Below are 288,358 nucleotides of genomic sequence, written 5' to 3'. Positions count from 1 at the left end.
AGACAAAGTTTTCTTGGATTGTTGGTCTGCTCTTGATAAGAAAATGTAAACAAAGGTTCTTTTTGGGTTTTTTTGTTTGTTTATTTGTTTTAGTTCCTCTTTTGTCTGCCAGGAAAACCAGTTTCTATGTTTTGTCTTTATCAGGTCTTTGATTACTTAGTTAAAACTTCTCAATATTAAGACACTAAGCTTTGCTCATAACTACATAACCCTACATACTTGCCTTTAGAATCTCTTATTGCCACTTTGGTTAAAGAAATAATTAAGTTTTGTAATGATCTGTAATCCTATTTAGGCAATGTGTTTTAAAAACTTTCTAGGGTGGCTCGGTGGCTCAGTCGGTTAAGTTTCTGACTCTTGATTTCGGCTCAGGTCCTAATCTCACAGTTCATGAGATCGAGCCTCGCACAGGGCTCTGCACTGGCAGCATGGAGCCTGCTTGGGATTCTTTCTCTCCCTCCTTCTCTCTCTGCCTCTCTCCTACTTGTGCTCTCTCTCTTAAAACAAATAAATAAACATTAAAAAAAAAAAGCTTTCTAAGGTTTTTAAACAAACTTCCCAGGATTTAAACTGTAAATGAAGTCTTTCTGACTAATTAGACCTTTTTCTTTGGTATATTAAGTGACTATGGAAACACCATCCAACAAATAATAAGCCTTAGGTTATGTTTGGGTCAATGCTACAGCTGTGCACGTGTGTGTGTGTGTGTGTGTGTGTGTGTGTGTGTGGTGTGGTTGTGTGTGTAAAAGTTTTAATATTTTGGTAATAAGATCATCACTTAACATTCTAATTATTGAAGCGTTGTTATGTGTTACAGAAACAACCAGATTTCCTTGTCAGCTACATTATAATGAACTCACATCAGATCTTTAACCAAGTCCATTTAAAAAAAAAATTTTTTTAATGTTTTTAATTATACTTGAGAGAGACAGAGACAGAACGTGAGTGGGGGAGGAGCAGAGAGAGGGAGACACAAAATCTGAAGCAGGCTCCAGGCTCTGAGCTGTCAGCACAGAGCCCGATACGGGGCTCAAACCCACGAACCACAAGATCATGACTTGAGCCGAAGTAAGACGCTTAACCAACTGAGCTGCCCAGGTGCCCCTAACCATGTCCATTTTTTAGCCTTTTTTCATTTATAGTTCTTGTTATTATTCTCTTGTGTAACATGTTTCATCTTCAAGGAGATTTTTAAAAAGGGGGGGGGGCTTTTGACAAACCTTTGACAAGGTTTTTGATATCTTGAAAATTGGTTAGAATTTCCAGAACTAACTGCAAGCTATACTCAAACTGAACAAGCATTAGTTAACATGGGGTTAAATAAGTCAAGGAAGATGATTATAATTTTTGTGACTTGTGTTTGAAACATTGCTGGTTATGTAATGTTTGCTCATCCATATTAAGGAAATTTGCTCTTAAGATATCTATGACTTACAGAAATGTGATAAAATATTCCTCTGTGAACAAACTGAAGCATTTATTTAACTTTTCTACCTACCAAACCCACTGAAGTTCAAAAACTCTTACCGTTATTTGCATAAGTTCATTAAGAATCTGCTTTCCTTGTAAGAGGACACCACTGGAAACAATGGTCATTTTACCAAGGCTTTTGGTTGAATTGTCATATTTGAGAGAAATCTGTATAGAATCAGATATGACCAGACAGCTTTAGAAAACTAAGGTTGACTTTATGAAGCCTGGAACCAATAAAGTCTCTTGGAAATGTCGGCCTGATACCTTGCTTACAGAGTTCCCAGGAGCCACATCAGGTGAATAAAGAATGTTACTTCTTGGCAGGTGCAGAAAACTCAGGATATTTTGGGGACCTCAAGAAGAGGAATTTTCCCAAATCTACAGATATTGCAGGCATGTCTGACGGCAAGTATTTGGCTTGGCATCTGGCCTAGAGAGGCTACTAAAAGTTCAATTGAGATTCCTTATGGAAAGTTCCAGCAAAGCAAAATTTCAAAGATCTGTATGATCAATCACTGTTCTTGCTGAGCTTATGTAAATAATTAGGCCAAGTTTGTTACACTGGACTTGCTCTACAAACAAATTAGTCTTGATTTGGCTATCTCTGGAAATAAGAGTAAATACAGAGGAAAATTATGCTTCAACAACACATCTTTGTAGATATTAAATTTTAATACTATTATAAACTAGACTAGATCTTGAATTCTTCAGGTTTCCTCAAATATCTGGCTATGACTCTCCAACTAAGGTTTCCTATCCTCTTCCATCCTCTTGACTTAACATCATTAAAAATGAAAACTGCCTTTTTCCTAAAAGTGCTAAAAACTGATGCTGGACAACTTGAGGTCAACTTCATTGAAATAGTTCATGTATAGACAATCTTCCTGCTTATTATTCTGCGGGGATAATAACAAGCCCCCATGAGCATACGATTCTTGGACCAACTGGAAAATGGGATGGATTTCCCCAACAATTAATTGTATATGAAAAGCCTTTTCTCACTATAGTCCTATCAGTAGATATAGACTATTTATTCATTCATTTAATTTAACTTAATAATGCTTTATTAAATTATTCACTTGAGGCCCAATTAATTCTTAAATCTCTATAAATGTGTAAACAATATCCCCCCTATGAGAAGTAAGGGAGATGGTTCGTTTTCACAAATGTCAAATGAAAGCTGTGCTGTCTAATTAACAGTAGGTTTACAACCTATTGGAAATATGTATGAACCCCAGCCCCCCACAGTGGAGTCCCAAACACTTAGACACTTCACTTCCTGGTTCTTCTTCCCCCCTCCAGTTTCTCGGGCTTATTTTCATGGGCTTTGCAATGAGCGAGTGCCAAAGAACAAAGGGAGATTGGACTGAAAGTCTCTGCGTCACCTCAGAGAATGTACATTTGTTCCAATAAGACTACTTTTTGCCTTACATGGGCACAGATGACATCCAGGTGAGAATGTAATCTCTGTAGTACTCAGCCAATGAGGAACCAGGGGCAGGACTTCATGCTAGGAGATAAATTGTCTGCTGTAACTGCCCCAAGTGTACCTGTCCATCGGGTACCCACTCTTGCAAGAATACTGATTAAAGCCTTGCTTCACTGTGCCTTCACTATACTCTGAGTCTCTGCGTCCCTCCTTTGATTGGGTCAATGGGCTTATTTCTAACACTCCCTAAATCTGATTAACAGTTACTAGCAACCCACCCCATTTTAAACCCAGGAGACATGGTTTATTTAAAGAATTGAAAGTCTAATACAGCAGGAGGTTTAACTCCAAAATAAAAAGGCCCCTACCAGGTCATATTATGTACTCCCCCACCCATAAAATTAGAAGGACATTCCTCATGGACTCATATATCAACAATTAAACTTGTACCTTCCTCTCCAGATAGCCAACCAACACATGAAAAAATGCTCAACATCACTCATCATCAGGGAAATACAAATCAAAACCACAATGAGATACCACCTCACACATGTCAGAATGGCTAAAATTAACAACTCATGCAACAACAGATGTTGGCCAGGATGCAGAGTAAAGGGAACCCCTTTGCACTGCTAGTGGGAATGCAAACTGGTGCAGCCACTCTGGAAAACAGTATGGAGGTTCCTCAAAAAATTAAAAATAGAACTACCCTACGACCCAGCAACTGCACTAGTAGGTACTTATCCAAGGGACACAGGTATGCTGTTTCGAAGGGGCACATGCACCCCAATGTTTATAACAGCACTACCAACAATAGCCAAAGTATGGAAGGAGCCCAAATATCTGTCCATCGATGGATGAATGGATAAAGAAGATGTGGTATATATGTGTATATATGTATATATATATGTATATATACACATATATGTATATCTATGTATATCTATGTATATATATGTATATATGTATATCTATATATATGTATGTATATGTATATGTATATCTATGTATATATATACATAGATATACGTATATATGTATGTATATGTATATGTATATCTATGTATATCTATGTATATCTATGTATATATATACATAGATATACATATACACACACACAATGGAGTACTACTTGGCAATCAAAAAGAATGAAATCTTGCCTTTTGCAGCTATGTGGATGGAACTAGAAGGTATGCTAAGCGAAATTAGGCAGAGAAAGACAAATATCATATGACTTCACTCATAGGAGGACTTTAAGAGACAAAACAGATGAATACAGGGAAAGCAAGCAAAAATAATATAAAAACAGGGAGGGGGACAAAACAGAAGAGACTCATAAATCTGGAGAACAAACTGAGGGTTACTGGAGGGGTTGTGGGGTGGGGGGGATGGGCTAAATGGGTAAGGGGCATTAAGGAATCCACTCCTGAAATCATTGTTGCACTATATGCTAGCTAACTTGGATGTAAATTAAAACGTAAATTAAATGTTTAAAAAAAGTAAGTACAAAAAAAAAACAACAAACCTTTACCTTCCTCACAAGAATCCAGTGTGCCAGCTAATACACCTTCTTATTCCTGTGAACCTGTTTAGAAGCCCTCAAACTTCTCTTCAAATGAAAATGAAGGTTGTAACTTTCTTTTTCATTCTCCTTTCTCCAATTTATACTGATAATTCCTTCTTACAATGGGCCATTCAAATGGATCACCAGAGACATTTAAATTACAAAGGAGAAAAACCCATCTGATTCCAGCTGCCTGTTCCCACTCTATACTTCAAGCCTGGCATCTAAAAATCTTCTCACTGACAGCACTCAAGACTCGGACACTGGGTTTGTAATTTTCTCTAGCCATTAACCCGTATTTTTTCCTTTTGTTTCTATAAATTGCCTCTTATTAACTACCTGATCGCTTACTAAACAAAATAGAGTATATGATGGCTAACACCACCTGCCACACAATTAAATGACTCTCAAAATGGCATTAGATGTTTTAACTGCTGCACAAGGATATCCCAGAGATCACAAAAATGTAACCGTATTGCTAAAACATAGAGATACTCAAATTGGTGCTTTACATCTCTCTCTCTTTCCTGTAGTGATTGGTTAAACTCCTGGACCGGAGGAAGATTTTGGTCAACTATGAAAGGTCAATAAGATTAACCTTATTTTGTTGTCTTTTCTGGTGTCTCTCAGCCTGTTGCCAAGACCCCTTCGCCGCCATAACTTCCAGCTGACAGATGATTCTTTCTACTCAAGGAGGTTCATATGTATTGTCTACCTTGGATCGGCTGCCTTTGCCTTCAATAACTCCCATGTATAAATTCCCCAACTGACCAATGGGGTAGGGACCTCTCTACGCCCCTATTCAGCAGGAAGAAGTTACAGAGGACATTCCACCCTCAATAACCTTAAAGATTTAAGGGTCAAAATTGTAGGGAGGGGGCATGAAGTGGAGAACGAAGGCAAAAAGAAATGCAGATAAAATTAAATTTCCTTATAACCTGCAGCCCACTGATAAATACTTGAGGCTGGCAGAGTACGACAGGACTCCAGGAACTCCCAGCTGTTTAATGCTAATGCTTTCTTAGAGGGAAGAACTACCTTAGCTTGGCAATAGCTAGCCCTCCAGGATCCCGTGAGTCTTCTTTAGCATATGAAAGTCCTCTCGGAAACTTCCTTTGTCTTTACCTCCCTCCTCAACTGAGTATAGAATCAGTCACTCCTCACAACGCCAGTGCGGCTTTCTGCCCACTGGGTCCTGTTCCCGTGCGTTAATAGCAAAAACCTTTTTGCACCAAAAAGTCTCAAAAATTCTTTCTTGGCCTTGGCTCTGAACGCCAACATTTCCACATCAAAAGGACCTCGGGTGTGCAAGATCTCAGCATCCTCTGCAACGAAAGGCCACAATGGGTGTGTTGCTGGAGCTCCGTGAGGTGCAGAGGGTGGCCCCCCACAAGGTCTGTAAGGCTGGTCGGGCCCTGGTCACACAGGGTCTTGTGAACAGGGTGTGGAGCTCAGGTCTTATTCTGAAAGCAGCAGGAAGCTGGGGAAGAGCTATAAGCAAGAGGGTTGATGGGATCCGGTTTATGTTTAAAGACCATATGTTGCTCTGAATAAAGGGGGATGGGACAGGATGGGAGATAGAGAGGCAGCAGGGTGACTGGTTAGGGGGCTGTAGGGGCCCGTGGTCAGGATGGGAGGTGATGCCATTTGCCTAGGGGCATGCACCTCGTGGAAGAGAGCTTTGGGTGGTAGAAATGACAGGGCTTGCTGAGGGGGCGGAGGACTGTGGGGACAGGGAGGCACAAGTATGGCTCCCAGGGGAAACGTAGTAAGACTGGGGAGGGGCAGATGAAATGCTCAGCTTCAGTTGAGTTAAGCAAGCGAAGCCGTTAAACATCCAAGGGGAGATGTTGAGGAAGCAGCTGGATGTTCACAGCAAGGACAATAATCGTGGGGATCCTATTTGATTCGTGCTCCTGTTTTCCTGTGTGCCTGGTGTGCTCCGAGAGGCAGGGGCTGAGCCTAGTTTTTCTTCTAAACCTGCTCTCAGCCTTGAATCCAGTGCTGCCGGAGGTGGGAGCTCAATACCGTTTGTCAAATAAACAACTGAATGGACAGAGGGCGCTGGGTATGCAGATGAGGCTGGAAACTGGGGCCCCGGGGACAGACCGTGCCTAAGCCACCATCCGGGCTGGCCCCCTGGGAAACTCAGTCCTGGGCTCCTGCTTTCCCAGCTCTCCCTCAGCTCCCCTCCTCTCCCTCCCCACCCCCGCTTCCGGGCAGGAAGCACAGCCCCCAGGCATAAATCATTAACTACAATCACCTCTTACATTGGAGCTGCACTTAGTTCTCAAAACACTTTGCCTTCCATTATCTTGAATGATCCTTGAAGCTAGACTTGGAGGGGGGCAGACACAGCCCCTGCCCACCCTCCGCTGCCCCCGACAGGAAATGAGGGAAGAAGCTTTCAGCATGGGGCTGGCAAAATCAGAAAGGGAGCATAGACCTCTGTCTCGCTGCTTTCACGAGAATCCTCCAGGAGTCTTGCACTTAGGATAGCAGAGAAGCCCTTCAAAGGAGGGAGTGTTAATGGTGGCCTTGTAGGTCTTGTGACATCCGGCCAGGGAGAGGGCAAGGCAGGGGAAAGCCTTGGGCACCAGCGGGCCAAGCCCAGGGACCTCTCCACACACAGCCCCTACATGCTTTTGAATAGCATTCTGTGGGAAAGCCAGCCTCCCTCACATTGTTTTCTGTTCCACAGCGTTCCATGATCCAGGCTCACCCTCCACCCGACAACAACTCCCACTAGCTCTGGCAGAGGGGTTTCTGTGGAGGATTGGAAAGAACTTGCTGTGCTGCCTTGGCCAACTCCCTTTCTCTCCCTGGGCCTCAGTTTCCCCATCTGACAAATAGGGAGTTGCAAGTAATTGGACAGGTCCCCCTTCCCTCTGTGCAGTTCTCTGAGTCTCTCTAATTTGAAGGCCTCTGGACCCCAGCTCTAAGCCCCTCCCAGGAGGTTCTAAAGGCTGTGGATCTGAATGCCCACCCCCAGCCCTCTCTCTGGTGGCTACAGGGGCCCTTGGTCATTTCCCAGCAGTCACTGCTCAGTCTAGCAGACGCTCACCACCTGCTCTTCACATCTGAGTCCTGTGGGCCCAGGCTTGGAGAAATCACCCTCTGTTGGGCAAGGCTGTGACAGGAAAGGGACAGGACCTGACCTCTGCTTGGAAAACCAATTGTGCAACCCAGCCCTGTGAAGGAGAGGCACGTGGCCGACGGGAAAGGCCGTCCGAAGGAGCCAGGGCCTTCTTTGAAATGAATATCTTGGCAAGATACACAGAGAAATGTCCTTTTGGACACCACTAACTCTGGGTCACTGCTAATTTATTCAGAGCCTGGCTGCAGTGTCGTGTCCCGGCAGCATCCCTAAATACAGAGGCTTGCTGGGTCATTGTCAAGGACGGGTGGCATTTCAGTGGCCTCACTTCTGGCTTCTGTGCTCCCAAACCTCTTGCTTGTACTTAGAGGAGGTCTAAGCCTACATACAGTACATTCATCTGGGCATCCTCTCCCGAGGCAAGCAAGTGACGTAGTTTCAGTCACAAGTAAAAAGTCATTTTCTATCAAGTCTAATAAATAAAGCAGATAATGTTTTTTCGGGGGGGGGGCGGTAGGAGCAGAGGTGGAGGAGAGATTTTAATGGCAAGGCTCTACAGAGCATTTTTTTTCTTAGACTGTTATGTGGTTCTGAAGATGACGAAATATTTTCATTGTTGTTTAGAATAGTGCGTAATAATAGTCATGTGTGTTAGATACCTGCCATGTGCCAGAAACAGGGCTGGGAATTTTATACATGTTCTGTCTCTTTCCCTCAACTTCTCAGCAAGGCAGATTTTTTTTTTTCAACGTTTTTTATTTATTTTTGGGACAGAGAGAGACAGAGCATGAACGGGGGAGGGTCAGAGAGAGAGGGAGACACAGAACCGGAAACAGGCTCCAGGCTCTGAGCCATCAGCCCAGAGCCCGACGCGGGGCTCGAACCCTCGGACAGCAAGATCGTGACCTGGCTGAAGTCGGACGCTTAACCGACTGCGCCACCCAGGCGCCCCTCAGCAAGGCAGATTTTTTAAAGAAATCTCTTTAATTGCTTTAAGACTACTAAAGTGTTCTATCTCTTCTTGAATCTTCTGGAGAAACAATTTATGTCTCCCACAGAATTTTTTGTATCCAAAATTCCAGTTGTACTGGCATTACATTCCCTCTCTCAACAATGTCTGTAGGGTCTCTAGTTATGTCCACTCCTTGAGTCCTGATATTGGTGATTTGCGTTCTCCCTTCCCCTCAGTGCCACGGAAGAGACGACGGAGGTTCTGCATGATTATAGAAACCGCGAAGCCACGGTTAGTGGTGGTGCAGGGCCTGCCATCCGCCCAGGTCTGTCTGAGGCTCCCTGCCCCGACCAGTCCCCCACGATTATTTTTAAGATCAATAACATTTCAGGCGTGACTCACCGAAGTGACCCTGGCAGAGTACCTCCATCTCTCAGTGTGTTCTTTCAAAAGTTACTCGTGTTCCTTCATGACTTCAGTCAACAGCATTCTCCGTGTATTCCCTCCCACCTGGCCGCCCTCAGCACCTGCCTGGCCCCTGCACATGGGCCCCTCCCACCTCCCCCAAGCCTGGTTCCTCTCTCCCTGAACTTGGGTCTCCTCAGAGAGACCTCCCTGCCCCCATCTGACAGAACTCCCCAGCCCCTGTCACACTCGTCTGTGCTTCCCTTCCCTTCTTCACAGTGGTGATCAACACCTAAAGGGATCCTCCGTGTGTGTTTGGTGGTCATCTGTCTTCCCACTAGAAGGTACACGAATGAAGGCAAGGACTAAGTCCCGCATACCGGGCACATAGTAGGTGCTCAATGGGTATTTATAGAAGCATTGATAAATAAAAGCAATGAACTTCTTTTTTTTCTTAAGAATGTTCTTAACTCAAACTTGGCCTTCTGCTTCTCTTTAATTAATTCCAAGTAATTGGAATTAATTTTGTTTTGCCAGGAGCACCTTTATTTACAACCCCTTAACCAAAGCTCTTCTATCTGCCTTCTCAAGTCCCTTGAGAGCCTGGAGGAGAGGACATAAGATCACTTCCATGGAGGGATGGAGGGATGGCGAGCAAGAGGCTGTGGGTGGAGGCCGCACTGCTAACTCAGACCCCCTTAAGGCAGAGGGCCTGCCCCCCCCACCCTCCGCGGCCAGCCTCCTGTGGCAGAGAATGCCTCGAAAGAGAACCTCCTCCCAGCATCCCGTCCCCTCCTGGGCAGCTGCACCCGAGGGCTGACGAAGGAAAGGCCTACTCTGGGCCCCACTTGGAACAGCACTGCAAGGCCATCCCATCCTCAGAGTGACCTGGGCTCTGGGCGAGAGGTCAGCTGTGCTGCAACCCACCGCTCCCTCTCTTCTCTTCCTCCCATGGCATGGGTCCCCAAAGCCCCCTTTAATTATGGCCCTGCATACATATCTCCTTGTGAGAGCTGACTCCCTGGCACCTAGCCCACAACAGGAGGAAGGACTTCCAGGACCCCTGGCTCCCAGGTCCCCATGAGAGCGTTGGGCTACGGGGTGAATGCTGGGGACTCTCTGCTCAGAGGATGCATCTTTACTTCCTCCCCCACGTGAGAGTCACACACACACACACACACACACACACACACACACACACACCAATAAAGAAAGTGGATAAAGTGGCAATAAGTTGTATGAAGAAAAGTTTAGCAATGGGCAGAAGTGGTCAGGAGGGTCTGGGGTGGGGAGGTAGGTTAGACTGGGGGCCCTGGGAAGGCATCCGGGAGGGAGATGAAGGGCAAGGACAAGGTGAGCTGAAGGTCCGGCGCAGTGCACAGCCCTCCACAGCTCAGGCTCTGTCACCCTGCAAACTAGGAAGGGGGCATGTTGGCATGCCCTGCAGTCCCCCCAACCGTCCCCACCATGGCTCTAGTGAGCTGACTATGTCACCAAAGCCTTGTCAGCAAATGGGTTCTGCCTACTCCACACCCTTAAAGTCACAAACAGACCAAACCCCAACGCCTGCCTCTCCCCTTGCAGGTCCTTCCAGGGGATGTTTGGAATGGAATTGGAAAAAGAAAAGCAGACTGTGAAGATCCCCCCGCCCCCACCACAGGGAGAGGGTGCAGCAGAAGGGGATGGGCAGAAGGAAGCCAGCCTGGCCTCAGAATCCCACCCCAGACTGCTAGCGAGCACAGGCACCAGCCACCCTTCCCCATCCAGGCATTCTGCCAAGATTTCCCGGGAGGAGGCTCGTGAGCAGAGGGTCTCTAGGGTTTAGCTTTCTGGGCTGGCCTCCTGGAGCTCAGAAGCCAAACTACCCAGCATAAGAGCCAGACAGATGAATGGCTTCCTACGAAACACCCAGGGATGCTGGGGTGGTAGGAAGGAGTCGTTGACTAAAATTGGGAGGGGCATATATAACGTTGTGCTGGGAGAAAGTGGTTTTCCTTTAATGTATAAGCATTGATCAAAAATGCCCCTATAAACAGGATTATTTTAAGTGATGAAAGCTCACAAAAACAGTACCTGCACCATAAGGTGAGGGTATGAAACTGTTACTATCAAGGAAGAACAGAAAGTACAAAGATTAACAGGGGTGGTACACAGGTGACTTTCTCTTTTTGTTCTTTTCTACTTTTTTTGGTATTTTGTATTTCTCATATTTTTTATGATGAGCAAATATTTCTCTTTTTTTTAATGTTTTACTTATTTTTGAGAGACAGAGAGAGAGAGAGAGAGAGCAGGAGAGAGGCCAGAGAGAGAGACACAGAATCCGAAGCAGGTCTAGACTCTGATCTGTCAGCAGAGAGCCCAACGCAGGGCTCAAACTCATGAACTGTGAGATCATGACCTAAGGCAGAGTCAGACACCTAACCCACTGAGCCACCCAGGAGCTCTGCAGATACTTCTTTTATTATTAGACACAAAGCATGCGGATTTTAAAAGAGATGGCAGTAAGTGGGGTGGTCTCAACTGGTCATGCCAAAAGCTTCCTTTTCAGGGAGTTAGGGTTAGTCATGTGAGAACATTCTGAGAAACGGCCTCTTTGTACCAACCAGCGTATAGAACATAGATCAAATACAGGACACACTAGGTGAGTCTAAAGCTTCTCTGAGTAACTGCAGCTTTTTTCCCTGGGATAAAAGGCCAGGATTGCCACATCCAGGACCCCTGCCCCAGCCCCCCCAGAAGATGTGTTAGGCTTGAATGTGATAGAAACCCTGAGCAATTTTACTTTGGCCAGCTATAAACCACCCAGAACCTGTGCGTGAGGGTCCTCCTTGGTCCTTTATCCAGATTTAAGGGAAAGCAATTGGAAAGATTCCTTACCATAACAACAACAATAATTAGTACCAAAAGGCTTTCCTAATGAAACCCCAGACACAAACAGTGTCCCCCACTGAGGGTTAAAGCGGGGCCAGATAGTTAAAAGAATGAAAACTTCTTACCAGAGCAGCTGACCTTGGAGAACAGGAGGGGCTCAGAGCTGGCAGAAGAGCAGTCCTTCCTTTTATTGGTGAAAACCCCACCTTCTCCACCAGGAAGTTATATTCATTCTAGGTTTCGGGATTTTTTTGTTTTTTTTAGGCATTAAGTAGACAGTGTTTCATCAACCCCAGTGAGCACTGTCTCAAGCAGAAAGAAAAAAACAAGTTTCCCCACCTCAAAAGGATGGGGTGGTGAGAGATAAGGTGCCTCCCTGTCCAGGTGGGAACAAAATACATCTGTAGGTACGGGCAAAGGTACCTTGGCAGTGGGGAGGCTGAGGAGGGAGCTTCTGGGCCCCTTGCCCCCACCAACCTGCCAGGACCTCAGAAGAGCCTCTATTACACAGCGATCTGTGTGAGCTTATAGTATTAATTCAAGATTTTTCTTCTAACCATATTTCATGAGTGCCTTACAAAAACACTTGACAAAATGGCAGGCCAAGGACAGATCTCGATCGTCTTGGGCTGGACCTTCCTAGAGGCAAGTAAAGGAGAGATTCTTCCATCCAGTGACACGTGCATCGTTATTATTGCCATCAGGATGGGGCATATGCTACATGTTGTATGCAAATGATGTCATTTGTTACCCAGAACGACCCTAAGAACATTATCCTCCCCATGTTACAACGGAGGAAAATGAAGCTCAGAGACATGAAGTGACTTGCCTAAGGTCACACAGCTGGTGAGCGGTGAGGTCAAGATTCAAACCCAGTCAATTTGGCTACACAACTGCGGACTGCTGTTATATTGAGAGAGACAGAGATGTCTCCAGACAATCCTGGTAAGTTCCTTAGGCAGGATACCCAGTATATTCCTTCCCGATTGTTGCTGCAAAAAATCACACCAACTTGGTGGCTTGAAAGAACACAAATGTATCATCTTAGAATTTAGAAGGAGGTCAGAAGTCTACAATAGGTCTCACTGGGCTAAAGTCAAGGTGCTGGCACAGCTGCCTTCCTTTCAGGAGGCTTAAGGGAAAATCCACTTCCTAATCCTTTCTGCCTTCCAGAGCTGCCCTGTCCTTGGCTGGTGGCCTCCACCAGCATCTACAAAGCGAGCAAAGGCCAATGGTGTTTTTACACGATGCCTGTTCCTTGGTTCTCATTCTTCTGCTCCCCTTTTCCCATGTCAAGACCCTGCCATTACATTGGGCTATTTAGGTAATCCAGGATAATCTCTTTATTTTGAAGTCATCTGATTAGCATCCTTACTCCCATCTGCAGCCTTAATTCCCCATTGTCATGGAACAGAACATATTCTTCACAGGCTCTGGGGATAAGGTCCTAGACATTTGGTTGAAGGGGGTACATTACTCTGCCTACCATGCTTAGGGAGGCAGTGACTTCAAGGAGCCACCAAACTCGGGGTCTGGTTTTCACCCACGCAGTGGAGAAACTGACTCATCCTGACGAAAATGCCCAAGAGACTGATTCCTAGGCTAGGAACATCAATGATCTGTCACAGTTGGAAGCATGCCTGTCCTGGTCCTGATAGGTCAGAAAGACCCAGCATGAGGATTATTTACCCAAAGCTATTTATGGTTACTTTACAAAAGTAGTATCTGCTCACGCAAAATAAACATTATAGAAGCATGTGACTGCAATGCACCGTAATGCATTCATTGGAACAAGCCTCACAGTCTCAGCAGACACACAGCTGGTCCTCTTTTCCCAATCTTCCCTGTAGTCCTGTGTGGCCATGTGACACATTCTGGCCAATGAGGACACACAGGGGTGAAGGCCACTGCTTGCAAGCCTGGCCCCGGGAAGCCTCCTCCTGGGACACCCTATACGGAAAATGGCAGCACCCGGGGTGCATCTGGAATTCTGCATCACTGCTTGGAGGAGAGAAGTGCATGGGTCAGGACACCTGCTTTTGACTTGGAGCCAGAGATGAAGTTCTACTGTGTAGACTTTGCCAGACCTGCCAGTTTTTCATACTAGCTACTATTAACAAATACTTAGACATTTAAGTTTTGTTAAATCTTTCAGAATGACTTATACTGGGCAAATATAAAGCATATACCTTTGGGACAAATACTGAAATCGTACCTTGATATAAATGCTATTTTGTAACCTGTTCTTTTCACTTAGCAGTACACCAAGGGCATCTTTCAGTACATGTAGATCTACTTAGTTGTGTGTGTGTGTGTTTTAACAGCTTTATTACAGTAAAATTGATATACAAAGAACTGCACATATTTAAAGTGTACAATTTGAGGAGTTTGGAAACATGCAAACACCTGTGTAACAATCAAAGTAATAGACATACCCAGCACCTCCCAGAGTTCCCTTTGTCGCGCGCGCATGTGTGTGTGTGTGTGTGTGTGTGTGTGTGTACCTGACATGAGATCTACCCTGTTAACAAATTGTGAAGTGGACAAAGCTGTGCTGTTAATTCTAGACACTATTGCTTCTCAGACGTTTGGTTAAGAGTAAGTGTATCTACTTAGTTTTTTTTAATGGCATCAAATTTCTTGGTGTAGGGCTGCCCTGGAATGTACTTTGCCAATCCCCCACCCATCGATGTTTCAAATGATTATAGCTATTTGATATTATGAATAACACACTACAGACTTTGCTGCACATACATCTTTGCACAGCCTCGTGCGGCTTTCCGGAGGCGATGTTCCTACAAGGAGAGCTGCCAGGATCAAAGACCGGCTCATATACCCATTGTGAAGGGTTATCATCAAATTGCCTTCCCCCAAGTTTGTACCAGCATCAACTCTAATGAATAGTGAATGGAGGTGCCTGTTTTCTCAAACCCTTGCCAATACTATGTGCCATCAAGCAGTTTCACCTCTGCCAACTTGTCAGATAAGAAATGGCAGCTTATTTCTCTTGGCATGCCTTACAGTGCCTCGTTTGAAATAAGATGTATTGGTGGTTTGTATTTCTGCTTTCCTCATGAGGCATTTTGGTGAGCACAGTATCAATGTGGGGAATGGGGTGGCCCTGAGGGACATCCATGCCATGAAACACTCAAAGGACTATCCCGAACACAGCATGGAGCCCATATCTGGTGGCAACATGTTCATGGATGCTTACAGAAGGGTAAAGAATGCCACATCCTCCCTTTGGGCTTGTGACACCAATTAACGAATAATTATTAAATGCCTATCATATACTAAGCACTGGTTATGCGCTGGGGATACAGAGGAGACTAAGAAATAGCCATTTCTTCACTCCTTCCTTTCTTAAACATGATGATTTTGTTCATCCTTCATGCAGCACTGTGCTGGGTCCTTCCCCATCCCGCAGGGGGTGGGTCCCTGACTGTTCTGTGTATTCAGCATAATCTCATTCCCCAGGCCATGTGACTAGCTGGGGTATGAACACGTGATGTAATTCCAGCCAATGGAACGTCTGGGGATATCTGATAGGGGGCTTTTGAGGAGGTTTTCTTTGTGCCTAAAAAGACACCTAAGGCTCCATCCTGCCTAGAGCTGCTGCAAGCATCTTGGCACCATGAGGGGAGCGAGGCCAAAAGGATGAGCTGACTGCCCGAATATAGCGGAGGGGAAAGAGGAAGGTTTTTTGGGACTTAGATGCCATTCCTGAGTCACTGAATTAACCAGTCCTCAACATCTGTGATGAGACAATAAACAGTCCCTCCTAATCACTGTGTATTGATTCTTCTGTTCCTTGCAACTGAAAACAAACTTTGTAGCAGTTAAACCCTCATGCAGTGAGGCAAGGATTCAAAGGGCAGACTTGGACTCTGAAGGATGAGTTGGAATCTGCCCCAAGAAGAGGGTTCCAGGCACACAGAGTTGTAGGCGCCTGTGCATGATGTGTTTCACGACTCCGAAGAGGCTGAATCCAGCTGGCAAGAGGATTGCTAAGAGATGGGAGTGGAGGTAGGATAGGGTTGGCATGAAGAGTTGGGTGAACCGTCGTAAAAAGCTTGAACTCTATTAGGGGTGCCTGGGTGGCTCAGTCGGTTGAGTGTCTGACTTCAGCTCAGGTCATGATCTCACAGTTCGTGGGTTCAAGCCCCGCATCAGGCTCTGTGCTGACCACTTGCTCAGAGCCTGGAGCCTGCTTCAGATTCTCTGTCTCCCTCTCTCTGCCCCTCCCCTGCTCATGCTTTGTCTCACTCTGTTTCTCAAAAATAAATAAATGTAAAAAAAAAATTTTTTTTTAAAGCTTGAACTTTATCCTGAGGATACTGGGGAGCTGTTGAAGGTTCTGACGTGGCCATCTTTGCCTTCGCTACAGCTGGAAGGAGGGATGGGAGGACTAAGGGTAGAAGCCGTGGGGGCCAGTCAAAAAGCTGCTTTCACCCACTTTGCCTTGGATTTCCCTGGCTTTCTTCTCGGCGTGGTGGTGGCCTCTCTCGCCTTCTGCGCTCATGTTGCTGGAGAAAATCTCTCCAACTCAGAAGGACTGACATTGCCTCCTGGGTGCCAGGCTCTGCCAGGGGACCCAATCTTGCTCCTCCAGACATTCAAAGACCAGTAGATGCAACCCAAATGTCTGTCCACCAACAGGCAAATGGATAAACAAAACTTGGTGAACACATACAGTGAGAAAGGGCATTCTGACACCGGCTCCAGCCTGGATAAATCCTGAAGGCATCACGCTAACTGAAGCCAGTCACAAAAGGACATATACTATACGAATCCCCTAATATAAAGTTCCTAGAGTTGTCAAATTTATGAAAGTAGAATAGTGGCTGCCACAGGCTGAAGGGAGAGGAGGGAATGGAGAGTTAGTGTTTAATAGGTACAGAGTTTCAATTTGGGGACATGAAAAAATTCTAGAGATGGCTGGTGGTGATGAATGCACAATGTGAATACACTTAATGCCATTGAATGGTATACTTAAAATAGTTAAAGGATAACTTTCATGTTATGTATATTTTACCCCAATAAAAAATGATTTTTAAAGCCAATAGAATAGGCTAAATCTAGTAGCAATGGCTACCACATAAATGATGACAGAGAAGAAAGGAAAGTTTCCAGTGAGAAAAATACCAACAAAGAAAAGGAAACAATGGTCGATAAGTGTAGATTCTGAAAGGAGAAATGGTTCAGCAGATGTGGGGAAGGTGAACTCATGTTGACTGAACAACTGCACACCAGGCTCTGGGCTGTTCCCACACCCTAGATGTCCTCTCATGGATAACATGGATTCCTCACCAAGAAGTTTCAGTTCTATTTTATTCCCATTTTGCAGATGAGGACACAGAGGTTCAGAGACTTGAAGTGGCTTTCCCAAGATCCTCCTGTGAACAGACAGTGGCCTTGGCATTGGGATTCAGGAGGCAGAAGGCATGCCTCTACGCCAGCCTCTAGAGAGCCAGTGGTCTGGCTTGGTGAGAGCACAGAGCTGTGGTAGAAAGTAGCGAAGAGGTTGGAAAGGCAGATTAGGCATCTTGAATGCCAGGGTAGGTGTCTGTACTGAATTCGGTAGACAATTTGGGAATGGTTGAAGGTTTGGATCCAGAAAGCTGCACTGAATTAATTAGGACTTACATCATTTTTATTTTTAATTTTTTTAATTTTTTTTAGGACTTGCATCTTTAGGTTAAGTGCTGATCTTCCCTATTAAATACAGGTGCTGGTTGAAAAGGTAAGCTTTTTAAGAACTGGCACTCTACCGACCTGTTGCTAAAGATGCACGTATTTAAACTATTATTTATTATTTGGGGGGGGGGCGGGGAGAGGGGCAGAAGGAGAGAGAGTACTAAGCAGGCTCCATGCTCAGCACAACCCTGGGATCATGACCTGAGCCAAAATCACGAGTTGGACCCTCAACCGACTATGCCACCCAGGCGCTCCGAGAGATGCACGTACTTAGAAGACCCTTTGAGGGGCTCAGCCAGTGGCTGCTTTACGTTTTGTCTGCAGCACTTGGCCCCCTTCCTCTCCAATACCGCTTTTGTGCCTCCTCCCCACACTCCTTGTTTCTCTTGGCAGGCAAAGCAAGCCCAATGAAGCAGAGCTGGCCCAGGCAAGCCTTGGCCTTAGAGGCCCTTAAACCGTAGGCTGATGCTGAAAGGGAGGAGGAAGCTGAGAGAAGGTATGGGGCCCAGCTCTGCTTAACGCACTAAGGCCTGGCTTGGGTTGGAACAGGTCAAAACAGCCTTTTGGGATGACAGCCCCTGCCCTCTGCCAAAGCCTGCCGAAACAAGTTAGGTGTGAACAAGGGACTTCGAAATACCACCCATCATCTATAGCTAAGGCAGGATTGACACACACAAAAGGCATCTCCCTGCTGTCCGTGCAATTCATGCCGCCTTCCCACCCAGACACATGCCCGCCTTACTTAAAAGCAGCCACCAGCTTGAGAATGACTCACTGGAGTATAACATCCTTCCCTTTGGAGGTGACTCGAGGAGATCCACGAGATTGGTAACCTGAGCCAGAGTTGATACCAAATACTGCCTGTGAACTGGAAGCACATCTGGGCATTGCAGTATCTACCAGATCATTTTGTTCCTTTAAAAAAAAAAATGACTTCTGACTCTTAATTCTGCATCATTTGAAAGATACAGAAAATAGGAAAAACAGCAACCTCCACACCCCACCACCTGGATGAAACAGATTTAACATTTTTATTATAGGAAGAAAGCAGTATAAATACAGTTAAAAGCTCACCCCTACTTTGACCTCTCGCACCTCCATCTGGTGCCAAGACACATACCCACACATAAATTAGTCTTTCACTTCCAGTGTGCAGACACATACTAATAAATAGCATCCTCTGCGATTCTGTGGATCTACGTGTGCTGGAGGCATCCATTTGTGTCTCAATCACTCCATGTAATGTATTTGCAGTGTATCCATGTGGAAATGTACATCCAGCTCGAACTCATTCATTTTTGACTACTGATTAGCTCTTTGTTCTGTGATTGTGATGACAGTCATGTTACATGATGCAACCTTTGACAAAGGTTTGAGCCACTGAAGGGTGACAGGGTTGTCTTCATCTTGTTTTGTTTTGTTTTGTTTTGTTTCCTTACTTCTATAGCATGCAATCCACATCTTGTATGTGTTTCTTTACGTACTGGTGAGCAAGTTTCTCCACGGACACCGAAGAATAGAATTGTTAGGTCATAGTGCAACAACCATTTTCAATTTTAGCAGGTATTACAAAATTCTCTCTGAAATGAGTGCACCCATTTATATACTCACCTGCAACTGTTATTAGAGTATTTTGGCCACCCTGATGGATGTGAAATTTCATTGTTGTTGTAATTTGCCTGTTTTGATTTCTAGTGAGGTCAAGCATCTTTTCAGTAAAGTTGCCAGATAAAACACAGGAAGCCCAGGACATATGCGGTGCATCTTTTAACTTGATATATGAGATATCTTTTGGGTTTTTAAAAATTTCAATATAGTCATAAAGACATAAAGACATTTCTTCTATGTTTTCTGCTAAAAAAAGGTCTTAAATCTGTCTGAAATTTATAACTACATGTGGTGTGAGTTAGTAACTTAGCTTTATGTTTTTCCATATGGATAGCCATTTTCTCCAACAGAATATATTAAATTGCCCATATTTTCCTCACTGATTTGTAATGTCTCCCTACTGATTCTCTACTCCCATACTTACGTGGGTCTGTTTCTAGGTCCTCAATTCCATTCCCCTAAAAGACAGTGCTTAGCAATTTTTGCTTTAATAAATACTAGTATGGGATTATTTCTCCATTTTTCTCCAAAATTATCTTTGCTCTTCTAAGCCAATTACTCTTCAATATGAATTTTTCTCCGATCTGATAGCAAAGATTCGTTTACAGATATAAAAATATTATCAGTGTACCCGAAAGCCTCTTTCTGTTGTTTCCAGAGTGTGGTAAGGACCATGAAGTGCTCTTCTGGCACAGAGGCTCAGAAACTAGACTGTATGTTTCAGTTCTCACCTCTGTCCCTTTCTAGCCTCTGACTTTGAACTTAATGTGTTTGCCCTGTTTCCACATCTTAAGATGGGGATGAAAAATAGAATCTATCTCATAGGGTCATTATGAGGGTTAAATAAGTTAACACATCTACAGAGCTTTACTTATCATTAGGTAATTAGTAAGCACAGAATTAATGTAACTAAAGGCTTAAGCTTTGATGGCAGGCTGCCTGGGATGGAATCACTCTCATCATTCATTCATCAACAAAACAAAAACTAACTCTTGGGTGAAATACAACACAGAGAGGAATTAAAGCAAAGGTACATTGTGTCCTATGTACAACAAACACCCATAAGATCACTATCCAGCAGAGAGATTGACCACTGTTGGCAACCGTTAAGTCCCCCGACCAGTCCTTATGGCAGCCCCTCTTTTCATCTATCCCAGAAATGAGCACCTGCAGCCTGCTACTGTAATCAAGATGGTGATCCTTCTTTTTTTAAAAAAAAAATCTTATTTTAGTTTTGAGAGAGAGCGAGAGCAAGAGCGAGAGCGTGCGTGGGGGAGGGGCAGAGAGAGAGGGAAATACAGGATCTGAAGTGCACTCGGCATGCTGAGAGAAGCCCCATGTGGAGCTCCAACCCACCAACCAGGAGATCATGATCTGAGTCCAGGAGCTGAAGTGGTTGCTCAATAGACTGAGCCACCCAGGTGCCCCAAGATGGTGATCCTTCTTTTAACTGTCATCTGGATTTCTATTAGTTAGTCTCTGCTTTTTGTTTTATTTATTTTTTTTTTTATTTTTTTTTTCAACGTTTATTTATTTTTGGGACAGAGAGAGAGAGCATGAACGGGGGAGGGGCAGAGAGAGAGGGAGACACAGAATCGGAAACAGGCTCCAGGCTCTGAGCCATCAGCCCAGAGCCCGACGCGGGGCTCAAACTCACGGACTGTGAGATCGTGACCTGGCTGAAGTCGGACACTTAACTGACTGCGCCACCCAGGCGCCCCATCTGCTTTTTGTTTTAAAACCTACTTTATCTGATAGTCATATAACCATGCCCACTATTCTTTATCTTTTAGTTCTTTACATGGGATTGTTTTTTTATTCTTTTAGTTTCAAAGGATACATTAAATATTTGGTATTAGAGGTTTCTCATGCCAGGGCATATCATGCAGTCTTTTCTCTATGACACCGGGCTTCAACGACTAGTGTGAGTCAGTGTTCCTTTGGGTGGATGGACACTTGTGAAAGAGAAAAACTCATTTTAGAGGTTGTGACTTAGCATTATTGAGGTAGAGCCCACGAGTCTGCATCAACCAGCTCCCTCAGTGATTCTGCTCCAGAGAAACCCCACTCATGGGTATTCTCCTCCTGGTCCTGACTCATTGCTTGGGTTTTAAATGACTTTTTTCTTTGAATTGATATTCACCCTTTATTTGGCCCTGTTGGTAAACCTGATACAGAAACTCCTTTCTTGTGCCCGTCAGTGACAGCACATCACCTGTGCCCTAGGGTATATCTCCTCCTCTGCTGGGTTTGGTCTCAATCTTCTATTACCAGCTGGGTCTGGACTTCATGGGAGGCATAAGACAGTCTTCCCAGAAAGGTCTCTTGTGGTCACCTGCCGAATTGCATAGCCAAGGATAGCTGTCAATTTTAGATGGCTTCTGAGGCCCCTCCTGGTATTGCCATGACTCACCAGAAACACCTCAATTATGTAAATTTCAAAACCAAGTATTAGAAATATAAATAGCTCCATTTTCCTGAGAACTAAATACTACCCAGAGTCCTTCTGTGTGGGTTTCCAGAAGCCCAGAGCTACTTCCTTGGGGCTGGGAATCTGAACACTGAGGTAAAGGGCAGTGGGGGACACAAGTCACAAAGGTGGAATGGGCCTGGGTCCTAGCTCTGTTCCTTGCCTGGTGTGGGCTTCTGGAAACAGGCCCTTTCTTTCTCTGAACCATCAAAAGTGACTTCATTCTTTATTTTATTTTTTATTTGACAGAGAGAGAGAGAGAGAGAGAGAGAGAGAGAAGAGAGAGGGTGCAAGTTGGGGAGGGGCAGAGGGTGAGAGAGAGCCGATCTTAAGCAGGCTCCCCACCCAGCACAGAACCCAACTCGGGGCTCAATCCTATGCCTGGGAACATGACCTGAGCTGAAATCAAGAGTCAGCTGCTCAACAGACTAAGCTCCCCAGGCGTACCCCACTTTTTTTTTAATGTTAGAAGAGTATCTTCATTCTCTATAGCTGAGGACACTCTCTTGCAGGACTCTGGGGAAGAGTCAGGAGAAGAGTAGATGAGAGAGGAAAAGGCTGTAGTCATTCATACCTTTGACATGTATTTACTGAGCATCTACTATCTGTCAGATTGGCCCAGCAGACACAATGAGAACCCCTGTTTTCAGGGGGCTTACAGTTTATCAGGGTAGACAGACATGAACTGACTAATCAAATAAATAACTGAGGCTGTGACAGTGATCGGTGCTAAGAAGCAGGAGGTCCAGCGGTCAAAGTCATGGACGCATGTAGGCACAGGGAGCTCACTGTCCAGGAGCACTGGCGAGGGCTAGGACCCAGAGCTGCTGCCTGTGAGGCGCTGCCTGGTTGGGGGAAGGCAGTGGTAGCAGGATTGGAGGAAGGCAGCACAGAGGCCGGAAGGGTGAGGATAGAAAAGGACAGCTCGGGTCCACAAGGTGACGCCCAGGGAGCCAGGTGGGAAGGACTCCTCAGGGTCTGGACCTTCACACCTTGCACGATGCCATCAGTGTGACATCCCTTTTCATCCTCGATCTGTTGCAACCCTTTCCGTTATGACTTCATCAGTGTACCCGCCTCACTCTCACGACAGGTGTAAGGGGGCAACACGTCACAGTGGTCAGAGCTCAGGCTCTGGAGCAAATTGACTCAGTTTCAGTCTTGCATCTACTGCGTATCGCCTGTGTGACCTTGGGCAAGATGCTCCGTCTCTCTCAGCCTTGGTTTCCTCTTTTGTGGAATAAGGAAAGAGTACTCCTTACCTCACAGGATCAGTATAATGAATTAACGCGTGTCAAAGTTTGTAGAACGGGGTAAGTGGGGAACAAATATCAGCTATTAATGTTAATGGTACTCTAAGCACTTTGTGCACAATAGCTCAACGTACTTCTTGCAAAAACCCTACAATAGTTACTATTATTACTGACACTTTATACATAAGCGTTCTATCATTCGTTAAAAAAATATGTTAAGTTTAGAGAACAGATGGTTCCAGGGGAGATGGGTGAAATATGTGAAGGGGCTTAAGAGTCCACTTACCACAGCGAGCACTGAGCAGTGTAGACACTTGTTGAATCACTATGTTGTACACCTGAAGCTAATATAACACTGCCTGTTAACTATACTAGAATCAAAATAAGAGAACAAAAATATGTTAGGTGCTGTGCTAGGAGCTAGGATTGGCAATGAGCAAAACAAACAGAGGCCCTGCTCTTTGATGCCAGAAGAACAGTTAATATGCTAGTGGGCTCCCATGGACCAGGCCTGGGACAGTTTGAGCCCCCACATAAATGACAGTAACAATTATAAGAAGTTGAATAAAACAGAGATTCATGAGTCCATACTGATACAAATGCATGCGTGCACAAATAAAGGTGTGTGGGGGGGGATTCTTTGTTATGTTAGAATAGCGACTAATGAATGCAGAGGAAATGGTGGAGTTTTTGCTTTTTGTCTTTGTTTTTGTCTTTTTTTTTTTGGCAAATATCATAGTAGAAACTGATTCAGATAAGAATTGTTAATGAATGCTAAAACCACAGGGTGAAGTTTGATGAGGAATGAGGTATTTACCTGCTCTCAAAATAGTTATTAATTACAATGAAGAAAATTCTTTTCTTTCTAAGTAAACTGAAGCTTTATTTTATTTTTTTAGTTTTTATGTAAATTCCAATTAGCGGGACGCCTGGCTGGCTCCCTCGGTCGGTAGAGCATGTGACTCTTAATCTTGGGGTTGTGGGTTCCAGACCCCCCATGTTGGGTATACAGATTACTTAAAAATAAAATCTCGGGCGCCTGGGTGGCTCAGTTGGTTAAGCGTCCGGTTCTTGATTTCGGCTCGGGTCATGATCTCACAGTTTGTGAGATCGAGACCTGCTTGGGATTCTCTCCCTCCCTCTCTCTATCTGCCCCACCCCCACTCGCACTTTCGCATGCTCTCACGTGCTCTCTCTCACAAAATAAATAAACTCTAAAAAAGTAAAATAAAATCTTTGAAAACATTTAATTCCAGTTACTTCACATACAGTGTAATATTAGTTTCAGGTGTACAATGTAGTGATTCAACACTCTCTTTTTTCCTCCCATGCTCATTTGTCTTAAAATCTTGTCTTTATAGTAGAAAATCCTGGCTGACGCCACCTTAACCAAGAGATTAAAGTTAACATCACCAGTGAGGGACAAACCGCCACCGCGTGCCTCCTGGTGTGATGTGCTGAGAAGGACACAGTATCTCCTTTGTGGTATTCCTGCCACATATGCATAACTGGGAATTTAATCATGAAGGAACCGCAGACAAACTCAGATTTAGGGACATTCTACAACATGACCGGTTTATACTCTTCAAAGATGTTAAGATCATGAAAGACAAAGGCAGACTGAAGAACTTATTCCAGGTAAGAAACCTGACAACTAAGTGCTACGTGCAATTCTGGATCTGGGACCAAAAAAAAAAAAAAAAAAAAAAAAAAGTTTCTCTTCTTTGCTATAAAGGACATTATTGGGACAATTGGAAAAAAGATGAATGTCTATCAATTACATCATAGTATCACATTTATATTAATTTCCTGAATTTGAGAACTGCATGGTAGTCATGAAAGACAATGTCCTTGTTTTTAAGTACACACACAAAAAGGCACTATAGGGTGAAGGAACTCCATATTTGCATCTCTCATATGGCCCGGAAAATAATAGTAGTAATGTGTGTGTGTGTGTGTGTACAGATAGATAGATAAATCAATTGATAAAGTGATAAAGGAAATGTAAAATGTGGACACTTGGGGAATCTGGGTTAAGGACATACAGAAGTTCTTTGTACTATTTTTACACCTTTTTTCCCCCAAATATGAAATTATTCAAAAATTAAAAGCTATCAAAAAATCAAGGAAAACTTCACCCCTGCCCCATGTCTGTTTTGGGGAGGGGTGAGGGGGTGGAGGGGAGGGGAGGGAGTTGAGACCCAGTGGGCAGAACAGGCTAATCTGCCCAGGTGGCTGTGCCCCTCTGTAGACAGAGCTGTTTCCGGCTGGCTGGGGAAGGTGCTGACAGCCAGAAACATTATTCCTGGCTCTTGTCCAGTGCGGGGAGGAAAAAGTGAGAGGAAACAGTGAAAGCTCCGGAGGGCTGAGGGGCTGGCGCCAGGAGCAGAGGCGTGGGGCAGGAGGCGGGGTCCTGGCAGGATCTGTGAGCCAGCAGGGCTTGCTGGGGACCAGGGATTTGCTGCCCCAGGGCTCTCTCCCACCGCAGGGGAAGGGTAAGGAGGGACTGGAAAGAAGAGAAACAACTAACCTTCTCGAGGCAACCAACCTACTATCTGCCAAGCACTGTTCTGGGTGGTTTACGTTTATTACCTCACTAATCCTCACAGAAAGTTTTAACATAACCTTTGTTATTATTCCCATGTTAGAGATGAGGAAATAGAGGCTCAGAGAGGTAAGGACAGAGATTCTGTTTAGGGTAGGACGGTGGCATAGAGATGGTTTCTGATTTTTGTGCTGAGCAACAAGAACAACAACAACAACAACAACAACAAAGATGGTTAAAATAAGACTTTAAAAAATTAAATGGGTGCCTGGGTAGCTCAGACGGTTAAGTGCCAACTTTGGCTCAGGTCATGATCTTGTGGTCGGTGAGTTTAGAGCCCCACATTGGGCTCTCTGCTGTCAGCACAAGAGCCCACTTTGGATCTTTTATCTCCCTTTCTCTTTGCTCCTCCCCTGCTGGTTCTCTCTCTCTCCCTCTCTCTCTCTCTCTCTTCTAAATAATGAAATAAACTTAAAAAATTGTTAAAAAAATTAATCAATGATCTGGCAAGAAAGTATAGAACACTCAGAAGCCAAAATACAGGTGAAATCAGGCACCCAGAGAGGTGGGCAGGGAAGGAGGTCGCCTTTCACCTTGAGAGCATTTGTCTGATCATGTGAACCTTGGCTTTGTTTCTTACGGGCTGATAAAGATGAGAAACAGGGGCCAGCCCAAGGTGGAAGACTAATGGAAGACCCAGCCCCACACAAAGCTGACCTCCATCCGGAGAAGGGGAACCAGGAGCAACCTGCACCCTTCCCCCATCATCGCCACCAAAACTTACAAAGGGATCTTAGCACTGAGTTAAGGGGAAAAGCATTTTCCTTAAGAATTCATAACCCCTTGGGGCACCTGGGTGGCTCAGTTGGTTAAGTGACCAACTTCGACTCAGGTCACAATCACTGTTCATGAATTCGAGCCCCGTGTTGGGCTCTATGCTGACAGCTCCAAGACTGGAGCCTGTTTCAGATTCTGTGTCTCCCTCTCTCTCTCTGCCCCTCCCTTGTTCACACACACACACTCTCTGTCTCTCTGTCTCAAAATAAGCATTAAAAAATTAAAAAAAAAAAAAAAAGAATTCAATACCCCAAATGGGCTATCAGTGGTTTTGAAGCCTGAATTCACATTCCCTAGTTAAACTAAAACATTTCAAGCTCAAATTCTAGATATAAGTATCCCCCCCTCCAGGGATTTTGGGATGGACTTAACAGCAGGAAGCATCAAATTTCCTCTTCTTTCCCGGACGTTCAGCAAGCAAAAAGGTAAACAGAAAAAATAATGCCATCTCCATCATATAAACCGCATATTCAAAAATACACAAAGACTGGCGAAAATAAAGATTTCACACCAAAGCCATGAGAGTAAAGTACAACAGGAATTGGTTGGTGGGGACTGGGGGGGAAGTGAATAAATAGCAGGTTAGCCCAGGAGTGGTCAATTTCAAAGAACTCTGGCCAAAATACTTTACCTTTAGCCAAAGGCTCAGTCTAAAGATGAGTCATTCAACCTCAGCACTGCTGGCACTTGGGGTCCATAATTCTTTGTTGTAGGGTGTTCAGCAGCATCCCTGGGTTCTACCCACTAGAGGCCAGTACCATCAAGACCCACTCTAGACTGTGGAACCAAAAATGTCTTCAGACATTGCTAAATATCCCTTAAGGGGGGAAATTGCCCTTAGTTGAGGACCAGCGACCTAAAATAATGAACCCAGGTCCCCTGTATACAGCAAGGGCTACAGATCTGAGAAGCAAGGGTAGAGATGGAAAAGCCTCATTGTAGGTGGTGGGAGGTGGGGTGAGGCAACTAGCGTGCAGAGCAAATAGTACAATAGCCCAACGGCGGCAGATGTCAGAAAGAGCCAGCAAAATTACACTCCCTGGAAGAACCTTCCACAAATATCTGGGGCATGAAAATCCAACTCATTTCATGGCACATGATTTTTTAAATGGAGTTAGCCCAAAATCAATGCAAAGGTGCTAAGAAAAAGGGTGGGAAAGGTCAGCAAAGCTTAGCAGATGGAGTTACCACAGACCAGATGAAAGTCTGAGGGCCCCTGGGGGGCTCAGTTGGTTGCCCCCCAGGGGCAGATGCCCCCCAGACGAAAGTCTGAGGGCCCCTGGGGGGCTCAGATCGGCGCAGGTCACGATCTCACGGTTCATGAGCTCAAGCCCTGCTCTGTGCTGACAGCCTGGTTCGAATTCTGTATCTTCCTCTCTCTCTGCCCCTCCCCCACTTGTGCTCTGTCTCTGTCTCTCTCTCAAAAATAAAAAAATATTTAAAAAATAATAAAAAAAAAGAATAGATGAAAAGTCTGACCAAAGTCTTCTATGAATGAACAAATTTTACTAAAACGATTACCTCTGAGGGAAGATCATGAAGCAGAAATAGAACGACTCAAGGAAGAGACAGCTATGCAATGGGAGGAGACGAAATGAGAACTGGAAGAAGGGAGAGATGAGAGAAAACAAAATAATTTCAGAAATGAGGATGCAGATGGGAGGAGGGCTTAGACACAACACGATAAAAATGGAGGACAGACCTAGGAACGTGAATAAAATGAGACAAAATGGAAAAAAGTGCATGTTTTAAATTAGAGAGAAAATGATAGATATTATAAAAAGACAAAAGAGAGCCAATATATGCATAATTGGAGCCTCTGGACATGAAAAACAAAGCAATGAAATACAATGAATACTTAATAGAAATGAGGGAAACGTTCTTGAAATAAAATATTTGAATCTAGGTGAAGGATACTATGTGTGTCAGAGAAACTGGACTGAGGACAGTCAATTCCAAGAGTCGCCTGATAAAATTATCAGACTTTAGAGATAAAGAAAATAGCCTTTGAGCAGCCAGGCCAAACAAACAAACAAAAATCAAAAACCAAATCTGGTCACTCACACAGGGATAAAATTGAGCCAGCCCCACCAATACTCAAGGGCAAACACTCATGGGATATAAGGAAAAAAAAGTGTCAGTCAAAGGATTTGCTATGCCATTAAGCTGTCCCTCAAGTATAAAAGCTACAAACAAACACTGTTAGACATGCAAGAACTCAGGGAGTAATGTGTGCACGGACCCTTCTTGAGAAAACTACCAGAGAACCAATTTAGATCACCAAGAGGTGACTGGGGAACCCACAGCAAAAGGAGGGCCAGGAGAAAGCGCTGAAGACACTAAAATGTAGAGCAAAGACAAAAGGAGATGTGGACATCTGAGTGTAAATTTGTACAGGCTGGGATCATGTAAACACATGTAATACAAAGTGAGAGGGGAAAGTAGAAAGAAGACGACACAAGAGAACGTCCCTAGACAGCCCTGTCTGTGGTAGTTAGGAGTTAAAGAACACCACCAAAAGCTGAGAAATAAAACAATAGAAGTATATTTAATATAGCATATTTAATAATACAAAGTTAAACATGTGTAGAGCTCATTTTGCATCGTGTTGAAGAAAGGGATGGGGGGATGGGAAAACGTGTGCCAATTTTTCATTGCTCGTTCCTGGACGTTATTAGAGACTGTCTAGTCAAGTAGGGAACTGAGGTCGCTATACAATGTTATAATTATAATGGTAAACACGAGAAAAATAGAAAGAAGCCTTCCTACATAAGAATCTTCATTGCTCTGGCTAGGACTTTCAGTGCAATGTTGAATGGAAGTGGCGGGAGGAGGCACTCCTGTCTTGTTCCTGATCTCAGGGTAAACTTCCATTCTAGACCATTAGGTATGGTGTTAGCTGTGGGTTTTCCATAAATGTCTCATATCATGTTGAGGAAGTTCCTTTTATTCCTAGTTGCTAAGTGTTCTTAGCATGAAAATATGTAGGATTGGTTGAACCACCCTTGCATTCCTGAGATATATTTCATTTGGTCATGGTGTATAATTCTTTCAATATGCCACTGGATTCTGTTTGCTAGCATTTTGTTGAGGATTTTTGCATCTATATTCATAAGGGATACTGGTATGTAGTCTTCTTTTCTCATGGTTTCTTTGTCTGGCTTTGGTAGCAAAGTAATACAGGCCTCATCAAATGAGTTAGGAAGTGTTCTTTTGTCTTCTAATTTTTGGAAGATTTTGAGCAGTATTGGTGTTAACTCTTTAAATGTTTGGTAGAATTCACCAGTGAAGCCATCTGGCCCGAGACTTTTCTTTGTTGGATAGTTTCTGATTAGTGATTCAATCTCTTTATTTGTTATAGGTCTGTATTTAACTAATTTTAAATAAATAAATATATATACATATATATATATATATATATATATATATATATATATATATATTTCTTCAGATTAAATCTCAAAATAAAATCCAACTCTCCATGGTGTGCAAGAGACATACCTAATACAAACTCAAGAGGCTGAAACTGAAAGACAAGCAAAGGCAAACCAGGCAAATAAAAAATAATAATAATGATTAGCAGAAGTCATGATTTAAGTAGACAGCAGGTGCAATTCAGTCTAAAGAGAATTAAGCACAGTGAAAAGCAGCTGTTTTGTGCCACTCAAATGCAGATATAACTACGAATATCTGTGCAGCAGACAACCCAGTAGCTACATTCACCAGACTTAATCACAGCGCGGCAAGGAAAATCAGAGCACGTGAGTAGCAGGAGATTTGAACTCATCTCTCACGGCGGATCAATGGACCAAAGAGCAAGGGTAGTGTGATAAGTAAGAGAGCTCTGCTGTAATACAAAAGACCTACAGCACAGTACCTGAGAGAAGAAAGAACTTTATTTTCTCTCCTGGAACAGTCCAGGATGGTAGATAGCTCTGCTCATGCAGTGGTTCAGGGACCTAAGTTCCTTCCCAGCTGTGGCTCCATCATCCCCGAAGATCATGCCATCCTTTGCTTGCTGGACACTAACCACCACTATAGACCCAGTTTGATCCTAGCAGGAGGAAGGCGAGATTATAGAGCTAGTACACCCATAATCTCAGGCCTGGGTTCTGAAGCGGCAAATATTACTCACACTCACGTTTTATTGGAGAAAATCTGTCACTGGACAAAACTAAATCCAAGGAATGAGGTGGGCTGGGAGTGACCTAGCCTCATGCCTAGGACAGAGGATGGAATGGCTCTTAGGGCATCACTACCAATGTATGGCCACTAAACACCTGAGTGTGCTCATTCCCTCACGGGTGGGACACACTCAACCTGTCTCCATGAGGGACACTCAAAGTTACTGTACCTTTGAGTGATGCACAGACCTCTCTGCCGGGTTCAGATGTGGTTCCTTGTGGTCTAATGACCTGTAGGCTAAAAGACAATTCATTTGTTCCACCGACCTGACCAATAGACAAGAGTGAAGCAGAGAAAAATAAGACTGCAATACATACTGGCTACAGAAGACAGAGCACGGGCAATACACAGCAGTCCTGGGCAGGAACTGTGATGACCCTGCCCTGGGAGTGGAAGTGCAAGCCGCTCTGGTTTTGTCCTCTGGAAGATTCTCCCTTGTCTTCCATCCTCGTCGGAAGTGGGTGTCAGAAAATACGTCTTCCGTGGGGTTGTTTTGGGGCCTAAACAATTATGGGCTTTTAAAAAAATATTTATTTATTTTTGAAGGTGGGGGAAGGGCAGAGAGAGAGGGTGTGAGAGAGAATCTCAAGCAGGCTCCGCACCATCCGCACAGAGCCCAACATGGGGCTCAAACCCACAAACTGTGAGATCATGACTTGAGCCGAAACCAAGAGTCCAACGCTTAAGTGACTGAGCTACCCAGGCGCCTCAACAATTATGGGCTTTTGTGATTTCTTTGGAAAAACAATTCCCTGGATGATTTATTAGGGATCAGAGTTTATTTGCTTCCTGTCCCGTTCCTGAGCCACTCCCATCCTCCCCCACCCCCACGGCTGGAGCACGTTTGGGGTGGGAAGCTGATGTCCCCACCCCAGTCAGGAGAATGGGACATTTTTCTGGGTCCGATTAGTGGAGAACACCCTCTCACTCTGCTGCGGGTTGAGAGTGAGGCCTCGCTGATACGAAGAGACCCAGCAGGAATGCAACGGTTTAAGGAAGACAGGAGTTCCTTTCTCTCTCGGCTAACGGTCCTTCTTGAGTCTACATTTCACCTCCATGGGCAGCTCAGTGTCATGAGGTTCCCAGGCCTTATGCTCATGCGTGGTCAACGGCGGCCTGCAGGCATGCCTACATTCTTCTGGGAAGAACAAGAGGGCCATGCCCACAGTCCGAAAGCCTAGGCCTAGCATGGTATGCATTGCTTGTCTGCTTATTCCAGAAAACTTGGGCACGTGGCCACACTCACTGCAAAGGAGGACAAGAGACAAATCTCTTGTCCTCCTTTGTAGTGAGTGTGCTCCCACAATAGAACACACTGCCCCCTTTCCAAGGAGGTCAATTCCAAACTCCATCTGGCTACACTCCAGGTCAAAGTGCGGTTTATCTTGGAGAAGGGAAGTCCTCTCCAGAGCCACATATGGTTCCTCATGGCCCAGGGAGATGTAAACTGCAAGATAGCTTCCCTGTCCCCCCAACTACCACCCCAGCTGCCCCCTCCCCGCACACCCAAATACAGTGGTGGACAGGAATGGGGAAACCACAATAAAAACTCCCACGTGGAGGCACCTGGGTGGCTCAGTCGGTTAAGCGTCCGACTTTGGCTCAGGTCATGATCTCAGGGTTTGTGGGTTTCAGCCCCACGTTAGGCTCTGTCCTGACAGCTCAGAGCAAGGAGGCTGCTTCAGATTCTGTGTCTCCCCCTCTCTCTGTTCCTCCCCTGTTCACACTCTCTTTCTCTCTCTCTCTCGCAAAAATAAACATTAAAAAAAAAAAAACCTTCCATGTAGAAAAAGGAAGAGAAACACTCAAAAGTCATTAGTCCATACATGAAGATGCTCAATATCACTCATCATCAGGGGAATGCAAATTAAAAATCAAAAATCAAAATCACATCTCTCAGAATGGCTAAAATCAAAACACAAGAAACAGTAAGTATTGGCGAGGATATGGAGTAAAAGGAACCCTTTCGCACTGCTGGTGGGAATGCAAACTGCTGCAGCCAATGTGGAAAACAGTGTGGAGGTTCCCTAAAAAATTAAAAATAGAACTACCCTAGGATCCAGTAATTGCACTACTGAACATTTACTTAAAAAATGCAAAAACGCTAATTCAAAGGGACACACATATCCCTACCTTTATAGCAGCATTATTTACAATAGCCAAGATAAGGAAGCAGTCCAAGTGTCCATCAACTGATGAACGATTAAAGGAGAGGTGGTACATGCAGACAATGGAATATTACTCAGTCGTAAAAAAAAAAGAATGAAATCTGGCCATTTGCAAGAAAATGGAGACAACTAGAAAGTATAATGCTAAGTGAAATAAGTCAGTCAGAGGAAGACAAATACCATATGATTTCACTCATATGTGCAATTTAAGAAACAAAACAAGCAAAGGAAAAAGAGAGAGAGAGAAACCAAGAAACAGACTCTTCTTTTTTTTTTAACGTTTATTTATTTTTGGGACAGAGAGAGACAGAGCATGAACGGGGGAGGGGCAGAGAGAGAGGGAGACACAGAATCGGAAACAGGCTCCAGGCTCTGAGCCATCAGCCCAGAGCCCGACGCGGGGCTCGAACCCACGGACCGCGAGATCGTGACCTGGCTGAAGTCGGACGCTTAACCGACTGAGCCACCCAGGCGCCCCTCTTTTTTTTTTTTTTAATGTTTATTCTTTTTTCGAGAAACAGAGTGTGAGAGGGGAAGGGGCAGAGAGAGGGAGACACCGAATCCAAAGCAGGTTCCAGGCTCTGAGCTGTCAGCACAGATCCTGACGCGGGGCTCGAACCCACAAACCGTGAGATCGTGACCTGAGCCGAAGTCGGACGCTTAACTGACTGAGCCACCCAGGCGCCCCAAGAAACAGACTCTTAACTATAGAGGAACACACTGGTGGTTACAGAGGGGAGGTGGGGGGATGAGTGAAATAGGTGATGGGGTTAAGGAGTGCACTTGTGATGATCCCCGGGTGATGTATGGAATTGCTGAATCACTACATTGTATGCTTGAATCCAACATAACACTGTATGTTAACTATACTGGAATTAAAATTTAAAAAAAGAAGTCACTGGTTCACTGCAAATTGTTTTGACAACTGGTGAGGACTTGCTCTGACAGATGAAGCTAATCTGGTCAACCCAGTTCTGGAAAATTCTCCTTTCCCCATCATCCTCTGTGGCCACTTCTGAAGTGAAGGTTAAAAGGTCTGACGTCCTTGGGGCTCAAACAATCCTAATCACCAGTCAAATCCTACTTTCCTTGGCAATTTCCTCAAAAGATTTCTGGTCTAGGTGCTTCTAGCTAGTTCCAGGTGCCAATAACCACACCCCAAGATGTTTTCTCAGCAGTGTTCTGAAGGCTGCTTTATTACTTTGTTTCCTGCTCTGCCCCAGCTCACTTTCATTTGGGCTACACAGGGGGATTCTAAAACAATAAGTCTGAGTGGGAAGACAATACCCTTAACCTAACCTCGCTTCAGGGCTGGATCCTGTTCTGGGGCTCCTGGGTAGTGTTCCAGAAAGGCTCTGAGCTACAACAACTTATCTCCTTTTATGAAGGTTACGGAGGGTGGTGGATTTCACCTCTCAGGCACCACGTTTTTAGATACTCTCTCTATTCCTTTCCATTTCTCCTGTGTCTTTCTTTTCTTTTCTTTTTCTTTCTTTCTTTCTTTCTTTCTTTCTTTCTTTCTTTCTTTCTTTCTTTATGTTTATTTTTGAAGGAGAGAGAGACAGAGTGTGAGGGGGGAAGTGACAGAGAGAGAGGGAGACACAGAATCCTAAGCAGGCTCCAAGCTCTGAGCTGTCAGCACAGAGCCAAATGTGGGGCTTGAACTCACGGGCTATGAGATCATGATCTGAGCTGAAGTCGGGCGCTTAACCGACTGAGCCACCCAGGTGCCCCTCTCACGTCTTTCTTTAATAATTTGCTGAAAGCCACAAAGAACAACAACCAACATCTACTAATATTCCACTTCTTTCCAACCACCTTCTCTAGAGCTGTGGGCTCAGCCAATATATGTCCAAAGCGTCATAAAAACTATTTTATCAGATGCTTTCCCAAGGTATAACAAGAGTCTCTAGGGGCGCCTGGGTGGCGCAGTCGGTTAAGCGTCCGACTTCAGCCAGGTCACGATCTCGCGGTCCGTGAGTTCGAGCCCCGCGTCAGGCTCAGGGCTGATGGCTCAGAGCCTGGAGCCTGTTTCTGATCCTGTGTCTCCCTCTCTCTCTGCCCCTCCCCCGTTCATGCTCTGTCTCTCTCTGTCCCAAAAATAAATAAATGTTGAAAAAAAAAAAATTAAAAAAAAAAAAAAAAAAAGAAAGAGTCTCCAACTTTCCAGCGTGCAATACCCGTACCCTTCCCACCTGCAGCAAAACCATGAGGTCAATGACTCATGTTTTAGGGCTTCTGTTAAAACAGTAATAATAAACTGCCAGTAATGGTTTTTTTTTGTTTGTTTTGTTTTTTTATTCAGGGTAAGGGAAGGCTGCTATAATAATGAGATCCAATAATCATTTAGTGGCTCAAAGAAGAGAGAAATGTGTTTCTTTCACACGTAATAGTCTATGATGACCATTCCAGATTGGCAGGCTGTTGGTTTCCACAAGGTCATCCAGGAGCCTGGGGTGTTTCTCTGCCATCCTGTAGGCCATTGGCCTTGGCAGCTTGATCACCACTGGGTTACAGACACATCCATGTCCCTACTTGTGGGAAGGGGAAGGGAAGGCACGGGGGTGGTGGGAGAACACGTCTTAAGGCCAAGGCCTGGGAGAAACACACTTCTGCTCCCAATATATGCCATTGGCAAAAACGGAATCACATGGAGAGACCTATGTGCACGAGCATCTGGGACAAGGAGTTTGGCCGTGTGTCCTGGAGGAAGGGGAAAATCAGTATTGGTGGACACTTAGCAGTCTCTGCCAGGGGCCTGGGAGTTGAATGGGCAGGTGGTCATTATGAGTCACGTGGCCTTAAGTATAAGCTGAGAGGACATTTGTCTCTGTGGGAGGCCCTGGCCCTCCTGCCCCGGGCACAGGCCACAACATGCCCATTGCCAATCCAGAACACTGGGCCAGCAGACCACCATGACGCACGTTTGCTTGGGAAATTTGGCCATATCTAAAATGTACTCTACGCTACTCACTGAAATGACGCCCACCATCCTGTGCCAGTAGGTGCCTGAGAGACGCATGGCAGCCTCAGGAACCTGCTGGGGATGGAAGGGTGGGCTAGCCTGGGGGTCTCCAAGAAGCAGACATCAAGGTGTGAGATTGAGTGTGCAACGATGTCATTAGGAGACACGAGTGTGTGAAATGGACTGGAGAGGGAGACAGAGAAGGCCTGGGGGAGTCAGCAGGGCAGGCAGAGGACGTATGGAAAGGTAACTGTGGCCATCTAAGAAAGCCTCAGTAGAGCCACTGGGAAATCATTGAGCCAAAGTCGGCCAACAAAGAGACCGTGTCTGCTGGGAATCATTCTGCCCCAGTGCCCAGGTGCACACGGTCATTGGTGGGGAGCCGCTCGTGGGGGGCATGGGATGGATTTCAAATCCAGGGCTGCCCTGCACAGGTCCTTTACACCCCCCTGTCATAGGATGTCTGACAAGGCCCATTCTCAGGGCTGCCACAGGGGAGTGGGGGCTACAGAAAGAACTAGGATTCACATTCTAGTCAGAGCACAACATTTAAAAATTCTGAAATGAAAAAAAATATATATGTACATACACATACACACATATCTATCTATCTATCTATCTATCTATCTATCTATCTATCCTGGATTGAAACCATGCTCACCACTGATAAGCTGTGTGGCATTGGGCAAGAAACTTAATTCCTCTGATCCTTATTAGTTTCCTCATCTGTAACATGCCTGGGAAATGTTATCAGCATGAGAGTAGAGAACCCACAGGAGATGCTCACTAAATGGTGGCCTTTATCCCCTCCCCATTTGCCCAGAGCTCAGCGGATCTAGGGGCTATTCCACATGCACTCCCTGAGGGAGGAATCCCAAGTCCCGATGCTGACCTTGATTCCCTGGGACAGAAGACAGCCCTTCCCTCCAAACCCCATACCGAGTGGGCCCAGAGTTAGCACGGAGTGGGCTGCAGAGGCCAAGCTGGCTTATAAACCAATCCAAGAAGCACTCTGATAGGTATCTCCCCCAAGGCCAAAGAGAAATATCTAGAAGAGACTGAGGGCCAGGGCTGGGATGGCCACTTGTTACCTCCTCGGGGCTCTGGCTTGTTTGAAAACTCATCCCTCAGGCTAGGACTGTGGACTGAGGCCCAGGTGGGGAAGGGAAGGAAGGAGGCGGCTCCTTGGACAGGCCTGTAAATCCCAGCGGTAGACGGCAGGCACATGCCTGCTCTACAGGTCCGGAAAGGCTCCCGCTGTCTGGTTTCTCTCCTTCAGTGCCCGCTCTCCAGAGCACTTTCTCTCTTGCCTTCCCTCCCTCCTACTCTCTGTGGCGCCCCCCTCCTGCTTTCTTCTCTCTGTCCAGTGGTGGCTCTGATTCTTCTCCATCTCTTGACACCTTCGGGGTCCTGAGTTTGTACCTCTCTGTACATCCCCCTCTCTCTGGGTCTCTGAGTTTCCCTGTCTCCCACAGGGGCCTCATTCCTCTCTTTCTGTTTCTCATGCTCTCTTGTTCCGTCAGCCCTGGTCTCTCCCTCTCTTTCCTCCTCTTCCACCCTTTGGCCTCCCAGCCCAGCCACTTCCTTGGAGCTGTGTGCTGCCTTGGAATGCCTTCAAGGCACAAGGAGCAGCTGAGCTCCTGAAGTTCCATAGGGACCTTGGAATCGTACCCCTATCTCCCATCTGCCCTCTTTCTTCCTCTGTGCAGGGTAGACATGTTCAGAATGAGACAGTGCCCCCAGTGCAGCCCAGGGGCCACGGCACCCCAGACCCAGCCTGCTCCCTCTAATAACACAGCATCTCAACCTCCCCCTCCCTCACCCACCCCTCTCTGTATCACTGCCTCTTCCAAACTTCTCTCTATATTCAACCCTTAGAACTCACTGCTAGTTACAGGAAATACTAAGAAACTGGGACAAACAGGACATCATTTTTATACCAGAGTGAGAAATTGGCTTAATTAAATGTGGACTATCTATTCAACAGAACTTTATAAAAACCATGATATAGACCCATATATACTGATATTATTATTATTATTATTATTATTATTATTATTTTAATTTAGGGTTTAAAGCATTTTTAAATTTTATTTTTATTTTTTAGAGAGGGAGAGAGAGTGTGAGCCAGTGGGGGAGAGGGACAGAGGGAGAGAGAGAGAAAGACACAGAGAAAAAGAGAGAGAGAGAGAGAGAGAGAGAGAGAGAGAGAGAGAGAATCTCAAGCAGGCTCCACGCGCAGCATGGAGCCCCACACCGGGGGCTAGATCTCAAGACTGTGGGATCATGACCTGAGCCAAAATCAAGAGTCAGTGGCTCAACCAAGCCACCGAGGCACCACATACATACATACTGATATTAAATACAAATCCAGGTAAGCCAAAAGCAGATTTAAAATAGTATTTAGGGGGCACCTGGGTGACTCAGTTGGGTAAGCTTCCAACTTGGACTCAGGTTTGTGAGTTCTCACGGTTTGTGAGTTCGAGCCCCACAATGGGCTCTGTGCTGACAGCTCAGAGCCTGAAGCCTGCTTGGGACTCTGCGTCTCCCTTTCTCTTTGCCCCTCCCCGGCTCATGCTGGCTCTTTCTCTCTCTCTCTCTCTCAAAAACAAATAAACATTAACAAAAATAGTATTTAGGACATAAACTCATTTTGTAGAAGAAAGTACATATGCATAATGTCCAAAATAACATATTTATTTCAGGGTGGTGGCAGTGGCTTGTTTTGTATTGTAATGAACAAATAAAACGAACCAGGATTTAGGCAAATGGGTGCCAATCTTCCTCACTGCCTCTTCATTGATTTTAACCCAACAAATATTTCTGAAGAGCAGAGACTAGGGTGATCCGATATGTAACAGATCCTACAACAACCCCACACATTGACCAGGGTGACCCAAGGAGACCCTTCAGGTAGGTCTTCAGCTCAGGCAGGGGTTGAAGGCGAACAGAAGAGGCTCTCTGTGGCAAAGTTACTGGAGCTGCCTAGCTAGGATCTCAAGCCTGAAGGGTATGAACCGCACCCAGGAAGGCTTGGGGCACTCACCACTGGAAGAGCAAAACAGAACCTACTGCTAAACACCTAAGATAAGATGGGGGAGGAGGATGAGGACACAGAATAGGGTCCCATGTGGGTGTGGTTCTAAGCTTCAGCCACCCTCCCCCCACCCCAAGGAGCTCAAACCAGCTTAGCCATGACAGCTGCAGGGACTGGAATAAAAGCCTGGCTACCTCCCCAGGTTGAGGCCTTTGAAGTTAAGGAACCCCACCACAGTGAAACTGTGGCTGAGGACTGCAATAGGCCATGTGTTCCCATGGGTCAGGCACCTCCAAAGACCCCAGCCCCCAACGTCCTGAGCAGGCTTCCTCCCTCTGAGCCAGATGGGAGGGCATTCTTCCAGGCCCTTTGGGTTCTATTTTTGTTTGTTTCATTTCCTCTTTTCTTTTCCTCCCTCCCTCTCTCCCCCCCCCTCCCCCCTCCCCCCCTTTCTCCCTTCCTCCCTTCCTTCCTCTCTCATTTTCTGCAGAGTTCAATGCTAGGGAGAGATACGCACTTCAAATGCCCTGCGTGGCCGAGCTGAGCATCAGCCCCCACCACCAGAGGGCCCCCGAGCACAGAAACTGGCAATCTCCTGAGAGGGGTAGGAACAGCACTCAAACTCTCTGCGTGTCTCTGAACTACTCTGCCTAGGGTTTGGCCATGGTGGGTCAGCTCTGAAGTAACCCTGGAGGGGTTGACTGAGTGGGGGCCCCAAGCGTGGGGGCCTGCCCTTCTCAACTGAATGTTGTTTATTACACAGTTCGCCACCTACTGCCAGGTCATAGTGTTATATGCTGCTAACCCAGAGGGTTCAGGGTGTACACAGAAGCGCAGGACAGCTGCTGGAGAGCACTGGAAAGGGGCTCAGTGTGATAGAGCACCGGACGCGGAGTCCAGACAGAGGACTGCGGACGCCACTACTTTCCATGTGACCTCTCCCTCTCCGCTAAGTTTGTTTTCTCATCTGTAGACAGGGTGCGGTGGTACCCAAGCGCCCTTCAGACTCGGACCAAAGCCATGCCCCACCCTCCTTGAGGAACGCTGAAGAGGGCATAGGAGGCTGGAGAAAGGGACCAAGGAACCGAAACGGCCGCGGTTGGCTGGGACAGTGCTGGGGTGCCCGGCACTGCGCTGAATCAGCGCGGGGGACGCGAGGCCTCCCCTGGGCGCTCTCGCCCAGCCCCGGCGTTACGCGCAGCACTCTGTCGGTCCCACCACCCAAATATCCCAGCCTAGGTCTCCCACTGATGGCTCGGGCATGTCCCCACCCGTCGCCCGGAAGGGGAACCGAGTGATTGGGGTCTCCTTCGGTGAATGAGGGCCGATGACCCTGCCCCCGGCCTCGCTGAGTGGTCAACTGCACCAAGGAAGGTTCTCTCTGTCCTCACAGCGCTGACCTTCGCCGAGCCAGCGGCTACACTCCATCCCGGACGCCGGCGACCGAGAACAGACCAGGGAGGCAGCAGCGCTCTGGGCCAGGTGTGGATCGACTTGGGGAGGCGGGTAACGGCCCGAGGCACCGGCGAGACCTCGTTCCAGCGACTGAAGCTTGTGGGGCTACCTCCACCGGGGATCCCTGCCCCCCTCCCCATTCCAGCCACATCCTTCTCCCACCTCCCCCAGTCTTGGGAGCCTGGTCCCCGAAGGTTCAAGAAGTCAAGAGCCTGGAGAAATGCACTGTGCAAATATATTGACTTTATTTGTCTCCGTTCGGGAGCCTCACAGACATATCCAAGTAAAAAGATCGTTAAATAAACGCCGTCAGCCATCGCAATGCAAAAATAAATATCCATCCTCCGGCCGCAGCAGCAGCTGCGCTGCGCCCCAAGTCCCATCGGCCGCGCCTAACAATTATAAAAGTGTTCAGCGAGAGTGTGTTGGCGTGAGTGTGAACGGGTGTGCGCTGGGGGGCACGGTGGAGCGGCGTGCAAAATCGGAGTTGCAAACCATCGGACAAGGGCGTGGAGCGGCCCTCCGGGAAGCCCTGGCGACCCGGGGTCGACTCAGCGCGGGCGCGCCTCCCGCACACACTCACAGCAGAGTCCGTACTGGGAAGAGTTAAAAAATAAACATTTACAAGGGCAAAGAAAGCAGCCCCCCTCCCCGGCACCCCCGCGTGCTCGGGCCCCGGACCAGCGCAGCGCGGGGCGCACCGAGCAGTTCGCGGCCGCGCGAGAGGTCCTGGTCCTCGCGGGTCCCCGGAGTGCGGGGCGCCGGTCCTCTGGGGCTTCGCTCTCGGTCCCCGGGCGGGCGGCGCCCCTCACAGGGCCGAGTCGGAGTCGCTGGAGTCCAGGCTGTTCCTCAGTTTGCAGCTGCTGAGCTGCTCCCTCTGCAGCGACAGGCTCTGCGTGCTGCGGCGCAGGCACTCCAGGCTCTGCAGGAACGACTTCTTGGCCTTTTCCTCCTCCATGGGGGACACCCCTTCCTCCTCCACCTCCTGGATCTCGTCGAAGGTCACCGGCTGCGTTTTGAAGCGGGACTGGCGCGGCCGCCGCAGCCGGCCCTTGCCCTTGGACAGCTTGGCGGGCCGCACGGGCTGCGGGAACTCGTCCGCCAGGCACACGAAGTGCGGCATCACCGCCTGGTAGCTGGAGCAGATGCCCATCAGCTCGCCGGGCTTGGCGGCCGCCATGGCGCCGCCCGCGTCTCCGGGGCCGGGCGGCGGGGCGCCGGGGCTCTCGGGGGGCGGCCGCTGCGCCGGGGCCCCCCGGGAGGCAGCAGCCTGGGGCTCGCCGGGTGGGGGATCCAAATCTGCTGCGGGGTGGCGGCGGCCCTCGCGGGCCCGGGTCAGCGTTCCTCGGGAGGGCGGGCGGGCGGGCCCGTCGGGGGGCGCGGGGCTCGGCGCGCGCTGCTGGGCTGCGCTCCCGGGCGCTCGCCGCCGCGGCTGTCACCGTCTGCCCCGCGGCGGCCCGGCCCGCCGCTTATATAGCCCGCTCCTGCCCACACGGCCGCGAGCTCGGATGACAGCGAATGCCATTTAAAGCGTGCGCGCCCCGCGCCCTTCCGCCTGACGTCGCCCCGCCGCTCTGGGAAAGTAACGGCCCTTTCCCCGGCGCCGCCCGCCCCCAGCCAACCCGGCTCCGGAAGGCAGGCCCCGCCCGCGGGGTTCCGGGAGCATCCGAGACCCCGGGAGCACGCGGCTGGGCGGGGTGGCCGGAGAGCAGGCAGGAGCCCTCGGATCGGCCCCGCTGGGCTGCCACTGGCCGTCCCGGGATCCCCAAGTTCGTGCCGACAGTGGTGGCCGCGGCGGCGCAGGTGCCCATCCCCCTCTGTGATCCCAAATGCACACACTCAGAGACGCTAATGATTCCGCCGCAGGTTTTGTGTTGGGCGCATGGTGGAGGCAGTTCCCAGCCCTCCTCGCAGCTGGGAGAGAGCCGGGCGCAGAGAGCCGGGCGCGGGGAGCGCCCGGGCTCCTGGTTCCCCAGAACTGAGTTCGGAGAACGGGTTGGGTTTCTTCTCTGGATCCTTGCCACCCCCTCCCCAGACAGACACAAATGCATACACACACAAACACGCAGGGAGGCATTCACGTAGAAAAAAGTACACCCTGATGATCCCATTCCAGTTCTTCCCTCCCCTAGCTGTCTTCTGTCTCCTCACAACCCCACCCCCAAGTCCCTCGGGCACCAGCCCCCTATTCATGCTCAGAAGAATGACACTTGCATAGGCACTAATAACAGCGATAATAACTACAATCTGGAGAGCTTCACTCCAAGCCAGCCAGTGAGCTTCGTTTTACATATATTATCCTATTTAATCTTCATAATAGCCCTGTGCGGTAATTGGTATTCTCCCAACTTTACATATGAGATAGTGGAGGCACAGAGAGGGTAAGTAACTGGTCCTCTAGGAACTGATGGAACCAGGCAGCACGGACTGCACAGTCCATACTAATATAGACCCTTGCTAAAGGAGAGTACCCGCCTGTGCCCTCTAGGGCTTCTGAGAGCAAGTCCCCTAGTTTTCCTGACTCCCAAGAAGAAACTGAGCACTGCCCCAGACTACATGGGCCTCAAGTATGGCAGGCACAGAGCAGAGCTCCCCATCACCATCTTCCCCACAGGCGCCCAGCAAGGCTCACAGGGCCGCTGGGAAAGGAGGGAATCCATGGCTTTGGTCTCCATTCCTTCTACAGCCATTCAACAAAGATTCACTAAGGACCTCCTGTGTACCAGCTCAGGATAGTCCGTGGGAGGGACAGACAATAAACACCTCAACCGGAACATGTACTTGGGTGGTGTGATAGGGATGCAGATGGAGAAATGTGCAGAAGGGGTGGCCAGGAAAGGCTTCTCAGAGTGGGTGATATTTAAGGTGACCCTAAGGGACAATAATAACACTGCTAATATGCTTAATATGTGCCGTGCTCTGAGTACTTTTTACGCATTAACACATTTAATGTGTTTAAGTACTGTATTTAATCCTCTCAACAACCTTGGATAACAAGCACTTTTCTTATTGCCATTTACAGATAGAAAAACTTACCCAAGGTCACGCAGCTAGTAAGCAGCAGATTTGAGATTCAAACTCAGGTGACTTAGCTCCTAAGCCCTCACTCCTATCTTACACGGAAGCCCTTTGCCCTGTGGCATACGAAGAAGGAACCAGAGTGTGACCAAGTGAGAGGAGAGCGTTTCAGGCAAAGGGAACCCTAGTGCAAAGGCACTAACTAGGGCAGGAAAGAGCTTGGCTTATTCAGGGAACAGTGAGAAAGCCCCGCGTGGCTAAAGCAGAGTGGGTGAGGGCAATGAGAAGAAGGGATGGTCACAGAAGGCCTGGACAGCCATGTTAAGGTTAAGGAGACAACATTTTATTCTTTTTTTTTTTTTTTAACAGCATTTTATTCTAAGGGTAATGGTAAGGCACTGAAGAGTTTGGGGCAGGCAAGCTACATACTCCATGTTTTTTTTTAAATTTCATGTTTATTTGTTTTTAAGGGAGAGAGAGACAGAGTGTGAGTGGGGGAAGGACAGAGAGACAGGGAGACACAGAATCCCAAGCAGGCTCCAGGGTCTGAGCTGCCAGCACAGAGCCCGACATGGGGCTCGAACCCACAAACCGCAAGATCATGACCTGAGCCAAAGTCGGACGCTCAACCCACTGAGCCACCCAGGTGCCCCTCCAATTCATGTTATTAAAAGCTCATTCTGGCTGCCATGAAAAGTGTGGACTGGAGAGGGATGGGGAAGAAGTAGGGAGCCCACTTGCAAGATTGTTACATCACCCCCAGATACAAGACACCGAAGACATGGATTGGGTGAAGACAGTGGACATGTAGGGAACCGGTCAGATTGGGGATGAGAGTACTTGCTGATGGATTAGATGGGACAGTGGGAGGGATCAAGGTTGACTTTAATGGATTTGGCCTGAGCAATGCTCATATCAGAACTGTATTATGTGAGAGAAAAGTCAATTTATATAATTTTAAGGCCACTATATCTGGGATTTGCTTTTAACAGCAACTTAGCAGTATATACTCTAATACAGAAACTAGTAACAGGAATGCAAAGCTGCCATGTGTAAAAACCCTAAAATATGTGGCACTGGTTCAGCCAACAGGTGGTAAGCAATACGGAAACAATTAGTGAGGATGGAACGTTGGTGACCCTTTTTACACTATGACAAAACATTTATTGAAAACATTACCTGTGCTAATTTGGAAGACGGACCACATGCCTGCTGAGCCTGTATTTCTAGAAAAATAGTTGGAAAGAGCTAAAAACATTGGCACATGTTGGCTGCCCAGTGATGCTTTGAGCAAGATGCTACAGGAAAGAGATGGGCTCATTTGCGAGAAGAGATGAACAGAGGAGGAAATAATACAGAAAACTGCTGTTGTCAGGGTTGGAAAAACCAGCTGTTGTTGTCCAAGGAGCAGGAGATCAGACTGTTGTGGCTTGCAGCCTCTCTTAAAGCCTGTCTGTTAGGCCGAACGCTAGGCCCGGCAAAGGGATCAGCCCTGTAGCGAAGTATTACGTTAGCACTGTTGCCTTGTCATTCAAGTCTATTACTTCAGATGCCCTTAGGATAACTTTCATTAAAAATTTTTTTTTCAACGTTTATTTATTTTTGGGATGGAGAGAGACAGCATGAATGGGGGAGGGGGCAGAGAGAGGGAGACACAGAATTGGAAACAGGCTCCAGGCTCTGAGCCATCAGCCCAGAGCCTGACGTGGGGCTCGAACTCACGGACCGTGAGATCGTGACCTGGCTGAAGTCGGACGCTTAACCGACTGCGCCACCCAGGCGCCCCAGGATAACTTTCATTTAAAATGAGAAAGAGATGAGTTGGGCAAGGCAGACAGACTTAATAACTCTGACAAGAAAGGAGCTCTAAGGTGTGGTTGCTGGCCCATGGAACTGACTAGAAGCAGACAGACGTCCTAAGTTTTTGAAGGAATTATTATTACCAACAAAGTTGCAAGGCTGGACTTCAAAAGCCCTTGATTGTTACAGCACAGATATGTGCTCAAAGAAAACAGACTTTCAATACTGTCGGGTGGTAGTGAAGAGTAATAAACAAGAAGGAACTTGCTAGGGGCAAAGCCAAGGATCAGGGAGACACCGGACATGGGTATTGCCCCAGAGAACCTCCTCCACCACCAAGACAGGGAAGTGCTCACATTTCTAGAAGGGACTGCGGCAGAGACTGCTAGCTGTCCACCCGGCTGGGTCACATTTCCCAGCTTCCCTTCCAGCTGAGGCAGGGCCAAGTGTCTAAAATCTCAAGTGTGGAATGTGAGCAGAAGTCAACTTCTGCCCCAATTTGCGTAAGAGGAGAATCCTGCCCCACGCTTCCATGTTTTTCCACATACAGACTGGAAGACTAATCACCAGACAGACCCCGGATGCTTCGTGTTAGTCTAGATCCCTAATGACCCTGTCAGGCACAGCTATCTACCAACCTGAAACACTTCCCTTGGAGCTATTATATGAGAAAGCAGTCAACTGAATATTTTTAAACTTCTCTAATTTCAGGTCTCTATTATATCGACTCAGCATTGTCTTAACCAAGACAGCCATTAGACATCCAAGTGGAGAGGTCAAGCGGGACACTGGGAGAACTCAGGGGAGAGGTGAGGGATGGAGGGGACAGTTTGGGAGTCTTCAGGGGACAGATGGGAAAGTGTGGGAAAGCCCACTTTCCAGAGAAAGAAGGGTTGGGACCAGTCAAGGGTTTGGAGAAGCAATGTCCAGCAGAGTAAAAGGGAAACCAGGAGAACATGTCAAAATGCAAGAGAAGGATGTTTCTAGAAGGAGGTTTCTAGAAGGATGTTTCTAGAAGAAGATTACAATGGGAGTCCAGAGACAGGTCCTAGCCTGGCTCTACCTGAACTTCCTGTGTGGCCTTGGGCAAGCCACTGTGTGCAGAGGCCTCAGCTCAAAGCTGCCTCGTCAGAGCAGCCTTCCCTGGCCACCCTATTTAAGGTTGTCCCTCAGTCACTCTACACCACTAACTAAAAGGCCTTCTCACTTGTTTGTCCCCCTCATCAGCATGGTCTGCCTTCCCCGCTGGACTAGACTGCCAGTCTCTGTCTTTCCCCAGCGGCCAGGCCAGTGCTCCAGGTTCCTCCTGAGTGGACCACCACCCTGTTCCTTTTCTCCTCATGACCTCTGCTCCCACGGCTCCTGGCAATCAGCAAGGGGGCAACGTCATCTCCACCAGGGCTTCTTCCCAATACACACACAGTTCCTCCAGACCCCAAATTCCCATGCCAGGGACTGGGGTACCCTAGGTCACTCCTCTCAGCTTCCCTGGATAGAAGACTCCCCTAGCCCCAGCCCCAGGGAGGTTAAAGTAGGAAAGGAGGCCTGTGCTTCACAGCAATGGTCCCAGGTTAACAACGACATAAGCCCTCTTTGCTTCCACTCTGTCTGGAAGTCTGGTTTTGGGCACTGCTCACAGGGGGCTTCCAGGAAGAGAAAGGAGGGTGGAGAGATGGTCCTCCCCCCAAGGATGGAATCTGGGCTCCCACATGACCTAGATTCCTCTGTTCTACCACTGAACCCCTGCCTCCCCCATCCACCACTCTCTACCTCTCAGGATGTCTTGAGGACCAACCCCAGGCCTCGGTGGCCTTTTCAGATGTTCCGTGTCTTTCTAGATCCATAGGAGTCAGCCAAGGGCCACTGTCAGGTCAGGAGAACACAAAACTAGATACTAACCCCACTCCGCCCTGAGCTCATTCTGTGACCTTGAGCAGGTCACACTCTCTGAGACGCCTTTATTTGCACCTCGACGCATAAGCAACGCTGCTGGGAGTCCACAATTAGTGTATGGAAAGCACCTAGCATAGTGCCCACCCATCCTGTCTTAAGCATGAAATACAAGTTGCTTTTGTTTTCATTATCTCATACTCAAACCTCCCCAGCCCCCAACATGATTGAGAAGAGGAGGGAAAGGCACCAAGGAGCTCCTGCTCCAGAGGGCATGTGAGGGTTTGAGTGACTTATGCTCTCTGCCTGACTCACAATGTCAAGGGGAAAGCCAGACAGAGCAATGGCAAGCTCTATGTAACTAAGCAATGTCTCCACTGTCAGGTGTTACTGCCAGTGCCCAAAGGTGGCCCTAGGGTGTTATCTGGGGATATCGGCCTCTTTCAACAGAACCTCCACCCCCTATCTACCTTCCTCCAATGGTGCATGGGGTGCATGGGGTGCACGGGGTGAGAGAACCAGTGAGAACTGCATGTGTGAAGGAGGGGTGTGCAGATCTGGGGGTCCTGGAGGCCTGTCCAGGAATCAGGGCCTGGGGTCTGTTGCCCTCTGGGCCTTGCTGAGTTTGCTGGGTCAGTGTTGGCTTTCCAGGACAATCTAAATTACCTCCCCCCTGGCTAAGTGGGGCAGAGGGTAGTCATTAAAGGGGATGAAGGATGGTTCCTCTTCTTGGTAGGCCTGTAGACCTGGGATTACAGAGGGACATAGAAATGTCACCTGTTGAACATTTACAGATGTGCAATTTACAGAACGTGTCTGGCATTCTGCCAATGGTGCTTTGCAAGAGCCTTACCTAAATCATGCCCATGGCGTCCTTTAAGGGGGAGCCTAGTTATCATCCCCATTTTACAGATGAGGACTCAGGGTGCTTTGTAGCTTGCCAGGGTCCCGCTCAGTGCTAAGTCGGGTTGACTCAAAGTCGGGTCTGCCTGACCTAGAAATCAGTGCTCATCATTTGGACCACTGCATCTCACTGTCCCCCTGATGTGATGTGAGCAGCACTGGACCAGTCAGATGCGTGGGATATGGTATCAGCTCCATCACCCATGTACTGTGGCCTTGAACCAGTTGCTTCCCACCTCCATTTCCCTATCTGTGAAGTGAGGAAGCAGACTCATTGACGGGGGGCCCGTCCAGTTGTGACATTTTAGAATCCTCCAGGGGATCAGGGATGAGGTGACCCATTCAGAAGAAGGAGATGCTTCCTCTTGAGCCAGAGAGTGGCAAAGGGCCCAGGCTAAGGCTGCGGGGGAAGGCTCTCTTCCATGGTGGGGGTTGCTGGGGGAGCAGATGGGGCAGGAAGATGGTAGCAGATGGGGGAGGGGCTTCTGCCACCACCTCCTCCACCATCCCCGCCCACACTTTGGCTTTTGGGCAGAGCCCGGGTTTAAAAAAAGCAACCACCAGTTCTTCAGCTATTAACAGGGCTTTGTTTCCAAGGGAGCCTGCAGTACCCCAGCCCGGGTCAGATGGGAGCAGGGATGCCAAGTCTGGCTGGGGATGCAGAGAGGCAGAGCAAAGCGGAAAGAACCAGCTTGGGGCAGTTCTGTTCACAGATGCTCCTCTGCTTCCTGGGGTTCAGGGGACAAGAGGGTCAGGCCCCTTCCTGTGACTGGTTTGCCACCCTGGCACAGACCGATTGCCAGCTAGAAGCCTCGGTCAGGTGGCTCTCCCCCTACACTCACACAGAAGTCTGCCCAGAGTTGATCTCAGTCCTCCAAGGGCTGAATGAGGTGATATTATTCCAGATGTTGCTGTTTGGGTCAATCTGCACTATGGGTGTATTCGGCCCAGCCACTCTGTGTGTGTGTGTGTGTGTGTGTGTGTGTGTGTGTGTGTGTGTACAAACGTGTGTGCGTGCATCCAGGTGTGGGTAGGTGGGGGAAGGGTCAACAAAAACACAACCTCTGTGGCAGGGCCTTTCTTGCCTCCTGACCCCACCCCTCACCTCTAGCTAGTGCCCATTCTGCCCCCCAGCAAGCCTTCCATACAAAGCCTGTGACTTCAGCATCCTACCAACTGCTTCTGCCTCACTCAGAATTAGCACTTCGTCTGGTACGAGAGTGAGCATAAAAGTGTTTTGATAATTTTGCTGGAGGGTTGCCATGACAATCCCCAGCGAGCTCCAAGAGGGGGTGTCAGTGTGCACGGGAGGGAGGGAGAGAGAGAGGGAGAGAAAGAGAGCCCGAGAGACACAGAGAGGGAGAGACAGAGAGAGCAGGGAGAGGATCCAGGGAGACCCCCCAGTGAGATCCCCAAGTCAGACCTTGAGCCTTCAGCACCCACACCCCAGTGGCCCCATTCATGCCACAATGAGCTCACGATCTAAATCTGGGCCTCACTGTAGACAGTGCAATGGGATACCAGCTGCCGACAGGCAGGCTGCCAGAGCTGGCATGGCAGGGCTGGTCCCACTGGTCCCACCTCGGGAGGCACCCCGGCACCCTCCACTCCCAGGATGAGCCCCTGGGAATAGCAGGCTGGAGTGGAGGCAGGGAGACACTGCCTCAGGGACTCAGAGCCCAGGGAAGTCTCCCAAGAATCATGGCCAGCCTGTGGGCCTGGCTCTGCTGATATGGGTAATGGGAGCACACTTCCCTGCCAGGGCCTGCTTCCTGGCACAGCTTGGATGGTCCAGAGTCTGTGGCTCTTTCTCGTGTGCTTTCTCGAAGGCCTGAGTGTCCCTCTCCAAGGACCACCGGTCTGAGAACCACTACATGGGTAAGGATGAAATCCCACACAATCTGTGGCCCTTTAGCTTTGCAGAGCAGTTTTTTCCTCCCTGTGGCTAAGGCAGGGATATTTCTGCTATCTCTTGAGATGAGGTCATAGAGACCCAGAAAGGGGCGGGAACTAGACCAAGTGCACATAGCAAGTAGCAACGTGGAGGCAGAGTCAGGATGGAACCCAGTCCTGGACTTTATCTAGCCTCACTGTCCTCAGGGAAGACAGGTTTTCTGGAATGGGTCTCTTTGGCATTATCCCTTCACATATGGACTGGGAAACTGAGGCCCAGAGACATCTCCAGCTAGTAAGCATAAAGCCAGAACTTGCAGCCTCAGAACCTAGGAAGTTTCACTGCCTTTAGTGAACCACGAGCCAGCCCCATGCACTGTCTAAAATAAGCCTCAGGGACTCATTTATGTTCCAAGGTTAAAGTGCCAGCCTCTGCCTTGGAAGGAGAGTCTTCTGGTTATTGCCAAAACAGAGCAGAGGGCAGCGGGAACTGGCCAGGAACACAGAGGCAAGGAGGTCAGAGGTTCTCCCAGGCACCATCAAGTCCCAGCTGCATAAGGAAGTCTTGCGAAGGGCCTCCCATCCTCTGCTATTGGAACCGTGCAGCCTTGGGCAAGTCACTTTGGCTGTCGGAGCCCCAGTTTCTGTAGCTATCAAGAGCCAAGGTGCACAGGAGCCCTCAAAGGAACTGCTTTCCAAGCTCTGGGAACTGCAGTCTCAGATGACAGAGGTATCCTGATGCCTGTCTCCAGCCTGGCTTAAAGCTACTTTTCAATTATTTACCAGCACGGAGGGAGGGGTTGGGCACCAAGAAAGTGCTGTGGGCTCTGAAGACACCCTGCAAAGATGACTTTCCTGCAGCCTTGGTAATAGGCAACTGCATGCAAATAAGCCAACAGCTTCTCAAGACTTCTCAAAACTACCTTCGTTCTGGTATTTGCTAGCAAGTTCTTCTCACTACTCTGTGACAGTGGAAGCCTCGTGCCTGCCCCATCCTTCTCCCTGACCAAACTAGATGATTTATTAAAACATACTGAGGTTAAACTAGCCCTGTAGGAGGGTGAATTTTTAAACAGATTCCAAGAAATCAGTGTTGAAAAGATGCCCTTCCGTGTAATGTGTTTTGAGCCTGGCCTTGAGACAGGGCACACCATCAGCCTTGTAAACAGCTGCTGGCCCATTCTGGGGGCCCAGAGAGTCTGTTGTCCTCAAGCCCTGCCTATCTTCTTCTTCAGACACTGCCTCAGGCTTCCCAGTGGACACGAGATGCCTGCGGGGCGCCAGTCTCTTTGCATACTTTGGACGTGTCACAAACACAAAGCGCATTGAACCTATCACTGCAGCCTCATGCTTATCCTCTGAGATAGGTGTTATTATCTCCAAGCTTCAGATGAGGCAACAGGCTCAGAGATGTTCAGGAACTTTCCCAAGGCCACACAGCCAGGCAGAGATAGAGCTGGGATTTGCTCCCAGGTCTATCAGTTGCTAAAGCTCTTCTCATCTATCAGTCATTCCCATGACAGTGGCTCCTGAACGTGACCAGGGAGGGGCTCAGTGGGAGGAGGGCCAGGGTGAAGAGGGTTGGGCCCAGAGAAGAGCCTGGTACTCTAACTGGGACAGGCTCTACTCCTGTAGAGCCAACATTTGGTGTCCTGTGGGCCAAGCAGTAGAGCTGGGTGGGGGAAGGAGAGGAGGGTGGGTGACATCCAAACCCACTCCTTTGGAGATGCAGAAGGCCTGGGAGCCCCTCCCCACTCACGATGCCCCAGCATGTGAGACAGAGCGGCGGTGCACAGGCAGACAGCGGATGAGCCAGGACCTCACGTGGTGAACTCAGGTGGGAGGCTGCCCAGAGCAGCACACTCCAGCACCACAGCCTCACGACGATGCCTGCAAAGATGACTTTCCTGCATCTCTTGATGACGCCAGTCAAGAGTCTCTGGCACCCGAGACTTGAAACCACTGTTCGCAGATACAGAGAAGAAAACCACAAAGGCTCGGCTGATGAGGGTCGTGAGGCCAGAGGAAATGGAACAGAACTGCAGGCTGCCAGAGGAGAAAGGAATCTTCCAGATGAACTGGGGCAGTGTTTTGAGACCAAGAGGCGTGACTCATTGGTGGGCCATGCCAACAGCTAGAGGGCCATGACCAGTATTTAAAAAAAAAAATTTTTTTTAATGTTTTTACTTATTTATTTATTTATTTATTTATTTATTTATTTATTTTTTAAAGTTTATTTTTGACACAGAGAGCAAGCGAGCGTGAGCTAGGGAGGGGCAGAGAGAGAGGGAGACACAGAATCTGAAGCAGGCTCCAAACTCCGAGCTGTCAGCACAGAGCCTGATGCGGGGCTTGCACGAGACGTGAGATCATGACCTGGGCTGAAGTTGGACGCTTAACCAACCAACTGAGCCACACAGGCACCCCTGTTTTTATTTATTTTTGAGAGACAGAGAGAGAAAGAGGCAGACATAGAATCCAAAGCAGGCTCCCAGGCTCCAAGCTGTCAGCACAGAGCCCAATGCGGGGCTCAAACCCATAAACCATAAGATCACGACCTGAGCCAAAGTTGGACGCCTACCCGACTGAGCCACCAAGGTGCCCCCAAGACCAGCATTTTTTTTTTTTAATTTTTCAACGTTTATTTATTTTGGGACAGAGAGAGACAGAGCATGAATGGGGGAGGGGCACAGAAAGAGGGAGACACAGAATCGGAAACAGGCTCCAGGCTCTGAGCCATCAGTCCAGAGTCTGACGCGGGGCTCGAACTCACGGACTGCAAGATCGTGACCTGGCTGAAGTCGGACGCTGAACCGACTGCGCCACCCAGGCGCCCCAAGACCAGCATTTTTTAATGATATACAACAGAACAAAAAACATCAGAGTAAACACATGTAATAAAGTACTGTTTCATGAAGCTTTAGTTTTTAAACAGGGAGTGTGTGCGTGTGTGTGTGTGTGTGTGTGTGTGTGTGTATGTGTGTGCGCTTTTTTTTTTTATCATGGGCTTTGGTCAAAAAGCTATAAAAAACATTGTTGGTTCAATCCCTGTATTCTGCAGATGGGAAAGTGGGGCCAAGGGTAGGAAAAGGCTTGGCCCAGGGGCCAGAGACAGGACGGGAATCCAGTCTCCTGACAGTTGGACACTACTTGCCCAGTACCCTACAGGCTGTCTGTCCAAGGCCTGATTCCTTGCTCGTCTTTCAACCTTAGACACCCTCTGCCTTGGCCACTCTTATCCTATGTTGTTCCCAGGCTAGAGTAGGAAGAATCCGTGGCTTCATGTGGGAGTGCTGTGACAGGACATCCTCAGGCTCTTCTTCCTCTAGGCTGGTCCTACTCTGGCTCTTTTCCTGCCTCCTTTCATCCCCCAACTATCCCTCTGTGGGAACACTCCAGAACCAGGGCCCTTTCCACACTCTCTCTCACCTGCCTCCACAGAGACCCCTAAGCAGCCGTCACCCCAGTCTCTCTTGGCCATGCTGGGCCTGTCGCCCCCGAGGCCTTGTCCTAGACCCGTCTACACATAAGTCATTCTACCTCCACTGGCAGTGAGATCTGCCCCAAGCCCACTGCGAGCCCCTGCCCACCCCGCCCCCGGGGTGAAGGACTTTCCTTCACATCTATACACTATTTGGTAATAGTTGCCCTAGAGATACACATCACACTCAGTTCTTACAACAATCCTGTTTTATAGGTGGAAAAACTCAGGCCAAGAGACTTGCCGAAGATCACACAGCTGTCTGTGGAGGAGCCTGCTCTAGAAGCAGGTCTGTATGACACCAAAATGTACACCTTTGGCACTACCCTGCCTGGCTGATTCCTGGCGGACTGTCCCCCAGAGCATCCCGGGTTGAGGGGAAGATGGCAGCAAGGGGATATGGGAAGTATCTCTCACCTCACACTGCAATGAGGAAAGGCAGCATCCATGCTTCTCCTGACCCCCTTCCTTTCCCCAGGAGGGTGGCAGGGACTTCTCTGATAGGGAAGCTCAGAGGAAGGAAATGGGGAATCTCCTTCCTTGCAGGCTTGGGGAGGGTGGGGGGAGGTGGCAGCTGGCAGGGACAGCTTGCTGTACTGTTTCCCGAACAGGGTGCCCCAAGTGCCCAGGGTGCCCCTAGACTTGGTGAAGGAGTAGCAAGAAGTCTGCGCATCAAGGTCTCCCATCTAGCTTTCTCAGTTAAGAACGCTGCTATTTTGACCTCACAGCTGAGTCCTCTGTCTCTCTTTTGCTTCAGCACTCGTGGCGAGAAAGGGTGTTATCAGCACCAGAAAACCCAACGTCTTTTCTCCTCACCACTCCCAGGAGTACCCACCAGGCCACACACGTCAATCTCTCCGCTTGGGCTCCTGCCCCACAGGTCTTCCCACCTCCGGCCCCATGCTCTCACTCCCTCCTGGTAAATGCAATTTTTCCCAGCCCTCCATGGCTCCCAGGCCTCTCTCACTGTCTCTCCTCCAGCTCACACTCCAGCTAGACAAGCCCTGGACGCAAGCTACCTAGGAACCCTAGGGCACCCCCACCCCTGCTCAAGAACCTTCAGGCTGTCATTTCACAGTCCTCCTTCCCATCCTGCAAGTGCTCCCTCCACTGGGCAGCCCTTCCTGACCACCACCCCAAATTACATCTCGTGCTCCTCCAAGCCCTGCAGTACTCATTGTCAGGGCCCCTTGTTTTGCACCGTCACTGAGGTTTTCCAGGTGTGTGTCTTGTTTTCTCAACAAACGACACAAAATATAACCTTGATGCTAATGCTGGCTACGATGTACTGAGTGCTCGCTTGCTCTGTGCAGGGCACAGACGGCTTCTCTTTCGGGGAGAGAAGCTCTATAGGATGCTGAGTGCAGGGCCTGGCACATTACTGGTGCTCAAAGCACAGCATGAGCTCAGATATGCTCCAACACCAATGGTAGGAGGAGAAGTTGGTGTAACCTTTGTGGAAAGCCATTTACATTATAGATTCAAGGCCTTAAAAATATGCACAGCCTTCCAAATCCCAGCCAGGACGCCACTTTTAGGAATGTATTCTAAGAAACAATAATAGATGTGCACAAAGGTTTAGCCACAGGACAGAAGCGTAAGTGGAGGGGTGGTGCTTCTGTTTCCTGAATTGTTAAATGGGGATAAAAATAGTTCCTAGTCCATGGGCTGCTGTGAGGGTTAATAAATCATGAGTTAATATACATAAAGCATTTAATACAGTGCCTGGCACCATACTTAGGCTCTATAAAAATGTTACCTGTTCTTTTTATTTGAATTGAGGTCTGAATGAGGCCAAATCCTGGGCTCTTAGCTACACCACCACCCTGCCTCCCACCATCCACTCTCCTGATTTCCAAAACCAACAGAACAGTTACTAATACTAGCAAAAACCACCCCAACACCGACAACAATCTAAATATCCAACATAGTGGGTCTGGTTACATAATACCACAAGCACATACAATACTATGCAGCCATTCAAAACCATGTTATGGAACAGTAATTAATGTCATGCACTAATGTTCATCTTAGATAGGGGAAGGCTAATGGTGAGTTCGGTATGAAGCTTTTTTTCTTAAAGTATACAAATATGTGGAAAAAATACACTGCAAAACGTGAAGAGCTGTTCTCTCTGGTCGTAAAGTTAATAATGATTTTCCTTTTTCTTTTTATCTTTTCTTTTCAATTTCTTGCAAACAACACATATTCCTTCAGGAATAAAAACTAATTCTGCGGAAGAAATTCAAAGCCCTGCCGGCTTACTTCTATCTGTAATGGAAGGGATTGTGTCCTCCTTTTATATACTCCCCACTGCATCTAATACACAATCTGTGGACATAAAAGCCCTAGTCTTGAACAGAATTCCAAACTGGCAATCTTGTTTAATCTTCCAGGCCGAGGCGTTCTGTACGGAATTTAGAAACTGCCAGCGAGGACAAGATAACAATGTGACCGGCGGGGTGCGTCTGGGCCTGGTTGGTGACCCGCTCGCTGGGGCTGGGAAAGCTCAAACGCTGCCCCAGGGGGAAGAGGTGGTGGAATCGGGCTGGGGGCCGGGGACGGTGCATTAGGAGACCAGTCACCCGGGGAGCATGTGGTGGGGCTGCAGAGAGTGAGCGGAGCCTTGATGGGAGGCCACTTTGGCATCTGGGAGCTCTCGTCAGCTTGGTCTAAAGAACTTCCCAGGAGACACTTAAGTGCAGCTGGATCTTAATATGCTCAGCCTCGCTCACAGACCATTTCATTTCGCCACTCCTCCCAAGCAGGGCCTCTGGGCCTCCCCTGGCTGACTGCAACAGAGGTGTGGGCACCCAGGGAGCCTGCTGAGAGAAAGGGAGGGACCACAGGGCCACTGGGCAGCCACCCCACGCCAGGGTCAGGGCTGGGCTGAACGTTCTACTTAAGACAATTACATTACTGAGCACATTACTGTCAGGAGTGTTGCATTCATGATCTCGGCCCTCACGAGACCTGGCAGAGGTGGTCTTCTGTGTCTGCTGTGCCACTGAGGGAACTGAGGCTTGGGGGCTCACTGACTGGTCCAAGGCGTCTCAGCTATAAAGGGGAGAGTGACACTCAAGCGGAGGCTCTCTGGCGGCAATTCCGACAGATGTGGAGGCTGCGGCAGGAGTGGGGGTATCGCGGCTGCTCTCTAATTCCCCCCACCCCTGCAGGCAGCGCTGTAAGTGGAGGCACACCCCTTTGCAAGGCCAGATCCAGGCCGGTCTCACTGGAAGTTGCCCTCAGCACTTGGTGCAGAGCTCGGCTCGCAGTATTTTCGGCAGGAGGAGGCTCCCTGAAGCTGCAGCAGGGATCCTTGCCACGAACCGAGCCACCTGGCTGGTGCGGCACCGACACCGCCAGGACCACTCCTCGGAGGGCTGAGCCCAACGGGCACTGTGACTTTCTGGGCTGTCTGTGCCCATGTTCCCTCTTGTCACCAGGTGCTGCTTTTAGCTAGAAATCTCAGAGAAGGCCACAGAACCTCTGAGTGGTAGAAAGAACAACGGCCTATGCACTTGATACGTCGTCTTCATGCCTGTTCTGCCTCACTCCCTGGGTGCCTCTGGGATGAGCACCTCTGCAACTTAGTTTCCTCATCTGTCCAATGGGGAGAGCAGCTCCTAACTTACAGCCTCGGAGTACTCTGGGAGACCGAGGGCAAGGCGTGCATGTGAGCTCACCTGCTCTCCTCTCTGGCCACCTGCACCCAGCGCAGGGCAGGAGGCTGCAGGCAGAGGCAGACTGGGGGAGAGGGAGGGCAGTGAGAGGGAAGCCACACACCCACACTCCCCCGTGATTTCTACCTCTAGGCTAGCTGTCTTCCTTTTCCCTTCACTGCAGGTGAATGGAGACTAAAAGCTATCAGAGAGAGGGTGCAGGGAAGAAATTGGGGGTTAATCCCTTAGACAAGTTCAGAGGAAACATTCCAGGAGAGTTTTCTCTAACCAACAAGGGTGCAGGAAGACACTTCTGAGTCCTGCCTGGGTGGTCTGCAGCCTGAATACCCCTGGGCCAGAATTTGCGAAGCACCCCCCATCCCCATGGCATCCTTCATCCACCCATACCAGAAACATTCTTTAGGCAGGGAGGATACAGCCCTCAAACCACAATTGTTTTTGGAGGGTGTGGATTCCCATCCTAGGGCCCCACCCATGCCCATTCTCAAGTACAGACAAGGAAGGCAGGACAAGAACCACTGTTGTGGACAAACTTGGTCATGACAGCACCTGCAGAAGGGCCTGGGGCAGGCCTTCTCAGGGCGAGGCAGCCCTACAGTCTCTGCCACTTGCTGCAGCAGGAAACCTTCGGGCCACATCTGGCAGGAGGGTGCGTGCATCCTGATGGCCTTTCCAGGGGCATCTGGATCATCACAGGCGCTGTGTGGCAGGTGCTTGTCACAGTGCGTTTGCCCACGCCTTTCCTGCCGTAGGCGGCTAATTGCAACCTGATCACCCAGCCCTCTTGAGAGCCCCATGCTGGCCCACACTTCCTCCTGGCATCTCTACAGTGCTTCCAGGTGAAGGCACCAAGAAAGCCCCAGCCCCAGGAGACATTGACTGCGGCTCTTCCCCCCATGCCTGGAGCCAGGGTCGAGGTGGAGGAAGCCCAAAGACAACACAGAAGGCTAGCTGACAATTAGCCCTGCAGGCCTTTTCCAGCCCACCCTGGGACACCAGGTATCAGGATCTGACCAATCTTCTAGGTACACTTTTCCCTATCTGGTTAAAAAACAAAACCACCACCTCATTAGGATTGCATTTAGGAAGAAATCAGAATTAGGGACGTAGTAGGCCCAACACAGTATATACACATACACGCACACATACACATACAGTCTGCACACTCCCTTCTGGGTTTTACCTTTCAACTTTCCTTCCCATTCAGAAACTTATAATTTGTGTCCAGAGTTAAAAGCTAGTGGGGTCAGAGGCCAGGGTCCTGCCTGAACATGCCCACAAATTCTGGAGGCCCACGAGAAGAGGGACCGTCCCTGGTGTTCAGGGGGTGTGACATCACCTGTACGATGAGGGGGAGTGACAGCACAGACATAACTGTAATGACAACGCTGTCACACATACGTTGGTCGGCTCTGAGTCGGCTTATCTAAGAAAGCAATCTTTCTGGTGATGCAGGCTACAAATGTCCTGCCTAACTTGTCCTGTTTTCCTACACGGCTCTCTGACACTGGGCTCCTCGCCCAGCTCTAACACTAAAAAAATAGCCCAACATGGGGCTCTGTTCACAGGCTGGAAAGGCACTTCTAAATGGGCGTAGCAACTAAGCCAGCTGGAAAAGGCACCCTCAGTCTGTGTTCTGCTCTAATAAACAAACATCGATGCCATTTCCCCAATGACCCTCAGACACGGGAATCACCATATTTAAGAATGGATTCCAGGAGCACAAAACTGACAGGGATCTCCTGTGAGAGTTCTTTCCAAAGAGATAATGGGGAGGAACGATGGGGACAGCTGCAGACTAAGTCCTCCTGAGGAGAGCATGTGGGTGGAACCAGGTAGAGGTTACGATTTAAACAAACAGAATGCATCACTATTGAAACATCCGGCTTTTTCGAAGGCATTAAGAAAAATAAAGCCATCGAGACTTTAGATTCAACAGTTTACAAGTACTATGACCAGAAAAGGCAAAGCGGGTCTTAGATAATCTGCAGCCAAGTAAAAGCTGCCAAAATTCAAGAAAGAAATATTCCCAGCAGGGCAGGCACCCATCATGTGTCAGGGACTTCTCTCAAGTCCCCCAACCAGGGCATTCTGCTCAGTGCAGAACCCACTCAGCTCTTGAGGGGTTTGCCATGACACAGTTCAGGAGACGGTGCCACACACTGACCAGGCCCAGAGAGACCTGCCACGCACGAGGACAAGGTCATATCAGCCATGGAGGCCTCAGAACGCGAGCACGAGGAAATGTCAGGTTTGTGAGCCGTGATCCGAACTTATGAGCAACAGTCAATGCCGTTTGAGTTAGTGGCTTAGTCAACAATGCGGATAGCGATTTCAGTACTAAGGATACCATCTGAGGCTGGGGGTACAGTGTTCTGAGGCAAGTTCTGTGCTCTGAGGCAAGCTGCCTGTTGTGAAGACATCTTTATATTTTATTTTTATTTTTTGAAGTTTATTTATTTTGAGAGAGAGCGAGTGAGCATGAGCAGGGGAGGGGCAGAGAGAGAGAGAGAGAGAGAGAGAGACAGGATCCTAAGCAGGCTCCACACTGCCAGCGCAGAGCCCAGCAAGGGCTTTGAACTCACAAACCATGAGATAACAACCTGAGCCGAAACCAAGAGTTGGCCACTTAATTGACTGAACCACCCAGGCAGGAGCCCCCTGTCAAGACATTTTTAGTGTACAACCTGACCCGTTTCTTTGGGCTGTCTGCTGACTGGAGTACGGCTGTCGGGAAGTATCATGAAGAAGCCTGATGCTGAGTTTGGGCATCATTCAGAGCCCTCAGCTGGACTCACAGGTTAGAGTGAAGAGTGGAAGGGACCATGCATCTACCTCAAGAGAGTTTCCTGGGATACGACCAAGAAACATTGTTCTGGGTCACTTGGCAGGAAGGTTGGATGAGAATTTACCTAAATTGCCAGAAATTGGGTTCTGTCCCCCCAAAAAGAACTTCCCTAGTTAAATGGCCAATTATTAGTCCAGTTGGCAGGATGGTTTCTGACCAGGAGCTGCTAGTAGTGAAGAGAGATGAGCTACAGATGCCTGCCTTCACGTACCGGAATGCCAGAGGACAAACAGGGTGGCCTGGCAGTCAGCTCTGCCAGCAGGGGACCAGGGCGAGCTGGGTGGCCAGCTGTGCAGGGGCAAGCCCTGAGGCTCCGGCTCCCAGGGATGCCCAGTAAACCATTCAGCCTAAATTCATGACGGCACAGGAAAAAGCACACAGTTTAAGGATTCACCTGTGGTTGGAATTCTGCTTCTGCTGCTTACAAGTCCTATTAAATCACTTAACCCTTCTTGGGGGCTCAGCTGCCTGGTCTCTACAATGGAAATAGTATGTCTTTCTTGCAGGGCTGTGGGGAGGATTAGGGATTATGTATCAAAAGCTCCCAGGACAGTGCCTAGCAGGTTATTAAAGCTCAAAAAAAGGGAAGCAAAAAACTCAAGCTATTTTTCTTCATGCCATGTTGTTACATTTGCTTCCTCTTGCTTTATAAGTAATGTCAGCAAAGTAGTTTTCCCCCTAATTCCTAGTTAAGATCTACGGCCAGGAAAATACAGCAACAAGTTGGTACAGTGACTGAGCAACCTTTGCCAGGTTCTGGAATTCCCGTCCCAGTCCTAAACCCTATACTTTAACTCTACGGCAAGTACCTACCTTCTCATTTCAAAAGGGACATTATCTTAGTGGTTAAAAAAAAAAAAAAAAAAAAAAAGGCAGTTCTAGCACTCTAGCACTGGACAGCAAGCAACAAAAGTTAAGACTGCTGCTCTCAGATGAAGAAGCCCAGGTGGTGGCCCAGGCTGTCAGCTGTCGAGTAGGAATTCATTTCCCTGACAGACATGGCAGCGATGAGTGAAGAGATCAAATCTGCAGCTGACGCAAGGGGAGATCATGACCCATTAGGAGGGATGCCGTAAGGCTGGGAACCATCTGCCAGTTCTTTCGTTTGTGGGAATGGAAGAGGAATTTCCCAATGTCATGCATCAAACTCAAAACCAAAGCTGGCTGTACCACCCTGGCCAGATTTTGTTTAATAAGAAAAAAGCTAGGAGGGGCGCCTGGGTGGCTCAGTCGGTTGAGTGTCCGACTTCGGCTCAGGTCACGATCTCTCGGTCTGTGAGTCTGAGCCTCGCGTCGGGCTCTGTGCTGACAGCTGAGCCTGGAGCCTGCTTCAGATTCTGTGTCTCCCTCTCTCTCTGCCCCTCCCCTGCTCATGCTCTTTCTCTCTGTCCAAAATAAACAAACATTAAAAAAAAATTTTTTTTTTAAAGAAAAAAGCTAGGGATCAGAGGTTTTATTATATTTTTACAGTGATTTGTATTTCCCTCACTGAAAAGTGCGTTATAATGCCCAGATTTTATAAAGCACTTAGTGTTTTTTACAAAAAGGAGCCATCCACATGTGAAACATTTAAAAAATGGGGTGGGGAGAACCCCAACGCAAGAAGCCAGAAAGACTGTCAAAGAACAGGGCCTGGCCAGGCCCGGTATTACATCTGAGTTCGGGGGAAAAGCCTGCCCAGCCTTTGGCACTTCACCAAAATCACAGAGGCCATAAATCTTGGAAACAAGATCAAAAGCAAGAAGGCTCTGTAAATTTTCCCCACAGGCAGCTAGGGAAACTCTAATTCTCTTGCCCTGTTTTCATCCATTTTCTTTCTCTCAAGTATCTCTCCATATCTTGGTTTGGAATCAGTCTGGCACAGTGCTCCTAAGTCAACAGGTCAAGAAGACATGTGACTTTATGATGCAATAAAGGGCAGCCACTCTGTTCTGTTTGGGGAACCTGGTGACATCATGGACTAAGCGCTGAATCTCGGGAACTTGTGTCTAAGACAGCACTGAGTCAGAAGAAAATTTTCATCATAGGGCCCCTGGAACTCAAAGTAAAGACAACTATTAGGTAACTGAGTCTATCCCCGTAGGACGGCTCCCGCTTCTATCTGGCTTCAAATGACTCAAGTTATTCTCTAGGGGAAATTCATCTATGTGGGACAGCTGTCACCAGCAGGACATTTGCTGTTCTTCAGCCTAAATTTCTCATGACATCACTCACCTACTTCCGCCTTTGAGGGACAGTTTTCTCTCATGTGACAAGTACCCAGGCGGCTGCCTGAAGATGGCTGGGCGAGAGAACATGGCCTCCACTCTTCGTTCAGAGGCCGGTAACCTGTCTGTGTCCCAGGAAAGAGACTCAACTAAATAAAGTGCTCCCAGAGCAGGCAGCTTTCCATGACAAAAGCACACAAGCCAAGATGCTGAGGAGTCAGGGCAGCCTTCCACAAAGCTCTGAGAAGCCACCTCTGCTTGGGTCTCAGCAGCTGTGGGCCTGCGGGGGCTCCGGAGTCGCTGACACATATTTGTGGCTCTATTTCAACAAGTCACAAGGAATGAACACATGCGGATTTACCCTGGAGGCAAAGCACATTCACGTTTCTTCCAGTGAAGCAGGGAGGGCAAGAGAAAAACTGCTTACGGACAAAATCACTCGTGAGCACAGCCACAGCAGTTTTTAATTTGCCTAAAGAACATATCGTGTACGATTTCAGGATGTGAGCAGGGAGCACTGTCCCCACAGTACGCATACTGTGAATGGGAGAGGCCAGCTGTCGTTTAACAGGACTCCAAGCTGGGAAGCAACCCACACCCTCACCCTCCAAGCAGCTGCACCGCGAGATCAGCTGGACCAGCCTCTGGAAGTCTCTTCAGGGTGGGAGTCTCAGCTCAGTCTCAGCAGAGCTCCTCACAAAGACCGCCCGTCACCAGCGCGCCCCTCTGGGGTCTGGATAAACTGTCCGAAAGGTCAGGTTTATTCTCGGTTCTCTGGAGTGGTACTCTTTGGGCACTCGATGCTAAATGGAAACACAGACAACTCTGACATAAACACATTTATGAGGAGACGGACCCCCATCCCGCGACCCCCGTAAGTACCAATGAGCTCTTGGAAGTCTTGCGGAGAAAGGTTTTCTTCTTTGAAGAACACTTCCCCCACCACCATTGCTCTGATTGGCCAGCGCCCTCGCAGTGAAGTATTTTCACCTCTTCTACCTGTTCTTCCTCTCAGCTTCCTGCCATTTCCCCCAATCTTCTAAAACAGCATGTAAACAGCTGAGACCAAAGACAGGCGTGAAATTCCACTCTCGTGCCAAGTGCTCTTACGTGACCCTACACACCTTAAACATGACCTTGCTTTACGGTCTGGCCTGAGCCATGGAGCTGTGCGGCCCAAGGTGATGTGCTAGCCACTGGCTACCTGATGCTATTCAAACTTAAGTCCTTCCACACACTAGCCACATTTCAAGAGATGAAGAATAGTCGTGTGTGTCTGGAGGCTACTACATGGGGACTTAAGAGATGCTGTCACAGAAAGTTCTGCTGCACGTTGCTGCCGCAGAGGTCCGTTCTGATTGTCAGTAGCATCAAAACTCCTTGATAATGACATCACTCTACCGCCTCTCGCTCACAATAAAAGCACCTTGCTTTTCACCACATCTGTTACAGAAATTAACAATCACAAGCTGTCAGGACACTGCCTCCATAGGAGTGAATCCAAATCACTTGCATGTTCTCACCTGCCAGTCAGCTTGTGTAGCTCCTTCCATGATTAACAAGGTCCCATGATCCAAGGGTATCTCCACTCTTTCCACATAGGTGTAGTCTCCATTCTCTTCCTAGAAAACAGCATTCATTGCACTACATTTTTTGTGGTGTGATCAAGACGCAAGAGAAGCTGACGATGGTCAAGAAATGCAAACCTCTACTCAGCTAGACTATAGGGGCTCGTATACTGGTTCTGTCACTTGGCAGCTGTTTGGCCTTAGGCAAGCTGCGTCACCGTCGGTACCTTAATTTACTCATCTGTAGAATGGGGATGATGACAGGACCTGCCACACAGGGCTGTTATGAGCCTCCACCAATCGAATACGTGTGAATTCCTTGGAGACTGGCACATATTAAGTACAGTATAAGTGCCAGCTATTATTATCAGCATCTAAAATGCAGAACAGCCCATTCTGGCCTGTGAAGAAGTTAAGTCATTCATACGAGAACTCCTTACATCTGCTTTATGCCATGCTCTGTGTTCTGACATAGTGTGGAAAACAAGGCTTTTAAACAAGATGTGGTATGATGAGTTCTCACTGCTTTTTCAGAAGTTATGATAATTCATTAATTGGTACCTATGTTAAACTAGTCACAACTCTTCCTATAGCTCCTCTGGTGTCTTGGAGATACATTCTTGTTTCTTTCCAGAATAGTCAGCAGCAGGATTTTCTTAAAGAAGGGAGCTCTGGCTTGACCAGAACAGTGTTGCAAACTGAGACTGGCTATTTAAGCCTGAGAGCACAGATCACAACACTTCGGATACAAATGCCTTGTATTCCCATTGCCCCTCTCTTCCAGAGAGCTCAAAGTCCATTCATGTCCAGTCCTCTGATGGAAGCTTCACAGAGTGGCCTGCGAAACAGCCAACAGGTGGGGGTCACTCTTCCTTCGCAGCCGACAAAGGGGTGCGTTTAACAACTTCCGTGCTCACAGCAACGAAGAGCTTATCAAGAGCTGAGACCCAACCTTCCTGATCTTTCCACTTCCGTTCTGGGCAGATCCACCCATTCATCTGCTTCACTTCGGATGCAAGGGACTGCATTTAGGTTGCTGCAGGATTGATTTCACTGCAATACTGTGTTTATGTTTATTATTGCAGGAGTGCTTCGGAGAATGTAACTATTTACAATGATTTCCTTCAGGAAAATCAAAATCAAAACAATAATGAACTTGCATAAACAGTTTAAGTTCTAGGTCCCAACCCTTGGCAGTGACTTTGTCGAGCACAGTCATAACTTTTCCAGGCAGAAGATAAAAGCAATGTTTAAACCTAACTTTTGGTTTCAGTGATTGATTTTAATTGTGCCTGCACCTTTTCTTTTTCAGTAGCAAGTAAGCGTGAAGCATTAACCTCTGACCCGTCAGCCAATCAGAGAGCAGTGGGAAGGTGACCCTGTTCTCGGGTGGCCCAGCTGCATCTCAAAAAAGCTGAGCGGCTCTCTATAAAAAAGGATTCCAACCACAAATGTATGTCCTACTGGAGAAAAGGTATCAGAAGGGAGTGCATCGGCCATGAGATTAGAGGGCTCAGGGCTCCTTGATTTGGGCTGTAAAGTCAGTTGCCAAATCAAGATTCAACACAGCTAGGAGCAGACCTCTTGCCCTGTACAGGAGGAGTGCCCTACACTCAGGGAGTGCAGCAGAATCTTCATCTATAACTCAAGCACAGACACAAGGACAGGGCAGAAAAATGAAGTAGAGAGGAAAGACACTGAGCCAGACACAAAGACAATTCTGAGACGAAGATCTCTTAGAACAGTAAAAACATTATTAGGGAAGAGGGAGTACCAAGGCCAATGGAAGAGACGGGGTGAGCACTGTAATTCTGCCTGGAAACATGCACCAGGGATAGACGTAACAAGTGAGAGAGAATTCCAGATGCAAGGGGAAAATACCAGCACTGATAGAAAGTGATATTCAACAGAGCCACGTTTCACTTAATGTTCCTAAGATCTGAATTTTTCAAATGAGAAAAAGCCTCAAGTTGATTTTAAATACACTACCTCCAATATAACCTTTAGTTGTACATAAAAGCAGAAGGGGGTGATCCTTCACTTGCGATGGAGCTACTATTTTTTTTTTAATGTTTATTTTGAGAGATTGAGAGTGCGAGCAGTGGAGGGGCAGAGAGAGAGAGAGAGAGAGAGAGAGAGAGAGAGACAGAGAGAGACAGAGAGAGAGAGACAGAGAATCCCAAGCAGGCTCTGCACTGTCTGTACTGAGCCTGACACGGGGCTTGATCTCAAGACCGTGAGATCAGGACCCAAACCGACATCAAGAGTCAGCTGCTTAACCGACTGAGTCACCCAGGTGTCCCGGGGATGGAGTTACTCTTTTTTTTTTTTTTTTAATGTTTACTTTTTGAGAGAGACAGACAGAGTGTGAGTGGGGGAGGGGCAGAGAGAGAGGGAGACACAGAATCTGAAGCAGGCTCCAGGCTCTGAGCCGTCAGCACAGAGCCCGACACGCGGCTCGAACTCACGGACCGCGAGATCACGACCTGAGCCGAAGTCGGACGCTCAACCAACTGAGCCACCCAGGCGCCCCATGGAGCTACTCTTAACCAGTCTCTGAAAGAGACAATGATACCCAGTGCACCCATTGAAAGAGGTGATGTCATTACTTTGCTAGTTGTTATTTATTCCTTCCAATCCCTTGGCTCAGAAAACACATTCCTAATTTGCGGAAGGAGATAGAAAAGAGGGCAAGGGGTTCTACCAAAGCAACACAGAGCTCACAAATGCTTTCTTCTTTTCTTGAGGCCAGAGTGCCAACAGACCCCAGAGCCACTCTTTAACTTAACCAAGACACACAGAGACTTCTTCCAGTCAGGAAGCACGTAAAAGGCCAGTGGAACTCACTCGGCAGTGCATAAAGGCACAAATTGATAAATGGATGAGCAACACTGGAAGCACCAGTCAGACTGTTTAGACCATTAGGCATGGTAAAGTTACCAAAACAATGGTTCTGTAACCCTTTTGATTTACTTAGGTCTTTTTTCGAGACAAAAGAAAAAAAAAAAAAAAAAAAAAAGAAAACACCCCTAAAAAAACCATGGCATAGGATAAAATTTTCCATCCCTGACCCTGGTGAAAAGAGGCTTTTTAGAGGCGCTGGCTGGCTCAGTCAGTAGAGTATGCGACTCTTGAACTCAGGGTTGTGAGTTCAAGCCCCACATTGGACACAGAGCTTACTTAAAAAAAGAGGCATTTAGGGTTATAATCAGTCTACAAGGTGGGTTTTGTTGTTGATGATTTGGTTTTCCACACACTCAAAACTTCACAAGCAGATAAAGCAAAAAATATATACTTCTATATTAATTATGATCAACACTCTCCCTCCATCCTTGCCAAGCACAGCCAGTTTATCTGAACACTTGATTAGGATTCCCAAGGTCTTCTGGGCCCTCCCAAAGTTCTACAATCTCACCTCCACCTCCTGACACAAGCCCCCCTAGTTTCCTTTAGAAAAATGTATTTAGGGGGGAAAATCTGGGTGTATTTATCATTCTATCATTACTAACTATCCAACAGACAGGAAACCGCAACATTTTTTTTTCCATTGGAAAGGTTAAGTTCACATTTTACAAGCTCTATATAGAGTTTTCATGGAATCGCTCCTTTCTCATCCTAATTAGAAATTATAAGCAACCATCAATGCTTGAAAATCAGCAGCAGCATAGTTTTTCTTCCTATTGTAAGAGTAACACAAGTTCACTGAAGTAAACGACACACTTGTGAATTACTGGTTCAATGTCTGCCTTCCTACTCTCTGATAAGTTCTATAAAGAGGATTATGTGGTCTTGCCCTTTTGAAATATGCTATCACACATATCAATAAATATGGGAATGACTGAGGAAAAGTACCAGGAAAACATAATCCTATTATCCAGAATTCATGCAATGAATGCCCAGGAAACACTGTATAAATATAATTACGCACTTTACATTTTTATCATTATATTGTGAGCATGTGTTTACATCTTAAAGGTACAGTATTCGCAAATGTGGTTCTATAATATTCCTTTATATGAACATATCTTTCCTTCTTCAAACTCACAAATATTTTTTGACCACCTATATTATGTCAGGCACTGTGCCTAAGAATATAGCAGTAAGGAACATACTATTAGACACTGAGATTTTAAAATGCCGGTACTGATAAGAAAAAAAAAAAGAGAAAAGAAAGGGAGAGAAAGAAAGGAAAGAAGGATGGAAGGATGGATGGATGGATGGATGGATGTGGAAATTTCTAATTCCATCAGGAAAATACGGCAGTACTTACCCTCCCCTAAAAAATTTAGGGGGAAAATGACAACTCGTTATTCAAACAGAGAGTTCTTTAATTACTAACCTAGTCCAACACTTTTTCACATGTCTATTTGCTGTTTGCATTTATTCTGTTGTGAACTCTCTGCTCACGTTCTTTGTCCATTGTTCTACAGGATGTTGTATTTTTCTTACTGATCTGTAACCACAGATAGTGAGATATTTACCCTTTGTCATAGTTTCTGCAAATATTTTTCTCATTTGCTATTTGTCCCTTAACTGTGTTTATGATATTTAACGTAGAGTAGCTCAAAAACTTTTAGAGTCAACTCTGACCTTTCTTTGGCTCTCCTTCATGGTTTTTATGCTTAGAAAGTCTTTTCTCATCCTGAGGGAAGTTAAACATACAACTACATTTCCTTTTTGGTTAAAAAAAAAAAAAAAAAAAAAAAAGAGTCTACATTTTTTTAGATTTAACTCTTTAATCTATCTGGAATTTGGTGCTTTTATTTCCCCCAGGCTTCTTTTTATAAGTTTCCAAATACTTTTGGATAGGATCAACCACAGTGTATGCTGCCCAGGGGCCAGGCATGTCAGGAACTATGTGTACGTCATTGCTAACGCTCATTACAACCCTGTGAAGGAGGTGATATTGCCCATTTTATCGTAAGCAAAAGGAGCTAGAGGGAAAGCACATCTCTAAGGCAGAAGACTGACAGGAGGCAGGCAGGGCTAGTATTTGAATTTAGATCTGCCGGACTCTAAAGCTTCTATTCCTTCCACCGTGCTCTCCGAAGTGATCTCTACTCCTTTTGGAATTCTGTAGTATCTCCCGTTCTAATTACAAGGCACGGGACTGAACCGCAAGGGTCACAAACAGCAGCAGGCAGCATAAATGAGGAGTGGCGGTAGGACACAAGACAGTGGGGAGTGGGGAGCGGGGGCCACGGAGAACGGGAGAGCACGGGCCCGCACACAGGTGTAGCCACTCCGCAGCTCCAGCTCACCATTGCCTCAGGGTTGTCTGATTTTCTGGGTTTTCCAGGGAAGATGAGAAGTGGGATTTTTTATGAAAAATCTCCCGAGTTATAAATTTTGGCAAGTAATACAATTTCTTTTCAAACGCTGGGCAGCATAAGCAAGTCTGAGAACCAGGTTCACCTCAGGAGCGGCCCAGCCGTGCTGCTGGTGGGACCCATCGCCTGACCCCTTTTATGCCCACATCTCGTCATTCTACCTAGCCTGGAAGCTTCCGAGCAAGGCCAGTTATGATCTGCTGGGCTTCTTTGATCCTGCTTTGCCATTCCACACGGTAGTGCTTGACAGAAAGCTCAGGACACACATGTCACTTCAGGCACACATTCTTAATTTCAGCGACCCAACTCAAGGAGAAAAGGCCCTTGAAAGCAGAATATAGTTCCGAGTTAGTGGTCTGAGTCTACAGTGAGACCTTTGATTCTTCAAGTGATCCCGATCCTGGTAAGTCGATGAGCTACTTATGTGAAAATTTTCCATCATTTTACCAAGAAGATGCTGATAAAACCAAACGCAAATGAGCAGAAAGGACAAAGTGGGGGCCCGCAACCTGTCTCTCACTTTCCGAGCTCTCAGGAAGCCCTTGACATGCAGTAACTATGATTAGTTTCTGCACTGGAGGCTTCAAGGCTACAGTGGGCCCTTGAATCCTGGAGAGGAGCACATTAATGAGAAGGCAGAGAGCGAGCGCAAGGGAGAGCAGAGAGATGACCTCGCACAACGGGGCGATCACACAGGGAACAGCAAGACACCAGGGCAGACTGGGCACAGATTATGTAAAGCTTTGACAGTCTGGCTAAGGAGCTGACATTTTATCTTTTGTTCCAGTAGGAGCAAATAAAGGCTTCTGAGTTGGAAAACAAAGCGATGAAAGCAGTGAGCTCAATCTTGGCTCTCTGCTCTTCTTTTGCTCTGAATGATGACGTGCAATTCCATAGTTTTCCATATTATCTACATTACTAGTTCTAACTCAATTCAACGGTTGTCTGAGCCACACTGACTAAGTGATTTAACAGGATGCTTCAGCCACCTCATCTGTACAACAGGGATAATAGTGGTATCGACTCCATGGGATTCCTGGAAGATTGACTATGAAGCACTTAGAACAGGGCCAGGCACAGAGTCAACACTACACATTTGTTATTTGTCATCATCACTTTCCTGTTGTTATTCTGACAATTTCCAGATGACGTCTCCAGCACAGGCCTGTCATCTGAACCACAGACCTATACAGCCAATGGCCTACTTCCCACTGGAAGTCTCAGGCTTCTTCAACCTAGCATGTAGAAGAAGAACTCTTAACTTCATTTATGAATCCTCCTTCAACAAGACCACAATCAAATGCAAAAGTCCCTGCTCCTCCTCCTCCGAGGAGCTACCCACCAACTGCTCAAGCCATGAACCTGGGAGTCACTCTCGATTCTTACCCTTACCTCTAAAGTAGAAATGCAAGTTTTATTGGTTCACCTTCAAAATCATGCCTCAAGTTCATCCTCTTCTCTTCATCCCCACTGCCACCACCTTAGTCCAAACCAGCAGTACCACAGAGTCTCCCACCTTCTATTTAAGTTGTGATCGTTGCTCTTTGTTCATTTGATTGCAGTCTAGCTCCTATGACCTCCATGAGAAAGGCCCCATACTTGTCATATTCACTGCTATATCCCCAGATTTGAGCATAGCACCTGACACATAGTAGGTGCTCAGTTAGTAATTGTGGGACAGAGAAGAGAGGAGATAGAGAGAGAGAGAGTGACCTATTCCTGAAAATAGCTGTCATCTGGGCATCAAATAGAACTGGGAGAGAAAAGATTGAAATTAAAAGACATTTCAGTACCCTAGGTATGTGGTAAAAAGAGCCTGGGATAAAGATGGCCACTAGGAGAGGGATTCAAGAACAAATTAAGAAGATCTGGGAATTAAAACAATTAAGAGAACAGGAAAGAACTAAAAATAACTTACACGTGAACCTGACCAAGAGAACAGTGATATCGTGAACATAAATGGACTTATTAGCAGATGGAACTGTGGAGTTTTCTGAGAGAACAATAAATCTGATTTTACATTTTCAGGTCAAGTCACATGTGCTATTATAGGTGGCAATATCCTGTGAATATGTACATGTGATCCCTAAGTGAGATAAAAGTCAAAGCTGGAGATAAGAGATTCAGAAGTCACTCCACCAAAGAAGGAACAGTTGAAGCCATAAGAGCAAGTGAAATCTTGTTTATTAACTTATATAACACACACACACACACACACACACACACACACACACACACACACACAAAATGCTAAATCCTGGAGACATAATAAGACAGAAACTGACCTTGCCCATATGGCATTTACAATCTATTGCCAGTTTATAATCTCCTAAAAACTCATATAAACAAAGATAACAGAATCAAAGATAATCTTGAATATCCACACTTTAGAGGCTGAATGTAAAGGAAAAACCTTTAAAAAGGTATGGAAATAGCAATGAGAAAAGTGTGAGATCAGGAAAGGAAAAGGGAGCTAAGAAATGGCCGAGTTTCCAGCAGTGAGGTGATGGATACGGTATTACAAGGAAGAACAGAATGACAATCGAGAAAAGGCTTTTTTGGACAATGGTATCTGTATATTAGCAAAGTGGTGCGGTGGATCTATAGAACAGGTGTTTTAAGAGTTAAGGGGCACCTGGGTGGCTCAGTCGGTTAAGCGTCCGACTTCAGCTCAGGTCACGATCTCACGTTGGAGCCCCGCGTCGGGCTCTGGGCTGATGGTTCAGAGCCTGGAGCCTGCTTCCAGTTCTGTGTCTCCCTCTCTCTCTGCCCCTCCCCCGTTCATGCTCTGTTTCTCTCTGTCTCAAAAATAAATAAACGATAAAAAAAAATTTAAAAAAAAATGAGTTAAGTTGTAAGGAAAGGGAAACTGCAGACATAGAAAACTTACTCCCGAATTTGTACTTCAAGAGCAAGTAAACAAACCCAAAACCACCCCAGGTGTAAGTAAGAATGCCTGCAGAGTGAAGCACAGGGTTTTCTCAAGATGGTAACAGATATAAAGAGATTTCCCCAGCTTTCTGGTCCAAGGATCAGATACATGGTAGAACTGATTGACAAGTATGATTAAGGCTTTTTTGCAGACTGAAATGATTATTGAAAACTGAATGTTAGCCCATGTTACAGCCGCTTAACCTGCTGAGGGCCAGCTGTCCATTTACTTGCCCTATCTCCCAACTTATGACTATGCCAATAAAGTTTCCCTCTCTGCTTTTTTAAAGATTTTTTTTCAGCTTGTTTTCCCAATCAAATTGTGGTGTTCCCTTGCCTTTGAGAACCTGGCTGGCTTCTAGACTGCTTCACGGATCACCTAAACTTGCAGCTGTATTTGGAATACGAAACTGTTCCTACAGTGTTGATACAAGAACACAGCTGGACTTACTGTTCACAGTGGTAACATTTTTTAATATTATTTTTTATGGAAAGAGAATAAAGCTAGGACCCGACAATGTCATCTCTAGTTATTCTGCTGACTCAAACCACGCTTTAAATGATGGCATCCTCAATATTGATCTGAAATACATTACTTTAAAAAGAAAAGCAGCTCTTTCTGAAATAAGATCTGCTAAAAGTAAAAGGCTGTTGGAAGAGCAAAGATCTGAAATCGACAAGGTTATCTATTCAAAACCGGTTTTAAACTCCTTTGCCAGATACAAATCTTTGGGTGTTTACCCAACTCTTTCCTGATTTTTGGTACTGATTTACCATGGAAGGTTCTGATGAGGTGAGTGAGAATACGAAGTAAGCATGAGGGACTGGTATGGGCAATCAATCACCCTATACCAGAGATGACCAGTGATCTCAATAGTTCAATAAGACCTCCCGACCTCTTGCTTGGGAGGTCTGGGCAATCGTTCAATGCAACGGAGGCTCTCTCTGCAGGCATCTAAAACTTAGCACTGTACATCAGACTAGCATGAGAACTCTTGCCTTTCCTTCTGGACTGGACACACTGAAAGGCAAATGGAGTGAAATGCCTGCTGACAGCGTTTGTTGTTCAGCTTTGTTGTTGACATAGTACTGGGGGGGTAGCATGGGGGCAAGAAGGTACTGAATTTCGGCAAAAATAAACATGGCTTTACACTTACTGTTACAGTCATTCTAGAGACACTGAATGTGCATTTAAAATCAGAAGACTTCATGAAATGATGATTCCGTTCTTGGTAATATATTTCCAAGAAATGCAACTTAAACTGCTATCTTGAAAGAGCTCCCCCACCCCCAATACTGTAGAAACAGAAACTAATGTTCTCCTTCCTCTAAGAGCATATGAGGACAAATTCCACCATGTCTGACATCCAGCTGACCTCAGTCACTAGCAAAAGTGCAGGGTTCTCTAGTCATCCATTAAAACAAGACAACTCATTCCCAACCCGTTCCTGGACATCACCTGATCAGACACAACTCCCCCTTTCCCACCGCCTCCCCAAACTCTCTCCTTCCTGCCCCTGTGCACTATGTCCTCTGGAATTCCCAGTCAGTGATGAGCAAACACCCTTAGATCCCCAACCTCATGTGCTCTGAACGTTCCCTTGACTTGCCTGTCTTAATTGAAACCTAGCCATCTCTAGGATTTCAAATCTCTGAAGACTTCTCATGTGGAAAGTGACCTTGTCTGTCCCATCCAGAGAGCCAGGAGATAATCCACATTAACACTTTCAGACCACTATTGCCATACCTCTCTTAAAAATCCCTGCTCCAGGGGCGACTGCGGGGCTCAATAGGTTGAGCGTCCGACTTCGGCTCAGGTCATGATCTCGCGGTTTGTGAATTAGAGCCCTGCGTTGGGCTCTGTGCTGACAGCTTGGAGCCTGGAGCCCGCTTCGGATTCTGTGTTTTCTTCTCTCTCTGCCCATCCCCTGCTTGTGTTCTGTCTCTGTCTCTCAAAAAGAAATAAGTAAATGTAAAAAAAAAAAAAAAAAAAAAAAAAAAAATCCCTGTTCCTCTGAGCTCATGTCATTGACCTGGCCACCTCTGTCCTTCTCTGCCTTGATCCCAGGTATGCACAAGGTATAAAAAGTTCTTAACTGGTCTCCTGGCTTCCACTCTTGCTCCTTTTTAGTCCAGGCTCCACACAGCAGCAACTTACTTTTATAAAATTATCCATCAGATCATGTCATTCTTCTGCTTAACACATTTCCATGGCTTCCTGATGTACTTAAAATCTGTTCCTTCCTGAGGCTCCTGAGCCTCTGCATGATCTGGCCCCTGTCTACTCTCCCCATCTTATCACCTGCTCTGCTCCTCGCTTGCTCACTCTGCTCTGGTGTAGGGCCTCCTTCTCCTTCCTCAAACTCACTAAGCTCTCTTCTGCCCAGCTAAGCAGTCATCTACCATGAAAACTGCACTTGGGAAAGAGGAGAACATCACCAGAAGGGTTAGGAATAGTTTTTATGAGTATGGCAAAGGGAGGAAAAAATTCTCACATTGGGACACTGTTTTAAAAAGACAAGTTTGGAAGCAGACCCCATTCCTAATCAGATGCAAATCTGATGAATCACTTTGGAAAAGGTTGTTCTCCCAAGACTAAAAGGACCAATGGTGGCACTATAAAACTAGATGGTCCTTGGCAAAAAGTGAATTCTTCCCAGTGGCAGTGAGGGTATGGATTCCAACTGAGACAAGGCCCCAAGGCAGCAAATGATGATTCCAACTCTCATGGGATTTCAAGTCTGAAGATAATTCAGTCTTACTAAAACTACTTAGCTTTATCTGCTCAAACATGCACATACCCACCCACTCACTCACTCTCTCCAAACCACTAACTAGCCCTAGAGATAGCAGCTCAAAAACTCAGTCACCATTCCCATTCCACAGGCCACTTCACCCTCTGCGAGTCTCCCTTCTACTCCATTTCACAGGCCAAGGGAATCTTGGGATTTTGGTTTCACTACTACTCATTTCCTTTTCCAATTTTCCACATCTGAAGAGTCACTGTGGCATCTACTATTCTTAACAGCTTAAAAATTCACTGATTATTGCAAAAACTTTCATAGTCCCTTTCATGGGGTAACTTTTCTATTGCTCCGATAAAGCAGCTACCAATCATCACCCCATTTGCAAAAAAAAAAAAGATATAAATGAGGAAGATAGGTGCTTTTTACCATCAGTGACAGATACAAAAAATAAAAACTGACTTTCTAGACTTCATTTAGGGATATATTGAAAGAACAATGATTATTAGTTTCTTTCCAGTATTTCTTGTAACTCCTCAGAATAGATGCTGTAATCCGAAGAGGGGCTGATTAAGAAATATGGATGACTGGGGGCACCTGGGTGGCTCAGTGGATTGACTGTCCACTGACTCTTGATATCGGCTCAGGTCATGACCTTATGGTTTGTGGGCACGAGTACCGCATGGGGTTCCATGCTGAGCACGGAGCCTGCTTGAGATTCTCTGTCTCTCTCTGTCCTTTCCCCATTTGTATTCTCGCTCTCTCACTCTCAAAATAGATAAAGTTAAAAAAAAAAAAAAAAAGCAATATGGATGACTGGGCCAGCAGCAGTGGGGTGCTAAAGCGGAGGTTCAGTTACCGCTCCATGAAATACTGCACAGTGTAATTTAGTCACCTTTCAAATTTAAGCTAGTCAGTATTACAGTATGTTGGATTCTAAGATCTTCATTTCTTCTGAGGTTCTGGAAAAATATCAGTATTTATGACCAAACTGACCTTTTCATACTCCACTCTTCCCAGTAGTGGGCAAAAAATCAATTAGCAAGATAGGTAGTAGGAACTCCAATTCACTGGGGACTCTCAGAGCCTCCACCATAGGAAGTGGTTTTACAACCATCTCTTCTGGTGCTACAAATAAGGTTCACATTCTTCAGAAGGTGTTACAGAGAGAAGTGGCTACAGAAATGCTGAACTTGCCTCAACTCAGTCACCCTGAGGTGGATATTTTTTAGGATTCGGCTGATCAAAGACAGAGCTTATCCATACATAATGTGCTACAAAAACAAGGCTTTTGGCATCTAAACCTCCAGCACATCACAAACTTCCTGCTATTATCTAATATCCCCCCAACTCAGCCATCACTGTTTCCATGGTAACCGACAGAGAAATAGCAGCCTGCCAAATGGCTTTTGTGGTTCCTTTTCTGGCTTGTTTTTCAGTATAGAATTAAAGCTAGCTGGGAAAAGAACGAGACTAATCTTTACAGCAGGGACACGATGCATTTTGGAAAGTACAACTAGGTTTGGGACAAGGAGTGTAGACAAACTTTAATGAGCCCAGCTTGATAGAATAAAAAAAGGTTCTTGGTTTCTAAAAAATGTCTACTCAAGTATATTTGGTAAGCTTTCTGTCTTGAGATAGTATATCCTGATATTGTCTGGAAGACAGATATGGTGCCATCCACTCTGTCTTTAACTGAATTAACAAAAGAAGGGATGGGATGAATGGAACGGCAAGATCAAGCAAGTCTACCATGCCCCCAGGTACCTTGTTACCATTAAAGGAAATGTAAGTTACTCTGAAATCAAACTGAATGGGCAGGAGTTGCCTGCTTGGACTAGAGAACAGTGAAGAAGGATCTCTTAGGGGAGAGAAATGTCTGTCCTGGGGATGATGCATGCATGAAGCTGACTGAGCCAACTGTATGAATCAGAGGGGCCCTCATACTTAGGAAAACAAAGATCTCCTCACCATCTCGGCACAGGGAGAAATTGTGAGGAATGCAATGTGTAGAACTGGGGCAGCTTTCAGAAGAGCAGCAGCTACAGAGATCTGCCTAAAGTGCCAGACTGCACAACAAACAGCTGCTGCAGGGGTGGAGGAGACTGAATGTTTAAAAAAAAAAAAAAAAGAAAAAGTGGCCCAAAACATATGCTTTTCTGTCTCAAAACTGCATACTTGAATAAAGTACACAAAAATCTTATGATTCTTCTATGTCACTTCCAGATGAGAAACTCTGACTCAAATCAAACAGGTATTTAGATTCCCTTCTGATAGGTTAAAACGAACTGGATTTTGACAAGAGATGCCCTCCCACAACCTCTAACATTCTGAATGTCTTGTTGACAGACATGAAAATTACAACCCACAGTGGCATACTAAGTTAGGTTCCTAAGAGTTTCCTGACAGAAAGTCAGACTCCTACAAATTCTACACAGAAGACTAACGTAATTTATGCTTTTTAATTTATGCTTTTACCTTGAGTTGTATGAATCATGAGTCATGTTCTCAGAGCTCTCACTGGAGTTTAGAAAGAAAAGTAGACACAGATTTGCAATAACCACTTCCTTTCAATCCTTCAGAAAAGAGATCATTATAATAAGATAAAGATGATGCACCCTAAGGCTGTCAACTCAAAGAAAGGCTTCTGTGCACTTCTAGTTTAGCTAGATTTGTGGAGCCCTGAATTTTTTGAAATCTATGTTAAAAAACTTGAACAAGTCTTTCCAAAAGTTTAAACTTGGGTCTTGTTTACCCAAGAATGGAACTTACAGGTTCTGGGGGAAAAAAGCCATTTTTAAATAAACTGGGTTCAGTAATGCATGATTATAATTCCCAATATATTAACCTTCATTTTTCCCATTAAAAAAACCTTTTTTTAAATTTTTTATTTATTTTTGAAGGAGAGAGAGATAGAGCATGAGCGGGGGAGGAGCAGAGAGAGAGGGAGACCCAGAATCCAAAGCAGGCTCCAGGCTCTGAGCTGTCAGCACAGAGCCCGATGTGGGGCTTGAACTCACGAACTGTGAGATCATGACCTGAGCTGAAGTCTGACGCTTAACTGACTGAGCCACCCAGGCACCCTTCAATTTTCCCATTAAAAACAAATTTTTTTTAATATTTATTTATTTTGGACAGAGAGAGACAGAGCATGAGCAGGGGAGAGGCAAAGAGAGAGGGAGACAGAATCTGAAGCAGGCTCCAGGCTCTGAGCTGTCAGCACAGAGCCTGACACGGGGCTCAAACTCAGACCGCGAGATCATGACCTAAGCTGAAGTCGGATGCTCAACCGACTGAGCCACCCAGGCGCCCCCCCCCACCTTTAAAAAAAAATTTTTTTAATATGTATTCAATTTTCCTATTTTAAACAAAAGCCAGAATTGAAAGGACATGCAATTACTTCAAAATTAATCATAATTACGATGACGCAGGAAGCCAAAACTGATTACAGTCAACAGTCTGAGGTGAGGCATTGACACCTTTATATTTCTTCCCAAATCTGTTTTCTCAGCCAACTTTAAGATCTCAGACGAATTTTCTTACTTATTAGGTCTATATTTTTGTCAAATCTGCCATCATGAGTGTAGTGCAGATTCCCTTGCTACTAGCAGACAATTACAGGGACTTTACCACATCTTTAGTATTTCGTGACCCGTGCTTTCACTATACTCATCAAAATAAACTGTAAGACTTCAGAAGATAAACCTTCAGTATGGGCCATCTCCCTCAAATAGAGATCTTTATTCCAAATGGTTGCTTTCGGACACAAGGCTGTGTGGTAGTTGTATTGCCCATCTACTCGTTAACCTATAACGTAAGTGAGGTTTATTACCAAGAAATAGCTCTTGATGGCCACGAATAATGTTTTTATATGCGAAAATGAAGACCTTCAGTTGCCTGGAGGGGAAATGGAATGGGAATATTCTGGGCACAAGAACACTGCTAATGCTTAATGACTGGAAACTGCTTCTACAGTAAAACTAATTATCCAGAAAGCATGCTTTGGGAATCCTTAAGCTTCAAATCTGTAAATAGCCCACAAGTGTTTTTAAGAAGGGGGTGGTGTGTATGTGTATGTGAATGTATGTGTGTAAAGAAACAGTGATTGAACAAGTAACTACCTGGCAACAAAGAAAATACCTGTAAGGCTGCAAGTGAGGATTATCCCAAACATCGTGCTGGCTCTACCAGCGGACGTGCCACTCGGAGAGATGGAAGGGCGACTTCCATAGGAAGGCACAGCACCAGGAGGGAAAAGACGACTTCATCTTACTCAATTACTGCTACAGCCAGATCCCAGGACCAGGCTTGACAAAAAGTTGGTGTGGTTATGTCCGGCTTGAGAAGAGGATCTGAACTTAAAAATGAAACATGTGGTGTTCCTCTGCTATTCACATAACAGGAGCCTTACCAAGGGCAGGATGAATTATTCACGTAATTTATCTGACTGGGTTTTCACCGAGTAGAAGGCCGCATATAAAAGCACAACCATATCCAAAGAGAGTATGGCAAAGGTTGGGTCGTCTGCTTCTCAAGTGGTACTCCCCCTGGTACAGGAGAAGGCTAATCAATCACCAATGAAACTGGGAAGGCCAGTCAAACTGCTCAGAAGCAAGTTCACTCAATACATCACTGGCAATTGACAATCCCCTGCTAGCACAGACCAAAGAAACAAAGCAAAGAAAACCTAATCAAGGGAAATTATACCAACAAAAGCTGCCTAATGGCATAAATGCAAAATAACACAATATGCTTCAAAATACCATGCTTGGAAACCGAAATACATGTCAGGAAAGCAGCCCAGTCCATTAACTATGTTCTTAGAGGAAGCATATCTGATGAAGAACAGACATGAGCACTGGCAGGCTAATAATTATTTGGTCTGGATTAGGTCATATTCTAAACACAGCCTTATAAGCCTTTCTACACTGACTGGCTCTGGTTTACTGTTATAAACTAAATGACTGGGAACCTTGGTAAGAGAAAGACACAAAGATAATAAGATCATTTGGTAGAGGTTTGCTCTTTTCTTTGAGTTTCTACCACCTTTCTACCTATCTTAATCCTAGGGTCTTATACTTTTTTGATTTAAGAAAGTCAAAACTCCTAGTGTCCCTGAAATATCCTATAACATACGTAAAACCCAGGACGGAAAACTAAAGTTATTATGTTTAGTTACTGCTTCTCTCCCTGAATTTGGACAACCATCTCTGAGAATTTGGCTTGAACTTCATCTTTCTGAGAGAATTACAGGTTCATCTGTATTTCAGAAGATGGCTAAGAAGGCAATGAGGATGCTCACGATGTTCCCTTCCAGAAAGGTGGCAACACTGCCGTGGAGAAGACTTACAATGAAGCCTTCCTCAGGGGTGTCTTCCTCATGCTTTCTTCCTTTCCAGTCTTGTACCTCCCAGCTCGAGTCTTCCCTTTATAACCTCTCCTTCACAGCACTTATCATAATTTCAGTCATTTCAGTAATTAGTAACATCTGTCTATCCCCTGTATCCATGAGGACAGGAGCTATCTCTGTTCTTTTCACCAAAGGAAATGAGCCCCCGAAGCCTGGCACATGGCAAGCAATTTCTGTTGGATAAGTGAATGAATGAATAAATGGCCACTCTGGGAGACAAAAGGTAACCATGGGGTAGGCGATCAGTTGAACAGGTTTCAACAACAAAACATGTACTCTTAGCCTCTAAACCTGAAAACAGCAGCTTTTAAGAACTCTACTTTTTTCACAGAATATTAGAAGGCAGGAAGAACATGAAAAAAAAAAAGAGAGAGAGAATACTCACTGGTGGGGGCTTCCTTCTCATCTCAAAAGTGCGTGTGGCACCAAAACTCAGCGAAGCAATGATGGGACATCTCCCTAGCGACGGTTCATCGTCACTATGCCAGTCGACACTGTCTTTCTCATTTCGGTAAAGGTTGCAGAGCAAGGAGTTGAAGGTGTGGCCAGTGTTCTTTTCAATCTGGTCCTTCAGTGTGAGCAGCACAGGATGCCACTGCAATCATCAGGCCAAGAGAAGGGACAGCCACATGTAAAACAGAAAGTGCAAAGTCAGTCTTAAATCAACAGGCCCATGGAATAAGCAAAACACACTTGGAATGCAATAACCAATGGCAAGAGGAATAGTTTAATTCCCTCCCATTATTTCCATTTTGAAGCAAACTGACCTCTATCATTTTATTAAGGTACTAAAATTTGGTACAGCACTATCATGAGGACTAAGCCTTTCTACCCATCTCAACCCTTCTGTGTTAAATACATGACCCCACAAAGAAGCAAGTGTCATTATATTCAGGGCAGTCACCTCAGTGAGTCATTAAGAAGGTGAATGGAATAGTCTGGGCTCTGCCGCCATGGCTGATGGGTTGCCAGGTAGTTGGCAGATACAGACCGAAGTCTGAGGAATCAAACAACTTTTCTGCTGGGTGGCTCTCTGTTCATTCGATTTCTATTTTATCATGAATGACAGAATTGCTTTTAAAAAAGGTATTTAATATTTCCAGAGTGGCTATCTTCCTAAAAATAGAACCTAGAAGGAAAAAACATTGTACAGAATGGAATCATGACGTGGCCTTGATAAATACATGGGCTGTGGGGGCACCTGGGTGGCGCAGTCGGTTAAGCGTCCGACTTCAGCCAGGTCACGATCTCGCGGTCCGTGAGTTCGAGCCCCGCGTCGGGCTCTGGGCTGATGGCTCAGAGCCTGGAGCCTGTTTCTGATTCTGTGTCTCCCTCTCTCTCTGCCCCTCCCCCGTTCATGCTCTGTCTCTCTCTGTCCCAAAAATAAATAAACGTTGAAAAAAAATTAAAAAAAAAAAAATACATGGGCTGTGAACTACATACAGTTTAAACAGATTCCACAGCCCTGTCTCCTGAGCACCCAGTTCTTGTATGTAGTTTATATTTGGAACACAGTCTTGCCACATATACTACAGGAAGCTACGACCCCTGACCTTACGCTGTACTTGGGGAGTTACAATCAGCATGGCTGTATTAGTTGTTAGAATTCTGTCCTTTCTCCAAGAAACCCCAAGTGCATTACAGAGCTTCCTTTATGACAGTGGTTCTCACACCACTATCAAAAATGATTGAGGACCCCCAAAGAACCTGTTTATATGGGCTGTTTATATGGGCTGCAGCTATGATGTTTATCATGTTAAAAATTAAAACTAAAAAAATTAAACTATTGGTTAATTCATTAAAAAAAATACAAACCCATTATATGTTAATACAAATATTATCTTATGAAAAATAACTGTATCTTCCAATACAAAAAAAATGGCAGGAAAAGTGGCACTGTTTTGCATATATCTTTAATGTTTGTTTCAAGAGAATTGATTTTCCTATCTGCTTCTGCATTCAATCTGTTACAATATGTTGTTTTTGTTGAAGTATATGAAGAAAATTGGCTTCACACGGATATGTAGTTAGAAAATGGAGGAGTCTTTTCCAGCCTTTCCAAATAATTGTGGATATTCTTTGATATTACACCAAAACTCAACAAGTACTGATTTCTTAAAGGTTAGTTACAGTGTGGAATCTGAAACCATATCAATAAATTTCTCATATTCTCTTACATTTAAATCCACTGGGCCAGACTGCACTTTGAATGAGTCTTTTAATCTTGCATGATTCTGTAATATCAAGTATTGGTCATGTGGAAAATATTGATCCAATGAGTAATGCAGATCTCCTGCTGACACATTTCATTATACGATATAAAAAATCATATCCATTAATATTACCAATGATCTCATCAGAAAAGTCTAAGTAATAGGAAGAGGTCAGGCTCAAAGTGACAGATATGACTTTTTCCAAATTAGTAATTTTGCTTGGAAACTCAACTTTTATAAGTAACAAATCATATCTACTGTTCCCCTTGAAGTGACAGTCACTTCATTCATTTACGTCTGCCAAATACTCAAGTCTGAATAACTACAGTTTGTCTGTTAGTTGTTCTTCCAAATAAATGTGGTCCATGATAAAAGCAGATAGTTCAGCTATAGCTTAAACAATCACACAAGTGTTTTTCCTTGACAACCATTATACTTGGCTTTGGAGCAGGAGTGCTTTATGCATACCTTCCATTTCATCAAACTATTAAAGAGAGATGAACTCAAATATTGAGACTTAATAAAAGTAGTAATGTTTACTGCTTCGAGGAACATTCTTAAATGAAATCAGCTTTTTTTTCTTAAACTGGAAGTGCATGGTGGGGAAGAACACTGTGATTACTCATAATAGTCTGGCGACAACACCCTGATTCATGCTAAGATACCAACAGTTCTATCCACCATTACTTTTGTATCGTCAACGCAAATTAGGCACAGTGAAAGTGTCACGTATCATATAGTTTTAGTATTATTACAGAGATAGTTTTGACCTGTGGACTCCCCAAAAGGATTTAGTGGACCCTTCCAGGTATCCACAGAGTCTACTTTAAAAACTCTACTTTAAAGAATCCCTTCAAAGTCATGTTCAATGTATTGCAGTGAAGGAATACATGTTCAGCAAGGCAAGCATAATATTCTAAGTATATCCCATGGCTACTGTCAGGTAAAACTGCCAAGGAATCACTCAGCTTTGCTGTGATGTAGAAATTGTGGTAAACTGGGGTTCCTTATTACGGATATGAACATTACATTCTAAGCAGAGGATTTTTTAAAATAAACAACGACAACAACAAACCAAACTCACATCAGTGAAACATAAATGTTATTAAACTAACCTATGTTCAAGAGAATAAATGTCCAAGTGAAATTCCACAATAATGTTAGCAAGCTGTATTTCCTATTTGTTTTATGGCTATTATCTTCACGGAGATAAAGATCAGATGCTAGAATTATACACTTAGCAAGAAAAACAAGAAAGTAAAAGAGGAAGATAGCTTTTCTGCAATGTGACTGGGAAACTAATTAGCACTTCCCTGACTTGCTTAGGGACTGAGCACTGTGGTAACTCCAAGTTTGCATTATGTTTCTAAGTGGGTATATATTTTTACTGGCTATTTTTGGTGGTGAAGTAAGGAGAAAAAAGGGGATAATGAACTAGAGGATTAATTTAGACTCTCCAACCAATACTCTATATACAGATCCCTCAGAACTGAATGTCTAAATTAAAATTCAGCATCATCTCACCGTTCAGTGAAGGCATTCTATCCTTAAAAGACATTTGAGGAAAAGAGTATGAGAAAATATGAATCACAGAAGTAAAAGGACCTATTCAGTGTATTTCAAAGTGTTTTGCACAGTCCTAGGTACCACAGAGGTGTCTCTCTGGGATTATGGGAGGACAGAAGAAGGGTCAAGCTGGGGGGACCCCAGCCAGTCAAGGCACTTCTTGGTTTTCACACATCGGGTTCATATAAGATTTAGGTCAAAAAAGACTAAAGGAAGTTTAATAACCTCTGACTGAATTTGCCTCTGTGCTTTGGGTTATTAAGCTTGAGGTAATAATTTTTAAAGTTAAAATTAAACAAGAACCCCGAACATACACATATACCCTTAAAAAAACCTATGAAAGAGGCATCTCTTTTGATTTTGTTCAAGATGGGATATAAACAAACTAAATCTGTTAGCAGTAAATACAAAGTTATAAGCCAGCCAAATTCAAATTAAAGAATTCTAATTTGACAACCTTAACATCTAACAAAAAAGCTTGCTTCAATAAATTAGGGTATGTACACGTAGATTATGGAATATTATGTAGCTATTAATATGATGTAAAAGACTATTCAATGATATATGTTAAGGATATAGTTAAATGAAATGCAGTATACCTAATTGTTATTTTTATAGAAAAACTCTATATATTTACCTAAAAAAAAAAAAAAAAAAGACTGGAGCCAAACATTAGGTGGAAGAATTATCCAAAATTTTAATATTCTTCATGCTTATCTATAGTTTCTAAATTTCCAATAATAAATTCATATTACATACATTGTAAGAAAAAGACTGTCATTAAAAAATTCTTTTGAAGGGTTGTCAAAAAGTCCTCAAAGCGTAAACAGCCATTCTATCAGGATATCTCATGTGCCTTATGTTTATTCTAAAGCAGTGGTTCTCAGCCAAGGGTAATTCTGCCCCCCTCTCCGCCCGCTCCCAGCAGATGCCTGGCAATGTTTGGAGTCATCTCTGTTGTCACAACTGGGTGAAGAGTGCTTCTGGCATCTACTGGGTACAAGTCATGGATACTGCTAAACATCCCACGACGTACAGGACAGCCCAACAACAAAGAATTACCCAGCCCAAAATGTCAGTAACACCAAGGTTGAGAAATCCTGTTTTAAAAGATGAGCTAAAATGATGACAAAGAACTTCTTCCCTAGAGCCTGTTTAATCCTCAACTTCTCTGCTATGGCTGTTGACAAGAAGGTAAATTAATTCTGACAGAAACGTGGCCAGCCATCTGTTGGACTGATCTAATTTCGTTCTCTTCATGTTTCCAAATCAACCTCAGATATAAAGGGTCTCAGCCTTTCCCTGGGTCACATTCTAAATGCAGCCCTACAAACAAAAGCATGCAGCTATCTCCTTATGTGAAAAAGCCATGTCCCCACTCCCATCCCCATCAATATTCTGTCCCTGAACATGTTAGTAAAGTGGTAGTTTATTACAACAAATTACTAGAAGCTCTAAAATGTGTCATATTTCTATGTATCCCAAAGCCATTAAGCAAAACTCCATTTTCTTCAAAGTCTCTTTCAATAAAGCATAAAATTATTTGCCAAAGGGCAAGATTCCAGGAACTAAACAGGGAGCTATTTCTTGGACCTTAACTCTATCCTTTGGACAAGCTTAATTTATATACTAGAATCTCTTTGTCTACTGTCATGGAAACTTTTAAAAACAAAAGATGTGAAATAAGAAATAAGCCAAAGCAATGATAAGATGTAAGTCTAAGAACTACAGCCACAGAATGAGTACAAAGTCAACAAGAAAAATACCAGATTTTTTCACAAATGGCAAAAGACCCTGAGAAATGGAAGGAGATGTTCTGACCTCACTGGCCAGTCCTAAGAACTTGGCTCCACAGCAAACATGTACAAGGGTGTACACAGAAGGCTATGGCCAGAAAAGCTGGGGGAAGGGAGGGATGTGAAGAAATGGTTCCTCTTCCTGAAATCCTTGAGTCTGGTTCCAGTTTATTCTAGTTCCAATTTTTTTCTCATCCTCAGAGTTTATCTCTAGATCAAAAAGCACATCAAGAGTGACAAGCACAAAAACTCAGTGTTTGAACCCAGAGGATTTTTTAAACTAGGAACCATCATGCAACTCTGCAAGCTATTTTATAGTACTGTTATTTTATAGTACTCTACATTTATAGTACACAGTCCATAAAACCATACCAACAACATTCCAACATACGTGAGCATTTGGTTCCATAGTGATTCTTGAATAAGTGTAAGGAAGTTCTCCATACCATGCTGTAAGTCTTGGTTGCTTGTAAGTTACATCTGAGAAAGAAAATACAGGGCCTTTGAAATGGTTTAACGCTATTTAAGGTGTACCTACTGAGCACCATGCAATGTGCAAGAAGCTATGAGAAATACAAAGGCAGAGTAAAGATGGGCTCTGACCCACGGTTCCACCTTGAGGACATGGGATTTCAGGAGAAGAATGGGTAAGAGCTCAAAGAAAGAAGACAAGAGAAGGTATGTTGGCAGAAACCGTATTGGCAAAGCTCTGAGAGTACGTGTGACTCGTTTGCATCAGTGATGACATAAACAAGGGTGGAGTCACACTTCAGAAAGGTTCAGATTAGAGAAGGTCTAAAAAGCAGGATATGGAGTCTGAACCCTCATAGGCAGGAATCTGTGGCACCAACATCCATATAAGAAACAAGATAAACTGTTCATCCATGTGCCACCTTTTGATTTTGATGAAGAAAAAAGTGCTCTGACCAACCATAGCATGTAGCTGACTGCAGTCAGAAGTTTTTGATGGTCAATATATTTAGTAGGGGGTTATCCACAATCTACTATTTTTTCCCACAAGTGGTATCAACTGCTACAATAAGAACAATAATTATAAAGGCAGCTAACATTCACTGAAGGCTTACTGTGTATGCACCAGTCATTCTACTAAGCACTTATCATGCATTACCTCCCTTAATTATCACAACATAGGTATTATCATTAGTCCATTTTATAGACCAGACAACCAAGAATTGGAAAACTATGTAACTGTAATTTGCCTAAAATTAACAATTACTTTGAATGACAAAGCCAGCAATCAAAGCCAAGTCTGCCACTGCTGTGGAATCTCTGGGAGTTAGGAGAAAAAGCAGACTCCTATTCTGACTTCCAAGTCCCACAAATGAAGCCAGTATACTCTGCCTCTTTCTTTACAGAAAATCTGAATTCACACAATGTGCCCGACAGGAAATTTTACGCTAGGGCATAGACGCCCTCCAGTGGACACCTCTGGTCCAGCAGCTGTGCTGCTTGTGGGTGACCACGGAGGAGCAGGCTCCGAGTCCTGTCATCTTTGCAAGTTCAGGAGAGTACAAATGCTGAAATGGAAAGACACTGGACTCTTCTACTGAAACTAAAATGAGGATAAAAAGCTGGCAATAAGGATCCTACAAGAACATATGCCGAACAGATTTGGAAAAAAGAAAGCTCTGGAGGTTTCTATGAAGAAAGAGGTAAGCTGTCACTATTTGAAGTAATAATGGTAGCAAACAAACTCAAAAAGATAGAAGTATGTCAAGCACAGGTCAGCCAAACCACATATCCTCTGGTTCCTTGAACTGCCACCTCCTGGCTCCTGCCCTCTTCTCTGACCTCTGGGCCTTCCACCTGCTCTTTCATCTGCCTGGAACACTCTTCCCTGTCCCTTTTGGCTGGCAAATCCCTACTCTTCTGTTTAATTAAGACTGGCCGTGGTGAAAGAAGCAACGGTGTCTCTAGAGAGACCAAGTGGCAACAAGTGCCATCTCAGACACGTGCTTACCCTCTCTGATGCCGGTCCTCTGTTTCCAGGGAACAACCTCACAAAGTTGTTCCAATACCCAGTCGGCTTCTTTCAGGTCAACAAAGCCAGGATACAAACACACCCTTGATGAAGAAAGAACCATTATTAACTAAAGAACACAGAAAAGATGGGCTCGTCTCTAACCATTAGTGAAGTCAGTTAATTTGGATGCTTCCTTTCATGGGTAGATGAACTCATCTTGCCATACCTCCCATGGCAAGCAGGACATGATGTTCCAGATGTGAAACAAACTTTCACGTTAAGACAAATAAGAGGCAATAAAGGAAAAAGAACGCATGAGGGCTTTTACAGACACACTTCAAATACTGCTCCCCTACCACTTGCTGTGAAACTTTGGGTAAATTACTTAACTTCTATGAAGGCTGGTTTTTCTTACCTGTAACACAAAAATGATATCCCCCTCACAGGCTCACTGTGAAAAGTAAACTAACAAAATGCCTGGCCCTGTGCTATTCTAACAATTGGCTGTCTTCTGAGACTATGTCAGTTGTAGGGAAAACGACCATTTATGACTGTATCAAAATAAACACTTCCAAATGAGGGTTCTTTCTGTCACTGAATATATACTTATTTCATTAATGCCAAGTCAGCTCAAAATCATTTTGGATATCCTTCTTTGTTCTGAAAGCCCTTGGAACATTCTGTCAAACTTCACTCTTTGAAGGTGTCTTTGATTTTTTCAGAGCCAAAACGCACCTGAAGCCATACCTGCTTAACAATGAGATGCGACCAAAATAATGCAACTGGTTTTCTTGTGTGACTGTTAAACTTGCTTTAAAAGAGATTCTGAAGCTCTTTCTAAGCAATTCATTTAGATATGCAAGTTCTGATATATTTATTTTAAATGGCCATTTAAAATAAATTATTTTATAGTGACTTAGCAAACTCATGCATTAAGGGGATGCTTCCAAAATTTTCATTTTAATAATGATTAATGCCTACTATACCCTAAATTGCACATGCTTTAACTTTAATGAAATCTACCTTAATGTAGATTAAGGTATTAACTTACTCATGTAGATTAAAGATTAACATAATGTAACACACATAAAAATATATGTAGTAATATGATTAATGCGATAATAAATGAAATGATATATATAATGTAATATAATAGTAATAAAATGGAGCATTCAAAGAACAGAAGTAGAGGCTAGGTCACCTGTAATTTTAAGTTACTATGTGGTACTAGGAGAAAGTACTTAATCTCCCTGGGTCTCATTTTCTCACCTGAAAAATTGCAGAATAGTTACTACACCTGACAGAGAGGCTATGAAAATGTTTTGGAGTCAGAAATGTTACATAAAAAGAGATATTACCAAAGTCTCACTCCCCAAGATTTTCAGAGGCAGAAGTTACCTATCTCAAGTAAGGGAGTAGAACATTTTAAGAGACTATTAACTGAAAAATAATTATGAACTTTCCAGGGAGGATTCACTTACCTAGATACGCCTGTGGGTGACACGCTGATATCATACACACCTTCTCTGCTACATAAATCAAGAAAACAGACTCATTGGGATCAGGCAAAATAATACACTCCACCCAGTGGAAGGGCTGTACTTTGCAGTTCCCAAACTCCTGATCACCAGAATGATTTCACAACGAGGGTGCACTATGAGGGAGGCCTAACCCCACCTTCTTCCACCAGCGAGACGAAGAGTAAGATGGTGGCAGACCACTGATGTCACTGGGAATTGAATCCTGATGGAATCAGGCCATGGAGACAAAAACTGAGATAAAATAAATTCTGATTCTACCCCTCTGTATGTCATCCACAATTGAGGCTGCTATGGTCCAGAAATCTATCACACAAAGGGGTACCAAACAGCACATCCCTTTGGAGACCCTGGAATAGGTGCATTTAACAGGAAGCAAGTCCATCTCAGGGCTATGAGCTGCTGTTGCTTTCAGATACATGTCTAATGAGGTTCCTGCCTGATTAAAAAAGGTTCCCCACCAACTTTTCAAGGGTCCCATGATGTGGCTCCACTTCCCGACAGCTCCCACCCACTCGTGATCCTCCCATTGCTATTTGGAATCTCCTGAATACACTACTGTATTTCTTTTTTTTTTTTTTTTTTTTTTTTTTTTTTAAAATTTTTTTTCAACGTTTATTTATTTTTGGGACAGAGAGAGACAGAGCATGAATAGGGGAGGGGCAGAGAGAGAGGGAGACACAGAATCGGAAACTGGCTCCAGGCTCTGAGCCATCAGCCCAGAGCCCGACGCGGGGCTCGAACTCCCAGACCGCGAGATCGTGACCTGGCTGAAGTCGGACGCTTAACCAACTGCGCCACCCAGGCGCCCCTACACTACTGTATTTCTAATCCTGCTTTTCTACAAGCTGGAATACCCCCTCGCCCTCCTCCGTCATCTGGCACCCGCAATCCAACCCACCCGAGCTTTGGTCCCACAGAAAATTCTAATTCATCCTTCAAAGTCTCAGCTCAGTCTCACCTCCTGTAGCGCTTTCCTGACCATTAATCCACCCAAATAATGTTAACCATCTCATTCTCCATGCTACCAGTAGACCTTACTATAAGTCTACTGTTTCAAAATATACACTACTGCAATTTACCTTATTACATGTCTATTTCATTTACAAGACTGTGGGCTACTGACGGGCAAGCAATGGGTTACCGTTGTTTCCCAGTGCCTAGAACATAGTAGACGGGCAGTAAAAAGCTTAGAATTTAACCAAATGTGCAAAAGTACAAAACTGTTCCAGATGTGCAAGGTGGTGAGGTCCACAGTGAGAAAACAGACACCCAGACTGCATAGGTTCCTATGCCAGAATAATGGTGTCAGATCCTCCCAGACAGGGGTAAGTTACAGAAAATAATATAAAGGGACAGTGTTCACATCACCCTCTGTCATGCGAGCCAGAAGTTCATGATCTGCGAGCTGGGCTCTCAGGCAGATTGTGCAAGCCCCTCTGAGCCAAAATGTAGGCAGGGTTATTGTCACATACATTTATAATGTCTCTCAATGAGCAGCCTATAGTTTCCCATAGTGTGAACACAATGTTTCAGTGTGATATATTTTGGGCCACATTAAGAAACTGGCTCAGTTCAAATGTGGGTGACATTTCTGGTTATTAAATAAAAACCTAACATAGCTAACTTTACATAACCAGAATTAACAAATGCTGGGATCAAACAGGAAGTTTTGTAATTTTGCTATGACCTAAATATTCACAACTGCCCATTTTTTCAGCTTGCATGTCCCACATGTACCTCGTAATAGGATTCATGGTTTTGTTTCTTCTCTTTATCACCAATGGAGACAATGTCACACTGGTACTTACAAACAATCAAAGACTGTTAGAGCTACCACACTCTGCCTTAAGTGACTATGTGGTCCAAATCCTAATATCATAGACAAGGAAACTAAAGTCCTGAGAAATGGCCTTAACTTACCTAAGGACTCGTTACATAGCTAACTAGTGGTAAGGCCACAACTTTGATACCCTCTTTCAAAGTAGATGACCTCGTGTTAGTTTCACATTTTTCTAAGCTATACAGGTCGACCTGCAAATAGCCAAACAGACTAACACACTGTTCATGAGCAATAACATGCAAACGCTAATTTGTTAAAATAAAAGGATGCATGGGGCGCCTGGATGGCTCAGTCGGTTAAGCGTCTGACTTTGGCTCAGGTCACAATCTCGCAGTCTGTGAGTTTGAGTCCCACGTCGGGCTCTGTGCTGACAGCTCAGAGCCTGGAACCTGCTTTGGATTCTGTGTCTCCCTCTCTCTCTGTCCCTTCCCCACTCACACTGTCTCTCTTCCTCAAAAATAAACATTAAAAAAATACATACATACATACATACATAAATACATAAATAAAAGGATGCTTTCTACTGGCAATTTATGTACATCAGATGGAAACTGAAAAGCAGGAAAAGAGAAGTCAAAGCATCTTTCGTTAATTTTGGAAAAGAATGTTTTATATGCTGATCAGTATAAGAGGAATTATAAATTAAAGAGGTTATCTTATATACAGATCAATTTAAGAATTTAAACTGCTCTGGAACAAGTAAGTAAACATTTAAAGCCCTCTAGATTTCTAACAGCTTTCATAAGCATTGCTAGTCGAACAGTACCTAACTAAAGTCTTCTCAAATATCCAGGTTTTAAGGACTAGGAAAAAACCTCCCTGTCTTTTTTTTCTTTTTTTAAGTAGGCTCCACACCCAGCGTGGAGCCCAACATGGGGCTTGAACTCACGAACCTGAGATCAAGACCTGAGCTGAGATCAAGAGGTGGACACTCAACCAACGGAACCATCCAGCTGCCCCCACTCTGTCTTTACCTAGGAGATATTTTCACTTACTGTCTGCAGATCTTAGTGAAACAGGGTCAAGAAACCTACACAAGTCAGAGATCAACGTACAGGCACCTTATGGCATTTTCCACACCATTAACAAATTGTGAAAGGTTTCCCAAAAGACCAAGTTTAAAGATGTCTAAATTACAAATACCCCAGCCTAAAATTAAGACAGTAATTGGGCCATTAGCTTCCTTCCAGCTGGAAAAAAACTGGGTGAGTTATCTGGGCTCTCCATTTCACTGCGGGCAAAAAATACAGAATGGCAGCAAATTACTTACTCAATCACTCGTGGCTCTGGGGCTCTGCGTACTACCTGCAAGGAACAGGCAGATTTTACTTCTGGAATGATCCCTAATCCTCAGAAAGACTTATCTGCAGGATTATCATATCCTCTCATTACTGGTAAAAATAAATCAAGTTTAAAACTATCCTTTTTTATTCCAAGCTCTTACTATGCCACTAGAGACCCATGTCTGCTTTTCTTAGAACTACTTCACAGTTACTAGTGGGGCAAGAAAAAATAATAAAAGTAGAATCAATCCATTTTCCAAGCACCCAGAAATTCTGGAAAAATCTTTCCAGGAGATTTTTTTTTTTTTTTAATGTTTATTTATTTTTGAGAGAGAGAGAGAGAGACATGGCATAAGTGGGGGAGGGGCAGAGAGAGAGGGAGACACAGAATCTGAAGCAGGCTCCAGGCTCTGAGCTGTCAGCACAGAGCCCAACATGGGGCTCGAAGTCATGAGCTGTGAGATCATGACCTGAGCTGAAGTCGGACGCTCAACCGACTGAGCCACCAGGCGGCCCAGGATATTTTTAAAAATAGAAGATACATGAAGAAATAAGTCTTAATCGTTATTTTTACAAGCACTACTAAAGCAAAATGCCTGATTTTTAATAACATGTTCCCATGCTATTAAAAAACAGTGAATCTTCACTATTTCCTACAACTTTTCCCCCATGGGGAAAAAAAGCTAAAAAATCAGGCATTGTAGTAGTTGAAAATTTCAATCCAATTCCAGAGACACCTGCTACACTAGTACTAAAGACAGCAAGGGTTTAGGACTGTTAGAACTCAGATAACCAGGGCGCATGGGTGGCTCGGTTCAGTTGAGCGTCTGACTTCAGCCAAGGTCACGATTTCACAGTTGGTAGGTTTGAGTCCCCTGCCGGGCTTTGCACTGACTATGCAGAGCCTGCTTAGGATTCTGTCTCCCTCTCTCTCTCTGCTTATTCCTTGCTCATGCATACTCATTCATTCTCTCTCTCTCTCTCTCTCTCTCTCTCTCAAAAATAAACATTAAAAAAAAAAAGGGGGGGGCCCCTCGGTGGTTCAGTTGGTTAAGCATCTGATTCTGGATTTTGGCTCAGGTCATGATCTCCCAGTTCGTGGGATCAAGCCCCACAGAGCCTGCTTGGGGTTCTCTCCCTCTCTCTACACCTCTCCCTGCTCACTCTCTCTCTCAAAATAAATAAATAAACATTTTAAAAAAAAGTACTCCGATAACCAATGTAAGCACTAGTCATGGTATAACCTCCTTGCCCCCAAAGTGGGAACTTTATACAGCCATGAGTTGGGAGCAGACTAGAAAGAAATCTTCAGATACACTAAGGAGCTGATAGTCCACATTTCATTATTATTATTATATACCTTGCATGCTCCTTTTATTAGTGAATGTATTCAGTCACTATTTGAGGATCTACTGTGTGACTACAGCTTTTACAAGCAAACCTCTTAGTGTTGTGAGAGAAAAAGAATTTACCTCCTGGGGTTCTCTGAATACGAACTGTCTATCCAAAAGATGATGCTCCTTGTTTGTCCAGGTCTGACCAGGCCTCTGGTGGAGATGGCTCTTAGCAGTGGCAGCTAAAGTAAGGCAAGAACAGACTCAAACCAGACTCCAAAATGTCTGCTCTACTGAGCAAGAGCCAATAGAGTCTACTTGAAGATAATGTACATTACATCTAGAAATTAATTAGTAAAGTCTGTCGAAGACCCCAAAACACACACTGTAAGGTTTGAGAGCAGGCACTAAATATGAGGAATACTAAATATCAACCCTCAATAAAAGATCGCCATCAAGAAAATCAAAGTACCAGCTACATTTTAAATAATTCCTTAACATCAACTGAAATGCAGGTGCATTCACACAAGGTCCCCACAGGTTCTTGCCTGGCTGAGTAGTGGCCTGGCTCTTAGCAGGGCCAGCCCAGGCTCCCTGCACTCGGGCTCGCCGTCTTTTGTCTTCCATGTTGACCAAAAGGCTTCTGCTCTTAGCTTTCAGAACATTTCATTCCTGATTAAAACCACCCAATGGTATCTGTTTAAAATAAAAAAAAAGGAAAGTGCTTTTAGTTAGGATTATGAGAGCGTAGACTACCTAAGGGAGTAATTATAATCCTTTCAAGCTCAATAGCAATCAGAGATTCTACATCAAAACCACTTTTTTGGCATTTTTGCCAATGAAATTTTAGCTCACAGCCCACATACAGGAGCACAGGTACAAAAAGACAAAAACGGGGAGATTCACAGCACATGTTCTGAACCTATGATCCATTTCTTTACTGATCTAAGAAGGCTTCACATCTCAAGTTCTCAAATGTTACCAGCTCATCTTATGGCTTATTTAGCCCACCAATTTCCAGACCTTCCCAGATCTTCCGAGCTGAGATGGGCCCAGGAATCTGTACATTTAACAAATTTCCCCAGGTGGGTAAGGGCGTGTAGCTCCTTCTCATTTAATAGGTGGGGAGACGACGGAGACTGCCATCTGCCCAAAAAGAGTTCATGGCAGAGTCAAATACTAACCCTCCACTCCCACCAGATGTGTAGAGGAAGTTTGTATTTTCTCTCAACTGAGATCATAAAAGCTCTTAACACGACCATTGCTCTGTTCACAGGGGAGTAATATTATGTGCCAGGGGACAGCTGTTGAAAATAATAGATTTCGGAGCCTCCCCCTAGACCCAATGATTTTGTGGCGTCCCAAAAACTGTTTAACTAACCCCACCTTCCACCCTGGGATTCTTTACCCCATAGAAAGCTTGAGAACCCTGCAGAAGGCAAACAAACAAACAAAAAAAACAAAACACGAGGGCTCTGGCGCCAGCCTGGCTCGCTCTGAACCTAAATCTATCAGTTCCCAGCTGCGTGACTTGTGTCAGATGACTTCACCTTTCCGCGCCTCAGTTTCTTCCTCTGTTAAGAGGGGAACCAATACCTCTCTCACCGCTGAAAAAGGCTGGTCCTCAAGAAGAGTGCGCAACTTTCCCTATTATTAGACTCTTCTCTTCCAGGAGCCCCGGGATGCGGTCCCAGAGGTAGGCCGGGAAGGGTCCTCGGGGGACGGTCCCCACACCCCCAGGCACCGAGGGGGGGCCGGGTCGCCACAGCAGCAGCGGAGCCGGGCGCGCAGGTACAAACCTGCTCGGTCCCGAAGCGAACCCCGCCGTCCCGGAGCCGCTCCGCCGCCTGCGCTTGGGGAACCTTTAGAGTGCAGCACCGACTCCAACAGCTCGCAAGCACGGGCCGCGGCGTCAGGCATTTCCTCCTGACGTCACGCGCCGCCGCCGCCGCTTCCGGCGCCATCCGCCAGAGTCCGGGCAGCTCCGCGATCCCTGCGCAGGGAGGGCCGGGTCGCTAAAGGCGCCGGTGGGCGGGCCGGGATTGGACCGGAGCACAGATTGAAGGTGGTGTGGCGCCCGGTGAGGAGTGGGGCGTGGCGAGGGTGGGAAAGAAGGCGTGTTTGCCAGGCCCAGGTCCCGCTGGACATAGTCGCCCCTTCACCCCCCCCCCCCCCCCACCCCCGCCTCCGAAAGCCAAACTGCAGAAGTCTAAGCTCCAGCATCCTTGGTCTATACGGAGTGACAGGGTACCTGCGGGGCTGGTGGAAGGGCGACAGGGTTGGGAAACCAGGTAGTGACGTGCTAAGTAGAAGGATTTGAATTCTACCCTGAAAGCTCTGGAGAATGTAACATGCACTTCCTTTGTGCCCCCATTGCAGCCTGTGCACACTTCCATCAATAACACAACGAGGCATGGGACCACACCTTCTCCGTGGCTCTCCACTGCTAACCAAATTTTGCTTGAGTGAACAGACCTCAGTTTCAGTCCAGACGACACCATTTACTAGATGTATAATCTAGGGCGAATTCTCCATTTCTTTATGAAATTGGCATAGCTCTTGTTGGGAGGGGTAAATGCGGTAATGCATTTAAAGAATTTAGCAGGATGCTTGAAACACAATAGAAATTCAATTGATGCTAAGAGTGTCTTCTCTTCATCCCATCTGAGTTTTTAAGAAGCATCTTTAAACTGGCCATGTTAAACCATGTGTCTTACACTGTGAAAATAGCAAACGTAGCACCGAACTGACTGTTTTGTGTGGCTTATTCTCTAAGACCTACCAAATAGTAGTCACTGTGGAAGTCTTTGAAATAAGACTTGTATTATATACTGCTTACCTAGAGAAGTTCAGTGTACCCCACCAATCTAATCTTCACAGCACCCATCATTCTTTGTTATACTTTGTGACAATGAAGGAAAATGATTTATCCTAGAACTGAAAGGAGAGAAAAGTGGTAAGGCCAGACTATAATTTTTACCTTTTTTTTTTTTTTTTTTGGTCCCCATCAACTAGTAATTTGTCGGTGTCTGTTTCTGGTTCAGGAACCTTGGCTGTGTCTTCTAAAGAATGCCATTCTTTCTTTTCAATGATTATGGTTTTGGAACAGGAACAAAGAAGTTTGGTTTGAGGAGTCCCTAAAAGTAGTGATTAACACATCTTCAGCCTCCAAGTAGAACATTTCTCAAAAATCAATCTACGGCCTGCTTGCTTCCAAAATAACTGCATTTTTAACAATCACCTGCATTTTTACCAAGTGCTCAAGGTGATTCGAATGCAGAGAAAGTTCAGAAACCTTTAGGATGCATGTCAGTTGACAAATCATTCCCGTTTGTCTGACACTAAGAGGTGTTCCAGGAGATAGGACTTTAAGTGCTAAAGGCAGGACAGTACCGGGCAACTGAGATGGCTGGTTACCCTAAATACGTGAGATTATATAGCATTAGAAAGATGTTCTTTTGAGTCTTACTCCCTGGGTTTCCCCCATTTCTATTTGCAGTATTTGTGTTTTCATCAGGGGGTGGTGGTGGAGACCGTGGGAGAGGGAATGAAAGCGAGGTGCGATGCCAGTTATCAGCCCACTCATTCTCAGCTCCAAACCCATCCTCCAGAACCCTGCTTGCAATCCTGGAACATTTCTCCCTTGCAGTTTGGTCTGACGTTAAGCGTCAACGGTAGAGGGTGCTGGAGGGACATTAGAGGAGGAAGTGGTTCTTCCTGATTCCAGAGTGCTCCTCCCAGATGGCTGGGCAATGCAGAGCAGCCAACGGTGTTTGGCATCTTTTTGTGGGCTGGACTGGAATGTTAGTGGCATTTACAGCCTTGTTAAGTTCCTCTTGTGAAGTTAAGGCATCGATTGAGAAGGAATGGGATCCCCAAATCTGAAATAGTGACATCTACTTGGACTGACATTCTTGAACACCCAAGTCACCTTGAACCTCCCTGGGCAGGGGCAGTAGCTTGCTCTCCTGTGTCTGAGGAGACTTTTGCTTGAAAACCCTGTGAAACGCTCACCTGGAGCAGATAAATTGAAAAATGCATTGAAACCTGCATTGAAAAATGCAGCCTAGATCTGAACTTCCTAACAGGTGGGGGTGCATCTACAGTTGTGCCTTCCTTGGTGGTTGTGTGTGTGTGTGTTGTGTGTTGTGCACGCACACCTGCCCGGACCTAGATGTGGTAGTGGCTGTTCCCTATATCTACTGTTTTCTGTATTCTTATTATTTTCCTTTCCCCTTGTAGGTGATACCCTATAACGATTATTTTTTCCCCTGAATTATACTGTATAGTTTCTGTCTCCCATTCGATTCCTAACTGTTACAGTGTGGTTGTGATATCAGGGGTTGGGAGCAATAGCGGGCAAGTGGCTGGCTCCAGAGTTGGTCTCGAACTGTAAGTAATCATTTTGGCTCTGATTTGGTCTCCCTTGCTCTCCCTGGCCCTTTACTCTTTTTTTTTTTTTAATTTTTTTTTTAACGTTTTATTTTTGAGACAGAGAGACAGAGCATGAATGGGGGAGGGGCAGAGAGAGAGGGAGACACAGAATCGGAAGCAGGCTCCAGGCTCTGAGCCATCAGCCCAGAGCCCGACGAGGGGCTCGAACTCACGGACCGCGAGATCGTGACCTGAGCTGAAGTCGGACGCTTAACCGACTGAGCCACCCAGGCGCCCCCCTGGCCCTTTACTCTTGTGCCGCTCTCATTTCCCTTCACCTGAGACAGCCTTCCCAAAATTGCAGACCGGTTGTGCCGATCTGGTCGCCTTGCCTCTACTCTGAAACCAGCATTTCAGAGTATGGTTGGAAGGCCATCTGCATCAGAGTTGCTAGGGGATGCTTGTTAAAAATGAAAATTAAAGGGGCACCTGGGTGGCTCAGTTGGTTGAGCATCTGACTTCAGCTCAGGTCATGATCTCACGGTTCATGAGTTCGAGCCCCGCATCAGGCTCTGTGCTGACAGCTCAGAGCCTGGAGCCTGCTTCGGATTCTGTGTCTCCCTCTCTCTCTGCTCCCCCCTACTTGCGCTGTCTCTCTCTCGAAAATAAACATTTTAAAAAATTTTTAAGTGGAGATTCCAGGCTGCCTATCAAGATTGTGGGTTAGGTCTGGGGCAGGGCCTAGCACCTTGCATATTTAACAGTGCCTTGTTTCATTTTCCAAGAACCTGCCAGAGCTCAGCCTTTCCTAACTGCCTGCTTGCTGCAGGTGACCACTTTTCACTCAACAGATACCTCATCCCCTGGATGGCAAAACTGATAGATGCTTTAAGTGCTGGGTAGCTCTTACCAGAATGATTCTGAGCGAGCTGCACACTGCACCTATTTTCAGTCGCTGATTTTCACACCAGACTCTTGCCAAACATTGCCTGTTTCGATCATATGCTGCTCGTGGAGTGCCTGCTGAGAATTCCGGAGAAAATCCAATCCAAGGAAAATAACGGCACATCATGCTAATAGCTCTCAGCGAAGGTACTGTGTAGAGAAATTCCCGGCCCGTGTCTCACTGCCAGAGGCTTAGCGGTTCCCAGCTGGAGGGAGGAAGGTGGGGCAGGACCTGCCAACTGCAGCGTGGTGGCTTGGAGGCTTTCAAGTCTCCACCAACTCTAAACAATGTTGAGGAAGACAGGATGCTTCCCCAGACTCTACACAGGAACTGCTCCCATTTGACGCCCAGCACAAGAGCAGATGCTGCTCGAGATAAAATCTTCCAGTAAGCCATAGTGTATGCTGTGAGGAACAATTAAAGAACAATATAATTGGAGGGGAAATTGTGGAGAGCGGACAAAAATCCGGGACAGGAGAGGTCACTAGAGGTTACAGTCATCAGTGAAGGCTTTAAGGCAAATAGGGAGTTATGTCAGAAGTTTTGTTTGGGGCGCCTGGGTGGCTCAGTTGGTTAAGCGTCTGACTTCGACTCAGGCCATGATCTCAAAGTTCATGAGTTTGAGTCCTGTTGGGCTCTGTGGTGACAGCTTGGAGCCTGCTTCGGATTCTCCCTGTCTCTCTGCCCCTCCCCCACTCGCATTCTGTGTGTGTGTCTCTCTCAAAAATAAATATTAAAAAAATTTTTTAACAAAAAATGTTTTGTTTGTTTTTTAGTTTATTTACTGATTTTTGAGAGACAGAGTGTGAGTGGGGGAGGGACAGAGAGAGAGAGGGAGAAAGAGAATCCTAAGCAGGCTCCGTTCTGTAAGTGCAGAGCCTGATGTGGGGCTCAATCTCAGGAACCTTGAGATCATGACATGCGCTGAACTCAAGAGCCGGATGCTTAACCAACTGAGCCACCCAGGTGCCCCATGTCAGTCTCACACAGTATGGAGCATTCCGTGGCTGAAAGATAGTGATAGTCCTATTAATCCTAAAAAGAGTAATGGATTTTCTTTCTAAAAAGAAATCATTTTACACATCTGATTTCTAAGTAATAGCATATAATATTAACACTTCCTGAGGGCATGTCAAGGGATACTGTAGTTATATGCATACACTGATCCAATTTTCTAACTATTAGTCTCATTGACAAAGGAAAAAACTGAACCATATGCTACATGAGGCCACGATGCCACTTCTCTGCAAATACGTGGCAGAAGGAAAACCAAATTAGGAAAGACAGGACTATTCCTGGAATGATATATGGAGCCATTTCCTGGGGCCTAATAGCTGGGTTCTTTTAGAGACTTTAAAAGTGAAGGACTGGTAGCAATGTAATCCATCAGACCCTAGATTTTAAATTGTTCTTGATGACTTTATCTAGATAGTTTAGCAGATTCTCCTTTAGCGTCACGGAGTTCTCCGAGCCATGTGAACCACATTATTTCAAGTGTATGAACTGTGATGTCAGGTAAGGCTTTATTCATATGTCAGCCTCACTACTTCCTTGGTGGGTAACTTCAGATATCTGGGTCATATCAAGACACAAATGTAGGGGCATCTGGGTGGCTCCATCGGTTAAGTGGCCGATTTGGCTCAGGTCATGATCTCGCAGTTGATGAGTTCAAGCCCCGCATCGGGCTCTGTGCTGACAGCTCAGAGCCTGGAGCCTGCTTCAGGTTCTGTGTCTCCCTCTCTCTCTGCTCCGCCCCCCCCCCCCCCAAATAAACAAACATTTAAAAAAAATACACAATGGTTACCGTTGTCATATTTGATACAAGACTCTCATGGTAACTTAACCTAGTGGAGTAATCTCCCCATTGTGTGCTGAGTCTTGTGTTGGCTGGGAGTTCTGACTTGGATTTGATTCAGCTGGTGCATCAGCAGCTGGTGGTTGGCTGATCTAGACTGGCCTAGACCCCGTGTGCTGTCTCATCCATGAATAAGCTCACCAGGCATGTTCCAACGGTGCTGTCAGGGGAGGTGTGGACAAACACACAAGACCTCTTAAGGTCTAGGCTTCGAAGTGGCACGAAACCACATTTATTGGCCAAAGCAAGCTAGCCCAGGTTCAAGGAGTGGGGAAATAGACCTCACCTCTTGATGGAGTTGTTGCAAAGTCACGTTGCAAAGAGCGTGGATACTGGGAATAGAATATTGGAGCGACTTTTGCAATCACTTTACCACACTAAGTGAAGGGGTGCACTGGCGAGACTGAAAGAGGGCTCCTGTGGGAATAGAGAAAGAGGGGTGCTTTGCAATGGAGTAGAAAGAAGTCAGACCAGGCAGGCCTTGAGAGGCATAATAAGCATTCAATGTTTATATATGGTATGAGGCCTAGGATCAACATTTACATTCCTTCTCTTCCTTTCCATCTTACAGAACACTTTGAAACTGTTGAGTCCATTTGTTTTTCGTGTGTGCCTAAGGCAGGGATTGTTTTCTTTCAAGTGATCAGGATGCTGATAAGCAAATATGCAACAAAAGCATATTTCTAAAATAATTTAAAAGCACCTGAAATAATAAGTTAATGACTAGTGGAGTCTTTCCCCTCATGCCTTAAAAATAAATGATCCACTTTTTAGAAGCAAATTCATTATGTAGAAAAAGCACAAAAACTAAACTGATGGGTCTAGGTTGTCCTTTGCTCTGAAAGAACCAAAGACAGCATAGCTGTTAAAAAAAAAAAAAAAGTATTCATCTGAGGTTCTCCTTAAAGCTTTTCCTTAGGTTATGTAGTGCTTGGTGGTCAAATGCAGCCAACATCTGCACCAGGGTGGGTGCACGGATGAAAAACATAATAAGCCCAAGTTATTCTCATGCATGGAATGACACTAGATAAATGGGCATGTTAAAAAGTGGTCTTAAATCTTTCAGACATCTAAAACCACTTGCTAGGAAGCACATTTTTAAGGTGGAGTTTGAAAGGATTTTTCCATGCTTGCCCTATTGTTCTCCTAGGGGCAGAACAGTGGCTTTGCAGAAATGATCTAGTCAGTGGTACAGTAGGTAGGAGACGGACTCAATGTATTGAAAGCACATAGAGTTTCCATTTCTAGAAATCAGGTTGGAGATCCTAAAGGCTGTTTGCCACAAAATACTTACAAATGAAAGATAAATCACTCTTTTCAGAGGCGCTTGGGTGGCTCTTAAGAGTTTGACTTCGGCTCAGGTTATGATCTTGATCTCACGGTGGGTGAGTTCGAGCCCCACATCGGTCTCTCCGCTGTCAGTGCAGAGCCCACTTGGCATCCTGTCTCCCTCTTTCTCTCCCCTTCCCCAGAGCACACGCTCTCTCTCTTCCCCAGAGCACATGCTCTCTCTCTCTCAAAAATAAACATTAACACACACACATACACACACACACACACTCTCTCTCTCTCTTCAATAAATGAATTTGCGGGGCGCCTGGGTGGCGCAGTCGGTTAAGCGTCCGACTTCAGCCAGGTCACGATCTCGCGGTCCGTGAGTTCGAGCCCCGCGTCAGGCTCTGGGCTGATGGCTCAGAGCCTGGAGCCTGTTTCCGATTCTGTGTCTCCCTCTCTCTCTGCCCCTCCCCCGTTCATGCTCTGTCTCTCTCTGTCCCAAAAATGGATAAACGTTGAAAAAAAAAAATTAAAAAAATAAATGAATTTGCCTGCCTGTGTGAAATTTCCTCTGAGACCAGGAATAATGTGGGAACCAGAGTCCAGAGTAAGCTGGGACACATACAGCTCCTTCCTGGTGGCCTTAACTGCTTGGATATTTCTGGGAGAGGAGGGTAGATGGCTTGGGACAGAATGGTGACAAAGCTGGTGAAGGGGAGTGTAGCAGAGACCTTCTGCATAAAGCAGGACCCAGGGAGGACTCCACACTCAGAGAAAGGATGAACTGGGGCTGTGGGGTGTGACAGAAGAGAAATCTCACAGAGGCCAACAACAAGAAAACTTTTTTTGTTTTGGCCTTAACTCAGGATGGAAAAAAGTCACCCCTGAGAATTCAAGGCCACTAGCCTAACTTTACATAGGGGCTGAATTAACACCATTTACACAACCCCCCTGGCCTTTTCTCCAAACCCAAGAACAACAAAAACCCCAGAACTGCACAAAGTACGAATTTTAAGGCAGATGAAAACTGGTAGCGCCCCCATGTCTGATACAAACACAAATCCCGCCAGGCAAATTTACACTCAATAAGGCCTTGAATAATTACCATACATACAGTTCTAGTGACCATAAACACACGTGTACACACACACAAATCATGGAAAATACAGGGAACTAAAGCACCATTAGCAAGAGTCAGCAGAAACAGTAGAAATATCTATAAAAAAATTGTTGGATTATTGGGAACTATTAGATACACAATATAAGGATGCTTAACGTTTAAATAAATAAAAGTATTACAAGCATTAATTCAAAATCATCAAAAAATGCAAAGCTATTTTTGAAGAACCAAATGTAACAACGAAAACTAAAACCTCAGTGAAGACACTACTTTGCGGGGGCGGGGGGGGGCATGTTAGTAGCAAGCAATTACTCCATTGTACATAGAAAATAAACAAGTAAATGAGTTTTGTTTTTCTTTGAAGACTCTAGAGATCTGTTGATACAATGGGCTTAACTAAAATGATAAAGAACCCTGGTCAAGTACATTGGCCATGTTTTTCTCCGGGGACATTTTCTGAGTGCAAGAGCTGAGGATTGGGCTTGCTAAAGGCAGTGGCATTTCTATGAGGCGAAGGAGAATCCAACAGACCTTTTGGCAGCCATCAGGATGGCATGATGGATTGGAATCTGGAGGAACCCCCAAATGCAAGAGTTTGCCCTTTGAGACATTTGCTGAGTATTAGAACAACAGAAGGGAGAGGAAGGGACTGAGAAGACAAGGTGAAACCTTCTATAGTCTTACTGTGCTTAAAAAATAAAGTTCTGAGGAGGAACAGCCCACAAGAAGCATGTGACAGGTTTCATCCCGCTGACATTTGGAACTGCAGGGGCACTGAGTCTAATAAAGAGGCAACCTAGCTTTAGCTCAGGCTCAATACCTGTTTGGATTGGAGTGATCAGTTCTCACCCTATCCAACAGGGAAGAGGCAAACCCTCTCTGGAGAATAACACTGACTTCAGTCTTAATGGTTCTTTTATATGGAATGTCTGGCATACAAAAAAAGGAAAAAAATTATGGGACCTGCAAGGAAGCAGAAAAATGTGACTGATCATCAAAAGAAAAAAATAAGTAGACTCATGGATGATCCACATGCAGGAGGAAGCAGATAAGAACTTTAAAACTATTATGAAGACTTATAAAAACAGAGGAAAGGAAGGTGAAAAAGGTAGATTTTCAACAGATAATTGGAATTTACATGAAAGATACATAGAAAAATAGTAAAATGATTGAAAACTAAATACTACTAAATACTAACCAAAATAAAGCAGAGAGAGCTAGTTGGGTACTGCAGAAAACAGGCTTTAAGGCAAAAAGCATTAGTAATGAGATTGTCACTACATGACCAAAAAAGAGTTCAACTCACCAAAGGCATGATTCTAACTTTATTCATGTAACAAGATAGCCTCAAAATGTATGAAGCAAGAGCTGATAAAGCAGGGGAATCTGACAATCCATCATTACAGTGAGGGAATTCAAAACACTTCTCTCAGCTATTGACAGGTCAGGCAAACAAACGTTAGCAAAGATGTGGAAGATTTGGATTCAGTTAACAAGCTTAACTTAATGGACATATATAGAAGATACCAATTAGTAAATAAACATTTTTCTAAAGCACGTATGGTACGTTTTAAAAATTGGCCATAGACATAAAATACATCTCATAAAATTTCTGAGAACAGTAATAAAAAGTTGACATTTTTATTTGTTTTCTATGGCTGCTGGAACATTACCATAAACTCGGTGGCTTAAAACAAGATTACTCCCTCACAGTTCTGGAGGCCAGAAGTCCAAAGCCAGGTGCTAGGCCAAAATCAAAATGTTGGCTGGACCCTGAATGCTCCAGAACCTCTGGGGAATAATCCATTCCTGGCCTCTAACAGTTTCTGGTGGCCAGTGGCATTCCTTGACTTGTGGCTGCAACATTGCAATCTCTGCCTCTGGGGTCACACTGCTGTCTCCTCTTCTGTGTGTTATCTTCCTTCTACTAAGGATATCTAGGATTCCATGGGGCCCATCTGGATAATCTCATCTCATCTCAAGATCCTCCATTAACCTGCAAAGACCTCTTTCCACATAAGATAATAGCATTTACAGGGTACAGGGATTTGGACCTGGTTATCTTTGGGGACCATTATTCAGCCACTACAACAGGTGTGTGTGTGTGTGTGTGTGTGTGTGTGTGTGTGTGTGTGTATATATATATATACATACATATATATATATGTGAGATATGCCAGGCTAGATTCTGAGTACTTTAAAAATATGAATTCATGCTCACCAACAATCCACAAGATAGGTGCTGTTACTATTCCGTTTTCAGAAGGCAAAACTGAAGTCGAGAATGGTTCCGACTTGCCCAAGCTGTGTCGTACTCACATGTTCTTTGACCACAATGCAATTATTTAGAAATCAGTAACAAAAATTTAACTTTTGTATTCTGAAACAATTTCAGATTTATAGGAAATCTGCAAAGCAGTACAAAGAATTCCCAATACTACCTTTCACCTAGATTCTTTCAACGTTAACGTTTTAACACATTTGCTTTATCGTTTTCTGTATACATGATTTTTTATGAACCTTTTAAGATTGCAAATATAATGTCCCATTATCCCTAAATACTCTAGTGTGTATTTTCTTTTTTTTAATGGGTTATTTATTTTTGAGAGACAGAGAGAGAGAGAGAGAGAGAGAGAGAGAGAGAGAGTGCGTGAGTGGGGGAGGGGCAGAGAGAGAGGGAGACACAGCATCCGAAGCAGGCTCCATGCTGAGCTGTCAGCACAGAGTCTGAAGTGGGGCTTGAACCCACGAACCGTGAGATCATGACCTGAGCTGAAGTCAGATGTTTAACCGACTGAGCCACCCAGGCTCCCCTCTAGTGTGCATTTTCTTAAAAAACCAAGGGCTTTTCCTTGAATAACCACAGTGCAATGATCAAACTCAGGAAATTCACATTGATACAATGCTATTATATATTCTACGGACCTTTCTTAAACCTCACCCATTGTCTCAAAAATTTCTTAATCAAGATTCAATCCAAGATCATGTAACATTTACTTGTGACATTTCTTCAATCTTCTTTAATCTGAAGGTTTTGACAAATATAAGGTGGTTATATTGTGAAATATCCCTCAATTTTTCTGATATTTCTACTTGATTAGGTTCAGATTATAAATTTTTGGCAGGAATACCACATAAGTGACATAGTATCTTCAGTCCATGATATCAAAATGCACAAAATGTAAAGTTGTCTTATTAATGATGATACCAACACAAGCTCTTCAAAAAGGAAATAGCATTTATAAAAACTTGAATTTGTGCTTTTAAAAACATTTCTAGGGGCGCCTGGGCAGCTCAGTCAGTTAAGCGTTCAACTTCGGCTCATGTCTTGATCTCGCTGTTCATGAGTTCAAGCCCCACGTCAGGCTCTGTGCTGACAGCTCAGAGCCTGGAGCCTGCTTCGGATTCTGTGTCTCCTTCTCACTCTCTGCCCCTCTCCCACTCGCACTCAGTCTCTCTCTCTCTCTCAAGAATAAACATTAAAAAGTAAAAATAAAAACATTTCTAAACAATTCATAGGTCAAAGAAGTCTTAAGGTAAATTTCAATATTAGCACTCAAAAAAATGTGTATATACATGTTTATGTACACACACACACACACACAAATTGTGGAATGTAGCAAAAGATAATTAAACTTGGAACAGTAGATGTTTATGTCAGAATAGAAAAAAATATTAAACCTGAATGAAATGTTCAATTTATGAAATAAGAAAAATAACAGAATAAACTGCCAAAAATCAGGAGACCATAAAGTGAAAAGGGCAGAGAGGATCAACAAAGCCAAAAGATAGTTCTTTAAAAACTAATAAAGGGGGTGCCTGGGTAGCTTAGTCAGTTAAGCATCTGACTTTGGCTCGGGTCATGATCTCACAGTTCATGGGTTGAGTTCAAGCCCCACATTGGGCTCTCTGCACTGACAGTGCGGAGCCTGCTTGGGATTCTCTGTCTCTCCTTCTCTCTCTGTTCCTCCCCTGCTCACATGCTCACTCTCTCTCAAAAATTAATAAATAAACATTATGGGGTGCCTGGGTGGCTCGGTCGGTTAAGCGCCCGACTTCGGCTCAGGTCATGATCTCACGGTCCGTGGGTTCGAGCCCCGTGTCGGGCTCTGTGCTGACAGCTCGGAGCCTGGAGCCTGTTTCAGATTCTGTGTCTCCCTCTCTCTGTGACCCTCCCCTGTTCATGCTCTGTCTCTCTCTGTCTCAAAAATAAATAAACGTTAAAAAAAAATTTAAAAAATTTAATAAATAAACATTAAAAAAACTAATAAAGGAGACAAATTTCTAGCAAAATGGTCAAGGAAAAGAAAATGAGAGGACACAAAGATTATTGGTAAAGGAAAGAGAAAGCTTAAAAAATACAAAGATACCTTGAATTACATTATGTTAATAAATCTGGGGGGGGGGAAATATGAGTAAATGTTTAGAAATAATTTTTTTTAAATTAACTCAAGAAAAAGTATAAAGCTTGAGTTGTCTTATTTACCATTAAAGCAACATAATCGGTAGTTAAGAATCTTCCCACAAATAAATACTAGGGCCAGATGGTTTTATAAGCTTCGACGGAAAAAGATCGCTCCAATCTTTTAGAGTCTTCCAGGGCATAGTAAAATAAGCAACACGTCCCAGCTCATTTAATGAACTTATAACACTGATATGAAAGCCAGACAAGTAGGAGAAAGATTGCAAACCAATGTTCTCAATAGAGATGCAAAAATTCCAAATAAAATACCAGCAAATTGAATTCAGCAATACAAAGATCGTGAATTATAACCAAGAACTTTCGAAAAGGTGATTTTATGGTAGAAAGTCGTAACTAACCTAGATCTCTGAAATCTTCAAGGAAGAGTTCACCTAGCATACACTTTGAGTATATGTATGCACTCCTAGCTATTCTTGGAACATACCAGGCACACGCTCTCCTTGGGTTCTTTGCACAGGTTGGTCTGCCTGATATGCCCTTCTCCCACATAGCTGAAAGGCTTCCCCAGGACTGTTCAAATGCCACCTTTCTCCACGGCCTACCATGAGTACCTTATTTAAATTCACAAGCCTCCCACCCTTACCCTATATACGTGGATTCCCCCTCCTCCTTACCTTGCTTCATGTTCCCCCCATAGCATACAGGACTTATACTATGTTATTATTTTTCTTTATTTGCTTGTTTTTTAACCTGTCTCCTTAATTTGCTCACCTCCCCTTCCCCCCGTTCACATGGAAGCTCTACAGGGGCAAGAGTTTTTGTCTGCTTTGTTCACTATAGTTTCTCTCACATCCAGAAGAGCACATGGTTAGTGCTCAATAAACGCACACAACAGTATGTCTAGAAACTTTTGTAATTAGGAAGACAAGCCTGCCTTACATCCTTTTGTCCTACCGATTTTGCTTGCTTTTCAGTGACACATGTAAAAAGGAGAGTGAACAAGCTGTAATATGCCATCATCACATCAACATTGTTTAATGTAATATGTTTATGTACATGCTACACAGTGTTCCGTTACTAGATGTCTCCATATAATCCTCAACAGAATTACATTACACAAGGGAACTTAAATTCTGTCCACATTTATAAGTTTTCATCATGAGAGGATTATCAAAGTACAAAGTAGTGAGTCCTTAAAAAATTTTTTTAAATTGAATTAGTTTCCAACATATTCAATAAAAAGCTCTGATGATTTCTTTTGATGCTGGTAAACTCCAGAGAAGGTAGCAGAACCCAGGACCATCTCAACCTCAGGTAATTTTTGGTGTCAACAGACTTAAACACTTAGAGTGCTACTTAAAGTTCATTTCATTGTCATCACAATAAAGCTCTCTCACACCACATAGACACCGTCTGTGTGGTGTCGCACTAATGTTCGCGCCCTAGAAAATTCAGTGCTATCGGATTTTCTTGCACCAAGTATCAAATGAGACGGCCTCCTTCATTTAGGACAGGACCACATCTGAGGAAGTTGAGAATGATCAGAACATCTGTATTCATTCCCAGTGCACGTGGGATGAGCACAAAGACAAATGAGAATGGCAACGTCATCACGTGTGTAGGACAGTTCCTCCCGTGCCCCCCACCCAGCCCCCGTGCTACCATGTGGGAACAATGGAAGAACAGGAAATGAAAATCTGGCTCACTGTGTTGTGAGGTGAGCTGATTCTATCTGAATCTACAGGTCTCTTTTATTCTCCTTTTTTCGGGTTCAGACCTTACCTGGCACATATCAGACTATAATATCAAGTTGATATAAAGTTAGGTCTAAAAATTGTGCTCTGCTATTTTGAAAGTTTGGAATACGGTGGTTTCTCTTTTCATGAGCTTTTTCTTTCCATGTGCCTGGAAACAGACTTTCATGCATTGATCTGCAAACCTGAGTGTCAAATATAAGAGATACTAGTTGCCAAGTTGAAGTAGCAAAAGCTATAGCTTCAGAAGTTTTGAGATTGCTAAGGGATTTCCTAATCAGAATGCAACTATTTTCTAACTCGGACAGAAGAGGAAGTATTTTGTACGCTTTGTAAATCAATCCCTTCCCGGTTCTACCAACTCTCCACTGAAAGCTATCACCTGCAACCATTAACCAACCAATGTGTAAAATAAAATATTGCCCAGGTCACTGTGGCTTCACCTTTCTACAACAAAATGAGAGCAAAAAAGGCAGTGTGTTTTTCATAAAATTAAGTTAATTCAATTTAAATGATTCTGAGATTATGTTCTTACTTTTTTTGGTACTAAAATGCCTTTTCAACTATATAATGATGCTAACAGCAGATAGTACTTTGGATCTTCCCGTTTTTATTTTGCGTCCTCAGCTGGCAAAATTAAAAGCTAGAAACGCCTAAACACTGCAATACTTTTTTTTTTTTTTTTTTTGGACAAATCTCCTAGTGCTTAAAACTCAGAGCCTAAGAACCACAGCCTTGGTAAAGACCTATCTTCTGTATTGCATGTTTCACAATATTGAATTATTTCTTGATGATTTCCTTCAAACAAGTTATGGAGCAGGATAAAAGTAAGTCTCAATTTATATTAAGCCAGTGTCAAAACAGCCTTAATTTCAAGTACGAAAGAAATACATTTTTTCAATCAACACCATGGTTATATCACCTTTTATTAAAACTAGTCATATTGCTATCAATAGGGTATCAGTTTAAAACTACAAGGCCACTTCTCTGTTATCATTACTGTTGTGGGAATAGCGTGTGATCACATACGTGAGCAGTATTGGTGCAGTGCAGAAACAGAAGAGGCTGGGGACTAAGCAAGCCACTTTCCTGGATAACGGTTTTAGTGACACCATAAGCGGCTGCCCATCTCAGTGTACTTTCTGGTCCATTTACCTTTATAAATCATACCATATAGCCTCCAGTATTTACATGCATTTAAACTGAAAAGAAATATGTATCAGAGGAAAGCATATTTTAGCAGGCTTCATGTGTCAAAAAGAACTCCATATTTCATGTCTTATTTTCATGTGATGAGCTACCTTTGAGCATAAAAAGTTCCATATAAATGTACAAGCCGGGACATACTTTTAGAAAAACTTCTAGTGATGTATACTGCAATATGTCCTCCCATAAGTGAATCAGTTCAGCTCCACTCCCCCAAAAGTGTTTAAAAAAAAATGGGGGGGTGGGGGGAGCTGGCCATTACTTTTTAAAGTATATTTCATAGAAAATACAAAGATCATCATTGTTGGCATTTTGGCCAGACGAAACCACTGAAGCATTACGTCTGTCTCTGTTGTTCTGTGATTTGCTACAATCATGTTCCTTCCCATTACACTGTTCTTGCTAGTATTAGTTCTATGTCCATTTGATATGAGCATTTATATTAAACTTCAAAATAACTCCTGGTAGTATCCAGAATATATGTCTGGAATTCCTGAAAGCAACTTCTGCTCTCCTCCCAATTATGACAACATTTAGCCTTATTAGTAATTGATAAATGACAACCGCAGATTTTGGAGAGGGGGGTGTCTTGCCGTAATCCTGTGTAGGTTGGTGCACCCAGCCAAGCTACTCAGTGCAGTTATCAATGCTTAATTCTTCTTGGCTTTCTTCAGATAGCGAGCCCGTGTGGATTTGCCCATATTCGTGGTTATTTTAAAATACAGCCAGGTAGGCATGACTGAAATTATCGAGCCCTAGGGAAAGAAATGGGGAGATAGGTAATTACAGCCTATAATTTGAGCTAACTTAAAGCATCTGATCTTATGTTTTACTTTATTGTTGTTTTCTTTGTAGGTAACTTCTAAAATAAAACCACGCTGACAGCGTGGAACCTGCTTGGGATTCTCTTTCTCCCCGCTCTCTCTCTGCACCTCCCCGGCTTGTGCACACACCCACACACACCCACACACACTCTATCTCTCAAAATAAATAAACTTAAAAACAAAACACAACACAGATGCCTTGTTAGTAAGGCTAGACAATGCATATATGCTAATACATCACATGCTATTTTGTGACTCAGTGGGAATGAAAACCCCACAGCAAACTACTGATTTGAGACTTGAAAATCTACATACCATAAGAGAATGGATCAGGTATCCAGTGGTTCGGGACTGCAAGCCCACCGTTTTAATCGCAGACTTCACGAAGGTCTCTGCAGAGGGCGTATCCAGAGTGGGCTTTCGGATTTTAGACAGCTTTGTAGCTATGAAGAATGGCAGGACACTCTAGAAAGGCAACAGCCCCCGCCCCCCCAAAAAAACACACTGGTAATTAGGAAAGCAACTAATCCAGAATCTAATGACGCCTGATTGCTCTCAGTGGCACAAACGCAGACACCTTTTGGTGAAATCTAAAGTGTGTATCTTGAGAGAGAGAAGCACATGGAAAGCCAGCTTGAGAGGATACATGACAGATAAAGTAAATTGTAACAAGGCAATGTATCAATGAAACAATATGAGACTGAAAAAGTATTAAATATGAGCAGAAGTAAACGTCTGTGAACCTTTCAAAAGAAGGCAATGAACAAATCTAGAGGGCAGAGATTCCAGATAGGATACTCTTTCTACGCTGAATTGAGCACCATTACAAAACCACCACGTAGATTTTTGACATCTGATCCTCCTCAAGAGATGATGCTAATTGTCTTCACAATTTGTGGTTCATTAAGATGGTTCTACCAGCTTTGGTCCCTCTAAACTAAGCATTTCCCTTTCTCAGCCTTTGACAACCACTCTTCTTCCCTAGTTTATTATCATTCTGCATCTGAGCTTTATAAACTTTGCTACTAATAAGACAGGGCCACCTCGCCTTTTCTTTCTTTTGTTCTTTGTGGGGGAGACACTATGACCATATGGCAACAGCTTGGGTAAGCAAGGGACACTTGATGGGGGTGGTGTGGGATGACAGGTCTGAACACTACCTGTTAGAAGAACTTAACTAGTGTCAGGTTCTCTATTGCTTATGTTTGATACATTTGGACAGGATCCAACATAGAATATAAAGGAACCCTATTACAATGGTACTGAGTCATGATGCAAAAGGACCCTTCTAGCTTGAAGTAACTTGGGCTTGTCTCTTCACCAAAGAGGGAATGTATTCTGTTTATCACACATGCATGAGAGGAAAGAGTACAAATTACAATGATATTTCTATTAAACAAAAGGATCCAACACCTGGTGGTCAAAATCAAAAACTTTACTAGAGGTACAGAAGTAAAATTGAGATGTGCACTAAGTAAACTAACGTCCCCAAAGTACCTCCATACCTGGGCAGACTTTGATTAGGTGACTCTTGGTTTTTGAGAATTTGTTTGTCACTATCCACCTATCTCCCACTTACGGAGCAAAAATATTTTGTCAAAAAGGCCTTTACTTTTAAAGCCATATTGCAGCAAGGATACAGTATATGAGAGCACAAACCGAAGAGAGATCTCAGACTAACACAGTATGAAATGTTTGCTGAGGCTCATACAACGGATAAGGAAAGAAAACGTTGTTCACCAAGCTGAGTAGCAAAAGCAAAGCAAAAGAAAGCATATGCACTGTGCTCTGTCTCAAATAATGAAGGCGCATAAGCAAGCCGTGTCACATCTCTGTCTCGGGTTTCCTGGTTACAGAAAAGTAAAGATCAAAAACACGTTCCCATTTACAGATCACAAGCCTGCCAAGGGTACCATAAAGTTTTAAGTGCCTCAGGATGAATATGGTCTGATAATCATACCTCCCGATTACACAATGAGATTATCACCCTCCCTCTCTCTGTAGATACATGGCAGAAATCGGACTAGTTTGATCTTGCAGAAGAATTAAGTCGCACTGCCTGGCTGAACCACTTGATGGCAGCACAAGTTAGCTCACCATTCAGCTAACCCATCCAGATAGGGAGCCTCCCAGCTCCAGAGGTGGAGACAGGAGACACATGCCTAGGAATCCCAACTTAATCAATGTCCTTCCAGTAAAGAAATGCCAATCCAATTCTGGAAAGGGTATTTATTAATTTCTGACAGTGGTTTAAAGTCAAGGCAATTAACGTGGGCTGGCAGAAGATGCAAAGGATTCAGAGATGAAATAACTTTAGAGCTCCGTCTTAAAGTGGAGGAGTTTGCCAGGTAAACAAACAAGTGGAGAATGTTTTGGGTACTGAGAATAGCAGGGGCAGAGAAAAGGAGAGAGAGAGAGAGAATGAGCGTGATGTTCTCAGGGAGCCGGGAGCTGTGCAGTGCGGTTCAAGTGTTGGAATTGTGTGAGGCAGAGGCAGGAGGAAAGCTACACTCAAAAGAAAACTAAACCCAAGCACTGGACAGTAGTGATTTCTAGAGCACAAACCCCAAGAAAACATGGCGTTAATCACCACTCTATTGCCAGTACTTAGAGCAGACCTAGCACACAGGAGGGGCGCACAGATTTCCTGAGTGACTTAGCAACAGAATACCTCAGTGTGCACAGCACTGAAGAACTGTAGTGGGGTCCCCTTCCACTGCTGCAGTCCAGAAAATTAATTATACCAGTAAGTTGACAGTGTTAATGAGAGGTTAGACCAAAATTTTAGATATTCTGAAGCTTAAGCAAGATCATCTATCTAAACCAAGATAAATGTATAGGTCTAGTTACTTGCCAAGAATTTAAAAAGGATATTTCAAAATGCTCAGCATCACTCATCATCAGGGAAATACAAATCAAAACCACAATGGGATACCACCTCACACCTGGCAGAATGGCTAACATTAACAACTCAGGCAACAACAGATATTGGCGAGGATGCGGAGAAAGAGGATCTCTTTTGTGTTGTTGGTGGCAATGCAAGCTGGCACAGCCACTCTGGAAACCAGTATGGAGGTTCCTCAAAAAGTTGAAAATAGAACTACCCTATGACCCAGCAATTGCACAACTAGGTATTTATCCAAGGGATACAGGTATGCTGTTTCGAAAGGGTACATGCACCCCAATGTTTATAGCAGCACTATCGACAATAGCCAAAGTATGGAAAGAGCCCGAATGTCCATCGATGGATGAATGGATAAAAAAGATGTGGTGTATATATACAATGGAGTATTACTCAGCAATCAAAAAGAATGAAATCTTGCCGTTTGCAACCACATGGATGGAACTAGAGGGTATTATGCTAAGCAAAATTAGTCAGAGAAAGACAAATATATGACTTCACTCATATGAGGAATTTAAGATACAAAACAGATGAACACAACAGAAGGGAAGCAAAAATAATATAAAAACAGGGAGGGAGCCAAAACATAAGAGACTCTTAAATACGGAGAATAAACAGAGGATTACAGGAGGGGTTGGGGGAAGGGGGATGGGCTAAATGGGTAAGGGGCATTAAGGAATCTACTCCTGAAATCATTGTTGCACTATATGCTAACTAATTTGGATGTAAATTAAAAAAATAAATTAAATTAAAAAAAATAAAAAGGATATTTCAAGTTATTGTAAAAGAAATGTAACTCAAAATGTCATCTAGGTCCCTCCTTAAAAACTTCAACAAAAACACAATAAACAAGGGGGCGCATGGGTGGCTCAGTTGGTTAACCATTCAACTTCAGCTCAGGTCATGATCTCGCAGTTCATGAGTTTGAGCCCCACGTCGGGGTCTGTGCTGACAGCTGGGAGCCTGGAGCCTGCTTCGGATTCTGTGTCTCCCTCTCTCTCTGCCCTTCCCCCGTTCACATTCCCTCTCTCTCTCTCTCTCTCTCTCTCTCTCTCTCTCTTAAAACAACAACAACAGCAACAACAAAAACAAAAGAAACCCCAAACAATAATTAATCCATTTTCCTGTCTACTCATGCAAACATTACAGTGAACTGGTCGAGGGTACTCACCCTTCTATAGTTAGTATTTTGGGCAGAACAAATTTTACAACTTGCTTAAGCTCAAAACTTTGCCACTATAAACACTACTCCTTGGAAACAACCTGGGTCTTCACAGCCATAGGTGCAGGCAAGTGCCCTGGTCTTCCAACTTAGAATCCCAAAGTGAAAATAACTAACTAGGCCATAAAGCAAAGCTGTTGATGTTTTGTCCTTATTCAGCCTGTTTACAAGAAAAAAAAATTCCCTGAAGACAACCTGGTATCCCTTTTCTCATGCACTGGAGTAGCTTGCTTAGGTAATTTGGTCTTTACAAGACAATTTAGGGGGCCTTGCTCAGAAGAGGAAGGAAGGCCACTGGAACTTCATATCATGGAGTAATGGAAAGATGGAGCCCAACACTGTGCGGCAGATATTCAAGAATCAAATACTGAACCTTGTAATTTCAGGTGATAAAGTATCTCTCATACCATCACCCGTGTACTAAACACATCTTCTTGAATTTAAAAATGACCAGAACAGGGGCACCTGGGTGGCTCAGTCGGTTAAGCATCTGACTTTGGTTCAGGTCATGATCTCGTGGTTTCTGGGTTCAAGCCCCGCGTCGGGCTCTGTGCTGAGAGCTCAGAGCCTGGAGCCTGCTTCAGCCTCTGTGTCTCCCTCTCTCTTTGCAGCCTCCCTGCTCGTGCTCTGCCTCTCTCTCTCTCTCTCTCAAAAATAAACATTTAAAAAATTAATAATAAATGAATAAAAACAACCGGAACAACTCACAACCATGCTTTGGCAAACATGGATCCAGAGGGCACCGGGCTCCAGTCTATTTGCACAATATGGAATTCTAGACACGATGTCTCATCTGCCTTTTAGGAGTATTACGTTCGACGGTGTGACTGGCTCACATTCTTAAGGCAGAGGCTGTGGCTCCTATGAGGCATTTTAGAGAATCTTTTCTTCTTACATCTGTGTATTCATCTTCTATTTCAGGATCTGATATCCTCCAGATCTAACTCTATACTTAGATCCTAGCTTTGGAGTTTGTGTTATTTCACTTGCAGACCATGAGATGAGCATTTCCACAAAAAGGCTGTTGCTTTTTACCTGGACTTCCTAGAAAATGTTAGGAAAAAGGAATCACTCTGATGATGCAGAGATCCCGGACTACATGGCATTGAGCGAAGGCCTCACGGTAACATTACCTATAAACCTTAACACCTAAGCCCCATATGAAGGGGTTAAAATGTTGTATGTTCTGTACAAAGAAAATCCTCCCCCCTTTTTTTTAAAGTTTATTTATTTTGAAAGAGAGAGAGAGAGCAAGCAGGAGAGGGACAGAAAGAGAGGTGGGGGGGAGGGAGGGAGGGAGGGAGGGAGGGAGAGAGAGAGAGAGAGAGAGAGAGAGAAGATCAAGCAGGCTCTGCACTCTTAGCATGGAGCCCAATGCAGGGCTCGAACTTGTAAACTGTGTGATGATGACCTGAGCCGAAACCAAGAGTTGGACCTTAACTGACTGAGCCACCCAGGTGCCCCTGTACAAAGAAAATAACTTGATAAACACTGACTGTCTGATAATCTTACAAATGGCCTATTTCTGAATATGTGGAATTTATATGTTAACATTCATAGAACAAAAGGAGAAACAGAGTAATATCACAAAAAGCATTTATTTAACAACAAATATTTCCTGGGCACCTGGTAGGACACTGTTTTAGGCAGTGGAATATGGTTGTGAACAAAAGGAAAGTCCCTAATCTTACAGAGCTTACATCTGGGGCGGGGGTGGGGGCCCACAGACTACAAACAGTAAAAAATGTATGCTATATTGGGAGGCAATAATAAAAAGGAGAAAGAAAAGTAAACCTGAGTAGCGACAGAGGTGACAGCAGCTGTTCCTGCAGGTGACCAAGAAAGACCTCTCTGATGTGGTGACAAAGATGTCAATCTTTGCTTATATGAGCTAGCAAAAAGGCTATCTGGTTAAAGATCCTTTTAGACTGCAAGAACAGCAAGTGCAAAGGCCCTGAGGTGGACATGTGCTTGGAGTGTTTGAGGAACTTCAAGGGGACCAGAGATATAGCGGCGGGGGGAGGGGTTGGGAGGGGGCGAGATAATGTGGAACGTCTGAAATCAGAACATGGCAGGTCCTAAGAATTCATGCTTTTACTCTGAAAGAAATGAAAAGCCACGGGAGAATTTTTTTTAGTAGAGAGGTAAAATGTCCTTGATTTAGCTTTAAAGAGATGACTGTGACTGCTGGGAGCAGACTGGGGCTACAGGCAAGGATGGGAGTAGGGAGGCTGAGGAGGAAGGGACTGCAGAATGTCTAGGGCAAGAGATCGTGACAGCTTAAATTACTGGTAGCAGTGGTGGTCACAAGAAGTGGTCAGATAGTGGATAAACCGAAGTTGCTAGGATTTCCCAATGGAATGAATTTGAAATATGAGAGAAAGAGGCAGCGGGGTATGAGGTGGGAGAATGTCAGTGTTGAAATCAGACAGCCTTGACCACATACCAGGTGTCTGATCTGACCAAAATACTGAGATTCAGTTTCTTCCTTTGCAACTGGGGGAGACAGCATCTTCCTTACTGTGCTATTGTGAGGATTAAATAAAATACTGTCAGGTAAAGAATGTGGAATTTGAACCCTGGTATGTATTTGCAATTACTTTCTAAGTTTTAGAGTATGTATATTTTTCAGGATAAATTTAGAAAGAAAAACTTGGCTGAATTTTTATAGCTTGTAAGGATGCCGTATTTATAAAGAATGACTATTGAGATAACCACCTGGATGTGTCAGTTGTTTCTGGACTTACTACCTCTTACGTTTTAAAATTATTGCCCCTTAAGTTTTTACTTCTTGTGGGGCAACACTGTTTTAAGGGGCCAAGCAAAAAAGATGTTACCGATGACAAACATGGAGAGTCACCTGGCTGGAAGGGACTGGAGACCACAGATCCCAACAGGACTAATGTTACTGTTCTTAAGCCATTTCTCAAAGTTGGTGCAATTGACCAGATATGATTATCTCCTGGGAGAATTATATTGCTTTATAGTTCTACTTAGATTCCATCTGCACTAACAAAGACACACTCCATTACCTTCTTTTATTGGCATTGGCAATTAAAAAGAAGAATGGATGAAGAATTCTGTTTTCAATCCCAATAGCCACTTCTTAGTATTTGGCTTGCTAGCTCTTTGAAGCCTAGTAGATCCATATGATTACTCTAAGCTATAAAATATTTAACAAAATATAAAAGAGGAAATATCTTCTTTCATTTAAAAAAAAAACTTGAATTTTGTCTTCTCCCTCATCTCTATGTGTCTTATTTATTTTCTAAATTTATTCTGATTACTACATTTAGCTGAATTAACAAAGCCACCAACTCTCATCACCCAAGAGGACCAAAGCACTGGAAGGTGGTAACTTAAAAGAAGGGGGGGGGGGGCAGGTGAATGTCCCCATTATGGTTAAGTTCACCTCGAAACAGAGTATTCTTCTGCAATTTCCTGCTAAAAAAAAAAGGAAAGAAAGAAAACCCATTTCATTTTCAGGCCTGCTGAAACCTGCAACTGTCTTCTCTGGGTTTAGTGGTCTCAACCTGTGTCCTCGTCTGTCCTCTGATAACGAGCCAGGTAAACTAAACCCTAAGGGATGGCTTTAGAGACTTGGCTTCCCAGGAGGAGAACTGTATGGTGCAGAGAAACAGAAAGAACACAGACTCCAGAGTGATTCGAACCCAGGCTACAAATCCAGAGCTCAGTAAATTCCCTGCACTCGCCAAAGTTCTTGAACACGTCACCCTTCTCTAGTTTCTTCGTAGCGCTTATCACTCCGCAAGGTCATCCCATTCATGTATTTGTTTACTTGTTTATTGTCTGTCTCCCCACTAAACCTAAGTTCTACCACACCCATCTGTCTCTGTCTTTTTGCCACTGTATCCCCAATTACCAGACTACTAGGCACACTCTAAATATTTCTTGATTGAAGAAACGTGGCACACAATATATACCTCTAGTTTTGGACCTGCTATCCCTCGTCTTTGTAATGTGCTTTCACGATCTGTCTTCTCGTTGTGTGTGTGCCTTGAGCCTTGAGGACAAGGTCTGTGTCTGATTCACCTTTGCTGCCTCCCTGCCTAGCTAAGGACCTGTCAAATAGCAGGCATTCGCTGTCTGACAAACTGGACTGACCTTAGGAGAGTGACATGACTCCTCTTGATTCTTAGTTTCCTACTTGTAAAATGGACCTAGGTTAATGTCCACTTCAAATAAGATAACAAAATGGTTGAAAACTTGAAGCATATTGTAGATATTCAAAACATGCAAATGTCTTTCTTCTTCACACTTGTGTGTCATTTTAGTTTCCAGTGTTCTTACATATGCCCCATCCTTTGTCCCCATTTGCCAGAAGGGGAGGCTAAGGCTCAAAGTAATGAAGCAGCTTTCTGTAGGTCAGATGACCAATGACTGGCGATATCAGAACTAAAACCTTGGTTTGCTGATGCCAAGCCCAGCGTCCCTTCCTCACTGCCTTTAAGCATACCAGTCAGTAATTAACATGGTCTGCATAAAACCATGGCCTGGGGCACCTGGATGGCTCAGTCGGTGAAGCGTCCGACTTCGGCTCAGGTCATGATCTCAGGGTTCCTGAGTTTGAGTCCTGCATCTGTCCTCCTCTTGCACTCTCTCTCTCAAAGTAAATAAAAAACATTAAAAAAAAACAAAAACAAAACCAACAAACAAAAAACCATGGCTTGGATTGAGGAAGCTGTGACTTCTTGCTTCGAAATGACCAAATATCCAGACAGGGCTTCATGAATTCCTTAGCATCAAAAACCCTTTCATACGGCAGGTTTGCAAGTCATCACCGTAGGATGCTAACTCTAGGAGCAACTGTGATAGGGTGCAGGGTGTCTGCGTGGTCTTACAGTGTCTCCCCACAGGTTGCTTATTAGTGCAAGGGAAAAAGACAGTAACTATACAGCAGAGAAAGTGGGTAACACCTTGACTGAAGCAACAAAATCAACACCAGCGGTGAAGGACAGATGGATATTGTGTGTCCCTAGATGTGAATCCCTGAGAAAGATACAAACTCACATGTATAATTTTGGCTAGGAAAGCATAACGTGAATCCAACCATGAGGAAACATCAGATACATGCCAAATACGGAATGTTCGATCAAAAAGAGCAGGAGGAATACGGTGCTCTTCAAAAATGTCAACGTCACAAAGGCAAAGAAAGGCTGTGGACATATTCCAGATTCAAGGAAACTAAGGAGACAGAACAACTATGTACTATGTCATACCCGATAATGTAGACGGAATTCTTTACTGGAGGATAAAAAATGCTATAAGGATTATTAAGGAGTCAAAAACTGGAATACAGATGGAAGATTAGATAAAAATGTTACATCCGTGTTAACTCTGAAGTGGATAACTGCGTTGTGGTTACACAAAAGGATATCCTTATTCTCTGGAAATGCACACTAAAGTATTCAGAGGTAAAGAACCATGATGCATGCAACTTACCTTTTAATAATAAAGCAAACAGTAAAATGCGTAACGTTAAGTGACTCTGGGTAAAGGGGATTGGAGTGTCCTTTGTATTATTCTCTGACAACTTTTCTGTAGATTTGAAATTATTTCTGAATAGAAAGTTTTCAAAAAAACAAGGTTTGTGAAGGTTTTGCAGAAGAAGAGTTCAAGAAGGTGGCTGTCCTGGTCTTAGCTATTTCTTACGCTTTTTCAGCATCCATGGCTAGTTGGTACATGGCATACAGAAGGAGCTGGTCCTGGGGCCCATCAACTAGCCGGTCAGATCACTTTGGATTTTGCCCTTTGAAAGAGTTAAGCATAATTCTGACTGGGCTTTAATTACAGGACAATAATGAGAACAGATAGTCCTCACCAACAGAGCACGCTTTTGATATGGTTGACTCAAGAATGAACTTCTTACCTTCAATTCAAAACTCAAAAGCACAGATGGAATTTATCAGGTCCCAAATTCACCTTTTTTTCATTTATTGTCTCTACTGTTCATTTGCCTTTCCAGAAAATGCTTATTTAATGGCAAATCTGAATTCATGGAAGGAAATGTTAAATGCTCTCACAAAATTATAGGAAAGAAAAAAGCAAAAAATATGAATAAGGAATTAATATAAAAAAGCTAAATTCAAAAAACAGACACTCTTCCTCTCCCTAAAGAACAATCTAATATATATTCACACAGAGGTAGACCTGAAAAGACAGCTTTCCTCCCAAGGATTAGAAGAAACAAATTTGGCAACATGGCATTAGCCCGGAAACCCTCTAGATACAGAGGTTGACAATTCAAGACCAGAAGCATATGGCAGCAAGAGAAGAAGCTCAAAAAAGCCCTTAAAACGAATGTCTGTGTATCGCAAAGCATGGCCATGTACAACCAGAGTCTCCCGTGATACCAAGCAAAAGGCAGGTCCCTAGTATGCCCCCAATCACATGTGCCATTAGCAACACAGAGGCAAACAAACAAACAAACAAACAAACAAAAATCCAGATCTCAAGAATACATTGAAGCAGGAGGGCGGGGGGGGGGGGGCGGGGGGGGAAGAGCAGGAGGGGGCCAGAGCGTATCAGGCTGAAGTATATAATAAAAAACAGGAGGGCAGAAGGAAACGCACGTCACATGCTGACATTCTCTTTCCCAGGGCTGGTGAAGTGTGGCCTGAGCCCTGAACGACGGATACGGGTCACAGGCTCTGGGAGATGGGGAGATGGGGCGTGAAGAGGGAAAGGCGTGCCTGCAGAGAAGGCAGTCCTGGACCCTGCTGAGGGCAGAGCAGGTACCGGGCAGCACAAGGTCCACTCTGGCGATGGCCCCGTGGAGCCTGGGTTCAATCCTGAACCTTGCGGGCAGCCACGGGAGGACTATGAAGGAAGCAACATCGCCTGCCTAGGATTTTAGCAAGATCACCCAGCAAACAGTACGTGGGATGGAGTGGAAGAGGAAATCGTTGATAAATACTCCTGGGCCAAAAAAATGTGCAGACATAAAACACCACCGATGAAAAACCAACCATTTTTAACTCAGCTTCATTTAGACCAGATGTCTTTGTCCCTTTGGTCAGAACGAGTACAAGATCCTGTTCTATCTACTTCAGCATTCTGATGTGCTCGCACAGAAATGACAACTCTACTTTCTCTCACAAACATGTGAGTTTTTATTTTTTCACCAGATTCACACTGCATTTAAACCTTGATTGAATCTACTTGAAGGAAGACAATGATCAATGAAATTACATAATTGATATTCATTCCGGGGGAAAAAACAAGTTTATCAAAGTTAAATATTTCAAAAAACAAATGCTAATGTGTTTTTCCAGTAGCTTCTAGACACAGCAGATTAATAGGCAGAGAATATGGAGAAAAGATCTTTGAGGCAAGCAAGCTGTGGGAATGAGAGAGGAGGCAGTCTTGTCTGTTCAGAGAATTTTAGAAACCGCTCATCTGTGCTCACAGAGTGGAATATTCCCTTTTGTCATTCAAACACTTCCAGCTTCCGGCCTTGCTGCCTGATGGTCACCCGCCAATGGATCTGTAAGATTTCTGCTTAGTCTCAGTAGGTGTTTAAAAATTACTAAATTAATAACTTGATGACAACCGATTCCTCAGAATGAGAAAATGGCACAACACTGTGTGGCATGTGGCACCTTACCTCCCATGGATGCTCTACTGGTTTCCTTGTTACCAAAATATACCACATTCTACACAGCAGATTTCAGCTGTGAGCACTGACATGACAGGGTCAAGGGGGGAAGAGGGAGTATGGCAGTTGGGTATAAAATTCAGGATTCTCGAAAACCCTGTCTTCCTCCTCAGTGTACCCTACATTTATGGGAAGCTGCAAATCAAAATAACACCACAGGGCTAGGACATCTAAGGACTACTTGGGCGAGACCCCAGGTCAGGGTATAGAAGTAGCAGACTGTAAGATGGTCCTGGAAGATGAGGAAACATTCATCTAACCTTCCCTTAACTACCACTCCCTCTCACTGTGGGTGACTGAGCTACTATATCCACTCACAGAAGAAAAGGGTTTAGAAGCTAGATTCAGACAACACTTTAGGGATCTTTTTTTTTTCTTTAATATGAAATTTCTTGTCAAATTGGTTTCCATACAACACCCAGTGCTCATCCCAACAGGTGCCCTCCTCAATGCCTATCACCCACCCTTCCCTCCCTCCCACCCATCACTTAGGGATCCTGACTGTCTAAAGATCCAAGGGAGCAAATGGAACTAGGCAGCCAATCACATTCTGATTCCATAACTCCCTGAGCATAGAAGGATCCAATGTGTTCAATGCTGTCCTAAAGGCCTCGAGTAAGGAGGCCAGTGATGAAGAACAAAGGCTTTGGTGCCAAACAGACTTGGATTTGAGTCCTGGTTCCACATGGATGAGTGGCTTAACCTCTCTAACTCCAATTTCCATAAATTTAAAGAAGATGATAATCACACCACCTTATGAAGTCGTTATGAGATGATATGAAATAAATGGATGCATATAAAGGGCTTAGCCCTGTGCCTGAAAGTAACGCCTCAACTACTAGCTATTAGATGTTTGATCATCTGGGGCTTTGGAATGCAAAAATCTAAATACTAGGCTTGCAGTAAGGAAGCCATGAAAAACAATGGGGTGTGTGAACCAGTAGGGGCAGGTCGTGGGCAGGAGCAGGAAAGGGGGAAGAATTGCAAGCCTCTCCCAGGACATTGTTGAAAACGTGCCTAAGCATGGAAATACTGTGAGCCATTATTTCTTTGTGTTGAACAATAGCTGATTGGAGACAGATACTCATGAAAACTCCTACATTTGCTTCCTTTCATATTTTGTATTGTATCTTCACAGCTCTGTATCTGTTAGCTATATGATCAAATCAAAGGTCTCTACAAAAATTAAGTCAAATTGGATCAAAGGCCTAAATGCAAAAGCTAAAACTATAAAACTCTTAAAACAAAACACAGGGGGAAGCTTCATGACATGGGATTTGGCAATGATTTCTTGGATAGGACACCAAAAGCACAGGCAATGAAGGAAAAAATGGATAAACTGACTACATCACAATTAAAAACTTTTGTGCATCAAAGGACACTATCCATAGAGTGAAAAGGCAACCCACAGAGTGGAAGAAAATATCTACAATCCATCTATCTAATAAAGGATTAATATCCAGAATATATCAAGTACTCCTACAATTCAAAAATAAAAAGCAAGCAACCCAATTAAAAACGGGTGAAAGACTTGAATAGCAGTTTCTCCAAAGAATATATAAAATGGCCAATAAGCGGCTGAAAAGGTGCTCAACGTCACTAGTCATTGGGGAAATGCAAATCAAAACCACAGTGAAAGACCACTTCCTACCCATTAGGACCTCTATTATTTAAAAACAAAAACAAAACAGAAAATAAGTATTGGCAAGGATATGAAAAAATTGGGAGCCCTGGGGCATTGCTGTGGGAGTATAAAATATGTAAGCTACTATGGAAAAAGGGCAGTTCAGAGAATAGAAATATAGATATAAATAAAATTACCACCTGATCCAGTGACTCCACTTCTGGGGACATATGTACAAGAACTGAAAGCAGGGTCTCAAAAAGATAGGCGTACCCCTCACGTTCACAGCCACATTATTCACAGCAGCCAAAAGGTGAGCCCAAGCTGAATGTCCAACAACATATGAATGAACAAACACAATGTGGTGTATACATACCGTGTAATTTTATTCAGCCTTAAAAAGGAAGGAAAGTCTGACACATGCTCTACAACATGGATGAACCCTGAAGATGTTATACGAAGTGCGATAAGCCAGACATAGAAAGACAAATACTGTATGATTCCACCCATAAGAGGTACCTACGCTAGTCTGATTCAGAGAGACAGAGAGTAGGACGGAGGTTGTCCAGGGCTGGGAGAGGGGGAAGTGAGGCGTGACTGTTTAATAAACACATTATTTCAGTTTTGGAAGATGAAAAGTTCTGGAGAGGATGGTGCTAACGGCCGCACAACAATGTGAATGTACTTAATGCCACTGAAACAAATACTTGAACGTGATTGAAATGGTATTTTCTGTTATGGACTTTTACCACAATTTAAAAAAAAAAAGTTAAAACTCACTACCACACCTAAGGCATCCTGGTACACGCGGTCGTCCTTGCTCTGCACAGAGTGAGTTTTACTCAGCCCTCCACCTTCCCCCGTGGTTATTACCCAGTGGCTCTGGGAACACAGTCACCACACGCCTTGAACACCTGGCAGCTAAGAGATACGGATGGTCTAATTTTCTCAAAATAAAACTGTAAAAAAATAAAACCGTGCGTTTAGTTCTACTTTAAGTACCCCTACTTAAGAATTCTAGGGGATAACTTTTTTAAAATCTAGACTTAAAGTGCATAAAAGAAAAAGAAATCATGTCTTTAATGGTGTGCTAACGTCACACTTTCCTTAGGAATGTGATTTTCTTTCGTTGCCAAGACAGCAACAGTTGCTGTGGAAACCACACAAAAACAGGGATATGCAACTGAAACATACCCCACTCACCTGCACAAAGATGCCCTTGCTCCTGTACTCCTCATGGAGGCACTGAGAGAAGAAATCCACAAAAGCCTGGGATGGGGTGGGAGTGGGAAGGAAACACACATATTACATCAATCGGCCTGATTTGTAGCCATGGCAACAAAAATAACAAACTAACCATTTAACACTCGAGTTCCTAATCATTCTTTTTATTTCACATACAGAAGAGACCTTAAAAAAAACACCTCAAAACCTCAAGTCATTTTTATCTGCCACTAAATTAAGTATTCTCTTACCAACTAGAATCTCCAGATCAAATTGTGACTTAACCAGAAAAGGGTCTTCTCTTCCCTTTTTTCAGAAAATGACTTTCCAAGAAGAAATATTTTATTATATAACAAAGGACACATTCCTCCTCCCCACTTGCCATTCAAACAGAAACACAATATGAATTCCGTTCAACTCTCCTCTATAGGGATTTTGTTGTCAGTAAAGAAAAGAAAAGAGCAAGCTTCCTCTTGGTCCTTGGGGATGGCAAGATCCAAGAAGCGTACGGATGAATGTGACAGCCCATCTTCTTCTGCTAGTACAACTTTAAATCTATTTGTAAAATATAATGTACCATCTTTCAAGTATGGACTCAACCTCAGGCTTAAAATGCCAAGTATCAATGATGACTCTTCGAGGCTCCCAACTAATAACAGTCTTGTGGCCACGTGGAGCAGAACAGGTGAGAAGCTAGAGTTCAACAATCACTTCACAAAACAGGGTGTTCATTTGAAACCTCCCTCCTGTATGTTTCAGATACAGAAAGCAAGTAGATTGCAGGAGTGGGGCGTGGAGCCAAGCTTTTTCAAAACAGTAGTCACTGTTCATGATTTTCCCGTGGACAAAGGGCCAAATGAAAAAGAAAGCAGGAGTTTTGCTCTGTTCCTTCTCTGACATATCACAAGTTCTCAGAGTATTAGATCGTGCTCATTTTTCCCTAAAAGCTAGTTTAACTTGAGCGTCTCAATGGTCATTTTCATTTCAGGGATGTATCCTGTGCCTCAACAATGTATATAAAGATGCTATGGACCTGGAGGCAGCAGGAAACGTATTCTAAATGATTTTTCCTACTAGTAATGTGAACAGGTGAATGGTGATAGTGTATAAAATTATGACATCTTACAGAGAGTTCTAGAAAATTCTTGTCTCCCTCCAGAAGTGACAATTCATATCTATGAATTCTGAATAATGTGGCAAAATGCTCACACTCTCATCCAGGCTTATCTTGCGCCTACTGTGTGTATTTCTATCCTGACCGGCTGCAAATTCTTCCACTAAGCTCTGCAGAGTGGCAACTTTTGCTGGATGGAGTGGACTCTCATTCATGGACCAAATCCCCAATCATTAACATCGTGTTCTGATCAACTGATCTAACTGGCCCAGACCAGCTCTCTCTCTCTGGGACGTACAAACACAGGCATACCGCACTTCCTTGCATTTCCCTTTACTGTACTCCACAAGTGCCGTATTCTTTACAAAATCGAAGGTTTATGGCAACCCTGCCTCAAGCAAATCATCGGCACCACCTTTCCAACAGCATCTGCTCACTTCCTGTCTTTGTGTCATATTTTGGTAGTTCTCCTAATATTTCAGTCTTTTCTTTATTATTGTATGTGTTATGGTGATCTGTGTTCAGTGATTACCACATGTTGAAAGCTCAGATGACGTCATTTTCTAGCAATAAAGTATTTTTAATTAAAATATGTGCTCTGCTTCTCTAGACATAGCGCTATCGCACACTTAATAGACTACAGTATAAACGTAGCTTTTTTTTTTTACCTTGACCCTAGTGTAAACATAATTTTTATATACACTGGAAAACTAAAACACTCATTTGACTTGCTTTATTGTGATGATTCACTCTATTATGGGGGTCGGGAACCAAGCTGGTAATAACTCTGAGGTATGCCTGTACCAGTTTCAAAACCAGTCGACTACTAGGAGAAAAAACCATCTGTGGATCTGAGATCACGGTGCCCCATTCCTTTCCTTCCCAGTCCGTTTGAAAACAGCCAAGAACAGAACTTCAAGAAGCTTCCATGCTTATTTCTCAGACCGAAAAGTATTCCTCATTCTCATTCTGACATGATTCACTAAAAAATTGTTCACCTTGGTCGCAGAGTACATGGCCAACAGTGGAACAGGGACTAGGCCGCTGGCAGAGGAGATGTTCAGAATGGCCCCTTTCGATCTAAAAAGGAAAATGCACCAAGTCAACAGAATGAAATCATACACGCAACCATTTGGAAATTACAGACTGAGATACAGAACTACCTGAAACAGAAGAACATAGCTGTTTTTCTAGCACACATCACTCCTTCCTTGCCTTTCATCAGCACATGATACACTCGGTCAGTGAATGAGGCATAACTCAATCAACTAAAAATAGCTCCTGTTTGCAATTAGCTCATTTCTGTTTTAGCAATGCAGGGCATGACCAGATCAGAGCTACAGTCTCCTCGAGTTAATCTCTCCTGTCTGAGGTCTTCTCTGGCCACATCACCAAGAATCCTCATTCTTGGAAATGTTCTCATAATCTTCTGATGCCTTTATTCTGGCTTATCATCCATCACATACTACCTTACTGTAGTATTTAATCACTGTATGTGTATACATGCTTTTCTCCCTCAACAAAACCATAAGCTTCTGGACACCATAGCCCTTGTCTTAAACTTTTCCTCAAAACCTCCTGCACAGTCATGAGCATGTAACAGGTACTTAACGAAACCTCCTGGCAATGAGTGAACAGTTATGTGCTGCCCTCCTACTTCCTCTGGGTTGTAGATATTCAGGCCCTAAACAAAGAGCTGACTGAAAAGTCATGTGACTCTACAGGAGCTCAAACCATATTCTCTGCCAAAGGGCAAAGGGCAATTCTACAGTAACTCCTAGAGATTACTGAAAACTAAAAGTCAGAAAGTTACCAGGAATTACTAATTTCATTAATGAATGAGTATTAATCGGAGAAAAGCAATGCTGTAAATACACTAGTTGTTAGCAAGTACATAAGGGTTGGGTAACATGTGGAATTAGGGTTTTAGGAATTTTAAACAGAATTAACAACCAACTCCTCCCTTCCAAACCCATTCTTCCCAGAGGAGGGAACGGGGGGGGGGGGGGGGGGCACGCTGCCAGTCCCCTCCAGCCACTGCAAACAACCCTACCAACTTCCTATCCTCCCAGTGAGGTTCCTTTTCTTCCACGCAGATTCTCACTGTTCTCTGTCTGAATTTACCTCCCCCAAGATCTATTTTTTCAGTATTTTTTTTAAAAAAGGACTATACAGACCCTTTTTATGCAAAATAATAAAAGAAACATGATTAAATGGCATCTAAGTTATTTTAGACGCAAATCTGAAAAGAAATAATCCCCAAAGGTCACCCAGTCCATCTGCCAGCCTCTAGGCGAGATGCCACTTCAACCATCAAACAGAAGTCTGGACCCTCCGTTTACTGTGTCGCTGGAAACAAGGTGTCTTTGGTTTTAGATTTTGAACTGAAGTGCTTACTAGTAATATTCCTAAGCAATGAAATCCGCTCACATTTTGGTCACAGAAATCAAATCTCAAATCTAAAAACGTTATATTAGGGTTTTAAAGAAAGTTGGAAATATTTAGTCAATGTATTGGTTGTATCATTCTTGTGTGTTTTGCTTGTGTCTCAGAGACAGAAAAAGCCTTTTCGTTTTAAATATTGATAAGAGAGTAAGAGTGTCTATCAGGAGTTAGAACCCTATCACCCGAAGATAAAAAAACCAGTAATCAGCAACGACTATCTAAGATTTTGATTTTATCTATATTTGTGAGAAACTCCTTTGATCAAATTTGACTAAAAGCCACTTTGGTTACTGGAGACTTTAAATGGAGTATTAATTTATGATGTTTAGAACATCTTTATCTTTTCAGGGTGTTAAAAATGTTCTCAAATTAGATTCTGGTGACGGTTGCACAGCTCTGTGAACATACTAGAAACCACCAAATTGTATACGTTAAGTGGGTGGGTTTTAGGGTATGTGAAACATATCTCAATAAATCTGTAAAAGAAAAAGAGAGAGAGAAGTCTCTTTATGATATATTGTAATGTGTCACCTTTAAACTCAGAGAGTGTCCCAATCAAGTGCATGCTAAGAGAGCTATGGTATCTTACACATCCCAGAATGCTTCCTGAGAAGTAACCCCAGATCCCAACAAGTTGCACCCCCTTCCTGAGCCCTATGCATCCTTCTAGCTTTTAGGTAGCATTTTCCTTTAACTTCTCATACAACCAGGAACTGTTACGGCCTCACTCATTCAGAGCAAACGAAGAAAGAAGCTAGTTGCAGAGGATGTTGTTTTTCACCAAAGCTGTAGTGTATCACTATTGTTTTCACCTGGATTATGTGCTCCCTTATACTTAGATTGGCTGGAGCGATTACATGTGCCCTTGAACAAAAATCTTATTTTTTTTTTTATTTCGTTCCTCACAAATGAGGTACAACCTAAAAGTCTTCCAAAATTAAAGTTTAACGTTATCAAATATATTTTAAAAATTAAATCTGGATCTCATCAAAACACACTCTTAAGACTTCACTCAACAAAGCCATGATTTCAATCCAGGAAAATGTGTTTAAAGACAGTAAAAACTTCTTTCCCGTTTTCAAAAATAATAGACTAATAGTCAAATATGTCACAAGTGTGCAGGGATGCTCCTTTAATTGCTTACTCCTTGAGGCAACTAACATCTTTGTTTTGCCAATAATATACACTGATTAAAATTTCTGGGAGGTAGAGTTCGTTTGAATTCATGAAAAGTCAGAATTTGAGGGAACGTTATTCAAAACAAAGTATTTGCACTCTAGCATATATTAAACAACCCCAAGACCAACAAAGTCTCGAGCAAGAATGCACTGGACCTCAGGAAATACAATGATGGCATTTATAATTGTATCATAATGACAGCAGTGAGACACCTCTCTACGAAAACCCTGTGCTAACGAGAAGCACACGTGTTTGTCTAGCAAAAACCTTCCTCCCACACCCACACCCACAACAGCACAGAATTCTCTCTTTCTCTCCAAGGGTAATAATATTCAACTGAGTTTTGTCTGAATCATAAACAACACGCGGGTGGAGCCGTCTTAATCCTTGTACTGTATACAGTATCTATCCTTCATGTAGAGATGGGGATGAACATTTGGGGCTGCGAGGCACAAAGGACTCGTCTTTAAAATCAACTACTTTGTCTGGCTCTAATCCTCCATCTAAGCAGAATTAGTGACGTCAAACCAGTTTCCATGGCACAGGCCGACTCACGACAGCTCTGTTATATCAAGCAGAAGGACAAAATGGGCTGCGCTTAATTGCACACGAAAACAAACATAAAACTGAACCTTAGTTAATCTCTCATTTTCCGGGGACTTGGGGAACAATTCTAAGATTGGAAGGTACATTAACAATATTTGCTGAAGTTCCATAATGAAGACTCATGTTGCTCATACTTCATACTTTCCAGTTTGTTATGACAAACATCCAAATAAACAAGTCAAGTAATCTTTTCTGTGATATAACATTCTTCATTCATCACACTGCTTACTTGCTAACAGCCACACGATGGTGTCTCAGTGGTACAAATTACTGAGGGCCCACCAGAACTAAAATACTGCAAAAACAAAGCAGAAACACCACTGCTGATAAGGAAGCACCTTTTCATAGAAATATATTCTCTTCAATTACTAGCCCTTTCACAAGCCAAACATTAAACGCACCCAACCCTATAAAATTCAGCATCTTGTAATTACAGCTTCCTGCAGCTATGCCGTCTGGTAGAATTCCCTCAGACCTGTGAAAGCCCCATCCTAATACTCTCCTTCATTGTCACTTGGATAAAAAAAATTGCCAAGCAGTGGCACCTGGGTGGCTCAGTCAGTTAAAAGTCCAACTTTGGCTCAGGTCATGATCTCATGGTTCGTGGGTTCAACCCCTGCATCGGGCTCTGTGCTGACCTTGTGGAATCTGCTTGGGACTCTCCCGCTCCCTCTCTCTGCCCTCCCCTGCTCTCTCTCTCTCTCTCTCTCTCAAAATAAATAAACTTAAAAAAACAATTGCCAAGCCTTTATTTTCCTATAAATGCTCCACTACTCCATCAGACTGTTGCAGTATCCTTGTCTACAGCTCTATGAAACTACTACTGCCATAGAGGAAGTGATAGGTCTCCTTTGAATAAGTCACTGATTTCCACCTTCCTCAGGTACCTTCTGCTCCACAATGCAGGGGAGAGAGATAGGGAGGTGTTACGTGCTACCATGAAGAACTGGGACACGGGGTTGACTCCAATGGAGGGAACTAACTGTACTCAGAGAGTTTGACGACAGGCAAGGGAGATTGTGCAAAAAAGACTCCATGACACTTCTTCCTATTTCCATTTCTTATCAAGGAGTGCATAAATGTACTCCGGAGAGCCATAATTTTTTTTTTTTTTTAAAGCTTAAACACAACACTGAAATTGGTAAAGACAATTCACTAAGAGACTCTCAAGAAGACTAAGAAACATATCAAAACAGAGTCCTTGGTCAGAAAAGAATCCTGGAACAGAGGGGTCAGACATATAATTAGAACCAGCAATCCAAATACATTATACAAATCCTGCTTTGCTGGAGAAAGTTTGCAAACATTTACCACATGAAAGAGAACTGCCTGCCCTAAAACACCATAACATGTCATAATTCCACCTTAAGCAATACAGTATGAAAGGGGCTATTTTTAGCTTTTCCATGGTTGTTATGGCAACCACCTCCTGGCTCCAGCTATACACAATGTTTATAATTCCAGAGAAGTGGAAAGAGCAAGTTTCCTCTATAATGTAATTATGCACTTTCTACTTATATGGTAATAATACCTTAGTTTAATTATAGATACTTGTTTAGTGATAGTCAGTTGGCCCTAGGCTATAGTTCTAGAGGGTTTGGAAAATCTCATACATCGGAGGTAGAATCAGTGAAAGGGGAAAACAACAACAACAACAAAGGATCTTTATAAAGGACTCTGCTGTTACTGAATGGAAATAAGAATCCCATGGAAACCAACCATAGGAAATACGCCATTTGAGGCTGGTGTGAAGGGCAGGGTATAATAAAATCATTTATATTGTGTAAGTAAGAAGGCTTTCAGATGATTGTTTACCTTGGAGTTATTCCTCTCCTCTCGGGCACACGGCTAACAACATTTCTGGCCTCCTCTGCAGTTAGCTGTAGCCGGTGACTGAGTTGTGGGCAACGGAATGTTGGCGGAAGGGATGGACACTACTTCCAGGCCTGGCCCATGAAACCTCCCGTAAAATCACCCTTATTCTCTCTTCCTTCGTCTGCTGGCTGGATGCAGAAAACGCAGCGGAGGACTGCAAGACCCAAGGGAAGAGCAGCCCTGCGTGGAAGGAGCCTGAGATAATGCCTGGGTAGAGCACAGCCCCAACCCCTGAGACACACCGGCTGTGTATGAGAGCGATGGTCTCTTACAGCCTGCCCTAATTAATACAACTAGTAACTCTTTTAGTTCAAGGGGACAGAGCTGTTCCCTCTCCTAACCAAAACTAGTGATTCATAAAGTCCACTTACGTTTCTTACTAGTTCTTGGCAAGTGCCACATTCACCCTATGGTGTCGGTTTCAGCCCATAGACTACGATGGCTTTCCACCAGATCATTTCTCAACCTTGGCGTAAAAATCCACTTGATTTCCTAAAGGCAAAGATCCAGTTCATCTTCTGTACACGCCATGATACACTTTACTCAGTGAGTGCCTGCTGAAGGAATGGGTCCTCTTCTTTGCATTGTTTTTATCTAATGCTTCAGCTCTAAATGTGGTCATGCCTGCCTAGGTCTATAAAGATAGGGGTGAAGTTCCTAGCACCCTATGTCTGTATCTGGTACTAATTATGAAGATTCACAGCACTCAATCTCTTTGGGACTCACTTTCTATCTATCAAATAAGGGTGGCTGGTTTCAATTCATTTAAAGTACTAAAATTTCATGACTATATAAATCCATTGTGATCTGCAAAATTATTTCACAACCATTATCTTTTTTTTTTTAATGTTTATTTTTGAGAGAGAGATGGGGGCATGGAGTGGCAAAGAGAGGGGGACAGAGGATCTGAAGCAAGCTCTATGTCGACAGCAGAGCCTGATGGAGGGCTTGAATTCACAGACTGTGAGATCATGACCTGAGCCGAAGTTGGGACGCTTAACTGACTGAGCCACCAAGGTGCCTCCATTATCTCTTTTCATACAGATGTCACCAAAATCCTTAATTCCTTAAAAATTCCTTTTATAACACTACTGTGGTTTCTAAGTATTTCGTTCTTAAAGCATGGACTTATTATCCTAAACTAATGTCAACTCACTTGCAGATGTCAAAAGTGCATTAAGATGATGGCCGAAATTCATCCCTCCTTCGTCCTACTCTGTCGACCCCAATTCTCTGCCATCTCCTAAGGTTTTGTCGGGTTTGACTACTGTCTGTCACTTCCATATCTGACCATTAGGGGCACACTCCCACTGTCAATCAACACAAAGCAGTCTGAAGATTTTAAAGAGAATTTTTACTAAAGTAATTAAAACACACCAGACTTCAAGGGCGCCTGGGTGACTTGGGCGGTTAAGCTTCCAACTCTTGGTTTCAGTTCATGTCATGATCTCACGGTTTGTGAGAGGGAGCCCCATGTCAGGCCATGAGCTGACAGTGCAGAGCCTGCTTGGGATCCTCTCTCCCCCTCTCTCCAAATAAATAAACATTAAAAAATATATGTACCAAATCTCATATAAAATGGAGTTACAAAAAAACCCTGCTAAGACACAGTTTCTCAACCAGTCTCTGTAGATGCCAAACAAAATGGATTCCTAACCTTGTTTCCTCCTTCATACAACAGGAGGTTATCAAAGTTAAATGAGTTAACACTTCCTCAGCACAACACTTGGCATACAATAGGTGCTCAATAAACAGTAGCTGTAAACCCTGCCGGCAGCTGGTCATAGAGCTTTCTTCACAGAAATAGGGTCTTTGGGCTCTGCCCTTTTCCAAGCCGTGTTTCCTTTGGATCTCTTCCAAACTCAAAGCTCTTTTGCAGAGGAAGGATGACTGTGAAGTCCTAAATTTAGCAAATGATCAAGCTTGCTCAAGATGCAAGCCCAGATCTTTTCAACGGGTTTTCTTTGAAAGCCTAGACATCATTCAGGCTTTTCCAAGGGAGAGACAGAGCTTAATTACAATTTTACACTTCCTGCTATTTCAAGAAGAACTCTACAACACATTTCTCAATGAAAATGAAGACACCTAGCATATCCTAGTGGAACTCGACTCAAACTAGGACACAGATGGGGCTCCAAGGTGTGGGTTTCTGCTCCAAGGTGGGTCTGATATGTTATAACCATTTTATAACATGCCTAAGTTCCCTATATATCCTTTCACCCATTAAGAACTAAAAAACCAGGAGATGGGGTCTTGCTTTGTGAAACTCCTCTGATTTTAGTTCTGAGAGCATATAGCTTTAAGAAGGCATTCCCGGGAATACCCCAGGAATTCTATCCACCCCCTCAGAATAGCAGGCAATTGAGTTAGTGATGGTGACTCAGGCAGACTTTTTAATCCTGATCTAAAGGAACCACCACAACTCTGGAGAGGGAAATAAAAAGGGAATCGAGTGGAAAAGGCCTCCACCACCAGATGACTCATGCTCCACCGTGTGACTCGCCCAGCACGTTACTCTGTTGCTAAGACATGGGGGACAGGTTCATTAGTCACTTTAATGAATTTTGCAAAGAAAGGATTCTCCCTATAAATAATCATGAGCTCTGTCTCTCTGGTGCTTGTGTGTGAGCTTGTGACTCACCTTTCCACCATGCCAGGCAGCACCAATCGTGTCATCTGCAAAAGAGAAAACAAAACCTTCGTGATGGCTGAGGATGCAAGCAACAGATAAAGAGTGAAGGAAGCTTCGCCCTCAAAACAGAAGGGGATCGCTAAACCACGCCCCACGCGAGACAGCAATTTATTTTATACGCTCTATATAATTTGGCTGTGGTAACAGTACATAAAAAGGAAATCAGATGAAATTACTGGAGATAACACTGGGAATGCTTTCAGTAAACTTGGCGAAAATGGGCCTTGCCTGAAAAGGAACACTGGCACACAGATCTTCAAATAATTAAGGGCCTATGGTGAAATCAGGACTCCCAAAACGCACTCCTGGAAAAAAACATCCGTTATGGAAAGAAATATCTGCCAACCAAGATTACTGACGATTTCTAACTTAAAAGCTCAAATGACCTTTTCCTACCAAAAAAGCGTTTAGAAGAATGCTGTCAACTGATGGCAAATGTTAAGTGTATCCTCACATTCATTCCCCTTGTTGGTCTAGCTAGTTGTGAGGAAAACTCATCCTTAACAACAACAAAAAAAAGACACCTGCATTTTTAAAGGGTGTCATAATTGTTGATTAAATACATATAATATGAGAGAGAAGCTACTTCTAAACTGTGTTTTAAGATATTATGAACTGGGGTGCCTGGGTGGCTCAGTCGGTTAAGTGTCCGACTTCAGCTCAGGTCATGATCTCATGGTTAACAGGTTCGAGCCCCATATCGGGCTCTGTGCTGACAGCTCAGAGCCTGGAGCCTGCTTCAGATTCTGTGTCTCCCTCTCTCTCTGCCCCTTGCCCACTCATGCTCTGTCTCTCATTCTCTCTCTCAAAAATAAATACATTAAAAAAAATTCTTTTTAAAGATATTATTAACTAGGGGCGCCTGGGTGGCTCAGTCGGTTAAGCGTCCGACTTCAGCTCAGGTCATGATCTCACAGTTCGTGAGTTCGAGCAACGCGCTGGCAGCTCAGAGCCTGGAGCCTGCTTCGGATTCTGTGTCTCTCTGTCTCTCTGCCCCTCCCCTGCTCATGTTCTGTCTCTCTCTCTGTCAAAAATAAATAAACATTAAAAAAAAATTTTTTTTAAAGATATTATTAACTAAGAAAAGTTAAGACATCCACTGGCTTGGTCAAGGCCACGTCACAGTTTAAGACTGAGGTTAGAACGTGAATTCTGGATTCCCAGATATCAAATTTCTTTTTTTTATTTTAAATCTTTATTTGAGAGAGAGAGAGAGAGAGAGAGAGAGAGAGAGAGAGTATGAATGGGAGATGGGCAGAGACAGAGGGAGACACAGAATCTGAAGCAGGCTCCATAGCTGCTGTCAGCACAGAGCCTGACGCAGGGCTTGAATCCATGAACTGCGAAACCATGACCTGAGCCGAAGTCAGATGCTTCACCGACTGAGCCACCCAGGTGCCCGGGACGTCATCAATTTTCTAAGAAACAAACGCTGCTTTGTCACATGCTTTGCATGCATGCCAAACACAGGAATTTTAAGCTTTTTATCTTGAATACTCCTATGTCTTAACGAAAACAGTACTTCGATGAGAAAGTAAATTTTTTTCTAGCAATATTTTGAAGAAAGGAAATGTATTCAGCTTTACAAAGGTAAAATCTGCAGCACTCCCAACCCAGATGTCAGGCCGGGAGCCTGCTGCATATACTTTCCCAGGAAAACCGAGTTCAAACTGACACTGTATCATGAAAGACTGACACAGCGCTAACTTTGAAACAAAGAAGTGTCTTCAAAGCCTAGGGGAATCATTTTGACAGAAGGTTTTGGATTTGGCCGAATCTTCTGGCCCAGATAAAAAAAGAAATGCTAAAAAAGAGTTTGGTCTAAAGCATTCTACATATCTCCCTCCTTCTTACATACAAGTCTACGTTTTTCGTATTAAACTTGTCTTGATAAAACGGGGGGGGGGGGGGGGATGTGCCCAGTGACTACATCCTATAGAACAAGATGTGACTAGAAGTAACATATGCAACTTCTTGGCCATGCCCTTAAAGGAAAGAAAACTACACGTCCTCCTCCTTGTCCTCCTCCTTACCGGTTCCTCCTCTTGAGGGTTAGAATGTTGATGTGGTGGGAGGAGCCAAAAGAACCCATTTGAACCTCATAATGAGAGCTGTGTGATAATGGTGGCAGAGCAAAGAGATAAAGAGGCAGAACCCCTGATGCCTGGAGAACTACCTACCTTGATTACCTATCCAGCTTTTTATCTGAGAGAAAAATAAATTTCTATCTTGTTTAGGCCACTACAAGGACTCTGTTACAGCGGCCAAGCCCTATTCTAACCCATAAAGTTGACCACTTATGTTGATAGAGACCAAGCAGTGTTAACATTTTAAGACTTAAAGATGAAACAATCCCCTTGGGCACCTGGGTGGCTCAGTCAGTTAAGCATCTGACTTCAGCTCAGGTCATGATCTCACAGTTCATAAGTTCAAGCCCCACACTGGGCTCCATGCTGACAGCCCAGAGCCTGGAGCCTACTGTGGATACTGCGTCTCTCTCTCTCTCTCTCTCTCTCTCTCTCTCTCTCTCTGCCCCTCACCTATTCACACACTCTCTCTCTCTTTCAAAAATAAATAAACCTTAAAGAAATTTTTATAAAAAGATGAAACAATTCCCAAAGCAAACTCACCCAGAGATTATGCTGAGCCCAAATGGCCTCCACTACTTTGTAATTTTTACAACACAGTCCTGTTTCTTCCCTTTTCTAGGTTTGCTGACCCAACTGAGGATATGCCCACGGGGCCTCAAACCAAACTGGATGGGGCCAAGTAAAAAAAACGCTGATTTCAGAGTTGATCTTTTCCACAGTATACTCACCTCCTCTCTTTTCAGATTAAACGACTCTTCCAACTTGCTTACACGTTTCCTAAGATTTCTCTTTTTATGGTACCCCATAGTAATTGCTCAAAATACAGCTACTGAACGTTTAGGCCAAATGTGCTACAAGTCAGGCCCAAGTTCATATCCCAGCCCTTTCACTTAACTAGCAGTGTGACGTCAAATTAGCTTCCTTCTCGTCTGCGGAGTCCGTATGTATTATTAAATAAAGAAGGCATCTCCATTACAGGTTATCATATTCTGAATCTCAAATGAGGTAATGTATATAATGGACCCGGCACAGAGCTCGGCACAGAGCAAGCCTCTGAAGAGAAATCAGCATCCCTTATTGCCAGCATGCACTATTCTTTCATGATGCAGCACCACTAAGTATCGGGGCCTCCTTTAAGCATGTGGTGCCCTACACAGTTCAAAGCCACAAACAGTGACCCATTTGAGGTCATCAAATTCAACCCACGACACAAGTTTCCAGATAGTTCTGTCAGTATTTAAAAATACTTCTGTCAGGATACTCTTGGAATTGTTCTAAAATTGGATTTAGTGACAACTGCACAACTCTGTGAATTCATTTACCATTCAATTGTACACTTAAAGTCGGTGAATTATACGGCTTATAAAATTATACCTCAATAAGGCTTTGAAAAGAATCTTCATCTTATGGATAAGAGTTAAAGATATGGAATCACAAAATACACTGGATGTTACTTTATCAAACCCAGGAGAAAAAAAGAGCTCCTAAAATGTTCTATGCATATCAACTTATGGTCTGAGCAACATGAAGTAATAAAGAGACATTCTCCTACTTAGTCGAGGCCATGTTCTTTACTCAAACCTGGGGCTGGCCAATAGGGGTGCACTACCTAGGAGGAGCACAGATACACATATAAACAAATCATTACAAGACACACTCTGAGTGTAAGGACAGAGGGCATTAATGCTTAGGAGCAAGACTCATCATGTCTGGGGTATCAGGTCGAGCTTCCCAGATTACATTTGAGTTAAGTTCTGAAAGAATAAACAGGAATTCATCAGGAGGAAAAAATATTCTAGCCGAAGGAATAGAATACAAAAAGGCAAACGGCTGTAAGAAACTACAATCTTTGCTATAGACCTGAGGCCTTCAAAAAAGCCTTTTGTTGAATGGAGCTTTTTATAAAGGAAAACATGCACATCCAACATGTTATATATGTCATTCAATCGGCATATTATACCACATCATGGACAGCTTCCCATGCTAGTATAAATGGATGTTCTTCAGGCATATTAACAGTTGTGGAGTATTTTGTGATAAGGATTGATTATATGCATTTCTAGCAACATCTGAAAACATTTATTTAGCACATTTCATCAGGGACCATAACGCTTAGCTAATGTAAGAGGTCCCCCAAGCAGTCTGTGGAGAGAAGCTATCATTCAGTCCTCTAAGTCCTGAGACCACCAGAATCAGAATGAGTAAGAAGACTGATAATAAACACGCTCCCACCCAAGGGCATGAATATATGTGCGTGTGCATGTGCACACATCTATGTAACAGGAAATGAGACCTGTTAACTGAAGAGTAGCTAAGTGGAGTTCAGTTCATAGGGGTAGCCACTGACTGTTTAGCCTTCCGACACAAAAGGAGAGAAGAAGGGATAGGATTTGTGGGCAGTGATCTACCCGGAAAACTACCAGGAAAAGTCTACAAAATCTGTGGATGGATTCTTTTATTCTGACCAGGGATCTCAGAACCATCTGACTATTACCTAGTGGTTGTGCAGAGTTTTATAGTTCAATTAAGATTTTTTTTCTATGACATAAATTTATACTCTTAAATATAATCCAATAAGAAATACCACTTTGGCTGGGATATTAAAGAAATATAAATGCATGCATTGGGAGCTATTTTTTTCCTTACACTATGTACATGTCATACATTAAATGTTTTCTTTCTGAATGGCAATAGTTATCCATAATCGGAGACCAAATAAAACCCCATTTGATAGAATCTTACTTACAAAACCACATTAATAGCTAAACACTAAATGTTTTCTGGATGGTCTTCAATGTATGGACACATTCAAAATATACCCTCCCGCTCCCAGCTTTATTAAGATAGAACCGACATAGAACATTGTATTAGTTTAAGCTGTACAACATTAACAATTCGATAGATGTAGATACTGCAAAAGGATTACTGCAATAAGTTACCATCAAAATTATGGAACGCTGCAAGCATTTCTGGGTCACCTTGCATATGGGCCATGCTAATCTTCTCCACATCATTCCAACTTTAGGATTTGTGCGGCCGAAGAGAGCTCCAAAAAGTATTCTTTATAGATGTGAGCTAACACTCAACAAGCTTAAATAATTTAGCACAAAGACAAAGGAAAAAACAGTGTGCTCGATGTCTAGCTATTAAAGGGCCAGAAATATTTGTTGGATGCTCAATGACCAAATAATCCCTCAGGTCCTCTCGGGAAAAAGTTCAGTTCTTTTTAGAAAAATTCTTTTGCATTGTTCGTTGGCTTCTCCTCTTAAATTCTGGCTCTAAACTATTTCTCCTTGCCACACAATGGACCAGCTTTTTGACCTGCCAAATAGGAACAACCCTGAAAAGCTTGAGGAAAGTTAACTTGAAATCTGCATGCTTTTATAGCACTGACTAACACCTCGTTCTATACTTAAATTCTCTCCTAATCGGATTATAAGTCATGATAAATTCAACGTCAAGCCTTCTTTGGCTGCATATGTGTACACAAATAACAATACAAATAAGCAGAGAAGCTTCCCTATGTTCACATCAAATTGCATTCTCTTTGACATCAAGTTTTACATAGGATATTTTAACTAAGCTATTAGTACTCTCATTTTACTTTGTATGCATCAATTGGTATCTTGATATCTGGTTATTTATACCATGTACCAGCGTTTCTGTGAAATCTCACTATCTATCTGAACTCCATTTCACAGCTCACAAGCTGTTTCTGGAGTTAACTCAATATGCTAATTTTAGGCCATCTGCAGGTGATAATTGCCGTACCAGGAAATTTTTTTGTTCCTCTTAAGATACCGCTTAAATAAGGTTACCATAACTTGTGCGTTCAGTGGTTAAGAATATTAGAAAGGTACCAGTAAACGTGATTTTTGGACTTGTTTGCGTCTGGGTTGAAGTTATTTCCAAAAGTATACAGCAAACAATTTAAATTTAATTTTTGTCTAAAAAGTGGCAAAAGTTGCTGCAGTAGTACCTCTACAGCAATGAAAGCTTCAAATCTTTGCGGAAAAAACAAGCATTTCCTATTTATATATATATATATTTTTAGTGACAGTTTCATTAATCCTCACCACAAAAAAAAAAAGTCACAGAAGCTTAAAGTCAAAGGAAGAAAGGCCAATATATATTATATGGCACCTAGATATTGCATCACTCTGTGTGCCAGCTGCCCATAGAGTATACAAATACACAAAGATACACAAAGAAAAGTTAAGATAAATGAAAAGCCTTTAGCAATGCCAGCTCAATTTAGAATTCCTTCTGGGCATACCACATATTCATTCTCAAGATGAGCACTGGGTGTTGTATGTAAGCCAACTGGACAATAAATTGTATCTTCAAAAAAAGAGTGAAATATTTATTGGTACTTATTACCACAGCTATGTATATTCTGGCCGGGAAATAAATAAGAGGCTGATTTAGCTTATAAACCATCAAAATCTGTTTCATTAGATCATTTAGTTGAGATACCTGACTTAAAAATGCATTGGCGGGCCTAAAAAAAAAAATTTCTGAAAATGTTACATTAAAATATAACCATCTTAGTGTTATAAATACTGCTCACATTTTTGGCAATTACGTGCACTGCTTTTGTAATTAGAAAAGCCCCTACAATTAACACTATTTCTAAAAGAAATTAAAATGAATAATTTTTTCTTCTCTTTCACTTCTCTGGCATCAGTAATCAAGAGCTTATATAAGGAACTTTATTTTATACGCAATAGTCAATTTAGGTTTTCCTGAGTTTTAGTTTATCATGAAAACTTGTAACACAGCAAATTACACAAATTATGCAAATTCTCTTACAAGCAAGTGATTTATTTTTACAATCAAATAATTTTTGTCTCATGTAACCTCTGGCATTCAGTCAGTTTCTACAGAGAACAGTACAAAGAAAATACTACCGCATTATGCTCAAAAAAGACAACCAAAAACCCAAATGGAAAGATTAAAATTCAAGATAACTTCGTAAAATAAGACAACAAATACTGTCACTTGTACCCACCATTATATATAAATAGAATTTAAAGTATAACAACTTAACCCTAGAATCTGGGCAAAGTCCCAAGAATCCAGGCTATTCGTATAAATAATTAGGACACCACAGATAGCCACTCTGTCCACGTCTGCCCATCTTCTTACCCCAGAGACACCTGCTTGGAGTAAACAGGATCTAAGTTCAAGCAAGTGAAACATGAACCCATAAAATTAGAAGGAAGCAAATACAAATGCCTTATACAAGTTTTCAACTGGAATCATTAACAGCAGTTTACAAAATCCATAGTCTGATTGTGAAAAGAACCACATAAAGTAACAATAATGTTATGCCATCCCTCTTTGGGAGAAATGAGGGTGACTCACTGGAAGTCATGCTGGAGTGGCACGGCACAGTTTTCCTTGAGAAGCTGTCATGGGAGCTCTGTCATACTGAGAATACAACTTCATTAGAAATTCTTTGAATCTCACCTATATGGCTAATGGAATATTTACTGCACAGGGGGTGAAAAGCTTAATTAGGTAAAAATTTTCAAGTGCTTTGAGATCTCCAAGTATTGTTTGATTTTCCTCTTTGGTAATGTTTTAAGTCTTTGTGGAAGGGTAGGTAAGAGCCCTCCTTGCCATTCTCCCGCCCCACCACATACTACTTAGCCTGAAATTCAACCCCCATTTTTCCTTTTGTAGTCAATTGTTTTGATACATGTTAAAATAATGGAACTAAAGAAAAATAAAAGAACTTTCCAGAACAGAGGGGTGCATGCCAATGGATAATAACATAATCAAAAGCCATAATCTACAAATGCTGAAAAAAGTAAAAAGCACATATACACAGCATACACTGCTTTTCCAAGTTTGGCATGTTACAATTTGCTAAGAGTTTCCATTCCTTAAAATTTTGCCCAAATAAGCTGACTTCTCAAAAAGTGACAATTTTAGGAGAAAATAATTTCTAAAGTTCTCAAAGAGATTTTTTTCAAAGATTTTATTTTTAAAGTATCTCTACAGCTAACGTGGGGCTCAAACTCACAACCCTGAGATCAAGAGTTGCACACTCCACTGACTGAGCCAGCCAGGTACCCCTTCAAGGAGATTTTTACATTTTCACCCCAAAATAAGGCATTTCTCCCATAAACCAGCTTTGCTTTGAACTGGAAAGAACCTGAGAAACAATCTACAACTACTCGCTTTTCACACAAAGAGTGGTCCTCATACAGTTAGGCAAAACCATCATTTTGCAGTTATGCTCAAAGCAGCCTGTTACCAGGAGACCCTAAGAGCCAAATGTACCCAATTATTTGAAAATTGTTAGGAGCATAATGACAGCAGCTCTCAAAATGGATGAAAAGACTCTAGGCACTAACTTGGAATGTCTTCATCTAGAAAAGCCCCAAGTGGGGGGTCAGAGCTGAGAGTCATACTCTTCCTTCCTACAAGTTATTAATTTCCCAATGTTGTTAACTTAAATTCTTGGGGCTGGGTGGAGGAATACATTCTTAACATAATGCCTAAATTAAATACAATTAGATGGCTGCACAGAGATTCCTCTTCCCCAGGATTTCCAGATTAACAGAGGGCTCCCTCTACTGGTACCATGTCACACGCCAAAGGCAAATCCAGGTAAGGAAAAGAAAACCAACGCTTCTGTGCTTCTCATCCATCCAAACATTTATTATCTACACCGTGGGCCGGGCACAGCACTATACCCTCCCGGCTGAGCCACATACAGTGAATATATACTGGCATTAACAGGAAAAAAACAGCTTTTCAAAAGCAGGCAAAGCACACCAAGTGCTCTGATTTCAGATAATCATAGGGATGGAAGAGACCAATTTAGTTAAAACCGTTCTAATCCTTCAAGTCCATGAAGCAGGTTTTCAGTTGGAGTAGACTGAATATCTGGGGTTGCCTGTACAGGGGGGTACAAACTCAAATGCCTGGAAGGATTGGGCAACATATACGAGCACAGTGAGTCGGGGAGCAGGGCTGGGTGGGGACGGTGGCGACCTGGAGAGGGCAGGCCTCATTACCCAGCACACTCACCTGCTGGCCACTCTGCCCTCCCCACTTATACTGTCATGCCACACTTCAGGTCTGCGTTACCTCATCTTCAAACTTTCTCCCAAGAGAAGCTAGAAATGTGGGTGTGAAATGTCCCAATTAAAAAAAAAATTTTTTTTAACGTCTATTTAATTTTGAGAGGGAGAGACCGAGCAGGAGTGGGGAGGGGCAGAGAAAGAGGTGGGGACACAGAATCCAAAGCAGGCTTCAGGCTCTGAGCTGTCAGCACGAGTCTGATGCGGGGCTCGAACCTACACACTGCGAGACCATGTCCTGAGCCTAAGTCAGCCGCTTTACTAACTGAGCCACCCAGGCGCCCCTGAATTGTCCCAATTTTGAAACGTGCACTAAGTGAAATACGTTGGTAGGGCATGTGCAGCCCAGACTACTCGTTTGAGCCTTCGGCCTAGAATCAGAAGGGAACTCCCCTTTTGCCCATTCCACTGCTGGTGGGTCCAAAGGGTATAAAGTTCTCATGATTTCCTTCAGTATAAATATCCATAATTGATCTACGTCCAGCCTTTTAGGGCCACATACAGTAAGTGGGTTGCTTATTCCCAAAGAAAGAAGATTTTCACTTTTTTTTTTTTAATTTTTTTTTTCAACGTTTATTTATTTTTGGGACAGAGAGAGACAGAGCATGAACGGGGGAGGGGCAGAGAGAGAGGGAGACACAGAATCGGAAACAGGCTCCAGGCTCCGAGCCATCAGCCCAGAGCCCGACGCGGGGCTCGAACTCACGGACCGCGAGATCGTGACCTGGCTGAAGTCGGACGCTTAACCGACTGCGCCACCCAACCGCCCCAGGATTTTCACTTTTTAACTCACTCACTTATTCAAAAGCATTTGCTGCACACCTGCCATAGGTGAGGCCCAGGGCTAGGGAACAGCAGAGAACAAAAAGAACACGGTATCAACACTCATGGGGCTCACAAATTGCAGAGAGGCACTACACCAAAAATGAGCTGCTGAGGGAAGGGAAGATGTGCAGTGCGCAGTGAAACTGTGTGGCCGAGAGACCAGGCCTAGTCTCGAAGGCTCCCTACCAGCCCCCGAGGACAGAACACTGTGGGGGCGAACTGAAGGATGAGTAGCATAAGTGGGAGACGAGGGAGCTTCCACGGACAGGGAACTGCCTGAAGGGACATGAGGTGCAAGAGACCCAAGGTGCTTTGACCTGAACGCAGGGAAGTAGAGGGAGACAGACCAGAGGTGGAACTGGAGAGGTGGGCAGCATCCACATCAAGTAGGTCCTTCCCTATAGGTCACACCAAGGAGTTAGGACTTGAGGGAAAGAAATCACTGAAGGACCGCACAGTGGTGTGATATGTCCTAATGCAAAGTAACACTCTGGTTGGGGTACGGAGACTGGACTAGAGGGAGACAAGCTGTTTCGAAAAGGCTGGTGGGGCTATTCTAGTAGTTCCCAATGAAAGGGGTAGGGGCTTGGAATTTGGAAGGCATCACTGGGCATGAAAAGAAGTGAGCTGATTTGCGAAATACTAAGGAGGTAGAATTAACTGGCATTGGGGTGTGTGTGTGTGTGTGTGTTTGCGCACACGTGTGTGTGTGTGTGATGTCATGCTTCCTTTCTCCATGCTAAACATCTCTAATTCTTTCAGCCACTCCTAATAAGACATGATTTCAAGCCCCCTCTTTGGTTGAGTGAAGGAAAAACTAAATTCTGATGCCCTGCTTAAGACTTCTCCCCTCATCTTGGAGTGCCTGGGTGGCTCAGTCAGTTAACATCCGACTCCGGCTCAGGTCATGATCTCGTGGTTTGTGAGTTCGAGCCCCACGTCGGGCTCTGTGCTGACAGCTCAGAGCTGGAGGCTACTTTGGATTCTGTGTCTCCCTCTCTCTCTGCCCCTCCTCCACTCATGCTCTGTCTCTGCCTCTCAAAAATAAATAAAAACATTAAAAATTTTATTAAAAAAAAAAAGGACTTCTCTCCAACCCCAAATAAAACAAACAAAACTTACTGTATAATTTCTCACTGTAAGTAGAGGTTGTTAATAAATTCTATTCTGGGTCACACCCCACCCACTTTCTTCTCTGCTCTAAAAGAGGTAGTAATAAAGAAGGTTGAAATGTCCTCTCCACTTGTCAGAATGGTAGACTGGAAATTTCCAAAGGGATTGAGGTATAGGCAGGGCCCCTACCTACTGTCCACCTTCTTCACAAATGCCAGTGGCAGCTTCAGGACCCACTACCATCAGAAGAAATGGTTTTCCCACCCTTAGGTAAGAACTGCAAGTAGTTTAGGGAATACTGTTTGGGTAGTGTTCATCTGAAAAGGAGTAAAGTGTCTTGAGGTCCTAAAACTGTCATTAAAGGCATCAAAAAACTGTCAGGCCTACAGAAGGAAGGGAACTCCAAATCAAACAAGTGATCTCAAATCAGAAACAAACAATGCGAGCAAGATCTGCTTTAGAACTGGTCTTTGAATTGTGGGGAGCTCGGTGTCCTGCCTGTTTGAAATCGGGCTCGTACTGATCTGTCTCTGGAGTTGCGGGACTTCTCCCGTTTCCTATTATTTCCCCCAGAGTAATCAACAGTACTACAACAATTTCATGTGCAAACTCTCAGTATTCAGAGATGGAAAACCCTCCAGGCACAAAACTGCAACTGTTTTAGAAGAGTCTGGTTCAATGTCTCGAGGCTTAATTATCTCTAAACTTGGCGATTTCTGGTCCGAAGGTCATCGTTCTGGAGGAGAAATAAGACTTATCCTAGATTTTAGTCACAGCGCATCTCAAATCACAAAAGGAAAAGCCCCGGCTAGTAGGACCTCTCTTCCGAGCTCTTGAGGCTGATCTACCTGCCATGTTGGTCAATTAGATAGAACTTCCACACCACTGCCCTCCTCGCCTTGGCACTTACCCGCTCTGCGGAGAACAAGGACAGGACTAAATTTACCCCTGAAGGATGTGAAAGCAAAACTGTAAGGCAAGCAACAAGCCTTCTAAACACCTCTTGGGTGACCTCAACTAACAGTTTTATGTCTGGTAAAGGGAAAGTCGAGTTAAGCAGGACTTAGACAATGGCCTGGGAGAGGTGACTGGACTCTATGATTACACATCAAGGGTCTATAGTCAAAAGTATTCTGGTTAATATTACTTCCCCAGTATTCTTCTGGGCCACTCACCACCACTGCATCTGGTGATGACCCGTAATTTCTCTGGTCAGGATATTTCACTTCTCTTATTCCTCTGTCGGGATGTGGAACTTATGTGACTTTTTATAATCATCTGACCTACTAACACAGGAGCACACGGACCACATGATAATCCCGGACCTGACGCATCCAGGTCATTCAATGCCTGTGAGGTGGCACAGGACCTACAAGATGCTGGGGCCTCACCCAACAAACATCTCCAGATTAGGGGAACAAACCCAGGGTCACAGGGGTATACTGATTTCACTCCTCTTTCCTGGCATGCTTCTCAAGTCAGGCGTCCCTATCGAGCGGTTTGGCGAGGAGGCAAAACTTGGACCAGCACTGATGATGAGAAGAAGCTGTTTTCTTTCTGGTATAAACTATTTTCAATACATTTATTATGACATTAGGCAGCAGACACCCATGCCCTAGTTCCCCTGATGTCCAGCCACCATAAAATCTTCAAAGATTCTACAGCCAGACCAATTTTCATCTTCTTTTAAGTTACCCCGGGACTCCGAACATAGTTACATTTCTACAGGAAATGTAGCCCTGGCCCTGGCAACATAACACGGTCAACTAAAGCACAATAGGCCCAATTCATCAAAATACACCATAGGGCAAATCACAGCAGCATGGAAGAACACTGAGCCTGGGAGCCTCACACAGAAAACCTTATCCAGGTGAATACCCTTTCTTCAGTAGACAGAAAATCAACTCATATACCATAAACACATATGGCCACTCTGCCACTAGAACCACCTTTCTAAAACGTGCATCAGATGACACCTTACTTTTCTGCTCAAAGGCTCTCCATCCCTCTTAGCCCACTGCCCAAGCTCGTGCACAATCATGTCCTAACTCGTCTTTCTGGCCGCTGACTGGTTACCCAGTGCACACCACTCGCCTCTGCCTCCTCGAGTCAAACCATTCTCACACCTGAACACTCACTAGTCATCTATGCAACAGAGATGCCAACCACACGGATCCTGTCTGCAGCACAACAAAGACCACTTGGCTACCCTCCGGATGCTATTCATTCCGTGGTGAATAAAGCAAGAGTTTTGAACTGTTTTCCCACTAAAAGTGCACTCACAAAGGTACAGGAAGGTTCGTATTTACTCTAAAAATAAAATAAAGGATGACTATTCAGCTTAATGTACAAGTGTTTTAAAATTTTTTTTAATGTTTATTTATTTCAGAGAGAGAGACAGACAGACAGATAGAAAGAACACAAAAGGAAGAGGGGCAGAGACAGAGAGGGAGACACAGAATCCAAAACAGACTCCAGGCTCTGAGCTGTCAGCACAGAGCCCAACACAGGACTTGAACCCACAAGCCGCAAGATCATGACCTGAATCGAGCGAGGTTGGACGCTCAACCGACTGAGCCACCCAGGCGCTCCAGTGTTTTGAATAGCAAACGCCCTTAGTGCTTTGTAAATGGGATGTGATTTGCAAAAATCAGGCTTACAGACATGGTAAGCCTAAACCCAGTTCCTTTGGCGGTGACACTTCCCACCAATATGGTTCACCATATGATATGCTATGACATGTTTAATAAGTTAGCATTTGTCTCCCTGACTCATTTCGTGGTTAACAAGTACGTATGCCAGTGTGGAAAGACAAAGTAGAAGAGGAAGAAGGAAGAAGAGGGAGAAGCATTTCATAATCTGTCGAGATGTTAGGACTGGTGCCGCACATTCTTATTTCACAGTTATTTAAAAAAACCTGAGAGGTACTCTACAGTGCTGTTGGATTTGTGCTGCTCTTTCGGCACTGACCCCCTGCCTACTTGTCTTCAAGCAGGGCATGAGGTGACCACCACCACACGTGTTGCTCTGGCTCAGAAGCTGCTTGAAGGATGCAGTGTGTGGCCGTGAAACACAGCAAGCTGACTGGTTCTCACAGGTCAAGGTCAAGACCCTGGGCTTTTACCGTTAGTATTCAGTAGACTGCCAGCCAAAAATGCATGTCTTGGGAGACAGAGGGGCCGTGTTTTTTTAATATCAAGGCATATAAACATGGAAGCACTGACAAGCAGAAGGCTACAGGAGAAAATACTACTGTATCTAGAGTAAAAATTATATATGGCTTATCTGACAAAGAGGTTAAAATTTTCAGGAGACTGGGGTGCCTGGGTGGCTCAGTCGCTTAAGCAAGACTTTGGCTCAGGTCATGATCTCGCCGTTCCCAAGTTCCCCACATCGGTCTCTGTGCGGACAGCTCAGAGCCAGGAGACTGTTTCAGATCCTGTGTCTCCCTCTCTCTTTCTTTCTTTTTAAAAAAAAATTTTTTTTAATGTTTATTTATTATTGAGAGACAGAGAGAGATAGAGCATGAGCATGGGAGGTGCAGAGAGAGGAGGAGACACTGAATCCGAAGCAGGCTCCAGGCTCGGAGCTGTCAGCACAGAGCCCAACTCAGGGCTCAAACTCACAAACTGTGAGATCATGACCTGAGCTGACGTCAGACGCTTAACCGACTGAGCCACCCAGGCGCCCCTCCCTCTCTCTTTCTGCCCCTTCCCCACTCACACTCCGTCTCTCTCAAAAATAAACTTTAAAAAATTTTTTTCATAAAAAAAAAATCAGGACATTAATTTGTAGCTAATATTAACACTTCTATAAAATAAAATTTAAGCACTTCAATATACTTTTCATCATTAACTCATTAAAATATATTAGGAAATACATGTACACAGTTGTAACAACTCATTATTTTTAGGCATTTGGCCAAATGTGCTAGAAAACATTATCAAAACAATAGCACACAACAGTCATTTCAAGAGGCAAAACCACAAAGTATATTAATTATAGACCAGAATGTCAGTTTTGATCAAAAAACTTTGCCTACGGGGGCGCCTGGATGGCTCAGTCGGTTAAGCATCTGACTTTAGCTCAGGTCATGATCTCACAGTCGGTGAGTTCGAGCCCTGTGTCGGGCTCTGTGCTGACCGCTCAGAGCCTGGAGCCTGTTTCAGATTCTGTGTCTCCCTCTCTCTCTGACCCTCCCCCGTTCATGCTCTGTCTCTCTCTGTCTCAAAAATAAATAAACGTTAAAAAAAAAAAATTAAAAAAAAAAAAAAGCTTTGCCTACTAACGAATAAACTCAGAGTTGCACACAGATACTAAACATCTTTATCAGCTCTGAGAATAATAGTAACATTCTTGAAGGCCCTCACTAGGAGCTGGGTACATTACCTTATTTAATTCCCAAAACAACTCTGTGAGGTAAAGAGATTAACACCCTCAATTTTACACATGAAAAATGGAAGCACAGCGGGCAAGTAATCTGTTCCGGGTCAAACAACTAGTAAACTGTAGAGTTATTTAATTGACTTGAAACCTCATACAGATTATTGTTCAATGACAACATTTATACAGGTATGCCAAGAGAAACAGCCTTAAAACTATACAGATATATTCATATCAACCATGGTTTAAAAGCATCCGTTTTGTGTTTGGGGGGTTCTTGCTCCAAATCTACTTAAAGATTGTTAGTAGTTTACCTCACTTAAACTGAATCTTAAGTAAGAAAACAACTCTGGCTAAAAACGATAATGGAAAAGATACACTGATTGTTTTCTTTTATAAAATTATTTGTCATATTATAATATAATTCAGATGAGGTGCCTTTAAGTAGCAAGCTACCAAATGTTACACGGTACGTATGCAGGGATGATGAAGGTTTTGTTTTGGTAACTGGTTTACATGAACCAACATGTTGTTCAAATCATATAAAACCACACAATAACTGAATTAACTAAGTACTTGAAATGCAACATGTGTAGTGTATCCAGGGAGAAGCACAGCCATACGTGAAGAGGTGGACAAGGCATAAGATTTTAGGGCCCTTGGACTTGAAATCAAGCATGTAACAGACATCACTTCTCAGGGCATGAAGACATAAAGAGAGTTTTTCTTTAAACATTCACAACAGAGAAAATGATCAAGACTGTGCCATCAGCTGAAAACTAGTAATTAAGTTCTTATTTATATTTATCTGGTTAACTCTAATAGATTTGAGTTAAATATTTCTTTATTTCCTTAAACTCGAAGAGTTACTAAACACGGGTTTGGCTTTTCTGTCAGTACAACGGTCCCCCTCACCTGTGGTTTCCAACTTCCAAGGTTTCAGTTGCCCAGAGTCAACCGAGGTCAACTGTGGTCTGCAAGCAGATGATCCTCCTTCAGACACAATGTCAGAAGGTCAAGAGCAGCCTAACACCTGGTCACAGTGCCTACGTCCTTCCCCTCAGTTCATCGCAGCATGTGGGCATTTTATCATTCCACGTCCTCACCAGAAGGGTGAGTACAGCACAGTAAGATATTCTGGGAGAGACCACACTCACCTAACTTTTATTACAGCATTATCATTATAATTGTTCTATTTTATTGTTAGTTATTGTTAACCTCTTACTGAGCCTAATTTAGAAATGAAACTTTATCAGGGGTATGTACGGATAGGAAAAAACAGTGTATACAGGGTTCGATGGCACCTGGGGCTTCAGGCATCTGCCGGAAGTCTTGGAACATATCCCCGGTGGATAAGAGGGACACTGCTGTGTGTTCAAATCTGAAGCTTCTGATGTTGCCTATGCAAATTCTGTCTCGGGCAATGTTTTTTGCTAGGCTAGTGTGCGGAATCAAAGTATGGTATCAGTGACTGCTAACATATAAGGAAAAGTAGTGCTCAGATGCTCATATTTGCTACTTATTCCCCGCCTCCCACTTTTTTTTTTTCTTTGCTGCCTGTTCTTCCTTTTAGCACATATTAGCTATGGTGTCTTTTCTAGGCACATACAAGTAACACGACTTTAATGCATGCCTACCAACTAGAAGCCAGAGTAATTTTTATGTGTGGCTAATAAAAATCGTTCCCATTACTTTTAGCCCCATACTGCCACACAATGCTTTCCCACAACATTTCATTCACCTGCTTACAATGTGTTACAGGGGATACGAAAATGGAAATAATTTTTCAGTGAAGAACCGTGTGTAGATGCAAACTTTGTAAAAATCCATCTTCAGCCTAAGTTCGTTTGTGTAGTCCCAGGGCCTACTGCACTGTTTGCACAGAGGAGGCATTTCATAAATGTTCAATTGTTCAAAAGCAAAATTACACAGAAACTTGTTTGGTCTTCAGCTGTTTCTACACCCCCAAAACATAAGGAAATAAGACCGCCTTCATCAGGGATACGTATTTACATGGAAAGAAGAGATGACTAATGTGAACAAACTGGTCGTGAGTTTTTAAATAGAATGAACCAAAAAAGGATGACATATTTATAAAAAAGCTGCTTACCTTACAAACAGAAAGAACATTAACATTTATCAGTTTCTTGATGGTCTGTAAAACAAATATGGACAATTTTATATACCTCTGATCATGGAAGTAACCATATTAGATACATACATACGTGATCTAGCAAACCACAGAGTTTCCCCAGATACAGTAGAGACACAGGAAAATGGCAGGAGTTGGGGTACAAAGGCAGATTTTGTTTTATTCTCAGTGCTACAACACTTCTACCAAAAGTAACAATTCATGCTGAAATGCAAAATCCAAGGTAGACGTGTAAGAAAAATCTGGAAGCAAAAGACACTAAATCTAAAAGAAATATGCTATTTTCTTTCTGCTAATATTGAAAGGAGAAATTATTGAATCTAAGATTTTCAACAATTCTTTTTAATTCACATATTCCTTCAAGGATATGCTTTTCTTTTTTTTTTTTTTTAATTTTTTTTTCAACGTTTTTATTTATTTTTGGGACAGAGAGAGACAGAGCATGAACGGGGGAGGGGCAGAGAGAGAGGGAGACACAGAATTGGAAACAGGCTCCAGGCTCCGAGCCATCAGCCCAGAGCCTGACGCGGGGCTCGAACTCACGGACCGCGAGATCGTGACCTGGCTGAAGTCGGACGCTTAACCGACTGCGCCACCCAGGTGCCCCAAGGATATGCTTTTCTAATTTTTATTAAAAATTATGCACAGCGGTGCCTGGGTGGCTCAGTTGGTTAAGCGTCCAACTCTTGATTTCAGCTCAGGTCATGATCTCACGGTTTGTGAGTTTGAGTCCCACATCAGGCTCTGCGCTGACAGTGAGGAGCCTATTTGGGATTTTCTCTCTCCCTCTGCCTCTGCCTCTCCACCTCCCCCAGACACGTGCTCTCTTGCTCTCAAAAATAAACAAACATGCCTGCCTCAAGAATATAGCTTTCATTTTGGTAAGTTTACCTGAATCAACCATATTGCTATATATTAACATATTTATGATTTCTAAATTGAAGTTTATAATCCTGATACTTAAAACAGAGCTATTTTGATATAATAAATATAGAAATAAGGGTAACAAGATGAGCTACTACTGAACTTTGTACTATACTAATGAGGTTATAAACATCTTCTCGTTCAATCCTTCTAAGATCCCTATGAAGGCACCTATTTTATGGATGTGGGAATGGACATTCATCTTGTGGATGTGGGATGGTGGGATCACCCCCAAGGTAACTCAGGGAACAAGAAGACAAGCCACAGTGCAAACCCCGGGCAGCTGGACTCAAGTGCTCACAGTGTGAACCATTATACCATACTGCCTTGCCAATATTCACATGCTCTCCTTTTGTTACCATACTATTAAAAAAAAAAAAAAAAAAAGAAAAGAAAAAAGAAAAAAAAAAAGACTTACATTGTCCAAGTCAGGAACGTCCAGAAAGTATTCAGGATACTCATATGACACTCCCACATTGTTCACTGAAATAAGACAAGGTCATTAGCTGGCTAACGTAAACTACATTTTATACATTTATTGAAATAAGGATATTAATAATATCAAGACTAAAGTGATACATACAATGAAATCAAATACTGTTTATGACTGGAGTAATGTTTCCCACACTTTTCCACCCCAAATCTATCGGTATTTGTGTAGTTCAAATGTCTTCCTCATTAAGCCCTTCCTGAACCTACCATCCAACTCCCCCCCCCATAAAGGGACTTTCTCTTTGCTTTAATTTCCATAGCCCCTTGGAGTGTGTATTCTGCCTCTGTGATAGTTATTTGTAGATATCGCTCGATCCCTCTCTAGACTTACGTTTTCATAATGGAGTAGAAAGAGTGAAGGGTATTGCAGCGTAGGGGACCAGAAACCTGCATTCTACTAGAAACGGAAAACGTGTGACTAGGGATAAGTCACGTATGAGACGCATCTCAGTTTCTTCATCTCTAACACGAGAGCTTGTTTAATCATTCAACAAATAGTTGCCATATGCCTACATACAAGACATGCACTAGAAACTAGAAACACCAGAAAGAAAAAGGCAATCTTTGGCATCACGGTGCATACTGTGTTGTAGGAAGAGAAAGACACTGAACAAAAAGAATAAAACATTTATTTCATTACAAAGTACACTGTGCCATGGGAGCCTACACCTGGGGTCTGACATCATCCAGGGAGTGAGGGAAGACTTCTTCGTGGAGGCCGAGAGTAGGTTCAGACTAAATGTCTCCAATGAACCATCCGTCCCTACCAGACCATAAGCCCTGAAAATCAAGATCATGTCCTTGTCTTTCTATATCCTCCCTCCTCAGTCACCTCACCTAAGGCTGGGACATCAGGACAACTGAGAAGCCAAGAAGAAATTTATATACAATTAGGTACATGACTAATACTCAGATATCCTATAGTTCTCCCTAGCTCTGGAAAGACAAACCCAGAATAAGGAATGTTTGTAGGAATATATAAAATATCTCGGAATTTATTTTAATTAATAATGAAATGGATAATCTCTATCTACATTTAATCACTACAACAACCCTACTAGGTAGCTCCTATTACTATCTCCCTTTTACATAGTAGGAAACCAAAGTTCACAGCGGTTAAATAATTTGCCAAAGGACATAGAGCAAAGTAAGACTGGGACTCCAACTCTGGAAATTTGACTTCAGAGGCTGGGCTCTTAACCAGCATATTAAAGCTGCATATGCCTTCACCCAGTATTCAGTTCAGAAAAAAATATCAGCAGTAATTGGGTAAAAAAAGAAATCTAGTAGCCATGTTTAATAAAACTGGAGTATTAGAAAAGAAAGGTTTTGGTAGTAAAAAGATGGTGAAATTACGATCCGTCTGCTAAAACTCAGAAGGCATTGTGCCAAATAAACCTGGTAACAGTAGCAGTAACTCTTTCAGTAGACTAACAAAATTAGTGGTGTGAAATAACTCAATAAGGGTTCTATAGTTAGCAGTAAGCCAGTCACTTGAGGCTGTGAGTCTCAAGATTCTACCTGCACAACTTGGTCGGGATGGACTAAACAAAATCACTGAAAATTATCTGAAAATCAGAAAGCAAAGAACAGTGGCAAAGCAAATTGTACGTAATTACAATGTATGCTCTTGTGAACAAGGATTATATCTAAACATAATTAATAACCACAGGTCCAGATCTATTTGTAATTTATTCAACAGGTTCTCTACCCACCAGAGGTTCAAGGAATCGATTTTATACAGACCTTTAACAATTAAGGCTAAACTAGTTACAGGTGAGGCATTATGTGCCCTTGACTTTGCTTTACCCATGGATAGAATCATAAAGGATGAATAACTCACAGCCTAAGAGAAACAACAACTAAAGTATCTGTTAAAATGCTACAAATAAACAAAATATTTGTTACAAAGTCAGCTTAAAATAGACTCTTCAAGGAAACGTTTTGCCAAATTGTAATGTTCTTCAGGATTGAAGAAAAATTCTGACACTCACAGCCAACTCCATTTCCCCTCACTCTCCTGGATCTAGAATACCTTTTTTAGTTTTCTTTGTAGCCAATGGAAATACTAATACTCCAGTTCAAAGTGCTGAAGAAAACTGGATAGTGTAATTATAAATGTTTTATTCACTTTTTTTTTTAAAGATTTGATGCTTTTTTAGGAGTTAATTTATTTTGAGACAGTGTGCGTGCACAAGAAAGGGAGAGGCAGAGAGAGGGAAACAGAGAATCTCAAGCAGGTTCCACATTGTCAGCACGGAGCCTGATGTGGGCTCAATCTCTCGAACCATGAGATCACGACCTGAGCTGAAACCAAGAGTTGGATGCTTAACCAACTGAGCCACCCTGGCACTCCCAAATCTTTTAAAATCCAGATTGTGTGTGTGTGTGTGTGTGTGTGTGTGTGTGTGTGTGTGTGCTGTGTGTGTGTGTGTTTAATCTGGGAACTCCATAAACAGTACACTTGATTTAGTAATTTCAACATGTACTGCACGTACAAAGTTGAGCTAAGGAAGCCCACAAAAAACTAAGCAAGCAGGGCAATGTCACTCTGATTAAGGCACTAACAATGGACAATCTTCCGATCTGCTTCTAATTGAGCAAACGGAGCCATCAAAACTACATACTCACACAACGAAAATGTGAACATCTATTTAATATAGTTCTAAAAAAAAAAAATGTTCAATACTATATCCCAAAGAAATAGAATCATGCATAAGGGCCATGTTATTATAACCAAAAACATACACAGCAAAAAAAATGTTAAAGCTGGAATAGATCTTTCAGAGCATCAAGCCCAATTTTATGAGGGGAAGTACATTACAAGGTCAGACTGGCAGTTTGTCCTATTCCAGGGCTTAGGACTCTAAAATCCCTTCCTGTTTTGTTAGTTGCGCCTTTTGCTTGTGAAATATTCACTACCCGTAATCTCTCCACGGTTGGTAATCACTTTAGAGTGCTATTATTTAAGAGTACAGAGAAAAACAACTGTTGCTCTCAAATAGCTATTTCCATAAACTGCACAATAGTGCACATCTTTTGAAAAAGGCAACCCCACTGCAATTTTATTCTGAGACATTAGGTGGCAGCAATAACCAAACGGCGGGCGGAAAGCTTTAAGGGAATTGGAAAAGGAAGAAAACAGGCTTTGGGTAGGAGTGAAGGATGGAAATATTTCCATTATAATGTAATCTTGTTAAGAATCGGTGCGTGCAATGCCAATATTACAGAATTCATTATAGAATTCACCAAACTAAACAGTGCCACAAGTGGTTCCAAAAGTATTCAGATAGTTGAAAATCGCTTCTAAATGGTAGCATTTTAAATTGGAATTAAATATTTGTTTACTAGTCAGGGTCGCTTTTCTTTTTTTTTAATTTCCTCAAGTAAGACACGAGAGACAAATTTTAAATTTTTTATTCAGTGACCCACAAAAACCTTTCACTCGCATAAAAGACACTGTGTCTTTCCAAAAACAAAGGATGCCCATGTCATCTCAGAATTCCAACTAGGACTTCAACAATCACCACAGGATCATGAACAGATAGGCAATCTTTCCTGTCAGCCTCTCATTGGAGTGCTAAGATAAGAAAAGTTCAAGAGAAGAGATGAGGCAAAACAGAGAGCAGAGGTCACAAAAGACCAAGAACAAGGGCAGGGTAATTGGAAAAAGAAGGACGCGGTGGTGAAAGGAGCAATTTTAAAAGAGCTGGCCCTCGCTGGAAAGAACAGTCAATGCCTGGTGCTCAGCAGTGCCCTCCCACACCCCCATGCAGAACTTCTGAAAACACCAATACTGATAAAGTATTGTATTATAAAGACTCAAAATCCAGAGTAATTCTGAAATGTTATGTAGATATTCTGTATCATATGATTGCTAAAAATCACTTCCACATCTCTCATACTTAAAAAGAACATACACAAGATTTCTGTTTCTTCTAAATTCATTTGCCGCTGTTTCTGACCTTACCAAACTTCGAATCATTTATTAAAACCATCTGCTTTCGAGATAGTGATGTCATTAGAAAATCAGATATTTGGTATCTGGGTTGGGCATGAGGGAGGAAAACACACTAAGTTACTAGAAAATGAAAATCTACTTGAAGAAACAGTGATAACCGATACAGGTGACCACACACAAAATACCTTCAATCTGCTTTTTTTAGATTAATCAGAGGCTTAAGAAATTAAGGTAATATAAAAATATATCATCTAATGGTTGGGCTTCCCAGTAGATGTCAAATAATGTAAAGTATTCCCGATTTCCCACTCATCATATCAAAGTACAGATGTTAAGGTAATTTCAGTCACATTTATAGTGATACAGACTAATCCAGTCCAAGCACTCAAATTAAAGACTAGAGAAATGGAAAACCTATTATAGTTCATTAATAAAATGGATTCGAAAAAAAATGCTGCCACTTCATCCCTTTTCAAAACAAACTGAGTTTTTTTGAATGCAGACTTCATCAACAGCGTATAAGCCAAAAGCAGGTAGAAACTTCTCCCGTCTTAAGCTTTTGAACTCACAGGGTCCAACAGACCCACGTTTCACTCCTAGCTCTACTACTACGAGCTCCTGACGAGGCAAGTGAATTCACCCCAGTGAGCCTCGGTTTTCTCAATGTCCTTATATATAAAACAGGGCGAATAATTTAAGAAATGATAGGCATCAAATCTTTAACCCAATTCCTGGAACATATCAGTATGTTAATCAGTGGAAGAGGAAGAGTGTTTATTTTTGGGTGATCATTTCTTCTTCTTCTTCTTCTTCTTCTTCTTCTTCTTCTTCTTCTTCTTCTTCGTTTTTAGTTTATTTATTTTGAGAGAGAGAGCAAGCAGGGAAGGGGCAGAGAGAGACAGAGAGAGAGAGAGAGAGAGAGAGAGAGAGAGAGAGAGAGAGAGAATCCCAAGCAAGCTCTGCACTGTCAGTGCAGAGCCCAATGCAGAGCTCACACTCACAAACTATGAGATCACGGCCTGAGCCAAAATCAAGAGTTGGACACATAACCGACTGAGCCACCCAGGTGCCCCTGTGTGGTCATTAATTCAACAGGTAGTTCCTGAACCACTCTGTACCCAACACTATTCTAGGTGCTGGGACGCAGCAGGAGAGGCAAAGTCCCTGCTTTTATCATATGTGGACAGCAGCAAAGTGGAGAGATCCTGTGGAAACAGCCAGAATAACTGCTCGTACTGATTAAGGGTATCCCAGTTGTTCCTCTACCCTCTATTTCTTTCAAGTAGATCTAGTCTGACAGTCTATAGAGAGTTTGCAAAGTGAGGCAAAGAAAATTCCTTCTTTGCCTTATTTAACATATTGCTGTAGCTAGCACATGTTCATACTCTGACAGATGATATTTGGAACACCATGTAAAACATTTTGCAAACTTTACAGTTTTCATACACTTGTGAGTAGCAATTTCTAAATAAAAGAGAGTTTACAAGGCTTTAAATTTGCAGTGCCTTTAATCAGAAATTGAAAAGTTAAGACTGAGTCAGAAGCAACACAACAGAACACTTTATTTCTACTGTTTAATTATAAATTGCTATGTGATCCTCATTACAAAACTAGGTAAGATCTGCCATCCATAAACTCAGAAGAGAGGAGGAAAGAAGGATGACAGGAGGTTGGTGGTTAAATCTGAGCGAATGGGAGGAACATTCGTCAACTTCATGCATTACGGTTCTGTTTACATTTCTGAGATCACAGCTAATTACCCAGTTTTAAGTTAAAGGTTCTGCTTTAATTAATACCATTAGTGGTTTTCAAGTGAAAGGAGATACATTTGAATTCTAAGTCTTATTCTCACTTTAGAAATCCAATCTCATCCAACACATCTAATGGAATTATACGGCACTATACTTAGTCTGATAATGTTCCTGATGAGTCTCCTAGTCTTAAAAAAAAAAAAAAAAAAAAAAAAAAAAAATCCATGTATCTATTCCACTCGCTGTGATTGGCGACCCCAGGCTTTGGCCTCATTCAACACAAAGGAGGGCACTGGTGCCAGGGATCCACAGGTCCACTTGAATCTCCACTTGGACTTCTCATAGCTCTCTCAAGCTTAACATATCCCAAAGTGAAATCATCATTTTCTTTACAGAATTTTCTCCTGATCTAGGGTTTCTTGTCTTAGGGAAACAGCACAGAGTTGCTCAAGTCAGAACCTGCAAATTGCAAACCACTACTTGTATAATCCTGGACAATATTTAAGCTCCTTAAGTCTGTTTCTTGTCCTAAAATGGGCACAAAAGCAGTAATGTCTACTTTATAGTACTGCTGAGGATTGCATGAGATTTGTTAGCATGGTGTCTGGCATCTAAAAGCACTTGGGGATGTTGGCAATAATGATTGGACACACCAAACAACTGCTATTGTTACTAATCAGTGCTTCTATCAGACAAAACCTCTGATGAGGACCCTCTCTCAATAGACCCTGGTCCTGCTTCTACTTCCTAAACATCTCTGTAGTCAGGCTACTTCTAACCATTCCCAGTGCCTGCATCCTAATGTAACCACTGTCATCTTATGTGTCATTGCTAAAAGAAGCTTACTGGTTTCCTTTTATCAATTCCTGCCCTCTTCCACTTGAAGTCAGAATAATCTCTCTAAAATGATGTCAATTTACTGCTTAAAACTCTACAATGTCTATACTGTCTTTCCAGTAGAGCCCAAACCTATTAACCTGATTTTCTAAGCCTTTCGTGAGCTGGCCCTGGTTATCTCCTGATGGGCCACTGTCCCCTTTGCAGTCCGTGCTCTAGATTTACAGTTCTTCCATCAGTTCCTCCAACCTGTCAAGCACATTCACCTCCAGCCTTTTCTTCTACCTGGAAACCCTTCCCACATCTCTTCTCCCAGGGTTAATCGGCCTTTAGGGCTCACTTTAAATATTACTTTCTCAGAGACCATCTCTGACACCCTCAGCTTTCTCAGTAACATATTCTTTCATTACATTCACAGCTTGTTCAATAGCTGTCTTCCATAAAAGCAGAATGAGTATCAGTTTTATTTACTGCCGTATCTCTGGAATTTTACGTGTTGAATGAATTAGCACATGAATCAATCAACAAACAGAAAGGAAAGGTGCCCTATAATAAAGTATTTGTCTGGTCTTTGTCCCAGATTTCTGGGGTAGAGGTTCTAAACCCTTGCTATTTCCAAGATGATAGGAGTTTCTTTGTAATTCATGGTGGGCTTTTTTTTTTTTTTTTAAGCTTTATTTATTTAAGTAATCTCTACACTCAATGTAGGGCTTGAACTCATGACCCTGAGACCAAGAGTCACATGCTCTGCCTGCTCTACTGACTGAGCCAGCCAGGTTGGTTGGCCTTTGGATCACAACTGAGATTATGCTAATGAGATGAATCAGGATGGGGCTTGGTCACCAAAGAGACCAAACTGTGTGACTAGGAGGCTAAGGCCTTGAGCCAGCCCAACCTGCGAAAAGGGAGAGGGACTAGAAACTAAGTTCAGTCACATAGCCAAAGATTCAATTAATCATGTCTACATAATGAAACTCCAATAAAAATTCTGGACACTGAGCTTTCTGGTTGGTGAACATTAAGCACAGGCAGGGGGTTCACCTTAACCCCACAGAGAGGCACAGAGTTCAGAACCCTCTCAGATCTTGCCCTATGGGTCTCTTTATTTGGCTAGTATTAATTCCTATCCTTCATAATAAAACTCTACTTGTGAGTGTAGTGTTCTCCTAGTTCTGTAAGATGTTCTAGCAAATTATCAAACCTGAAGGGGTGATGGGAACCCCCAAATTTGTAGCCCGTTGGTCAGAAGTGCAGGTGGCCTGGAGACTGCTATATTTGAACTAAGGGCAGTCTTGTTGGGAACTATGCCCTGAACTTGTGGAGTGCACATTAACTCTGGGTGGTTAGGGACAAAATTGGATTTCATTACAAAAGGGAAGTTTTGGAAGTGTCTTAAACCCATAAATCATATCCTGATGTAATAGGCAAACGACCATCTGTGCTATCATCCCATCATGTTCCTGTAAGCCTTTCCTATATACTTAAGCTAATAGCCTCTGCCCTTTCTTGGGCGTGAGCCATTTTATACCTGAGCTATGGGGGCAGGTGGTGGTATTTCCAAACATGAAAATTTATCTTTGGTACTCTCTCAACTAACTTTCTCTTGCCCTTCTATTCTTCCTCCCTTTCACAACACCCCACTGACCAACCTACCACTACAGTTTCCTCTTTTTTGTTGTTTTTTTAAAATTTTAAGTAATCTCTACAGTGGAACATGGGGCTCGAGGACTCAGGGGACCCTGAGATCAAGAGTCACACACTCTACTGACTAAGCCAGCTGTACCCTTCTACAGTTTCCTCTTTAAGTCTCTTCCTTTCCATTTCAAAATGATTTTTTCACGTCTTTCACTAACTACAACAGCCATTTCCTGCAGGTGACTAATCCATCAAGGTCATAAACTAAATGTACTAATCCCAGTAAGATGTAAATGAAGATGTCACTGGCCCTTTCAGAGACATTTTAAAAGTCAACTTAAAGCTAATTTCTAATTGGTAAAGTTCCTGAAGAGAGCAAGAAGTTAAGAAGTAGCTTTATAAATTTCTAAATTCTCTGAAGAAGCAAGACTCTTCTACTTGTAACTTCCTTAGTCAGCTGGGACTGGGAAGCTACACAACTCTTAACAAGTTCCTTCCTTCCCAGCGGTCCTGAAGAATTTTCCACAACCCAGTTCCTACAGGCCTTGGCTCTCTCTCCTCAGCCTATACCTATTTCTCTTCCTTTGATATATTGGGGACTTATATTGGGGACTTATATTGAACTATAAGGAAGTCACCTCTGGATTCCAACCCAAATAACCTAGGAGTTTGCCATTTGGAAGCTAACTGGCCCTTTCCCTGACTAGTGAATAATATTCTTGGGCCTTCTGTTGAGAAGCTTTAAAGACTTAAGTATAAACAGAGATAGAGTAGACTGACCTTAACTATTCATCTCTGCTCAAACCATATTTGAGGATAAATATTCTCAACACTTGACCATTCTCTATCGTATAACATTCCGGAAAATACTAGGTTTTAGAGAAGAAAAATGGAACACATGCCTCCAAAGCATTACCCATAAACTATAAGGTTGCATGGGCAAAGATAACAAAAAGATATCTTTGCATTTGGCTGAGGAGAAAGGAAGGACACAAATTAAAAGAAAATATCCCCTCAAATATATAAGCGGAGCAAGTATTCACTTAAAATGGCATGGGAAGAAAAAGAAGAGTAAGTTCTATTCTAGCTTTTGCAGTCAATAATTTTTGCAATTAATTGACTTTTATTATCTATACTATTGTTGGCTACATACTATTATCTATACTGTTATTTATACTATTGCCATTGTCTATACTATGTCTATACTATTTTTAATATTACACTATTAAAATGATGCCTCTTCAGAAAATTATGGCACTGCATGCACATAGGAAAAGGTCAATAGGTAATAAACACTCCTGAATACACTAAGCCAGCACAGCGTCACATCAGCCTGTACCAACTAATTCTCTTGATTCTGCAACTTACACAAAGCATGACAGTATGCATGGAGAAGACCTTGATAGCGTTTGGCATGGTGAGATTCTTGGTCTAGGACGCATTAAGAGCTTGAATAAAGCTGTGATTGATTTTTTTTAATGATTCACAAATGAAGTAGCTGTTTTTTCCATGAAGACCTTTTTATTTTTTCTTCTAGGACAAAGAATGTCACTTTTTAAAGGTTAAAAAAAAGTCATAGTAGTGGAATTTGAAAACAGTGTTGTCTGTGGCATACTTCAAATCCAAGGCTACTCTTTTGGCCTTGGTAAATTACGCCTCCTGCGATGTGTTATGCCAAGTCCTCCAAACCAACAGTGGAGCACACATGAGAATCTCTCCTGAGGAAGCAAGCAAGTAAGCATTGTAGCATTTGCATTTTGTTAACCCGATTGTTTGCTTATTCAAAGCAGTATTGATGTCATTTTCTCTAAATAGTTGAAGTTTTTTAAGCTTTCTCAAATCTGTGTTTCTTGGCATTTGCCTGAAAGAAGACAGCAGATGCTTACTTATTTTACATAACAGAGTTAAGAATCCAACTTCTCAACCTTAAGCATTTATAGTCTATCAAGTTACTGTGACCTTTCAGTATAAATTCAAACAATTCATGGCCATTTTCTTCCCACTTATCTTACCGAAAACTTGATGTTTCTTTCATGACAAAGGGCTTTAGCATTTTCCTTTGAAATTCTGACAATGCTAATTTTCTTTATTAAGCACTGACTATATACTTTGGTGGTTAATGCTATTCAAACAAATGGAGTATACCTTGGTGATTTATTTTTCCTTTTTTTTTTTTTTTTTTTTTTTCATTTTTGGGACAGAGAGAGACAGAGCATGAACGGGGGAGGGGCAGAGAGAGAGGGAGACACAGAATCGGAAGCAGGCTCCAGGCTCTGAGCCATCAGCCCAGAGCCTGACGCGGGGCTCGAACTCACGGACCGCGAGATCGTGACCTGACTGAAGTCGGACGCTTAACCGACTGCGCCACCCAGGCGCCCCTATTTTTCCTTTTATCATTCCCAGTTTCATTAATACTCAGTAGAAAAAATTCCTTTCTACGTCTTCATATAGATTGCTAGGTCTTACCAGAAATCCATCTACATGTTTATTATTTTAGCAAATGTAAGAAAGGTGAGGCCATGACATTACACGAAGGAGGAAGGAGAATAAATGAGATTATTTCCTCCTTATGAGACAGAGGTTAGGGTATGTGGGATCTGGGTGGGGAGGAAAGAGGGAGGAAGGTGAAGAAGATACATACCCAGGGAATTATAAAAAAAAAAAAAAAGGAAACGGGGGCACCTGGGTGGCTCAGTTGGTTAAGTGTCTGACTTCGGCCCAGGTCACGATCTCACGGTTCATGGGTTCAAGACCTGTGTTGGGCTCTGTGCTGACAGCTCGGAGTCTGGAGCCTGCTTCAGATTCTGTGTCTCCCTCTCTCTCTACCCCTCCCCCACTCACACTGTGTGTGTGTGTCTCTCTCTCTTTCCAAAATAAACATTTAAAAATATTTTTTAAAAGAAAAAAATACATAAAAAGAAAACATAAACATTAGATTCCTCCCCCAACAACAGGTTCTACAATACAACCTGTTCTACACTAGAGAACGAACTGTAAGATTAGAGTTGAAATATGACCTAGTGATAAAATGTAGCTCATAAAGTGTTTTATATTTATATTTATATTTATATTTATATTTATATTTATAAGGTGTTTTAGTAGTTCCCTCCAAAACCTTGACAAAATTACGATGCAATATAAGTCTATCTGCTAATAATTGTCAATAATTATGTACACCTTATGATTAAGGAGACAGTTGTAATAGAGTAGGAAGAAAACAAAACACTCAGCCAGTTAATAAGATAATGTACGTGAAGATGGTGCTATAGACTTGAAAGGATTATGCAAACATAAGCTACAATTATTTTTATCATCGATTTGTCACCAAATAGAAATTTATGCGTGTAAGTTGTGTGTGTGTGTGTGTGTGTGTGTGTGTGTGTGTGTGTGTGTATGCCAATAAGTAATCAATCAGTTTAATTGCAGTGTAACTTTAAAGCGGGGTTTCTCAGCCTCAGCACTCCTAAGATTTTAGGTGATGTCCTTGCTGTGGGAGAGTCTGTCCGTGTGTTGTAGGATGTTTAGCAGCTTCCCTGACCCGCTAGACCTGACCCACTAGGGGCTACTAGAAATTCTTCCACCTCCTCCCTCAATTAGTCACCATTAGAAATGTCTCTGGACAATGCCAGACAATGCAAAATTGCTCCTGGCTGAAAACCCTGTTAAAGCCTAAGAAAAATGTAAAAATTATGGCTCACCCACACAAACTGAGGATGAGAGACAGCCAGTATGAACTGGAGGCAAAGATGTCCCTCACTGGGCACAATATGGCTACTGAACACTTAAAACGTGGCTAATCAGAAATGAGAAATGTTGCAAGCGTAACATATGTAGGAAAGGAAGACGTAGTATGAGAAAAAGAATGCAAACGATTTCAATAACTTTTTATATGGATTACACGCTAAGGTGATATTTTGGATATGGAGGGCTAAAATAAAATACATTACCAAAATGAACTTTATCTGTTACTGTTTACTTTTTTTAAATGTGGCTACTAGAGAAGTTAAAATGACACACTGGCTCATGTTATATTTCTATATTTCTATCAGACAAGGGCTGAACTTGAGCGAAAACTATCCCTCCTTCACACTAATATTCTAAGCAGCCTTTCTTTGATGACAGGGAAGGGAACTCAAAAGAGCTCTGTCCTCAGTTTTTTCCTTACATTCTCTATATTTGCCTTGGATGAGCTCTAGTCTCAATGTTTCAATGAGATTACTATTTGCAGATAACTAATCTCCAAACTCTATCTCCTGTTCATAGCTCAACTAAAACCTAGATCCAGGGCACCTGGCTGGCTAAGTTGGTAGAGCATGGGACTCCTGATGTCAGCATCATGAATTTGGGCCCCACATTAGCTGTAGACATTATTTAAAAAATAAACTTTAAAAAAAAAGAGAGAGAGACAGAGAGAACCCTACTTTAAATAAATAAGTAAATAAATAAATCAATCCTAGATCCGTATATCCAACTATCAACTTAACAACTCCACTTGGGCATCCTGGATGAACCCCAAACTTAAATGATCCTCATCCCAAACAAGATTCCTTCAGGATTCCTCATTTTAGTAAATGGCCCCATTGACCAGGTTCTCAGGCCAGAAACCTGAAAGTCATCCATGAGTGCTCTCTTCTTCATCCCCCTTGCAATCTCTCACAAAATTCTGCTTCATTTACTTCCTAATATTTCTGGAATCCTCCTTTCTCCCACCCCACGGCCTAGGCCAAGTCACCATTACTGTGCCCTATATCAACTCCCTCTTCCCCTTTATACTCTTACTACACCATACCCTGCCCTTCTCAAAAGTGCTGTCTTTCCTACTAGAACATTATACTACATGAAGTCAGGCGCTTTCTTGTTTGTTGCTATGTCTCTGGTTCTTTGACGAAAAAATGAATGAAAGCATAAAGAGGGTACAAACTGCTACCTTACAGGTTGCAATTTACTAAGGAGCTGGACTGTAAGAACAAGGGTTCCATTAGCATATGAGGCCTGGAAAATATCAGTCTTTATGTCTAAATACAGACTTAGGTGTAGACACAAGTCCTAGGGTTCCAGAAGTGGGGAAATGTGCTTGGGCACCACATGCCCTGTACTCTCATCCTTCACAGATCTCTCTACTGTGCCTAAACTCACACTGTAAACTCTCTATATGTTGGGTCAGGAAAGAACAGCTGAGAGTGCCTTTTAAAATCCTCCAGCCCTCCGGGAAAATGATGCCTGACATTTCCCATCTTCAGCACCATTGTCTCAGAGTATCTATAGTTTCGAAGTTACCCAGTGAAAAGCAGCTAAAAGTTACACAAAGCTTTAAACAATCATGAACTATTTCTGAAAGAAAATTATTCTCCAAGAATAGAAGTTCAAGACAAATCCCTTCTCATTAGGGATCCTCAATCTACCTCTGCGCCTAAGCCAGCCTTCATTCCCCTATCCATGTACAACTAGTTTGAAAGGGTGGAGAATGGACCATGGCCGTGTCTATCCTAACTAGTAAGTTACAGCTGCTGCTGATTAGGAAGTTTGAAATGACAAGAATTTTATAGATGTTAGTGGTATTCTGGGTATTCCAGAACTGGGCTAAGAAGGAGGAACTTGTAAAAGATTCCAGGCAATGTAGGTATTTAGAGAAGAACATGTAGACACATGGGCAAAAACCACACCCATGTCTCCATTCACCTTTTGCCATGGGCTCTCCTATAAGTGGGAGAGTAGTGGTGTGGGTAGGCAGGGTGTGGTGTTATGTGATAGGGATCAGGCAGGAGCTGAAGCACAGCACGTCAAGGCCAGGGTGAATTGCAAGTCCAAGGGCACTACATAGGCTACATATATGTAACTCTTTTCTTTTATTGTCTTATCCAGAAATTATATAGAAGACCACTCTTACAGTATGAGGAGGGGAGGTGGGGTCTCAACTAAAGAAAGGTTAGGAAACTTTTTTTTAAGCTTATTTATTTATTTATTTATTTTGAGAGAGAGACAGAGAGAGAGTGAGAGACAGCACAAGCACACATGCAGGGCTGAGGGGCAGAGAGAGAGGGAGATAGAGAATCTCAAGCAGGCTCTGTGCTGTCAGCTCAGAGCCGGATGTGGGGCTCAATCAGAGCATCTGACTCTTGATTTAGGCTCAGGTCATGATCTCATGGTTTGTGGAATTGAGCCATGAGTAGGGCTCTGAGCTGACAGCATGGAGGCTGCTTGGGATTCTCTCTTTACCTCTCTCTCTGCCCCTCACCCCCGTGTGTGTGCTTGTGCTCTCTCTCAAAAATAAATAGACTTAAAAAAAATTTTTTTAATGTTTATTTATTTATTTATTTATTTTTTAAATAGGAACACACCTTTTTATTTATTTTTGAGACAGAGAGAGACAGAGCATGAACGGGGGAGGGGCAGATAGAGAGGGAGACACAGAATCGGAAGCAGGCTCCAGGCTCTGAGCCATCAGCCCAGAGCCCAACGCGGGGCTCGAACCCACAGACTGCGAGATCGTGACCTGAGCTGAAGTCGGATGCTACCGACTGAGCCACCCAGGCACCCCAATGTTTATTTATTTTTGAGAGAGAGAGAAACAGAGTGTTAGCAGGAGAGGGGCAGAGAGAGAGAGAGGGAGACACAGAATCTGAAGCAGGCTCAAGGCTCCAACCTGTCACAACAGAGCCCAACATGGGGCTCAAACTCATGAGCTGCGAGATCATGACCTGAGCCGAGGTCAGCTACCCAACCGACTGAGCCACCCAGGCACCAAGACTTTTTTTTTTTTAATTATTTTCTCTTTATTTTTTCTCCTCTGATAACCCCCAGAAGAAAATGATGACAATTACCAACCAGGCTCACACCAATTTAGGTAGTGGGATAAAGAAATTTGGCAAAGAAGCAAAGCTTTTCTGCACTAGATGTTCTGTGTCTTTCTGGAAATGACTCAAAAAGTGATGAGTACCTTCACAGAGCCCATTTTTTCCCCTTAAAATGTGGTGACTCTTTTCCATAATAATGTTCAACACTTGCGCTATGTTAGCAAAAGCATCGCTTTTTAGTAATTAATAAGAGCAAGGTAGCCAAGATATAACAAAATGAAGTAGCAGACTTGGAAAAAACAAATAGAGGGCAGAATCCTGACTTTACTACTTGGTCTTCACATGACCTTAGGCAAGACTCTCAGCCACATATTCTCAGCTGGGGTGATCCATCCCAATGGTACAAAAACTGGCTCAGGGAGTGGGTAGTTTAAGATCTTATTCTTTGTCCGTTAAGGCACAGATATACACACAGTACATAAATAAGACATACTTCATGAGAGGGAAGATTAGGAGAAAGTAATGTCTAAAAGGGCTCTTTGGGTGAGAGAAGGGTGGTAACAAACAAAAGGTTGAGAAACACTTTCCTTGGCCTCCATTTCCTCACCTGTCAAAATGGGTATTACCCACCTTAAAGAATTATTATGACAGAATCATATCTAAATACATACAAAGAGAATGAGAGACAGAAAATAGAGAAAACAAGCAAAATTGTAAAATAGTCATTAAAATAGAAAACACAAAGACCTAAATGTATATAGATTAATGCCATCTAATAATCAATTGTATAACAAGACCGTTTTCTTCTCACTACTCATTTTACCAACTGAATACCTAATCCACAAAGAAAATGTACAATCATAGTAAAAGTCAATTAGTAAATGTAAGAAGAATCTATAAATGCGACAACGATACCAACCTAAAACACCAATTTTCAGGCCTGCCAAGCTTGTTTTAATTTTATCATAAATATCTTCTGATGCAAAGTCAACAGCAATGGTCATTGTTTCCACCTTGAATTTTTCTCCTAGGGAAAAAAAAAACACAAATGGAGAGAGAGAGGGAGAATTACAACATGACAATTAAGATGAAAACAACTGATGATATTATCTTTTCAAACCCTTTTCCCTGTCCAATTCGATATGAAATTTAGACCAGGATAATTTTAAGCAATCATGAGACCATCTAAGAGATGATACAGAGTCAACACAATAATTCTGCAATAAAAATTCCAATGTTGTTACAGAGCTGGCTGACTGCTCCTTAATCAGTTCTTCCTCTATAAATCAGTAATGACTCCTTTTTAGACCTGTAGGTACAAATAATAAAACATGTAGGGCACCTGGGTGGCTCAGTCAGTTGGGCGGCCGACTATAGCTCAGGTCATGATCTTGTGGTCTGTGAGTTCAAGCCCCGCATCGGGGTTTGTGCTGAGAGCTCAGAGCCTGGAGCCTGCTTCCGATTCTGTGTCTCCCCCTCGCTCTGCCCCTTCCCTGCTTGCTCTCTGTCTCTGTCTCTCAAAATTAATAAACAATAAAAAAATAAAAAACAAATAATAAAACATGATTCGTATCATAATGTTATATACTGTTTAAATACCACTGGTTTTGTGATTTTAATTGCAAACAATGCTTCATAATTTCAGGAAGAAGGATTTATATTCCAAAATGTTTTAAAGTGTGATATATAAAAGTCCATCTTATTAGGGCACATGGTGGCTCAGTCGGTTAAGCATCTGACTTTGGCCCAGGTCCTGTCTCATGGTTCATGAGTTTGAGCCCCTCATTGGACTTTCTGATGACAGCTCAGAGCTTGGAGTGTGCTTTGGATTCTGTATCTCCTCTCTCTGCCCCTCCTCTGCTTGCTTTCTCTTTCGAAAATAAATAAACATTTTAAAAAAAAAAGTACATCTTCTTAAAATGGAAATAAAATTAATATGATCGTAATGGAATTTAGAGGCTTGGTTAATAGTTAATAGCCACTACATTAAAGAATCCACACAAAACGCACAATAATACAGCTGCAAAGTGACATAAGAAAAGACCTCACTCAGTTTTCTACTTTGTACAGGACTACTGAGGTACAAACAGAGCTAATGAAAATAACAGATTGAGAAATGAGACTCTGGAGAAACTGACCTTACTGAGGTAATGCAGAATTTTACTTCTGCCCTCACTCATGAGCCCATTTGAGAAGATGGCATGGACTGTGAGGTCCCCCAGGCACGGGTACCAATTTTACTTTCATACGTATTTGCTAAATGGCTTTGAGCCATTTGCTAAATGGCTTTGCAAGTCACATTTCCTCCATGAGCCTCACTCAGCAACCTCTCCCGAAAATGAAGGTGAGGCTACCCAGCTTAAGATTCGAGGCTCATGTGGTATCTAGTGATATACAAGAGGCACTCCATAAATGTTGGTCCCCTCTCTCCTCCACTAACCCTGTTCTCACTTCACTTAGTGAAGTTCAGGTAACCAAGAATGCTTACTCTTTGGAACTTGATGAGAATCCAAAAGAATTTAAAAATCCTGCTTCTAAAAAAATAGATTTTTCTTCATTTGAAGTTGATGCTGGCTCATCACAGAGTATGCAACATTGATCCACACAGGTCACCATTCTTGATCCACCACTAAAGAGCTGGTTCACGAGAGATCAGTTTCTTAGTCTCAAGGAAGTATTGACCTTAGGTAGGAACCCATGAACGAACTAGAGATGAGAATATCTGACCTACAAAATATCGTATCTGGTGTTAAAGGCACACTTACTATTCCAATATAAATGAGTTATTATATGTGTTCATGTAATGGAGACCCACATACACAGTTGTCATTTTATAATAGCTGGTTCAACAGGTCTTATTATAAATGGTTCCCAGGATTTATTACCAGAAAGTAAAGAACACTGCCCTTATTAGAGCCACAGATTCACAAGAAAAAAAGAGCCAAATCAAAAGGCTGAAGGATACCTTTTATTAAATGTAAAACTTTATTCAGGAATAAAATAAGATAAACTTATCTATTTATTTTGAGAAAAGCAAAGTATGTTTCCACACCAGTGCTATATACTGACATTTAGGAAAATTCTCTCCAGTAATAAAAGCCACCTCACAACCCCTGAATCAAATTTACTCTTTTAAATCTCACAGGATTTGGGGAATGTACTTATAACATAGAGTCTTATTATAGATGGGCTGCTAAAAATATTCAGAGACCCTTTTGGAAAGAATGTCATTTTATTTAATAAGAACCCTCAAGTAAGCTTTTCTTTGTACTCACGTTAGGATAAGCAAAATGGCTTCTGATGCAAGTTTTTCAAGGTAAATACAATTTTGAACTTGACCCTGAATTACCCTGAATCATGTCCTACTCCAGTTAACACTGTTGTTCTTCTCCTGCGCTCCACTGCCTCCATCGTGAGCTTCTTCTGCAAAGTAGGTCTGCTCACATCTCCCCCCCCACCCCCACCCCCACCAACCCCCCAGAGCTCCAGCTGGCTTACAAATCTTACAGTGAGGGTCACAGTCAGCCGCGATAGCCTAACACTGCTTTGAACTCACCTCCACCTCCCTATTCTCCTGGGTGTCCCCAGTTCTAGCTGCACAGGCCCTGAGCAAGTGTTTAAACTCCCCAAACACACTCAGGGCTTTTGCACTTACGGTTCCCTCTGCCTAGAATGTTCTTCCGCATCCCTGTGTCTGTTGGATCTTTAGGCAAATGTTACCTCTTCATGGAAACCCTCCTTGACTACCTTTAAAAAAAATGCAACCACTCCTCCACTAGCACCCCCGGTCCCCCTTCCCAGCTTTATTTCATTCCATGGCACTTAACCACCCATCCTCTAATATACTATGTATCTTAATAATACCTGTATTTGCTATCATCTCTCCCCCTCCCCCCAGCCCCACATTAAGCTTTGTAAAGACAAGAACTTGGGTCTATTTTGTTCAGTTGCTCAACAGTATCACAAAGGATCCAGGGTCTTTCCTCCCTCCTCTCTTATTCCCTTAGGCTGGCTCCCCTCCTGGTTTCACGAAAGCCACTGCCCTTCCAAACATCCCATACAGACAGCAACGTGAAGTGGCAGAAATGCGACATCCTGTTACATGTCCCTTCTAGAGAGTGAGGAAAATTTCCCCAGAGTCCAGCAAACTCCCCTCACATTTCCTTTCCAGGATTATGAGATATGCATGCTCTTGACCGGGCCCACGGACAGGCTTTAAGGATTCCATGCACTGTCCCCACTACCACCGCCAAGTTGTGTTGGAGAGAAAGAGCACCATGCACATAAGAATAGGACGGCACAGGGGTCCAGGCAATCAGAAGAGAATTATGAGGAGTATTCTAAAAGCTGAGGTGGGAGGTAGCTGGCTTCCTGAAGGAACTGGGGAACTAAATCTAGGCATCTTCCCCCTTCCCATCACCTACCAGCCCTCATCTGACCCCGCCAACAGAAATCACACAGATGAACAAACATCCTCTAATTTGAGGAGGTAATAAAGCACCTGGAACAGACGTGGGTACCATATACACATAATACAACCTTCATTTCCTCCTTCACCACCTCCCTAAACCCAGGCTCTTCATAAGACCACCAGTCCACACCACTCAGCAACAGCCCACTGCTAGGGAAGAATAAGAACTTTATCAAAGCCTCTGGAGAGGTACTTGTGAGTACTCTGATCCTCGGCCACCACAAAGGCACAAGGGATGACAGCTGGGTAATAAGTTAAAATCAATACCCTATAAGTGTAGGATAAAGGTACACAAACAAATAAATCTGGATGTTGCAATGGAAAGACATAGGCACTCAACTGCCCCTTCCAGGAAATTCTGGTTGCCCTTGGCTATTGGAGTATCATCAGCAGAGAGCTTTCAGGTGTCAGCCCCTTCAGGGATTGCCTCGGCTTCACAGAGCTGCCTGGACTGAGATCATGCCTTTCCCATGATGTCCACATATGACTGATCGAGGTGGGAATATAAAGCCATTGGACCACTTGTACATATCAGCTTCTGACTCCAAAATCATAGTCTGTTTATTGTCCTATTTTCTATTCTTTCATAATGCCCTAGTTATAATTACACTAGCTTTAAAACAAGTTTTAATATTTCTAGTGGTACAATGCTCCTTCATTACTATTCTTTTTCCAAAGTTTATTGGTTATCCTTACTTGTTTAGTCAGTTTTCACTGGGGTTACATTAAACGTTTCAATTAAATTTATGAAGGATGACAATGTGGCATTCCCTCCAGGCTCTCCATTTACTCAGTGTCTCACAGTAAAATCTTGTGGTTGTAAATTGTTAAAGAAATTAAAGAACTAAAGAATGCCATTATTAGAATATTACACACCGTTATGCAAAGATACTCAATACTGTTGATAATTCCTACTGTCAAACCACTTGGTATTTCAAACTGTGTAGGCTGGCATCCTGCCACTTACAATTGTGGCCACAAACAATCATGCCCTCCTCCCTTTTTTCAGATTGGAGTGATTCTGGGATGGTCTTGGCCCACTATTTCTCAGCCTAGTGGCAGAGACCAAAAACTAAGAAGCAAAAAGCTGACAAGTGGTATGAGCTGCTCAAGGCAGTCAACTCACCAGAAATGGAGGCTGAAAATCAGCTCTGGCTTGTGGGAAATGAAGCTAAGAAATAGCTGGGTTGATAACATTATTCCCTTTTTATTTACCAGTCCACCGAAAGCCATCCAACCACAATTGTGGAATCAGAGAAAAAAATATTGCTTGTAACTACAAACCTATATAATAATGAGCATTCTCACTGTCTGAAACCATTCCGTTACTTCCAAGCATGGGTGCCGTGCTCCTCCAGTCACATGGTTACTCAGAGGACTGTAAATTAGTGTAGGGTCAAGTCCGGAATTGACAGAGAAGGAACTGCACATATAAGTAGTCTCAAGATGCTGCTAAACCCTCTCAATATTAAAACTATCACATTATTAGGTTCACATCTTAAAAGGTCACGAAACATATTCAGAATAGTCTTAGTTTAACATCCTTCTAAGTCTGGCCATCAATATTTTCATTTTGCTCAACAGATTCACATCTCCTAAATAATCTTTCCCTAAGGATAATTGTATAGGTCTCAGAAAGACTGGTCTTGGGGCGCCTGGGTGGCTCAGTTGGTTAAGCATCCAAATCTTGGTTTCAGATCAGGTCATGATCCCTCGATTCATGACATGGAGCCCTGCGTGGGCTCTGCAGTGATAGTGTGGAACCTGCTTAGGAGTCTCTCTCTCCCCCTCTTTTTGCTCCTCCCCTGCTCACGCTCTATTTCTCTCTCTTTCTCAAAATAAATAAATAAACATTTAAAAAAAAAAAAAAGGAAAGACTTGTCTCATTTTTCCCCTGGGTATCGGGATAGTGGGTCTGCGAATGCTAGCAAAGAGGTCTAATCTACATAAACTCATGTATTATTTATAATTTTTTCTATTAATAAAACCAAAAATAATATATTGGTTCTCTTTTGTCCCTACATCTGCTCCAAATAAACAATCTGCTATTCTCCTAAGTTTCAGGTACTTTCCATTATGAAACTCTTGTTGCATTCACCCTTCCCCATCTTTTCCGTATTATAAATTTCATCATTTAAGATTCCAGTTGTGGGGCATCTGGGTGGCTCAGTCAGTTGAGCGTGGGACACTTGACCTCAGCTCAGGTCATGAGCTCGCAGTTGTGGGATCCAGCCCTGCAGCATCAGGCTCCACATTAAGCAAGCAGTCTGTTTCAGATTCTCTCTCTCCCTTGCTCTTTGCCCCCCTCCCCTCGCACGTGCATGCACACTCATTCGCATGCTCTCTCTCTCTCTCTCTCTCTCTCTCTCTCTCACACACACACACAAAATAAACATAAAAAAAAAAAAAAAGACTCAAGTTGTGCCACCAGCCCTGTGTACTGTCTTTTCATGATTCCCATTTCTTCCAAGGTAAAGCCATTTACTCTCTCAGCTGTGTTCCTAAAGACCTTCTAAACTTAGTAAACTTAGCCTAATGTATTGTGCAAACAGTCTATTTCCCAACAAACATGGATCATTCTCTGTCACCTTTGTATATACAGCACCTACCACAATGCCTGGAGCATAACAGAGGTGACTCAAATGTTTGCTGAATGACTAAATACATCCAGGCTGATACAGCTGGTTTATTAAAATCACGGGGTGCCTGGGTGGCTCAGTTGGTTAAGTGGCCAACTTTGGCTCAGGTCATGATCTCGCAGTTTGTGAGTTCTAGTCCCACGTTGGGCCCTGTGCTGACAGCTCAAAGCCTGGAGCCTGCTTCGGATTCTGTGTCTCCCTCTCTCTTTGCCCTTCCCCAGCTCACACTGTCTCGGTCTCTCTTGAAAATAAATGTTAAAAAAAAAATTTTTTTTTAATAAAATCATCTTTTCAGTACTTCTTAAACTCTTCCCTATAGAAATAAAACTGTAGGGTGGTAAGAGATGTCCATTATGAGACATAATAACATACAGTACTTACTATTAGGCATTATAAAGCATTAAGATAAATTGAGAAACAAGTCCATTCCTCTGTCCTGCATGGGTCGGATTATAATTCTCATAGAGACAGAAACATTTTAGAGTTGTATGAAACCATCCAGTCCCATCTAAAAAAAAAAAAAAAAAAAGTACTTCCGGGAGCTTAACTCAGGGCACAGAGATGAAGGTTGAAGATATTTTAGTCATGGACCACTCTGTCTATCCCGTCCTGAAAAAGATAATTAGGGGAGAGGAGCGACTCTTGGGGAAATAGTACTATATTCAATGCCTACCCATTTTAGCTCCTTAAATCTAAATTCATTAAATGCAGTTTATAACCATAAAAATACACTCCGTGTTTTGAAGAACCTCTCCATTTTCACATAAAATGTTTTAGAGTAGTTAGAAATGTAAAAAGTACCAGAAGTCTTTTGTACTTTCTGAATTTGAAGGGGAAAACAAAGAACAAAATGTCCCCTAAATTCTACTTCCCTCCTTTTGCTATTTTCCTTTCTTCCCCCAGGCCTTATCATCTCCCTCTTCCCTTACCCCTCAGGGTAAGATATCTCCCCACAGAGAAAGCCTCCCTTAGGTAGCTATGGAGAAAAGGTGATAGTGCCTTAGAAGGGAATAATTCATCTGACTCCATTTTTAAAGACCCACTTAATTATAATTTATCAAAGATGTTACACAAATAATGGTACATTTCTTTTTTTCATTGTCCTTGAAAACATTCTCATGATCATTTTAATCTCATAAGAAGAGACCCACTTTGAGTCAAATAAAAAAAATTCATCATAGCATCATCAGGATTCCATCCCAAACCAAGTATTTCTTTATTTTAAGCCAAGGTTATTATATTTTATTCATTATAGGCTATTTAACTAGAACAACCATCTGTAATAAATAAAAACTGTATATCATGCAAATTTATTTTACTGATAGCACATGAATAGATTCCATTCTTTTGAAAGCTCTGAGTTATACACTTGGTTCAAATATTGTAGACCCTTGGACAAGGCACCTTTGAAGAAATTTTCAAATAAGGATGTTTATTTTCCACACTCAAGGAAAAGAAAAAGGCCTGCCAATGGAAACATCTGAATTTTATGTTTTGAGGTGAGAAAAATGCAAAAGATATTCCTAACATTACTAAAGATTCCCAGATGATGTAGCCAATACTATGTAAGCAGAGTGTTATGGGCTGCAGGTTTGTGCCCCCAAATTCATATGTTGAAGGCCTACCTCCCAGTGCGATGGCATCTGGAGGTAGGACCTTTGGCAGGTAACTAAGGTAACTAGGTTTAGGTAAGGTCTTGAGGGTGAGGTTCTCATGATGGGAGTAGAGTCCTCATAAGAAGAGGAAGAGAGGGGTGCCTGGGTGGCTCAGTCAGTTAAGCGTCTGACTTCAGCTCAGGTCATGATCTTGCAGTCCATTTGTTCAAGCCCCATATTGGGTCTGTGCTGAAGCTTGGAGCCTGGAGCCTGCTTCGGATTCTGTGTCTCCCTCTCTCTAAAGCTTGTGCTTTGTCTCTCTCAAAAATAACACAATTTTAAAAAAAGAAGAGGAAGACAGAGAGCTCTCTCCCCACATGCATGCACCAAGGAAAGGCCATGTGGGGACACAGTGAGAGGGCAGCCATCTAACAAGCCAAGAAGCAGGCCCTCACCAGGAACCGAAACTTCCAGGACCTTGATCTTGGACTTCCCAGCCTTTAGAATTGTGAGAAATAAATGCACGTTGTTTGAGATACCCAGACTATTAGGGGTGCCTGGGTGGTTGAGTCAGTTAAATGTCCAATTTCGGCTCGGGTCATGATCTCACGGTTCATGGGCTTGAGCCCAGTGTCAGGCTCTGTGCTGACAGCTCAGAGCCTGGAGCCTGCTTCGGATTTTGTGTCTCCTTCTCTTTCTGCCCCTCCCCCGCTCATGCTCTTGTCTTTCTCTCTCAAGAATAAACATTAAAAAAAAATACACACATACACACACACACAGACTATGATATTTTGTTATGGCGGCCTGAGCTGACCAAAACAGAATTTGTTCAACAAAGCGTGGGATGCAGTTAGAAGCTCTGGACCTGAGAACCACCTCAGCCACTTGTTGGCTGAGGGCCCTTCACTCAAGCCTTTTAACCTGCAGGAATTCCCTTTCCTACAAGAAATAACACTCACCCTGCAGAGTTCTTGCGAGTACATGAGAATGTGTTTTACAAACCTGTAAAGTCTACAAATGTTATCTTTTTTTATATCTGCCAACATTGACAAAGACAACCACATCACATACAGTTGTTTTCCCTAAACGGCATAGGCTGCCATAGGCATTTTCTGTATCATTCATTTTTTCCCCTTTGCATCAGCTGCATAGCTGTTTTCAAACTGCACACGCACATCCCACTCTACTTTAAAAAGTGACTGAGTTATTAGCATATTATTCATGGAATCACTGGTCATGATACGCTATTTTTAGCAATGCCTTTGGTGCCCAAGTATTTCCTTGACCCAATCTGCCTGTAATTAACCTTTGAATTACGTTTTATCTGTTCCAAAATGCAGATTTTTACTCATGTTTTGTCTTTGAAATCAAGATGCCATACGAGTTATGGCATGCCAGTTTAATCGGTGGTTTTTCTATCTTAATGCTTAGAAGCTGCACCATGGTTTCATGACCACTACCACATCAGATGTGATGAAAGAACCCTAGGACCCTGCTGACAATCCAGCCTTTCTGTAATGTCACAAAATGAACCAAGGATGGCTTCCAAAAGCAAGATCCTCTGGTGTGCCTGTGCTTGTAACAATCCTCCACCACCACCACCAGTCAAGAAGGCAGGAGACTTCCCACTCTAAACTAAGACCCAAAAACCTTAGCACTCTGCTCATTCATGTGGTCAGGGGCCATAAGCATTTGCCATCAGACAACTCCTCTCACTCCCTACGTTGTCAGATAGGAGAGCAGCGTCCATGTCTGGGATTTTCTTTGCCGCCATATCCTCAGAACCCAACAACACCTGATTCACAATAGGTGCTGAACAGATATGTTTCGACTAAGTAAATTCATGAAGTACACCCTGAATAGTCTCCCCATGTCAGACTTTACTCCGAGTATAACAGATCCTCTCAAACAGGCTGCATTTGGTGCAAGAGATATGCGTGAACCCAACTGATGTTCTAATAAATAGGAACAAAGAGCAATAGAAGAAAGCAACTCACTCTTGCAGAGTGGGGCTTTAAATAGGACATTTGTGTTGAGTCCTTGTGTAGGAACTGGCCATGCAAAGAAGCGGGAGAAAGAAGCAGGCAGAGGTAGAAAGTGGAGGAAAGGAAAAGCATGTTTTCAGAACCCCTGTGGCTGGCGTATGTCATGCACAGGGAGAAGAGGAAAGAAAATACCCTGTAGAAGGAAGCTGGTAGAGGATTTATGTGCCAAGATAACAAACAGGACTAATGACATAATTTGTGGGGCCCCCTGTTCAAAAATTATTAAGAATTTCAAGATGGCAAGAGCAGAGCATTAAACCAAGTGTGGGCCCCTCTAAGGGGCAGGTAGGGGAGGTGCTATGAAAATGTAGAGGCCACACACCTATGAAGGCAGCCGTATAATAAGGCTATTAAACTGGAAAGTGACAAGATCACACTTGTAGCTCAGGAAGGAAATGCTAGTGGCAGAGGACAGGACACACAGCCTGCTATAAGAAAGTGGCAGGCGGCAAGGAGAGAACACAGCAGCTGGTGCTTTAGTCCCATGAGAAAGGAGGCCCCCAAGGAGAGGGGCAGGCCGGCTGGGAGAGACTTCTGAGTTAGAGTCTGATTAGACACGCAGCTCTAGGGAGAGAGGACACAATGGTTTTATTCATTTGCTTTAGAAATCTGGTTAATAAACTATCCCACCTCAGAGCTAAAAGAGTCTTCATAGATTTCCGGCAGAGGCACTGTCCTTGTAATTATGTCTCACCATTTTTTAAAATCATTAAAAAAAATGTTTATTTTTTAGTTAATCAAGTTTTTTCTTGAGGTAGCTTACTTCTCTTTGTTGGCTTGAAAAATGAAATTATTACCAATGAGATTTGGGCCAGAGTTGACCAATTTTCCATGCAGGATAGCTGTGAACTAAAAACCAAGTCGGGCAAAGCAAGAGAGATATATGTGTAACCCACCACACATTCCTCCTTTCATCTTTCAAAAAGAAAGATCACGAAAATGAATTAGAAGTCAAATATCACACAGTACCTTTCTTCTAAAAATTCTGATTGAGCTACTGCTTTTTTGGGGTTTTTTTGGGGGTTTTTTTTTTTGGTTTTTTTTTTTTAAGTAACTACTTTTTATTTTAACCTGTCACTCTGTTCTCATGAGATTCCATTCTGGTTTTGTGAAATCGTGCCACAGGAAAAAAGTATTCTTTTCAAGATCTGGGTCTCTCATTTTGGCATTTAGAAAAAGGAAGCTTAACAGTTGCTTTTGTTTCTTAACAACAACAAAAAAAGAACTTTTGAAAAAATTACCATAAAATTTAAAATATCAGCTATTGAAATGAATATTTACTTTATGGCAATTAACACTTTGAAGATAAATATAGTTCAACAACATTTTGCCAAGAGTAGAACCATCTTTTCTGTTCAACACACACACACAAAAACCCCTCTTCATTTAAATTGTTAAAAGAACATAGTTTTCACATATTAAACCAAAATGAAAGCAAAAAATGCCTGATTTAGAGTCTCCTTTTAATACTAAGGATAAACACTTGGCACAGATCAGCCTGAGTCTAAGATGCCCTAAAGAACCCAAAGGTACCATGTAAAAAAATGCATAGGGTTGCAGTTCATATTCTACCAACTAAACAGGAGGAATAACTATTAGAGTTATCAATGACTGAACATCAGCTACCTGCCAAGAACTCCAAGTGGCATTACATCATTTAATCTGCATAAGAACGTACCGTTATACTGCCGAAACTTGCAAATGATTATTCCCATAAATTTCAGTTTTCAACATCCAAAAGGCAATTTTTAATTTTGAAGTAATTTCAAGCAGAGGAAAGTAGCAAACAGTGTACAAGTAAGTTTCTTTCCTGAACCATGTCAGATTCAGCTGCTAACAAGATGTCATCCATCACCCATAAATGCTTCCATATAGTGGTTCTCAAAGCGTGGTCCATGATTTTATGGGTCCCTGAGAGTCAAAAATACTCAGACGTTAATTATCTGCAAGCTTCAGTGATGGCACAAAAGCAATGGTGGGTGAAAGTGCTAAAACCTTAACGTGCATTAAAGCAGTGACACCTCATGATATCCTTCACATACCTGTAGTAAGAAAGAAAAAGTTTTGTTTAAGAATGTCCCTTGAGGGGCGCCTGGGTGGCAACAGTCCCTTAAGCAACCAACATCGGCTCAGGTCATGATCTGCTTTGGATTCAATGTCTCCCTGTCTCTGTCCCTCCCCGACACACATGCGTGCATGAACTCTCTCTTTCTCTCTCTCTCTCTCAAAATAAACATTAAAAAAAAAGAATATACCTTAGCAGTAAAACCACTAATTTTATTACATCTCTACCCTTGAGTACACATCTTTTTAACGTGTTGTGTGACAAAAAGTATGCATAACACATTTTCTCTGTGTACAGGTGTCTTGGGGAGAAGCATTTGTGCAATTGAGTCGTGCAAACTGAATCAGGCCGTTTTCATACTGTGCCATTTTACATGAAAGAATGGACATAAAAACTATGCTTATTCAGATTTGGCAGACATTTTAAAAAATGAAGTGAGTTTGTCACTTTAAGAAAAACAACCAACAGCGGCATTATGGGTGGTTCGGTCAGTTAAGCGTCTCTTGAGTTTGGCTCAGGTCACGATTTTAAGTTTCTTGAGATCCAGCGCAAAGCCTGCTTGGGATTCTCTCTCTCTGCCCCTCCCCTGGCTCGTGCGTGATCTCTCAACATAAGTAAAAAAGAAAAGAAAATCAACAGTATTTGTCGCCCATGATAAAATTTGAGCTTTTAAATGAAAATCAGAATTTTGGAAAACTTGTAGCTACCTTCATGTGCTTGAGAGAGACGATTTTAAGGGTAAGATTGGGATGGGAGTGAGATTAATAGGTGTGATTTTTATTTGTGCTGAGTCAACATTTATGACATGTGTAAAACTCAGGAACCAGTTTTGTCTGATTTTGGTCACTACACACAGTTACTAAATCATAATAGATAAAAGATCTACTCAAAGTGCGAGGTAGACAAATGGATTTCAAAGTAACTGAGTCTGAAAATACATTGATATGTTTTCAGACTCCACATTGCAGCTAACTTTTAAGAAACCTCCACTTAAGGAGTTCTGATGTAGTATCAAAGAAGAAAATCCAATATCTTTTTTGAAAATCCAATATCCAATTACTTCAAGAGGCTATTGAAATCACTTCCTATTTTCCAACTACATTACCATGTAAAGCCAGATTTTCTTCTAGTTTAACCAAACTAACATCACAGCAGACTAAATGCAGGAGATATACAAATGTAACTAACTCCTTTCTACTGTGCCACATATTAAAGAGATTTGCAAACATGTAAAACAACTCCACTCTGGTCACTGAATTTTGTTTTGTTTCAGAACATATGGTTATTTTTCCTGCTTAAAAATGTTATATGAATATGTAATGGGTTTACTGTTATTCTTACATGAATTAAATAATTTTTTAATTAGTCAGTTTGAATTTGTAGTACAACCAACATTGATAACTCTGTCCCACATAAACAAAAGCTCTTTCGGGCCCTCAATATATTAAGAGTGTAAAGGCGTCCTGAAACTAAGAAGTTTATGAACATTGCTTTAATATGTATTTCCTACAAAGATAGTCTCCTAAATAAGATAGCCATCAAAATCAGGAAATTAACATTGATGCATTACTGCCTTCTAGTCCTCAGAACCCGATCAAATTTTACCAACTTCTCCAACAATGTCCTTTACAGAAAAAGGATCCAAATCAGAATCAGTCGTCACATTTAGCTGCCATGTCTGTTTAGCCTCTTCTAATCTGGAACAGTTTTTCAGTCTTCTCTTGACCTTTATTCATTCTCTTAACTGTGACACTTTGAAGATTACAGGCCAATTACTTTGTAGAGTATCCCTCAACTTAAGTGTGTGTTTCCGCACAATTAGATTTAGACTATGCATCCTTGGCAGGACTATCACAAAAGTGAAGTTGTGTTTTTCCCACTGCATCCTATCAGGTGGTACACAGTTCTAATTGTCCCACTACTGATGAAGATAACTTTGATCTCTTATTAAGGTGGTGCCTGCCAGGCTCCTCCCCTGTAGAGTTACTATTTTTCCCTTTGTAATGAACAAGTATTTTGCTATTCTGTAGGGAGATACCTTGAGAATATATAAAATCCCATTTATTCCTTTTTGTAAATTTAAATATAAGTTAACATACAGTGTTACATTAGTTTCAGGTTACAATATAATGATCCAACAATTCTGTACATTTCTCATTGCTCATCAAGATATACTTTTTTTTTTTTTAAGTTTGTTTACTTATTTTGAGACAGAGAGAGAACAAGCAAAAGTAGGGGAGGGGCAGAGAGAGAGAGGGAGAGAGAGAATCCCAAGCCCCCTGGGGGGCTCAATCTCATGAACCATGAGATCATGACCTGAGTGGAAATCAAGAGTCAAATGCTTAACCGATTGAGCCACTCAGGTGCCGCAAGATAAGTCTACTCTTAAGAGATACTCCAGACTCAGCTTCTATTCTCTCTGCCCCAGCCCTGAACTACCCATTTCTCCAAGGAGCCCTGGATCCTTTATTAAAAACCTATCTGGAAACCAAGATCTGGGTGCTGTGTTTGGTACAGTTGGGGTGGTGCTGCTCCCAGGAAAGACCATATATAAAGCCTAGGCAACCAACTTTGGCAGTGTAACAGGCACTGACTCTGAGTTGTCAGCACAGAGCCCAATGCAGGGCTCAAACCCATGAACCTTGAGACCATGACCTGAGCCCAAGTCAGATGCTCAACTGACTAAGCCACCCAGGCACCCCTGAGAGATACTTTTATACCGTAGCCAAAGATGAGGTAGGGAGGCCTTGGGGTTCCTCTCCAGAGTTCAGAACATTATAAATCATCTTAGATACTAAACACACAAATGTCTTTGACACATACCGTGTAATAAAGGCTGATAAAATACTGTAAGTTAAGGTTCAGTTTCAGAAGGGATAGCTTTGTGGCCTTCACTTGGTAGCCAGAAATGTAAATAGTAAATAAATATCTGAGTTTTTTTTTTAATTTTTTTTTCAACGTTTTTATTTATTTTGGGGACAGAGAGAGACAGAGCATGAACGGGGGAGGGGCAGAGAGAGAGGGAGACACAGAATCAGAAACAGGCTCCGGGCTCCGAGCCATCAGCCCAGAGCCTGACGCGGGGCTCGAACTCACCGACCGCGAGATCGTGACCTGGCTGAAGTCAAACGCTTAACCGACTGCGCCACCCAGGTGCCCCTAAATATCTGAGTTTTGTAGGGGCAAATCACGCTCTTAGTTACTTACTGAGCTTCATGCTAAACATACATAGACAACTCTGTACTTTGACCAAAGCACTTCCGGAAAGTGTGCCAAACAGATATTGAAAAGTAAAGCCGGTTTGTCTACAGAAACCATTTATAATTGGAATTTCTGTCACTAAAATCAATCATAGCTAAGACCAATAATATACTATATACACAAACATATAATACCACTAGCCTCTATAATAATTTAAAATGGTAAAATTATGTTCCCAAATACTGATTGTTTTGAGGACCCAATTTACTGTAAACTATGTGTATGTGTATATATGTATATGTGTGTGGATGGCATATAAAAATGTAATTCTCATATATATTTGGCCTTAAAACACATTAGTCAGTCCCACTTATCTTAATATACAGTAAAACTGCCTTCTTAGGATTTAGGAGAATGATTTGGATAGCACAGGTCTTTAAAAAAGAAGTTCAAGGAGGTATAACCAAAACCTCTCTTATATTAACAAATTTCCCTCTGGGTGACGGAAACAGTGTCCCTTCCACTGCCCTTACAGTGGCCTCAAAGTACTGCCATAGGAGCTCAACAGATACCATTACAATGAAGGCAAAACTGAGGGGTTTCCTCGGTACTTACAAAAAAATGAACAAGGATTGATATTAATTAGACCGTAATGCCAATACACATGGGCTGGATGGGAGCAGTTATCAGAGGAGGCCCTGAGTTCCCGAAAATTGTAGGCAGAATATTCTGTACGTACAGAGGCCCCTTGAACATGGGTTGAACAGCACAGGTCCACTTACACATGGATTTTTTATCACACTATAAATGCATTTTCTCTCCTTTATGACTTTCTGAATACCATTTTCCTTTCTCTAGCTTATTTTATTATAAAAACAGAGTATATAATGTATTTAACTTCCGGCCAAGAGGGGATCAGTTAAGTTTTTAAGGAGCCAAAAGCTACACATGAGTTTCTGATTGTGTGTGGGGTCAGCATCCCACACCACACTGTTCACTGGCCAACTGTATATACACATATTTTGATAGGGTAAGTTTTTTATCATTTGGATTCACAAAAAGTTTCATGACCCTCAAAAGAGTAAAAATTTGTGGTCTAACAACTCCTCAGAAATAACCACTCTAACTGGTCTGGGCTGTAATCCTGCAGACCTTTTTTGATGCATTATCTATATATGTTATATACACACAAAGCTGGTTCATAAGTTTAATATTTGTCATATGTGGGGTTTTTGTTATCTATTTTTTTTTTAATAAAAGAGTGCTTTCTCTAAATATGCTACTCTGCAACTTGGTTTTTTTCACTAAAGATAGCCTTCCATGTCAATACGTAGAGGTAACTTTTTTTTTTTTTAAGAGCACAAGCAGGGGAGGGGCAGAGAGAGACGGAGACACAGAATCTGAAGCAGGCTCCAGGCTCCCAGCTGTCAGCAGAGAGCCCGACGCAGGGCTTGAACTCATGAGCTGTGAGATCATGACCTGAGCTGAAGTTGGACACCCAACCGACTGAGCCACCCAGGCACCCCGATAGATATTTTTAATTACACAGAATAGCTGGGCCATAATTTATTTAACTGGTCATTCAAAACACAGTACAAGCAGGCACAGATCAAAGGAAGAATTCATTGCACCAAAGAAGGGGAGTGTATCATGGTAAGTTATAAAAGAAATCCAGAATGCCAATGAATTCAGGAGAAATTTTATAGGTCACCAAGACCTTATTGAAAACAAAAAACAAACAAACAAAACATAATGAAAAAGACAAATAAGGATGGAGAAATTACAAGATGTTCATATGTTGCCACCAACACCAAAAGCAGTTTGACCAAAACCAGTTATGGGTGCAACTAAGACCATGCTCCTCACATATACCCCCTCTTCCAGGACCCCTCCCTGTGCCAAAGGTATGATAAGAGAAGAGGAACAAAACACATAATCAAAAAAAGTAAGCAAAATTAGTCATAATCCAAGGCAGGGCTCCATATAGTCTAGTTAAGCCCCCCTTGGGGAAAGGTCTGGGGAAGAATCTGACAAAGGCTGTATTACAGGCAACAAAGACATAAAGTCACAAAAGGAGAGATTTGAGTAATGTATTAAAGAGCCATACTGAGCCAAAGCATTCAAGAGTATTTGTGGACACTCGTCACCATTTTACCCCCAAAATTATGGTCAAACAGGTGACAGATCACACGGCTGCAGTTTTAATCATCCATACCAAGGCCTGGAAGGAATCACTGACCAGGAAGAGAAGCTCACGTTTTCGACGCCCTGTGAATAAGCTGATCTGATAACACAGAGCAATCATGCTCTTTCTATCTCCTGTGAGGCTTGGGCCCTATCTTTGCTCAAAGAGGACCCTGGAATAGGAGTCACTGACAGACATTCAAATAACTTCTCATTTTTCACTTCCATAAGCAACACTGTGAATGTCCTGCATATAAATCTTTGTGCAGTTACCAGAGTTCTTCTGTAGAATAAACTTCTAGAAGTAGAAAAGTCCGATCAAAGGATGTGTGTGTGTTTATAGATCGAGTACAGGAGAAAAAGGGAATCAACTTTCACTTTTTATACTTCTATACAGTTTAAATTTTTTTTTAATGTTTATTTATTTTTGAGAGAGACAGAGACAGAGCTTGAGCCAGGGAGGGGCAGAGGGAGAGGGAGACACAGAATTCGAAGCAGGCTCCAAGCTCCAAGCTGTCAGCACAGAGCCCAACGTGGGGCTCGAACCCACGGACAGTGAGTTCATGACCTGAGCCGAAGTCGGACGCCCCAACCTACTGAGCCACCCAGGCACCCCTACTTCTATACAGTTTAAATTAACTAGTTGATTAATTTCAGAAACTAAGTAGTACTTTTGTCCTTTGAGAAGAAAAAAATGCTTCCTTGGGTCAGGATCCCCTCCCAGGCCTACAAGACCTATAAAGAGAGCCAGGCTGCACATAGCAAAATACATAAAGAAACAAAGTGCTGATCAGAAGCCAGAGGAGTTGCTGGAGAGACCTGGATGGAAGAAAAATGAGTCACTTAGGTAGGTCTTGCAAATGTTCATCCAAGAACTGGCTGGGGAACTGGCCAGAGGCATCAAATGCTTAGGTCTCCCCACAGGTTGCTCCTCTCCTGGAAATAAACATGCCAGACCCCCTTCATGTGATACTCCTCACCACACATGCTCTCTGGCAATAGATGGCCTGCTCATGAGGGGAGCCTCTGGTTTTACTATGGCTTCCTTCATACATCTGCCACAGGGAGCAGTTATACTGGGTAAGTATTGCAGCCTGCACCGCCATTACACTTCTTTTAAAAAAAAAAACCCAAAACTGGGCATTCAGTTTTATCATCCTACTAAACTTGATTTCGGGCAAGTCTTCCCTTAAAAGGCATATTCACCCTTGAGCGTGCCAACAAAAGCAGGTTTCAGGGCCTGCAAATTCATATGTCAGTTCCTAAATCTTGGTCGGTTCTCCAGGAGTTCCCTTTTGAACGTAACAGTGTGGAGTTTAAGCTTTTAGTCTTGGACACCGAGGTTCTTGGGCTCTCTCTCTGGCCCCCTCCCAAGACAGTGGCCTCTGGCAGCAATCGCTAACACATCACTACGGGCCACACAGGGTATGTGGTCCCCTCACGAGGCTGGCGGCCCTACATTTAGATCCAAATTTTTGTGAGGAACAGAAAAATAAAATTTTCAGTTTTAGAATCACTCTTGCCTTGCTGAAGACTGCCACTACATTTATCTCATAAATTTACTTCTGAAACTCTCACTGTATTAGTATCCAGCAACATGGCCGTGAACACTTTGATTCTGGCCAATCTCCTTTTGTTTACAAATAATTCAAATCTGGAGAGTCTCATAGACTTGTAATGGTAAAAAGCATATCTTCCAAAGTTTGTTTTTAGAAGGCAGTTGATGCTACGGACATTCATTCCCTCACTAGACAAATTTTTAGTGAGTATTTGCTACTATGGGTCAGGCATTGTTAAAGGTACTGGGGACATCAGCCATTACGCACACCAAGTTGCTAGCCTTGGAGCACAGAGTCTATCTGGGGGATAAAGTAATGAAACAAGTAAAAATATAATGTGTCAGAGGGCTCTTGGTGGCTCACTGAGTTAAGCGTCCGACTTCGGCTCAGGTCATGATCTCGCAGTCACTGCGTTCGAGCCCCGTGTTGGGCTCTGTGCCGACAGCTCGGAGCCTGGAGCCTGCTTCCGATTCTGTGTCTCCCTTTCTCTCTGCACATTCCCTGCTCGCACTCTGTCTCTCTCTCTCTCACACACAAATAAACATGAAAAAATTTTTTAAATATAATGTGTCAGATTTGGTAATAAATGCCATCGAGAAAATATGAAGCAAGGCAAGGGGGATAAGGAATGAAAGAACAATTCTTTAAAAAGGAATTTAAGCCTTTTTTGAGGCTAAAAAATGCCCATTTCAAATTGGTTAAACTGGTACATCATTCTGTTTAAATTCCTGTGGCAAATCCTAGTGTCCAACAAATCTGTCCTATCACAGGTAATTAAGGGATCAAATTACACAACTGATTAAATGCTGAGTCCTTAAGAGGTGAATTTTATTTATTTGCTTGTGCTATACTTTTCAATTATTTTTAAGCAAAAAAAAAAAGTGTTGAAAATTTTCAATTGAAAATGTCATAATTTAATGTAAAATATAAAATATAATGTGCCTATCTTAATAAACCCCATGTCTCTATATATGTATTTTCAGTCAAATTTTTAGGAAGTCTAACCAGTAGCCTTGAGGAAATCAATGGACAGATCGTTTAGGATTTGTCAGCCAACTTCTGGGGGTCACTGAACTGGTTTCTCAGAGAATATCCTTCTTCAGTAACACAACATTTTACATTTTAAAATTTGGTATGTATGTATTTATTTACTTATTCATTTAGTTAAGTAAGCTCTACGCCCAACATGGGGCTTGAACTCACAACCCTGAGATCAAGCGTCACATGCTCTACCAACTGAGCTAGCCAGGTGCCCCATATCCATTTAACTTTATAAGCTTCAACAAAGACCACAGCATCACTGCCGTGAAAAATTACCTGGAAAAGCAAGGGCCAATGTCTTTTCTCTCTCTTTTTTACACTCTTATTCCTTGTTATCAAATGCCATAAGCACACAAGAATTAAGAGCTTTGAAAGTACATCAGATTTCATTGGGAAGTCGTGAAAAGTACTTCACTGTAGAGAGTTTTGTTTTTTTTAAAAAAAAAAAAAGCACTGGGTGTTCTACGTAAGTGATGAATGGCTAAATCCTACACCTGAAACTAGTATTACACTGTATGTTAACTAACTGGAATTTAAATAAAAACTTGGAAGAAAAAAAAAAGCAGCAGAGAAGCATCTACCTCTTCCTTAGGAAGATTAAGACAATACATGAGATGATATCCTTATGTGTGATTATGTCATCTGTATCATGTGTACAAATGCAACAAATAAGAATAGCACACACAGGAGATGATACCTTGCACAGCAGACGGAATATGAAGCAATGGAACACGGAGAAAAGGGAGTGAGGAGGGGACAGGGGAAAGGGAGCGAGTAGGTCACCTGTATCCTGCTACCGATATCTCCCATGAAACTACAGAGATGCTAACCTTTATTATGTTCTCAAACGTCTGAGTCAGCAAAATTATTCTGCAAATGTCAATGGATTCCAACAATTTTTAAAGTGGCAGCCAATTAGGATCAGAAAATTTTCTTTATCAGTAGGTACTAGAGGCCAGGATGATGAAAAACGGAAAGATGAACAAAATCCAGTAATTTGCCTCAAGCATCCTGCCCACAGGGAAAGCAGCAGTGGATCGTGGGGAAGACATTTTGCGGATTGCCCTGGGTAAAGAGCAGTTCAAGTTCTCATTTTGCCCCAAGAAAACAATTAACATATTCTAACGGGAAAGGCAAAGACTGAAAGTTAAGCTTTCCCTACATTCAAAAATGTCTCGAGTATATTACCTTGTTTGATCTTCAGAACTAACAGTTAAGTGATACAGAGCAGATATCATCACCATCACAGAGAGAAATATACCTGTCCTACACAGAGTACAACAGGCAACCAGGCGTCTCCAGTAACAAAGATTTTCAGTGGAAGACCCAAGATGGATCCAGGTCGCCTAATGACTGATCTACCCTCACAGCATCATGTTCTGGTAACAATTCTTGGTATTTAATAAGGCAGTCAAGATAAAAGCAATTCTGTCAGTTTATTTCACATTCTAAAATGGAACATTCTTTAAAAAGTCTGGATTCCAGCTCACGTAAGAAGCTTAATAATCCTTAATCATTCAGATCCATTAATTATTAATGTGTACAGGGGCACCTGGGTGGCTCAGTCAGTTGAGCGTCTGGCTCTTGATTTTGGCCCAGGTCAGGATCTCACAGTTCGTGAGTGTGAGCCCCACATCAGGCTCTATGCTGACAGTGTGGAACCTGCTTGAGATTCTCTCTGTCCCTCTCTCTGCCCCTCTCCTCTCTCTCTCAAAATAAATAAATAAACATTAAAAAATTATTAATGCTTACAACAAAACTTAATAAATACCTATTAGTTTTTCCTTACAGTTTTTAGTGCCCACAAAGATTATATATACTCCTGCTATGTCCTCCTCACTGCTTTAAGCAGCTCTCATTTGCCGTCCACACATTTAAAAGTAGATAAAGGTAAAATGAAAACTAATAAATTCCATCTCATGATTGTGAATGTAAGGTAAACTGTAAATTCTGAAGGTTAAAAAGTTCAAGATGAATGTCATTAATTAAATTACCAAGTTTTAAAATATTCCATATCTTTTTAAAACTGAATCAAGAAAAATAAGCTTTCCATAATACTTCATGGAGCTTTCAGCAAATGCTTTATTTACAGACTCTAAAAACAATTTTACACCAAAGAGATTAGAAAAGGAACATTAATATTAGTTCGCAATACAGGGGAAAAAATCTGCCTTTTTAATAAAACAAGATTTAATATATATTATGTGAGTAATTGTTATATGTATATATAACTGTGGGGGGGTATGTATATACCTATCAGCTTTTTAATCTAGGGGAAAAGATAAAAAGAGAACTTGAAGAAATTAATTTCTGAGTTGCCCATAAAAGTGGATTTATGAAGCAGAACATCATAGTAGAATGTACACCTTGTGGTCATGTGGGACAGAAAAGAAGCTTTAAAAAAGCATCCATTCAATTACTTGTTCAAAGAGCCCTCTGGATAGGAGTGATCACACAAGGCAGTGTACTCTGTACCTGGGCTCCCTGGGGCCAAACCCCAGTTCTGTCACTCCTTAGCAATGTGACCCTATTAGTTTTCTATTGCTGCATCAAAAATTACCACGGACTTAGCTGTTTAAAACAACATACGTTCATCATCTCGGTTTCTGTAGGTCAAGAATGCAGTCTTGGTATTACCTGGGTCCTTTGCTCAGGGTCTCAGAAGGCTGCGATCTCATCTGAGGCTCAGGCTCCACTTTTAAACCCAATCATTGTTTGCTGACAGGATTCTATTCCTTGCAGTTGTAAAACCGGGGACCTCTCTCCTCGAGGCCACCTGCCGCTCCCTGTGACACGCCCTCCCCACAACACAGCAGTGTGCTTCTTCAAGGCCAAAAGAAGACCATTTCTGATGCTTTGAATCTCTAACCTCAGGGAAGACTTGAGTAGGTTTCTAAAGAGCTCACCTGATTAGGTCAGCCGACCAAAGATAATCTCCCTTTTGATGAACTCCAACTCAACTGATGACAGACCATACATGGTATCTGTAAACTCACTTCATCTTTGCCATATAATGTCACCTAACCACAAGAATGTCATCCATTATATCAACGAGTCCTGCCTACACTCAAGAGGAAGGGGATGCATGGGGTGTGTACACCATGGGGCAGGAATCTTCAGGAGCATCTTAGAATTTAATTCTGCTTACTGCAGACAATTACCCCTCTGTATCTTAGGTGTACCTTCTCTCAAATGAGGATAACAGAAGTTCTAGTCTCAGAGAGTTGTTCATTGATTCAATGAGTTGATTTCTACAAAGCTCTTAAAGCAGTCCCCAGCACATGTAATCATTTTAGAAATAATGGCTCAATAAAAATAAATAAATGAAAACAGTGGCCCATGAGTTGTTGGATCTTCAACTTTGGCCCCAATTAAGGCTAAGTTGAGGGGCGCCTTGGTGGCTCAGTCGGTTGAGTGTCTGACTTTGGCTCAGGTCATGATCTCACAGTTTGTGGGTTCGAGCCCCGCATCGGGCTCTGTGCTGACTACTTGCTCAGAACCTGGAGCCTGCTTCGGATTCTGTGTCTCCTTCGCTCTCTGCCCCTCCCCCACTCAGGCTTTGTCTCACTCTGTTTCTCAAAAATAAAGAAATGTAAAAAAATTAAAAAATAAAGAAAGACTAAGTTGATATAAAATTGCAAAGTCTTCTATAAGTCATCTTAGTTTCCTTTTCAAATTCTTTTTTTTAATTAAAAAAATTTGTTATTGTTAATATTTATTTTTGAGAGGGAGTGAATATATACATGAGCATGAGCAGGGAAGGGGCAGAGAGAGAGGGAGACACAGAACCCGAAGCAGGGTCCAGGCTCTGAGCTGTCAGCACAGAGTCCAGTGTGGGGCTCACACCCACGAACCTGAGATCATGACCTAAGCTGAAGTCAGACGCCTAACCGACTGAGCCACCCAGGCGCCCCTCAAATTCTTTATCATTATTTTTTTGTTAAAAATTTTTTAAGTTTATTTATTTATTTTGAGAGACAGAGAGAGAGAGAGCACAAGCAGGGTGAGGGCAGAAAGACAGAGACATCAAGAGGCTCTGTACTGTCAGCACAGAGCCCAATGTGGAGCTGAAGCTCACGAACTGTGAGACCATGACCTGAGCCAAGATCAAGAGTTGGAGGCTTAACCAACGGAGCCACTCAGGTGCCCCTCAAATCCTTTTCTAATTTTTTTTAACGTTTATTTATTTTTGAGAGAGAGAGAGAGAAAGACAGAGCTTGAGCGGGGGAGGGGCAGAGAGAGGGAGACAAGAATCTGAAGCAGGCTCCAGGCTCCGAGCTGTCAGCACAGAGCCCGACACGGGGATCAAACTCACGAACTGCAAGATCATGACCTGAGCTGAAGTTGGACACTTAACCGACTGAGCCACTCAGGCACCCCTCAAATTCTTTTAACGTAACTGGAAAATACGGCACCCCAGGCTTGCACTGCCACACAAGCAGTAGCAGTAAGTTAGAGCTGCCATCTATATGTGGGGAGGAGTTCTTCAGTTCTCCAGACCTCACCACTCCTTCTTGCCTCACCCCAGCCTCCCTGACTCATTTCCATAGCTGCCTGGTCTCTATAAGCATATGCATTTCTGACTGGAAATCTAAACTGATCCCTTTCAGCCTATGCCAAGTGTACAAGATAAAGGCAGAAAAGACAGGCATATCGTAAAATAGGTTTTTTGAAAAATATTAAATGTTAAGCTTAAAAAAATAAAAGGACGAAGAGCAAAAAATACACTTCCCATGCCATTTTTTAAAAGCCAAAGGGCAATAAGCTAAGGAATCCAAATGCACACATCAAAGAGAAACATTTTGTAGGCAACATGTAACAACAAAAGTTTGAGATTTAAACTTACTCCTTCCAGGAGTATGAACAACTTACACTACATACGGATCTGGGGTGACAGTGGTATGTCATGACAGGTGCATCAGACAGAATAAAGGTACCACTCTGGATTCCGAGAGTTAGGGAAACTGTGTGTATATGGGAAGTCTCTGTACCTTCTGTTCAATTTTGCTACGAACCTACAACTGCTCAAAAAAATAAAGTTTACTTTAAAAAATAGATAAATCAACTACAAAATACTTTTAAAATGTAGTGAGACAAAAAATTCCTCCTCAAAATAATGTCTTGAAAATATCTTCTTTCTCCCCAAATCATTCATAAGAATCTGACGATTTAAAATTCACTCACTAGAAGAGCAGAAACAGTTCACAGTCCCACAATGCTTTGTTCTATTCAAGAAAAAAAGTAACCATTCCTATGGATTTATTCTCCATTCACAGAGGATCACAAGCTAGTATGCAGGATATTTTACTTGCTTTCAAAAATATGTTAATATCTCTAAAAGTCTGTACTACAATACTTGATTTCCTTCATTTACCACAAGCAGCTGCATTGTATAAAAGTCCCAGAGGCAATGCTGCCGTGTAAGATGATGCTGTAAGGAATATTAAGCCCTTCTTGTAGAAATCACCATGTAATTGTGCAGGAGAAAATTCAATTAATAACGCTTTAGCACTGTGTGCGAAAGGGTGACAGAAACAAGACCAAGCGAAAGAAATAACAAAAATATTTAAACTCACCGTTTGATTATGATGGTGCAAGTTAACTTACATAAACACGCATATCTATTCTTATTCTTACATTTTCAAGAATGAACTTTTAAGAGAAAACGGGCGAACGGGGATCTTACAACTGCTTATTTTCCATTTAAGGCAGTATTTTTACAGCATAGTCTCCAATACCCTTAACATGATTTTTTAAATGTACTTTACACACTTGGAACCATGCCAACTGAGGGCAAACGGCCAGGTAAACGAACTTCTAAAATTTCTGCACGTTAAAAAATTTTATAGCAGTTATGTAAAAAGGTTGGACATTCAGCTTTCAAAGTATAGATATATTTAGGTTTAAAATTCATACATCGTACCAAAAGCTATGACATAAAAATAGTCCGCAGTCTCTTTAGACAGTTTTTGTTTTGTTTGTGACCTGGCAGTAACAGAAGGACATAAGGTCTAGGTACTAATTCCAAGTATTTGCAACATTATCTTAAGAAATGTATTTGTTAGAAACAGCAATGTTTTATGTATGACAAAGAGCCTCTCAGTATGTCTCAAGTCCACTTACAGGTAGAGATCCAAAAGAAATACTCAAAAACTGGAAACAACCCAAATGTCCATCAACAGTGGAACAGATAACGAAATTGTGGTATATTCACAAAGGGATGAAAATAAACGAACTAGTTTTTAGCTATTTCCGTAATGTTACTTAGGAAAATCCCGTCCAGGTCTTCAGAGCACATGTACGTGCATTTCTGTTGGATCTATATATTATATGCTGAACTGAAGAAGCCAAAACTCAAAAGAATACACAGTATGTTATGCAATGTATATAAAATCCAAAGGAGCCACTAAATTATAATATTAGACATTAGTTAATATTAGATAATATCAAAAATCTAGGTAAAATTAAAATTAAGAAATCCAGGGGGGAAAGAAGGAATAGTAATTCAGAGGGAACACTGTGATTTCCTCCATTTTGTATTTGCTCACTCACTGTATGTATATAGTTCTACATCCGTAAGTTTATATTGTATTAACATTGATAGGTATGTTTCTGAGACAAAACCAAAATTAATGGGGAATATTTATGAAATAGAAATATACCATACTAGAAGAAATTCATTTGACTGACAATGAGGCCTATCCATGTGACAAAAGGGTCTACATGTCCTGCAAGTGTTCTACAATGCCTTGCAAATGAAACAGAATTTCTCTCTAGAAGTGCTTAGAAAGACTGTGAAGGATAACAGAGGTAGCAAACTGAAATGTCTTTGGGGCCAAGCATGTTACTCAATTTTGCAGATTGCCTAATAAAAGTATATGTGCATGCACTACGTGAGCGGGGACGGGCTGGGCCAAACTTGACAGCGCAGGCCCCACCTAAAAGGGCAAATGGTTCTCAGCACCAACTGAGTGCTGCCCTACATGAATGCTGGGCCCAGAGTTAACAGATCATTTGGAATTTCAAAAGAAGACATAAATTAAGATTTACGTGATCAAGTGAAATATGCTTATTTTGTAAAACAAAAAGCAGCCCCCTCCCCCCCAAAAAAACGTGTCTAAAGGGTCCCTGTGAAAGACATCAGAGAAAAATGTTATGGGAACAAGGCCTTAAGAACCAGCAAGAGACTAGTAACTGAGACATCAGCAAAACGTTGCTCTTGGAGAAGAGGACATTTCTTTCTGTGAGGAGGATGAAAGGCTAGGCATCTGGAGACACATGCTAAGTAAAATAGCTCCTTTGTTAGAAGTGAACAGTGAGGACTGACCAAGAAGGTACAGGGAGAAATCTATAGCAATGGTTCTCAAACTTCACTGCAATAAACCCATTTATCAAAAGGATCCAAAACTCAACGTACAAAACTGATCAAAGGAGAATGGCCAACCCTGTAGCAGTAGGAAAGCCGGGTCCCACCTACCTGGCTGCTGGTCCAACATCCAGCCCCACAAACCAGTAATAGAAGACACCCAAAGGATGAATAAAGGCCTTCCAGAATTGGGGAGTGACAGCACCGTCCCCCACGCAAGTCAGAAATGGGAACCAAAAACACCATTTTGAGGAATTCAAGACTGGAAAACAACGTGTACATTCAAGGCACCTTGGGATTCTGGATTAATACCATAAGGATAACTTGTGGGAGAGGGGCATGAATAATTAGAAAGAACACAAAGAAATACCACATAGCAGTAGAAGCAAAACTAGACCTGAGTTGATGACCTAAAACTGAAGATCAGTTTTATTGCCTACGGTGGAGTCTTAGGGAACCTAGCCAGCCTGTTCTCAGAATTGCTCTAAGGATCAACATTGGATACTTATTTCATCACTTATTTTTTTTTAATTTATTTATTTTGAAAGAGAGAGCACGTGCACAAGCAGAGTAGGCACAGAGAAAAGAAGAGACAAAATCCCAAGCAGGCTCTGTGCCATCAGTGCAGAGCCCCATGCGGGTCTTGAACTCACATACAGTGAGATGATGACCTGAGTAGAGATCAAGAGTCGGACACTTAACTGACTGAGCCACCCAGTCGCCCCTATTTCATCACTTAGTACAGGAAATATCTCAACTATTATTGGAAGATTATTTGTTTTTTTTAACTTTTTTTTTTTAATGTTTATTCATTTCTGAGAGACAGAGAAAGCATAAGCAGGGGTGGGGCAGAGAGAGAGAGAGAGAGAGGGAGACACAGAATCTGAAGCAAGCTCCAGGCTCTGAGCTGTCAGCCCAGAGCCCGACGTGGGGCTCAAACTCACGAACGGTGAGATCATGACCTGAGCTGAAGTTGGACGCTTAACTCACTGAGCCACCCAGGCACCCCTGGAAAATTACTTGTTTTTTGTTTTTTTTTTTTTTTTTTTTTTTTTTTTCTTTCTTTTTTTTTATTTATTTATTTTTGGGACAGAGAGAGACAGAGCATGAACGGGGGAGGGGCAGAGAGAGAGGGAGACACAGAATGGGAAACAGGCTCCAGGCTCTGAGCCATCAGCCCAGAGCCCGACGCGGGGCTCGAACTCACGGACCGCGAGATCGTGACCTGGCTGAAGTCGGACGCTTAACCGACTGCGCCACCCAGGCGCCCCGAAAATTACTTGTTTTTAATCAAAGCTTGTGTTAGCATAAATAGACCATTTTATGTAGTTATGTTAGGATTTTACTAACTCCAAATCATCCTTAAGTATCCAGTTGAACATGGCTATGTCTTAAAAAGTGAAAAGGAATAAATATGCCCATTTTAATAAAAATGCTCACAAATCCTAAAATTGGTCCAATGATAATAACTGTAGTAAGTAACTACATTTAAACACAGTCACGATGCAAGTTGAGTTTAGTTTGTTTTTTATTCGCTTGATGCTATATATGTAACTGTGATATCACGTTCTGGGGATGTTTACCTCCCCCCAAATTATCATTTAGTTCCCCAGCTACAATATTTAAAGCACAAATTAAGGGCATGGGGTAATAGAGAACATAGTACAAGAAGCCAAAGACTCCGTTCACATCAGTCATTTACTAGGTATGACTTGGTTTTCAGACTTGGTTTCCATACTTAAAAAGTGAGGGGCTTAGTCTATCAGTTCCTGAATAGGAATGACCTTTAACATCATGTATGGTTTCTGGGTATGGGTATGGTTTCTGAACTACACATGTCTAAACATGATGCTAAGTGTTCCACAAAAATGAGTATACTTATTTGTGGCTTAATATTTATATCAGTTATTAGAGTGATTACATTTTAGATTTTACACAGCTCTATAGCATTAAACAGAATGGAAGTACAATAAAAGCTAATTCTACATCAACATTTTTATTACTAGTAGCCTGCTGTCATTAGATATTAATTCCATTGGTTTTTCTTAACAGTAAAGGAATAGAGTAATTCAAAATTTATGAAATTTCTTGTTGGTTTTAATGGACTCCTCTTTGTTTCTACTACTAGATATAGCACGGAGTCATTTAAATTAGTGCTTTGTAGTTAAAGATTTGTAAATGGTAGCATGTAACAAACTGTGCATTTAATCAGTAATGGTACAACAAGATTATCAAAACAGTGGAAACTGACAAGAAAATCTATAACTTTATTTGATGGAAGAATCAAGTTAAGTGAACCTTTTCCATAAAACTCTCAGAAGTACTTTCTCTCCATGATGAAAAGGGAAGCAATCCCTAAATAAAAGTACTGAAGAACTTAATAAATACATCCAAAGAATATGCCTTTCTATGAATTCTTTTATACTTTAAGTCTGTACCCCAAATTACAATTATCCACTTAGAATAACAACTAATAATCTGAAAGTGGGAGGAGAAACACTAATCATCTACTTAAATGGGACTCTTTTCCGAACACCTTGGTCCCACATTTCCTCAACCAAAAAAAAGGTTTGCTTTTTTTTTTTATATAGAAGTTACTGAACCATCAATAATCCAATTGGAAAGACCACTTACTGTTTTAAAGAAATCATGCAAACATAAGCCAATGTTTTAATTAAGAGGTAGAGCTAGTGTCTGGCCATGGTGCAGTACACTCCCACATGCCTAATGCCAGCTGTAGAACAGCAACACTCAAGCAGCTGCGGTAATTGGAGATGCAGACCAACACATGCTAATTTGGCTGGGCCAACTAATTGGTAGGTATGCTACATTTCTAACAAAATATCCACCCATATTACAGATGTTGTTCCCTATCAGCAAAAACGACTGGTAACAAACAGTAATGAAGTTGAAATAAGGTACACTTGGTGAAATCGTTTAGTTGGAAAGCTTTACGGCGGGATCCCACATTAGCTTAGAAAACCACTTGTGCCAAAATTGGAACAGAAACTAAATTTCAAAAGTATCTTTCAGTGCAAGATTATGAATATTAAGAGGTTTCACAATAGCTCTTCAGTCACCAAAATAACACTGGTTAGTGGACACATCCCCCTTAACCATGCCATGCCCAGTGCAGAAATCCAAAAATTTTAGTCCTGTTCTTTCTTTAAAGCCTAATGCAGACCAAACAACATTTATAGACATGTGCAAAGATAATAATTACATTTACCAGGAAATCTATAATGGTAAAAAGGAGGGGGTACGGGGTTCTTCTGTTTCCAGCCATGATGGTGTAACAAAGACTAGATCTACTCCATCACCTTAAGCTAAAAAAAAAAAAAGAAAAACAAAAAAAGGACAAAATATATGAAACAATGGTTTTCTGTCCCTGGAAGACAGATAGTTCAGGACAGCAATACTCAAGAGAAGGGAAACAAAAGAGGTGAGCTCTAAGGCTGCCCTAACTTACTGCCTAGAGATTTTCTACACCAGAATAGAGATGAGCAGTTCCCCCCAGTTGAGGAAACAGATTTGAGCATGTGAGGAAGACAGAGCCCCTAGAATTTACCAGAGGACTGAGAGAGCATGAGCCAGACCAACAGCAAGAAAAACATGAGTAAAACAAGATCAAGAGTGGGGCTCCTGGCTGGATCAGTCAATGGAGTGTGCAACTCTTGGTCTTGGAGTTGTGGGTTCGAGCCTCAAGTTGGGTGTAGAGATTACCTGAAAATAAAATCTTTAAAAAAGTAAAAAACAAAGACAAACAACACAAGAGCACACTATATTCTGTAATCCTCCCTTATTCACAGTATTGCTTTCCATGGTTTGAGTTAGCCACAATCAACTATGGTCTGGAAGCAGATGATTCTCCTTCTGATGAATCGTCAAAAAGTCCATAGTAGCCTAATGCTAGGTCACAATGCCTACGCCATTATCTCATCTCATGCCATCTCATCATGTAGGCATTTTATCATCTCGGACTGCCACAAGAAGAGTGAGTCCAGTACAATAAAATATTTTGAGAGAAAGACTGCATTCATATAACTTCTGTTGTTGTAATTATTCTACTTTATTATCTTTGTTGTAAATCTCTTATTGCACCTAATTTATAAATTAAACTTTATCATAAGTAAGTATATATAAAAAAAAACAGAGTATGTACTGGGTCCAGTATGATCTGTGGTTTCAGACATCCACTAGGGGTCTTGGAACATATCCACCACAAACAAGGGGGGCTGCCGTATGTTCAAAAAGGAACAGCATGAAAATTTTTAAAAGATATAAGGGAAATATAAAAATGCCCTAAAATTTTATATTGAGACAAAAATAATGTCTAGATTAAAAAAAATAATAATCCTAACAGCAAGTTAGACACTAAACAAAGAAAGATTAGTGAATGTGAACACACAGCAATAGACACTCTCTAAAATGAAATACAAAGAGAAAAGACACCAAAAACAAAAACAAAAAAAGAAAGAAGATAACAATCAGTTAAGTTGATAGACAAGTTTAATCCATTTAATATATGTGTAAGTGGATTCCTACAAAGAGAGTGAAGGATAGAAAAAGTATTTGATGGCCCCAATTTCTCCAAATATAGTGAAAACTATAAACCCATAAATTTCAACTCAATAAACTCCAAAAAGGATAAACATGAAGAAAAGTACACCAAGGGACAAATTGCTTAAAGCCAGTGATAAAGAGAACAACCTTAAAAGGGAAAGACGAAAAAAAAAAGAAGAAATAAAGTGTCTTACATACAAAACAGATGAACATAAGGGAAGGGAAGTAAAAATAATAGAAAAACAGGGAGGGGGACAAAACATAAGAAACTCTTAAATATAGAGAAGAAACAGAAGGTTGCTGGAAGGGTTGTGGGAGGAGGATGGGCTAAATGGTTAAGCACCATTAAGGAATCTACTCCTGAAATCATTGTTGCACCATATTCTAACTTGGATATAAATTTAAAAATAAATTATTAATAATAAAAGTGTCTTACACAAGGTGGTAAAAAAGATAGGAATGACAGCAGACTTCTCAAAAACATGACAGGCCAGAATGCAGCAAAGTACTAAATGGGAAAAAAAGAATCGGTCATCGTAAGATTTTATACCCAGAGAAAATACATTTCAAAAATAAAGGTTTTTGTTCAGACTTACAAAAAGAATTCATCACTAGGAGACCAGTACTACAAGAAAATATAAAAGGAGGTCTTTCAGACAGGGAAAAAACAAAACAAAAAAAAAACCCCACAAGATTCTTGACTGAATTATGTATGTATACAAAGGAATGAAGAGCAGAAAATATTGTGTATAAATACAGAAGACTTTAAAAATAAATTTAATTCTCATTAAAATATAGCTATTTATAGCAAAAATAATGTTACACAATTCATAACATACACAGAAATAAAACACAAAAGGGAATGAAAGTACACTGTCATTAGGTTCTCATGCTCTATATAAAGTAGTAGCTGATTGTGACAAGCTAAAGATACATACTACAAAGTCTAAAGCAATCACTCAAAACAAAGAGAAAAGATGCACAGCCAATAGCCAAAGAAGGAAATAATATGAAATGATAAAAAACATACTATTAATTTAAACGTAGGCAGAAAAAAACAAAACAAGGGAAAAAGAACAGACAAGATGACCAGAAAACAAAGAGTAAATGGGTAGATCTTAACCCAATCCTATCAACAATAACATTAGATGCAAATGGTCTGAGAACCCTGATTAATAAGTCATCAAATTGGATTTTTTTAAAAAGACCAAACCTACGCTGTCTACAAGAAACTTACTTTAAATAGAAAGCACATATTTGTTAAAAGTAAAGGCAGAAATATATACCATGCTAAAACTAATCAAAAGAAAAATAAAGTTGATTTCAGTGCAAATAATACTACCAAGAATAAAGAAGGTGATTTCATAATGATAAAAGGAATGAATTCATCAAGAGAACATAACATCCTTAAATGTTAATGCATCTAAAAACAAAGAAATAGACACACAGAGACAGATAAATCCATAATTCTACTTGGAGATTTCAACTCCCCTTTCACAGTAACTGATAAGGGCAAGTAGACAGAAAAATCAATGGAGATACAGATTTGAACAATACTGTCAACCAAGAGTTCTATGTTTTAAAAAGCCTCTTCTGAGTAGCATATGGATACTAATCAGTGCTCCCTTAAATCTGAGGAGAGAAAATTCAAGAACTGCCAGACAAGGACAAAAACTTCTAATGCTTTAAGTGTGCCGGAAATTTCAGAAAAATCATTCTCACAGAAAAGGCTGGCTTGAGCAGTACAGTTAAAAAATTCAAACAGACACTCGGCTGGCAAGTAATAGTTATTTTTAAATGCTCTAATAAACTTTTAAAGTATTTTTAATAATTGGTAAATAAGAATTATGTAAGAATCCAAGATGTATATAAAAGTCCTAATTAAGGTAAATCTTTGGCCAAATTAGAACTGGTTCTATCATTGTAATTTTTAAAGTGGCTATGTCTTCTCTCTGATCATATCGCAGGCTGAAACATAATGCCACTCTAACATTTCAGTCATTGAACTTTTATATTTTCCACATAGGTTTTATCAGTTAGCTGTATTATCACTGCTTCCACCAACTAAAATTATGAGAATTGGTGTCTTTTATGACTCTTCTAAACTTCAGACAATGCTGAAGTAACATCATTTGATGTTACTCTTCATGTCCCCTGTATAAAAGTTTCAAATGTCATCTCTCTGACGAACTTGGTATCAATAATGATCGTATTGTTCTGCATTGTCAACTTAAATATAACTTCTATGATTCTTAATTAATCCTAAGATACTATACTAATATAGTGAGTTAAAGAAAGAGGCATCTTTGTTACCTGGACCATTTCTAAAGACCAAAAAAAATTTTTTTTGGTTTATTTTTTTTAATATGAAATTTATTGTCACATTGGTTTCCACACAACACCCAGTGCTCCTCCTAAGAGGTGCCCTCCTCAATACCCATCACACACCCACCCCTCGCCCCCACTCCCCATCAACCCTCAGTTTATTCTCAGTTTGTAAGAGTCTAAAGACTAAAATTCTTAAAGAAGACTCCAATTGGGATGGCAAAGTCAAAGTGGTAGGTGAATTTTCTTATAATGTAATAACAGACATAAAGTTAATACATTTTAAGCTTCAGGTGAAAGTGTTAACTTTATATGTGTAAGTGTATAAAATGTATTAAAATCAACAAAGAAAGCTTATGAGTTAAATAGTTTGAAACCAGTTGTTGAGAAGAAACTTGATCTTTGATAATATAGTCTTCTCTTAATGAGAAAGCTGTAAGAAAAAAAAAAATTATTCTGTACCTCCAGTAGGCAGCCTGGCCAACATAGGTTCCTTATCTCCCTCAAACACTCTCACTTTCTAACAGCCTGTTAACTTTTTAAGCTTTTGTGTTGACTTTTGTCATGCCCTTGAATCGTTTTTTTTTTAAACAAAAGTTTCTCGTTTCTAAAAAAGCTGAATTTCCTAATAATTATTGTTTCTTGTGGCTATGTTTTATTTTAATTCCTGTCACTCTAAACCAAGACTCTAATCATTTCTTATCTTGGACACCTATGACCTACACTTCTATTCTGCTATAATCTCTAGTCTGCTGGCAACTCTTTATGCTACTACCTTCATAAATTTGGGCCACAAAATGAAACATAGTAAAACTGATTAAGACATAAGGTATATTTTATATACCAAAACTATCATTGGTATTTCCCAGATAGTCACTAGGTAGCACTACTGAGCAGAGAGGGTATTGGGAAAAAAAGTAAATTTTTCCTATCTTTAATTAGCTCAGCTGTCTTATGAGAGCTGCCCTGTTTATCAAGCCCAAAACATGGGCAGAGCCCAGATGTGACTAAAAATGAATATTATTCAACATGTGTACTTGCCAGGATAGACAGAATCATATTCATGATCCTGTGTATACAGACTGGCCACACAACTATGAACAAAGTGATACCTAAGATTATGTTTCTTTTATTTTTTTATTTTTTAATGCTTTTATTTATTTTTGAGAGACAGAGAGATGGAGTGAGTAGGGGAAGGGCAGAGAGAGAGAGAGAGAGAGAGAGAGAGAGAGAGAGACAAAGAATCTGAAGTAGGCTCCATGCTCTGAGTTCTCAGCACAGAGCCCAACACAGGGCTCAAACTAGCCGTGAGATCATGATCTGAGCTGAAATCAGATTCAACTGAGCCACTCAAGAGTCCCAAGATTATGTTTCTAAGTATAAAATATTCTTGCTAATTGGTGGCAATTTTAAAACATACTTTATAGATGTCCCTGGAGATTTATCGATGCCTTTAGTGTCCATCATTAGGGTCCTGCCTTAAGGAAAATCGTGGACTAAATCATCAATTAGCTCTATATTATACCAGAATAGTATTCTATTCTGTTACTGTTAATTACTGTAATAAATGAACCAGAGACCATCAGTCCTATTAACAGGTGGTTCCTACGTTTCCTTCAAGTTTGCCAAAAGCTAGAGGCCCAGAAGCTGGAGGTCAGAAAATACAGTCTTTAGGAAGGAACATCCAAAGAATAATAGCCTCAGCAGAGGCCTTTTGAGTGCACCTGACTGTCACTGATGCCGTAAAAAAAAAAAAATCAACTCCTGTGTCGGACTTCCTTCCCAGTGTAACCTGACACTGCCACCAAGCTCAGACTATGGAACAGATTATACCAGGAAACCGAGTCAGTACCTACAGAACTCTTTTATTTGAAAATCAGATACAAGCGTGCTTTTGGCCCAAGGTCCAACAGAACAAGAATTAATTTTGCAGCTGAATGAAATAGTGGTTTTGAGAAAATAGCTCTCTTTCTTCATTTTTCATTACCCCTCTTTGGTGACTGGCTGTCCTTGGGCAAATGGGAATGAAATGAATGGTTTGAATGATATGTTGATGGTATTCAACTCTTGGAATGGTATGCTGCTCCTACTGATCCCTCAGAAATCAGGAAAAATATTCTCTGAAAAACCTTACTATAGTTCATAAACTGTAGCAGATTGTATTTTCCAGATCCAGATTTTATTTTCCAAAAATATCTCCCTTCCCACACGTTCTTTTCCAACATTACCTTGTCTCTCTTCCCTCAAGAGGTGGAGTCTATTCCTCTCACCTTGAATCTGGGCAGGCTCATGTCTGCTTTGACCAATAGAATATGGCAAAAAAAGTAATGCTGTATGAATTCTGAGAGTAGGTCACAAAAAGATATCAGCTTCTGCCTCATTGTCTTGGCACATTCACTGAGCGATGATAGTTCCCCTGTGGGGAGTCCAACTCCCCTGATCTGGCCATGCTAGAGAGGCTATGCAAAGGCACTTCAGTCAACAGTCCCAGCTGAATCTGGCTTTCCAGTCATTCCCTATCATGGCCCCAGCCTTGTGAGAGAAGCCATCTTAAATCTTTTGGACCAGCCTCTCCACTAGCTGAGTATCACTTAGGGAACTCAGTAATGCCATGAGAAGCAAAAGAATATGTCCCCCAAGTCCCGGTAAAACTGATCAGCAGAATTTTTGAGCACCTTAAAATGGTTATTATTTCACATTGATAAGTTTGAGGTAGTTGTTATGCAGCCACAGCAACTGGAACATAAACTATGTAATTGTTAGGTAAATTTAAAGATGGAAATTGTATAGAAGATACAACACATATTAATTGGCCCTGCCTGCAAAACTAATCAGAACAATGGTCAGAGAGTATACGTGTCTTTACCGAGTTGTTTCACCTTACAAGGCAATGTAATTATTTGCATAGGCTCAGTAAGAATCTATCCTTCTGGGACGCCTGGGTAGCTCAGTCAGTTATGTGTCTGACTCTTGGTTTCAGCTCAGGTCATGATCTCGAGGTTCTTGAATTCAAGCCCCGCATCTGGCTCTGCAGTGGCAACACGGAGCCTGCTTGGGATTCTCTCTCTCTCCTTCTCTGTCTGCCCCTCCCTCCCTCAACGCTAGCATGTGCACGAACTCTTTCTGATCTCAAAATAAATAAACTTAAAAAAAAAAAAAAAAAAGAATCTATCCTTCTTCCTGCAAGGATATAATTAGATGAGACAAATTTGTAACCATGACCATGCCAGAAATGTTTCATTTAACGGTAAATCTCATTTAATTAGGCATGACAAGCTCACTAGTAAGAACAATAATTACACTCCAATATGCAGAAACAATGCTTCAGAGCAACTATCCTGGTACCTGCCCAATGGCTTGTGGAATCTCAGTGTTATGGGTAGTAAAGAATGTCACTTTCTGCAAACGCTGATGAATTTGGGGATCTTGGAGTAGTAGGGTACCTCCACAATCATAAGTACCACAGGCAAAAACCAATGCAGGCAAACAGGCTGCTTTTGGGTTCCTAATGGTTCCTTAGCTTAGATTTTGTGAACTGTAAGGGCAATAAAAATATTTCTGGTACTATAGAAGTGACAGAAAAATATATATGACTAGGGGCTACGTGCTAAGATTAACTCTCTGATCTTAACATCATGTGATTTTGGTTTAATTAAACATGAAAGTTAAAAAGGTTAACTAGTACCTTGTCCCTACAAAAATGAAATAAGCTAAATATAACAAAGCATCATATTAATAGTACTGCTAGTACATCAAGAAATTGTGAAACAAACATTTGGTGAAATCTACACTTAACTATACAGATTTGATCATAGGTAAGATATGAAAAAGCGAAACTGATTTTTTTTTTTTTTTACCTTACCCTATTTCTCTGTGACTACAGACCAGTAAGATTTACATTTCTAAAAGGTTTACATTTCAAGAGATCATGGAATTACATGGCAATCCCAAAGCTTTGCACCCTGACATAAGTTAACAAAAAAAAAGAGAAACACCGTATCTGTTTTTTTTTAATCAAAATCAGAGATGTATGGTTTTTAAAACCTGAAGCTGATTAAACTGTACACAATCAGAATTGCCAACTGCCACATAAGAATAGGAACTGTAAATATCACCATCTCTTTATTCTGTGAGCCACTAGGTTGTTCTGAAAGCTAGTCTTCTTTGCATTGTGCTTTACTGCAAATAAAAATTACCTCAGAGCTCAAAAATTAGGAGTTTTTTTTTCTTGGACAAATCAAACTTGACAAAAATACTGAATATGTTAATAATCCTGGCCAACAAAGATAACAAAATAAGCTTATTATATATGTGTTGACTCTCAGCCTGTATTAATTCAACGGGTGACAGGTATCCTTACAAAGAAGTGTAATTTCATCTAAGCAGTAGATCCTGAGAAAGCATTTACCCATTGTTGGCAAAACATTTAGTTCCCTACTAAATTATATATAACCCTTTGAAAATTTTTTCTGAACAACTCTGATACGTAGGCTGTCCTCCACACTCACAAGGAATTGCTTCTAAAGAAACAGGATCCCAGGGGCGCCTGGGTGGCTCAGTCGGTTGAGCATCCAACTTCAGCTCAGGTCATGACCTCGCAGTTTGTGAGTTCAGGCCCCACATCGTGCTCTGTGCTGACAGCTTGGAGCCTGGAGCCTGCTTCAGATTCTGTGTCTCCTTCTCTCTCTGCCCCTCCCCCACTTGTGCTCTGTCTCTCTCTATCAAAAATAAATAAACGTAAAAAAAATATTTTTTTTTTAAAAAAGAAACAGAATCCCCAAGTTTACATAACAACAGTGGAGAGTCAGAAGGTGATAGGAGCCCAGAAGAGGTCCCTAATTTTTCTCAATTGGTACGTGGTTTCTTTTTCAATCTCCTCCTTTCCTCTCTTCTTCTTTCAATCACATAGGGAAGGAGGATAAGTTTAACCTCCTGGAGTGAATGTAAGAGTTGGACTAGACGAGACAAGTTAGCCTAGTTAAACTAACTTGCTTGACTTAGGTTTCCTGATTGAAGTCAGACAGATGCAGAAATGGTATCAGGAGCGGGATCCCCAAAAACAGACTTCAAAGGACTTTGGTATTGGTTTGATTTGATCCATAATGCCACATCACCATTAATCAAATTAATGCTGGCTACGGATTATAATAAAGTATCCGCTGAAGAAATGCCTTAAGGGACCAAGGGGCTGTCACATTTGAGTTGGGCAGAAATGAGTACAAAGATTGTGGTATGGCATGGTTTCTGAATGCACTGAAGCACTCACTGAAAGAAAATGACAAGCTTGGGTCTTTAAACGTTCAGCTCCCATTTATGAACGGAGAACCAGAGAACTTCAATGGCAGCCCGAATAAAAACCTTGATGTCTTACAGCCACAGAGCTCACCTTGCTCACATCAGATTTAACTGTGCCAGTTGCACAATTACAACGCAAGCTGACCTCCACAGACTCACCATGTCTCATGCATGAAAATGAAAGCACTGAGCAAGACTTGGGATGGGGATTATCTGGGTGAACTCAGCTGAAGCCAAGGATCTTGAATCCCCAAGCTATTCTGAGCCTCCCTTGCCAGTGGAAATAGAAATAGCCTGCTCTCCTGTGTCTGAAGAGATTACCTTTCCCCTGGGTTGAAGAACCTGCGCTTACCTCACGATAACTCTAAGGGCAGTTCCTTGCAGAAGAATTCCTCTTCTCCTCACGATCAAGATCTCTACTGTTACTCATAACAGGGTAAACTCACAGCACTCTTTGGGGAGTAAGTATAAAGTCTGGTCCATAAAGTAATAACTTATACACAAAAATAATTGCAAAAGTTGGCTAATTTGTGTTGGTAGATACCTAGGAAATCTGTGTGAGAATGATTCTAAGAGTGTTAGATCAAGGAAAACATAATATAATGCCAGATTGGGATATTTTTTAAAAAACAAATCACTTACCAGAGATTTAATGGTTATCATGTACAACTAGAAGGGGCTCTAAGAGTTAATTTTGCTGGCTGATTGAGACTTGGACCCATGACAGCCCTCCATTTAGTAAGACTGGGAAGCTGCAACTGCCCCGTCATAATGCCGAGGCAGAAACCCAATGGCTTAAGAAAACAGGTATGTTGGAGTGGATTTATCATGTGCAACTTGCACATACAACCCATCCACCATGATACTCTGTAAGAGGGCCCAGTGGATTCTCTGTTCACTAAGGCTCCAGCTTCATAACTGAAGTGCCATTATATGGGCAAAAGGTTATTAGTCTGGCCCTTTAACACCCCATCAGTCACAGAATTCACCACGTTGCTACAAAGGTAAGAACCTCTCCATTTTCTCCCCTTGGTTTCTTCTATGGCACTATTACAAACTCCAAGTATTTAATTTATTTGTCTGGTTTGTTTTGGTTTATTCGCTTTTTTACCTATTTTTTTTTCCTCTGTCTCCCCCTCTAGCACATAAGTTCCATGAAAGCAGGGCTGTCTCTATCATGTTCACCACTCTATGCTGACTGCCTAGCACAGTACCTGGTGCATTGGCATTCAATAAGGATGTGTTGAAGGCGTAAATAGTTGGTCTTTGTCCACATTAAATTCTGGTCCTCCTTTCTCATGGAATAGATATGTTCACAAAAACACTATCGTCCCAAAGAGAAGATTTACATGTGAGTTAAAAACTAGCACAGGCATCTATAATCTCCTCTTTGTATTTCTTCAGCTTAGAACGGATGACCTGGTCTGCTGATACCACCGCTTTCATTAACTTATATGATGCCTAGAAAAACATAATAAAGGTCAATTCAGTGTGTCACCATCTGTCCCTTCATGAGAATGTTTGAACAGGATCCTGTCTTTATCCAGAACCACATCTCTGACCTCAGTCACATGTCACCTCATATCACAAGTTGATAAATTCCCAAATAACATTAAAGTATACTTCTGACTCATTGAGCAATTCTTGTACAGGCTGGAGCACTTTCTAAAAGACTGTCATGAGGTAGCTTTTACTTGTTTCAAGTAGATGATGGATTCATTCAGATCACAGCATTTCAAAATTCAACATGCCCTTTAATCGAAGGTTCTATTTTCCACCTATGAACCTTTACTTCCAGCATCCAGTAGATGCTTTCATTAGCAGCCAATTTTACCCACACACATGCACAAACACATTTTTATCACTACAAGAGTTAAGTATATACATGATCACAAGCAACTAAGAGAGAAACAGTATTAAGATCTAGGCAATATGTTAAGTTCAACTACTATCTAAATTAACTGCCTCTGGCTCATTTGTATCATGGCTTACTTCGAATTCACACCTTAGCAAAACTGCAAAATACTGTATGCCTTGGACCTTCAGGGTTGTGTTTACATAGTTCAAACCTTCAAAGTTAAAATCCTTAGATGCCAAAGATGTAAAGATCTGTGCTCCCAGCAGGGTTTAAAACAAACAAACAAACAAACAAACAAAAAGATTAAAAAAAAAAAAAAAGATTTAACATACTTACACACAATGTTATAAGTCAATTATCTCAATAAAGCTGAAAAAAAAAAAACACAGCAGAATGCCTCTCTCATCTGAAAGAACTGGACCAGTTTGTTAGTTGGCTACTCACAGAAGTTAAAGCAGGAATCCTAGAGAATGATAAATATACATGTAACCATTTTATTTCATTTAAACTGTGTATAAATATAATTCATTCACCCATTCTCTGTGTAGGACTCCTGCCTTACATCTGAACTGAGATCTGCTGACTGGTATTCCAGTCTTTCCTGCAGAACCCATGCCGGTAATGCATCATTTATGACTGCAGTTTTCAGTTCCTTTAAAGTGCAGCAAAAATTTCAACACATATGAAACAATCGGAGAGCAAATTTCTTACTTTTTATCATTTTCCGCTATTATTTTGCATTTGTCTTGTTCACTGCTAATTTGACAGGTAATTTTGGAAAGAACTCTCTTTTCTCACTATTTTTCACAGCATTCAAATTAGTTTTCGTAGAAACAACTCCCCTTTTTAATACAAATATTGCATCAGTTTGCAGAACATTAAATAATAAATGTGCTCTGCATAGTTTGTGGACAAACTCAGCTGACTCTTAAAGCAAGTAATTTGACTTGTGGGGGTAAAAGTGCACCAGCATCACACTGAGAAGCCTATGGGCTACAAACAGCACACTGGGAACACCAGTCAGTATGTTCTCCCAAGGAAACGGACAGTACGGCTTAATCCACCTGCTTGGTTAATTAAACGTCAGTTCAGAATCTTTGCTATATGGTAATTCAGGTCTTAAGCATAGCTGGCTAAGAAGAAAGCTCCAAAGATTCCTTCCCATATGTAGATAGGCTGCCTTCTATATTTTTCTTCAATTATATATGATATACATTAGAGATAACAATGTCAAAGAGTAAAAAAAAAAAGCACAAGAATACTGAAATAAAGCAACAGAAAAAGAATTCAGGTATTTAAGTAGAACATGATAAAATACTCAGAGATTCTGATTCCTAACAGCAACTAATTGAGTCAGTAAAACACGTTTTAAGGAAATTTTAACAGTCCCATATGAATTTGAAAAAAACTGATGACCCCATTTTAAAACATCCCTTCAACAACATAAGAAAAAAGCTTTCTGAGCTATAAATAAATGTCAGTGCTAGATACCTACATGAAAACATTCAACTTAGATTACTGTATTCCTTTTGTAAACATGAAAGCAGGAGAGGGTGTAAGGAGAAACTTACTTATTTCACTGGAAACTTGGTTCAGTTTGTCTTGTGATCTGCTGATAAGGACAATCTTCATTCCATGTTTTGCTAACTGAAAACAATAAAAAAAAAAAAAAACATTGAAGAGTTGAATCACCTGTATATTTCATTAAAAGACAGAAATCAGGGGCGCCTGGGTGGCGCAGTCGGTTAAGCGTCCGACTTCAGCCAGGTCACGATCTCGCGGTCCGTGAGTTCGAGCCCCGCGTCGGGCTCTGGGCTGATGGCTCAGAGCCTGGAGCCTGTTTCCGATTCTGTGTCTCCCTCTCTCTCTGCCCCCCCCCCCCCCCCCCCGTTCATGCTCTGTCTCTCTCTGTCCCAAAAATAAATAAATGTTGAAAAAAATAAACAAATAAAATAAAAGACAAATCAGATATATTCTCATTTTAAGAAAACCTGATAATATGATATACCTAACTAAAAAACCAGTAAACCCAAGTTGTAATGAATGGACAAACCAAATGAAGACACTACAAAAGGATTCCCCACAGGGCTATCTTTCTAGATTCAGCAAGTACATAAATGTCAAAGGATCTCAGAAGGAGTAAGACTTTTACTTTTCATTTTGCACCTACCTACACTGCTTTAGTTTTTTAAAATCATAAATATCTATTACTTCTATAATTTAAAAGCTAGCTTTAAAAAAGATTTTGTTTTGGACTGGATACATAAAGATTGGAAGACTGGCAAAGAAAACTACAGTTAAAATGTTATAAATTCCTAAAACCAGAAGAAATTCTTAAAATTTTATTTAGGCATGATGTTTTGTGGACAACAAAGGTAAACTGAGGTAGTTGATTGGATAAAATAAAGTATTTCCTGAAAACACCTTCTGTGTGTATACACAGAACTATGTAAGTGCTATATAGAATGAGTAGGATTTATAGGAATGTGGTTTCTAAACAGACAAGCAGAGGAAAAATACACTGATACATACGAAACGTTTTAGTGAACTATTCCAAACCGTATATAAATGAGCAATAAATCAGATATTTAAACTAAAAGTAATTTAGTAAACTAATATTCCAGTCTTGAATCCTAAAGTCAGTTTTTATTAAGTAGTGAGCAGTTTTGCAAATGAGAAAATATGGAAAAACATTTTTATTAAAATAACAAGGGTTAATAATAATTTGCTAAATTAATCTGCTATAAAACCACTAAAGAACCTGAGTCCATGCTTACAATTAAAAAAAAATTAACAAAGGAGGAAAGACAAATAAGAGCTCTTAATTATAGAAAAGAAACATCTAGTAAATGTAGAAGGAAAGATATTATTACAAAAATTACCGATTTTTTCACAACCATGGTAATAACTAATTTAGGAAAAAACTGTCAATGGATGTTAAATCCACTGGACAAAAGACTGTTGGGAAACGGATATTTTTTTCATACAGTCTCAAAGTATCATCCCACAGATTCTATATTAATTACAAAGGGGAAGAAGTACCTTCATAACAGAGAATGGTGGTAGACAGCATCTTAATAAATGATTTATCTTAACATAATAATGGGACAAGAGAGTTCTTGTACCTCCTGATAAAATGAACTCAGAAAGATAAAATATCATCTGGGTAGCATTCCTGCTAAAAAAATGTCTAACCTGAGCTAATCATGAGGAAACATCAGACAAACTGAGAAATCTGCAAAACAACTGGCCTGTATTTTTCAAAAATGCCATTGTTATAAAAAAAATTTTTTTTAAAGCTAGGAAACTCTTCTGGTCAAAAGACATGACACCTAAATGCAATGTATGATCCTTAACTGAATCTTGAAACCAAAAAGAGCTATAAACCTGGCTGGTTCAATTGTAAGAGCATGTTAACTCTTGATCTCAGGGTCATGAGTTCAAGCCCCACATTGGGTGTAGAGAGTACTTAAATAAACAAATGAATAAATAAATAAAAAGAGCTATAAAGAGCATTACTGAAACAATTTGGGAAACTTGCATATATAGGTTTTATATAATAGCATATCAAGTTAAACTTCCTGTGTGTGACCATTGCACCGTGGTTATAAGGTTGAACGTTCCTAGTTCTTAGAAGATGCATGCTGAAATCTTTAAGGGTGAGTTGTTAGGATGTCTGCAACTCACAAATGGTCCCGGCAAACAATATTAACTTAAAAATATCCATAATAGTAAATGAAAGTTAAATGTGACAAAATGTTAATAACTGGTGAATGCAGGTGAAAGGTACAGGGTATTTGTTGTATTTTTCTTGCAACCTTCCTGGAGTTTTGACACTCGAAATAAAAACCTGGCACAACAAAAGGAGATTGGAAAAAAAAAAACAACTCTTTGGGAATGACAAATGAGAAATCCAGTGGGTCTGCCAGGATCGTCATCACAACTGGGCCATATCATTAGCTTTGGGTGCCTTAGTGGAACTAGAAGGCAGGGAAGCTTGTCTTAAAAGAGTACAGTACTATCAACGCTCCTGCTTTGTACAGTCGTCCTCATACTATCATGGTCCCTATCCTTTCATGACATTCAAGAGAACTTGAGAACTCTTTGCCTATATCTGTCAGTATCTTTCTGTCAATTACAGTCCTTATTAAAAAATGATGCCATGGGAGCACCTGGGTGGCTCAGTCGGTTGAGCATCAGACTTTGGCTCAGGTCATGATCTCTCAGTTCATGAGTTTGAGCCCCACGTTGGGATCTGTGCTGACAGCTCGGAGCCTGGAGCCTGCTTTGGATTCTGTGTCTCCCTCTCCCTGTCTCTCTCTGACACTCCCCTGCTAATGCTCTGCCTCTCAAAATGAATAAACTTAAAAAAAAAAAAAAAAAATGATGCCATGGACTAGCCTAGAAATGAAACTACTCTATAATAGTAAATCCACCTATTGGAAAATAGTTCAAAACAACTGACTTTAAAACTAAGGACTGTCCAGGGCACCTGGGTGGCTCAGTCAGTTAAGCGACTGACTCTTGATTTCAGCTCAGGTCGTGATGCCACAGTTTGTGAGTTCAAGCCCTGCATCCGGCTCTGCACTCACAGGGCAGAGCCTGCTTGGGATTCTCTCTCTCCCCCTCTCCCTTTGCCCTCCCCAATGCTCTTTTTCTCTCAAAATAAATGAATAAACATTTTTTTAAAAAATAAACAAATAAAACTAAGGACTGTCCATAATCACGCAATATAAAATAAAATTACACTACATTTTTTCCAACATACTGGGATAGAAAGTTTTATACTCACTTTTGCACAAAAATTTATTTTAAAACTGTCTTTGCTTAAGCAAACATGGTGTTTCTGATTACAAAGTATATGTATTGTACTGTGCAACATTATATTTGTTTTTAACTTCAAACATCAAAACTACTGTAAGAGACCATCCCATATTTGTTCTTATATTTTTAAGCCAAAAAGAAAGGTCTTGAAAATTACCTACCTCTTCTGCATAGGACTTCCCAATTCCATCAGTACTACCTGTGACAACTGAGAAAAGAAAAAAACAGTTTAGGTGAAGAAGTACAACGAAGAACCAATCATCGTGAGGACCCATCAGTTACTTATACACAAGAAGACCTGTGTAATACTTTGATGTAAAAGATGCAGCCACACCAGTGGTTCAAATTTAAGACTGAATACCCACCACAATGGCTAAAATTTGAAAGACTGCAATACCAAGTATTGACATGGTGGTGCAGCAACTGGAACTTTCACATATTGTTGGTGGCACTGGAAACTGATACAATCATTCTGAGAAAAAAAATATTTGGCATTATGTCCAGAACTAAACATGTGCCTACCCTAAGACCTAGCAATTCCCAAGAGGTATGAATGCATCGTGTCTGCCAAAAGAATGCCCATGATCTCTTTATTTATGCATAACAGGTAAACATACCCAACTACTGATCTACAAGAGAGTAAGGAAGTAAACCGAGGTATGTTCATATAATGGGGTACTAAATAGCAATAAAAAAGAACTATTGATTTACACAAAACATGCACAAACCTCCCACATATTATGTTAAGTGAAAAAAGTCTGACATAAAAGTATACAAACTACTGTGATTCCATTTATTAAGGTTTAAAAAAAAAAAAGGTAAAACTAATCTGTGATGACAAAAGTCAGAATATTGGTCACATCTGGGTAAGGCGGCAGATGACAAGAAAGGGGCATGAAGGGACCTCTAGGGTGGAGGATATATCCTGTATTTTGATTTGGGTACCTGAGTGTGTAAAAATTCACTTCAAAAATGTATACTTAAGCACATATTACTATCCCTGTTACACCTTAATAAACTCAATTTTTCAAAATTATGGGCAACCAAAAATTTGATTTCTTCCATGGGAAAGTATATTTCTCTTCATCATGGTATCTTCTCTCTGAAATACTGGAATGATGTTTGTTACAAATTCAGAGCATTGCCATCTACTCCAAAGTGTTAGGGATGTGCCTCAATTGGTTTTCTTTTTTTTTTTTGTATGTTTGTCTATTTATTTTAATGTTTATTTATTTTGAGAAAGAGGGAGAGAATGGGGGGGGAGGGGCAGAGAGAGAGGGAGACAGAGGATCCACAGCGGGCTCTGTGCTGTCAGCACAGAGCCCGATATGGAGCTCAAACTCACTAACTGTAAGATCATAACCTGAGCCGAAGTTGGACGCTTAACCAACTGGGTCACCCAGGCTCCCCTAAATGTTTATTTATTTTTTAGTGAGAGAGAGAACATGCTCTTGCACAAGCAGGGGAGGGATAGATTTTTAGCTGAAATATACATATTTCAAAAGAATACAGATGACAGTGGAGCGGCATGTGTGTGTGTGTGCACAAGTGTATGTGTGCTTTTAAATTGCCAACCCCACACTTATCAAACCGGCATATCTATCATACTTTACTCTTTTTTAATGTTTATTTATTTGGGGGGGAGGGGCAGTGAGAGAGGGGGACAGAGGATCTGAAGCAGGCTCTGTGCTGACAGCAGAGAGCCTGATGCAGGGCCCGAACTCACAAACCATGAGATCATGACCTGAGCCGAAGTCGGACCCTTAACCAACTGAGCCACCCAGCTGGCCCTATCATTCTTTAAAAGTCCTGGAGGGGCGCCTGGGTGGCGCAGTCAGTTAAGCATCCGACTTCAGCCAGGTCACGATCTCACGGTCCGTGAGTTCGAGCCCCGCGTCGGGCTCTGGGCTGATGGCTGAGAGCCTGGAGCCTGTTTCCGATTCTGTGTCTCCCTCTCTCTCTGCCCCTCCCCCGTTCGTGCTCTGTCTCTCTCGGCCCCAAAAATAAATAAACGTTGAAAAAAAAATTTTGTTTAAAGTCCTGGAAAGCCCAGAATATTGGAAGGACTAGAGATTATAAAATTTGCCTAATGGATATCAAGTCTTCCTTTTCCAGAGTCTCTGGTTTTGGAGTTTATAGTAGATACTGTTAGAGCACCGACCACATACCCCCCTTCCAGCACAAAGGTTCTCAGTCAACCCCCCACTAGGAGTGTTATCTGCTGAGTACCAACCAAGAACTGTCCTCAGACAAAGAGAGCTGCCTTGCCCAAGGTTATAGCCCCTCCCCTGGGCAGTATGTCTAATGACTGGTCCACACTTGGGGACAAAGGTCTGACTCCTTTACTTCACTTAGGCATCTCTGAAGGGCTATGCAAGGTTCAGAAATTCCCATGGGATCAGCTGTGACCTCTGCTACACTTGCGTCACAGTTGCACATCTGCCTGTCCTATTCTGCTTCTGGCGCTTCCGTACAGAGGTTATTCCTAAGTGTACCCCCCAATGCACCCCTGTGCACACACATTTCAATCAATGCCCGAGTGTTTCCTGATGAACTACTGAGCCTGCAGTCAAGCCTCTTCTTTTTTACATAATTGTATGTAGATTGAAGCAATACATGAACTTGGTTTGAAAAAGAAAATAGTGGGGCGCCTGGGTGGCGCAGTCGGTTAAGCGCCCGACTTCAGCCAGGTCACGATCTCGCGGTCCGTGAGTTTGAGCCCCGCGTCGGGCTCTGGGCTGATGGCTCAGAGCCTGGAGCCTGTTTCCGATTCTGTGTCTCCCTCTCTCTCTGCCCCTCCCCCGTTCATGCTCTGTCTCTCTCTGTCCCAAAAATAAATAAACGTTGAAAAAAAAAAATCTTTTTAAAAAGAAAAAGAAAATAGTTACAAAAGGTTTAAAGTGAAAAACAGCAGTACCTCACCCCACCCTTCTGCATCATAGCACCCCATTCTGCTCCAGCTCCAGAAGTAACCATTTTCATCATTTCAGTTGGTTTTCCTTATGTTATCATCCTTGTTCTCTAAATCCTGTGCTCACACTGTTATCTCCTGATCCGTTAATTTTTATATTACTTATTACAGTTGATGAGAACTCCCATTCCCCTTTGTTTTCCCCCTCCTTCTAATGAAGTTATATCACAAGGTTCTGTCAATAGTCAGTGTGCACATTATTATAATAATGCACCTCAATTCTGACATAAACCAGAGGACATGGGCCCTAGCAAAGCTGCCCACACTTTAGGCATCAGCCACAAGTTTAGACATCTCAACAGGCATCCATACTCTAACTAACTGACTATAAAATTAAGGGTTCCCACAACCCCTCAGGTTCAGTAATTCACTAAACGAGTCACAGAACTCAGGACAACTTCACAACTTGTAATTACAGTTTTTAAATAAAGGATACAAATCAGAACGAACCAAATGCATAGCCACATGGGGTGAGGTCTAGGAGGGTCCTGAATGTAGAGCTTCCATGCCTTGCCTGAATCAGGGCATTTTACCCTCACGGCACATCAATGTGTTCACCAGTTAGGAAGCTACATCAAACTTCAGTGTCCAGAGTTTTTATTGGGTTTCATTACAAAGGCATGGTTGACCGAATCACGGACCATGTCACTGAACTAAACTTCCACCCCCCCTTCCCTTCCCAGAGGTTGGAAGGTTGAGCTGATATCATCAAATGACTCAAACCCCCAATCTTCTAATCAATGGTTGGTCTTTCTGGCATGACCAGCCCCCATCTTGAAGCTATCTAGGTTCTACCATGAGTCATCTCATTGGCATAAAGTATCAGGGCCAATTGTGAATAACAAAGACAACCCTATCATTCAGGAAATTCCAAAGATTTAGATTCTCCCCAGCAGAAACCAGGGATGAAGGCTTTTCATATTCTTTATTATACAACAATTACTGTGGTTAGATAAATATAATATTCACTACTGAAGCAAATAGTATAGTATAATTACCTTTCCCTTCTTGGTCAACATTTTTCTTTTCCTGTGGTTAAAATTGCCTTTTTCTTCCATTTCCATAGTTTTCTTTTTAAAATTTCCCCCATTTTCTAACAGTCTCTTGATACAATTTTCCACACAATCAATCCCATAAATGTGTTCCATTCTTTTTTTTCCCCTTAGAGATTACTTCCCTTGAGCCCTCCAGCTTTTATCCTGCTCCTCCTTGGAATGGCTACTCTGCTGCACAGCTATTATTCTGGAACCTAACCATGAGAATTCCCTTGGCCTCTCTCTCCAATGTTGAAGCTCTTGTTTTCTAGATCTTGTTCTAGTCTCTCATTACGAAGCACACCCACCAGAAGCTTTCCAACAATGGATACATGAAGACACATTTTTGTAAACATTTTTGTAAATAAATTTTTTATTTTGGACTTACCAAAAAAAATGTGAAGATAATACAGGGTGATCCCTATACTCCAAGTCAGTTTCTCCTATTCCTAACATCTTATATTTGTCACAATTCATCAATGAATACTGGTACATTACAGTAGTCCCCTCTTTTCCACCAGGGATACATTCCAAGACCCCCAGTGATGCCTGAAACTGTGGATAATACCACATCCTATATATACTATGGTTTTTCCTATAAATACATACCTATGATAAAGTTTAACTTATGAATTGGCCATAGTAAGAGATTAAAAACTTAACAATAAAATAGAACAATTCTGGGGCGCCTGGGTGGCGCAGTCGGTTAAGCGTCCGACTTCAGCCAGATCACGATCTCGTGGTCCGTGAGTTCAAGCCCCGCGTCAGGCTCTGGGCTGATGGCTCAGAGCCTGGAGCCTGTTTCTGATTCTGTGTCTCCCTCTCTCTCTGCCCCTCCCCCGTTCATGCTCTGTCTCTCTCTGTCCCCAAAATAAAAATAAACGTTGAAAAAAAGAAAAAAAGAAAAAAAAGAAAATAAGAAGAAAAAAAAATTAAAAAAATAAAATAAAATAAAATAGAACAATTCTAACATACCATAATAACAGTTATACCAGTGTGTTCTCTTTCACAATACCTTATTGTACTGTACCCACCCTTCTTCTTCTTGTGATATGTGAGATGATAAAAGGTCCACGTGATGAAGTGAGGTGAACGATGTAGGCATTAGGACATAGTGTCAAGCTACTACTGACCTTCTGACAATATGGCAGGAGGAGGATCACCTGCTTCCAGACCACAGTTGACGCAGGTAATTGACAGTGAAGAGCAAAATCTCAAATAAGAGGGGGGACAGGGTGCCTGTGTGGCTCAGTTGGTTAAGCTTCTGACTCTTGACTTCAGCTCGGGTCATGATCTCATGGTTTGTGGATTCGAGCCCTGAGTTGGGTTCTATGCAGACAGCAGAGCCTGCATCAGATTCTCCCTTTCTCTCTGTCCCTCCCCTACTCACAATCTGTCTCTTTCAAAATACATACATACATATATACATAAAAGAAGGGGGGCTACTATATTATTAACAAAAGCCTGTATCTTTTTCAGATATTCTTGTTACTGAATGTCCTTCTGTTCTACAATGCCATCCAGAATATCCTATTTAGTTGTCATGTTTCTTCATGTGACAATTTAAGAGACAGTTTTTTGACAGTTTAGGAGAAACTTTCTGATTGTATCTTTTTTTTTTTTTAAGTCTATATATTCTAACTTCACACATAATAGTTCAACTGGGTATAAAATTCTCAGCAGGAAATAATTTTTAACAAAAATACTGAAGACAATTCTCCACTGTCTTCCAGCACCAATAATGTTTAATATGTGTTTCACTATTCTGAGTTCAGATCATTTGTAAGTACCAGCTTTTTTGTCATGGAGCTTTTAGAATTACCATTTAATCTTTAACACTCTGTCATGATAATGTATCTTTCAGTGGTTTTTTTTCCATTCATTGGTGCTAGATACTAGTGGGCCTTAAAATCCATGATCTTCAATTCTGGCAATTCTCTTCCATTAATTCTTGGATAATTTCTTCACTTCTCTTTCTACACCACTTCTCTTTCTACAATTCTTATTAATCAGGGGCACATGGGTGGCTCAGTCAGTTAAGTGTCGACTTCAGCTCAGGTCATGATCTCATGGTTCATATGTTCAAGCCCCACATCGGGCTCTGTGCTGATAACTTGGAGCTTGGAGCCTGCTTCAAAATTCCCTCTCTCTCTGCCCCTCCCCCATTTGCCTCTGTCTCTCAAAAATGAATAAACATTTAAAAAAATGTATAATTCTTATTAATCAGAATTTAGATTTTAAAAAAAGGTTTAGTTAGTTATTTTTGACAGAGAGCACATGTCCACAGGTATGTGAGCAGAGGAGGGGCACAGAGAGGTTGAGAGAATCCCCAAGCAGGCTCCACATGGAGCCTGACATGGGACTTAAACCTACAAACCATGAGATCATGACATGAGCTGAAATCAAGAGCCAGATGCTTAACCAATTGAGCCACCCAGGCGCCCCTAATAAGAATTTAGATTTAACAGTTTCTCTATTAATCATACTTTTCTTTTTGTCCTACTTTCTTGGAAATTTCTTCAGTTTTAACTTCCAAACTTTCTATTATATGACTTTTAAATTTTAGGGGTCAAATTTTTAATTTTGAAGAGCTCTCCTCTATTCTGATTGCTTGTACCTTTTTTTTTTTAAAGAGCATCTTGTTCTTATTATAAACCCATTATCTTCTCTTATCTCTGAGGATATTAATTATATTTTATTTATATACAGTTGGTCCTTAAACAACAGGGGTTTGAACTGCACAAGTTCACTTATATACAGATTTTTTTAATACAAAGACAGTATAATATGGTAAATGTATTTTCCTTTCCTTATGATTTTTTAAAATTTTTCTAGAGAGAGAGCATGCAAGCACTTGCATGCATGCAAGCAGGAGAGGGAGAGAGAATCTCAAGCAGGCTCCATGCCCAGCACAGAGCCTGATGCAGGGCTCGATCCCATGAACCAAGAGATCATGACTTGAACCAAAATCAAGAGTCAGGTAATTAACCAATTGAGCCACCCAGGCACCCCCCGCCCATCCTTAAGATTTTCTTAAAAACATTTTCTCCTCTCTAGCTGAGTGTAAGAATATAGTCAGCTAATCCACATAATATCAAAAATATGTTAATCAACTGTTGTTATCAGTAGGGCTTCCAGTCAACAGCAGGCTATTAGTAATTAAGTTATTGGGGAGTCAGAAGTTACACGCAGGCTCTCGACTGCACAGGGCCCCTAATTCCCACGTTGTTCAAGGGTCAACTACATTTATATTTTCTTCTACTCCTTATATTCTGTTTCCTCTACTTTCCTTTTGACTGATTTGGCTGTCTCATCTTGGAAGCATTAATACAGCAATTAGTGTGCACTTGTGGGGTGATTACACTTTTAGCCTCACTCTAGGGTAATCAAAGGACAAATGACCTTTTTTATTAGGGATTCCATAAAAGTATTTGTCTTTTCTGAGACCCTTCAATATCTCTTAAGAAGCATTTCCCAATTTAAATCTTTTGGCTGCTGGGTAGTTTGCAGATTTTTTACTCAACCCCTGTTCTCAGTCAGGTATCTCACCTCTGCCTTCTGTTGTGTCCAATTTTCCTGAGTCTCAAGCACATTTGGCTCAGTGCCCTTCCCCACCCCTGTCTTTTGAAGTACCTGACACTTCCAACTGCTGTGCTTTTCTGGGATCCAAAAGCAAATCTGTATGCTTCCTGCTTCCTAATGGTGGACTGTCTGTGAGCACTCTGTGGTCTCCGCTCTCTGAAGTCAGTTACCACTCTTCCAACCTTCATTTGTGGTGACTGGGCAATGAGGGATTTCAGAAGTTCCCTAGTTTCATCAAAATGGAGCTCTCTTTTTCTCATTCTCCTAATTCTTAGAGAGGATTTCCAGGAAATAAAAGGCTAGAAATATAGCAATTTGGTCATTTTAAGACTGTAAGTTACCCAAGTTTCCTCTTAAACATATTATACTAAAAGTAGACTAACTTTAATTGAGAACAAGATACTAAACACTCGTCTCAAAAAAAATTTGGCTTTATGCTCCCAGCAAGAATTTTTTTCCTATCATCTTCTTCTATTGACTATCAAATTTAAATCAAATTAACAGTTTTTAGAAACTATTATGTGCACAGCTATAGAGACTACAACAATGTAGAAGATCCACTCTATTAGGTGTTCAATAAGACATCCATTCCACAGTTATGACTTCAAATATTAAGCAGAAACAATATGACTTTAAATAGTGCAAATATTAAAAACATAGCCTGATTTTTTAGATAGACGATAATATCATTTTTCTATATTCTAATAATTAAAATCAAATCTAGAGTTGCATAGTTATACATGAGCCAAATATGACCTCACAAGTACATTTTTTTTCTGAGAAAATTGTAAAGTATAAAAATCATTTTTATGGGCACAAAGAAGTAAAAAATAAAGTTGGAAATTCACAGGCTCCCTTAGTCATCCCGGTAAGCACCGCTATAGTTCTACAATAATCAGTCACCTACAATGGCCAGGCAATGGGGGATCAGCAATCATTTCTATCAAAGGAAATGACAAATTCTTTAGTTCTCTATGTCACATGATAGGTAAGTGTTCGAACGACATACAAACATGACTCAGTCATGTCAAATTTCAATCATAAACATGTTATGCAATGCAAAAAGAGAACTTTAATTTATTTATTTAAGACACAGGCAATGGAGACAAGGATCATCCTGCTGCTTTTACTTTGAAAGATCCATTCTTAGCTTTAAAGCTACATATCTTCCAACAGTAGCAGCAGAGGTAGCCGCTGGTAGTTGGGACAGAAAAATCCCCTAATCGACTTCATTAATTTTTTACTTTTATAAAATAATAGTGTGATTCTCACTATTAAGATGATACCATATTGTCTGGGGAGTCAACTCATCATCATTAATTTTAGGAAGCTAATCAAAGCATACCATATCTTAAATCAAAAGTCTTTTAGCATTGCTTCTGGGGCATTGGGAAAAAACATGAAATAGATGACTATTTTTTTATCCTTCTTACTGTTGGTATTTTTTGCCCATGTGCATGTCCTCCCTTTTTAACAAAGAAGTGCTTTCCCACCATGAATAGAAAGATGGTGTAAATTGAGAGAGCAGACTCTTTATCTATTCCAGTTTACCAAAAATCAGTGTAGCATTGCTTAACCCTACTTCCAAAGGTCACTTAACATGTGCTCACGCTCTATCTCCCAAAAATAAATAAATAAAATTTAAAAGATTAAAAAAAAAAAAACAAAAAAACAGATTTCTTAAAAATAAAATTTAATCGAAAACTTACTTGATTACTATTTACTGAATTACTTGGTTATTATAAAAGACCACCAGTTTCAATTAATATAAACAGAATATTAGTGTAAAATATGTATATACATAACAATTAAAAAAATTTTTTTAATTCATCAATGTAGTACCTAAGATCATCTTTTGGTCTATCTTTTGGGAAACATTTGATATAAGCACTAACCACCCTGTAATACCTACCACCTTGCAATGGAAACCAAAGAAGCAAAGAGCAACTCCCAAATCATTCATATTTTCAGTCTTGCTTGGATTTTGTTGGGTTTCTTAAAATGAAAGCCACAATGAAATAAGGCACAAAGTAGAGAAACAACCCCAGGGACCCATCTTTCTCATGTGATATGCACATCTGGGCCAGAGTCCAGTTAGCAACGGTCTCCCCTTCCTTCTTTGCTACAACTATGGCCTGGAACATAGACCCTACTTTCCAAACTCCCCAGCAGCCAGGTGTGGGTGGCCATGTGATTAGACTCTGAAAATAAGATGCAAACAGGAATACCAGGGTCTTTGAGAAAGGCTGCTCATAGGAAGCTTACTCAGCAGGGAGAGGCCCCTTTTGACCTTCATCTGGCCAATTCCCAAGTGATGGCTGTACGTCCAGCGGTCTTGAATCACAAGTAACTTTGAGGGTAGAAGATGGGCTAAGATGAAGGAACATACTCACAGGAATCAAGGTTCCTGAGGACTCCATGGAATTACCATGCCACTTTTTTTTTTTTTTAACTAATCATTTCCTTTTTCACTGCTTCCCACAGAGAATCAAACATACACAGAAATTCTAGTCTCCTTTAAACTGGGTGAAAAACTTCTGTCTTGTTAAAGTTACGATTATAGGCACAGAAAAGCAAGAGTAAGCTGTCAACAAAGTTAATTATTAAACTCAAATATTTATTATTCACATGATTACAAGAATATGTGCTCAAGGTACCTCATTCATATTCTCCAGTTAATTCTCACAATAGCTATCACCCCAACCTAAGCTATCATCCCAACATATACAGACTCGTTCAACGACCCTTTCAGTCCTTTCTCACTCAATTCATACCCTACATAGTTAAGAATTCTCTTTCTCAAACACCATTTTTATGATCTCATTCTTCTGTCAAGAAGTGATAATGTTTCCCTATTGCCAATTATATAAAACCTGAAACACAAATCCATTAGCTTCTCCCCACTGCCACCACCCGGGGCTACCATCATTCATCTCTCACAATAACTACTCCAGCAGTCCACTAAATCATTCACCTGCTCCCATTCCTATTCCTCTTCAATTCACTGCAAAGTGATACCTCCAAAGGGCAAATCTGACATCACTTCCCTGCCTAAAACTAGTCAATGGCTTCCCACTGTCCCTATTCTTCATAAGGTCTTCCATGGGCTTATCTCATGTCCACTACTTTCTTCCTACCACTCACTGCCCTGGACATGCTGAAATGTTTCCAGTTCCTCCAAGGTACCAAGCTCTCTCTCACAACTGTTGTTCTAGTCCCAATTTCACTTCAACCAGCATCTCCCTCCCATCCTTGAGGTCTTCACTTGAACACCTCCTCTCCCATTAAGCCTTCCTTCTACACTAACAGAATCTCATAGCTTTCTGCCCTCACAGCACTCGGTACTTCCCCCCTTCATGACAGTCATCACAAAGGTTTACATAAGGGTCTGTCTGGGTCACCCAGTCTAACTGCTAGCACAGTGCCTGGCAACAAGTATATGATTAATGAGGTTTTGCTGGATGAATGAATGAGTGAATGAATGAAAAAAATTATGAATGGAAAACCAGCCTCTTAGGATACTATCCACTGTTTTGTCAACTCTTTTTTTAGAAATAAGGTGGAATTGCCTACTATACACAACCCCATATACTCCATAGCACCTCTCAACATCAAGAATCAGTGATCTAAAATGAAATTTAAGAAATTTAACAGAGAGAAATTTAACTTTATTTATGATGAATCTGTAGATACACATTTTCTGTAGATGAATCTGAGGCTGTCTTTGAAAAGAGATGATTTTCAATGGCAGAGAACTACTTCATTCATAATGTGCCAGAGGGGATACGATGTGAACAAATCCAAAGCAGGATTAAGGGGGAGGGGAGATGAACCATTTTGGTTTAGTAAAAGGCATGGCAAATTACCAAAGTGGTGACAATTCACTGTTCTTGTCATTAAGATTTGCTTCTTCGATTAACACTGAATGTCCTCAGATTCCATTTGCTATGGAGTGAGTGGCAAAGTTAGTTTGCAACAATACACAGAAAAAAGCTACAGGTATCGCCCATAACCCTCTTGTGAGAGTATGTATGATGGCCAGAACTGAGGTAGAGGAAGTAAAGAAGGGAGAGGGAAATGGGAGATTAAAAAAAAAAAGGTTTCTGTCTTCATATATAAATATAACACCAGAACCCAAATTTGCAAGCCTTTGTGAAGATGGAAACTGACAACTATAAAGAATATCCCAAGTTGGCATCCAGAAGTGTCTAGCTTGTTACAGATTATATAAAATACTGGCAACTGACCAGAACTCAGCTTCCAGATTTTATACAGTCAACAAAAATACTTTAGTTTGTGTAGGTTAAAAATATTCTACTCTTTTTGTCCTCAACTTGCTAAGAACAGATATTTTTAGTAAGAACCAAATCAACCTTATCAAAATCAAACATCAAAAATAGACTAGAGGAACACTGGAAGCAAATACGCTATTTTTAGCTCTTCTGACTATTCTCTGCCACTACCCACCAAATTCTGACTGCACAGCCCATGCATAAGCACTTAGTTATTCTAGGCAGGTTCCTTCTCCTTACGCTTTTTTTTTTTTTTCTCCCTGAACACCTGAATGCAGAAAACACTCAATTGATTAAAGATTAATACTGCCGCAAACCATGACAGCTGCCTTTCCTCTGAGTGCTTTTGGGGGATGGGAAGAAGAGAAAATGGCAGAGAGCTTGCATCAGTATTCCTCTTGGGGATCTATTACATGGAAAGAAAATTGCTATTTCAATTCCCTTTTGTTGCTAAAAATAGCAGTCTCAATTGATTCAAGCAAACCGGGAAGGGCTTAGCAGTGCTGAATTTAGAAACCACTGAAGTCCCAAAGAGCAAATGCTAAGGTAGTCTAACACATGCCAGCTCATATTTAACAAAGAACAAAGAGAAGCATGCAGGCTGCAGGTTAATAAAACGGCGGCAACTTCCTGCATTTTTATCCAAGAGAGGCAGTGAGAGGGATGCAAAATAAGACAACTATAGTCTCCTAACCATGTTTTAATAAAAAATAATTTTACAGGAAAAATAATCAGATTATGCAGTAACCCAGATAGTGTGGGCATTTCCCACAACACTGTGGGGCTCAATCTCCTGAACACAGAGTGCATTACTAAAGAAAGAAAATGCACAGTTCCCAAAGGTGCTCTCCCAATAGAGGAGCCCCTTTTCCCACTCAGTTGGCCCACCAGGGAGAGAGGTCCTCTCTCACCCCTCCTTCCTCTTCCTATCTTGACCCAACCAGACACTGCAGACAGAGTTTATCACTTAAAAAACTAACAAACAGGAAAACCAAAATAAAACAACATTCAAAGCACCTTGGTTCAGGACACAGAAAAAGGAGAAACTGAAGCAAAATCTGGTTAAGGCAGCTAATCCCGTGGGTGAACTTCCTGGCAAGGCCTTACTTATATCTCTTGTGGTGGCACCTCAACCCCAAAATATCTTCTGCCTGACTTTTGCACTTGCTTGGTTAACTGAAAACCTTTCCAGCTAATGATTCATTTCAGTTAATGTTACATCCTCTGTAAAAATGCAAACCCTTGTGTAAGAATTAAAAGGCTATTAATCCTTATGCCTCAGCGAATTAGTGCATTCAGAGGGCTTTGTGGTTTCCTTTGGGAATACCCAAAGTGGGAAGGGAACGTGGAAAGGGTATCATGAGTGTGGGAATTCTGACCGTGAACAGAGAAGTTACCACTCCTGGATCATAAACCTAGGAAGACACCACAGTGGGGTCGAGGCCAAGGGCAGGCTGCCCCCAAACGTGCCACTTTGGCATATTGATTATTTTTTAAAAAGTTACTGAAGAAACAGCTGGTGCAGGGACACTCAGACTCTCCCCTGTCCCTCTGAGAACAGGAAATAAATTTCCCACATGAAAGTTACCCTCCATGCAAGAAGAAATAAAAAGACATCCTTATCACCAGACAGGAACTTTAAAACCAAGAAAGCTGTAGAAACAGACCTGTTACTTTCTTACTATCTCAGCCCAAATTCTGTTTACAATTCCATACTGGTTAAAGCTCCCAAACATGTTTTCTTTATCCCAACAATTCCTCACAAATATAATTGTCTCTTTGCCCAAAAAGTATAAACACTGCCTGCCTTGGTCATTTCTTTGGGTCTCAATTTCAATCTGGGCCTCCAAGTACATGTAATAAAACACTGAGTTTTTTCTCCTGTTAAACTATCTCATGTAAATTTAATTATTAGCTCAGATGGAAGACCTCCAGGGTAGAACAATTTTTCCTTACCTACAGTGGAAGGACTTGAGACTTTTGCTATTTTCGTACAAAATCAGCATGTGAAGTGGTTAAGAACATGAGTGGGAGGAAGGGGGGCAGGGCACCTGGGTGGCTCAGTCTTTAAGTGTGGGACTCTTGGTTTGGGCTCAGGTCATGATTTGTGAGATCAAGCCAGCCCCGCACTGGGCTCTGTGCTGCCAGCATGGGGTCTGCTTGGGATTCCCTCTCCCTCTCTCTTTCTCTCTCTCTCTCTGCCCTTTCCCCCACTCATGCATGCACTTGCTTTTTCTCTCTCTCTCTCTCTCAAAACAAAAGAAAAAAAAAGAACATGGGCAGAAAAATCAGACCACATTCAAAGTTCAAGTCCAGGTTCAAATCCCAACTCTGCTATCTATCAGAGGCTAGTCTCCATTTCTTTATTTGTAAAGTGAAGACAATGACTATGGGACAGATAGTATAGTATTGTAAAAAAGTAATAAAATAATCTTTATAATAGTACTCATCATTCAAGATTGTTTGAGAGTGAAACAGGATACATAATACAATGTACTTAACACACAACTTGAGACATACTAAATTCCCAATAAATGTTAGCAACAGACAAGAAACACTAGAAAGTGAAAGTATGGAAAGAAAACTAAATGAGCAACTAAGGTTAGCTATGACACTAAAAGTACAAACAACAAAAGAAAAATAGGCAAGGTGGACTTCATCAAAACTAAAACTTCTTAGGGGCTCAGTCCATGGAGTGTGTGACTTTTTTTTTTTTAATTTTTTTTTTAATGTTTATTTATTTCTGAGAGAGAGAGAGAGAGACAGTGTAAATGGAAGAGGGACAGAGAGGGAGACACAGAATCTGAAGCAGGCTCCAGGCTCTGAGCTGTCAGCACAGAGCCTGATGTGGGACTCAAACTCACAGACTGCAAGATCATGACCTGAGCTGAAGTTGGATGCCCAACTGACCCATTAACCAGGTGCCCCTGGAGTGTGTGACTCTTGATCTCAAGGTCCGGAGTTCAAGTCCCACGTTGGGTTCAGAGATTACTTAAAAATAAAATCTTAAAAAAACAAACAAACAAAAAACAACCTAAGACTTCTTGAACATCAAAGGACCATATCAAGAGAGTGAAAAGACAAACCAAAGAATGGGAGAATATGTAAATCATAGCTCTAATAAGGGTCCAGATTCAGAATATATAAAGAACTCCTAACTACTCAACAATAAGAAGACAACTCCATATTAAAATGGGCAAAGGATTTCCAGAGATATCTACCCAAAGAAGGTATACAAATGACCAACAAGCACAGGAAAAAATGTTCAGCATCATTAGGGAAATGCAAATCAAAACTATAATGGCAAACTAGTTTGGCCATAATTATTTTAAAGTGAAAATGGAAAATAACAAGTGCTGGTGAGGATGTGGAAAAACTGGAGCCCTACTACATGCTGTAGGAATGTAAAAAGGTGCGGTTGCTGAGGAAAACAGTTCAGCGGTTCTTCAAAAGGATAAACGTGGAATTCCCATGTGACACCATACTTCCTCTTCTACACATATGGTCAAAAGAACTGAAATCAAGTATTCAAACAGAAACTTGTACATGAATGTTTGTACCAGTGCTATTCACAATAGCCAAAAGGTGGAAATGATTAAATGTCCATCAACTGGTAAATGGATAAACCCCATGTGGTATACCCATATCATGAAATATTGTTCAGCCATGGAAAGGAATTTAGTGCTGACACATGTTAAAATATGGATGAACCATATATATGAACATTACAGTAAGTGAAAGAAGCCAGGTACAAAGATCACAAGCTGTATGATTCCATTTATATGAAATATCCAGAATAGGTAAATCCACAGAGAAAGAAAGATTAGTGGTTGCCAGGAACAGGAGAAAGAGGGACAAGGAGTGACTGCTCAATGGGTATGGTGTTTCCTTTCGATGTGATAAGAATGTCTTGAAACTAGGTAGAAGTGATGGTTGTACATTGTGAAGGTACTAAATCTCACTAAATTGTACACTTTAAAATGGTTCATGGTTCATTTTATGATATGAGAATTTTACCTCAATTAAAAAAAAAAAAAAACCCTCTTTCAAAAGTTAGTAAAGATTAGCTTTTTACCACGGGCTAGACCAGAAAAACAAATTGCTATTTCTCTTGTTGTACCATCCCTTGAATTTAGGAAGCAAAACTCCAATCGGTACAGCATTCAATTTACACAACAGGATACAGAGGAACCTGAGTTTGGACTGCTCCGATGAGTAGAACAGCCCCTTTCCATGTATCTAATACTGAGTACCTAATATGTAGGTAACACAGTAGCAAGCACTTTACAGACACTATCTGAATTGTCCCCAGCACTCTACTGAGCACAATTAGTAGCTGCCCCAGCAACTAAATGAGGGTTACAGTAAATAACAACTTATTATAGCATCTAATTTTACAAATAAACCATCTCAAGAGAGCTTAAGTGACTTGCATATGGTCACACCACCCTAAGTCTAACTGCCAGAACATTAACCCACTATACAACAGAACGTGAATTATAAACCTGGAACTATCTACAACACTCACATTAGCAATAATGCACGGTGCATACACAAATACTCCAAAGAGTCGTTCCTCATTAATCTGATCATGCAGAATCCAACTTTATTTTTCATTATTCCTTAACCAGCCTCTTAGCCCAAGCCCGTCTGCCTGATGTTTCCCAAAAAGAACATGCTACGGAATCAGCTCTATGTTGTGCCCAAGTCAACCCTCATATAGAGAATGGCAATTCTCTGCACTCCCCACTGCCATCAGCCACCTTTCAATCACCTGAGCTTCTAAGCCTTACAGACCACAACAGTCATTAAGTCTGGCTATGTGGCCTCTGGGATATCAAAACCCTGACCATTCTCCTATTAGTAGAAGCTAAATAATGTGTACAAGTTTAAAACAACTAGAAGCAGCAAAGAAACAGAACTAAAGTTCCCTGACTTTTTGGCCGGTTCTTAATCCTAATCATTAATCAGATCAAGAAAAAAGTTGATCCTATAGTTATGAGATTCTTATTTCTGATATGTTATGTAATCCGTGCTGTCAGCACGGAGCCGGACGTGGGGCTCATGCACTGCAAGATCATGACCTGAGCCAAAATCAAGACTCAGACACTTTCTGACTGAGCCATCCAGGTGCCCCATGGTTTTTTTCTTTTTAATGTGGATGGACTAGCTAACGTTCAAATGATACCTGCCCAGTCTATACAACTGTGTTATGTTTCAACATAAACCATCACATTCCCTTTACTCCCATGTAAGAAATTTACGTCTCATAAATGCCTGTAGGCTTGAAGTTACTTAAACAAGTCCAAATCGGAACAGTCCTCTGGCTCAAAATAAGAAATATTAGCTTTTGCCATATCTTATGATTGTACACGTTCAACTGGTAGAGTAATAACTAAGTCCAACATTTCCTTAGCTTATAAACAGTATGCAAACACACTAGTAGGACAATAGCACTTAGAGTGTCCTTGAAATCTAGAACTCAGGCCTGATAAAAGTGAGAGTTGTAAGGAGATCTACTTGGTAATTCCAACAATTAACTTCTGAATGGTAGAAATCTATACACACCTAGGTAGATAAATACCCAGGGAGGGTGTAGATTATTTGGCTTGTTTCAACTTAACTCATACAGTTTAAGCTTTTAACAATATTCTTCAGATAAGAAGTCAGTAAAATCCTTCAGAAAAAAGAGACTTGGATTTCACTCACTCTGATAAGTCCCTCCCCACTAAGAAGTTATGCTGCTTTTAAGCCACTAGGCTTATCACAGTAACACTACAATAAAGTCATAATTTGAGCCAGAGTCTCCTAGTGAATACTTTCTTCCTCAAGGCATTAAATACTTCCATAAAGGCCTAAACGGTAATGCTTCAGTCAAAGAAGCCTCACCACCTTCCTCGGTAGGTTATATGTAGGAGAAATCAAGTTCATCTACTTGTCATGCCTAACTTAGGTCTGGTCAAGAACTTCAGAACAGCCACCCCAAAAGACAGTCTGATATATACCTTGAACTCACAACTTCAAGATCAAGAGTAGCATGCTCTACCGACTGAACCAGCCAAGCAGTCCTCAACAACAAATTTGAGGAAGAAAATGAAGAAATCTAATCTATTCTCTCCAAGGTCTTTTTTTTTCCCCCCTCATCCTGGAAGAGCCAAAACCATGGAAGCACAATCCCTGCTTGTCAGACAACATCTGGCTGGATCCTCATTCTACTTTTTAGGAAAACCCAATGCTGGCAATGTAATTATGCTAAGCAACTCACGCCTATCACATTTTTCAAAACGAACACTCAATGAGATACATTTCCAACAGGATCTTTTAAAGGAGCTTTGTGCAATCCACTACTATTTTTCTCAGTTATAGAGATTAGATTCTACATAAAATAGTGGTGAGTTGACCAGCAGTTGGGAAACCTATGATCTAGTCCTGGCTCTGCTAGCTAAGTGTCCCTGGACCAGTAAATAACACTTCTGAGCCTCACTTCCAGCATCTCTTAAAGTGTAGTAACATTAAATGAATGGCCAAGACTCTGATCCCATACCTATGATGAATATAAAGTTATAGCAGTAACTTCTCTCTCAACCTTAATTTCTGGAACAAACATCCAGAAACTTTAGAAACATTGTAAGTTGGGGCTCCTGGGTGACTCAGTCAGTTAAGCATCCAACTCTTGATTCTGGCTCAGATCATGATTCCAGGGTCATGAGATCGAGCCACATGTTGGGCTCTATGCTGGGAACAGAGCTTGCTTAAGATTCTGTCTCTCCCTCTGCCCCTCCCTCACTTGCGTGCTCTCGAAAGAAAGAAAGAAAGAAAGAAGGAAAGAAAGAAAGAAAGAAAGAAAGAAAGAAAGAAAGAAAGAAAAGAAAAGTATAAGTGAAGTCAGAGCTGTGATTTACTGAAAATAATTGAGGGGTGCCTGGGTGGCTCAGTTGGTTAAGCATCCGACTTCGCCTCAGGTCATGATCTCCCGGTCTTTGGGTTCGAGCCTCTTGTCTGGCTCTGTGCTAACAGTTCAAAGCCTGGAGCCTGCTTCAGATTCTGTGACTCCCTCTCTCTCTGCCCCTCCCCGCTCACGCTCTGTCTCTCTCTCTCTCTCAAAAATAAACATTAAAAAAAAAAAAAAGAAAATGATCAAATACACCTATAGCTAGCTCATTGTCAGAAATTCAAGGGAGAAAGAACATGAATTACTAAATTAAAAAAAAAAACTTTTTTTTTTTTTTAGAGAGAGTGTCCAAGCAAGTGCAAGAGAGGGTCAGAAGGGGCGGGGGGGGGGGGGGGGGGGGGGGGAGGGTGAGGATCTTAAGCAGGCTCTACACTCAGCACACAGCCCAATGTAGGGCTCAATCTCATGACTCTGAGATCATGACCTGGGCCAAAATCAAGTTTGTTGCTTAATGGGCACACTCCCCCCAACAATCTTTTAATTATTTTGAACTTTTCTTCCACAGATCTTTAACATGAAAGGTAGAAAACTTGAGGTCTGTTTCTAGAATTTGTATTTTACCTGTGAACCCCTGGGTGGGAGCTAAAAACCAGTGAAATAATTTTCTCCTTGCCATTTGAAGCCTACTTCATTCAAGTTCATGGATAACCTACTACTCTAGACATAGCTGACTAGAGCATTAAGGAATCAAAAGAAGCATACTCTCCTTCCTTCAAGATGCTACTTCTTAAAGACAGATCTTCCAGGGGCACCTGGGTGGCTCAGTCGGTTAAGCACCCAACTCTCAATCTCAGCTCAGGTCATTATCTCACATTTCGTGAGACTGAGCCCAGCTTTAGGCTCTGCGCTGACAGCATGGGACATGCTTGGGATTCTTTCTCTCCCTCTCTCTGCCCCTTCCCTGCTTGTGCACTCTCTTTAAATAAATAAATAAATAAATATATGAACTTTAAAAAGAAAAAAAAACCACTCATTGATAACTACATGGTTCTGAAAAAAAAACAAAAAACAACTCTAACAAAAATCTGATTGATCTAAAATGCAATCATATGTTCTTTCAATGGTCTTTATTCATTACTCACATCTCTTTTTATTCTAAAAAAGGAACTATAGAAAGTCACTGGTCTAAAGTTCCCATAACTTTTTCAAATGTAAATTATTTAACAGAGTTTGATTACTTGACCTAGACTGAAAGAATAAGGTGTCTGATGCCTTAGGTTAAAGTCATCTTGTTTACTGACCTACTCACCTACCTTGCAGGTATGCTGAAGGATAACACTATTCTGCTATTTAATGTTTTGAAAACAACTTCAATTCTTCATAAGATTAGGACACTGCTGAATTTATAAGTTTCAGTATTCTATTGGGTTCTATTAGATGTTTTTCTTAATTGGTTGTTGCTCCTTAAGATACAAGGGCATCTGAAGCAATTCTTTAAATGTCATGCGCCTTTCCATGCCATCTGCTGGCCCTTACTAACTTAATGCTCCAATGCCTTTCCTTTTTGGTTTTTCAGAATGAACGTGCCCTTTAAGATGGTGGTATACTGCAGCAATATTTGCAAGAGCAAAATTAAAACCATTCAACACCAAAGAACCACTAAATAAATTATAATACATAAAGAATATATAGAGAGTGTATATAGTGTATATATATAGTGTGTGTGTGTGTGTGTATATATATATAGCATAAATGGTATATAATTATGGCATATATGGGAATATATAGTATACCTATATTCATATTATATGTAGAATATCTATATTATATATTATAGTACATCAATACAATGGAAACACAATGCAGCTATCAAAAATTATAGCACCAAAGAACAGTTGACAGTAAAAGGTGTCTATAATATATTGTTTGGTGAGGACGAATTAGAGCAAAGTTGTATAGAGCAAAATTGACCATATTTGTTTTAACAATGTTTATTTCTCCTGAAGACCTTTAGTTGGAATTTCTAATGACCATTATCTAATGATGAGCCAGAAGAATTTTGCCAAAAATCTAGCTTATAAATAAGCCATGGGGCGCCTGGGTGGCGCAGTCGGTTAAGCGTCCGACTTCAGCCAGGTCACGATCTCGCGGTCCGTGAGTTCGAGCCCCGCGTCAGGCTCTGGGCTGATGGCTCAGAGCCTGGAGCCTGTTTCCGATTCTGTGACTCCCTCTCTCTCTGCCCCTCCCCCGTTCATGCTCTGTCTCTCTCTGTCCCAAAAATAAATAAAACGTTGAAAAAAAAAAATAAAAAAAATAAAAAAAAAAAAAAGATAAATAAGCCAATTCCCAGATGCAACAGGAGTAACAAGTCCAGTTACCATCTTTTGTATAAAAAAAAGATTTATATACACACATATGTATATGTTTGTATGCACACCGGAGAAGGTCTAAAAAGTCTAAAAGCTCAAACATAGACCAAAATGTTGATGGGAGTTACCTCAGAGGTTAAGTAATTTTTCTTTACTTGGAGGCATTTCTATTTTTTAATAATAACTAACGGTATTTCTTAATTCTTTATAAAGTTTAAAATTAAAATTAAAATAAAATAATAAAATAAAAATAAAAATTAAATTAAATTAAATTAAATTAAAATTAAAATTAAAATAAAATTACATTCTGTAAATGCTAACTTAACCAGAATAAGGAAGCTCCTATATGGTAACCGCCACGGTGAGGTGGTATGTTTCACTAGTTAGCATTTAAAGCCGAGAACAGAAAAGCACTTGATAAGCTCAGGCTTTCCAGAAATGAAACAAACAAACAAAAAAAAGCACTAGATCTACCCTACCACTTCTGCAAAAGTGGACAGCCACTGCCCACTGTACACGGACTGCCTGCTTCAATCCACCTCTCCTGACCGGAGAGTAAGAGGTACAAAACACAAAGCACAGAGAGACAGGACTGATCAAAGAAAGGATAAAAGGGCCGAAGGGGGAATTACTGTGGGTTTCTACTGCTTCACCCTAATAGCAAGTACTTGAAGAAAGAGTTGTAAAACAGCATTAAGAGATGGGGGTTTGTTCTATGAGGGTAGTAATTTATACCAACAAAGTGCCTTGTAATCATGAGTTACTCCTCTAGCATCCGAAAGATTCACATAGTCTCAAAGTTCACATAAAGTTCCTTCTAAACTGGGTCTTCACTGGAGTCTTCCAGTCAGGTTTTATTTAAATACAAAGGGTCACTTTGGGAGACTTAGCAGATACCATCTAAGAATATTCAGGGCAACATCTACTGAGAAATAATCAGGACCACTGTAATATTTTACACTGAATCTGTTGTCTGATAGAATCTACTTATTCCTTCCAACAAGGGCTTCTCAATCCAACAGGACGAGCAAGGCCACCCTCGGCTTCAGCAGGACTCTTGGTCTGTAACAAGCCTCATATACTATCTGTCCCCTTCACTGAGAATGAGCATGATATTATATCATGACCAAGTCCTCAATGTAAAATATATTTAAGTAGGTTTACCTTCAAAGTAATAGCTGTGGCTTCACATTTATATACTTACTATGTAAATAAAATCTGTTCTTTGAATCATTATGTAAAGCAAATTCCCCTCACCCACCAATTAACTTAGAAGTCTAAAGAATCTTTGTAATGCAAACATCCCCCCACCCAACTTTAGTTATTTCTGTAAATTTATATTTTCCTTACACCAAGTTTTCTTAAGAGTGGACCACACCTGTATTCTGACAGGCTGGCAGCTTCTAATTTGGGACAGAATGTGTAGAAGAAACCAGATGGAAATTTTAATAGACAGGCCATGCATATCATAACATTTGTTCTTATAAGGGTTTTTCAGATACTACCTAAATGTGCTTAATCTTGGAAACTCAGTCCATCAGACTGCCAATAATGAAGCTGGGAAATTCCTCTTTCATTCAAAGGATAACCTAAAGTAGAGAATCAAACAAAAAAAGGATATCCTCTCCATGAGCAAAGGACTCTAATGGTACCTGTTGAGTAAGGTATATTCTTGGGCCTTAGCACTGGGAAGGCTGTGTCAGAAGCAGGACAGAGCTCTGGACCAAATTACATCCAAAAGTAAGCCTCAGTCAGAGCGGCAGAAAATCAGGGGAAAGTGTGTTTATATGAGCCATCACAGGCCGACACAGACTCTCAATTTCTCCTTTCTTCCTCTGCTCAGGCTTTGGGGATTCTGTCTGCTTCCACTTCTGTCAGTATTACTCCCACCTACCCCATCCCCTCTTGTCCTCACAGACAAATAACCCTGATCTGAGTTACTTCACTAGCTCAATTCACTCATCCATAAAATGGCAACAATAAAAGTACCTAACTCACAGAGTAAGATGGAAGTATGGATATCAAATCCTTGCAACAGTTCCTGGCACACAATTAGCACGATGTTAAGTGTCAGCCATTGCGTGTTATTATTACTGTTGTTTAGAAGAGCATTGTATATTAGTATCCGTATTTGTTTTAACTATCCGGTTGCTAGTTGTAATATACAGCGAGAATAAAAACAACAACATGGGAAACTTTTTTAAATTTAGAAATCTTACACAAATCTTATCTTATATTCTTGGTTCCTGACTACTTTGCTGACTAAGCGCACTCTCACCCCAAGTCCATTTTGAGGATGGCACCTCCATCCTTTCTCATATTTATACCTCTATTGTGCCTTTCTCCTACTGAGCTTTCATTTATTAAAACTCAATTGTTCTCTTGTGGCCTAATTAAATGGGTTCTCCTTTCCAAAGCTTTTTGAGGCCCACCACTTAATACACTAATAACTTACATTTTCGTTTTGTTTATTTTGCCTCTCCCCTCAATTAGAATATAAGCTTCCTGAGAATACGGACTGTTAAATTTTATTTATAGTTGAATCCCTGTGCCTAGAATGGTACCTGGCACATAGATTTTCAATATTGTTAAATGCTGACTGTTCAATCTGGCCTACCCCAAACTTATCAAATAAATCTCTGTTTAAATCACCATACTCAGGTGTTCTGTTACTTATGGCTGGATATATTCCTTTTTTTTCATTATTTTTTTGTTTATTTTAGAGAGAGAGAGAGAGACAGAACGCGAGGGGTGGAGAGGCAGAGTGCGACAGAGACACAGAATCCCAAGCAGGGTCCCGGCTCTGACCTGTCAAGCACAGAGCCCCATTCAGGGCTCAAACTCAAGAACTACGAGATCATGACCTGAGCTGAAGTCCCACGGTTAACCAACTGAGCCACCAGGCGCCCCTTAAATGCTTTTTTTATGTAAGCTTATTTATTTTTGAGAGAGAGAGAGTACAAGTGGGGAAGGGGCAGAGAGATAGGAGACAGAGATAGGAGACAGAGATAGGGCACTATCAGCACAGAGCCCGATGTGGAGCTCAAACTTGTCAACCACGAAATCATGACCTGAGCCAAAGTTGAGTCGGACCCTTAACCTATTGAGCCTCCCAGCCTCCCTGAATACATTACTGACTGTTAAAGCACTATAGAATACCTGTAAAATATTTGTTACTATCCCTGCTAGTATTATTACTGTTATTATGAATTAACTAGTATGTATTACGTGCTTACTATGTTCTAGATATGATATTCCATATTTTTACATATTACTAAAAAAGCATCATCTTTTTTAACCTTTACAATAAGTTTTGAGGTACATACCAATTTTACAGATGAAGAAACTGAGGCTCAGAGAAGCTAAAACAACTTGCTCAAGGTAACACAGATAAGAAATGACGAGCACAAGTTGCAAACCCAAGTTTCTGGCACTACTTCTGGTAAAAAGTGCCTACACTTTTTACCTAGTACCATACTGCTAGGTCTGTGAAATATCCATAAATATGTCTTCTCTCCTTAAAATAACTAAGCTCTACAAGGTAGGAATCCTATTTTCCAAGCCCTGCCATCCACCAAAGCAATTAATGTGTTAGCCCCTTAAATATCTACTCTGCAAACATTTGTTTGCATGGACAAGTGAACACCAAACCTGCTTTGGAAAACTGAACCTTTATAAAAATGAGATGTAAATATACACTATTAAAAAATTAATTTACTATATTTATGAGTTGCCCCTTGCTTTCTTTTGATTGCAGGGATTCTCCTGTTGTGATTGTATTTGCCACTCAAGGATCTAGAATAAAAATAAGGGGAGTCTCCTAACTAATTAAATGATTGGTGTTGTACGTATTTAGAGATAATGACAGATTTATTTCCAATGCAAGCCAGTAGGCTGTCTGCCACATGGTAACCTCTAGGCCTTTACGCAGCCATGGCTCATACAAAATAATGCCAGTCTCTAGCTGGGTCACACACACACACACACACACACACACACACACACACACACACATGCCCTGCATACACATACATACATAAAACAGCATAGTTGGAGAAGCCAAAGCCAAAAGCTGAATGGACCCATGAAAAGAGCCTACAATGCATGCGTTTCTCTTTTCCTCACCTTCAACTCAGTGATCTACAACAGTTTCCCATGACAGACAATAAGTAGAGATGTGTAAGCAGCTGCAGATAGCTGAATGAATTGTGTGATGCTGAAAATCTGTGAATTGAAGTATCTAATACATGAACTGAACTAAAAAACATTCTCCTCCTCCAAATAGTTGTATGAACAAGTCAAAGGGAAAAGAAAGAAATTGGAAAGAGAATGAGACAAAGAACAAAATCTGGTCTGTGTGACACATTTATAAAACTGATGGCCTGTCAGCGAGACACTGATGAATATTTTTGCAGGATAAAAATGGCAACCCAGTGTCTAAAAATAAACCACTGTTCTGCAGACCTGTCTGGTTCAGCTACACCACTGGAATACAAACACTCTCACTCACTAGTACATTCTGACTCAAGGTTTCACAAAGAAAGAAAAACTGAACATTTTGTTAGCAAGAGAAGATATTTTACATGGTTTTAAATCAGTTACGTTCTCTGTACAATATACATCTGAATTTAAGTTCAAATGATTTTCGTTTACTAAAAAGAGGTAAAATAAATGGTAATAGCAATAAACCATTAACTCATCTTATATAAAAGACTTTCCTCCCAAGCCAATTACAGTAAAACAGAGTGGTATTATAGCCATCTCGTGATAATATCCTAAAGTCACAATCTAAAGATAAAATTATAAATTATGTCTAAGCCAGGCTGGTTTGAATGGCAGATCTAGTCAAAACGCTATGTCCAAATGACTCTGGTGATGGGGTGAAAAGCTATTATCTCATTTTGCAGTTGAATTCTATAATGAAAAGCTGTGGGCTACAATGCAAAAGCAAATTTCTGTCCTTCCCAAGCAGCTCTTCAATTCATCAAGTCCATTCACCTTACTCCATCCTGCCTTATGTGCTATGATTCTGGTCTTAGCTAAATGGTAGTTTCAACTTTAAGAGTTACAAACCTCTGGGAAGCTCTCCCAGAACATTTAGATTACTATCATGCCACTATTTTTAATGGTAAAGATAAATTCATTCTCCATAACAATAGGACATGAATAATATTTACACTCAATACTTGATAACCACACACACCCAGCTGGCATAAATAGGAAAGCAAAAAACAAAAACACAGATCAGTATTTCAGGGACCAGTGACATTTTCACAACACAGTACCAACACCACCTCATTCTTAATGGTATTCAGTTGTCCTACTCATTGCACACTAAATAGTTACACATTGAATAAATACATCCTCCGGTACACATCCATGTACTCCCTCCATGGCAGTTCACATCTCAACTAAATACGAGCAAAGTTCCTTAATGAAAAAAACATGCATGTATAACGAACCATAAAATAAAAACAATTTCAACTTCAGGAGTTTTCCTTATCATTGGCCTTATTGTCAGAGTAGGCATCACAAACTTAGTAATGGTCAAAATAAAACTCGTGATACTCATTTCAAGCTTGATTCTCTGTCGGAATTCCCCTTGGGCTCATCAATTCATTCCACTGATCAAGCCAAAAGCCTCATAGTCAGCTTTGAGTCCTTTCTTCCCCACATTCTGTAGCTAACCCATCCCCAAGACCTGTCTACTCTCTCTCAAGTACATACCATATACGAGCACTCCTCATTCCCTAAAGTACTGCTCCCTAGGTTCAATGCTCCATCATTCGTATCTAACCTAGATGACCGTAAGGCTCCTTAATGTCCACCCTTGGCTCCTATAGTTTATTCACCACACAGCAGCCAGAGTCATCTTTATAAAAAGTAAATGACATCACATCACTACCCCTCTTGAATTCCTCCAGTGACTTTCCATTACTCAGAATAAAATCCAAAGATCTTCCCACGTCCTACAGGATCTTTCATGATCTCATCCACACTCACTTCTTTTACTAACCATTTCCCCCTTGCACGCTGTCTACTTACTCATGTAGCTCAGCCAAAGGTCTTGCCTTTTATCAAACACATCAAGCCCAGTCCCACAGTGGGTCTTTTACTTGCTTTTCCCTGTCTAGAACCCTCTTAGCCCAGCACTTCAGAAGACTGGCTCCTTCTTATCACTAAGTCCTCCACTCAACATGTCTTCAGAGAGGCCTCTGACTCACATACCAGTTACCTTCTATCCTCTTTATCCTTGCTTTATTCCACTAGAGCACATATCACCATTAGTGATTATATTATGTATAGGTCTAGTTGATTATTGTCAATCTTCCCCTACTGTAAGTTCTGTATCTGTCTTATACATCACTGTATCCCCTAAAAATCTTAGTGTATAAATCAATCATCCACAGAACAGAGAATACAAACTCAAATACCTATAGAAGCCAGACAGATAATATGAACAAAGCAGGCAATTTCCAGCTAATGTGGAAATGCAGGCCTAATATAATTGCTTGCTATTTTTCAAGAGAGGTCAGATACACAAACTTCTAGATGAAATCTTCCAAATGTTTAATGTTGACAACTTATTGGGCCTTTTTTTTTAATTAAAACTCTGTACCAAATATTGCCAAATAAACCATGTCTGTAAACCAGATACATACACAGGCCATCATTCTTAAATTTAGACTTATTCAATGTGACAGATTATTCTGAAGAACAGTCCCTCCCATTCTGCATGTCCTTTTACAAGGTACAATTGTCATTCCTCCTATCAACAGAGGTAATCTATTTTCCCCTCTCTTTGGTTATATGGCTTGCTTTGATTTACTTGCTTTGTTTCTTCTGACCTAGGCCTTTGTGGGTCTTGCAGTCATGTAAGGAAGTCCAGCAATAACCACTAAAGGATGAGAGAGTATGTGGAGATCCAAGACCCCAAAGATGAGAGAGGCCATCTGAGATCCTTTAGTCTCCACCAATACTCCAAAAGCAGCACTAGACCCCACACATGTGAGAACATATTTTGAATCCTCCTGCACCATCAAAGCCATCTACGCTGACTCCATATGGTACCAAGGGGAGCCATCCCAGCTAGCCCTGCCCAAATTCCTGACTGACAAAATTGTGGGGAGAAATGAAATGATTGCTGTTTTTGGTGGGGTGTGTGTGTGTGTGTGTGTGTGTGTGTGTGTTTATGGGGTGGGGGAGGGGAGAGGAGCAGAAGGAGAGAGAGAGAGAAAGTGGGGAAGAAGGATAGAAGGGGAGAGACAGAGAGTGAGAGCAAGCAAGACAGACAGAATGAATCTTAAGCAGGCTCCATGCTCAGAGCAGGGCCCCACACAGGACTCGATTCCACAGCCTGGGATTATGACCTAAGCTGAAATCAAGAGTCAGACACTCAACTGACTGAGCCACCCAGGCGTCCCAAAATGACTGCTGTCTTAAGCAATTATATTTTGCAGTAGTTTCTCAGTAACAGCTCACTGAGACAGAAATGGATACCCAAAAGTGAGGTGCCAAAAACAAAAACCTGAAATATGCAGCATTTGTTTGGGACCAAGTGGCAGGTGGAGGCTAGAAAAGTGGCATGTAGAGTGTCAGCCAGGTTATACAGCAGTGGGATGCTAGGCAAGGATGTTGCCCACAATAATGTGAAAGACCGACTATTTACCTAACCAACTGGTGGATCTGGCTAAAGATATCTCCAGGTAGAATGTTGCAAATGCCAACTGGCTTCTTCTGAATGCATGTCATAAAATACAGGAAGAGAGAAATAAAGATCTGTGTAATTTTCAAGCAGAACCTAAAGATACAGAGGGCACGAGACAGTCTTGCCACCCAGCATAATATTCTCAAATTAAGAAATGGCCTCAGGGTAAATATCAAATCAAGAGTCTGTCCATAAAATCTTTTGTTGAGACCTTGGAAAGATTTAAGTATTGCCCAACAAACCCTCTCACCTATATAAAGGTACTTCTAAGAATCTTGAGGACTTTATCTTATAACAGTCTAACTGCTCCAAAGCATAGAGAAGTCGGCCTTGGCACGGAATTATAGATGTTGCTTTGGGGGCATGGAATCAACCCCCAGTAAGATTCATAGAAAACTCTCGATGTTTTTAAGAAAATGACAGTGTTAAAAGTACCACAAAGTTGGATTAAAAGAGACATAAGTCATTCAAAATGAAAAAAAAAGTCTCTGAGGGGTTGCGACTTCACACAGAGAGGAAGTAGGCTGAAAAGGTACTCAGCTGCAAAATGACTCATTTCTTATTTAAAAAAAGAAAAAACAACAAAACAAAACAGCCCAGAAGAGAGCCAAGAGCAGAGGGTACAACGAATGGCCTCAAGAAACAATACATTAGGAAATAAGTCAAGAGCAAAACTCTCTTACTACTCTCATGATTCTCAGTGTGTGTCATAAAAGAACTGGTAACATATGTCCAGCTGGGTTTCAAAATTGCTATGGACCAGTGACGCCTACATTCCTCGAGTATCTATTGCGGTATTCCCATCCCTGTCTCACCATTGGATGCTGGGTGCGGGCAGATGAGGTGGAAGGGTAGGCAACTTTGTCGTTTGGTTCACAGATTTCTAGATCAGAAGCTGCCTGAGCATCTGTGCCTGAGAAACTTCATGTGCACCTGGACTTTACTTAAATGATACAATCCTGGACTTCAAGTTGATGCCATGAGATAAAACTTCTGGGGGAGGGGAAGTGTTTTCTGCGTGTGGAAGAGGTGTGACTTGTTATATATACTCAGTGAGCTGGCTATAGTAGAATATTTCCAAAAGCAGCTGCAAAAATACCTCCCATCTTATGCCACCTTGCAACAGGAATATGCCATTCTTCCATCATAAGGCAGAATCTTTTCTCCTCTGCCCGATTCTGGGCTGCTCCTATGACTTGCTTTGACCAAAAGAATGTGGCAGAAGTGACACTGTATGACTTCCAGGTCAAGGCCTTAAGATATCCTGCAATTTCTGTTTTCACCTTCTCAGAACAACGTCCATGCCATGGAAGGACAGCTCAGTGATGTCTAGTGAATGACGAGTGACCCTATGGAGAGGCTACATGGAGAACTAAGGCTCCCCAGTCAACAACTAGTACCAAGACCCCATACAAGGAGGTGAAGTCATCTTGAATCTTCAAGCCACAGTGGGGCTGCCTCAGCCAACACCATGTGGAATAGAGAAAAACTGTCTCTACTGAGCCCTGCCCAAATTCCTGATCCACAAATCATTAGCAATAATATGTTTGGTTGTTTTTCTAAGCCACTGAGCTTTAGAACAGCTTATTATATAGCAATAGGTGACAGAAACATTGGGACAAAGGCCAGTCTGAAGTATGGAAATGTCTAAATGTTCCAGTTTTGAAAAAACACATGTTTAATACTTTTAAACATTCACAGTGACTTTTAAAATAACCTAGGATTCACTTCTTCATCCACCACAAATATTTACTGAGCATCTAGTATGTGTCAGGCACTGTTCTGGGCCCTGCAAAAAAAGCCATGAAATAAAGCCCCATAAAGCTTAGTGAGAACAAGGAGAGGCCTTTAGGGATCTGCTTTAATAACGAAAGTGATTTTTAATTAGCCCATCAATATTCTAAGTAAGTGTTTGCCAAATAACTAAATCTAGTTTTAACTTTCTCCTTGAAATTGTTACTTGAATGTTTTATCACTGTACCAGGAGCTATTTTTAGCCCAGCCCTTCTTCAGACTGAACTAGAAGAAAAACAAGGTCAAGATGATATAAGAACACGAGTAAATTTTGTGCACCTGAGTTTTCAGATATCTTCCGTGTACTAAATTTATTCCCTGACTTAGAACATTAGCACTTTCACACCTTTGCCCCTGCTGTCTCCTCTTCCTGGAGTGCCCTTCCCTTGCCTTCTCCACCTGGAGGAGTCCTGCTGCCCTCATCAATCACCCCCACCCCAGGTGCTTCTGCTCTCTCGATGCATCCCATGCATACATATAGTAGTCCCCCAACACAGAGCCCCAGCAGATGCCTGAAACCACAGACTGTATCAAACCTTATACATACTGTATTTTTTCCTATATATCCATGCCTCTGATAAAGTTTCATTTGTAAATTAGGCACATTAAGAGATTAACAATGATAACTAATAGTAAGATGGAACATTATAACAATATACTGTAATAATTTATGTGAATCTGGTCTCTCTCTCAAAATATCTTACTGTACTCACTCTTCCTGTGATGAGATGATAAAATGCCTACGTGATAAAGATGAAGTGTTTGACAGTTATATCCAAAGGAGAATCCTCTGCTTCCAGAACCACAATTGACCACAAGTAACTGAAACCAGAGAAAGCTATACAATTGTAGAGCACAGTATCAGGCACACCATATTATATTTCTTGTGGTTTTTGTTTAATTGCCCCTGCTATAAATTCCCTGCTTCTCCAGGGAAGTGACTGTTCTTCCAGTCCCAACCTTGAAACTTACATGTAATAGTAAGCAATAAATGTCTGTTGAATGAATGAATGTTAAAACTTTGATGAAATCATTGTTCTCTCATCTGTAACAAGGGGCTAATAATCCAGGCACAAGATGAAATTGCAACTGCCTGGGGAACTCTAAAGCATTATTCAAATTTTTTATCATTATTTACCAGACATGAGCACAAATGTCCTCTTTCCAATCCTCAAGTTTACTCTCAAAATAGGAAGACTTGCCACACTTAAGGACGTCCAGAAAAGCATACCAACTCCCAGATAAAGTTCCTGCGCAGGTACATATGAATTTTGGTTTGTTGTTTCTTTTTTTTTGTGTAATCAGTCACTCCATTTTGCGGTCACCTATTCTATCCTAGGTAGCTGTATTTTAATTCAAAAACACCAGGAAAACAAAAACAAAAACAAACCTTTAGGTTTTGAGACACACCCAAAGGGCAAATGCAATTTAATTTGTGGGTTTTAAGAGCCACAAGATCTTAGACCTATTTAAGTCTATTTAGACTTACCAACTTCGTTTTCAGGACATAATTCCTCTTCTTTTCGCATATAGTTATTTGAAAGTAAGGTTACAGTATCCCAGACAACATTATAAAAATGCAGAGGACCGAATGGCTATGCACACATACTGTAAGAGTCATAATTCAAACCCTGATCCATCTATCACCTAGCAGAGGCACTTTAAATCGACACTGTCCAACACCACAGCCACTGGCCATACATGGCTGTTAATTTAACTTAAATTAAAAGTAGATAAAATTAAAAATTCAGTTCCTCAGTTGCACTAGCCATATTTCCAATGCCCAAAAGCCACATGTAGTTGGTGGCTGCCAAGGACGGCACAGACACAGAACATTTCCAGCATCACAGAAAGTTCTATTGGACAACACTGCCTTAAATGAAAGGAACACAGTTTCAAACCAAACTGCTGAGAGAAATCTTCCAATATGGCTTTCAGCTCCCAGTAATGAAAACAGTGTGATATTTCAGAAGAAATGTTAAACAGAGGGGCACAGTCTGGGGAAAAGGAAATACATCATTTTGTTCACAGGTTGAGAGGATGCAGTTTCCATTAAAATTCATCCTTTAAAATGACTAATATTCCAATTAAGGACAATTCATTTTGTTTAGTATACTACTCTCCTTGTAACACAGACCTTTTTCTTAACCTACATCTTCAACATCACCACCTCTAGAATTTGAATGAAGGGAGCCATACTCTAAAAGCCTTCCCATCCTGAAAGTCTGATCATTTTCTTCAAATTAATATACCACACTATAGTTTTAAAGTATTCTACCTGCTAAGAGATGGAAGGCATATGTTATTTGGGACCCTAACAGCTAAATGCTAATTCTCTGAAACCTAACGTTAGCATACACTTTTGAATGGCTTCTTTCTAAAGATAAAATAAACATCTCTGCAAATTTACCCAAAATTAAAAGATAACAAATTTATCCAGTAATAAAACTTACATTTCATAGTGATGAAATAGGTCTTTTCATTTGAAATATTAAACAAGCATTCAAAAGTGGGATCCAGGGCACCTGGATGGCTCAGTTGAGCGTTCAACTTCAGCTCAAGTCACAATCTCACGGTTCACCTTCAGCTCAAGTCATGATCTCACAGTTCGTGAGTTCGAGCCCCGAGTTGGGCTTGCTGCTATCAGCACAGAGCCCACTTAGCATCCTCTATCTCGCTCTCTCTCTGCCCCACCCCCGCTCATTCTCTCTCTCTCAAAAATAAATAAACACTAAAAAAAAATGGGATCCAAAGATAGTTTTGATAAAGTGCACAAATTCGGTGGAACTTTCGAAGAATTTCAAAGCACATGGTAAGTTATTTACCCAACTAAACAACAACAACTAAGTATCTTTGCTTTGAAGTCTCCTGGGAAGCAAGCTATATGCCTATGTTCAAGTAACTATATTAAAACCCAGAGAAAACTCAATTTTAATGAGGATCATCAGTACAAACTGTCAGAAAGTGTTCGGTGCTCATCAGCACCCTCAAGAGTTCAGTTATTACAGTTACTACAGATCTTAAAACATAGTAATTCATTATTTAAAATAAAAGTGATAAAATAGAGGTAAACAATTTTTAAGAAACATAAATCCACATTCATATTATTACCTTTTTAAACTTTTTTTAATGTTCATTTATTTATTTTGAGAGAGAGAGAGGGTGCAAAGGAGGGGCAGAGAGAGAGGGAGACACAGAATCCCAAGCAGGCTCTGCGCCTTCAGCACAGAGCCCAATGCAGGGCTCAAACTCATGAACTGTGAGATCAAGACTTGAGCCAAAATCAAGAGTCGGATGCTTAACTGGATGCTTAACCGACTGAGTCGCCCAGACGCCCCAATCACGTTCATATTACAATTTTCCTTCAAATATTTCAAAATCCCCTCTAAAAGTCCGCATATCATGCTTTTATTTTTAATTTTTTTTAATGTTTATTCATTTTTGAAAGACAGAGAGAGACAGAGTGCAAGCAGGGGTGGGGCAGAGAGAGAGGGGGACACAGAATCTGAAGCAGGCTCCAGGCTCTGAGCTGTCAGCGGAGCCCGATGTGGGGCTCAGAACTCATGAACGGTGAGATCATGACCTGAGCCAAAACCAGACACTCAACCAACCGAGCCACCCAGGTGCCCCATATCATGCTTTTTTTTTTTTTTCAACGTTTATTTATTTTGGGGACAGAGAGAGACAGAGCATGAACGGGGGACGGGCAGAGAGAGAGGGAGACACAGAATCGGAAACAGGCTCCAAGCTCTGAGCCATCAGCCCAGAGCCCGACGCGGGGCTCGAACTCACGGACCGCGAGATCGTGACCTGGCTGAAGTCGGACGCTTAACCGACTGCGCCACCCAGGCGCCCCTTTTTTTTTTAACTTCAGTTTGGCAGTATCTCTTTAAGAAACTTATGTTGTTCTGCAAGATGGTTCAAATGAAAGACACTATGCCTTTGAAACCTTACTATGCAAAGATCTTTGCTTAAAAGCTTATAAATTTATTAAGGTTTTTAATCATGTATTTTTATTTCTAATTGTCCTCCTTATGCCTAAATCTTAGGACCACTCTAAATATAGAAAGGTTTATATAATACATAGTCACTTAAAATAAGATAAAGAAGAAAGCTTCTATTTCTTGGATATATAGAAAAATTCAAATGACAACAATTTGTGGTAAGGACAATTGGCCCAAATTTTGTAAGTGTCAAGAAAAAGAAAGCCTGTGTTTACTGTTTCCCAGAGGTTACTCGCTAAATTATTTTAGTGAAACATACCTCCAATTTGCACCAAGCACAAAACTACTATCAAATGTTTTACATTCCTGCTTCAACTAAGTAATCTAGTTCTCCCTCCCTTCCGCTGACAGAGACAGAGGAAGCCTGCAGGCACAATGTGCACATCATCATGCAGCAAAATTCAGCACCCGCTAACTCTGGTTCCAATGCCCAGCCCAGACCTGCACGTGTACCAGCCCGTGTTCTGAGCATGAGCCACTGCAACGCTCTCAGGGGCTCAGACGTGTGCAATCACCATTCCCATAGACACCAAGAGACCACAGAAGAGGCCAGGAGTCACAGCAAAGACAGCAGCCCTTTCTACTTAGAAAACAGGAAAGTAGTGGTCAATTTGCAATTTTCTGAGTGCTATAATCATTCACAGGTGCTGCAGCAAAATGTTTCTTGTTTATACCCACTAAATTAATGTGGGATTTTCTTTTGTCTTCAAAAATTAAAAATATAAAAAGTCATCATCTGAGTTCATTCTAGGGGAAGAACAAAAAGCCAATTACTCCCTACTCTCAACTCTTACCAGACTTGCCGAACGTTTCATACACTGAATACGTCATTATGGAGGGCACAAAACACAGCAACGCACTGAATCAGCTACTTTGTGAAAGGCAATTATGTCAAAGCACTGCTAATAAATCCCTCTATGGATCTTCAAAAAACTCACGGAGTACTCATGCATAATATTCTTGCTTATGGTGAGTGAAAACAACCTCTTTTATGTAGAAAATTGTTATGCAGCTTGGATCTTACCTGGATGCGTTACATCCTCTCCTCCCTGCTGCTTTTATTACTTGGGCTATTTCACTGCCCTGTGTTTTCTCCACTGGAGGGCACAGTTAGCTAAAAGAAAATTTGGTGAAACCTAATTTGGTCTGTTCTACAGTTCCAGAAAAAGTATAGGTGAGAAGAGGTTAAAGCTGCTCTCAAAAAGGATCTTTCAGTAATATATCTGAATTTCATTTATCTCTGTTCTCCTTGAAAACCATTATAAAAGATAATCACTAATTGGCTAACAGCAAAGACAGAAAAAAAACTTTGTTCCAAACACCACTACCTACAAAGTATACTTAAAAGATAAGATGGGCAGTAAAAAATGAATTTAAAAAAGAGTGGAAATGAGCCACTCTAGGTACAGAATAACCCAAAGAAAAAATGCAAACAGAAATTCTCCTCTTCAACAAGAGTATGCACAGCTACTGGAGTCCCAACAAGGCATTGCCAAGGAAATGGAGTGTTGCATCACTTGGTTCTTTTGCTATAACATAAATCATATGCTCAGCAAAAGTACTTGTTTTTATTTTCTATTTTTGCATTATCACTTTAGAGATAAGCCAATGGGAAATGCTATTTGGCAATTCATTCAAAGTCCCCCCCCCCTTTTTTTACAAACCTAAGCAATCATACGGGTGTGGTGCAAAATATTTTCAATACATTTAGAAAAAAGATTAGTAAAGAGACATATAAACACTGAACTTCTAGATAAAGTCAATAAATGTACAGTTTTCAGAGGAGCTCATAAAACTTTGGTCTTTTGTTGTTTTAACATTACTTGTGAATAAAACTGTTATTAAACTTCAACTTACCAGTAAGGTTTCTAAGCTTTTATTGTGTTGAAAGTATTGTGATAGAGGATACTCTACAGATATTGCCCAGGGCATCATGTTTTATTATTAGGTCAACTGACAAAATATTTTAACTTTTTTTTCTTACAGTCCAAGTTAATTTTTTTTAAAGCAGCAAATGGGGCAAAATAACTTGGGTGGGTTTAAGTCTTCAAAAAGATCATCTAAAGATCATGGTTTTTTTTTTCTTTTTAAAAATTTTTTTTTAGCGTTTCTTTATTATTGAGAAACAGAGACAGAGCATGAGCTTGGAAGGGGCAGAAAGAAGGGGAGACAATGAATCCGAAGCAGGCTCCAGGCTCGGAGCTGTCAGCGCAGAGCCAGACGCGGGGCTGGAACTCACAAATCATGACCTGAGCCGAAGTCGGGTCACTCAACCAACTGAGCCACCCAGGTGCGCCTAAAGATCACGTATTTTTTTTTTTATATGAAATTTATTGTCAAATTGGTTTCCATACAACACCCAGTGCTCATCCCAACAGGTGCCCTCCTCAATGCCCATCACCCACTTTCCCCTCCCTCCCATTCCCCATCAACCCTCAGTTTATTCTCAGTTTTTAAGAGTCTCTTATGGTTTGCCTCTCTCCCTAACTTTTTTTTCCTCTTCCCCTCCCCCATGGTCTTCTGTCAAGTTTCTCAGGATCCACATAAGAGTGAAAACATATGTATCTGTCTTTCTCTGTATGACTTATTTCACTTAGCATAACACTCTCCAGTTCCATCCATGTTGCTACAAAAGGCCATATTTCATTCTTTCTCATTGCCAAGTAGTATTCCATTGTATATATAAGCCACAACTTCTTTATCCATTCAAGATCACATATTTTTAAACAAATTATTTATGTTATATTTTTGTTTTGTTTTTAATATATGAAATTTATTGTCAAATTGGTTTCCATACAACACCCAGTGCTCATCCCAAAAGGTGCCCTCCTCAATGCCCATCACCCACTTTCCCCTCCCTCCCACCCCCCATCAACCCTCAGTTTGTTCTCAGTTTTTAACAGTCTCTTATGCTTTGGCTCTCTCCCACTCTAACCTGGTTTTTTTTTTTTTCCTTCCCCTCCCCCATGGGTTTCCGCTAAGTTTCTCACGATCCACATAAGAGTGAAAACATATGGTATCTGTCTTTCTCTGTATGTCTTATTTCACTTAGCATCACACTCTCCAGTTCCATCCATGTTGCTACAAAGGGCCATATTTTGTTCTTTCTCATTGCCACGTAGTACTCCATTGTGTATATAAACCACAATTTCTTTATCCATTCATCAGTTGATGGACATTTAGGCTCTTTCCATAATTTGGCTATTGTTGAGAGTGCTGCTATAAACATTGGGGTACAAGTGCCCCTATGTATCAGTACTCCTGTATCCCTTGGGTAAATTCCTAGCAGTGCTATTGCTGGGTCATAGGGTAGGTCTATTTTTAATTTTCTGAGGAACCTCCACACTGTTTTCCAGAGTGGCTGCACCAATTTGCATTCCCACCAACAGTGCAAGAGGGTTCCCGTTTCTCCACATCCTTTCCAGCATCTATAGTCTCCTGATTTGTTTATTTTGGCCACTCTGACTGGCGTGAGGTGATATCCGAGTGTGGTTTTGATTTGTATTTCCCTGATAAGGAGCGACGTTGAGCATCTTTCATGTGCCTGTTGGCCATCCGGATGTCTTCTTTCGAGAAGTGTCTACTCATGTTTTCTGCCCATTTCTTCACTGGGTTATTTGTTTTTTGGGTGTGGAGTTTGGTGAGCTCTTTATAGATTTTGGATACTAGCCCTTTGTCTGATACGTCATTTGCAAATATCTTTTCCCATTCCGTTGGTTGCCTTTTAGTTTTGTTGGTTGTTTCCTTTGCTGTGCAGAAGCTTTTTATCTTCATAAGGTCCCAGTAATTCATTTTTGCTTTTAATTCCCTTGCCTTTGGGGATGTGTTGAGTAAGCGATTGCTACGGCTGAGGTCAGAGAGGTCTTTTCCTGCTTTCTCCTCTAGGGTTTTGATGGTTTCCTGTCTCACATTCAGGTCCTTTATCCATTTTGAGTTTATTTTTGTGAATGGTGTGAGAAAGTGGTCCAGTTTCAACCTTCTGCATGTTGCTGTCCAGTTCTCCCAGCACCATTTGTTAAAGAGGCTGTCTTTTTTCCATTGGATGTTCTTTCCTGCTTTGTCAAAGATTAGTTGGCCACACGCTTGTGGGTCTAGTTCTGGGGTTTCTATTCTATTCCATTGGTCTATGTGTCTGTTTTTGTGCCATATTTATGTTATTTTAAAAGTAACTCACCAAAAAAACAAAACAAAACAAAACAAAACAAAAGTCCCAGCCAGGGTCTTCAACAGAATTCACTGGCAGCCAGACCCACCTCTGCAGTTCTAAGAGAAGAAGGAATTCCATTTGCCATATAACACAGCTCCCAATCCTCCTCCCTATTTATTCAAATCACCACTATCCGTTAAAAAGAGTATTCTAGACAGAGGAATAAGTTAGTGCAAAGCTTGTCCTGGAGACGCACAAAGAACAGCAAGGAGGACATTAAGGTTGGGTGAAAAGAGAAAATTCCATTCAGGTCTGAGTTCGAATGTCACCTTACTGGGAAAATCTTGCCTAACCCCCCTATGTAAGGGGACACAAACTTCCCTCCATCCTCCTCAGTAATGCTCTATTATCTACCTTGCTTTATTCTTCTTCTTAGTACATCTCTCACCACCAGACTTACCAAATATTTACTTGTGTATTGTTCATCTTTCCTATTCCAAGGCAAGCTCCATGAGAGCGTATTGTTCATCTTTCCTATTCCAAGGTAAGTTCCATGAGAGCCAAGACTCTGCCCATTTTGTTCACTGCTATACCCCCTGCACACTGCAAAGTGTCTGGCACACCAAAGGTGAACAAATATTTGTACATGAAAGGATAATTATGGGAGTATTGAAAGAGCTCGAGAATAGAGGATACAGTCTCCCTGATGGTATCTTATCCTTGATGATCTAACCACAAAATAGGTCATGATATAGATATAGATATAGATACATAGATATAGATAGATAGATAGATAGATAGATAGATAGATAGATAGATATTGTGAGCTGAAGTTGGATGCTCAGCTGTTTGAGCCACCCAGGTGCCCTGAAAAATGGAATTTATTATCTCAAATTAACAGGAAGTATAAGGCACCTCCACAGTAAGTACATTCAGAAGCTCAGTGACAGCATCAAGTCCCAGGTGCTTGCCATCTTTCTGTTCTGCAGTCCTCATGTGTTGGTTCTTTCCCCAGTTTGTACCCTCTGGTCCCAAGGATGGCCGCAGGCCTTCGCATCCTTATATAACACCTTTCCTTCTGCCTCTTTTTACCGAGGAGGAAAGCCTTCTCGGAAGCCCTCCTTCCGGCAGATCACCTCTTACATCTCACTGGCCAGAACCTCGTTACATGCCTATTCCTAAACCAACCTCCAGCAAGGGGAAAACAATCAGCAAGATAAGCTTAAATTACCCAAGACTGGGCCCCCGGGGCCGAGGAGGGAGCCAACCTCCCCTGAAGTATATGGTTATCCAGTATTTATACAAAATTAGGATTCCGTCAACAAGCAACGAACCACATCTGCCCCCAAGTTCTCCAAATGCTGTACTCACTCTGTACTGACCATGTGGAAACCATCTCCTATTCGGTAGATCAGAATTAAATTATGAAGAGATTAATGCATACTTTAACACAAACATAAACTCATGAGGTCCATTCAATATTTAGTCAGTCACCTGTATCTTTTTAATGTTAAAATACTGAAAACAGGCCAACACCTCAACCCCGAGAGGTGGCAGAGCCTCCGCCCCCAATGGAAGATTACAACAGGCATCAACTTATGCCTCAGATTTGCCGTACTTCTTTTTATTTCTCCAGGAATTAGCTCCTTCTCTCTTTTCCTTGGGCTTATTTTGTTTTGTTTAAGGAGAAAGAAACCAAGAGTCTGATGGCAAATATGGCTAAGCTGGTGCCCCCTCTACTCTGGCAATACCAGTGGAGCACACACTTCAAACGCATGTCTTTGCCCAAGGACTTAAGTGGCTGAAGCCAGCAACACCCAAGTGCACAGAAGACAGAAGTTCTATCAAATTAATGTTCCTCCCCACCAACGGCCCTCAACCAGTGACTAATGGCCATTGGTGTATAAATATCCGAGCTCCCTGGCCCTGCAGGTGAAGTAACTCTGAAACTTGAGTTCTGCACTAGCTCCAGAGTTCTGCAGTGGGATTAGGTTCTAGTTCACCACAGTGCTTGATAAAATGCCCCCTTTACTGGCTGTGTTCCCTTCCCTGTCTCACTCCCTACTGGGGTTCCTCGGGATCACCTTCCAAATAAACTGACTGCACCTGAGAATCCCTGTCCCTCAACATCTGCTTCTGAGACAACTCAAAGACAGGAGTGCAAAAGGAGAGAAAAGCGAATGTTTCCAGTTGTAGTAATATCAACAAATAAATTGTCAAAAAAAATTAACTCACAATTTTCAAAGAAGCAATGTATTTCTGAAGCAAATATTATTAAAAGATTTGGATATTTATATATAGTCCTAAATTTTGCTATATTTTAAAAAATTAGATTCCAAGTACATTCTGGAAAATATGCCCTCATTTCAAAGATAATAACTTTGCTATAGAGATCTAAAAGGTACTGCTTTGTCATCAACCTTATAATTCATAAGAATCTAGCTGAAATAAAGATGAGAATAGAAAATCTTTCACTGAAGAAAAAAGAACTCTCTAAATATCTTTAAGCCTAAGACAGGAACAGTGGGGTATTGAGTCAGAAATGACGGGAACTTATAATCACCTCTTATAATAATGCTTATAATACAATAATGGGACTTTAAACAGTTATGTCAAGCTTGAAAGTCTTCCAATTATGTCACAGTTGAAATAACACTTTGCTACCAATAATTTAACTATATCCTTAATCCACTATAGCTAATCATAGCTTTTGTATATATTAAAAATAAAGTTGAAGCTGAAGGTATTTCTTTAAAATTAACACAGTTCGTGGGGCGCCTGGGTGACTCAGTCGGTTAAGGGTCCAACTTTGGCTCAGGTCATGATCTCACTGTCTGTGAGTTCCAGCCCTGCATGGGGCTCCATGCTGACGGCTCAGAACCTGGAGCCTGCCTCAGATTCTGTGTCTCCCTCTCTGTCTGCCCCTCCCCTGCCCATGCTCTGTCTCTGTCTCTCTCTCAAAAATAAATAAACATTAAAAAAAATTTAATAAAAGAAATTAACACAATTCGTGGTTAAATTAGTTTTACTTTTTAAAAAAAATTTTTAAGTTTATTTATTTATTTGAGAGAGAGAGAGAAGCAGAGCACATGAGCAAGGGAGAGAATGAGAGAGAGAGAGGCCAGGGAGAGAGAGAATCCCAAGCAGGCTCTGAGCTGTCAGCACAGAAACTGATGTGGGGCTCAAACTCACGAACTGTGAGATCATGACCTGAGCCAAAGTCAAGAGCCAGATGCTTACCTGCCTGAGCCACCCAGGCTCCCACCCCAAATTAGTTTCACTTTAAATACAGAAACCAAGCTTATGTTCTAACAAAGTTGTAAAAAAATTTTTTTTGTTTTAGGTACATTCTAAAATTGACATATGTTAGATAATATTAGATAATCACATCAGAAGAAACTCAGGTGTTGATCACGACAAAGTTGCAATAAATCTCAAAATAAATCTCGGAAGCAACTTGAACCTCACACAAACAATTTAATCAACTTCTGGAGCAATTCTATTTCTAGATTTCTAATTGAAAACGGAAGAGGGAAAAAGGCCCAATGTCTAATATGTATAAAATGCTTTGTACTTTGTACAAAGAGGATTCAGAGAGAGATTCAACATCTCTGAACATAAAGTGGGTATTTTTAGACATATTTGAGAGATGAAATAGAATAGCTGACCCAAGATTCCACAGCCAGTAAGTGTCAAAGGTGAGAAGGTGGACTATGAACTCAGGTCTTCTGTTAAGTTTAATACACTGTCCACTACACTTCCCGGCTTTTCTGCCGAAAAGGAAACAGCCAACATTCACTGAACTAAGGCACAAAGTGCTACATGGGCCACACTCCCTCAAACCGTTCAAAAATACTATGCTACTTGGGGCGCCTGGGTGGCGCAGTCGGTTAAGCGTCCGACTTCAGCCAGGTCACGATCTCACGGTCCGTGAGTTCGAGCCCCGCGTCAGGCTCTGGGCTGATGGCTCAGAGCCTGGAGCCTGTTTCCGATTCTGTGTCTCCCTCTCTCTCTGCCCCTCTCCCGTTCATGCTGTCTCTCTCTGTCCCAAAAATAAATAAACGTTTAAAAAAAAAAAAAAAAAAAAAAAAAAAAAAAAAATACTATGCTACCTTTCCTAAGATATTACATGCTGAGTCTCCAAATTTTCCTATAGCACAAACTTTATGAAAACTATAGAATGACAGCTAAACCAAAGGACTTCAATAAAGAACTCACAACATTAGGCTCAGCCTGGTCCTAATCTGTTGCAAGATTGCCTGACATCCACACAGAACCTGTAAGAAATCAACCTCATTATTCCCCCCTCAAAGTCTGCTCCTTCTCTTGTGTTTCCAACGCCAGTGACTAGTGGCATCATCTGCCCAGAGTCCAGACGTGTCACAATCCTTCTGGACTTTGCGGTCTCCTTCTCTCCCACGACCTATTTATGGTGAAGGCCCGTGACTTGCACCTCCTCTCTCTGATTCCTTCTCAGTCCCTGCCCCCATTATCTTAACCCAAACCACCACCACCACCAACAACAACAACAACCGGTCTCCTGTGGGTCTCCTTCATCCTGAGTTGCTCCCTTCACATCATTCTCCAAAATTTCAGCTGTCCAAACTATAAATTTGATCATGACACTCTACTGCTTGAAATCTTTCAATGACTTCCCAAGGCCCTTAGGACACTAAACCCTCACCAGAGCCTCAAGGTCCTTTATGACTGCTCCCCCCACGCCGCCCATTTCTCCAGCCTTACCTCTTGCCTCTCTCCTCCAGGACGTTCGGCCCAAACTTCCTGAATGTTCAGTCCCTTGGCTGGAAATGCTCCCTGGTCCTCCAGCCGCCCTCACCTGCTCATCTCTAATTCATCAGTGTAGTTTGCATAGTGGTTAACAGTAAGTTCAGGGGACAGTTCAAATCCTAGATCTTTCTCCACTTACTAGCTATGTGTCTTTGAGCAAATCGCTTTCCCTCTATTAACTTAGCTTTCTTTCAGTAAAATGGGGATATGAATAGGACCTACCTTATTGGATTATATGAGGATTAAGTCAGTTCGTTGAGGTATGGGGTTCCCCATAATGAGTTATGCGGTTGTTAAAGTTACATTTTTTCTGTCATGGGCAGCTTTGAATTTACATCTCTTAAAAACCCCTAAAAGGACACAAAAAAAAATTTAATGGGGAAAAAAAAAGTATCTGGGACAGAGATTTTCATAAGTATTATGTCTTATTACCATTATTAACATCATCGTCTTCCTTCTCTTTTTCTTCCATACTTTGGATTAAACATTATTTCTTCCAGAAAACCTTCTCTAAGCCCTTTCTGGAGCTGCTTATGTAATGATCCGTGTCCTCTGCTAGACCAATGGAGACAGAGACTACGGCATTCCTGATCATCACTATATTCCCATACTCAGTACTGAGTCTGGCCCATAGCCAACTAAAATGGAAATTCCTTCTAATTAAACCTAAACCCATTTTCCTTCTTCATCATTTGGAGAACTTAACATTTTTTAAAAAGAGAAAAAAATAATTAGAACATCCTCTCTAGTCTCTTGGCCCTTTAAAACTCAATACTGGGGCACCTGGGTGGCTCAGTCAGTTGAGCATCTGACTCTTAATTTTGGCTCAGGTCATGATCTCACAGTTCATGGAATCATTCTTGGGATTCTCTCTGACCCTCCCTCCACTCACGTACGCGTGCCCTCTCTCTCTCTCAAAATAAATAAAGTTTTTAAAAAGGAACCATCAATATGTATCACTTACATTAATTTCATAGTAAAGAAAAATTTTTTTAATCTACCTATAAAGAAAGAAAGCAGATTTAAAGGTTTCTTTTCTCTAAATGTTATAAAAATAAACTACAAAAAAAGTCACTAAAAAAATAGTATCACAAACAGAAAAAAAGAAAATATTATTCTCTCAATTCTTTATAGTTAAGCTTCCAAAGTCTTCAGCTATCCTTCTATGGTCCTACTTAAACCAAAAGCAAATTAAACTTCTATTATTTGCATCTACCAAAAAAGCATTCTTATTAACACTCCTATTCTCACCCCAAATCTCCAATTAGTAAAGACTGGGAAATTCTGAATGTGCTGCTTGTGGTTCTCATTGTATAGCAACATATTTAAGTTCCAAGTGTTTTATTTTTTTCCGAATCTATTTCAAATGCAGAAACACAGAAATAGCCTAAAATAGAATCTCTATTCACTGTCAAAACTATTAGTAAATATTTAGTACAGAAATCGCCGAAGTTTTAACACTATTATAAATCAAGCCCTGGTACGGAGAATAGACATCTGGCTAAAAAGCCTGCGTGTCTAAGTCCCCTGTCTTCTTTTAGGGCTAGCCTGACCATAGTCCAGTGTTTCCCGAAATGCATGATCTTAAGAATCCTCTTTATTTGTTAAAAATACATTTGCCCACATTCTTTTCTTAGAGATTTTGATTTAGTAGGTCTATAGTGAAGACCTACAGTCCTTATTTTTAACAAGCACATCCAGTTATTCTTGTGATCCATGGGAGTTTGGATACCACCGTGGCACAAACAGACCTTTCGTTTTTAGACAACGTCTGAGGAAGTCTCCAACGTATAAGCTCTTGTACAGGTATTCCAACTTGCCTTAAAAATCATTATCAGGAACTTTGGCAGGCAAGTGGAAAGAACATGGAGGCTGGAGCCAGAAAACCTAGATTCAATTTCTTCTGTCATTGACTGTAACCCCGATGTCGGTTGCTGTATCTCCCCCTGATTCTGGCATATTATGTGGAAATAACAAAACCAACCCTAACCTGCTTCGCAGGGATGTTGTGGAAACCATCTGAGAATACTTGCAAAATCACTTTGCAAATTAATATGTCATCATTACAGTAAAATTTCATTAATTCAGCCTCCTCTAATTCAGAATGTGTGAACACTATTGTCTAACCCACTGTGGTTTTTTTTTCACATTATCTATAAAGAGATCATCACCTCCCTTCACATGACAGGCAAAGAGAGGTATTGGAAAACACAGATAAGCAGCAGTTCCCTGTTCCATAGCAAAATTATTAGACTGAATGCGCAAGATTAGGAAAGCTTGTTTACTGCATTAGCTCTGTTTATGTGACAAGTCTGGAGGTTCAGCTATCATTAAAGCAAGCTTGGCAATATTTCTACTGGAGTTAGCTTGGTCGTGAGCAGTTAATGCCAGTCATTACAATAAAACCAATCTGGAGAATGAGTTTTCTACATACTAGGAATGTTAAGGGAGCACTAAAACTGGCATTTAAACTTCTAAAAGATACTGTAGCCTTTCCTGGCCACCTTGAGGAACACATACTAAAACAATACAATATTTCCTTGGCAATTCAGTGTCATCAACATAATCTGTAGTTGGGGGTATAAGCACAGCTGAGACAGTAGGTAAGAGATTTGGATCAACTCACTCAGCTTACACCATTGTATTTAATGAGAAAGTTACCCCAGTCTTAATGACTGTGAAAGGGTGTACCAAGAGCATGACATAATGGCACCCTTGATGGGTAGAGGTGCATGTCATTTCTTCAAGAGGTCGGGCACTTGGACAGTGAGGGCTGTGTTTGCCCCATACCAGTTGCTGAATATATAAAGAAGTCCAATTCTGCCCACATCCTTGTTGTCAGCACCGACCACCCTGACAAATCCCTTCTACTCTACATCTCTCCTGCCACTGTTTTAGCTCAGTCTACCATGGATGAGTCCGCCATTCTCTGCCCTTCGCCACCGACCTGCCTTGCCTGGCCATTCTCTAACTGGATGTATGATCTTGAGCAAGTCATTACCTCTTTCAGAACATTTCCCTAAGAGTTCAACTGAAGAGGTCACCCTCTTCAATAGCCCTTCTGGTTTCATCACTCCATCTTGTTCTCTTCTGCTTCCTGATGACATTCCAATTTTCTTAAGTTTCTCACAAAATGACTGACTAAAGTTTTGTAAAAATTATCAACCAACAGTCATATTCATTTCTTTCCATGAGGCAAATAAACTACATATCCAACACACTCTGTGGAACTTTCTAGAAGTTACTAGCTATACATATTTACCAATCAATGACTTTCCCACCCAAGAGGTTTTCCAGGGAATTTGGTTCAATGTCTCCAACAATTTAAAAAGTCTAAGTGTTTAGAAGGTTTGGGCACATTGTAGCAGGACTTCAAAATAACATATCCTAGAGTTCTTTTTTCACTAATTCACTCAACCTTACCAATTAGCAAGATTTTGCCAAAACTTTAATTGGAAAAGTCTTTCTTCCTAAAAGAAAATCTATTTCCAAGAATTCTGTAAAGATTTGGAGATGAACAATATATATATTATTAAAATTCCATTAATAGTTAAGTGTTTATTACATGTGGCAGAGTGGTTGGTTTCCTGTAACAATTTCCTAAAACCACAGATGAAAAAAGGTTAGCTTATTACCAATTCTACTTAAGGACATCTTTTTGATCTCACTGCATTTTACACTTTCAAATTGTTATCCAGGCCCTGCTGTAATATAATAATTATATAACCATTCTTTATCTAACCAGCCTTGGTTTAATTTCAATCTAGATTTTTAGGTGTGTGTCACTTGAAATTTTAAAGCAAAAAAGAAAAATGGGGGTGCCTCAGTGGCTCAGTTGGTTAAGCGTCCAACTCTCAGCTTTGTCTCAGGCCATGATCTCCTGAACTATGAGTTCGAGCCCTGTGTTGGGCTCTATGCTGACAGTCTTTGGATTCTCTCTCTCTCTTGCTGCCCCTCCCCTACTCACTACCTCACTCTCTATCTCTCTCAAAATAAATAAATAAACTTAAAAAAAAAATGGGGCATCTATTTTGGCTCAGTTGGTTAAGCATCCGACTTTGGCTCAGATCATGATCTGCCCCTCATCAGGTTCCGTGCTGACAGCTCAGAGCCTGGAACCTGCTTCAGATTCTGTCTCCCTCTGTCCCTCTCCCACTTGCACTCTGTCTCAAAAATAAACATTAAAAAAAATTTTTTTAAGCAAAAAACAAATATGGTGTGCACATTTTGCAAAAGAAAAATACAAAACCCAAGCAAAACACCCCACCCCCAACTGAAATACACCAGAACCTCAAGGAAAAAATATTCACTCACCAAATATTACTTTCTGTGCACTATGCAGGGGCTTATAGTTTAGAACAAATGAGGTATTGCATATGCATGTGTGTGTATACACAAATGACTAATAAGGCAAAATGGGGAAAAGCCCACAAGATAGAAAACAAGCACTATCAGGGTTCCAAAAGTACACTTCCACCTGGGCAGCCAGAAAAATTCATAATCTGGCCTCTGAAAAGTGGGTAGAATTTCACACAGAGAAAGAGTGAGGAAGGGCGTGTAATAGGAAGAGAAAGAGCACTCCTAGCAGAGTGAGATCAACATTCAACAACCAATGAAACTACTACATGTCCCTGCACAAAGACACAGAAGCAGAAAGAATATTCAAGGACAGGCATGTCTAGGCCACAGTAAGTCATTTGGAGATGCATCCAAGAAAAGATGCAGAAAGGGCCACATTATGAAATGAGACCAGAAATAGACATAAGAACATGATGAAAAAGGGCTAAGCAGCTTGGTATCTGTGTAGACATTAGGTAACTAGAAGTTTTTGAGTAAGGTGTACCAGGTAACTTGTTTCGAGATTTTGGGGGAAGATGAAACTTGCAACACATCACCATAGGGAGGTGATACATCAAGGAACCTGGAGAAAAGTACGGATGGGAGAGAGCCTGTGCTGGTAGATTCAGTGTGATGGCACTCTCCTAGCTAGAGGGGGAAAGGAGTGTGATTCTAAGACATGAGGTGAAGGAGCAGGCTGGCCACTTGCTGCATTTGACCCCCTGGAGTAATTTACTTGGTCCACAGAGTACACTCGAGAAATGTGCCTCAGTCTTAAAAAATTAAGAAACTTTCCATTTGAAAATTGCTATCTGGGGCTTCTCAGGAAGAATCCAAGGGGACAGGGCCAATGTTACTGACAGGTAACAACGGGAGGAGGAGTCTATGCCATGACTGATCTCTGGGATGGTACCCGCACATGCATTTACACCTGGTCCACTTCACTCATTTACTTAACCTGCTAGAGGCATTTGAATTTGCCATCCTGATTTAGAGGCTGGGTGACTCTAAAATTAGCAAAAATAAGGATGTCCAAAACAAGCAAGACAGAGCAAAGAAGCTGAATTTTAGACATGCTAGGATTGAGATCTTTGATAACCATCCCGAAGGGAATATGCAGTAAATTATTATGAAAACTCTGGGAAAAAGAAGATGGATATAGATGGGAAGACGAATTACCCCCACAAGTAAAAGTGACAGCTGATATAACAACAGTATCACCTAACATTTATATAGCATTTGGTAAATAAATGCCAAAGACTGTTCTAAGTATTTCACACCTATTAACTCATGTAATCATCATATCAAACCTATTATTATCCCGATTTGACAGAAGAGAAAACTGAGGCACACAGAAGTCAGCATGATGTAGTTTGTAACTGGCAGAGTTGGGGTTCAAAAGCAGGTTTTCTAATTCCAGAGTCTATATTGGGAGAACTTCTGCCTGAGATTATAATCTATATTTTGGTTTTATACTAAATAATCTCATTTTATGTCCATCAACTGATGAATGGATAAAGAAATTGTGGTTTATATACACAATGGCATATGTGCAATGAGAATGTGCCACTACGTGGCAATGAGAAAGAATGAAATATGGCCCTTTGTAGCAACGTGGATGGAACTGGAGAGTGTGATGCTAAGTGAAATAAGCCATACAGAGAAAGACAGATACCATATGTTTTCACTCTTATGTGGATCCTGAGAAACTTAACAGAAGACCATGGGGGAGGGGAAGGAGAAAAAAAAAAAAAAAAAGAGGTTAGAGTGGGAGACAGCCAAAGCATAAGAGACTCTTAAAAACTGAGAACAAACTGAGGGTTGATGGGGGTGGGAGGGAGAGGAGGGTAGGTGATGGGCATTGAAGAGGGCATCTTTTGGGATGAGCACTGGGTGTTGTATGGAAACCAATTTGACAATAAATTTCATATATTAAAAACAAACAAATAAATAAATAAATAATTTCATTTTAGAGATTGGGAAACTGTTAATATTTCTTACATTTATAACTAATCACTTAAGAGAACAGAGAAAGAAAATATAATTCCCCCACCAAGTTCATTAACCCTCAGTCTCAACAATACTGGAAAACCTTACTTAATAGATATTTTTATCCATTCAACCAATATATATCAGCATTTACTATGTGTGGGCACTGTTCTAGGTGCTTGAGATACATAAGTGAACAAAAAAGACAGACTTTGGTCCTTCATGGCGCTTCCATTCAAAAAAGGGGTAGGCAAACAAGAAACATCATAAATGAGCAAAGTATACAACATGGGAGATAGTGACAAGTGCTATGAAAAAGGACAAGGACAGCAGGGTAATGGGGATCAGAAGTGGGGTCAGGGACACAGGATTATGAGTTTAAAGGCAGGAGGGAGGAAGTAAGAGTTAGCCATGTGGATACGGGCAGGGGCGGAGGGGTGGACATTCCAGGAGGAATGACTAACCAAAGGCTCTAAGGCAGCAGTGCCAAACACGTCCAAGGAAGTGAGTTCAAGGAAGCGTGTTCAAGCAGGAAGTGAAAGTGATTGGGAGGGAGACAGAGAGAGAGAGAGGAAAAGTAGGCAGAAATGAGGTCAGAGATAAAAGAAGCCAGAAGGCAGGTGGTTGAAAGCCTTGTCAACCACAGAAGTTTTTAATAGGAACAGGATGAAAAGCCAGGGGAGGGATCTGAGTACAGGATCACATGATTCAACGTGAGCTTTTCAAGGATCACTCTGGCTGTTGTAGAAGAATCGACTGTAGGGGGATGCCAATGTTGGATTAGAGAGACAGGAGGCCGCTATTTTATCAAGACAAGAGATTTCAGTGGCTTACACCAGAGTGTAGAAGGGACTGGATTCTAGATATTCTTAAGTTAAAGTCAATGAGCGTTCCTAACAGACTGTATGTGGGGTGAGAGAAGAAGAGTCAAAGATAATTTTAAGGTCTTTACAAATTCAGTGGAAAAGTTGCACATAACTGAATTTTCCTAAACCTTCGTATCTGAGGTTCACTAAGGGCAGCCAGATTTCAAGGAAGCACTTGGTAAATCTTTTCACAAAGCCAGAAATCTTCCTCTCATGGCACTAATCTCCTCTTAACTGATCAGTTCATAACTTCATATTTCTAATAGTTTATCAGCTGAGTGAACTACATTATTCTTGGCTTCAATAATCCTTCTTCATCAAATAAGAGTAATGTATACAAATAAAAGATGTCACTAGAACCTCATTCACAACTCACTTCATTGTCATAATACTCCTGAAAAGTATCAGCCCCATTTGATAGATGAAGAAAGTTATTCTCAGAGGTTAACTATCTTTGCCCAATGTCAAACATTTTATTTATTTTTTAATGTTCATTTATTTTGAGAGAGAGGCACGTGTGTGAGCGGGGGAGAGGCAGAGAGCGGGAAAGAGAATTCCAAGCAGGGCTCCATGCTGTCAGCACAGTGCGATCTCCTGAACCGAACCAGGAGGTCAGGACCTGAGCTGAAATCAAGAATTAGACGTTTAAAAATAAAGAAACGTTAAAAAAAAAATTTTTTTTTTTAAAAAGGGGGGGGCGCCTGGGTGGCTCAGTTGGTTGAGCGTCCGACTTAGGCTCAGGTCATGATCTCGTGATTTGTGAGTTCGGGCCCATGTTGGGCTCTGTGCTGGCAGCTCAGAGCCTGGAGCCTGCTTCAGATTCTGTGTCTCCCTCTCTCTCTGCTCCTCCCCTGCTCATACTCTGCCTCTCTCTGTCTCTCAAAAATAAATAAACGTTAAAAAATTAAAAAAAAAGTTAGACGCTTAACCGACTGACCCACCCAGGCACCCCAACTTCAAACATTTTAGCCACTAGCAAAGCTTACCCTTGCTATTCTGATTCCAAAGCCAATGGTCCCCTTATCACTACTGTTAACCCATGTAATACTCTTGAGAGATAGTCATTGTTCTGAATCTTAAGTCTGCTAGCCTTTCCTCCCTTGCCCCACTGACTAGATCATTTAAATAGAAGTAACTTCACTTAATGGTGGTAAAGATGAACTCTGCAGAAACTGGATAGTCTCCCTGGGACTGCCAGTCAGAGACAGGGCAAACCCATTGTTTCACTAGACAAAATGAGTAAATAAAACACAGCATTCCCTCTGGTGCTGGATTTATGGCAGGCTTCTCAGCTACCACACCATGGCTTTATGGACTGACCTCGAAAAAGCAGTAGCCCAGTTTCAGAGTTCATTCAACAACCCTATCACCCAGTCCCTGGTAAGAGCAGAACTTCCAACACCACGGTGATTAGATATTTTCCCCCAGGGAAGAAATGGTCTCTGAAAGATGATAATCAGGAATGAATGGCACAAGAGTAGTCACCCACACTCTAAAGTATGAATTTGCATTTTGGGTTTGTTTGGGTTTTTTAAGGCAATTTTGACTGAGGTGATCTGAATAACTTGCACTGGTCCATCTCTATGGCAATGCAACAGTGTCAGGAAGGTCATAGAAACAAGGAATTCTGTTTAAAGTTGCAATCCACAACATTATCCTTGTGCTTAAAATCCCTTCAATTGTTCTCCCTGACCTTCGCGTAGATTCAGTAGCCCCGCTTGCCGGCCCAATCTCCCCCCCTCCACTCTTCATCTTGCATCATGCCCACCCGTTCTCGGCTCTAGTCACTCAGGCCTTGTTTCATGCAAGCCGCCCAACATCCGGCCTCAGGAGCCAAACACCTGCTGTTCTTTCTGCTCCTGCTGCTACTCTTCCCTTCCCTTCAGATCTCAGCTCCCTCATCACGTCCCCAGGGCAGCTCTCTTGGGGCTTACTCACAAGCTCTCACAGAACCAAGCAGGTCTTCTTTATCACTTAACAGCACAATTTGTTCATCTGATTGCTGTTCACCAGCCCGTTGGTCTATTCCAAGGTCCATGGACAGCACTCAACAGTATTTGTGGTTGTGGATGGACAAATGAATATATCAAACTCTCCACCAAGCACAGCGAAGGCTCTGCTTACCCAGCCTCCCAACATTAACCTCCATCTATCCCAGAAGATGGATGAAAACTGCTATATTTTATTTTCACTAAATATGAGAAGAGAAATGGAATAAAGGATCCATTGTGCTATAGATTGAATTTGTGCGGTAAGGACCAAATTTATGTGGAAATCCTAATTCCCAATGTGATGGCATTAGGAGGGGGGGCCTTTGGGAGGTGAGTGGGTCATGAGGGTAAAGCCTAATGAATGGGATTAGTGCTCTTATAAGAGAGACTCTGGAGGATTCCCTGGCCCTTCTGCCATGTGATGACACAGTCTATGGTGTCTATAGATGCCATCTAGTCTACAGTTTTTTTGTTACAGCAGCTCAAGTGAAAAAGATACGCTATTTTTATTTTTTTTATTTTTTGAGAGAGAGAGGGGGAGAGAGAGAGACCAGGGGAGGGGCAGAGAGAGAGGGAGAGAGAACCCCAAGAAGGCTCTGTGCTATCAGCTCCAAGGAGCTGCAAGGCTCCAACTCACAAACTATGAGATCATGACCTGAGCCAAAATCAAGAGTCGAATGCTGAACCAACTAAGCCATCCAGGCACCCCAAGGTACACTATTTTTAAAAAGTGTTTTTTTAACTTATCCTTCTCTACAAATGGCATTTGATGGCTTGGGAACTGATCTATTCAAATCCACTTACCCATGTATTCTAAACTTATAAATCTCATTATTTAAATCTTTCAGCACATTTTTTTCAGAAACTGAAAGAAATAAATTATCCTCAATTCAACCAAGCAAAACAATGAAAAAAAAAATAGTTTTGAAGCTCAATAATCTCAGTTGCAACAACAATGATAATCTTCTTTCTGAAGATTATCTTTCTGTGGTCACCCGGATATCAACTTTTTTTTTTTTAAGTTTATTTTGAAAGAGAGAGAGAGAGAGACAGAGAACATGAGCAGGGGAGGGGCAGAAAGAGGGAAAGAGACAGAATCCCAAGCGAGCTCTGCATTGTCAGCGCAAAGCCCGACGCGGGGCTCAGTCTCAAGAATCGTGAGGTCATGACCTCAGCCTAAATCAAGAGTCAGACGCTTAACTGACTGAGCCATGCAGGCGCCCCAGATATTAACTTTTTCTTACCAACACTTACCTTGTCAATGAGCTCAAGTAATTAGTACATAATGCTAGTGAGGCTAATAAGATTACTAATAATGTTATCAGCCTTTGTGTGTCAGGCACTGTACTATCTGTTTTACATAGAATAAGTATTCCCATTTACCCTTCAAAAGAATCCTATGAAACAGGCACGCACTATTATCCTCATTTTGCAGATGAGGAAAGTGAGGCTCAGAGATGTTTACTACCCTCCTCAATGTTACACACTGCTCATGAGTAGAGAAGCTAAAATTCAAGTCTAGGTGTGAGCCTCCAAGGGTTCAGGTTTGACCTCTAAATAGGAAACTTTAACACTGCATAAAAAAAGGGGGGGGAGGGGGAGAAAGAAGGAAGAAAAAAAGAGGGGGGCAGGGGGATAGTGAGGGCTAATGGGAGGGTGTGGGGAAAAGATATTCTAGCTCAGAGTACAGAGGCTGAATTTCTAACTCCAGAAAACCTTCTTTGGTTTCTCCTCCAAGTAAGACCAAGGCATGCTCTCGGCCTGACTCTCCTCCGCCTCTGCTTCCTCTCACACAGCTCTAGCACATCTTTAAGGCTGCCCTGCTAACTCCAATCTGGAAACCTTGTTCCATTTAGGCCCATGGACTCCCTTTTTGGAGCTAACTTGCAGAACGAACAAATACCTTCCGGAACTGTTATGTTGTTTCTCTGCCCTCCTTCACCTGCCCTGCTTTAAAACAAAAAACAAACAAACAAAATTGAGTTCTTAAAAAACATGGCACGACTGTGAACAACATCAGCTCACCAGCAAGAACAGGTATACTCAAGTCTCCTGAATGTCAACAGGAAGCATATTACATGTATCAAGCTGGACTTTCAGAGCATCACTGAATCCATCGGAGAACACCAGAGTAATAAACAGAAAATAAACAGCATCTGAGGTCAGATCCACCCATAGTGATGGTAGTCAAACGCTTTGCTTTATTAAGGCGCCTGACTGCCTTTCCAGTGTTTTTTCATGGAGCAACAAGATTCACGGTTATAAATCTGAAGAAAATCCTGAGCTACTTGATTCTAAAACGTTCTACCCTAGTCTACAATGCTTCCAGAGATACCAAGCATGTGCAAATTTGAAAGTGTGCCTTCAATTAAAAGCGATGTGTTCTGGGGTACCTGGCTGCCTCGGTCGGTAGAGCATGTGACTCTTGATCTCAGGGTCAAGATTACTTAAAAATAAAAGCTTCAAGAATTATTTAATAAAAAGCAATATATGCCTAGGATATAAAGGAAGCCACCCCCAAGTACTTATCATGCAGTGTGTAAACCAATCACCAACACGCAAACACGTGCACTGCAGAATGGACAACTTGGCTTCAAATCCTGATCTTCTCTCACTAGCTATGAAACCATAGACAAGGGAAGTCATTTACCTAAGCCTCTGTTTCTTCCTCTGTACACCGGGGATAATAGAGCATAGCTCAGAGACAGATTAAACATAGACTATGTCAAGTGCCTGGAACACTTCAAGCATTCAATGGTATTTATTTTTTCCGGGATTGCCAATCGAAATAATTAACATTTCATACATAATTCCTCAAATGACGTGATACCGCAAAGCCTAAGAAAGGGACCTACTGTCAACAGACCCTAGTTACTCAAGCAGCCTTCAACCACTGGAGGTAACTAGACCAATCCTGTGTAGTTATCCACTGTAAAAACATAAATTATGCATCACACCTGATTTTCAGAATCCTTTGATTCTTGGAGCTTGGCTAAACAAAGCCAGTTTTGATGAATGGCTTTTCTACAAAAGAACCCCACCAACCCATAACCTTTCTAAGTCTTCACTGTCCACTAAATTAGGAAAACCTTGGAATATTACAGGGCCAAATGGAGTTCCATCAGCATCCAAAGCTGCAAAATCTCAGGGATCTGCTAATATAGATGTGCAGACAGCAAAATGCAGAGGTAAAAACCCTTTGCAAAATCTAAACTCACTCCACAGAATGGAATAGTATTCAGCAATGGTAAGAAATGAAGCACTGAAATATGCCACAACATGGGTGAACCTTGAAAACACTGTGCTAAATGAAAGGCAGCCACAAAATACTTCATATTGTAGGATCCCATTTATATGAAATATCCAGAATAAGTAAACGCACATAGACAGAAAGTAGATTAGTGGTTGACTAGGGCTTGAAGGGGTGAGGGTTGGGGGGTGACAGCTAACAGGTATAGGTTTTCTTTTAAGGAGGATGAAAACATTACAAACTTAAATTATAATGGTTATATTCACAACCTGTGAATATAATAAAAATATTGAACTATACACTTTAAATGGGTAACTTGTATGGTATGAATTATATCTCTATGAAGTTATTTTTTAAATCTCACTGGTTAGTGGATCCTTTATTCTTTTTTTTTTTTTCTTCTAATGTTTGTTTATTTTTGAGAAAGAAAGAGAGAGTGTAAGCAGGGGAGGAGGAGAGAGGGAGGGAGACACAGATTCCGAAGCAGGCTCCAAGCTCCAAGCTGTCAGCACAGAGCCTGATGCAGGGCTCAAACTCTCAAACCAGGAGATCATGACCTGAGCTGGTATCGGCCGCTTAACCCACTGAGCCACCCAGGCGCCCCAGTGGATCCTTTATTCTTTGCTGCTTGCAGCAATATCCTCTCCATTAAAAACTAAACACAAGAGCTCAGAGTGTGGTCGTGGGTTGAAAGTTATGAAGTATCTTGGCTTTAGAAGTATACTTACCTTGCCTTTCCATCTATCACCTCCACTTTATTTCAATATCAATCATTTTAGATGAATTGTATAATGGAAACTGCTTAAATAAATGCAAAATTTATCTATGCTTAAACCAAAGCCTACAGATTACATTCTTTATTTCTCCACAGCAACGACTGTTCTCTCCTTTATTTAGTACAAACTGACCACTTTTGTTAGCAATCTTCTTCTGATTATTTGCAACAGTGACCTTCCAACAACTAAAGCTCCACTTTCACAGGAGGTCTTTGTTCTCCTAAGAGATACAAGTATCGCATAACAATGACAGGCAATATTGGCAAAACCCTCTTTGCCGGTCCTAGTGAAATCAGCACAATTCCTAACTCGGGTGGAAATGGTACTGGAAAAGAAGCAGGGAAAAGAGATGACCTAACTCACAAAGGAGATAGATTAGAGTGTGGGCCAAGTAATGGATGGTCTTAAGACCCTAACTAGGAATATGTGATCTGAAATATTTTTACTAATTGCAAAGAATACCTGCTTTCGAGTTTTTACAAACTTTCAGGGTTTGTTTATTTCTTGTTGAGATATAATGACATAAAACATTATATTAGTTTCAAGTATACAAATCATGATTCGACAGTTGTATATATTGTGAAATGATCACCACAATAAGTGTAGGTAACATCCATCACCATAATAGTTACAGAATTTTTTTCTTGTGGTGACAACTTTTTTTTTTTTTAAGTAAGCTCTATGCCCAACGTGGGGCTTGAACTCATGACCCCAAGATCAAGAGTCACATGCTCTATCAACTGAGCCAGCCAGGCACCCCTTGCTGTGAGAACTTTCAAGATTTAATCTGTTGGCAACTTTCAGATTTCCAGTAAAGTATTATTAACTATAGTTGCCATGCTATACATACGATGTATTTATTTTTCCAAGCTTTTGTTTTTAAATTTAGAAAAGCTATGTGATCCATGCACCAGTTACTATAGGGAAAGACAAAAAAAAAAAAAAAAAAAAAAAATGGGACCCACACTCCCTCCCCTTCAGATTCTAAAATCTGAGAAATTAAACATACTCACACGAAGGAACTTAAGAATAACAAGAATAAAAACATATTATCAACTCAGTGCACATTACTACATAATACTTAAAATATTTAATAGGTTATGGAGAGGAAGATGTTAAATGTTAGTACCAGAAAGTAGATAATGCCTCCATAATACGGCCTGCTAACACCACTTATTCAAAGAAGGCTGCACAGGATTAAGATACCCATTTTAGGGGCGCCTGGGTGGCGCAGTCGGTTAAGCGTCTGACTTCAGCCAGGTCACGATCTCGCGGTCCGTGAGTTCGAGCCCTGCGTCGGGCTCTGGGCTGATGGCTCGGAGCCTGGAGCCTGTTTCCGATTCTGTGTCTCCCTCTCTCTCTGCCCCTCCCCCATTCATGCTCTGTCTCTCTCTGTCCCAAAAATAAATAAACGTTGAAAAAAAAAATTAAAAAAAAAAAAAGATACCCATTTTATAGAGGAAAAACTTATTAGTACTATTTACACACAAAAATTAATTCCAAAATCATAACTTTGGTTGAAAAAATTATCTAATTTTAATCTGTTTAACCCTAATTATTCAAGTGTCATCTCTGCTGCTTTCTTTGTCAAATTATTGCAGTTCATCCCTCCAACTGATACAAATAACCTGTTTAAGATGAGCTACGCTTAATTTTGTTTCTCAAAGATTCCCTGAATTTGGAGAGGTAAAGAAAATATTTTAAGATCCAGGCCACCACATACGTGTAATGCTACAAATAACAACTTGATCATTTCTTCTGCATAAGTACTTGAAAAAGAGATTTTTCTAACAATCCAAGGTAGACTGAACTCAACAAAGTGTCACTTAGACACTATGATCCTTTCAGTTATATCCCAGTGTTCTGGTTCAAATTTCACTTCTAAATCTTTTAAACATTTCCTTCAATTTATCAAATATCCTTCCTCTGGAACCAAATCTTTTCAATACTTTTACTATGAACTCACATATAGATGACTTTGATCATTAGAATTATTAGACACCAGGGTCAATTTTGGTTAAAAAAAATTATTAACATTACTCTTTGCTTACAAATCACAAAACTTCATCTTGATATAGAATTTCCTAATGCATTGGAATCTTGTGTAACTATTTCAAAAGTTCACAAGCAAGTTTTCCAAACAACAATCAAGAAATTGGGCAAGTCAATTGCAAAATCATAAACTTTATTATAATCAACTTGAGCACTTCACTTGTTTTTCAAGGAATATCAAAAAACACTAAATGATTTTTTAAAAATAAGTACTATAATGTGAATAGCCGCTTCACATCATGGACAGAACTCATACAGATCCATTCCTACTTGAGATGTGTTCTGTTTATGTGGCTGTCCCAAAAGGTTAATTTCTTACATCTTATGTTTAAATGTTTTTGAATGAATAAAGACTATGTTGTTACATTATTTGTCTACCTTACATGAGCCTAGTCTGAAGGCAAACCCCTAACTATCCCAAAATTCAATAAAATGCTCGGTCAAGTGAACATTCAATCATAAACCAGCAGAATAAATCATTACAGAGAACAACCATAGCACACTACTTGGTTTAAAAAAACAAAAACAAAAACAAAAAAAAAACCCAGAGGCGCCGCTGACTTGGCTGAGGGTCAGACTCTTCATGTCGGCTCAGGTCCTGATCCCAGAGTCGTGGCTCAGAGGTAGGATCAGAGTCAGAGTCAGGCTCAGCGCTGGGTGTGTGGCCTGCTTAAGATTCTCTCTCCCTCCCTCTGCCCCTCCCCGTTCGTGCTCTCTTTTTCTAAAATAAATTTTAAAAAAATTTTTTTAAAGTTTAAGCCCAAAGAAATGAAAAATACAGAAACAAAAAATATAGATAAAAAGCCAGTGCACAACTTCCCTGCAGGTAATTTTCCCAACTTCTCCAATCCGACCTTTCTCTTTCATTTTTAAAATCCTCCAACTGAATGGAACTAGATCCATGTGCTTAGCTCTTAGTGGGAATACTTTTTGCTACAAATGTTCTTCTGCAAAAAGTATTTCTGATTGTTAGAGAGCAAGTTACCGTTTTGCAGAAGCAATACTTACGTTACACATTAAGACTCCAGAAAAGTTTAAGGAGGATTTTTTTTTTAAATTGCAAATGATACGAAATAGGCCGAATCCAAGTAACTAGAGAGAGGTAAGGTTCCAAAAAGCAGAAAGACTTCTGAAATTCTATGTCCTTCTCGTCCACCCTCCCCCCCAAAAAAGTCAACAAAATGCTTTCATCGTCAGCACGGGGCCATTATTCAGGTCAAGCGAAAAACTTTACTTTAAAAACACTCGTTAGGGGCTAACGAAGGTGCGTACACCGTGACTGGGGAGGCAGCAAGGTGACTGACTCCCGGCCATGAACCAGGAATGGCTTAAAGGACACAAGCCCCTGGCAGTTCCGGCCAGATTGCTCCCGCACCCACCAAGTGGCACTTCAGATTTCGCTGAGCTGGGCCAACAACGTATTAAGTATTTAAAACCTCTACAAGTCTAGGCAAGCCAGTAGCTTACTAATGGGGTCAGGGGAGTACGCGGGACGCAGGAGCTTCAGGAAGGACAGGGGACCTGGAAAGGGGAAGGCCCGGCGCTGGTCACCACCCGCCAGGCCCCGGCCCGGAGCAGCGCGAGCCGCCGCAGAGGCGAAGGGGCCGGCAGCGCTGGACTGCACTCACCTGCCCATTCTCCGAGCCCGGGTCCGACCCCTACCTCGTGACTCAAACCCCAGACCCGAAGGGCCGTGAAGAGCGAGCACGAGATGCGCAGGGCCAGGTAGGCCACGGTGCCTGCGCCCACCCAGTACAGGAAGCCAGCGGCAGGAAGAGCGCTCTCCATGGCCTTCAACTAGGCCTTACTACCTTCGTGAATGAAAAAAACGAATGAATGAATCCAGGAAGAAGCGCCTGCCCGTGACGGTGAGGACGACACTAACAGGCGCTGCTCCTGCGCTTCTTTCGGCCTAAACCCCGCCCACGGCGCCATATCCGTGCCGCCATTGGTGGTCTAGCGTTCCGTCTGTGCTTAGTGCGTCAGCCATTGGCTGATTCCAGTTTCGCTACCCCGCCCATGTCCCCCCTGGCGTGCCCCCGGCCGCGTTTCCGTTCTAAGACTCCTGATCGTTCGCCTGCCAATCAAGCTTCAGCCCCGCCCAGCGCACCACCACGCCCCCAGGATTCCACCAGAGGGCGGCGTGTCTCACCCCACCAATTCGCCCAGGTCTCTCATTGGCTGCAGCAGTCCTCACGACTACGGAAGACAGCGCTCCGATTGGCCAGTGAGACAGCCTCGTTTGAGCTCGGGATTTAGGAGGGAATGGGGTCTGAGAAGCCACGAGTGAATGGAAAGGTGGTAGTAAGAAGTGGGCGTGGAGTCATGGTTTTATTTTCACCTCTTTATTAAACACTTCTTTTTCATTGTTAAATGTGCCGTTATTGTTCCCATAAACTTTTCCGAATAAAGGCTTGCATCTCCCGTTTCTATGCCTTCCACCCAGCGCATCTTCCCTCAGGTTACAGGCACTTACTGTGGACCTTCTAAATGCTCCCTTCCGCCCTGAGCATTAAACAGCACAGTTCCCAAGGTCTTGGAGTTCAAAGCAAATAACTACACGGACTCAAACAACTATAATGCACAGTGGCAGAAGAGCTGTAAGATGAATGAAAAATGGAGGAATACAGCTTGATGAATAAGTAGTTTGGGGAAGGGACTCCTTGTTTAACTGGACCTTAAAGGACAATAGAGATGTTTCTTTTATTCTCTTTTTAATTTACATTTTCTGTGAGGAGAGATGGGTGCGAGGGGACACAAAAGTGTGCGGTCCTAGTAGAGATAAGAAAACTACCTCAGCAAAGTTAAGTATAAGAAATTGTGTAATGCAACTCTCATCGCCCCATCAAGAGTTGTTTCTTTTTCTGGCATGGATTTGAGTTCATGTAAGACACCTACAATTTTTCCTAACCAGTAGAGACTGCTGATTCAAGACTGGAGATTTTCTTTTTTTTTAAAAAAAAGGCAGGAATTTAAGGGTAATAATTCTGAGGGTCAACGGTTAACTTGAAGTAAAGGTCATAATTTTCTAATATTTAGTTTAAGAGCCTTCTCTCTCCCTGCCCAACCACACCCTCCCACTCTTTTTCTACTCTCTTATAAAAGTATAACCTTAAGGCTGCTACTGTTTTTTATAAACCATCAACTGAATTCAGCCAAGGGATTTGAGCAGGCACATTTTATATTAATTGAATTTGATATCTTTGGCTGAGGCTGCCTGTCCAATTCAGTGAAATCCCACCATGCCTCCCTCTCAGCCTCTCCCTTTTGCCAAAGTCTTCATGTGCCATATAGCTGCAAATGTATATATCCTGATTCATCATGGCTCATCTGCTAAGGGCCCTCCAAATATTCATGCTCCTTAGACTAGGGCAGAAGGGGGGCACCTGGGCAGATCAGTAGGTTTCAACTCGAGTCATGATCTCACAGTCTGTGAGGTGGAGCCCTGAGTCCAGCCCCACCTTGGGCTCCACGCTGGATTCTCTCTCCTTCTATCAAAATAAATAAACTTAAAAATTTTGTATTAAAAAATAGAATAGGGCATTAGGAGGGAAAGAGAAGTATAAACTAATAATACAGGGGCACATGGCTGGCTCAGTAGGAAGAGCGTGTGACTCTTTTTTTTTATGTTTATTTTTGAGAGACAGTGAGCGTGGGGGAGGGGCAGAGAGAGAGGGAGACACGGAATCCAAAGCAGGCTCCAGGTTCCTAGCTGTCAGTCAGCACAGAACCCGACACGGGGCTGGAACTCACAAACCATGAGATCATAACCTGAGCTGAAGTCCGATGCTTCACCGGCTGAGCCCCCAGGGCGCGCCATGAGAGTGTGTGACTCGATCTCAGGGTTGTAAGTTTGAGCCCCACGTTGGGTATAGAGATTATTTTAAAATCTTAAAAAAATAAACTGACAATGTGTACTTTTGATGCATTTTTATGTCTGTCTATGACCCCCACTAGAACTTAAAATATTGCGAACACGATGTTGTGAATCCATAGAATGTAGAACAGTGCCTGGATCCTAGAGACACTCTAGGATGTGTCAAATAAATGGAAGTGAAGATGCATTCATTCAACAAATATTATGTCCTTATGTACCAGAAACTGAGCTAGGTACTGGATATACAATAGTGAGCAAATGGTCAATTGTTAGTCCTCATCCTGCTCTACCATTCAACAATGGGTACCACTGTTATCCTCAACAGCTGATCCTTCCCAGAATCCTTAAGTGGCCCCTCATCATGCTGGCCTCTATATGATGCAGTGCCCTTGGGCTCAGACCCCAGGTCTCTTTATTTCTCTCCGCAGTCTCCCTACATGATTTTATCCCATCCCTTGGTTTTAAATATCAACTGTAAGTTGATGAATTCCTAATGTCTCTAGGCAGGCTCAACTTCTGCTCAGAGGTGTATATAAACATGTAATCTCTACCTGCCTACTCAACATCTTCATTCAGATGTAAAATAAAAATAGACACCTCAGGGGCGCCTGGTTGGCTCAGTTGGTTAAGCATCCAACTTCAGCTCAGGTCATGATCTCACAGTTTGTGAGTTCAAGCCCTGTGTCGGGCTCTGTGCTGACAGCTGAGAGCCTGGAGCCTGCTTCGGATTCTGTGTCTCTCTCCGCCCCTCCCCTGCCCACTCTCTGTCTCTTTCTCTCTCTCTCTCTCTCTCAAAAATAAATAAACATTGAAAAAAATTTTTTAAAAATAAACATCTCAAGGGAAACGTGTTCAAAGCGGAATCCATCCCCATCAAACACACACACACACACACACACACACACACACACATACACACACACACACATACACACACACACCTCGTCTTTTCTTCCAATCTGTTAAAGGCACCACTATTTACTGGCTTTCTAAGGTGTAAAACCTAGGGGTCAACCTAGATTTTTTTTCTTTGCATTTCATTCCCACCTTCAATTCTTCAACAAGTCTTGTTCACACTATCTCCAAAATATATCTTGACTGATCACTACTCCCCACTTCTGCTACTAACAACCTAATCCAAACGACAAGCATTTCTTGCCTGGAATATGGGAATAGCCTCCTCCTAACTGGTCTCCTTGAATCTGTCGTGGGGTTTGTTCTCTGTGCAACTTGAGTGGGTTTTTTTCCCCCAGTAGATTAGATATCATTTCTTCTGCTCAAATCCCTTCAATGACTTTATAAATCAGATTAAAAACAAAATCCTCCAAGACTCGTTTCTCTGCCCTCACCTCTCCAGCAGCATCGATCACGCTCTCCTGTGTTCACTTGATTCCAGCCACACCTCTTGCATTTCCTCAAATAAGTCAAGTTCACTGCAGTCTCAGAGCAGTTCTATTTCCTGTTCTCTTCCCAGAACCTCTTACCCTCTATCTCCTAAAGCTCACTTCTTTATATTATTTGGGCCTCTGTTCACACAATCTCCCACTTAAAGTGGTTTTCTCTGATGGACCTACATGAATAGACCAAATAGCCTCCTCTCCTTTGCCCCCTCACTACTTATCTTTTTACCCTAATTTATTTTCCTTGTAACACTTAATGCTTTCAAAGTGTTTGATTACTTGGGTTTTGTCCATCTTCCCAGTAACGTAAGATCATGAAGACAATAACCTTTTCTTGTTAACCACTGTATGTTCACCTAAGATGTGCATCTAAGAGTAACTGACACTTGGTAGGTATGCAATAAATACCCATGGAGTGAATGAATGATGAATAAATGAAAATAGCTGGAGAGGCAGACATTAAGTACATTTCCAATTGATTATATGCTAAAAATTGTAATGAGTACAAAGAAGAAAAGAATAGGGCTTAAGGAAAGAGGATAAAGGGAGGACCTAATTTTCATGGGAAGAGAAGACTGCCCAGAAAGGTCTAAGGCAGTGACCTTCAAAAGGACTTTCAAAAGGAAGTGACTTTTGAGCTGGGATCTAAGGTTAAGTAAAAATAAACTTGGCAGAGGAAGGCCGGGTAGAGGAAAGGAGAGAGCAACAAATACCCACTAAGGGTTTGGTTGTGATTTTGAAGAACACACACATGTGCCTCCAGGACCTACCACACCAACTGACATAAAAATAAACAGACAATAAAAAATAATTGTTGATTTTGGATTTTTTTTAATAAACAAGGACACGTACCGTAGAAATTGACTTTTGGGGCACCTGGCTTGCTCAATAAGTTAGGTGTCCAACTTGAGCTCGGGTCATGATCTCACAGTTGGTGAGTTCGAGCCCCATGTCGGGCTCTATGCTGACAGCTCAGGGCCTGGAGCCTGCTTTGGATTCTATGTCTCCCTTGCTCTCTGCCTCTCCACTGCTCACACTCTGTCTGTCTGTCTCTCTCTCAAAAATAAATTTAAAAAAGAAAAAAAAAGTAAAAAAAGAAATTGACTTTCTACTGTTGTTAGAATTCATATTGAGTATGGTATTTTTACTGAGGGAATGTTGAAGACTGAAACCACCTCATTTTGGTAGCCATTTTTTTCCCTATAATGTCTGAGCAATTAACAGGAATAATCTTTATTAAAAATGCACACATTTTTTCTGATCACCTCAGCCTTTTATGAATATTAACTATTCTATTGATTAGAAGAACAGTAGCATCACAGAGTGAAATGATCTATGCCAGAGTAAGCCCTTTGGGTTCCAGATGGTTATAGACTTTTGGAATTGAACCGCAGTCCTTTGTCTATGGATAAATTTTATGAACCGCTTAAAAACTCTAATGCATACAGGAACCCTTAATGATGGTCTACTCCTATTCAGCAGTATTCCATGCTAAAATTTAATGTACAGACCAGGGTTTCCAGAGATTTGCAGAGCCATCCTAACCAAACATATGGAACCATTAATAACTTTCCAAAGAGGAAGGACTACTATAAAACTTCAGGCTTTGGTGTCAGATAAACCTGGGACCAGATCCCAACTCCACCTCTTATTGGCTGTATGATCTTGTACAGATTTAGCTATTAAGCATTAAAATTTTACAACAGTAAAATGGGACAAGACCATATAAGCATTTAGCAGTGATTGGCAGAGAGGCATTAAGTGTTCAGTGGGGTAGGTACTATTCTTACCCCATTTTACAGATGAAGAAAATGAGGCTTAAAACATTTCAGTAACTTTCGTATGGACATATAGAGAGTAAGTGGCAGAATTGGGATTTCAGCTAAAAAGGTGTGGTTATGAAATTGTGTCTCATATGAAATTTGAGCTCAACTAGCTCAGAGAAGGCAACATAAAAAAAAAATGATTAACAGAGAGTAGAAGAGTTTCTAGAAATAATTGGCCATTTTACAAGTAACATACTCAGACACAACCACATTAAATTTCAGTCTCATTTATTTCAAAGACTTAGAGTTCAGAACAGTCTTTAATCTGGAGAAAATGTGAATCAACAACATTGAATCATATTAGTATACAGATGGTCCCATTTAATTTTAAATTCATTTTCAGTATTTCTGTAAATTGAGTTTCAGATCAAATTTACATGATGAAATCAGGAGTAGTTCAATACAATGAAAGAAAATTCCATAATTAGGGAATTTCATAGAAGCTAGGAATTTTTAAGAATACCATGACAACAAAGCTGAATCCTTCATTTGGCCATGTAATAAAACTTACATATTTTTAACAGTTCTGTCTTCTTCTATTTCATCTTCATTTAAGCATAGCTCAAAACATTGCACTTAATCTCTCCTTTAAATTCAGGCGAGAAGGTGTTCAATCCTAGAATTAAAAAAAAAAAAGTGCATGATGAACTAACACATTTAAAAGAAACTGAATTTTGGGGGCACCTGGGTATCTCAGCTGATTGGATGACTGACTTCGGCCTAAGTCATGATCTCCCCATTCCCAAGTTCAAGCCCTGCGTCGGGCTCTGTGCTGACAGCTCAGAGCCTAGAGCCTGTTTCAGATTCTGTCTGTCTGTCTGTCTCTCTCTCTCTCTCTCTGCCCTTCCCCCATTCGTATTGTTTTGTCTCTCAAAAATAAATAAACATTAAAAAAAATTTTGATAAAAGAAACTGAATTTTTTGGCATGAGAAATTGGGAGATTTCCAACAGGTTAATACTTAATTTCTTTAAAAAATAATATTACCATAAGACATGCACATTCACATTTATTATGCCGCAATACTGCATTAGCATTTTCAAACTTGACTTCACATACATTATCCCATTCGAATGTCATGGTAGCACTGCCATTTTTCCAAAAAGGAAAAAAAACGCATGAAGATGAACTCTTGCCTAAAAAAACTAAAGCCAGTCATTTTGAAACAAGTGATTAAAACATATGTTTTAATGTTATTTTTTAGTTTCAAAAGCTCACAGAAGTATATAAAGTGAAAAAGTAGCCCACTCCATTTCTGATCCCCACAGATGGCACCTGGCAACTTGGAGTGCATTCTTCCATTTCTTTTTCTACGTAAATATAAAGCTATATGATATATACAACATACACACACTTTTTAAATTTTTTTTAAGTTTATTTTGAGCGAGAGAGAGAGCATGAGCAGAGAAAGGGCAGAGAGAGAGAGAGAGAGAGAGAGAGAGAGAGAGAATCCCAAGTGAACTCTCTACTCTCAGCACAGAGCCTGACATGGGGTTCAAATTCACAAATGGTGAGATCATGACCTGAGCCCAAATCAAGAGTCAGATGCTTAACCAACTGAGCCACCTACATGCCCCTGCACACACGTTTTTTAAAGTAAAAACTGTGATCATACAAACATACTCCAACAACTTTCTTTCTCCACTCAATATACCATCAAAACTACCATGGTGAGTGGTGCCTAGCTGGCTCAGGCATAAAAGCATGTGACTTTTTTTTTTTAATGTTTATTTATTTATTTTTAGAGAGAGAAAGTGTGAGCAGGGGGAGGCAGAGAGAGAGAGAGAGAGAGACAGAGTGAATTCCAAGCAGGCTCCGCACTGTCAGCACAGAGCCCAATAGAACCCAGAAGAGCCCTACGAAGGGCTCGATCTCATGAATTGTGAGATGATGACCTGAGCCAAACTCAAGCATCTGAGGCTTAACCCACTGAGTCACCCAGTTGTCCTATAAGCATGCAACTCTTGTTCTTGGAGTTGTGAGTTCCATCCCCACATTGGGTGTAGAGATTACTTAAATAAACAAACACACTTTAAAAAAAATACCATGGTGAAAACTTGACATATCAATATTGTGCATTAACTGGATTTCTTTATTGCGCCAACAGATCTATTAATCACTCCAACAACCTTACCCCCTCTTTCACTTAAAATAAATTAGTGCCATGGTGAACAAATCAATTCAAAATTAAGTGAAAAGGAAAATAAACAATATACTTCATCAATATCATACTTTCAGCCAAAAATAACATAACATTAGATGGTAATACAAGCAAACTAAAGCAAAGAACATTAGGGAATTTCAGGGGAAGTTTTTATTCCTCTGAATTCTTACTTTGCAATGGACTCAGGATTTGCTATCTTTACTCATGTTTTTTCTAAAATTTCTAGCTACTTTAATATTTATTACTTTTGCCTAGTTTTCTTTCTTCCTCTTATGATATTTGTAAATATATTTGACACAGGGGCGCCTGGCTGGCCCTGTCAGTAGAGCATGCAACTTTTGATCTTGGGGTCATGAGTTCAAGTCCCACATTGGGTGCAGAGATTACATACTTGATACATGCAAAAGATTACATGAAATACATAAGTTAGTTATAAATCATAATATAATGAAAAACTATAAACTCACCATCCAACTCAAGAACCAAAAAACTAAGAACATATATAGACATATACATACATGTAAATAATTTATCACAAAGTTACATGAATTAATAATATATTGTTCGCTTTTGCTGATTTTTGAGATCTATTGAAAACCATAATACAGTAGGGTACGCAATCTTGATATCCCCTCCAGGACCAAGACATTTATTTGCAGAGTTCTGGTTGCTGAGTTCCAGTTGTGTTCCTCTATGGAATTGTTCTTGGCTGAAGGGAGCTTCTTTTCCCCTTTCACATGGGCAGACTGCATCCAATGCCTAGTTAAAGCAGAAATACAAATTCCTGGCCCACTTATCCCAACTATGGACATCTGTGAGGCCATCCTACCTTCAGAGCCCTGTGTGGCATCATCCCAGGCTTCTGTTACTCCTGAGTCACAGTTCAACTTCTCCCTCAGCTTAATCCCAATTCCCTTCCTCCCTTACTGATGCTGTTTCCCAGAGTACTCCATAAATAAATCCCCTGCAAGCAAATCTCAGTCTCAGAGTCTGTTTCCTGGGAAACCTGACTATATGGGTTTGTGTCCCCCAAAAGATATGCTGAAATCCTAACTCCCCTCACCCCCACCTATGAATGTGGTCTTATTTGGAAATAGGGTCTTGGCGGATGTAATCAAATTAAGATAAGGTGAGACTAAATTAGGGTGGGCCTTAAATCCAATGACTGTATCCTTATGTGGACAGGGAGATTTGGAGTTACACAGAGAGACAGAGGAAAGAAGGTCCTATGAGCTGGAGAATGTAGTGGTATAGCCACAAACTGAAAAATGTTAAGGATTGCCAACAACCACCAGAAAACAGAAGAGGCAAGGAAGAATTCTTCCCTAGAGCCTTCAGAAGGAGTATGACCCTACCCATACCTTGATTTAGCCAACAGACTGAGAGAGAATTAATTTTTATTCTTTAAAGCCACCTAGTTTATCAATCTGCATTGTAGCCCTAAAGAAACTCATCTATAGACCTATGAACTGTACTTGGGTAGTCGTCTGGGTCTTGCTTTTTTACTCAACATCACGTTTCTAAGAATTATCCATGTTGTTTACTATAGCTGTAGTTCTCTATTTCTTTTTTCTTCCATGTCAGTGGCAGTATCTCATCAGAGACATATTGATAATATATACATGAAAAACTATTCTTTCTAAAATGATTATGCTCCTGTTTCAGGGTCCAGTCTTTTTGTTTGTGTTCATTTTATTTATTTCCATTTTTTGAAATAATTTCTGTATAAGTTTTAATATTCATTACATAACTACCTTTGTATGTGTAAGTGTGTGTTAGGCAAAACATCGATACTCCCCACACTTAAGGAGATCCACATCATAACTACTGGAACCTGTGAATGCTACTTTATAGGACAACGTACTGTGATGATATGACTAAGTTAAGGACCTCGAGATGGGGAGATTTTCCAGGTGAGCTTAACCTAAGAACATGGGTTCTTAAAATTGGAGAACCTGTCACAACTTTGGTCAGAAAAGGAGATACAGCCATGGGAGAATGGTCAGAGACCTGCAGTGATGCTGGCTGGAAGAAGGAGGAAGGGGTCAGTGACCCAGAGAATGTGGGCAGCCTCTAGAAGCTGAAAAGAAGCAAGGAGACAAACTCTTCCCTACAATCTCTGAAAGGAACGTTTTAACTTTAGTCCAGTGAGTTCTTTCTGGTAATCCTAACCTAAAGAATTGTCAGATATTAAGTGTGTGTTGCTTTAAGTCACTAATTTGTGGGAATTTGTAACAGCAACAATAGAAAACTAATACTGTGCATGGATATATCCTAAGGAAGTGTACCTGACTCTGGCCCCTGCCCTCTCTTGTTACTGAGCTCAAAGCCATAAGGGCCTACCCTATGGTCTTCAAAAGCACCAAAGTTCATCCTACAGCATCCATACTTAAACTCCATAAAGGTCTACTTTTTTCATTCACCAATGTAGTCCTGATAAATGTACAGTAGGCTCTCAATAAGCATTCATTAAGTGAACCAATGGATTATTGGGTTGTTTTGTTTTTGTTTTGTTTTGTTTTGTTGAGAGAGAGAGAGAGAGAGAAAGAGAGAGAGAGAATCTTAAGCACACTCTACACTTAGCATGGAGCCTGAAACAGGGCTTGGTACCACAACCTTGGGATCATGAATTGAGCTGAAATTGAGAGTTGGACACTCAATGGCCTGAGCTGCCCAGGCACCCCTGAATGGATTACCGTTGAAGAAAAGAGTAAAAATTAGTGGCAGGGAGCAATAACTTCCAGTTGAAAAAATCAGTCACCACTTAAAAAACTATATAGCTTGGGGTGCCTGGGTGGTTCAGTCGGTTAAGCCTCTGACTTCAGCTCAGGTCATGATCTTGCAGATCACTAGTTCAAGCCCTGCGTCGGGCTCTGTGCTGACAGCTCAGAGTCTGGAGCCTGCTTCAGATTCAGTGTCTCCCTCTCTCTCTTTCTGCCTGCCCCCTGCTCATGCTCTGTCTGTCTCTCTCAAAATAATAATAATAATAATTAAAAATTTTTAAACTATATAGCTTATCTGTTGGCTCTATTTTTCTCTTCAGTTATAACTCATGGAGTTTTCCTATATAGAACCAAGAACCGAAATTGTGAAACAATGGAAAGAGCCACGTTTTATTGTCCCAGCTGCCCGAAACTAGTTTGTTTGCTGTCCGCAGTGGGAAAAGCAAGCTGTTAAAAGTAGTGAACTATCAGTTACTATTTGTCATCCCAGGTAGGCCATGTGGTAAGTCTCCAACTTCATTGCCACCTCTTACTCAAGAATGATGGCACCTTTGGAAAACTACCTCATGTTACCCAGTTTATATATAGGACATGGAAAAAAATCAGAATACCTGTTACACTTCTCTGAGATAGATATCATTAGTGGCCTATGTTCACTTTATCTATATAGGGGATCTAAACAGATTTACCTATCTCTAGTGCCCTTCTAGTTTTCTTTATTTTGCATTATGAGAATTTTAATAAACTTCCTCAAATCTTCTTTGAAACAAGGTAAAAAGGTGGAGAAATAAGCGGCCTGCCTTTCCTAACACCCCAGTATTGAGGGAAC

The 288,358-nt window shown here is 42.0% G+C and overlaps 3 protein-coding genes and 1 non-coding gene across 9 annotated transcripts; all 4 read right to left on the bottom strand.

Annotated features, from left to right (window-relative positions):
- Positions 1–40,234: 40,234 nt before the first annotated feature.
- Positions 40,235–41,468, bottom strand: CD1H11orf96 (chromosome D1 C11orf96 homolog). Its single transcript, XM_047824297.1, has one exon. It carries the CDS (start codon positions 41,189–41,191, stop codon positions 40,820–40,822), a length of 372 nt encoding a protein of 123 aa, XP_047680253.1. The 5' UTR covers positions 41,192–41,468; the 3' UTR covers positions 40,235–40,819.
- Positions 41,469–62,173: 20,705 nt separating this feature from the next.
- Positions 62,174–95,204, bottom strand: ALKBH3 (alkB homolog 3, alpha-ketoglutarate dependent dioxygenase). Of its 6 annotated transcripts, none has more exons than XM_047878408.1 (11): positions 95,074–95,204; positions 93,823–93,970; positions 93,413–93,516; positions 91,928–91,962; positions 88,758–88,805; positions 87,274–87,377; positions 85,684–85,772; positions 80,103–80,312; positions 63,258–63,356; positions 62,617–62,773; positions 62,174–62,537 (listed from the first exon to the last, which is right to left on the bottom strand). In XM_047878408.1, exons 2-11 carry the CDS (start codon positions 93,899–93,901, stop codon positions 62,416–62,418), a joined length of 1,047 nt encoding a protein of 348 aa, XP_047734364.1. In that variant the 5' UTR covers positions 93,902–93,970; positions 95,074–95,204; the 3' UTR covers positions 62,174–62,415. The 6 variants fall into 6 exon arrangements, 5 of the variants coding, with proteins under 5 accessions (XP_047734364.1, XP_047734362.1, XP_047734365.1 ...); XM_047878406.1 differs by lacking the exon at positions 95,074–95,204 and adding an exon at positions 94,871–95,066; XM_047878409.1 differs by lacking the exon at positions 95,074–95,204 and adding an exon at positions 94,880–95,066.
- Positions 95,205–109,843: 14,639 nt separating this feature from the next.
- Positions 109,844–277,457, bottom strand: HSD17B12 (hydroxysteroid 17-beta dehydrogenase 12). The gene is made up of 11 exons (XM_047878031.1): positions 277,169–277,457; positions 216,859–216,905; positions 213,445–213,520; positions 170,586–170,693; positions 154,615–154,679; positions 153,231–153,275; positions 135,562–135,596; positions 127,814–127,895; positions 125,681–125,746; positions 111,367–111,516; positions 109,844–110,982 (listed from the first exon to the last, which is right to left on the bottom strand). Exons 1-11 carry the CDS (start codon positions 277,326–277,328, stop codon positions 110,878–110,880), a joined length of 939 nt encoding a protein of 312 aa, XP_047733987.1. The 5' UTR covers positions 277,329–277,457; the 3' UTR covers positions 109,844–110,877.
- Positions 140,646–140,751, bottom strand: LOC125147259 (U6 spliceosomal RNA). The gene has a single exon (XR_007145092.1). It is a non-coding gene; the product is annotated as a U6 spliceosomal RNA (small nuclear RNA).
- Positions 277,458–288,358: the final 10,901 nt, after the last annotated feature.

This window comes from Prionailurus viverrinus, chromosome D1 (genome assembly GCF_022837055.1).
Source record: "Prionailurus viverrinus isolate Anna chromosome D1, UM_Priviv_1.0, whole genome shotgun sequence".
NCBI classification, from domain to species: domain Eukaryota; kingdom Metazoa; phylum Chordata; class Mammalia; order Carnivora; family Felidae; genus Prionailurus; species Prionailurus viverrinus.
The sequence above is the reverse complement of the archived record's forward strand: the minus strand, read 5'-3'. Positions and strand labels throughout refer to the sequence as shown.

Excerpts from the sequence above, each read along its gene's own strand:
- CD1H11orf96 (XM_047824297.1), bottom strand. The coding sequence starts at position 41,191 with ATGGCGGCCGCCAAGCCCGGCGAGCTGATGGGCATCTGCTCCAGCTAC.
- ALKBH3 (XM_047878408.1), bottom strand. The coding sequence starts at position 93,901 with ATGGAAGACAAAAGACGGCGAGCCCGAGTGCAGGGAGCCTGGGCTGGC. Across the intron at positions 87,378-88,757 it reads TCACCCACAGGCGTATCTAG|GGTGTGTTTGTATCCTGGCT; the intron begins GTAAGTGAATCC and ends TTCTTCATCAAG. Across the intron at positions 85,773-87,273 it reads GAGGACCGGCATCAGAGAGG|ATGTAACTTACAAGCAACCA; the intron begins GTAAGCACGTGT and ends TTTCTTTCTCAG.
- HSD17B12 (XM_047878031.1), bottom strand. The coding sequence starts at position 277,328 with ATGGAGAGCGCTCTTCCTGCCGCTGGCTTCCTGTACTGGGTGGGCGCA. Across the intron at positions 213,521-216,858 it reads GGAAGTCCTATGCAGAAGAG|TTAGCAAAACATGGAATGAA; the intron begins GTAGGTAATTTT and ends TATTGTTTTCAG. Across the intron at positions 135,597-153,230 it reads ATGTTCTTTCTGTTTGTAAG|ATGACACGATTGGTGCTGCC; the intron begins GTAAGCAGCTTT and ends TCTCTTTTGCAG.